The sequence below is a fragment of the Syngnathus acus genome, chromosome 9, assembly GCF_901709675.1.
Source record: "Syngnathus acus chromosome 9, fSynAcu1.2, whole genome shotgun sequence".
Lineage (NCBI taxonomy): Eukaryota > Metazoa > Chordata > Actinopteri > Syngnathiformes > Syngnathidae > Syngnathus > Syngnathus acus.
In genome coordinates, this window is record NC_051094.1 from 15142017 (window position 1) to 15420965 (window position 278949).

General features: G+C 40.0%; 1 protein-coding gene across 3 annotated transcripts; it reads right to left on the reverse strand.

Moving 5' to 3' along the window:
• Nucleotides 1–9893: 9893 nt before the first annotated feature.
• unc5db (unc-5 netrin receptor Db) lies at nucleotides 9894–174865 on the reverse strand. 3 transcript variants are annotated; one of them, XM_037258272.1, is made up of 17 exons: nucleotides 174531–174865; nucleotides 100904–101119; nucleotides 84793–84936; nucleotides 83142–83245; nucleotides 71683–71863; nucleotides 70832–70999; nucleotides 64073–64237; nucleotides 63567–63599; nucleotides 62506–62691; nucleotides 56329–56652; nucleotides 45346–45430; nucleotides 34069–34240; nucleotides 24538–24765; nucleotides 20971–21120; nucleotides 17744–17908; nucleotides 15921–16099; nucleotides 9894–11407 (listed from the first exon to the last, which is right to left on the reverse strand). In XM_037258272.1, the coding sequence occupies exons 1-17, from the start codon at nucleotides 174613–174615 to the stop codon at nucleotides 11203–11205; spliced, it is 2790 nt and encodes a 929-aa protein (XP_037114167.1). In that variant the 5' UTR covers nucleotides 174616–174865; the 3' UTR covers nucleotides 9894–11202. The 3 variants fall into 3 exon arrangements, with proteins under 3 accessions (XP_037114167.1, XP_037114165.1, XP_037114166.1); XM_037258270.1 differs by having other exon boundaries at nucleotides 56329–56688; XM_037258271.1 differs by lacking the exon at nucleotides 63567–63599 and having other exon boundaries at nucleotides 56329–56688.
• Between the last annotated feature and the right edge of the window lie 104084 nt (nucleotides 174866–278949).

Here is a 278949-nt window from a genome sequence, read left to right on the forward strand (position 1 = left end):
TGGTAGAACTCTCTGAATGTGAGGCTTCGGACGTGATTATTTCCTCTTAATTGTAGAGTAGAACAATTTGCTACAAACGGTAATCTATTCCATTTACCAGTTTTGATGACTTAAGTATTTATTACAGAGTTAAAGTCCATAAAAGTCTAAATTTTAGGAGAGAGTTACTGCATTTTTAAAGAAATGTCTAGTCAGAATAAATATTTACAAATACAGTAATGATATATTACAGCAATGAGGCAAAAGATATTATTGATTAGCCAGGTATAGCATTTCACAGAATTGATGCAGTGCTGGGTAAGATTCCTATAGAAAACCACTGTTTGAATACTTATACGTATTTAAAACGTAATCTGATTGCAAATAGAGTTATCTTCTAAATTGTGTAGGCTCTCAGTTGCAGATGTAAATACATACTACATTGAAATGAATGCTGGTCTTTTGATCTCTGTTGGTTTCATTCATCTTTTCATGTCAAAGTATCACCATCTCCAAACTGTGAAGCGGACGTGCTAACCAGTGCGCCACCAAGCCACTGAATATTATTATTATTTTCCATCCATTTTCTACAGGACATGCTGTTTGTCCTCATTAGGGTTACGGGTGAGCTGGAGACTGTCCAAATTTACTGAATGAGAGACAGGGTAACATTCTGGACTGGTCGCCAGCCAATCTCAGATTACTATTATTAGTATTACACCATACTGAGGGAATGAAAAAAAAATCAAATTTTGTCTGTTGAAATGGAGGCGACCAGTTCAGGATGTCAGCAGGCCTCTCACCCAAAGTCAGTGGGGTGAGGTTCCAGATCATCCACCATATGCTAATGATAAGCAGTATGGATGGAGAGACATTACAGAGACACATAACTGAGTGTATGGCTCAATTCATACTAAATGAGTACGTACATGGTGAAAGCCCCACTAGGGAACCTTTCAGTTTTCGTTGCTTATGGCGGCGCCATATGGACAAAAGCGGTAGTGTTTTCCCTGAAGTCAACCACATTTCCCATGAGTGCGTAGTGTTGTGAAATCCGTAGCCGTGGTTGGACTGAATTACATTTGTGTTTCCAGTGGCTGTGTGAAGCGATGAAATGAGGTGCTGAATAAAATAATTGTGTCCAAACAATATCATTAATTATGTGAAAAATAAAGGTTTAACTTTGATTTTGTACCTTACTCTATTACCGTAATTTTCGGACTATAAGTCGCACCGGAGTATAAGTCGCACCAGCCATAAAATGCCCAAAATAGTGAAAAAACCCCATATATATGTATATAAATCGCTCCTGAGTATAAGTCGCCCCCCACCCAAACTATGAAAAAAAAACGCGACTTATAGTCCGAAAATTACGGTACATTCCAACTTGGCTTTTATGTCTGTATTGAAACAATATGTTTATATAAGCGCCATCAAATACTTTCATACATATTAATTTAAAATACTCTATAATTTATAGTGGGCCAGAATTGCTACTCTTGTGGGAGTTCAAAATTGCTGCCCAAACTGTACTTCATAATGCCAGTCATCATAAATTCTATGTCAGTCTTCGGAAACATCATTTTCATGTGGCAGTTTAGATTATCAAAGGAGCGGTTGTCTGCATCTTGCAGATATGTGACCAGAAAGGAAAGGGTGGAAGAAAAGAACATACTGGACTCATGCCATGGACAGTGGCTGTTGATGAACATGCAGAGCTAGCACACAATAAACCTTGCATTACAGAACTTAATGGTGTCTTGAGTGAACAGCATAAACATGAGAAGAAATATATGGATAACTAGCAGGGCGGACTTGGCTGGATGAATTTTTTTTTTTTAAAGTTTGGCAACTTGAGACAATATACAGGTTCACACTCCCAGTAGACAATATAATAATAATATAATAATTTAGTTGAACTCTTAATCCACATGCACAAAAATAACTTTCATTCCTCTTTTCATATCAGTCCGCATTTTTGTCTGTGCTGTTTACTTGTACATGGAACTGTAACTTTCTCTCAGTGATAAGGCGAAAAGGCAAGATCGACAGCAGAAATCTTTAAGTCCCATTTTCCAAGCTAAAATCTACCATTGCATTCAGATGAATTTCACCACATTTGTTCAACCAAGTTTCAGTTTTACAGACAAAACATGAAAATCATCATGGTTTTTTTTTTTGCCTGTTACGCAATCTTAAACTGGGGTGTTGCGTAAATAGGAACATAACATGAAAAGGGATTATTACCTGCATTTGGAATTGATGAATTTTTTTCCACGGCTAAAGGGAACAAGTTGAACCAAGTTTCAGTTTTACAGACAAAATGTGAAAATCATCATGTTTTTTTTGCCTGTTACGCAATCTTAAAGTGGGGCGTTTGCATAAAGAGGAACATGAAAAGTGATTCTTATTTGCATTTGAAATTGATGAATTTTGTCCCTTGGCTAAAGGGGAAGTTCTGGATCTGGACAGAGCCTTCCCTTCTTTTAACATACATGTAAGCGTGAAACTGGTGTTAGGTGCAGTCCTTGTACTTCCCAAAAAATCTTTTATCAGGAGACCTCAAAAAACGGCATGCTTGTTCAACCATCAACTGAAAAGACTTTGTACAAACAAAAGTCTTCATTCAACTGACAAATTTAATTATCAAAAAAAATCACATGCAAAATATATTGTATATATTATATATATATATATATATAATATATATATATATATATATATTATATATATATATATATATATAATATATATATATAATATATAATATGTATTATATTGTATAAACAATAGCCAATAAGAATGTTTAATTTACCAAGTTTACGTTTTTTTTTTTCTGCTCCTGATCGGCATATCAAAGTCGCAAGGCATCACCTTTAGTCCCATGCATAGTTGTAAGCTGCCATCTGTGAGGACTGAGCAACATTTGTTTTTAATGTAGTTCATGTTTCATGGTCAATCGGCCTACCATGCAGAGTATTGGAAAATTATTTCCCAAAGTCACAGTGGGCAGCAGATGCCACATGCAGCTCTACTGTAGAGCTGTGTGCTGAAGTCGATTATAAATCGGAATGATTTTCACTGAACTGCTTTCCGTTAACAATTTAACTGTGGTTGCCGTTGCATTTGGAACAATTCTTGCATCAGGCTTATTCATCCTGCCAGTTTCCTGTTCTGTAAAACATGATAATGACAGGCAGTCATGAGTGGCCTGAGAAATTTGCCACAACAGTCAAGTGTAGTGACAATGAGCAGATAAACACAGTGTTGTCTCCAATCGAGATGCACCACCTTTAAAGGAAATGAAAGCAGCCCAGTGGCAAAAATGGAGGTTCAATATCAATACCACGTATCGTCATGTCCCTTCCCGCAAGAACTGCACGTTTACAAGAACCAAAAGTTTGTTGGTAAACGCTAGCTATAGAGCGAACTGAGACAGCATTAGAGCAAAATAGTCTTTTTACGGCACAACCAGCACGAGGTTAGTACGTTCCCAATTTCTGGGAGGATTATTTTTTAACCCTTGTCTGCATCCATCGAAAGAAGAGTTAGGGGAAGGTGGAAGATAAAGATTCAGGGTTAAGAGAAAGGAATGGGATTGGGCCCAAGTCAGCGGTGTTCACGGCTACAACACAAATCACCTTTTTTAAATATGTCAGCTTGCGCTCGTTTGCAAGTGATGGTTTACAAAAATACGAAATTGAAGTAAATATAGAATACAAGACAATCATATACTGTACATATCACATATGTTTCTATAGTTAACATTCTATCAGAGATGTTGAGTCCAAGGTCCAAACTGGGTTTTACTTTCTGGACCTGGTTTTGACCTGTCTGCATTCTATAATTGTTTTTCTTAATTTTAAAAATCAAACATGCCTGTACTATAAACATGTTGGGGATCCTGATCAAATGTAACAGATGCGCTATGAATGGTGATGTGATGAACTACAAGGGAAATGCTTTTTCTGCTTGTTTTTTCTTCTGTGACTTTAAAATGTTATTTTATTTTTTTCCTCTTCATGTTTTAAATGTTTGAAATAAAGACATCAATCAATCAATCAATCAATCAATCAATCAATCAATCAATCAATCAATCAACCAATCAATCAATCAATCAATCAATCAAAACAACTGCAATACCAAAAAAAAATGCAATACCAAAAAACTGCAATACCATAGTTGACCAAAATAATACGACAGAAATTATTTTGTCTCCCACAGACTTAATCTGCAACTCTGCATGAAAAAAGTAATGGAATACATTTTTAGTCATATCAAAGTCTAAGGTCCTAAATCATATTTGATTAATGACCATAAAGGTCACAGAGGTCACATATAGTATGTCATCTGCAGGTGTGAGAATTGATCATATTTGACATGTTCGAGGTCATAAGGTTATGGGAATGGGACCATAAAGGTCACAGAGGTTACATATATGTCATGTCCAGTTGTGAGAATCGATCATATTTGTTATGTTGGAGGTCATAAGGTTATGGGCGTGGTTAAGAAATGTGGCAGGTGTAGAATCCACTAGAATGTGGATTGTCAAATGCAGTTGTATTGTTGAAATATGTTTGTCACATGTATCATGATGGAGGTCCTATGAGGTGATGGGAAAGTGTTTAGGTGTTGTTTTTGAGAAATGTGAAGCAGGTGTTATTTAAGTTAAGTAAGGAGTTTTATTTTTGGAAAAAAACAGGTCAGGACATGTCTGCACGTGTGTGCAAAACATGTTTGGTCATGTACTTGTGCGTGTGCAATTAATTGACAAAAGTCATTGCTTCCATCCTAAATGGATGGGTTATTATTAGGGGTGTAACGATTCATCGATACACATCGATTAATCGATATAATGCTCTACGATTTATTGGCATCGATGCTAAACGTAAACATCGATTTATATCGCCGTGTTTGACCTCGGACATTAGACGCGACTTTATTTTGAAATTCAGTTCATTGTTGCTTGCTTCCTCTTTCCGGGAGCAGTACGCGGCGTGTTGTGTTGTGAGCAGAGCAGGCACGTGAAAGGGGAGCCGACAACTACGCAGCTCCTGGGCTGGTGCTATGGCTAGTGTCCAAGAAGACGAGGAAATTCGCTCCCCTTTGGGCTTCAAGTCATTCGTTTGGAAGCACTTTGGATTCCAAAGAAAAGATGGCTCAACGGACAATTAAAATTATTGTAAATAAATAGTTCAGTAATGCACTTTAAAGTTAATGGTATTACAAAAAAAGAAAGAATATTCATTTTTCTTTACTTATATGACAAAAAATATAGGAATTTGATCAAGTTCAGTGTTAAAATAAGCACTTTGTATTCTACAATACTCTTGTAATTTCCTAAATAAAGAGTTTGCAGTACCTTGTTGATTTTGCGTATGAATTGTTATAAATCAGGATATTGTTCTATATTTTTTTATTTAAAAAAATATATATATATCGATCGTGGAGCACTATATCGTGATGTATCGTGAATGAATCACAGCAGGCTTTAAGATATCGGCAAATATCGTATCGTGATTCTTTGTATCGATATGATATCGTATCGTGACAAAACCCGCGATTTACACCCCTAGTTATTATCCAAGACATGTGACTGATTTGGAGTTAAATTGTGACGATTATGCTTTCGCACTGTAGATAGACGTGGACTTCACTGGATTCACTCTATGTATTAAATGATGTTAAACAACAACAACGGATCACTTTCAACTGTACATTTATTTCCAAAAGGCTGCATATACATTTGCAAATTCTACTGTACAGAAAACATCCAAAATGTCCATAATGATAGATCCAATATAACACAAAGTTGCCCAGGCATTACCAAACCTTAGATGTTCAGCACTAGAAAAGCTCTGTAGCCTATTCAATATTATAATTTAAATATGTTTTGACTAAGACCTTTAAATGTTTATCAGTGTGATTATTTTTCTCATCCCCATCTGTACTTTACAACATTCACCATATACAGTAGTTAAACAAGGCACGAGAATAGTGATATGAAGCCAAAGGCCATGCGTGCAGCAAAATAACAGCATGAGAAGAACCGAGTTCGGTGAAAGAAAATAATTCATACAACTTCAAACATGAAACAGATTAGTGTTAGACCAAATCATTATACATAGTGAGAACAAATACATGTATATGTGGATGTCTACCGTCACATTTTATAAAGCCAAGAGACACTGATGACATATCTCAAACACATCTAGAATGAGATCGAATGCTGAATAATACAAGCAGGATGCTCTCAGTGAAACATGAGCCATCAATAAGCTTTTCATTTTGGCAGTTTTGACTTGCAGCAAATAAAAGAGATCATCTGTCACAGTTAATGAAATTAACCAAAGAAATATTTCACATCAGTTACCTGCCGGTATAAACTTATTAAAGTAATTATTTATATTTGGGCTGGAAATGCATATTGAGGAAAATGATAACCTTGTCCAGTATACTCTACCAGAAAAGTAATTCACATTATTCAGACACAAAGCAATTTATTCAAAGTCACACCTTGACAAACCACTGACATACTAAACAATTGTACCGTAGTCTGTCAAATTAGTCAACAGAATGTCAACCAATACCATTATTGTTTGAATTATATCTATGAACGAAGAAGCTGAATGACTGTGTTACATGTTGAATTTAAGTTTCTTGCAACTATTTAATAAATCTGATTCATATCCTGTGTTTAAAAATGCAACTGATATATGTTACAACACGCCACATACTTAATTGTTGGAGCATCTTTACCTATTGAGAAAGACAAAAAAAAAAACGAAAAAAAACAATTGTCTTAAAATTTCACAAGAAATGTTAGACCTCCTTTTGCCTACATCTTTGTGGATAACCATGACAATTTTCTAACTTGAAAGGTAGAATTCCACAGAGGGACAGAACAGTGTCTGTCCCGTACGGCCACGCATGCTGAGGAAGGACGAGGTATGAGGAAATTAAAAAAAAGGACGAATTATGGAGTGATGTAAGTGGGTTTTCATCCATCTCTATCTGGGTCAAGCCTAAACTCTCAGTCCGTCCGACAGATCGTTTCGGCACACTAACATGACCGTGTATGTGCCATTTCATAAAATTCGTCTTCATCTGTTGAAATTTTTTTTTTGATTAAACAGAGGGATGATGGACGGGGGACGGAACCGGTGGTGGGAGGACTTTTCAAGGATGGATGGGGATAGGGGGACCATTATACGGAAGGATGCCCAGGTCGTGACAAAATTTGGTTAAGTTCCCACCTCTGGAATTCCAGCTACCCCACAATAATGCTTGGCTTTTTTTAATTAGTCTCCAGCGGTCATTTCCTAGAGAGAAAAAAAATAAAAGGCGTTCATCTGAAGTGCTACTCCAAATTTTCAAGTGCATATTAATAAATTACTAGGTGAAGATGTTTTGACACCGATTGACACTAACTGTAATTACTGATTGCCTGAATAACACTGATGAACCAGGTGTCATACAGGAGCATGCAGCTCCTACATTCAACTCCATTCATCAGTGAGCCTGCAGGTACCGTGACTGTTAAATTGCTCAGTATATTTTGTTGTCGTGAAAGGAACTTAGCTCACATATACCTAATATGTAAGCTGCATTCGAGTAAAGTGGGAAGTCGGACCTTTCTGACTCGGAGGTCAGAGTTGCGAAGCTGGAAAAAAAAGTTCCAAAACCAAAACTTAATTTACAAGAATATAAGCATATATTTAGCTTTATTAATTAAGATTACATTAATTTATTTATTCTAAATAATTTCACATAGCACAACGTGATGTGTAATGACTGCATGAAGATTACCGTTATGAAAATTTGGTGAAATGAATGAAATATTTTGAAGATACAATATTCTTTATTTATATAGAAAAGGAAATTATGAAGGTTTGCTGGAGGTCGAAATGTTTTGTGATTAATGAGAACAGCAAACAATCTAACAGAATCAAACATCTTTGTTGTTGACATTTGCCGCGTTGAGGTCGGAAGAGGGAAAATCCGAGTGAGATAAATCCGACTTCCGACCATCCTAGCCACACGTCTATTTCTCTGTGGCGCCAACATTCCATGTGTTTATATTTGTCCAAGGCAGTAATCATGCAATTTAGAAATATCCAAATTACTTATAACTGCAGGGTTATAAATATATCAGGGCGATTGGGGACAATTGTAATATCGGTCTGTTGTAACACAGGTAATTGCTCAGGAACAAGTTTGGAATCACCTCATTCACTTTGCACATGCTTAGGTTAGTCCTTAGTCTACATGTGAAAAAGTATTATACATACGATACATACCTCATTTTGACTTTTTTTTGTTTTGCTCAAATTATTCTTGTGAATACATAGCCTTACTTTGTCATTGAATTCATTAAATAAATATGAAGTTGATTATGTTCCTGTTTCGCTATATTGTTTTATTTTAACTGTTAGTTATAAGTCAAGCTAGCAACTTGCTAATGCACTCAGGGACAGTTGTTAGAAATTTACCAGAGGTAAGTTGCAGCCTTACCACACGCAAAATTTGACTCATGCATTGGTACAAAATTTAATGTTATTGGTAAAAGAAATGGCCATCCAATCTGTCAGTCGCAGTTACTTATCAATCTTCTAATCTGACTACTGACCAACCTCTGCTCCAACTATGAATCAAGCCAATTAAAAAAGCCACACTCTCTACTGAAGAAACACTGGTTTGGCTGATTTAAGCCCTTACCAACCTTACCAAAGGTCAGACCACAGAAACTCTCTTTAAAAAAAAGGAAGCAGATAACCAATGTTGGGCAATTTATTTCCAAAATGTAAAACAGTGTATTACTTTAGGTATCTGCATTTGAAGTTATTTTTCTTACAATATTACTGTGTCGTGTAATAAATTACTTGTTATTTTTCTTTAAATCTGGGATTAATTTATTTAATAATAATTTCAGCATTTCCAAAAAACATCTATTAGGAATAATGATTCTTCTTCACATTTCTAAACACTGCTTTTTTTTTTTTAATTGGGTTTGTTCCGTATTTTGAACATGTTTTGCATTTTCTTTCATGAAACAATGACAGTGATTGGTCTCACAATCCCTCTTCAGCCATGTAAAGTGCTGACCATTATGTAAAAATAAAGTGTTTGGAATTTTGTTGAAATAGGCACGCATCTTGTGAGAGATCGGAATAAGAAAGTCTTCTCATAGTGATTGTTTCATTTAACCATTATCTTGTCAATATTAGTTCATTTGTCTTGTGGTCTGCACCATTGTAACACATTTAGCAACTCGCTACTTGTAATACTGCAAAAACTAATTGTACGAAGTAATGTGTTACACTCAAGGCCTGACACTGGCAATAATTGACACGTGTCAAGATGACACTGGAAGGTGAAATGAAAAATAGGCTTGTCACCTCCACAAAATTTTTATTGTAGCTCGTGCACAGTGGTACCTTTTGTACAATTTTATTCTTGTAAAGATTCATAAGTTAGTGTGCTTGAAGTGCCAACATTCTGCAGAACCACATTGATTTTCTTTAAATGTTTTAACAAAACAATTATATATATAATATACGTATATATATTTTATTTAGTCATTATCAGGGCCTTATAATTTGAGAATGCAACATTTTACCCCAAGCTATGTAACAACCGACGCTTGATTGGACTGTGAAGAAAAAACAAACAAACGGGAAAAGATATTGGGAAACATAAATAAATCTGTCAATAAGCAAATCCACAGGTGACAAAGTGACAAAATCAACAAAGGTTGATTTTACTGAATTTTAAATTATAATATCACAATTCATTAGACATGTCTTAGTTTCACTTACACTGAGTCTTATACTGCTGTAATCCAGAACACAGGGTCTAATATTTTTTTGTTAATTTGGAATAATATGCAGGACAAATAAAGTACTTTGTGCCTGGAATAGGTATATTACATTTTTGAGTGAATTGATTTTTTTTGTGTGTGAAAAACTGTACTAATTGAGTTCTTGCGCTTTAATGTTGGTTTCTTGTTCAGCATTTTTGTGGCATCCTTGAACGATCATTTTTGTGCAAGAAAGCTTGTTGCACTGGGAGCTAAATTACAGTATGTGGTTATTTTGTTGTTGAGTTGGATAGTGGATCTTGTATACATGCACGGCCCCGTTCAATATTTACGGTGTTCGTCCCCGCCTTCGGTCAAAAGAGGTTGGTTAGAGACATAAATGTAAAAAATGTTACAATTGTCGCCGGTCTTACCTACTCATTATTTCAGTCAGTTCTCTGTTAGCATAAACTCCCAAAGCCTTTCCTCCTGGGTGAACTTAATTAGTCTGACAAATATAAAAGAAAAAAAAACGAGTGAAACCAACATCAGAACATTACTGAGAAGTGACTGTTAGATTATTTAGAGTTTGTCCTTTGACCCCTGCCCAAATTTGCAACAATGTCAAACATTTGGTGGTGTCTAACCGTATAGTGAATATATTTTACTTGCGGTTTTGGTAACATCCTGCTACCCCAGTATAAACAGAGATGCATTGAATTTGGTGTGCTCATGTGAAGTCAACATGACAGCTCCTAATGGTGAAATTGGTTGATAAGTCACAGTCATGCACCCGACAGCTCTCGGAAATTAACTCATCTCTCTGGCAGTGGAAAAAAAGTGTTATCAGCTATAAAAATGTGGTATGAAATCACTATCACTGGACAGTAACCACGTCAGATAGTCACACTGTCCATGCTGCCGTAGGACAGATGATACACGTAAAGTAGGCCTATATTGTATTTTTTTTTATTACACTTTGTATATTAGTCTGAAATTTTTTCTGTTTGCTCTTTGTTGTGAAAAACTAAATCTTCAAGACAGTTTTAAATACAACATTTAAGCATTAAATATCTTCTGCCAATAGTATCGCCAGGAGATGGTGCATTTCAGTTTTGTTTTCGTGCCAATTCAGAAATTACTTGACTTCTTCACCCACCAATCCACTAGGATGAAATACAAGCAAGGAAAATGAAATTATAAACAAAAGAATAATGTGAAGAAGTTGATTAGCATCATTAATAAAAAGTAGAGTCGTAGTTGAATCCACAGCAGGTACTAAAGCCTAACCTTTCCCTGTTCGGGCAGATCAATGTTTCTACATCACCAGTTTGTCATCTGCATTCAGACAGCCTGATGCTCTTCCCTCAGCCTGGCTATTGAGATGCCGAGTCCTCTGCTGTACCATTTGGAAATGTGCACGTTCATCTAAGGCTGCACGCCTGTATTTGATTCAAGTCAGTCTCCTCCTCATCCAGATCCTTGGGGTAACTTTTGGGGTGGATCTTGCCAATTTCTTCAAGGGCACTGGCGAGAGAGTCGAGGTCAGCCGTGTCCTGGTGGCGGGCCTCCCATAGGCACAGGATGATGGCTGAGGGACTCTGCTGCTTTGCAAAATAACCAAGGTTTCTGTTGAGATGCACAAAAAGAATGAATGAATAGAAAAGAATCATCAAGGTTGGGGAGTAGGAAAATGATTAACCGTCCTTAAATATGAATAAACATTTTGGAATACGCTGGAAGTATGTAGAAATGGGAAAAATGTAGTTGGTCTCTCCTGTGCTACTCTGACAATATCCCATCATCATTTGGGACAGCTATTGTATTTACAATTTTACAAAGAGTATACAGCTTTGATCCTCACAAAATGTGACAATGGTAAGAGATTCCATTTATCCATCTATTCATCATCTGAAATGATTATCCTTACATGGGTCACGGGCATGCTGGAGCCTATCCTAGCAGTCCTTGGCCAGTAGGCGGGGGACTCCCAGCCAATTGCGGGGCACACATAATTAAAAAAGCAATCACAGTCAAAATCACACCGACGGATAATTTGCAGTGGTCAACGGGCCTACCACACATGTTTTTGGAATATGGGAGGAAAAAAAGTACCCGGGGAAAACCTAAGTAGGCACAGGGAGAACAGGTAAACTCCACACAGGAAGGTCGGAATCAAACACTGCAACTCTGAACTGTCAGGCGGATGTGCTAGCCAGTACAGTGGTGCCACCCTTATTCCATTCATCATATCATAATTATTAATCATGGTAATGATAGTTGGCTGGAGACTAACGGGATTTATTGGTCATGGTAATGTTAGTTGGATGGAGACTAAGAGGACAGTTGCTGTAATGGCTTCTTGACATGTTTGTTAATTTGCTATGTATGTTTACAACATGGCAGCAGGCATGCTCTCCCTCTCTCTCTCCCCTCCTCTCCCCTTCTCTCCCCCCTATCTCTCCCTCTCTCTCTCTCTCTCTCTCTCTCTCTCTCTCTCTCTCTCTCTCTCTCTCTCTCTCTCTCTCTCTCTCTCTCTCTCAGGAACTTGCGGAATGTAGTTTATTCAACTACTTCACAGATGTCAGACCTTGATTGACTCCAACTATATTAGTTAAGTGACTCACAGGTAAGGAACGTACTATATTCACCAAAATTCAACTGATACGTATATGTACTAATGGTTTGTAATAATAATATGTAATGTAATAAACACATTTGATAACAGTTTGGTACGTTACTTCGTTTGAAAAATAATGTGCAGTTGTTAAACGTGTAGCAATAAAGACGAAAAGAATCTTTACTAAATTTTCAAGCCATACAAATCAAGAGTCTGAAATTTGTCTGAATATAGTAAAATTGAGTGTTTCACCCTGGGAAGAGAAGGAAGATTTTGTTTATTCTGACTTGACTGTTATGCCACGGCTGCCCTGGAAGGATTTTTTTTTTGAGTTCACATTATATTACTGTTGTTTTTGTGACCCGATTCGACTCTCCTGGAACTCTTCTGTATTGTACAGATGCAGAACATTAGTCATAACTTCCACAAGCAGCAGCTCTTGTCCCTGAAACAAGTCCTTACAAATAGCCAGGGCCGGTTTTTTCTATGGGCAATATGGGCGACCGCCCAGGGCGCAATCCTCGTTGGGGTGCACAAGCGCTCTTAAGAAAAAAAAAAGCCAGAATTCGAGATCAGTCAAGTCCATCTCAAATGTGTTCAGTGGACACTGGGGCGCCCTTATTGTCACGTGATGTCAATTTCCTGCTAAGAGTCGTGTTGGTTCTGGTCGGGGTTCTTTTGTTCATTCTTCGTGCGTGCGTGTCAGAAGAGCATTGATTCCCACCTGTTTCACTTTTGATTAGGGTCTCCAGTCCTTTTTTGTTTCTTTATTTGAACTTATTTTTACTTGGGCAAAATAAAGCTGTGGCATTTTGACCTTAGTCCTGTTTGATTATATTATGTTGTGGACGCTTCATGAGCCAAAGACACACCTAGACAAGATGCATCCTTCACTGATAAAAAAAGAAAATGTCTTGACTGCTCATTTTAAGATGAAGGGCGATGACGTGAGCAGCAGAGAACATCTAATGTCTAATTTCTAAATAAGTTTAATCACACCGTTACTCGTCAATAAGTCCGACAAAATAACCCAAAATCACTCCGCCATCTCTTTTCCATTTTGAAGTGTGCGTGCGTGTGTGTGTGTGTGTGTGTGTGTGTGTGTGTGTGTGTGTGTGTGTGTGTGTCAATACGGTGTGAAAAGGGCTTTACTGCAGCTGCTTTTCCCTACGGCTGGCTGGTGACCAGTCCAGGGTGTAGTACCAATGTTGACTGTGGAGGACAGGCAGTACTGAAAATGGATGCATGCAGGATATCATTTCTCTGTAGGCTATGGTTCTACAGAATCACATCTTTGCTTCAAATGCTATGATTAATTTTACACCCTAGCATGATGTACATGTTATAGATGATTTTGTCACCTACCTTCTTTTATTCCACTTCATCTATTCATTCCGTCATCCTGCTGTTGTTTCACTGGTCCATAAGCACAAAAACTGCTAGTATATATATTTTTTTCTGTGCAAATCCTGTCTGGGACTCTCCCAGAACATAAATATAGAGCTGCACCTTTGCATAATTGGTTCTCTTTAAATGCTGTGAGTGGCGTAATTACAGTGGGATTTTCATCATCTAATTAGGATCTCAAGGATTAAACATGTTGATAATTATATGCAAATAAACTTTCCAGCATAGATTTCCCAGCTGTAATAAGAAGTTGAGAAGCTATTTAAAGAAGTACAAGTTGTTGATTAAGACCGCTATGTGTCTTGAGATTTTACGGGAAAACTGAATTCATTAAATTCAATGACCTGACCGGTTAAAATTTAATTAACAAAAAAAAAAAAAAAATCATTTAAAGATATGCATGTCCCACTAAATATCTATGGGCAAAACTCTGCAAAGTAAACGTGACTCACTATGATTATACAATGCATTAATTTAAACTGAAATAAACGGTGTGCTCCTGTAAACATGCATTACCATGATTTAAAAACAAATCTAAGCTATGATCTCTTAACAAAGGGAGAAAAGCTGCATTTCAGAATAGTAACGAAAACTAAGGAGCCCTTGCCTGTTGCCGCGTCAATGTGTTATGCAAATATAGTCCAGTGGGGGTCAGTGTTTCACTGCAACTGATTAAAACACCCCAAAGAGAATGCCAACTTAAAAGGCTGCAGCCTTTGTGTGATCAGATGCAATCCAAACCTACCATCCAGCAGTGCACGGAGAGGAAATCTTATCTAGATAATTTGGTACCTCAAAGAAATCGAAGATAGCGGCCCCTCATGAGCAGCAGAGCAGGAGATTAGAGCCACCACAATCCAAAACCCAGCAAAAAACATTGAGGAGCTAAGTGACCATAACAATAGAAGCTCTCCTCATTTGTTTCGGGTTCACAAAACACACAAGCACAACCATATCAGTACATTCTGTAGTTTTGAAGTACACGTAGGGTACTTGACATTTCATCAGGCATACATTGTTCATACTAAATTTTGACGTTGTCATTAACATGATGCTTGATATGGGAATGTGTCTTTGTGGTGATTTACATGTTAGTCACAACTGGATTTTATTATGTTGGTGAAATAATTTTTGATACGGAGCTCATCTTGCCTCTAATGAGGTAAATCAGTGAGGGTTTGTAATACTTTGGGATTTTTCACGATAGTTAGTTTCCTTAGTTAGTTAGTTATCCCCCCCTCCCCTTTTGACATTTAGGTTTAATAAGGAACAGGTTTGTAGTTTTTATTTCTTCACAAATGAGTCAGTTTAGTGTCGTTTTGTAGTTTCTGTTTATGGAATGTTTATTGAGTGCAAGATCTAAAATAAAAAGTCACTAGGTATTGTGTAATAAAATACACTACAATTCTCAAATGACTGATTGATCTTCCTTCTTCTGTACAGACGTACAACAATGCCAAAATGAATACCTTTAAAATGAACTCGAAAGCTCATGTATTATATTTACGGCCAAAAACAAAAAAGAACATTTACACTATGATGCAAATAAAAATTTTGTCAGTTTTATAACTTTAAGATGTAGTTGTTGTTTTTTTGGAAAGCATTTTCAAGTTTTACTTTAACCTGAATGTTTCTTTTCATTTTTAGTTTTGGTTAATTTGTTTTTGCTACCTATAATAACCTTGATGCGGGCGATGTCCTGTGTGAGTCACCTGATTAAAGTTTTCATTTGTTCAATCCATTTTCTCTACTGTTTGACCACAAATGGACAGGGGCCAATTTCATCAGATTTTTCATTGACACCAAGGACTGACCAGGAGCGAATCGCACTGCATGATATACTGCAACTTTATTTTTCACTCTATAGTATTTCATTTATGATACAAAAACTTCAAACAAATCATGTCACTGTTCAACAGTATGAGTTAATGTGATCTAAAATATCTGTATTCTCTCTGTATAATGCAATCTGTGTATTTCAACAACAAATGAAAGTACATTTGCTTATTGGATGCATATGTTTGAAACATTCTCGTCAGGAAAAACAAACCTTATAAATGTGACATGATCGCAAGACAACGTGCACATCAAATGCAAAAGAGGCAGGTGGCTTACCGATCTAAATGGAGTTTGTGGGCTAAGAGTTGCCAGTCCTTGCCCTTGGCGTTGGCAGTGTCAAAGGTGGCGCAAATCCTCTGGCGGATGGATAAGGGGATTTTGAAAGCCCTGGGCCCCGTCTGAGAGGTGATGGTGCAGTCCGTCTGCATGAAAATTGGAACCAATTCCTTTTCAGTCTGGGGAAAAAGAAGCGGGGGCCAAGCATGTTTTAATCTGTTAGATGATTTATTTTTTAAATATTGCAACGCAATATTACACTATATGATGTGATCAAATGATGTGTACGCTTCAAATAAATGATTTCTACTTTCTTTTTCTATTCGAAGACAAGATTGCCAAAATGATCTTTTTAGTGATACGTACATACTCCTTTAAAAAGATATTTTTCACACTTTTCACATATTTTTGTCTTGAGAGTTGGAATCCTAGGATGAATGTCTCTGCGCTTGTCACAGTAAACACGCAGATCAACAGTGTTCCATGTTGCGTGTGCGACAGTAACATAGTCATGCATTCCCTTCTTACTGTTTAAACAGCCCCAAACCACTCGACTTGCATTTTTAAAAATAAACTTGCATGGCTATTATTTGCAAGTATGAATAACTACCATTGGCACACAGCATACGAATTCCACAAAACATTTACCTAAGAGAAATATATTTGTTCAAAACGATATAGTATGAATGTAGAAAATTAACCTGTCTGTACAATTTGTGTGCCATTTTTGTTTGGTTCAAATGTAAATTTCTATATATAGCATATGTACCAATCTGTTTAAATTTCTTTTTTTTTTCCTATTCATTATTTTGTTGATGCACATTGCATATTACCATGACAGAGAGATATTTTTGAAGCAGCGTGAGGAAGAATGTGAGCTAGCTTAAATTTGCTATTTAGAATAGGCATCATAGTTTGTCCTCTTTGTTGTATTTTCCGCACTATAAGGCGCACCTAAAAAGCTCAAATTTTCTCAAAAGCCGACAGTGCGCCTTATAATCAGGTGTGCCTTATATATGGACCAATACTGAGCCGCTACAGCAGGCGTGTCCAAAGTCTGGCCCGCGGGCCAAATGTATATATCTCATATATGGACAAAGTTTTAAAATGGGCCATTCATTGAAGGTGTGCCTTATAATCCGGTGCGCCTTATATATGGACAAAATTTGAAAATGGGCCATTCATTGAAGGTGCGCCTTATAATCCGGTGCGCCTTATGGTGCGGAAAATACGGTAATATAATTAACATAAGTAGCGCTACCACTGCTGTGGGTAGAAAAATATTTTGTTTCCTTGTCACATCTGACAAAGCATCCATCTACTGAGGATGATGAAAGCTTGGCAGTGTTGAAAGCCACGGGGCAACTTAAGCATGTAAGTGAGCGACTCTGAAAAAGCACTTGTGAGCAGACGAATATCATTCTCCTCTGCCGAAACAGCCGCTTGTCAAGGTGCTCTTGAATAAGGATTTCAAACTCCTAGCTGCTCTAGTGGAGCTGCTCAGTCGCTGACAGAAGACGCTTGTTACGCTGAGAAGCTCCCGGGTGTTGATGCATGCCAATGTGAAAGTAGTCATTTTCTGTTCAAAGTAGCTCTCTGAATAAAGATTAGTACATCGATGGAAATTATTAGATTGCTGTTATGTGTTGAACTATATAAATTTAGGGCAAAACATAATGGCGTCCTCACTCTATTAATATCCGACGCGAGCTCAGGAGAGCTCATCCTGCTGACAGTGGAAACACTGCAGGAAGGTTACACAAAGGTTGAGCAAGAAAGTCCACTGTCCCGTCTGTCTCCCGCCTGCAGACGAAGTGGCTCACCTTGCAAACAGCTGTGTAAACCTGCAGAATCTGTTCATGGCCTTTGACCTGCCGCACGCTGATTTTGCAGGAGAGCTGGGTCGTGGCGGGACTGTATCTCTCCAGGGAGAAGGCACAGTGCAGAGGCTGCAGGTTGCTGCACCACACTTGGGCAAAGGAGAATTCCTGCCAGTAACATATAGTGACAGAGTATGTTAAAAACATGACTCAGCTCTCAATCCCATACTTACTCACACATCAGATCCAGAAATGCGAGTTGTCCCCCCCAAACAAAAAAAAAATGGTTGAGGTTACATATTTGGCAATCAAATCAGTTACCGTATTTTCCGCACTATAAGGCGCACCTAAAACCCTCAAATTTTCTCAAAAGCCGACAGTGCGCCTTATAATCTGGTGCGCCTTATATATGGACCAATATTGAGCCACTACGGCAAGCGTGTCCAAATAGATGGACTTATATACGGACAAAGTTTTAAAATGGGCCATTCATTGAAGGTGCGCCTTATCATCCGGTGCGCCTTATATATGGACAAAGTTTTAAAATGGGCCATTCATTGAAGGTGTGCCTTATAATCCGGTGCGCCTTATAGTGCGGAAAATACGGTAATTAAAAACACAGATCTTATTTGAATAGGAAATGCACAACACACTTGCTGCATTGTTCTACGGTTCAGCGATCAAATTTTGGCTCTGACCTGCCTGTGCTGAAATGAATAGTCTATATTGTCTTCTTAAGTGTAAGTTTGTACAGTAATTGTCTAAACTGTGAACGTAGGTGTGAATGGCTGTTCGTGGACATGCGTGATGCGATTGACCATTTGCCCTCCAACTGGTCCAGGGTACTGCGCTCCTCATCAAATGAGAACAAGCGCTATAAAAATGGATGGATGAAGGATGAGTCTCAGGAGAACAGGATTTTCACCGAGAGACCATTTTAACATTAAATATGTGTGTATTGCTGATATATAATAAGGGTCGGTTTTTAATGGGTCTTGAAAGATTGATTTCATTTATATTTAATTTCTGGAGAGCCAGCATATCTCTACGTATGAATGTCTTTGACCTCTTCAGGATTCTATCGCCACCAAATCTGCATACTATATTATGTGACCTGCCACTTACTCTCCGAGGAGACTGTATTAAACGTGTTGACCTACGTTCTTGCTGAAGACCCGAACCTTCTGATTTTGATCTTGACTGCACGGCATAGCACAAAACAGGCGATAATATTCAGGGAGAGGTAGGGGGGAGGTGTAGAAAAGCTTGGATGCTCTTCAGCACTAAAAGCTGACTTGACGTATGCCACAATGCTCGGCTATTATTCTACAGCTGCTCCACAAAGCGAGGCGTGTCTGTTGTCCCGAGGCTCTCATAAATAAAGCTGTCGAGAAGGCGGATGACTTTGAAGCACAGACCTTTCGTCCAGCATTCACAGTATTTTTTTGAGTCAGAATACAGCTCAGCAGCTCTGCAAATTTATTTCACAGGTAAAAAAAAAAAGTAATAAATAAAACAGTGGCGGTTGAGTGCAGCAGTCTGTCCTACTTATTAGATACCGCGTGACTTTGATCCTGAAAAGGAAAGGTGGGTAAGAGCAAGATTCATATTAGAGCTGGAATTTTTAACTATGCAATTGCCGAGAAGTGATAATCACAGCCAATCAAATGCCACATGTATGTTTTGAAAATGCAAATTTATACGTCGTTGCAACACTGGCATTGCAGCAAGACATATTTAGAATACTACACCCTTGAACAATCATCATCTAAGAGACTAATTTGCTGTATTTGTTTGGGTCAGCTGTTTATAAATGCATCTAATGTTGATACAGCAGTCAGGTAGAATTTTGCAGGTAAAAGTGTTTTAAATCCTATCAAAATTAACAGCTCTGCTTAATGTGTACGGAATGGCAGCAAATAAGCTAGTCAGCAACTGTATTTTCATTTGGACAGCAAAAAAAAAAAAAAATCAATGCACTGTTGCCCTTAAATTCAAGAGGCGGGTGCCTTGTTCAAGGACACCTTAGCAGTAGTCAGCAAGCATAGTATCTCTCCACCAACTAGCTGCAGAGATGTCAGAATAATCATTTGTTTTTCACAGCAAACAGCTTTTGTCAAGTCTTTATCTTGTCCCGCTTTGTTCCCTTTCATTTCTTCTACTGTTTTCTTTCAACAGCGTTGACTTTGACGACAATCACAGTTAGACAGCAAGAACTATCATCTGCTGGTAGTTGCTGACAAAGTGACTGAGCGACGATATGCATGAAAGACAGTTGGATCATATGAAGGAGTTCATCTGATGTGTATTTTGATAACGCCTCACTTTTTATAATTGTAATTTTAAAATGAATGAATGAATTAAATACACTACTTAAACACATTACATCACTACTCAGTGTAAAATTTATGCCACATTAGTTATAACCAAAACATTTTAATGCTTGTAATGTAACTTCAAATTTCCCTTCAAGATATTCACCAAAGATAATTCTGAACATTTGCCAGCTCTGGGTCCTGTACGCATTTAGTGTAGCACTCTGGAGTGCCACAGATATGAGTGGCCACAGTAGTAAAACTATTTCTGTGATATGTGTGTAAATCTTGATTTAAGACTTATTTCCCCATTTTTGCATTTGGTTAAACCACACGTAGTATGCAACTAGTATTTTGCCATGCCTCACTCAGTTATGGCACATATACTTTTTAGTTTACCGTATTTTGCGGACTATAAGACACACCGGACTATATGGCGCACCTTCAATGAATGGCCCATTTTAAAACTTTGTCCTTATATAAGGCGCACCGGACTATAAGGCGCACCATTAATGCATCATGTCAGATTTTTAATCCAAATCAAATCATTCTCCATTTTATCTTTTTTATTTCAACTTCAGACACAACAAATTACTTTATAATCACAAAATAATGATCCATAGTCTTTTTGATTCATGATTCATAGTCCACTTATGATTGATTTCATGACACAATGCTTCGGGCCACTTTAAATTTAGGAATTTGGTCCATATATATGGCGCACCGGACTATAAGGCATTTGAGAAAACCTTCGGTTTTTAGGTGCGCCTTATAGTCTGGAAAATACGGTAGTGGTGTACCATGAGATCTTTCCAATGTGAAATATGCTCCTTAGCATTTGGGAAACACTGCAGTGTACAGTATTTTATGATTACTATTGATTAGGCATAATTTGTCAGTTCTGGTGATCATTACCTGACAGGTGGTAAAGGGTTTGATGCTCCACAAGAACTGAGGGACATCCTGGATAGACACCTGCAGGCTGAAGGTGTTTGCTCGAAAAGGCAACATCTTTGGCTCCTCGAGGAGCTGACCGCCTCTGCTCTTTTCTGCTGCCACCACTCCCTGGGTGGCAAACGGGAAGGAATGAGTAAAAGAAAGACAGGTATAAGTGGTCAAGATCAGGAAAGCGAGTAAGATGAAAGAAATAGTAGACAATTTTGCATTCCAGTACAAACACCTGTTGTCAACCCTTTTTTGATCAAATTTGCTTTTTGTCTAGTCGCAAATTTAATTTTTTAAGTGCGACTGACAGATTACCACATTAACAAATCTTCCAACTTGCGCTCTCCATTAGCATCACATTTGCAAGACCCTACAGAGTAAAATGAAGCTTGTATTTCCTGGTGTTGAAACATTTGCATGAGCATGTCAATGGTAAATAAATGTCTGTCTTCCACATTGAAGTTGCGATGATGACAGATCACTTTGTTGTCGCTTGCAGGTGATTACTTATCATCACTCTTGAGTGTCCCAGTGAGATGGTTTCATGTCTGGCCTGTCTCTCCTAGGACATCTCAATGATTACGAACACAATTGTAATTGATGTAAGGTCACTCAGATTGAGATCCTGCACAAGAACACAGTGGGCTACTCGTGAGAGTGTACTTACCGTATTGGCCCGAATATAAGACGGTGTTTTTTGCATTGAAATAAGACTGAAAAAGTGGGGGTCGTCTTATATTCGGGGTCTAGACATTATACAACGCAAGATGCCGCCAGATATCTTTAAAGCGAATGCTGAACTTAACTCCTCAGGCCAAAGCGAAGCCCTGTCACGAAGAATAAAAATAAAAATAGTGGTAGCACGATGAATAAAAAAAAAAAATAGCTGTAAGAAAGAAAAGAGAAGAAAATAAGAGAAGAGATAACAGAAAATGGAAAAACCAGAAGCCATTCATTTACAAATCTGATTGCACTTTCGTTTACATATTTAAATGTTCAGATATTAAGATGTGGTAGACAGTTTTTGCATGATTTGAATGAGGCAAAATAACATGCTTTTTCTCTAGAATATATTGTTATTATCATTTGTTTAAGATGTACTGTAATTATTTTCTGTATGAAAGTTAAATTTGGTGTTCAAAAAGTATTTTTTCAAACTTGAGTCTTGAAAAAGGGGGTCGTTTTATAACCAGGTTTGTCTTATATTCGGGCTAATACGGTAATTTATTTGTTCGGAATAATGTTCCTGAGGCAAATTGGATTCTGTCATTTCACTGGGCATGAAAACTAGCAACTATTGCTAAACTTTGATTGAAAATTTCAAGTTGAAAACAAAAGTAAAATGACATCTAGGAAACTGGAGCATAGGGTGTCTTTTCTGCAATACAGTCATCCTACACCTTTGACAAATGCACTACTTCACGGCTTTATAAGTGACGAAAGAACTGCGTTTAAACACACTGATAGTGCGCGGCTTGGCTCTGAGCAATGTGTGTCACTGCGGACAAGCTCAGGAAGCGAGGCAGTATAACCATGTGTAACAAAGAGGAAAAAGGGAAAAGAGAGACTGGAACGCCAGCAGAGCAGGTGCACAAGGCGACAGTTTATTGATCAACGTTTGATCTGTATACTATTATTTGAGAAAAATATTCCAATGGTGTTTCAGATAATGACTGCGTGACCATGTTATGACTGTACAGTACATTACCTCATTCAGCAGGATCTATTAAATATATTCTAAAGCAGTCAATAAGAGACTGGAGTGTAGTCTTAAAAGAAAATTCCTCACCATGCACAGTATCAGCCTCTATTTTTCACATCTTAAAAAAATCCCCTCATACTTGTTTATATTAGTAAATTAGGCTTCCTGCGGAACCAGAAAGCAGTGTGTGGTTACTACAACTTGGAAAACACACAAAAGAGTTGCGGTGTTAGGCAGACAAGAACCCAAGGGATGCTCACACGTCTGGCGTCGGCTTGAAAGGCATAAACCAAATTCAGAAAGCCAGCTGCTGCTGATGGCTCTGACATGACATGGTCACAGGGAAAAATGCGTCACAAGGCTGAGCTTTCCTGTTTAGTCAAGTCTCTCAAGGGATCATGAGGAACCTGATTCCCCAGTTGTTCACTTAAGGGATCGCAATGCTGCAAACGCCTCTAATCTAGGATGCCGAAAAACAAATCAAGTCGAAAACGATAACAATATAAGTATTGATTAACATTTGACTGGAAATGATTATAGCACAGAGATTTCAAGTATCAAGTCTGTCGAACTGTAACGCAATCAATGGAGCAGTGTTTTATTTTTCATTTCCACTTACCGGGAAAAATAATATTTACCGTATTTTCTGCACCATAAGGCGCTTCATGTTAAAAGGCGCAGACTCAATTCCGGGGGCTTTTCTGTATTTACTCTACATTATAGGGTGCATGCATGCCATGACTTAAGGTAAAAAAAAAAAAAAAAAAACATCACGGGAGCAAGGCAGTCAGTTCCGTTGTACTTTATTCTACTATTTAATCACGTACTGTATTGTACTCACATTGTTAATCAATATTGATACGCAAATCCATCAAAATCCTCATCTTCCGTAACCAAAGTAAACAGTTGGGCAAGTTTGCAATTTAACGTTCCCTCTCGTCATTATCTCGCCGTTGTCACGTTGCTCTTCTGCAATGATCCTGGCTTTCCAGAAAGCTCTAATTGTGCCTTGTAAGCATGTCTCTTTGTCTGTGCCATTTTAGAGGGTCCTAATGCAGTTTGCTTTGCACAAACGATAGTAATTATTTATCAATGGCGGCGGAGGTACCTACTCTGCGTGTTACCAACAACTCTGATTGTTTTTTTGCCCCAATCGACGTAAAACGTAATGTCCTCTGATTGGTTCATCGGGTCTACATATTACGCCTGTATATTACGGAAGCCACACTAAACAACTTCACAGATTTTGGAATTCGGTCCACACAAAAGGCGCAACTTATTAAAAGTCGCACCTTCATTTTTTGGGAATATTAAATACTTTTAAGCGCGCCTTATGGTGCGGGAAATACGGTAATTACTGACTAATAAAAAGTTGGACATCCAGTCCACAAAACAGCAAAGTAGACAGAAGAATAGATACATTAGAAAAAAACGTTTGAATCAGATATTCGTGTATGATTTAAAAACGTCATTGGATCAAATCCTTAAAATATATCATGGTATGTATTGAATCATTATTTATTAGAGATTTTTTTTCCGATGAACCGAACCGTACCATATCGAATGAAATTGAAATCTGACTGAATCGAGTCAAATCGTTCCACTTTCAAATGAACCAATCTTGAATCGTATCACACCCCATGTATTGATATACTACATATTGAATTGTCATTTACATGAAAATTGAAGTGCTCGTGTTGTTCTGATTTCCATAAGTGAAGAGTGATGGCTTGTAAACAGCGCCACGCATAGAAACAGGTCTGAAATTTATCCCAAACAGTTTCTACTAGTTCTTTGTTTGATGGATGTGTGCAATGAAAAAAAGATTTCCCCACCTGAAAGGCATGGGGTGTATCATCCACACAATACACCCGCAGGCTGTAGTTCATGGAAGTGCCCTCCATGTTCCCAAACACAGCCAGCTTCAGCCTCTTGATGGCAGCCTGTGTCAAGGGCTCGCCCACGAGTACGTAGGAACCAGGCTGGTTGAGCAGCAGGTGGCAGCTTGTGGTGTCCATTAGGCAGTAACAAGAAGTGGACTCATCCTCCACTAACATTACCTCCTGGAACACGAGAAGAGAACATTGTCGGTTTGAACCTTTTATAAAGGTATGTCTCTATTTTGTGACCGTGAACCTACAATTAGTCTGCAATCCTTAAATATTATTTTTTATATCACAATCACTGTTTAGATTTACATCCACCTTCATATTAAGACAATAGAAGAGATTATTTTATATTTCAATTAGTTTATCTAAATTGCTATGCAACAATTATAAAAACTTTCAAGCAGGGTCAGTTTCAAAGAGGTTTATTGCTTTTTATCTTATATATTATTTTTGCAGTCCTGAGTTGTACTGTGATTCAGAATCCAGAATTAGGAGGATCTACATTCAAAATACCTGTGGAGCTAAAAAGATAAACCAAATTTGACCCATCAAGAAAAACTGCACACATTTTTTGATAGATACGTTTTAAATCAAGCTTATAATAGCTCGCCAAACCTATTTGTCGAGAATTGATTTGGAGACTTTACCGATTTGGATATATATGGTAAGGTAACATACTATATATGTAGCTCCAGAGGTCTTAGGCATTTATTTTGTTTGTAAGTTTGAGCCGCTGACAGCTGTACAGGGATGATGATATTTTTGTTTTTCATGTTAATATTCATTTTTCGATGGAAAAAGTTTAGACAACTCCGCTGTACTCTATAAGCTTTTTTTTTTTATGAAATGTGGAAATTGTCTATTTGCAACATTGATGTGTTTCAATCAGGGTATTTAAATGTGCGAGTAGCTCTGTCCGTTCAGAATATTTCAGAAACCGGAATATTGATGTTAACCCAAATATTGACTGCATGTAAACTTAGTGATTGTGATGAATCCGAGTCACTCTTGCAATTTTCTGGCATCAATACTGACAAAAGGTATACGTATAAATTCTTATTATTATTGTAGCAGAAGCTACGTCGGCAGTCGACCCACTCAACAGCAGTGGCATGGACAGCCTAAAGGGTGGATCTTCCCGAAGGACACAACACATGACTAGGACAGAGCAAGATTTGAACCGCAAACCCTGAGCCTCTGGTCACTGAGCGACCAGGTCACGGCCACCGCTTGATTACAAAACAAATTGTGCTACATTTGAAATAAACATGTTTGCATACGACTTAGTTTGAACAAACATTACAAACAACACTATGCAATGTTGCACCGATGCCACTGCTATAACAACATGAGAGGTGTCTATTGTTCCAGTGCCAAATTTGACAAATTAGTAATTAATGAGTCCAATAAGTCTAAAATGTTACATACAAGTTTTAGAAATAAAGGAAAAATAAAGGAAAAACCTAAAAAACATCAGATATGAAGAAATAAGTGCATTTTATCCTCCACCATACTGAAACTTGCTTTTACAAAACTTCCTTAAAACACTTACATTGCTATTTTGTTAAATTCAAAGAAACACATAGAACATAAAATATTCATGCCGAGAGCTGCACTGATGATTAAATTCTTTTTCACCACTGGACAAAAACACAACAGAGGTTTAAATCATAAAAAAATAACAATACAATAAAATAAAATAAAAAATCTACACAGCTGTTGAAGAATCTCTGGGGAACAAAAAAATATTCCCCACTATAGTAAAGATGTTGGTACATAGCATAACACAAAATAGTCGCCACGAGCAGGATCGTGTTTTATTTATGAGACAGCAGCATTCTAAGCACTTCATTATTTCCAACTGGAGGGAAGAACTTATTCATACCTTGCTTTGCTTCTCATTTCTGTTCAAACATTAGAACACATCCAGCATTTGTTTTCATGTGTGGGAAGCAAATAAATATCTGGCATCACGAGGTAACAAATATCCTGAACCAGACTGGATTTTAAATAATAATGGAAACTATTTACTCTTCAAATTACCGTATTTTCCGCACTATTAGGCGCACTTAAAAACTTACATTTTACTCAAAAAAACATAGTGCGCCTTATAATGCAGAGCGCCTTATATATGGATCAATTGATGAATTTGTTGATCCATACTGGTTGTACACAGTGCTCTGCCAAAATGTTTCAGTACGTTTTAGTACGACTAGTAAATTACAAGGTCGCATCGCTTCCCAACATTACGGCAACTGTGGTCAGGGGGCGTCACCGAATAGCTGTTGTACCCGCGAGGCTATTTCATTTCAAAATAGGCTGCTCCGTTAATGTTTCGAGTAAATTTACGGATTGATATGGAAGGGAAACATAGGTAAGCAGTACCAATGTGTTAGATCGAACTTTAGTCAGTTCCGATCATTTTATAGGAGATCGCTTGAGAAACGCGATTGTTTACACTTTGCTGAGGCTCATGGGGTCTGCGAGCTGAGGCTCATGGGTGTTTGCGGGTGGCTAATGCTATAATAATAGCTGCTATACGCACAAGGCTATTTCATGTCAAAATACGCTGCTCTGTTAATGTTTCGAGTAAATTTACGGATCGATATGGAAGGGAAACATAGGTAAGCAGTACCAATGTGTTAGATCGAACTTTAGTCAGTTCCGATCATTTTATAGGAGATCGCTTGAGAAACGCGATTGTTTACACTTTGCTGAGGCTCATGGGGGTCTGCGAGCTGAGGCTCATGGGTGTTTGCGGGTGGCTAATGCTATAATAATAGCTGCTATACGCACAAGGCTATTTCATGTCAAAATAGGCTGCTCTGTTAATGTTTCGAGTAAATTTACAGATCGATATGGAAGGGAAACATAGGTAAGCAGTACCAGTGTTAGATCGAACTTTAGTCAGTTCTGATCATTTTATAGGAGATTGTTTGAGAAACGCGTTTACAGAGGGCTTATTGGTTATTGGCTAGTGGATGCATACCGCAACCCTAGTCAACCTCAGTTTGTTGCAGTATAGCTTCTATTTTATGCGCCTTTTAATCCGGTGCACCCTATATATGAAATAATTTCTAAAATAAAAGATTCAATGAGGGTGCGCCTTATAATCCAGTGCGCCTTTTGGTGCGAAAAATACGGTAATAGGAAATCACATTAAAAAAAACAAGGCTTGATTTTTGTTTCTTTATAGAGCAATTTTGCTATTCAATTACTGAGTAGTTGATTACTGAAGGTAGGTTGTGGTAGTATGTCGCGGTAATATGCTTCAGTTTGGCACAAATGCGCATCTATATTTGAACATTATTTGGCAGCTCTGCGCTTGCCACATAAACGTCTTCTTTTTTGCAGTTTTCAGTGCACTTCAAGTACAAAATGTTTGCATTTTCAAGTGCTTTTTTCGAGCTTTGAAACATATTGTGTATTTTAAACTCAACTGTCCTCCCCATCCTCCAAAATCTCACCATCAGACATTTATAGGACCCAGTGTGGGCCTATACAATCCATGAAATATGTGTGAATATATAACTTAATAGGTGCAGTGAGAACAAATATTGTGGTTTAGACTGATGCCTGAGGAGCATTATTTTTTCTGCTCATAAAAATGATGAGGAGCGTTGAGCCATCCATTCACTGTGTTAGTAGCAGCCACATGCACAACAACAAACCTCTTCTAGTCACTCTGACCTCCAAAGTTGTACTTTTTCTAAGGGTCTATTTTGTCATTTGCTTGATATCATTATGTTTTCCCATATACAAAATGACACAGTATTATTATTATTATTATTATTATAACACATAAAACCATACCTAACAAATGGCGTACCCCTGCAAGATGCGTTTGGTCACTAATCTTATAACTAAACCTAAAAACGTCTGGTACAAAACAACAGAAAAAGCAGCAAAATACTGAAAGGAGTTGTATTCTTACTATTGTATGCCAATCTGGCTGCTGTGTAAAGGGTCATTACGACATCAAGGCTAGATGTGGTAAGACATTTATGCACCTTATGTGGATGCATGAAAGAGTTCTTAAACAATCAATATAGCCTCCACTTCGGTGTTCAGAAAATAATATTTGCAGCAAGAACAGACAATGGAGAAAGCACCCTATCACTAAATAACAAGCTCTTTTAAGTGCTGACAACCTCCACAAAAGCCTGGGGCAAAGCTGCGGTATTCATTATTCTGACCTGTGTGTGGCTTGCTAAAACATTTTGCCCAATTTACATATACATTCCAGTATGACTGACTTTTTCTTCTCATTATTTTCACTCCATTCCAAAGTTGACATCATCTTGATGGTTACAGCTAAAAACACAATAGTTCAAAGTGACAGAGAGTTTGCCCGTTATTGCTTTGGAATGAAATGCTACAAGACTTTCATCCATTTTCTGTACCGCTTGTCGCCACGGGGGTCGCGGGCGTGCTGGAGCCTATCCCAGCAGTCATCGGGCAGTAGGCGGGGGACACCCTGAACCGGTTGCCAGCCAATCGCAGGGCACACAGAGACGAACAACCATCAGCACTTGCGCTCACACCTAATGGCAATTTGGAGTGCTCAATCAGCCTACCATGCATGTTTTGGGATGTGGGAGAAAAACGGAGTGCCCGCATGCAAACTCCACACAGGGAGGGCCGGAGGTGAAATTGAACCCACACCCTCCGAACTGTGAGGCGGACGTGGTAACCAGTGCTCCACCGAGCCACCTTGCTACAAGACTTGTCTGTTAGAGCGATGCTGAGAAGAAAAGTAAATTATCAGCAGTTGAACAGATTGCTTGTTCCTTGTGTTGATATATTGCAAGAAAGCAGAGAAACGCTGGCAGCATAGAAACACCCCCGTGCTTTTCCACCTGATTTGCTAACGTCCAAATTCATCGTGCAGGATCTTTCCTGATCCACTAATCAATAGTTTCCTTGTCTAACAGCCCCTTATGCCCTCTATTGCAATTCTCTTACAATTCACCTCACTGACTGACAGCAGCTATGCCTCTTCCTGCCGATTACCGACTATAATTGTTTCTTTATTTTACTCCTGCTACGACATTACCTTCATGAGGCCTGATGTCACCCTGCGGACACAGAGAACATAAGGCAGGATCAATCGGCTCTCATGTAGAGCTTGCACATAATTTACCTGTCACATGACCAGCTGCTGCTTTTATTGCATACAGCTCATAGTAAAGATTCCAAAAGATCTTGGAGCCTATGACAACCGATTGTGAAATTGATTCGCAGGGGACATATACTGTAGACCAGGGGTGTCAAACTCGTTTTTTTCGCGGGCCGCATTGTAGTCATAGCTTCTTTCGGAGGGCCATTATGACTGTCAACCCAAATAAATGTATGAGCACCTCATATTATATACAGTAAAAGCTACAAAACAAACTGACAAATAACTCGTTTTCAAATTAGACGAGTAAAAACTGGTCAAATATTTTAAAAAAAGATATGAAAAGTGAAGACAATTTGCAATTCTAGTCATGACACATGAATTTGATGCACAATTTGTCTTCGCGGGCCACATAAAATGATGTGGCGGGCCGTATCTGGCCCCCGGGCCTTGAGTTTGACACCTGTGCTGTAGACCAACCCTTCACACATGGACAATTTATAGTCTTCTATGAATAGAAAATACAGGATTTTCAATGTCAGCGGAAGCTGCGCACGCATGGGGAAAACATGCTCCCAACTCCACATGGCAAGGCCGAGGCTTGAGTTCAAATCAAACCCTAATCCTCAGAACTGTTAGACGGACACCGTGACATTTACACTAATTAGTACCGTCAATGAAATGAATTACAATTCATCAAATTATCCCTTCACACTTGTGCTTTACTTAAAACGTCCCCTGATAGGTTAATGTAGGTTTTTACAATGCTAGTTTCTTTTTTAAGGCGATTAAGGAGACTTTTCTGCGTTGAACTAAAATTGATACAATATTTGGATAACTTGTATTCACCAGTGTCCTATAAAGGATTGTTTACAACTTTAGACATTCCACTGTTCATGCGGACAGGGTGTAGAACAAGTGAGAGGGAGCAGTTCTATACATTTGTATTACCGTATTTTCTGCCCTAAAAGGCGCACCGGGTTATAAGGCGCACCTTCAATGAACGGCCCATTTTAAAACTTTGTCCATATATAAGGCGCACCGGCTTATAAGGCGCATAAAATAGAAGCTATACTGCATCAAACTGAGGTTGACTAGGGTTGCGGTATGCATCCACTAGCCAATAACCAACGAGCCCTCTGTAAACAATCGCGTTTCTCAAACGATCTCCTATAAAATGATCAGAACTGACTAAAGTTCGATCTAACGCATTGGTACTACTTACCTATGTTTCCCTTCCATATCGATCCGTAGATTTACTCGAAACATTAACAGAGCAGCCTATTTTGACATGAAATAGCCTGGTACGTATAGCAGCTATCGCAATAGCATTAGCCATCCGCAAAGTCTCACGAGCCTCACCTCGCAATCTCCCATGAGCCTCAGCAAAGTGTAAACAATCGCGTTTCTCAAACGATCTCCTATAAAATGATCGGAACTGACTAAAGTTCGATCTAACGCATTGGTACTACTTACCTATGTTTCCCTTCCATATCGATCCGTAGATTTACTCGAAACATTAACAGAGCAGCCTATTTTGACATGAAATAGCCTGGTACGTATAGCAGCTATCGCAATAGCATTAGCCATCCGCAAAGTCTCACGAGCCTCACCTCGCAATCTCCCATGAGCCTCAGCAAAGTGTAAACAATCGCGTTTCTCAAACGATCTCCTATAAAATGATCGGAACTGACTAAAGTTCGATCCAACGCATTGGTACTACTTACCTATGTTTCCCTTCCATATCGATCCGTAGATTTACTCGAAACATTAACAGAGCAGCCTATTTTGACATGAAATAGCCTGGTACGTATAGCAGCTATCGCAATAGCATTAGCCATCCGCAAAGTCTCACGAGCCTCACCTCGCAATCTCCCATGAGCCTCAGCAAAGTGTAAACAATCGCGTTTCTCAAACGATCTCCTATAAAATGATCGGAACTGACTAAAGTTCGATCCAACGCATTGGTACTACTTACCTATGTTTCCCTTCCATATCGATCCGTAGATTTACTCGAAACATTAACAGAGCAGCCTATTTTGACATGAAATAGCCTGGTACGTATAGCAGCTATCGCAATAGCATTAGCCATCCGCAAAGTCTCACGAGCCTCACCTCGCAATCTCCCATGAGCCTCAGCAAAGTGTAAACAATCGCGTTTCTCAAACGATCTCCTATAAAATGATCGGAACTGACTAAAGTTCGATCTAACGCATTGGTACTACTTACCTATGTTTCCCTTCCATATCGATCCGTAGATTTACTCGAAACATTAACAGAGCAGCCTATTTTGACATGAAATAGCCTGGTACGTATAGCAGCTATCGCAATAGCATTAGCCATCCGCAAAGTCTCACGAGCCTCACCTCGCAATCTCCCATGAGCCTCAGCAAAGTGTAAACAATCGCGTTTCTCAAACGATCTCCTATAAAATGATCGGAACTGACTAAAGTTCGATCCAACGCATTGGTACTACTTACCTATGTTTCCCTTCCATATCGATCCGTAGATTTACTCGAAACATTAACAGAGCAGCCTATTTTGACATGAAATAGCCTGGTACGTATAGCAGCTATCGCAATAGCATTAGCCATCCGCAAAGTCTCACGAGCCTCACCTCGCAATCTCCCATGAGCCTCAGCAAAGTGTAAACAATCGCGTTTCTCAAACGATCTCCTATAAAATGATCGGAACTGACTAAAGTTCGATCTAACGCATTGGTACTACTTACCTATGTTTCCCTTCCATATCGATCCGTAGATTTACTCGAAACATTAACAGAGCAGCCTATTTTGACAGGAAATAGCCTCGCGGGTACAACAGCTATTCGGTGACGCCCCCTGACTACAGTTGCCGTAATGCTGGGAAGCGATGCGACCTTGTAATTTATTAGTCGTACTAAAACGTACTGAAACATTTTGGCAGAGCACTGTGTACAACCAGTATGGATCAACAAATTCATCAGTTGATCCATATATAAGGCGCACTGGCCTATAAGGCGCACTGTCGGCTTTTGAGAAAATTTTAGGTTTTTAGGTGCGCCTTTTAGGGCGGAAAATACGGTACTTATGGACAGACGAAGGCTGGATAAAAACTCATGACCTGACACACAGGCGGCCTTTATTAACGCTGTAGGGGTATTTATTGTTGTGAAAGATTTCAAAATTGTGTTGGGTGAAGCGCAATATTTTCACCCCCGCTAGTCAATAGCTCGGCAATTGTATTTCTATAACGTTGGGGATGTTGCCTTCGACTGCTCATTCAAAGACATCTGTGCCCCAAATAACAGCTGGCTCCTCAGGTCTGACCTAAACTCCAGGTGATAAAAAAAGATGTGGGCTTTGTACGATGAGCAACATGTTTGGCACATTTTTTAAATCTACTGCTTGAGTTTGTGTGGGTCTTGGCTGTATACTTTCAAGAAACTCTTAAAATATGCCTACAGCTGCCGGAGTTATTTACCATCGTTGCATGGGCGGCAAAAACAGATGGACTTCATTGTCTGAAATAAACCCAAACAGTTATCATTATGGTTGAGAGGTTTGAAAACATCAGCAGCTGTTGCTTAATTTGTTTTTATTTCTTTTCAGAAGAAATTCTTGGTTCGCAGGAAAGTTGCACAGTGATATGGCTATGAGACGACAAGGTCATGTAGTAAATTACTGTTGAAACCCGTACGTCAGCGATCTTGTGCATTTACGTTATCTGCATGTGTCATGTGGATGGGACTCAACAGAATAAGTGGATCTCTCGAGGCAGACAAAAAAAAAAGACATCTTGGCTCAGAATTTATTGAAAGACTTCCCTATCGATTCACGCTGGAATCAGCCTTTTTTTTCAATTCACTTACGTATTCAAACCCTTCATCGTCTATTGCGGTCATATTTACGAGGGGCCTGCGAGATCACAGATATTATGTATATTACCGTTGCTCTTCTCGTTTCTGTTCTTCAAAATTGGCTCGTAAAAAAATATTGATTTCACCCAAAGATCTTTTTTTCCCCATATTGAAGTGTTATTACATTTGTTATTCTCTTTTGTTCATACTGCTTATTAAAATACTTGTGTGATATCCATTGCTCTTGCTGTCAATATATTATGTGCTTAAATTTGTTTGTATTGTATTGTGTGTTTAAAAACCTTAAAATTTGTACGTTTTTAGAGTGTATTCGACGACGCAGATTTCTCTTGTTGTGGGTGTGGTTTTGAAAGTAAACCACGTGCGATGGAGGCTGGGGATTACTGCAGTGCTGCTAGTGACATTTCTTCTGCTAAACAAAGAATGGAACCAATGTGGAGAAAAGACATTTGAAGTAGCACAAAATGTTATTCGACAGTTGTGTGCCTGCAGGTCTTACCTCCCATTCACTGCCCTGGGTTCTCCTCTTGAGATGGATGTTCCAGTTCTCAGAGTCTACCTCACCACAGTGAGCCACGGTCATGGCTACTGGGCAAGATAGGTCCAGGCCAGGAGGACCATACATCACCTCTGGACTCAGGGGGATCTCACACACTTCCAGTGTATTGACACTAAACACAGTATGATAAAGTGGGTCAGTGTGTGTGATAACTGAAAAATAAGATGCACAAGCAAAGTGTTTAATTGCCCAAAAAGAGACTTGACATTTGTGTTTCTGTCTTTCACTGTCGCAACTGGATTTATTCAATGAAGGACTGACTCAACACAGATTGGGACATTTTTATACATACAGCGACTCAAGATAACCATACACAGTACACTAGGACCGTTGAAGCAAATGCTGTTCCTAATTGTAATATAAACGGTGCTAAACTGAAATCATGGATGACAAGTTGACATGTTAAAAGGCTCCTGAGGGGTTGAGATGCAGGTTTAACAGATTAATGTGTACAGTACTTGAATAAGAAGTTGTCCAACCCCTAATTAAGCATTTGCAACAATCCCTGATGATGTCTTTCACATCGCTGATGAAGAATTTTGGCCCACTGTACTCCACAAAATTGTTTTAACTACAAGTCTGGATTTTGAATGGGCCATTGCAACCTCAATTTTACTTTGTTAGAACCAGTCAGAGGCAGTGTTGGGTTGATATCTTTCTGCATAAGACAAGACCCCTTGACTTGAGGGCACAAAATGATGGCAAGACAAATGCTTGTGTGATTCCAAGGTAGAGAGTCAAATTCATTATTTTCAATAACCAGTAAATCTGAAAGGAATCAGGCTTGTGTGGGGCAAGTGAAATTGACCTGAACTGACAATGAACTCTGTTGATCATAGTTAAAGCAGATTTTTTTCATTTAATGATTGTTGGGGGACATTACTTTTTTACATATACGAGATAGTTCCTTTCCTGGCGGCTTGGTGGTGCACTGGTTAGCATGACCGCCTCACAATTAGAAGGGTGCTGGTTGGATTCCACCTCCGTTCCTCCCGCGACCCCCGTGGGGACAAGCGGTATAGAAAATGGATGGATGGATAGTTCCTTTCCTTTAATTCATCATGAAATCATTGCTATGCAATTCTTGCAATTTTATTTATTCTATGAAAATATATGATTCCTAAAATGTGTGTTTTATTTTTTAGAGACCACTATTTAACACCCCCTCTGCATGTTAACACACTCAAAAAGCACTAATGAAAGGAGATTTTGCAAATAGGTGGGTTGCAAAGAAAATATGCCTTCAGGCTTGAGTCCTTGCAAGCGTGAACGTTTGCTCTGTGGTGTTTATGGCTGCATAGCCAAGTTGCTGGATCTTTTTTTTTCCAAACTCAGGTGAAAAAGTCATGGTGATTTGCTGGTGAGCCGGAGTGTGTTCATTAAAAGAGGCTTAGAACAAAAAGTGCCAGTCAGTCTGGGAACATAGTCTGGATTTAAGAAGAAACAGCACTTGTAATAAAAACAAAGAGGATGTGGTGCTTCGGTCTACAGTGTAGTTTAAAAACATTTAAAACACTTGAATAATGCTTAAAACACTGGAATTAATTGTGGTCTGATAAAGTAAGGCTAATTTCCATTTTTTTTTTGCGTTTCTCTTTATCCTGCTAGCATTGATGAAGTCAGGCAGAGAATCACTTCCACAGTGGACAGCGTGAACTGTGTCACAGGCGGTTTGCATATTGAACATTTGTGAAATCGGCCTCTTATTAAACTTATGATGTCCAGCACCTTAACTGTTCAATTCCATTAAGCTAGACTAAGTTGTTTTCAAGATAATTGCTTTTAAAGTGATGAAAAAAAATGAGGACATCCTGTTGTTTAGCATTTCAATACTAAATGAATACAAATTTCTGCTCAAATGAAAACTGAATTTCACACCTGGTTGACGTGCGCGCGCGCACACACACACACACACACACACACACACACACACACACACACACACACACACACACACGCACACACACACACACACACACACACACGCACATCCTTGTTAACTTCCCTCTGCAGGACCCAAAGTACTTTACTGAGTTGTGGGGTCCACCCTTTCTAGTGGTCCAAGAACTATGAAAAAAATCAGGCAAGTCCCAAAAAAAATCTTGTAACTAAAAATCACTTTCAATAAACACAATTCAAAACTTTATTTTACATGTCAGTTTTTCAGTCACATGTGGGGCCTGTTTCTAACCTTCAGGCTTTGCGGGGTCCACCTTTACACACATGAGATTTTTAGTCATTTATGGGGCTCGCTTTTAATATTTCAACCTTAAGCGGTCCACCTATACACACATGACAAATAGTGAACAAATGGTGAAACAGGACCAGCCATGTGTTTTTACCTCTGTTAAGGGAAGCTCTTTCACTCATATTTTCTCCTCATGGTGGTTATTCTATTTTTGACAAAGTACTTAACAGCTTTCCAGTCTCTGTTACTCAGTGCTTGTGGTTCTGCAGCAATGCATCTCTCGCAGTCAAACTTACCAGGAACCTGATTTGTCAATATATACTTCCTTAAATGTTTATTTACTGCAGCAGATTCCTCTGGGGTCCAGCTTCTTTTCACAACATTTTCTTTACCTAAGGGCATAAGAAGAGCCAAAATAGTTGAGGTTCCACTGAGACTTGAACTCAGGTCACTGGGGTGAGAGTCCTAACCCTAGCCCCTAACCCTAGTTCTAACCCTAGCTCTAACCTTAACCCTACCTCTTACCCTATTCCTAACTCTAACCCTAGCCCTAGCTCTAACCTTAACCCTACCTCTTACCCTACTCCTAACCCTAACCCTAGCCCTAGCTCTAACCTTAACCCTACCTCTTACCCTATTCCTAACCCTAGCCCTAGCTCTAACCTTAACCCTACCTCTTACCCTATTCCTAACCCTAGCCCTAACCCTAGCTCTAACCCTATTCCTAACCCTAACCCTAGCTCTTACCCTAATCCTAACCCTAGCTCTTACCCTAATCCTAACCGTAACCCTAACCCTATTCCTAACCCTAGCTCTTACCCTAACACTAGCTCTTACCCTAGTTCTAACAACCCTAGGTCTAACACCAACCCTAACTCCAGCCCCAGGTCTAAGGAGGTATATGGTTTTATGGGGGAGCACACGAGCAACTCTGTTGCAAATTTTTCAAGGATAAGGTATTTTTGGTCCCACTGGGATTTGAACTCAGGTCGCTGGGGTGAGAGTACAGAGCACTAACCACTACACTATGGAACCCACACCATTACTTCATGGATGTTACCTATATGGTTTTATGGAGCAGCTCACAAGTAAATAGTATAGATAGGAATAGGTAAATGCCAAAATACTTGAGGTTCCACTGAGACTTGAACTCAGGTCGCTGGGGTGAGAGTCCACAGCACAAACCACTACAGTATGGAACCCACGGCATTACTTCATGGAAGTTACGTATATGGTTTTATGGACCAGCTCACAAGCAAATAGTATATATACATAGGAATAGGTAAATGCCAAAACAGTTGAGGTTCCACTGAGACTTGAACTCCGGTCACTGGGGTGGGAATCCAGAGGACTAACCACTACACTATGGAACACACGACATTATTTCATGGAAGTTACGTATATGGTTTTATGGAGCAGCTCACAAGCTAGTATAGATAGGAATAGGTAAATGCCAAAATAGTTGAGGTTCCACTGAGACTTGAACTCAGGTCGCTGGGGTGAGAGTACAGAGCACTAACCACTACAGTATGGAACCAACACTATCACTTCATGGAAGTTACCTATATGGTTTTATAGAGCAGCTCACAAGCAACTAGTATAGATAGGAATAGGTAAATGCCAAAATGGTTAAGGTTCCACTGAGACTTGAACTCAGGTCACTGGGGTGAGAGTCCACAGCACTAACCACTACACTATGGAACCCACACCATTAATACATGAAAGTTACCTATATGGTTTTATGGAGCAGATCACAAGCAAATAGCATACATGGGAATAGGTAAATGCCGAAGAAGTTTAGGTCCCACGGAGACTTGATCTCAGGTTGCTGGGGTGAGAGTGCACAGCACTAACCACTACAGTATGGAAACCACACCATTGTTTCATGGAAGTTACGTATATGGTTTTATGGAGCAGCTCACAAGCATATATATATATATATATATATATATATAGGAATAGGCAAATGCCAAAAGAGTTGAGGTTCCACTGAGACTTGAACTCAGGTCGCTGGGGTGAGAGTCCAGAGCACTTACCACTACACTATGGAACTCATGCCATTATTTCATGGAAGTTACGTATATGGTTTTATAGAGCAGCTCACAAGCAGTATAGATAGGAATAGGTAAATGCCAAAAAGGTTGAGGTTCCACTGAGACTTGAACTTAGATCAGTGAATTCAGAGTCCAGTGTGCTAACCATTACACCATGTAACCACAAGGTCCAGACCATGGCAGGCATATGCTGGTGTGGGAGCCAGAAGTTTTGAATTTTTTCTTTTTTTTTTCTTTTCTTTTTTTTAATTGCTAATGTGTCAATTGCTGGGTATCTATTCCAATTTAGTCCCATAATTGGCTTTCTGTACAGCGCACAAGTGGCAAGGAAGTCTGGGAGTACAGTCAAAGCTCGGTTTTCGAACGTCCCGGTTCTCGAACAAATCGGAATTTGAACAAAAAAATTCGAGATTTTTTTGCTTCGGTTGTCCAACAAAATTCGGAGGTTGAACCTCGCGAGATGAGCCGAAAGGACCTGAGAAAACCCGACCGCGCGGCCCGGATGCCGACTGACTCCGTTCGTTATTGTAATTTCGTTACTTTGAGGAGTGTATTAACCCCTAATCATGCCTCCAAAGAAAGCAAGTGGGAGCAGGAAAGCCATCCTAAAACACAAAGGCGCTCTTTAAGCAATGCGACAGTGAGCGCCCGGCGCGCTGCGGTTGCGCGACCGCACCAAATTAAGCTCCCTGCGCACTGAGGTCCACTTAAATTTTAGAAAGTACATCAGAACTTTAAAAATATTTTCTAAATTTCAGTCACAATAATGCGACCAGCGCGGTGCAGTTGGGCGGTCGGCAGCACGCTACGGTTGAGCGTTCTCTCTCTCTCTCTCTCTCTCTCTCTTGCTCTCTTGCTCTCTTGCTCTCTTTCTCGCACTCTTTCTCGCTCTCTCTCGCTCTCTCTCTCACACACACACACACACACACACACACACACACACACACACACACGCACACACGCACGCACGCACGCACGCACGCACGCACGCACGCACACACACACACTAACACAAAACTGAGCAAGATCAAGTGTGAGTGCACTCAACCACCAACATGTCTTGTCCAACATCTTGTAACCCTGATCATTTCCTACAGTAGTATATTAATTTTTAGTTTAGTGATACTTGCATGAATTCAGAAAGCTAATTCAGTTCCTCTGTGCGCCCTCCTTCAGATCTTTGTGCACACTGCCACCTCATAATCCTCTATAATTCTTCTTTCGCAGTATAGTATTTTTTGCCATTTATGTCAACAGCAGCTCTTGACTATAATAGACTCCACGATTCAACAGCCAACATTGTTGAGCCTTTGGTTATAGCTAATTCCACATTTGAAAAGTTAACGTTACTTATAGTTTGTGTTCTACATTTGTGTAATTGAAGTTACGCTTTCTATTCTTGTATACATGTGTGTTTACACAAACTGTACAGTATACACCCCCGACCACATTAGCAGGTAACTATTGATCTAGCTATCTTTTTCAACCGAATAGGATACATTTTACATTTATTTTTTATTTTACAGTAAAAGTGTAAGATTAGGATAAATTCTGGATTAATTTACAATATGAGAATGAATACAGCATTTGTGTACCTATTTAAGTGTCCAGTGAGTGTATAATAGATATAAATACGCATATTAAGAATTTTACTTGTACATTTTGGGCACATTCTCTTTTGACAGAATGATTACCGTAAATTAAGCCGCGGTTTTTTCTCAAATTTAGAACCCTGCGGTTTATAGTCTGGTGCGGTTTATATAGGATTTTTTCCGTGATTTTTGTGATGACTTGATCACTTTTATACACTCGTAAAAAGGCTGTGGACCGCTGTTGGGCGGCACCGCTTTGCTGGGCGGAGGAATACGTGACACGGTCACTGGGGAGAAAAGTGGTGTGTTGATCGCAAGGCTTTCTGTGTACTGTCTTTCTTTGTAAATAAGTCGTGCGCACGTGCGGCTTTTAGTCCGGTGCAGCTTACTATATAAGAAAAAAACTAAAATATTTCATAATTTTAGCTGGTGTGGCTTATAGTCCGAAAATTACGGTAAATGTGCTGTGGCCAGGGGGAAAAGGCATTTCAACTGTGTAAATGACAGTGTTTTGTGTTTACTATGCATTTCAGTTGTGTATGAGCAAAAACAATACTTGTTTATGAGAGCATTTCAAGACTGTGTATACAATTGTATGTGTGAGTAAGGGAGTTGTCCACGCTCCCTCACTGAACAGGTGTAAGCCCCTACATAGCCCCGCTTCTTTTGTTTTTGCTTGGTTTCCATTTATACATACATTTCAGTCACCATTTGAATTAATACATTACATTTATTTGCCAATTAGTCTTTGTGTTAGCTGCTAAAGGTTGGATCCTTATTTAGTTAGCTTTCAACTTGAAGTTATCGGTTGGTTTGTTTCATAATTCCTCATGAGTTTCTCCTTTTCTGAAGTGATTAGTGGAGCACTTGCATGGAGGTGCGTGCGCCCATGTTAGTGCATCATCACCCTTTTACTTGCAATATGTAACTACTAAAGATGTTTAAAGTGTGACTTGCAGAACAACAAATGTCTAATGCATTCCTATCGGTAAAAAAAAATATGTAAATGTTGTTAAGAATCTAAATATTAATGAAAATCATTTTTTCTAAGTTCATTTTCACCATTTAATCAATGTCAGTGGTTTCAGCCCCCACTATTTAAGGTCTATCTAGGAAGAAACTGTCAGGTAGAATTTCTCTCTGTTTTTTGGTCCTGATGATTTAATGATGATTATTAATTATGATTTAAGAAGAAACAGACAGGTAGAGTTTCTATCAGTTTTTTGGCTTTCGTACAGTATGGAAGTGAAAAATCTGTGTGAGAATATTTCAGCAGTGTGCATGAGAGTATTTGACCACTGTGTGTAAAATCATTTTACAAGAATACGATAGCATTTCAGTTCCTTGTGTGTGTATGTGAGTGTAAAATGTAATCATGAATTATGTCCCTGACAACCCCTCATAAGAATACCTGCCCCTTAAGTAGCTTGCTTGCTGCAGTCCACTTGTAACAGTGCCCGAAGCTTGCTGTCTCTTTTATCAATTCCATTTGTAATCATGATGAAGGGCTCTATAAGGCTGCATCTTGAGCCCTTAGATGAGATGCATTATTGAAAGTGACTGGTGACTCACTCTCCAGGGACCTGGGAGCCATGTGAAGAGGCAGACTGTGTCGGAAGAGGACACAGCAGTCTAAATAAATATACACATTAGCAGACTCCATTAGCCTCACTTAAAATTACGTGCAGTCCTCCCACCTGTTTTTCCTCTTTGCTTTGGTCTATTTTTTAAGATGAGAGCATCTTGCTACATCAATCAAACAACAGGTAGAGGTGAAGCTTTGCTTTGTCATTGCTTTGTCACGTCATTCCAAACCTTTTAACGAGACACTTAGAAATAGAAAGTATCAGAACAGTAAGGTTAATTATTTTATTTCTGCTGCCAATTGAAGAAAATGGGATTAGCGTTGAAAGAATGAGATATCATGGTCTATGCTTTCTTTATGCCTTTTTTTTTTGCACGTTTGACACTTCACATCATCAAACACAGTGAAATATTAGTCATAGGCAACATAAATCAAGACAAAATGCAGCTGGTTTCTTATTAAAAATTGTAGAGCAAAAAATCAACAGGTGCATGGCCCTTTTTGAAAAGTGATTGCGCGCCCACACCTCATCACTGGCTGAGCCACTCTGAGCAGCAACAATAGAAATCAAGCGCTTTCTATATCTGCCAATATGTCTTTCACATTTCTGTGGGCATATTTTTGGCCACTCTTTCCTCCAGAATTGTTTTAATTCAGCATTGTTCCTGGAGTGTAAAGCAAGTGGTGAATGTATAAGCCTAAATTTGTATGTGTGCGACCATGATAGTTTAAATCAGATGCTGAATTAACTATCACTCATAAAAGTGATTAGTCTGTCCATTTACAAACCGCTGGTCTGGGAAACAGCCTTGTCAAACCAACGGACTGAAGCACATCTGATTCTAGACCAGGCATGGCCAAAATTTGGCTTGCCAAAGTTGTTTAAACCATCGTATTTTCACGACCATATAGGTAAGGTGCACATAAAAGTGAACTCTGTTTGGCCCATCAGTCAAAAGGTTTGCCCACTCTGTTCTAGACATATATTTGAGTTGAGATCTTTATTGTATCAGAAAATATCGAAACAAAAATACACAACTGAGAGCACTATACGCCAAATAAATGCTGTAAAAAACACACTCACAGGAACCACTTTCCTCCTCTGAAGCTCTTTTCTGGCCAGAACAAAGCAGTTTCTGCCTCAGTAGTTTGAAAGATTTATCTCACAATACAATACATTCATAAAACCTTGGCTGCAAGGGAAGTATGTCTGACCTAAGCAAAACTGCACCTTCAAAAGGTTTAGGACATCCTTTGAAAGGCTTTGAGAATACATCTTGAAAATAAGCCTTAATAGGAATCTGTCTATGTGGAGAAGTCAGTTGATAGGAGCTGGACACAGAAGTGAAGCAATTCTCTGTCGGGTTGGCGTGCTCAAATGTCGACAGTGATTGACAGCCGGCCAGATGAAAAGCACAACAGACCACAGGGAAGGCTCCACTAAACATTTTTCTACTCATATACTGACAGGAAAAATAAGCATGTATAAAACGTGTCCAGGGCTGAAACATATTGTGCATTCAGTGTCCACAATATTTTGTGTTTCAGACGGAAGAGAGAGAGAGAGAGAGAGAGAACAGATACTTTACGCTGCCAGAATAGAAGACAAGACCATACTTTAGTCCTTCATGTATCATATATTTTAACAACACTGCCTACAGGGAAATTGCTGCACAAATGAGTTATTTCAACACAGAATGTTGACAACCCCTGAGAGCTGTTATTCTTCATGTTAATTAAGAGACAACTGAGCAAATCTTTCCAACATTACAGGAAGAGATTTTTTAATCTGTCATTCTGAAGATGACTTCAACCTATTCCCACTTAACGGTCACCTTGGTCATTTTAGTGTACCGTATTTTCCGCACCATAAGGCGCACCTAAAAACCTCCAATTTTCTCAAAAGCCGACAGTGCGCCTTATAATCAGGTGCGCCTTATATATGGACCAATATTGAGCCACTACAGCAGGCGTGTCCAAAGTCCGGCCCGCGGGCCAAATGTATATATCTTATATATGGACAAAGTTTTAAAATGGGCCATTCATTGTAGGTGCGCCTTATAATCCGGTGCGCCTTCTATATGGACAACGTTTTAAAATGGGCCATTCATTGAAGGTGCGCCTTATAATCCGGTGCGCCTTATAGTGCGGATAATACGGTACAAAGGTATTGATACAAGTCTCTTTATTCTGGGTCTTCAAATGGAACACTGAATAAACAAATCAGAATAAACGGGAAGCCCATTTGACTCACGCCAGGGAAGAGGGTACCCCCCAAGGAAGAGATGCTCAGTCTATCCAAGGGTCATTACGAAGCTGTGATCAGAATACATAACACGTGTACTGCCAAGATGAAGGGCCTCAGGGGATGGCGGGGCCTTCTTTTCTGCCGTGCTTGTCCGTCAGAACAGTGCACTCTATTCATCATGGCGTTCATCATCGTTTAAACACGCTTCCAAGGTCAAGACTCGTTCAGAGTGTCACAGTTTCTTGATACTGTATTTTGTGGAGTACATAACTACATATTGACTCTCAGATGACTGGATGGGATAAGAATGAGACTGAGACTGAATGAGGGTTGAAGGTTTGATTTTGCCTTCTGCTTGTTAGCGGGGTAAATGAAAGACTCTATTGACCAGTTTCTCAACAGCAGCCTGGACATCAACGACTAAAGCAGCAACTGAGAGGCTTCGTCAAAAAAGCACACACATTCACACCTCTATAGGGAACAAGAGAGGGAAGGTGGGGTGCTTGCTGGGTCCATCTGGCATGCAGTCACGCAGCCAATGCAATGTGAGGATGGCCGAGGGGAAGGTCACATACTTTTGCCCTCTGTTTAACGAATAGAATATACGTAGGTAGGTATTGCATGTAGGTATTATATGTTGGCCATGTAACTGTGCTGTATATGTTCATAGTTTCATAATGAATAAAATATTACTTGAAGAGGCAATTCTGTTCAAATGCTGTTATTGTACCCTGCAAAATCAAACGCCAATATTTTATATTATGTACTGTATGTACATGTCTATATTTTATTTGTGATGTGTATGCACAAAATCATGGTTTAAAACTGAGATTTCCACATGGGGTGAAAAGAGCAGACATTAACGAAGGAATAAAATACTGTGAGTCTGCTTTTGCACAATAACCTTAAGAAATGTATTTTCTACCCTCAGGAGTCATTTTCCAAGACACCCCCCCAAATTAGCTTCAAAACATGTTAATCTGTCATACGACCAAAAACAAAAAGTTTAACAAAATCACATTGTGTGAAGAATCGCCATTTACAGTTTTTAGTAAGCGTGGCATGATCCTAGTTTTTGTGAAAACACATCACATATAGTACGTACGTATATACGTTTTAATTTTTAACATTACTGCCACCAATAAAACTACAGTCGTGTGCATTGTTCACTCATGTTTCATTGACTTTCAAAACCTTAGTGAATTCCCTAATTAGTGATTACAAGATGAGCGGCAAACATTCTGGTATTGTTAAACTGGCACAAAGCACTTGCGACTTGGCCCATTAGGATAATGAAATGGGCCATGGACTCTAAGTATTAAATCAGCCACTCTCTTTGTTGCCAACTTTTCATCTCTCTTAAGCATCTGACACCTTATCAGAACAAGACTGCAAATTGTTAAAAAGTCAGAATAAAGCCAATAAGTAATAGGATTGAGATTGTGGTGAACAATTATGAAGATAAAATCTAGGGAAGATACTGTAGACGACACAATAGAGAGACTATGTTGAACAAACAGATGTTGGAAATTATATTTGGTTGGCCTCACCTTGCTTCTCCCAAACTGATCACCATGTACATTTCCCACGACATATTTTCAGCCACGGCTCCATGTGGCACCAGCAGGCTGACTCCTGGAAAACATGCAGTGTGTCAAAAAGCCACAACTCCACCAGCTTGTCAATGTAGCACAACATAAACCTTGCATGATAATATTTTAGGAGTATCCAGGGATATGAAAGAATAACATTAACAGTCAATTTAAAAAGATAGTGAATCTTTATATGTAAGTGGGTAAAGCTGGATGTGATCATGAAACACAAAATGAACATACCTTTGTTGACTGAGAAACACAACCGTTTTAAAATGTGCAGATCATTGCGTTTGCCACAAAAACTTTGCCTGGGAATATTTGATGGGGGGGTTGGTCCATCTTACTTTTTAAAACAAATGGTCAAGCACCTCAGTAGAACATCAGTGAGAGTAATACAATAGGATAATAATAATAATAGGATGATCTATCCACTCCTCAAATGAGCTGAGGTCCGAACTGTTTTAATTTTCCACTCTCCAGAATTGTCATTGGTTGCAAAATCTCATTTCAATAGCTCTTTGCATTATAATTGTGTTCAATGATGACAAGCTTTCATTTTCCACGTCTGCTATGGTTGCAATATGTGTCACTTTCTTCCAGTATTCCCTGACCTTAAGTGTGTAATCTTTCATCATTCTAACTCTGTTAACAATCCAGAGTCCAGAATCTGGATTTTCTCTGACCTTCCCATATTCCCTGACATTAAGTGTGTAATCTTTCATTATTCTAACTCTGTTAACAATCCAGAGTTCAGAATCTGGACTAATCTCTGACCATAGCATACTGATGGATGGATGGATGGATGGATGGATGGATGGATAGATGGATAGATGGATATATAGATAGATACTAGATAGATAGATAGATAGATAGATAGATAGATAGATAGATAGATAGATAGATAGATAGATAGATAAAGATCGATAGATAAGATAGAGATAGAGATAGAGAGAGATAGATAGATAGATAGATAGATAGATAGATAGATAGATAGACAGACAGACAGACAGACAGACAGACAGATAGATAGATAGATAGATAGATAGACAGACAGACAGACAGACAGACAGACAGACAGACAGACAGACAGACAGATAGATAGATAGATAGATAGATAGATAGATAGATAGATAGATAGAGAGAGAGAGAGAGAGAGAGAGAGAGAGAGAGAGAGAGGTAGGTGGATTGATCGATCGAGTATCGAATATCGATACTGTATTGATCCCCAGGGGAAATTCCGTTTTCCACTAGCATTCAGTCATCATCTTCAGGTTGTCGTGCAGGGATAGGCAACCGGTGGCCTGTGGGCTGCATGCAGCCCACATCCACACACAAAGTGGTCCCTAGATAAACTTTCAATTTCTGGAGGAATTGCGTGTGCCTCAGCCTCCACAGAGTACAAATATGTAGTAAAGTTGAAGATGTAAAATCAAATATATGTCAAGGCCTCAGCTTTCACACAATAATACCAGTCACCACTAGATGGCCTGTATGACTTACGACAGAGATTCCACTGGACCGCCATTAAAGAGGAAGATGGTAAGGTTATGATAAAAACCACAGTGAAGGGAGAGGTGACGCAATACCGGAAAGCAGCCCAAAGATAAACCGTGAAGTTTTTTATTTTTACAATCACGTCATAGGGAAGATCAAACGAGTTATGCTTGACTACAAGTACTTCTCTTTGGCCTTGGATGAAAGTACAGATGTGGCTGATGTCAGCCAGGTGCTTAAATTCATTAGCACCATTAAAAGTAGGTTTGAAGTGCACAAGGGGCTACTCAAATTGGTGTCTATTCACAATACCACCAAGGGTATGGACACATTCAATACCGTTTGTAGCATTTCAAGTGCACAAACACAAGTTATCTGCTATTGTTACTGATGGTTCACCTGCAAATTCTGAAGGTTAAAGTCAAAGTCTCTTTTATTGTTGAATTCTTCACATGTACCAGACATACAAAGGAATTGAAAGTACATTCCTCACTACAGGAACCCCTCTGCAGCAGGAGACTAAACTGTTCCCATGTTATAAATTTGGTGACTAAAGTAACACATTTTATCTGAGGAAATGCATAGCAGGGTTCATTTGACCCTCTACCTTCGATGACATAATAAATCCATGTCATAAAAGATGGAAGTTCGGCCCGGGCAAGTCAAACGCAAGTCTCATTCGCAACTCCTCGGTCAAGACTTCAAGCTTGCAATTTGATAATTTAATCTCACTACTACGACTACTACTACTACTACTACTAGTAGACATCCACTTTTTCTTTGGATTGTTTTATATTATGTATTCTATGTGCCCTCTCTGCATCCATTGCAGCCTGGTCATCCTGGAAGAGGGATCCTCCCATCTGTAGGTTTTTTTTTAGTTTTTCCTTGCCCTCCTGGGAGTTTAAGATCAGGGGATGTTTGAGAATAATTGTCAATTATTTGTATATGTGAAGCCCTTTGAGACTTGCCTGTGATTTAGGGCTATATAAATAAACTTGACTTGACTTACTAATACTAATACTAATAATAATAACAACAAAATAATAATGAGGCGGGGGCGGCTCGGTGGGGCACTAGTTAGCACGTCCGCCTTACAGTTAAGAGGGTGCGGGTGTTTGCATGTTCTCCCCGTGCCCGCGTGGGTTTTCTCCGGGCACTGGTTTTCCCGCACATCCCCAAAACATGCTTGGTAGGCTGATTGAGCACTCCAAATTGCCCCTAGGTGTGAGCGCAGATGGTTGTTTTTCTCTGTGTGCCCTTCGATTGGCTGACAATCAGTGGGTGTCCCCCAACTACTGCTCGATCACTGCTTATATAGGCTCCAGCTTGCCCACAATCCCCGTGGGGACAAGCGGTACGGAAAATGGATGGATAATAGAAATAATAATCTAATCCATTTTTTTAAGGCGCCTTCCTCAGCACTCAAGGACACCGTACAATGTTGAGTTTAATAAACGAACAACAAAAATTGGAATGAGAGCAATATGGGCCCATTTCTACAAGGACACTCGGGGTGAAAACGCCAAAATATCCTATCGAGGGCGCCTTTTGTTTAGACGGTAACGGTGATTTGGGGGCTTGAATAGGCAAAAAATTTAAACCACCCTCCAGAGTGTAGAAGTTAAAAACGGTTGCAAGATACTTGCGCTGGTATGTCATTAGCGCAATATCCTTTGTGAATAAGATGTTAAGAAGGAGCAAACTGCGGGTACAAATGAAGAGCAATTAAAGATGCTTTAAGTAGCTGCAAGTCATTCTTTGTGGATTTGGCCCTCAGTGACTTGAAAATGCAAATTCTTGCATTTGATTTTGGTTTGCTGTTCAGCAGTTCTGTGTAATCTTTCAATGTTAACTGAAAAATCATGTATGATATACTACTGCGCTATAGTAAAAAGTCACGGTAAATGGTTATTTTTTTTACTTTTATCCTTTTGGTGTTAAAATGAATATTTTGTATATGCTTTTGAGCATGAAGACATTAGTTCAATTGAAGAACAAACCTACGTACATGCACATATTTTGGTCTTTTTTAAGATGGCATTTATTTTCTTAGGAAGTATGCGGAGCTAACAAAAAATCGTGAACCATTCCATCCTTTAAGATGCCCATGCTTGTTCTTGTCAGTGAATATGTTGCAGACCCAGAGCATGCTGACGATGAAGGGTGGTGACAGGACTCATGATTGACCTGTACGCTCCTCTTGGGAATGCGACTGTGGTCGTTCTCTGACATGCTCCAATTCATGGAATGTGACCTTCTGGCAATAAGAATAGCAGAATAAGATGTTTGGCACATTACAATGGTGCAACATGCAAAGTTGTGCTGCTACATCAAATCTGTGCAGTATTTGAAAGTGTAATAGGTGACCAAATTGTATAAAGGATGTCTGTAATGAAGCATTTACAACAGAGAAATACTAAATACCAACGCACGTTTCCCAACTATGATAGCTTTTTTTTATTTTCAGTGTATTCAAAATAACTACAAAGGATGCACTAAAGGCACAATCATTTGAGGTAATAAGGATGACCCTACCATTGATTTTGGAGGTGCAAGTTTTGGAAAGCAAGATTCCTTCCTTCCACTAAAATGCAAAATATCAGAGCTTGTACTTCGACTGTGATGTGTAGTCTTTTGTCTCAGAACTTTAGTCCGTTTGAGAGGAGTACTGTAATAGAAGTCACTCATAACCCACAGAGACTCGAATAAAGATAAACACATGTTAAAGACATGTCTGGCAGAAATTTAGCTGCAGATATTGTCTTTCTGACATGACGTGTAAACAATTGATTAATTTTGGTCCTTCATGAGAGTAGTCCCCTGTTATGCAGCAACTCAGTAATTGACGACAGTAATAACATTGTGCAAAAAAGCCATGCTATTGGAAAAACTATCAATACTAAGAAAAATAAACGACATTATAGCACTAAATTACAAATTACTTTGAGTGAAGCAAATTAACCTAAAGGAAATTTGACTTCCGGAAGGGTCACACCCAACACCTGCCACTGACCATCGACGGTGCTGTGGTGGAGAGAGTGAGCAGCACCAGATTCCTGGGGGTGCACATCAGTGAGGATCTCTCCTGGTCCACCAACACCGCATCACTGGCGAAGAAAGCTCAGCGCCACCAGTACTTCCTGCGGAAACTCAGGCGAGCAAGTGCTCCTCCGGCCGTCATGACTACATTCTACCGTGGCACCATTGAGAGCGTCCTCTCCAGTTGTATCGCTGTTTGGGGTGGTAGCTGCACTGAATACAACATGAAGGCCCTGCAGCGCATAGTGAACACGGCTGGTAAGATTATTGGTGCTTCACTCCCCTCCCTGAAGGACATTTACACCTCCCGTCTCACCCGCAAGGCGACCGCGATTGTGAGTGATGTGAGTCACCCCGCTCACTCTTTGTTTGATCTTCTGCCCTCTGGGAAGAGGTACAGGAGCCTGCGCTCCCGCACCACCAGACTCACCAACAGCTTCATACTCCAGGCTGTTAGGATCCTGAACTCTCTCCCCCCTTCTGCGTAGCGTCCTGTACTTTTGCGCAGTATTCTGACTGTCTGCTGTATGCACACTTGCTCCATTTTTGCTCCTCGTATTTATTATGTTATTTGTTTATTTATTATTTATTCATCACTCTTATTTATTCATTGTTTGTGCCTTCTTGTTTTTATTTTTTTTGTGTTGTTTACTATTGTGTACTATGTCTTGTCACCGTGGGATAGTGGGAACGTAATTTCGATTTTTTTGTGTCTTGGCATGTGAAGAAATTGACAATAAAATAGACTTTGACTTTGTTTGGAATAGTCTGACCTGATTAAGCTCATTCCGAATGAGAGGGGTGGTTTTGGTCCATTGATGATTCGATAAGCGCGCATGAAAATGCAAATTCTGAAACGTCAGAACAAAGCGTCGTCATGTCTGTGACGTCAGTATACGAGTTTCTGTTATGCCCGGAAGCTAGTAGAAACAGAGCGAGGAAAAAACATAGCAGGAGCAAGAGCTTAAAGTTAAAGTCCCAAAGATCATCACACACACATCTGGGTGTGGTGAAATTTGTCCTCTGCATTTAACCCATCCCCGTGGGATTTTGATCCACCCCCTGGGGGAGAGGGGAGCAGTGAGCAGCAGCGGTGCCGCGCTCGGGAATCATTTGGTGATCTAACCCCCCAATTCCAACCCTTAATGCTGAGTGCCAAGCAGGGAGGCAATGGGTCCCATTTTTATAGTCTTTGGTATGACCCGGTCGGGGTTTGAACCCACAACCTTCCAGTCTCAGGGTGGACACTCTACCACTAGGCCACTGAGCTTCTTTACATAACAGCTCCATTGGTGTTATTTTGGCATAACAGCACAAACAGGAAAACTCCGTTGAATAATACTAATGTTTAAAGTAGAAATATACGGAGCGATGGGCGACTCGTAGGAGCACTGGCTAGCACGTCCGCCTCACAGTAAGGAGGGTGCGGGTTCGATTCCACCTCCGGCCCTCCCTGTAAGGAGTTTGCATGTTCTCCCCGTGTCCGCGTGGGTTTTCTCCGGGCACTCCGGTTTCCTCCCACATCCCCAAAAACATGCTTGGTCGGCCGATTGAGCGCTCCAAATTGCCCCTAGGTGTGAGTGCGTGTGCGGATGGTTGCTCGTCTCTGTGTACCCTGCGATTGGCTGGCAACCAGTTCAGGGTGTCCCCCGCCTACTACCCGATGACAGCTGGGATAGGCTCCAGCAAGCTCGCGAACCCCTTGGGGATAAAGCGGTACAGAAAATGGATGGATGGATATACGGAGCGATGTTTTGTGTGACACATGAACACACATGACCTAATCAGATCGATATTTTTAGTGTAGTACATGAAAACAGTACATCCGTTCAATATTTAAAGACAAACTCTGATCCCATTGAAAACATTTTGAGGAAAATTTGATTCGGCCTTCCTGTGTGGAGTTTGAGACCGGTGTTCCACATTATATTGGTAAAAAATGCACCTCTTAATAAATGTATATTACAATAATACTATACACAGTAATCTTGTTTGCCTTTGGATCTTAATTGTGCAGTCTACTAGATACACGGATTCCCCACATACACTTGGGAAGACTTTGTCAAAATGTAGAAGCTGTTATTACTACAAACACCAAGACCAACCTTACTTTTTTTTTTCACAGTTCCTATGGGCATTGGGGCAAGGTGTCCTAATACTTGTTTTCCCGTATAGCGCTTGTGATTTTTGCCATTTAAAAAAAAAAAAAAAAAAAAGTTAAATAATCTTTGCAAATGAAAAGAGTGCCGCTACGTTGTGTCTATACTATTATTAGAGTGCTCAAAAAGCTTCAATTTATTGCTGGTTCATATGGGTTGCTAGCCAGTAAAAGGGAGAGTGTTCTGCAAGTAGGCTGAGTGAGTGCTGCACTTGACATTAGTGACTCCTCCACTCAGACCACTCTGCTTGAAAGGCCATTGAGAAAAGTTAATTCCACCTGCCCTTTTCCCACGTGTCAATGATTCAGACAAGCATCGCAAAAGAACACCGCAAGTTGCATGAATGCACAGTTGCCGTCCCAGATTGGACGCAAACACTTGGCAATCATTTTTGTGAGTTGTTCTGTTGTATTGTTATTTTATGTTACTATATGTTCTGTAAAAGGGCTTTGTTGCAGCAACAGCCATTGTGAAAGCAATTGCATTGTTGCATCGTATTGTAAAATTCTTTACAATCAACATGGAAGAAATTCAGTCAGCTTTTTTTTCCCACAGTTGAAAATGGACCTAGATTTTATAAATTTAGAGTATTTCTTTTACAAACATGTCTGTGCAAAGTGGATGAACAGCCCTCCAAACAAATGTTGCTGTTTCATTTCCATTTGTGCCAAAATCTTGAGATTGCAGCACTGATCAAGACACAAACTATCAAGAAAACTGTTGTTCTTAGCAGGGGCCGACAGACAAAGATTTTTTTTAGGTAGATGCCGATTCATGTTTGGCAAAAAAAAAAAATAAAAATCTGATAGTCAATTTATCCTTCAAATAACTAAAACAAATTATAATAAATAAAATAACTAATTTTTTGGTCCGTTACGTAATGTTATTAAAACAATAACATTATGAATTACAAGCAGTACATTTTAATGTTTTACATTACTTTGAACTTTAGACTTTAAAAAAAATCATTTTTAAGTATAAAAATACCCAACTGAGGAATTGAATGTTAATTTTTAGCTGTACAGTTTATAAGCAAACACTATTTATGCATGATGCCCTTTAACTTTCCATTACATTCCTTCGACTTCATTATTTTCTGTGGCATGAAATGAGACTTTTCTCAAATGTCAAAATATGTTACTTTTGACACAGTTACATTTTAAATATACCGTGAAGCCCGGCATACTTATGGTTCTGTATCACGGATTTGCAGATTGTATTTTTTTCATTGTTTTTCAATACTCTTAAAAATACCTTTTACATATTTTTTTGTTTCTCCATTTCACATCATTTTTGGTGGAAATCATATTGAATGTTCATGAGTGTTTTTTTTTTAAGAATAATTTTGGCTTAAAAAATATTTAATTTTTCAATGCATTTCAATTATGCAGATTTTTGCTATTTGCAGCCAGGGCCCCCTCCCTCACGAATAGCGAGGATCCACAACGTGACGTGCAGAGTTCAACTGAAAATGTTGCTATTTTTTTTCTTCTTTGCTTTTAAAGTTTCCCAACAAAGCTTCCTGTCAAGGTAAGTGTGTGTCCACAGTCACGGAAACTTTCCACTGTTTCAAGCACGCCTTAAATGTCATGACTTCTTAGAATGGCAACAACCCAAATGTACACTGTAAAACTCTCAATCGGCAATCTGAGTTGGGAAACATTAAATTGTAATCTATGCTCTTCTCTTGAGGCGACATAGTTGGGTGGTATAGTGGTCATCTCCCAACCCAGAGATTGGGGTTCAAGCCATTGAGAACATGTCAATATTTCTCCTGATGCTGCATCATCAGTAGGTGAATGAGGTGTCAGCGTGACACGTGAAATAAATATAGGTATGAAGGTCAACTTGCTCTAAATATCTTTATGATATTATTACAGTTACTGAGTCTCGGAACGAGTTACATTTTCAGGGCAAAAACACAGCATTGATTTTAACCAGGATAATCAGACAATTATATTAATTGTATATTTGCTAAGTTAAAGATAATAAACAGGCATGCTAAAGACATCATGTAGCAAATTTTAAAGCATTGCCCACCATAACGCTTTTCCGAGCAATTATTAATATTTCTAAACAGTAAATGGCATCTTACATCATGGCTGAGAAGTCATTGTTTGTGAGACCAATCACCGTAAAGTTTTCATGAAATAAAATTGAAAGAATATTCAAATTTAGCTGGAACAAACCTAAGAAAAATCAGCAAAGAAATGCGAGGAAACAAGAGTCATTATTGTTTTTGGAAACGATTGTAATGATTTCTGTGGCATCAGTTACACTATGTAAAACGGTGGTCAGCGGTCATTGTGATTGGCTATGAAGTAGCAAAATGCAAATCCATCTGCCACTGAGCAGAGGACATCTGATGGAGGTACACTTTAAGCTTATGTGTATCACAGATAAATGCAGTGATTTTTCTTTGGAGAAGACACAAATGTTGAATGATTTTCTCACACATGGCAAGTTGCTAAGCATGGTTAGTGTTGCAGATTACAAATCCCATTCTTGTAAGTCATCTGTTGCAGCAGATGGATAGGCTTTTTCTGAATTCATCATTGCAAAACTATTATTTTGTGTTAAAGATGAGCTGAAAAATGCAAACTGTGGTGTATTTTTTTCATTCAGACAGAGTTTGATTCAAGGCTTGATTTGTGGTGGACTTTTGAACACCTTTCAGCCTCTTGCAAACATGCTTCACTTAACACTACATTCAGGCCACTTCACAAAAAAATAAAAGCCTTTTTATTATTAATTTCCTATGAAAAAAAAAGCTTGAGACAGCTCAACACTATAGGTAGTTTTAGATTTAGTTTTCTGTGTCCATGCCCGAGGATGCTGTATGGGAGAACAGGGCGGCGCCTTGACTGAAACTGATGTTAGGAAAGGAGGTGGCTGAGGTGGAAATCAGCGACAACAATAAAATGTGAGAAAGTGGAACAGGATTAATTACCCAATGGTATTTGGAAATGAGTCAACGGTGGAGCAGGCTCACCACAGCACGGTCATCCACCTGAGTCATCTGGGTGGAAGCTAATCACAGCTAGCTACTGGGAGAGCTTGTTTGCGAACGGGTGGAGAGGTTCCAGCCAGCATACTACACCAAGATAGGTGAAAGCCGACCTGTGTTCGCACACGGTATGTAATGTAACATACCTGTGACTGCTGACTGTTTGCCCAAATCATGTCAGATGCCAAACTGGGCCCCTTCAGTGATGCCCCCTCAAAAAAGTGACAAACCGGTTCAACACTATATCTGCACAATTTAGCACTACACTATTCAGTTTGAACATTTTCAGCAACTGACTTCAAATATCCACCCATTCATCCATTCTCTGTAAGACTTATCCTCACTAGGGTCACGGGTGTACTTTAACCTTTAACCCATCAAACTCAAGGCCCGGGGGCCAGATACGGCCCGCCGCATCATGTAATGTGGCCCGCGAAGACAAATTGTGCATCTACTTCACGTGTCAATACTAAAATTGCAAATCGTCTTCACTTTTAAAAAAAAGAGGTATTTCTCAATTTTTATTACCATGCATCTTTTTAGAACATTCGAGCAGTTTTTACTCATCTCTGATTTCAACACTTGTTATTCATCAGTTTGTTGTGTAGCCTATACTGTATATCATGTATGGCGTTGACAGTTAGAATGGTCCAAAGTAGGAAACTATGATTACGATGCGGCCCGTGACAAAAATGAGTTTGATACCCCTGCTTTAACCTATCCCCATGCATACTGCTTTAGTGACGCAACAACTCATCCAGTGTTGCAGGAAGTGGGCGTACATAAACCTTGCTCTTGAACAAGAAGTCACAAGCAGTTTGTATGGTCAGGTGGTCACCTTCTCCGGCACGGCGCATACTCATTTAGAAATCTCCTGACAGCACAATATCAGTGTGGCATTGCACCATCAGCAATGAGTTATAACATCTATTTGATTAGCATTTCCGGTAACCTTGACTGGTAACATTTTATCCATCAAGGAAGAATAAGACATACATAGGCATTAAGGATTACAAAACTGAAAATAAAACAATTTTTTTTTTGTGGGGGTCTATGGATTCCACTTTATCAGAATATTGTAAATGGTTCATACATTGTAATGTAATTTAATCTGGGAGTGTTTTTTGGTGGATTCTGTATGTGTTCATTCTATTTTCAAAACTCACTTTGATAGTGGAAAATGGATGTGGATGCTCCAGCATGCTAACAAACTCAGCTCATGTGTTTACTACTCACCAGCGTTGGGCAGCACCAGCCGTCCTCCAGGTTGACCAAACACACCAGAGGTCCTCAGTTGCTCTTTACCGATGCTCAAAGGTCCATTGAAGGTGAGCAGACCTTTCTTGCGTCTGTCTATTGAGCTGCAGTAATCCCGGCTCAGGTCCCGTGGGAATGTCTCAACAGGTGCTTTGGCATGGAACTCGGACTGCTCCGCCACACCATAGACCATAAATGAGCTCTGCACTTTTACCTTTATGTCTGGCAAGGGGTCAAAAAGCTCTTTGTCTGCACCGTCCTGGAAGCACAGGGATGTGCTGTAGGTGCGTCCCACAGTTAAATCTGGCGGGAGAGAGGAGTTGAGAAGTAGGGGGTTTCCTACAAAGATGGAAGACAGACAAAGCCACCCAATCACCTAAACATGGAAAACCTTAATTGTGTGAATGCCAACACACAAGAGGAGCACCACTAACTGAAATGCATTTAGGAAAGTCAGCACATGAATTTTTTCAGGATTGGTAAAAAATCACATTTGTCATTTCAAACATTTATTGGGTCGGAATTATATTGTGAATGTTTCAGAAAATTGGTGAATCGTTGCTTGAATTGCGTCCTTCGATGTGGTGTCATCAGTATGTGTTGAAGCAGAGCCAAGCGTAACAACAGAACAAAGCGTGCCGCTTCAGGATGTGAAGCCAAAAGAGCTAGCAATTTTTCAAGGTGTGTTTGAAATCTAGTGTGGTCTTGTGGAGTGGAAACAATTTGTATTTTTGGGAGGTGTGGGGGTAGGCAATAAGTCACTGGCGGAACATCAAATGGCTGGTTACCTTGTGCAACATTCTAGCTTGCAGCTGTCTATACACAGCATTTAAAAAAAATCCCCTTTTAGGATCAGATTTTTTAAAATATGTACACTACTCACCTCCTTTCCAAAAGGATCACAAGCTCTACAGTATTGCAAAGTGTATATATTCTGTCTATAAACTCACGTGCGGGTGCCACATGCCACTCGGCAACTTTCCCTCAGCCACGCCCCTGTCATCACCGTCACTTGCTCCCTCTTGTCGACTCATGTATTTAAACCCTGCCCGCGTGTTTCTCCCTGACGGTGTGTACTGTTGCTTTCTGCCCCTGCTGTTCCTATCCTGCTCGTGCATTCCCCCCGGTCTTGTGTATAGGCTCACGATCAGAACCCACTTCATGTATCTGTTCCTGGTCCGAGTGGACTTCTGTTTCCTACCCCCCCTTCCCTTCAATAAACACTGGTCCAAGCTGCATACCAAGCTGAATAAAAACAGGTCCATATATGCAGCTTAGGAGTCAAGCTCCAGCACCAGTTGAAATCAAGCAGCCGATGAGCACATCTGAGATAAAGGAACATAACCTGGACAGTAGGTCCAGGGCTCGGAGCCATGGCTAAAGTGTAAGATTTAATTACCTAGCACACACAGCTTGATCTCCATAATCCATCTGCTGCAGTCAGCTTCTCTAGACACCCGGCTGACCTACTGAAGGACAGGGGGGAGACAGCAGGAGGGCCAGGATGGGTCTAGGTGACTGCGATTTAAATGAAGGGAGCTCTCGGTGTGCACCCAAGAGCCTGCAGAGCGGTCTTCATTTGCGGTCATTAGATGTGACGATGCTGCCAAACAAGGTGCAGTGCACAACATCGATCTGGCAGACTCAGACATGTGCTGCCCCTGCCCCTTGCCAAAATAACTGTGAAGTCACTGAGTCCTTGATGCCCAGCTGTTGCCTGGCGAGGGGTGCAAGGTGGGAGTCTAATGTTGTTTTATGTTCATGGAAATCATCAATTACCAGGAGGATGATTTGTGATTATGAGAGGTTTTGGCTTTGACCAACCCAAGAAAAAAAAAAGGCAACAACACACTTAAAAGTCAGTTCCATAAATAGAACAGAGTAGTAGATAGCAAATAGAAATACAATTTGTAGTAGTAACGTATTTTCCTCCCGGGGATCAATAAAGTATCTATCTATCCATCCATCTGTCCGTCCGCTCGTCCGTCTATCTATCTAGTGATGGTAGTTGTCGTAATAGTATCATTATAATTATTATTGTTATTTCGATACAGTTAATTATTTTTTCAATGTTGAAATAAAGCTATAATACTTGCACTGAATATTTGTAATATTGGATTTACTCTACTAGGATCATCACACTTTCCTACAAAAGTGTAATAAGGCATGGTATCAAGAATGGGACAATGCCATACGGAACCTATTCCATATCTCGTAAAAGGGATAAGAAATGCATATACTGTATCATTTCCAAGCAGTCTATTAGTGTCACCAGACATGAGAGTGGCATATTCCAACTTCTCTGCCAGACCTGCAGTCAAGTGGACATTAGCCCTCTGCAGCTGACATTCGATCAGTGCTGAATTTCTCCCCTCCGGTCGAGTGGAGACCAATCTGATTATCGCTTGGGTATGCATCTTTAGGAATAGTGCAGCGAAAATGGAATGGCAGTGGTGAGACGAGAGAAGTAAATGAAATGTACCTCACGTTGAATACCTTGAGGGATAGGTTTGGAATTGGGCCTCTGATTAAAAATCACTCACAGGGAGGAGAAATGTGCAGGGACAGGTTTAGATCCAAAGACTCATTCAGCACTTGGCCTCATATTTGCTCTGCTAAAAGAGAGTTATCCAAAAGCATTTAGTGTTTGTTAAAAAGTATTTCAGCTTTTAAATGAAGCTCCTGGTTTGCACTTGATTAATCGTGTTTGATTTGATGTTCTTCAATAGCGAGGTATGGCAGAATGAGGCTATTAGGAAATGCATTAAAAAATTCTCCGGTGCAAACTTGGGTTTTAATCAGAAAAAAACGTGGAAGCATTCCACATTTTGCCTGGCTGATGGAGTAGAAAATGGAAAGAAGTGATTGTGGCCAGTGGAGGGCACAGCAGGCAGGCTCTGGGGGGAGCTGGCCTATTTAAATAGGATTGATGACCTGCTGAATGTGGACCTGGCTTGCATCACCTCTCACACCAGCCTTACTTTTTCCCTCAGATCTTAGCGATTGCATGCATAAAGGTGGATTTCCCATTTCCATCATGCCTTTCACATGCTTTAAGTGTCAGGTACAGTATGCCAGTAAAAATATTGGCATTCATTCACGATCACGCAGAGTCGTGCATTTAATAAAACATAGTACCGTAATTTTCGGACTATAAGTCGCACCGGAGTATAAGTCGCACCAGCCATAAAATGCCCAAAAAAGTGAAAAAAAACATATATAAGTCGCTCCGGAGTATAAGTCGCATTTTGGGGGGCAATTTATTCGACAAAATCCAACACCAAGAACAGTCATGAACGAGCAACAACAGGCTAAACGATAGCTATGCTAACGTGACATAAACACAAACTAAGAGCTGAGAACGGCCCTGACGTAAAATTCAGAGTTATTCAAAAAACTATTACATAAATAACACGTTAATAAAACCATCTGCGTCACTCCAATTCATTAAATCCATCAATCGTCCTTTGTCAACAATGCGTGCGCGCCGCTGACGGCTCTTGCACTTAAAAATATTCCACAGGCCCATATAACGATATATAAATTATATATCAAATAACTATTATATAAGCAATAATGTTATCAAACCATCTGTGCACTCTAAATCATTAAATCCATCGATCAAATTCCTCGTCCTTTGTCAACATCGCCGCGCGTGCGCCCTGACGCCAGCCTCGTCGTTATTCCACAGATTTACTATATAACTATATTGTAGCGTTAACAAAGTTCAAGGAAAGACGTGGGTTTGGTAAACGGCTCTTTATTTAACAAAACAAACTTACAGGCGTGTGGCGGCGTGGACGTCCAGCCACGAAAGGGGACGAGAGCTCCATACGATAGGACCGGGCGTGCGTAGAAGCCATGACCGAGATCCACGCACCGTCCTCGGACAGCCACCCGGCTGAGCGCCGGCCCTCGACTTCCATCCACGGAGCTGAAAGGCAGCTCGGTAGAGTAGGACCGGGCGAGCGTAAAAGCATTGTCCGAGCACCATCCACCGTCCCTGGACAGCCACCCGGCCGAGCGCCGGCGCCCGACTTCAATCCACGAAAGTGAAAGAAAGCTGGACGAGTCGATCTTTGTCCTTTATGTAAACAACCGTCGCGCTGCTGACGCGCGACCGCGACGTCGCGTCGCGCTGCTGACGTCAGCAGCGCGACGTCGCGCGTCACTCGTCCAGCTTTCTTTCACTTTCGTGGATTGAAGTCGGGCGCCGGCGCTCGGCCGGGTGGCTGTCCAGGGACGGTGGATGGTGCTCGGACAATGCTTTTACGCTCGCCCGGTCCTACTCTACCGAGCTGCCTTTCAGCTCCGTGGATGGAAGTCGAGGGCCGGCGCTCAGCCGGGTGGCTGTCCGAGGACGGTGCGTGGATCTCGGTCATGGCTTCTACGCACGCCCGGTCCTATCGTATGGAGCTCTCGTCCCCTTTCGTGGCTGGACGTCCACGCCGCCACACGCCTGTAAGTTTGTTTTGTTAAATAAAGAGCCGTTTACCAAACCCACGTCTTTCCTTGAACTTTGTTAACGCTACAATATAGTTATATAGTAAATCTGTGGAATAACGACGAGGCTGGCGTCAGGGCGCACGCGCGGCGATGTTGACAAAGGACGAGGAATTTGATCGATGGATTTAATGATTTAGAGTGCACAGATGGTTTGATAACATTATTGCTTATATAATAGTTATTTGATATATAATTTATATATCGTTATATGGGCCTGTGGAATATTTTTAAGTGCAAAAGCCGTCAGCGGCGCGCACGCATTGTTGACAAAGGACGATTGATGGATTTAATGAATTGGAGTGACGCAGATGGTTTCGCGCTGCTGTCGTCACTTGAAATTCAAATTACAGTAATCCCTTGCTACATTGCGGTTCGTTTATCGCGGTTTCATTTTTTTTTTTTTGAATTTTTTTTTTTGAAATTTTTTGAAAAAAAAAAACACATATAAGTCGCTCCTGAGTATAAGTCGCCCCCCCACCCAAACTATGAAAAAAACCGCGACTTATAGTCCGAAAATTACGGTATGTATAATATCTGCCAGAGACACTTAATGGTAACATCTAACAATATCCTAACAATCCTAACCTCCCCAGGTTGTTCGAATCTACTGTGCTAATTTACTGTGCTAAAACGTGCATATCATAATTTGAATGTGAAGATTAAATTATGCATACTACAGAAGCAAAAAAAAAGTATCACCTTCAATATCAGTTGCTCCATCATTTATGAACAAGTCATGAATACTGTTACAAGCTGAAAAGATTAATACAACTTAAGTATACTATCATCTTAATTGTTATCAAAATTAGATTACGTACCTTAAAGAATTCAAGATCGAAGCAATTGTCATCTAAATGAGATTAAAATTTGATTGGAGTAGTCGACTACTCGTGACTACTGTTAGTGATTAGTTCGTAGTGAGTATCAAAATAATTGTTTGTGCCAACCCGACTCTATGTGCCTCCTTGGATAAGAGGTAAAAAATTCTTCTAAGACGACCCCAACAATGATCAATTCAATAATGTCAGGTATAGTGACACAAAGGCCTATTGCGATGCTTGATGGGACACAAGTAGTCACTTCTCTAAGATTGCCGTGAACAAAAACACAACTGATGTTAACTTTTTCACATTTCACACGTGTATCCATCAACAGTGCAATCTCATGGAGGGATTGGCAGTCACACAACCAAATGTATGTTCTGAGGGGGACAGTTTGGTGCAAGCATCTCTGTGAAATTGATTACCTCCCATTACACATAACAGGGGGGGCAGATTATTATTGAAGTATGAATCCAAAGCAGATAAGGAGGCTTGCACAGCACATTGCTCAATGCAGATAAATGCCATCAATCATGAGGCAGGTCCTGTCTTTGATGGAAATGCTTTTTTTGTTAGTGTTAGTGCGAAGCTCCAGATATATTTAAGAAAACTAAAATGCAGGTACATCACTGTGCCTTTAGGGATTACAAAAATCGTTACCTATAGAGTACCATTAAAGGTTGTCCTGCTTGACTTCTACAGCCTAGGAACATTTACCTTTGAATCCAATAATTAGCGATGGGTTACACTAGTTAATTTCTATACTGCGAGATAGGAAAGACTGAGTCAAATTACACCACTTGGTCCGACAGTGTACTGTAACTCTCACCTTGTCTAGTGGTCTTGAAGTTGAAGGACTGAAAGCCTCCAGCAAGTGCAGACGAATCAATGACATCTACACCATACTCGCTCTGGTTCTTCCTGTACAGCATGATAGCCACTACCAGTATGCCCACAGCAATAATACCAGCTCCCAAGCCAGAATACAGAGCCACGTCATTGGTACTGTCCATACCTAGCACACACACAAAAAAATAATAGCAGTTGAGATAAAATGTTAGTGTTATAAAGATAAATCGCATACAACAGTGTTACAGTATTTTTGAGAAGCCATAGAATGGGAAAAGAATGATAAGATGGAGCAAGCCCGATTGATTTTGCAGCACAGCCGCTTCTAATTTAATTTGTTGCATATTTTACTGAATCTGCAAACATGGAATATGACAAACCTAAACCCTTGAGACCCAAGTCGTTTAGAGCCAACACCTATAAATTGGAAACTATGAAATCGATTAGCTAATGTGGGTTGATCATATCCGTTGTATAGGAAAATATAAAAAAGCCTATTGAATTAAATACAGAGTGCTCACTTAAATGCTAAATGTAACCACTACTCCATCAATCAAGAAATGATTATTCACAACGTTTATTCTGATGTACCACACTAATGAAATCAGTCTAACAGCTGACAATCACTGTCGGGCAAACTCATGCCGCAAGTGATTGAAAGCTGCATGAAGAAGGACAGCAGTGCAAATTGGTCAATTTAGCCTGTTTGCAAAAATATTAAAACCAATTAATCCACGACAACATAACACATGTCCACTTGTCACAACCAATACATCTCCCAGCTCAAAGTAGAAACACAGCTGTGATGTTATGGCTGTCATAAAGTCAGGGCACTGGAAATGATGAATCACATAATGAGCACCTGCTGGGTTAGAACTAAGACGCTCGGATCAAGGTGAACTAAATGGTGGTAATTTGTTTCTCATGGCATCACCAAGTAAATACCCATACTGCACAGAGAAATGTTCCAGCATTAGTCTGTGAAGTAAGCGAATTACTGTCAGAAGTTGGGGAGAAAAAGAAAAGCCACTGGGCACTCACTTTGAGGTTTAACGTCATGTAGCAGCTTTCGATCTGCAAAGACAGAGAGATAGAAGAAGATGAAGAGGAGGGAAAGTGGTGATTAAAGTCCAAGTCCCTATGAAGTGACTTATACAGTGAAGTTACTCTGACACTTGAGTTCATAGATGATGCTGCCTCTCCTTGCATCAGAGATAAAACTGGTGAGACTCAAAAGTTTACAATTGCCTCAAAGAGCGGTAACGCAAGTCCAAGGAGAGAGGGAGAGAGAGAGAGAGAGATTGTTTTCTGGCATTGGACACCACCAAGGTTGGACTGAGTAAGAAAACCATCTTTAAACCTACAGAAATGACTGCTGATATTATCATGCCTTGGACATTTATGTCAACACAATTTTCCCAAACGCACATGTCCAATCAAGCTTGAATATTTGCCAGGAGTGCAGAGAAAGATGATGATGATGATAATGACCGGAAAGATGATTGAAGATAACAGCCGATCATGCTGAGCGGTGAGAACGCACTTACTCTGAGTACATTGTCCATCTGTGCAGTTCTCAGTGGCCTCTGAGTTCCCTTCACACATCTTGCCTCTGTGTTTGGGTGCCGGGGAGTTGCACTCTCGACTTCGTTGTCTTTCACACTGGCTGCTGCATACGGTCCACTCACTCCATTCATCCCAGCCTCCATCGACTGGAACACAAAGACACCCACACGATCAGCCAACACAGCAGCACAAAATATGAACTTTCTGGGAATTACAGTACTTGACAACAGAGGCAGCTCAAACACCTCTCCAGGGAGTCATTTGCTGCTCAAATTAAATTAACTAGTATCATGTTTCATTTCTGGGTCAGCACTCTCATGATGCATGGATCATAATACGGCTTCAAGTGTTTTCCAAACGCATGGACTTATTTTAAAATGTGCTTTTAAAAGAAAAAGAGGTTCAACTTTAATTTATTAACACAACATCAGCAGTTGGACAAGGAGAAAGGTTAAGAGTTTATTCTAAAAGTCAAATATAAGTCACTTAAAGGGGCTGGTATTTAAAATGGACATTGTACATGATGCAGGAATTTTCCTCATTATCTACTGTACATTGCTAGTATGTATTGTAAACATACTTTTTTACTACAGTCATGTTCTTAATTGTTTTGCATATGAAGATAAACCAATAAATATTGAAATAGTACAAAAAGTCAAAATGACTGAAAATGCACATATTGATAATAAACAGTTCGGATGGATGGATGGATGGATGGATGGATGGACGGACGGACGGACGGACGGACGGACGGACGGACGGATGGATGGATGGATGGATGGATGGATGGATGGATGGATGGATACAGCCTTTTTTACAGTTTAGCATGCCATCATAAACACGACAAACATGCCAACTATATGCAGATTTTCAGTATTTGCTGCCTTGCACCATTTAGAGCCTTATTCTCTGCGAATACTCTATCGTTGTAGGTTATATCAATATTCACCAACTGATGGCAGATGTAGCTTTGTTGAGGGTTTTATACTGCTCCATAAGCCGATTTTTTTTTTTTTTTGCAGATTTGGAATGACATCTAGGACAAACATAGTACCACATATTACTATTTGAGTGAGTTGATTTTTGTGAATGAATACGCAAAGTTAATTTTAAATTTTGGTTTAATGTTTAGAGGTTTTGTGGCATCCTTGAATGGTACTTTTTATGCAAAAGAGCACTTTCCACTGAGAAAAAAACAAAGACAGTATAGTATGGTTATTGTATCCTCTGCTTCAAATAATTTTTTGTTGAAGGCTGGATCTTTTACACATGCATCAGAATACATTATGAAAAAGGAAATATATTACGAGCACGCATATTTGAAATTTTTGTCATACAGCTTATTGGGAAGTGCGTGCTCCTATGTGTCCCGCCCTGTAACACTGATAAAAAGTTGTGGACCCATACATAATTTAAGTTGCCCATCTCTGCTGTCTGTCTATGCTATCCATCCCTGATATATATATATATATATATATATATTTTGAATCAATATTTAATTTGTTTTTTGCCATTGTAATTTGGGAAGTTTTTTTCCATTTAAAGTTTCCTATGTATATTTGATATCATCTTTGTTCAATGATAAGTAAGTATCTTATAATAGTTTAATTTTGTCTGAAAAAGTGAAAAACATTTGATTTTGTTGCATTTCAGATTGATTAAAAACCCTCAAAATTGATACATGGTCGTTATTAGATTAGTCTATCCAAGTGAATTTATTTTGAGGAAATTAATTCAACATACCACATTGTATCATGTCTGACCTAATCATTATATTGAGTTTTACTGAATCTATCACCTGGAGTGTAGCTGTAAATGGGTTTATCAAAAGAGCTCCACCCTTCTACAATTATTTCTCCTGAGAGTTAGGGATTTCTGCTAAAGCATTACAGTCCTAACTTGTCCTGTAGTCAACTTTGCACATGCGAAGAATATGTTATCCACTGTTACCCATCTTTAGAGTGTCGTAAAAAAAGGTTATTGGGCTTAGGCAGCCACAGTTAGAGCACAAAGATGTGAACTCGGCAGAGCACAAGGGATCCATTGGTACTCTGGGACACTGCACAGAGACTGCATTCATACCTGACCATGAATTATCTTAAGTCCAACTCAGCAATGAAACCAATAGACCACTGAAACACCCCTTTTCCAGTAGACTTGAGTGCTTGCAAGCCACTCATCCTTTGCAGCGGCGTCAACAGAAGCAACAAGATATTGCTGGTTTATAATATACCAAAGCAATATGAGTGAGGCAAAACTGAAATCCAAGACAACATGGGCCCATTATTTTGTAGGGTACCAAGAGTTAAGCAGGTGACATAACCAGCAAACTACAGTCATTCTTTATCTCTTTTCATTTTTCATTTCTTATACTTTACTTTCCCCAAAGAGAAATTTGTCATGGACACTCAGCTGGTCCTGCAATTTTCAGTCGGCAGAATCATATACACACCAGACGACACACACACCACACAAGAAACAGTTAACATTCACATCAAGGGTGATAAAAAGCACAGTCCCAGAATAAATAAACACATAAACAACTGCAGTACAGCACTCACTAACTAACCTACTACCCATTCACATCCTTGATCGTAATAGTTAATGCGGTAAAAGAATGTTTGTAACCGTTCAGCCTGCTCTGAGGAACTCTAAATCTGCCGCTAGAAGAAAGAAGCTGGTACTCTGGATAGAGAATGTGACTCAGGCAGTATTTTTTGAGCATGTCTAATAGTGGATTGTTCATAAATAATGCTGAGAGAAGGATGATCTTTCATGCCCATAATTTTCATGGTTTCATGGTTGTACCAGACGATTAATCTGTGCCTCCAGCTGGACAAATAGGTCACTGTACCAGGCTGTAGTTCCGTACATTGTTCTACTCTCCAGTACGGATAGTAAAACAACATCAACTTTTGCTTACACCCATAACTCTCAATCTACGCAGAAAGTACAGTCTCTGTCGACCCAGAGTGGGAACTTCTAAAGCTCACACCAGCTCGGGCTCTTTCCTTGGCAGAGAGGTGACAATCTGTATGTCCCTAGAGCCATCTTTAGCCTGGCTCACCAAGGTCCATGCCCTCTGCTTCTGCCACTTCAGTAAGGCACTATAGTAGACCTACCTGGTCCCCTCTCACAGGTGGTAAGCCCATTCGTAGAGGGACAGACAATTTCCTTGGGCTGTGCTGACTCGGGCTCCATGTGGAAAGGTCTAGCCAGCAGGCACTGAACACCTCCCAAGGTTGACTCCAGAGGAGCGCCCCAGGGATGCCAGTGCTTTCTTGTAAGGGCACACTGGGATCACTGGGTCCTGTCTGTGCAAAGGAGCACTGAGTTTAATTATGGTCATCTTCATAGGGGGGGTGTCTGGCAGCTTACTTAGAAGAAGAACTTGTTTGCCTTGGGTGACCCTGCCAGAGACATAAAGCCTCAGACAACTTAGCTCCGTATATACATCATTGGAGGTGACGCCTCAGGGACAAGGTTCAATTTGTTACAAATTATTACCCTGAATGTTAAAGCCAACATAATACATCCTCAAATTAACAGCCTAAACTGGCAATCAGGCTGAAAACCTTTCAAATTTGTCAAATTATGTTCAGTTTGAGATGCTAAACCAGAAAGGGAATTCTAAAGGCCGAGGTTGCAGAAAACCGAAGCTGAGTTTACCACCTAATTAATTGACGGTCTATCCTGCACAAAACCATTTCACAAATATGTCAGTGTATATTGTTTATTACATCAGATACTCTGCATGAAATAATATCACATTAACAAGAGAGCTTTACAATCATTTTATGGCTCAGTGGCTAATAATGAGGAAAATAGCATCCCTGGACCAGGAGATTACTACAACCCAAATGTGTTTCAAGAAGAGTGTGGCATTCACCCTTTTATGTTTTCTTACACTTAATTTTAAGTAAGACATGGGTGGGTTAAATTATTACTGTATTTGAGCTTGTGTAATTCTGGTTCTATTAGCAGTAAAAGGAAATGAGCCTGCAGACATTGTTGAGAGATGAGAGAAATGTTTGCTTAACAATAAAGGCTTTGGGACACAGTTCTGCTATTCAAAAATTGAGGTAGAGAAAAAGTCAACTATAATCCTTTCATGTTTGTGTTGTACTTCTGCTAACCTCTAAATGTTTAGCATGTTGATTACCGTAATTTTCGGACTATAAGTCGCGGTTTTTTCATAGTTTGGGGTGGGGGGGCGACTTATACTGAGGAGCGACTTGTATGTGAATTTTTTCACAAATTTTCAAAATTCAAAAAAAAAAAAAAAAGAAAAAAAAAGTTAAACTGCGATAAACGAACCGCGATGTAGCAAGGGATTACTGTAATTTGAATTTTAAGTGACGTCAGTGGTGCGGCGCGGCGTGGCGGTTGTTTACAAAAAGGACAAAGATTGATCACGGGATGACGAAGATGATAAGGGCCCCACGTACTACCGGCATCATTAGCGGCTTTGTTTCTAAGTGAAACGGAGGACGAAGAGTTTGAAGGATTTACGGATTTGGAGTGACACAGAAGGTTTGAAAAACTATTATGGCTTTTACGCACGCCCGGTCCTACTCTACGGAGCTCTCTTTAACCTCCGTGGATGGAAGTCTGGGACCGGCGCTCGGCCGGGTGGCTGTCAGGGGACGGTGGATGGGGCTCGGACATGGCTTTTACGCACGCCCGGTCCTACTCTACGGAGCTCTCTTTCACCTCCGTGGATGGAAGTCTGGGGCCGGCGCTCGGCCGGGTGGCTGTCCGGGGACGGTGGATGGGGCTCGGTCATAGCTTTTACGCACGCCCGGTCCTACTCTACGGAGCTCTCTTTCACCTCCGTGGATGGAAGTCGAGGGCCGGCGCTCGGCCGGGTGGCTGTCCGGGGACGGTGGATGGGGCTCGGTCATGGCTTTTACGCACGCCCGGTCCTATTCTATGGAGCTCTCTTCCACCTCCGTGGCTGGAAGTGCCACCTCCGGGGATGGAAGTCCACGCCGCCACACACCTGGAAGTCCACGCCGGTGCTTGGGGCCGTGTGGTGGTGAACTATTTATGTTATAGTTATTTGATATATTTTATTTCGTATAGCAACTTGTATATGTTTTTATCGTTACAGTTCAGTACTTGTTGGCTTGTTGAACTCTTGGTTTGTTAAATAAACGCACGCCCGGTCCTATTCTATGGATCTCTCTTCCACCTCCGTGGCTGGAAGTCCACGCCGCCACACGCCTGGGAGTTTGTTTTGTTAAATAAAGAGCCGTTTACCAAACCCGCGTCTTTCCTTGTACTTTGTTAACGCTATAATATAGTTATATACTAGATCTGTGGAATAACGACGAGGCTGACGTCAGGGCGCACGCGCGGCGTTGTCGACAAAGGACGAGGAATTTGATCGATGGATTTAATGATTTGGAGTGACACAGATGGTTTGATAATATTATTGCTTATATAATAGTTATTTGATATATAATTTAAATATCGTTATATGGGCCTGTGGAATATTTTGAAGTGCAAGCGCCGTCAGCGGCGCGCACCCATTGTTGACATAAAGGACGATCGATGGATTTAATGAATTGGAGTGACACAGATGGTTTTATAAACGTGTTATTTATGTAATAGTTATTTGAATAACTCTGAATGTTACGTCAGGCCCGTTCTCAGCTCTTCGTTTGTGTTTATGTCACGTTAGCATACCTTTCGTTTAGCCTGTTGTTGCTCGTTCATGTCTGTTCTTGGTGTTGGATTTTGTCAAATAAATTTCCCCCAAAATGCGACTTGTACTCCGGAGCGACCTACATATATATGTTTTTTTTCACGTTATTGTGCATTTTATGGCTCATGCGACCTATATTCCGGAGCGACTTTTAGTCCGAAAATTACGGGACATGTCTTGGCTCATTTAATCCAAACCGTGTCTGTAAATTTATTCTACCATTTCTTGTATACCCCAAACCCTGACTCTTTATGATTTTTCTTGAAGATTTTCTCAGTTGTTATTTAACACCACCTGACTGCCTCAACCATCTGCACCTTGGCAGTTTGAAGCCTCACAGACTGAACAAATTGGCATGAAGACAGCTTGTTGGATCACCCCGCCAATTTCCCAAGTCTAGCCTCTAACCTCCTACACATTTGAGAAAACAAAACACTATGTCGACAAAACAGAGCGCATGGTGTACATTGTGTTGAAAATAGGGAAACAATATAACAACATGAAAAAATAGGTAATCAATATGAAAACAATGAAACTTCATTCATTCATTAGATTCTAGGTTTCACTCTCCATGCAGGGCATCATCACACAAAATAACCAAGTCAGTAAAGGCACAAGTGGTTAATTTATAGGAAAGACAAGGAAAGATGATGAGAACATGAATGGAAACGTCATTCAGTTCAGCAGACAAATGGATCTGCTCTGCATACAACTGAAATGTAATAGATTTGGAAATCTGACACTATTTCACAATATAGCCTAATTGATCATTCAAAATATTTTTAAAGCTAAGTAGCAAAACAATTTATGATCAGTCTGACCAGTACATCTGCACTCCCGCTAAACTGCAGTGACTTCACTGAGACAGTTTTCAATACACATTGAGTAGTTGTGGGGTCTGTTTCTGAAGTTTCCTGAACTAAAATGTCATAATCCTTGTCATGCTATACTATCTCTGCTCACAATATATGCACTTTTTAACAAAGTTGTACTCCAGTGTTGAAATACAATACGTGTGAACGCAACTAACTTGGACACGGGGAGTTGCATGATATCTTCTGCACAGACATGCCCTCGCAGAAAGATCCCCCGTTCAGCGGCGCTGGGTTCGTACAGGTCCGTGATCTCTTCTGCACACCTCGCCCACATGGCACGTTACAAGGAGACCATTCTGTCCAAAGCGACCAGCCGCCATTCACTGGGCAAAGTTAAAAAAAAAGGATAGATAGAACCAACACAGCAATCACTATTATTTATGCAGACCTCCGGCATTGTATATGCTATCAAATAAACAGAGGATATTTCTGCCGATGCAACCTCAAAAAGGCAACTGTGGTACAAAACAGCTAAAACAGTGAGCAGCCTATATTGCTTGTGTTGGATGTAGGGCTCTTTTTTCCCCATTTAATTCCTCGCTGTGGAATTAAGATAAAGACAAAGGAGTGCAGAAAACAGCCATTACATGGACTTGCTATTTCTAAAGTCAACATTGATTCATGGTGGTTGACAGGTTGGAGCCAACCACTTAGTGCTGGGACTCAAGCAGTTACACTGCAGTCCTAAAGTGTGTGGAAGCCAAATGCTTAGACGTGATCTTGAAAATAGTGAGCCCACATTTGCCAGAAGGGCCTCAAGCATAGAGGAATATTTGGTATAACACGACATGAGATTAAGCCACAGGTTTCTAATTTCATTTCATACAGTAAACATTGATTTTCAATATGAAGTAATACATTGGATTTTTGAACAATACATTCATTCATTTAAAGGGGGTATATCACTCTTCACATGGGTCCTTAAATGAGTTGTGTTAGGGTGCAGTATTCCAATCAAATGTACTTAACTGTAACTGGCCAATAGAATTACTGAGTTACAACCTACCAAAGACTGTCACAGTGGCTGTAGTGCTCCGTCTCTTGGCCACAATGTTGCTTGCCATGCAGGTGTAGTTTCCCGAGTCAAAGAGACGAGCCTCATTTATGATGAGGTTGTGGTCAGCCCTGGTGTCGATGTTGTCGTCAGTTTGGGAACTGACCAGCTCTTCATTCTTCAGCCATTCCACCTGTAGAAAAAAAGTGATTAAAAATATTGTTTGCAGCAGCAGCTGCAGCAGCAGAGCAAATGTTCTGCAGAGGTAAACAGGGTGCAGGGATTTTATACAAGTGGGCCACCTGACTGTTGTTTTCATTGAGTCCATTTCAGACATTGTGTTTCGTAAAAATCTTTAAATATATCGAACAAATACAGCACAAATGGATTAAAACCAAGTTATATTCTAAATTATGTATCCCTTCAGATGTGAATACCTGGGGAATGAAAGCAGAAATGCGCATCATCCGTCTTACATTCATCTTCCAATGTCAAACACAAATGTATTTAGTCAACAGCAAAATTTAAGAAACTGGCCTTATTGTTCCAGTATGTTTAGAAGCTTGTATCTTGACGAATAAGTAATAGCAAAACAAAACAATATATGAAAAGAAGGCATTTTTTCATGGAAACAAACCCAAATAAAATGCCAGTCTTGTGGATATGTTTACATTAGGGCCAGGAACACATACATGTCGAGTTTGAAGAATATATTACATAAAAACCGCAATCAACTGTTGCATTTGGTTCATATTGCTTTTTTTTTTTTACTATTTTATAAAGTAGAAATTGTACATTGTTAAACTAGTGTTTTTCTGGAACGTACAGTAATTGTAAGGAAAGGAATTACATCTTTTCCAAGTTCCAATAACAATTTTTTTTTTCCAGATTCTGATTTTTAAAGTTTATTTAACTCCAGGAATAATTACAAAACATTAACAACAACGCTATGAATTAATCAACCAATAAATATGTACATACACAGCAAAACAAATATAAAATAAATGGGAGGTGGGCGACTAGAGGTCAGGGGAGAACAGCCTTGGGTTGCTATTTTGGTTCCAAGGATAAGTCTCACTTCCAGACTGAACTACAGACTGCAAATGAAGCAAGTGGGTGTCTGTGAGACAGACAATGCACATGCACCCAAATCCATGTTTGCTATTTGGTTACCATTTCAGCAACAAATCCTGAATCAACCAAAGGGGGTTAGTAATTGTACCCTTGCTGAAAAACCCATCATAGTCCAAAAAATGAAAAATCCAATTTGATCATGATGGTATAAGGAGTGCGCTTATACAGCACTTTATTGACACCATACAGTGTGTTGTCCAACGCACTTTACCAAGCTTCATATTCACTTTTTTGAATACATATCTGAGTGGACGAAGACTGATGGATGAGATGCACAAAGGCGGCCACATCAGCCTACAGAAAGGGTCTTCTTTTCACCATAAAATATCTTACTCTGATTCAGCATTTATTTTGACTCTAGGACAATTTGAGATGGGTTCAGGGTTGAACACACAACCTTTGTGTTGACAACTTCTCTACCACCTTAGCCTGTAGGGGAGCGACTGTAGATTTTCTTTATTAGGTGCAGGAGTTTGGCTGGAATGCCATCTGCTTTCACAGTCTTGCACAGCGAGGCCTCCTCTACTGAGTCAAAGACAACCTTAAAGTCAACAAAACATAACATTGTTGCTTCCCCTTGAGTTGGGTCAAAAATCCTGAAATGGAGACTTGTTTTTCTTAGCATATGCGGGATAATATTTGAAACGTCTTCCATACAAATTCAATATTACAAACATAACGAGTGGTCAGTTGTTTTTGACCCTGCATTTAAAAGATAACTAGACAACCACAAATATTCAAGTCAATAAACATTCAAATATGGCACTGTGGGTGGCACGGTGAGTACTGGTTAGCACGTCCGCCTCACAATAAGGAGGGTATGGGTTCGATTCCACCTCCCTGTGTGGAGTTTCCATGTTCTCCCCGTGCCCGCGTGGGTTTTCTCAGGGCACTCCAGTTTCCTCCCACATCCCAAGAAACATGCTTGGTAGTGCGGATGGTTGTTTGTCTCTGTGTGCCCTGCGATTGGCTGGCAACTGGTTTATGGTGTCCCCCGCCTACTGCCTGATGACTGCTGGGATAGGCTTCAGCACACACATGGATATGGCACTGTAACCAGTTACCAGTGACAACGCATGTTAGGAATTGCAATTAGGAATTGCAAATTTAGCGATGATCTGCTTCTTCTACCATATTAAAATAGCTGCATCGTCACATTTTTAAATTACATTCAGAGTCTATCATGACAGGCCGAGCTGATGGATACATAGAAAGTACGCAGACACACTTTAAATTATGTAGAAATGTAAATAGTAAGTGCCTGTGGGCATGCAAGCCCTGAATAAATAGAAACAACACAGATGGCCAAGGGATAATGGATTGCAAAATGTATGGACATGAAGAAAATAATAAACATCATAACAATGGTATCACATTGTGGTGGTCTTCCACACAAACCGTATTTTAGTCAGTTCTCCTTCTATAAACAGTTGTTTGTGAGACTTGCTTTTTCTTCAAGATATGGAAATGCTACTACATAGAGTATCTATTTTTTTCTATCAAAAATCTTGTTTTGGGCAGCTATGAAAGCCTTTGCCCACAGTGTATATTGGCAGCAAACCTCATTGCCTTGCTAGTTGATGAGTAAATGAAGATAAAATGCATGCTGTGGCAGTGCCTAATTACTTTATGATTAAAGTCATCAGTCACGGAATAGATGTCGTCAGACATGGCATCCCACAGTCATGTTCATTTCTATTGTATCTGTGTATTTCAGTTAGAAACATGAAATAAGCAATTACCAGTAAGTCCTTGTTGTGTTTTAGGCCACATTATTTGTTTGCTTTAAACAGCAGGTGGTTTGAGATATGAGACAGCCGAGGAAAAAGTGAGGAAAAAGAGTGACTGAGAGACAAAGAGGAACGGGAGAGACAGATAGCGAGAGAGATAGAGGCAAAGACTCTAATGTCTAATTGGCTCATTTGTTTCAGTTTGAATATGGTCTTCAGTGTCAACCTTGACAACGGCATTTTGAGGAAGCGGGTACAACATCAAGGCAGCCAACCAGTGATTTCATTATCCAGACTGCGCCTGAAGGTGACTGCCCCCAGGCCATTCCCAGTGGCTAGGTTCCCCATCTCCCGAAAAGTGTGTGCATGTACACACACAGTTCACTCAGATGACATTTGCTGATGATTATTTGCTGTGAACAGAAATTAGAGAGAAATGTGAGTGACACTGTAGCCACCATTGAAATTTATGAAGGTGGTAATCAAGACCTTGCCACCTTGTGTTTTGTTTCTGCAAATCAAGTACCCAGCTATTTGATATCAAGGGGACACAGCTCAAACAATTAACTTCCGCTTCTCCTATCATTAGAATAAATCTTTCCTGAGTCGTGCTGAGTCAACGGCAACAATTTAGCATGATTGCTTCCACTTTGGCAGAAGCTCTCAGCCCCCTGTAGTTTATGTTAATTGCTGACTCAATTTTATGGATTGGACTAGGAAATGTCCATAATACCATGTGGGGAAGCAAACATGAGGAGGCAGAGTTAATCCGCTAGATACAGGGGTGTCAAACTCATTTTTTTCGCGGGCCGCATTGTAGTCATAGGAGGGCCATTATGACTGTCAACCCAAATATATGTATGAGCACCTCATATTATATACAGTAAAAGCTACAAAACAAACTGACAAATAACTCATTTTCAAATCAGATGAGTAAAAACTGGTCAAATATTTAAAAAAAATTTTTTTTATTAAAAGTGAAGACAATTTGCAATTCTAGTCCTGACACAAATTTGATGCACAATTTGTCTTCGCGGGCCACCTAAAATGAAGTGGCGGGCCGGATCTGGCCCCCGGGCCTTGAGTTTGACACCTGTGCGCTAGAAGGACTCTCCCTGACACCAATCAGCAAGACGTGTGTTGTCAGTTCACTACACAAATACCTGCAGATACTTTAAACTCTGAATACGTAGCTACTAAGTGTGCCCATATAAACACTAAACCAAATAGCAGCAGATAGAGCCCCAGGAACTGTCTCTACTTCAGTAGCGCTATCCCAGTCTAGAGGTTAATCAAAAAAGATATGGAGGGAAACACAAAGTCTGTTTGTTGGTTTGTAAATTCCAGTTCTCCTTCAGTTTGGGGGCATTATGTACTATAATGCTATTCCAATGTGTTTTACCAAAGCTAAATAAAAACAAGAAGTTCACATCTCTGAGCAGGGAGGGTGTAAAGTCTTGACACACGTCATCTCTTTGCTAGAAGAACTGAACTGACCAATGAGAAATACTAGCAGGCAAATAAGAACAGGATTACGCAAGTGGAAAAGTTATTTTAATGGTAAATAAGGGATATTTGAATTGAAGAAATAGGGTCGAAATACAAAAAGTCCTGCCTCGCAACAAAAACAGATATGCTCAAACCTCATTGAATAAAGTACATAAGCAGACAAGTATATTCACATATTAAATCAATAAAAGAAACATTTTAAGCATATAATTATACCTACACACCAAATCAATAAAGAAGACATAACTAGACATTTTTGATATGTGGTAATGACAAAGGTTTTTATAACTTTATGATCTGATATGTATTTCTGTGCACTTTGAAATAACAAATGCTTTTTGATATATTGCCTGAATAGCTTAATGACCCTTAAGGAACTGTTTAATGCATGCCTGATGTTTTTCTAAATCACAGACACTGCCAAAGTTGTCTAAAAATGTTCAGTGCTTGATTATATCTTATGTTTTGATTAATGCTAGATGTGACGTCATATGTTGCCTAATGCTAGACGCCAGCTTTGGATTACTACGGAACATTCTGGACAGAGGGAAATGTTTTGCCAAGCAATGAAAAGATATGGTTGGAAGCATGATTAAACTAAGAATGGGATGAAGTCAGCGAGTACATGGAGTGTCAAAAGAACAAACAAACAAATGCATGGTAAGTGGTGAGTAAGAACTTTGCATAGCCAGGGAACATTAACAAATGGACGACACTCAAAAGTTCACATAATTCCGTACAAAATGACAAAATTGAAAGGATGATGAATGGACGGTGTGCGACAGTGGATGTATGTGCAAGAATGGTTTACAGGAAGGACACTTGGAAATCAAATAGAGTTGCCAGAGGGAGAGCAGCAGGAGGAAAACAACCAATTACCCAGGCTAAAGCCCCCACACACACCGAATCGCCCATAATCAGCACCCACCCCTACGGAACCAGCTCTCACCGAACTAGCACCCACTCCCATGGAATCAAACTCTCCTGCGAATTTGCTACACCCCCCTGACTCATCACCCATCAAACTCGGCCCACACTGGCATGTGCTACTGAATAAAAGCTGACCAAAGAACCTTGAACGTTGCCTTTTCTGGAAGGAGACTTTCTGCTCTTGAGCAGGGTCGCACGAAAGGCCCAGCGCTGTATTGTATTTTTCCTGAACACAGAGCTTTCCTAACGAATATTGTGATTGAATTCAACCAACCTGTTTAAGTCTAAGTATTGTTTCAGTGTCTTAGCCTTTTCCTAAAACTGAAGAAATAAAACGAGCATGCAGTGAGTAAATTAGATAACAGGTGATTGACTATGGCTTTTGCCGTGAGGCACGGATAGCGCGCTTCCCAAATTGTGGACCAAATCCAACAGAATGGTGAATTGTTTAGGAGGATCATAACAATGTATTGGTAAAGCTGAAAAACAACAACATTAATCAGACAGCAGGGTCATTTGTTTTATTTTCCTTGGTGCCAGGGCTTAGACAGTCTACCCGATTCATCTTGAATTACAGATTGTTGCTGAAAAAACAGGGTTCCCCTTTTTGGTTGTCCATTTCACACCTATTTTCAGCAATACACCTCAAAGGAAACTCATTATACGTACATACAGGGTTCTAGTGTACGCCTTTCTCGAAACGTTAAAAGATCTGCTCTACTTTCAAGTCCCTTTCCTTCCTCTGTGTGTGTGTGTGTGTTTACCCGTAAACAAAATCACAACTGAGCCTACATCGAACAGTCATTTGTATAAGATATAATGGCAAAATTCAAAGTCATCTTATTTCAATAATCTCAACTGACCCAACAGTAAAACTACAGGCAGGTTTGATCACACAAACTCCGGTCCTTGAGGGCCACTATCCTGCTTGATCATTTAAATCAGTTTTGATGGAGGAAAGAAACATCTAAAGATGCAGGATGGCAGTCCTGGAGGACCAGAGATTGACACGTGTCCTATGAAAAGTCATATTTAGATGAATCCAAAAGTTTATACTTTTAGTTGCTGAGCCAAGAAGCGTGACTCCTAATCTTTTGTATTTTTCTTTTTATTTGAAATTAACTGAAAGGTAATGTGCTTATCCTGACCTCCTTAACAATATTGACATAATTCACAAAAAGTTGTATTTTGCCTCTGTAGTATAGAAGTCACTCGTAGCAGCAATTTAAATTGATACTACCACACTCATCACCATCTCAATATTTTATGGAACCAGTTACGCTGAAATTGACCAGGCTAAGACTCTACATTATTCACTCCTCTCTCTTGTGGCTGGACTCATTTGTGGTGGAAAAGGACTCCATATGAGGTTGTGATTTTAGTCTATACTACTCCAATCTACTCCAGTGGATTTTGTAGCACCGTCCTCCAATTCCGTGTTAAATCATTTATTAAGTGCATGGCCTAGGACTAATCTCTTCCCAAAAACTATGCCAAGCACATATCATCGAGTCTTATGTTTACTGGACCAGGAACAGAGAATTTGAGACATTTGACATTTTCACTGACGAAGACCTGGTGACCTTTTTTTCTCTAAGACATTTAAATGTGGTATTTGCCCCGAGTCAGACTCGAAGGATTATCTCACTGTGAGCTTCGTTTGCTACCTTTCTCAGTGGGGGGACCATTTGAATTTACTGTAGGTGTTGATCAAAATGCTAAAGTCCCTCATCAACACTCACACAAGTTACAGTAAATGAATTAGCAGGTAAAACACACACGCACATACATACATACATACATACATACATACATACATACATACATACATACATCTCTCTCTCTCTCTCTCTCTCTCTCTCTCTCTCTCTCTCTCTCTCTCTCTCTCTCTCTCTCTGTATGTATGTATGTATGTATGTATGTATGTATGTATATATATATATGTATATATATAACTATCGCATTCGATTGGGAAGTGAAAATTCAGCTAAGAGACATAGAGAAATCGTACCCACATACTGTAAGAGTAAGAGGACCAAACCTTATTTTGAACAATTTCCCAAATCACACCTTAGTCAGTTCCAAAACCTACTCATTTATTTCTCACATTGAAATCTGGCGAGTGTCCTGGAATTTAAAACAATTTGGTTTAATGTTGGTTCTGTGCTCGACACGGATTTTCAATAATGAACACCATGTTCAAACATAAGGGTGTCCATGTGTGCACTTGGCACCAGGACACCCTAGGCCGCAGTTCGATGATCGACTTTGTAGTCGTGTCATCGGATTTGCGGCCGCATGTTTTGGACACTCGGGCGAAGAGAGGGGCGGAGCTGTCAACTGATCACCACCTGGTGGTGGGTTGGCTCCGATGGTGGGGGAAGATGCCGGTCCGACCTGGCAGACCCAAACGTTCTGTGAGGGTCTGCTGGGAACGTCTGGCGGAATCCCCTGTCAGGAAGAGCTTCAACTCCCACCTCCGGCAGAGCTTTTCCCACGTCCCGGGGGAGGCGGGGGACATTGAGTCCGAGTGGACCTTGTTCCGCGCCTCCATTGTTGAGGCGGCCGACCGGAGCTGTGGCCGTAAGGTCATTGGTGCCTGTCGTGGCGGCAATCCCCGAACCCGCTGGTGGACACCGGCGGTAAGGGATGCCGTCAAGCTGAAGAAGGAGTCCTATCGGGCCGTTTTGGCCTGCGGGACTCCGGAGGCAGCTGACAGGTACCGGATGGCCAAGCGGAACGCGGCTTCGGCGGTTGCTGAGGCAAAAACCCGGGCGTGGGAGGAGTTCGGCGAGGCCATGGAGAATGACTTCCGGACGGCTTCGAGGAAATTCTGGTCCACCATCCGGCGTCTCAGGAGGGGGAAGCAGTGCAACGTCAACACTGTTTACAGTGGAGATGGCGTGCTGCTGACCTCGACTCGGGACGTCGTGTGTCGGTGGGGAGAATACTTCGAAGACCTCCTCAATTCCACCGACACGCCTTCCATTGTGGAAGCAGGGCCTGAGGACTCTGAGGCGGACTCTCCAATCTCTGGGGTTGAAGTCACTGAGGTAGTTAAAAAACTCCTCGGTGGCAAGGCCCCGGGGGTGGATGAGATCCGCCCGGATTTCTTAAGGGCTCTGGATGTTGTGGGGCTGTCATGGCTGACACGTCTCTACAGCATCGCGTGGACATCGGGGACAGTGCCTCTGGATTGGCAGACTGGGGTGGTGGTTCCCCTCTTTAAGAAGGGGGACCGGAGGGTGTGTTCCAATTACAGGGGAATTACACTCCTCAGCCTCCCTGGTAAGGTCTATTCAGGGGTGCTGGAGAGGAGGGTCCGTCGGGAGGTCGAACCTCGGATTCAGGAGGAACAGTGTGGCTTTCGTCCTGGCCGTGGAACAGTGGACCAGCTCTTCACCCTCAACAGGATCCTCGAGGGTGCATGGGAGTTCGCCCAACCAGTCCACATGTGTTTTGTGGACTTGGAGAAGGCGTTCGACCGTGTCCCTCGGGAGGTTCTGTGGGGGGTGCTTCGGGAGTACGGGGTACCGAGCCAACTGATAAGGGCGGTTCGGTCCCTGTATCACCGATGCCAGAGTGTGGTCCGCATTTCCGGCAGTAAGTCGGATTCGTTCCCAGTGAGGGTTGGACTCCGCCAAGGCTGCCCTTTGTCACCGATTCTGTTCATAATTTTTATGGACAGAATTTCTAGGTGCAGCCGAGGCGTTGAGGGTGTCCGGTTTGGGGACCTCAGCATCGCGTCTCTGCTTTTTGCAGACGACGTTGTGCTGTTGGCTTCTTCAGGCCGTGATCTCCAGCTCTCACTGGAGCGGTTCGCAGCCGAGTGTGAAGCGGTCGGGATGAGGGTCAGCACCTCCAAATCCGAGTCCATGGTCCTCGATCGGAAAAGGGTGGAATGCCCTCTCCGGATCGGGGATGAGATCCTGCCCCAAGTGGAGGAGTTTAAGTATCTTGGGGTCTTGTTCACGAGTGAGGGGAGGATGGAGCGCGAGATCGACAGGCGGATCGGTGCAGCGTCGGCAGTAATGCGGACTCTGTACCGGTCCGTCGTGGTAAAGAGAGAGCTGAGCCAAAAGGCAAAGCTCTCAATTTACCGGTCGATTTACGCTCCTACCCTCACCTATGGTCACGAGCTATGGGTCGTGACCGAAAGAACGAGATCCCGGATACAAGCGGCCGAAATGAGTTTTCTCCGCAGGATGTCCGGGCTCTCCCTTAGAGATAGGGTGAGGAGTTCGGTCATCCGGGAGAGACTCGGAGTAGAGTCGCTACTCCTCCACGTTGAGAGGAGCCAGATGAGGTGGCTCGGGCATCTCATCAGGATGCCTCCTGGACGCCTCCCTGGGGAGGTGTTCCGGGCATGTCCCACCGGTAGGAGACCCCGGGGACGACCCAGGACGCGCTGGAGAGACTATGTCTCTCGGCTGGCCTGGGAACGCCTTGGGATCCCCCGGGATGAGCTAGATGAAGTGGCTGGGGAGAGGGAAGTCTGGGAGTCCCTCCTGAAGCTGCTGCCCCCGCGACCCGACCCCGGATAAGCGGAAGAAGATGGATGGATGGATGGATGGTTTAATGTTATCCTGTTACCTTTGCTGACTCAGTCACTGAGGAGAAAACATTATTTCCTTTAAAATGTTGGCACTGCTGGTATCAAACAAGTATATCAATCTCCTAAAGGTCATAGGAAGCGGAAAAGACGTGGCCATCGACTGATGGGTTTCTGAGTTTAATCTGGATGAATAACGTGAGACACTTGATTCACATCTGCTCTGCTCAGAGGGAGTATTTACATACATACATACATACATACATACATACATACATCTCTCTCTCTCTCTCTCTCTCTCTCTCTCTCTCTCTCTCTCTCTCTCTCTCTCTGTATGTATGTATGTATGTATGTATGTATGTATGTGTATATATATATATATATATATACATACCGTATTTTCCGCACTATTAGGCGCACCTAAAAATTTACATTTTACTAAAAAAAACACAGTGCGCCTTATAATGCAGAGCGCCTTATATATGGATCAATTGATGAATTTGTTGATCCATACTGGTTGTACACAGTGCTCTGCCAAAATGTTTCAGTATGTTTTAGTACGACTAGTAAATTACAAGGTCGCATCGCTTCCCAACATTACGGCAACTGTGGTCAAGGGGCGTCACCGAATAGCTGTTGTACCCGTGAGGCTATTTCATTTCAAAATAGGCTGCTCCGTTAATGTTTCGAGTAAATTTACGTATTGATAAGGAAGGGAAACATAGGTAAGCAGTACCAATGTGTTAGATCGAACTTTAGTCAGTTCCGATCATTTTATAGGAGATCGCTTGAGAAACGCGATTGTTTACACTTTGCTGAGGCTCATGGGGGTCTGCGAGCTGAGGCTCATGGGTGTTTGCGGGTGGCTAATGCTATAATAATAGCTGCTATACGCACCAGGCTATTTCATGTCAAAATAGGCTGCTCTGTTAATGTTTCGAGTAAATCTACGGATCAATATGGAAGGGAAACATAGGTTAGTAGTACCAATGCGTTAGATCGAACTTTAGTCAGTTCCGATCATTTTACAGGAGATCGTTTGAGAAACGCGATTGTTATATATGGACAAAGTTTTAAAATGGGCCGTTCATTGAAGGTGCGCCTTATAATCCGGTGCGCCTAATAGTGCGGAAAATACGGTATACGTATATGTATATAACTATCGCATTCGATTGGGAAGTGAAAATTCAGCTAAGAGACAGAGAAATCGTACCCACATACTGTAAGAGTAAGAGGACCAAACCTTATTTTGAACAATTTCCCAAATCACACCTTAGTCAGTTCCAAAACCTACTCATTTATTTCTCAGATTGAAATCTGGCGAGTGTCCTGGAATTTAAAACAATTTGGTTTAATGTTATCCTGTTACCTTTGCTGACTCAGTCACTGAGGAGAAAACATTATTTCCTTTAAAATGTTGGCACTGCTGGTATCGAACAAGTATATCAATCTCCTAAAGGTCATAGGAAGCGGAAAAGACGTGGCCATCGACTGATGGGTTTCTGAGTTTAATCTGGATGAATAACGTGAGACACTTGATTCACATCTGCTCTGCTCAGAGGGAGTATTGGGTTCTCGTCTTTCAGGAGAGAGGGAAAGAGAAGTGTCCGTCATACCTCTGCCACAGGCACTCCCTCTGGAGGCCGACAATGCAGAACGATCATCCCGTTGATTGGCACTTCCTTCCCCTGGGGATCCTGCTCAAAGTTTTTTCTCAGGTCTGTGTGGGGAGATAAGAGGCAACTGTCAGGTGTCAAGTGTGACGGTCATCTTTACATCAATCCAGGACACCTCAAAATGGCTGCCCTGACCCTGACCCTTTGTGCCATGACCTTCAAAATCCACTCTGTGGTCGAGAATAAAATGGCCCTGTGCTAGGCGATCTGTTTACAAGGTGGTTTAGCGGACACACTGGATAGCTCACAAATATTGCTCTAGGCCAGTGGTTCTTAACCTGCGTTCGATCAAACCCTAGGCGTTCGGTGAGTCGGTCTCAGGGCTTCGACAGAGCCTCCACTGTGGAGGTCCAAACATACCTGATTTATTGGGTAAATCTGTGATGACGCATTTCTGAAGTGGTCTCGCAAAGGCAACAGCAGAAGTCACATTGATATGCGGTATGTCATTTGTTTTGTGTTCATGCATTGTGTTGGTTTTATTCTTTGAACAAGGTGATGTTCATGCACGGCTCATTGTGTGCACCAGTAAAAAACATCTATGTCTTGAATTTGATCCCGTGAAAGCACGGGAATTTTGTATACAACTCCTCCGTGAATGTGCATTTTCGTTTCGGCATTGCTTGTAAACACTTGGTGTAGAGTGGCTCGCCCACCCTACTTAATGTAAAGTGACTAGATTTGGGGAGAAGGGCGTTACTTATTTGCGAACGATACAGAGAAACCTGGAATTGAGTGAAATGGAGCGGAGTAGCAATTATATTGACAATGCACGTACCATGCTTGTAGGCAGTCGAACAAAAGTCCCGGACGATTTTGAAATTCCCCCCGAACATTTTTTTAGGTCTCAAGAGGACGTCTGGTCAACATTATTCTATTCTATTCTATTCTATTCTATTCTATTCTATTCTATGCTATGCTATGCTATCCTATGCTAATATGTTTTGTGGATTTGCTGGGCAGAGTGTACTTGAATAATACGACAATATTCTGACAAAAAGTACAAAATGAGGTCTGTACTTAATATTGGCTTCTTGTTCAACAGTTTGGTGCAATCCTTGAATTATCATTTTTATGCAAGAGAGCACTTTAAATTGTAAAAAAAGGAAAAAAAAATACCTACAATCAAAGTATGTTATCTTGTTTGCTTCAAACCTGTCAATCGTGCACTTATCAATTGTAAGTGTCCGGCTGTATTGTTGGGTTAGGATAGTGCATCTATTATACCTGCATTGAAAACAAAATATTAAAAACTCAATATTCCAAGGCTATAGTTTCTGAAATATTTAATCTGTCACTGTATTCTGTATGCTTGTCTCAATTAAATGCATAACTAGCATTCCTGATTTCACCAAAAAAGTACTGTTTTTTCTTTAACCAATAAATTGTCCTTCAAAATGAAACCTCAATAAACCTGAATAAAAACCTCAAATTTACACAGAATAACTAGTTCTGTAGTTAGACGACTAGAAAACGCCATACAAGTCATACATTCAGTGACTTGAGGAGGCTCAAGGTCAAGTCATGTGACTCGCTACCTCTGCTATGAAGTAATATACTTCAGCCGCAGTTGGACTGCTGAAATACTCACAGGCGATGCGGACTGTAGCCTTGCGACTTTTGGAGGTCCCCAAGTGACTCCATGCCACACAGAGACACCAGTAGTCTTCTGGGCCATGGAAATCCTCAACCTGCTGACGGGACACGTTGATCATCACCTCCCTCACCTTTAGCCCTATTAACAGAGGAGAATATTCTTTTAGTTTTACACCTTGTGTGAGGATGATTACACCTCAGACACCCATTTCTAGTTGCACATTCAAATAGTGTCAGTTTATATCGATGAAACGTGTGAAACGTGGAATGGTGATTTTTTTTATTTTAGTTACTCGGTAAATCGGGCAGTTCTGGAATGTGTTAATGAAAAAGGTACAAATGACAGCAAAGCTTTCAACAGCATATGTAGAGCAACTGTGTAAGCGAATGCAAGAATGTGATGCAACAAAAAGAGTATCATTTTATGGGATTCTACCACATCATATAGCACAATACTTTTATATTCTTAAATGCATTGCAATAGAGGAAGAAGGGAAAAAACACTGGATTTAAACCCCCCCTCAGACAACTTAAAACATTTTGTTACCATGTCACAAATCTTAAAATCGCTTTACGCACACATTTTAATCTGATTCATCGGCTTCAGGCAGATATGGGTTTTCATTACTCCTCAGACTGTACCCTACATGATCTCTAACGCTGTTGAATTAAAGGGAGGACATGTTGAATGCACTGGGACTTTTGTGGTGCCACTCTGATAAATAATGCTTTAATCTGACAAGCTCTTACTCCAGTCAAACAGCTACATATGGTGGGTGCAGTTTGACAAATGATAAAATATTGAGCAGATGTCAAAATGAATACCAATTAAACCCATCTGGATGGCAGAGGAGATCTATGTTGCTGTCTGCCGTAAAATTCAAATGGGAACTTTTCAAAGTGGTTCTGGGTGCAAATGCCATAGCTCACCAGACTTGTGAGATACTTTATATGATTTCGATATAACACATCCATTTCTTTAAATCATTTTTTCATTCGCTCATTCATTCGTTCGTTCATTCATTCATTCAGGTACCCAATATATATGACTATTTCAACACATGAACTAGGTCCCGGAACATATTAAATTTGTATGTAGAGGTTTGACTGTAAAACGATCCCTCCATGGCTTGTTTAAAGAGTTTATAGAACCTCAAATAAAATATTTTTTGTTCATTTTAGGTTACAAAATGGTCAACTGGTTTGCACGTCCGCCTCACAGTTCAAAGGTCTTGGATTCGAATCTGGGTTGCGGCATTCCTGTGTGGAGTTTGCATATTCTCACCATGCCTGCGTAGGTTTTCTGTGGGTCCTCCAGTTTCCTCCCACATTTCAAAAGCATGCACGGTAGGTAAATTGAGCACTCTAAATTTCACTCTGTGGTTTTGAGTGCGACTGGTTGTTTGTCTGTGTGCCCTGCAATTGTCTGGCGACCAGCGGGGGGTGTCGCCCGCCTTCTGCCCGATGTCAGCTGCAATAGACTGGGATAGGCCCGTGACCCTTGTAAGGATAAAGCTGTTCGGATAATGGATGAATAGTTCATTTCACAAGTCTTCAATGTATCAGGGCAAGTGCTACGAGGACTCTATTGTAATTGAAGGAATTATACTTTTTCTCTATAGGCCTAATTATTATTTTTCTTTTGCTATTTTATTTGTACATTTGAGAGCCTAAACAAAAACTCCACAAACCTTGCCTGCACATCGGGAATGATAAAAAAACAAAAACTCCGTAGCGCCCCTTACAGAGCTTTAATTGTCCAGGTATGTGTGACCTAGAGCTAAAAACAGGGCGACACGTATAGCATCCCAAACAGCACAGAAAAAGATAAGACAAATTTAGCTTTTCAGATTTCCTTTGTCACAAAAAAGGAAGTGTCCAATAACTCCCCTGTAGATGCTCCAAAAATTCCAAACTGTATCGTCATGTTGTGAAGACATTTAAATGACACAAAACACTTTCCCATCTTGCCTCCAGTGCCACTCACACACTGATGTATGACTGGGTGTAAATGCTTGGTCGTGGGTGGCAGGGTCATAAGCACGCACTGGCTGCCATGCTTCTGTCAGCATGCCCGAGGCAGCTGCGCTACATAATGTAGTTTACCACCACCAGACTGAGAATATGCGAGCATATGAATAATGTATCCACTGTAAGCCCTTTGAGTATCTTGAAAATCACCATAAAAATCTGATGCATGATTATTTTTATTACTAAGAACGTTGACCAGATCAAACTGAAATCTGTCAGAAAAGCCTGAAAACACTGAGTTTATGTTAACGTTAAGTTAATGTTAACGTTAAAATCTGTGGAACAGTGTAAAGACTCAGAACATCCTAGAACATGTACTTGGTTAGGTTTGTCAAAGGCTGTTGCCATGGTGACACACAATTTCGACAAGAGAGCAATGGTGTTTTTGAGGGGCTCAACATGCACAAAAAACTCATGGAACTTTACACACACATCAGGCTTGGCAAGTCAATATTCTATTGTGTTATTGTTTGATTTCCAGTAAAAGGCTTAGTCGGGCCGTGGTACCTAACACCTTGATCTATGAACATTTGGAAGGACAGCAAACAGCCCAAGGCTCTTAGTGCTAAACCAAACAGGAAGTCTGCTAATCTATTTTCTTGGCCTCATTTCTGTGTTTTTATAGATTAACTAACTACTTCTACAAATTGTATTCGATTGACTCCAAATTTGGTGTTTCATCTTATTTTTTTTTTTAAGTATGAGCATCTATGCAGAACTCAAGTAAGTGTTTTTTTGTTTTGTTGAATGCTGTTGCCCCGGTAATGTGTTCGTTTTGATTGCCTAAACCTGTGAAAACATAAACCTTTGTATAGATATCCGACAAACAATATGTGTACCATTTTTACTCTAAACTTACAAATTCTTTGAAGTACAAAACGTAAAACAAGGAAAGTCTCTCCCCAAAATAGGATTTGATATGTTTCTTTATACATGGGCTACGATGCGATTAAAGGATGCAATAATTTTAAAATGTAATGGTTCCATTTAATTTGATTCAGTGGGATTATGATTTGATGTTACAGCTGTTTAATAATGAGCAACATGTAAATACTCTCCCAAGCCCAAACTAATTGAATGAAAAAAAAAATCATCATGTCAAACTGATTTACAAGTCAATTTATAAAAAGACTATTTAATGGAGCGTGATATGATTTAAGGATGCAACGATTTTGATTCAATTTATGAAACAGTTTTCTATTTGAAACGGTATTTGTTACAGCCCTGATAGTTACACAATTAATCTCATTTGAAAATGATATCCAATGCATTTATTATTTTTAGATTAATTCATACAGCAATATGAAATGACTGAAGTTAGATTAAAGATTAAAGTTTTGTAAGGTGTCTATAAGCTGTAAGACGTTTGAGATCGACTGTGTACAATGGTGAGACAAAATATTGATTCTGAGAAATATGACACACTTATTGATACACTAACATCAGTGATTGTTACTATCCGTGTCCGACATACAGTACCTGATATGAATCTGTATTCTCCTTCATAGTCCATCAACATGCACAACGAAAACCTGTTTTATTCCATTATATTTTTAACATTTGCTTGCTTCACAAATTGCTGCGCCATTCATTTTGTAAAAGCAAAGAGTCACATTATCATTAATAATGGAGCCCAATGTTGTTCCAGTGTTTCACAAACCAAATGCTGGCAACCTTAGTTGATGAGCTAGCTTTTTTCTCTCTCATTGGACTGGCAAAAGGGACTTGCGCTAATTGTGTCTTGTTAGTGGTTGCAAAGTTGTTTGGCCTCCATGTCATAACTCCCACCGTGTCATCAGGCAGTCAAAACCCAGGCCATGATAGTGTATGATTCAATAATTCACGCCATTATTTCTACGTGTATCTTTGCAAAAACAGAAGTTTTATTATTACTATCCTATCTCACTAGATTAAAAATGTGTACTAACGTGGGGTCAGGGTGTGTATCATAAACATTACAATCCTTCTGAAGATGCTCAGAAATATCAAAACACATCATATATAAACTTTTCCAAAGAGATGTTATTGGTTTTATGGCACTGCAAAACTTTCATAACATTTTATCTTAATTTTATTATTTATTTGAAATTATGTCAAGAACATCATCAAGTATATCAATTTTAGTAATATTATTCTGTGAGTGAACAGTGCTTTGGTAGCAAAAAATAAGCAAATCTTTAATGGGTGATAGTTTACAGTTTAGGGACACAACTGGAAAGAAAATAAATCCCAGCAGTGTTTAAAATAAAATTTCACCTCTGGATGTTCTGCTACTAAATGTGTGTAGATAGTGATTGTTAACAAAGGAGCTTGTTATAGCACCCGTTGTTAATGTGCCACTTATCTATTGTCTTCGTGCAGCAGGCTTGAAATATCAGTCGGACCCTAAAGGCACAAATTAATTTAAGGATCTTTGTCCTTGTCATCATTTTTTCATTACTGGCCAGGATTTGTGCTAGATCAGCATGTTAAAGTTTGATTAAAGGCTTGATGCCACATGCAAACTAGATCATTCAAGATTTTCTGCATATTGAAGTCCGATTTTTTCCAACGCGGACTTTGTCCATGGCTATCATCAGGTGCCTGTGCGGGCTGAGGACCCTTTATCGAGTTTTTTGAATTCCTGCGCATGCCTTTTCGACTGAAGGGGCGGCACGGATTTTTCACAGGTTGATGGACTGACTCTGTGTTGCGTGACCCCGACTTTGTGTATATCGCTACAACATTCTAGTGGCCAGTCCTTCAGCAGAGGAAAATCTGTCGCACTTAACACAGGTTTTCAAGTGTCAAGATTCACACTGACTGATTGTTCACCCGATGAAATGTCAGTTTGGTCTGTCTGTGATCGATTCACAATTGGCCACCGCATTTCAGCCCAGGGCGAGTTCCCTTTCAAAGTGCAGGCAGTGATGGATTTGCACGCAACTGCCAATGAACAAAAAATAATTTCCTGATAATGTTAAGGGATACACATTATGCATTTAAATCACAATTTAAATCACTTCCAAGATGGTTTATTAAAAGTTCTCTGGCATAATATTTTGCAAATTATTCAGAAGAATAGGAACTTTAGAACATTTGACATCCCATCTTATGCTTCGGTATACCTAGCCATGTTTGTGGTTTTGGTCTTCCATCCATCCATCCATCCATCCATCCATCCATCCATCCATCCATCCATCCATCCATCCATCCATCCATCCATCCATCCATCCATCCACATCCATCCATCCATCCATCCATCCATCCATCCATCCATCCATCAATCCATCCATCCATTTCCTATACCGTTGTCCCCACGGGGGTCACGGGCGTGCTGGAGCCTATCCCAGCAGTCATCGGGCAGTAGGCGGAGGACACCCTGAACCGAATGCCAGCCAATCGCAGGGCACACGGAGACAAACAACCATTCACACTCGCTCTCACACCTAGGGGCAATTTGGAGTGCTCAATTGGCCTACCAAGCATGTTTTTGGGATGTGGGAGGAAACCAGCGTGCACGGAGAAAACCCATGTGGGCACGGGGAGAACATGCAAACTCTACACCGGGAGGGAATCGAACTTCCTAACTGTGAGGTGGACGTGCTAACCAGTGCACCACTGTGCCGCCCTGGTCTTTAATTGGAAACCATTATTATAAGGGGTTATCCCTTGAGATGAGTCATCTTATTTTAGAGAGGATCCAACATAAACATTTAATAAACATAATAGAGAGAAATAAAAATCAAATGCTCTTCCATTAGATGTAAGAAGGTACATTCATTCTGTTTATCCACCTGTTGCCATTCATACACCAGAGTAAGTCATGCTTCCTGTTGGGTATATCAATTTTCTGTTCAGTTAAACAGGCCCATATTTTAAACAGAGGAAGTCAATTTGTAAGTAAATTGAGACAAAAGCATAATTATTTCATTAGTCATTCATTTTGTGACTTTATTGTTTGGTGGTGTGCTGTGGGATTTAATAAGTAACATGAGCAAACATATTTGCCTGAATAGCGTGAAAGCACAAAATGATGTGACACAAACGGCACAAGTAATTAATTTCACCTTTTGGCATTCCACACAACAAAATACGTAAGGCACTACAGACTAATTGTAACAGCAAAAGCTGACTGCATGAGCTGTTAGTAGCTCTATCGGGAAAGAAGCAAAACAAAACATTGACTATTTTCGATTTTGACGCTGGAGAAACAAAAAATTAAAACAGATTCTAAAATCGCAACCAATGAATCAAACATAATGGCAACAAAGACAAAAACAATGGAATTTCCAACATGGGCATCACTACATTTGAATCTATGTTAGCATATCAATTTTATGAGTTTATAGTACTTTTAAAAAATATATAATAAAAGTGTTTGATTCACCTGTATTATGTGACCACCCGGGCAGATGTGGTACCTACAACGGTACTGCACATTATGGATGCAAAGACAGAGTACAAGCAGTAGTAGTAGTGATGACTTTATAAAACAAGCAATACTAAGATAATTTCATTCAAACAATGTCGCTGAATGTGCTTCGAGTGGTGTTTTTGATGAACAAAAGAACATGTTCTTTTTCAGTTCCGTAGTCGAGTCATTCCATTTTTATTGTATTCGTCTTTAAACGTATTCATGTTACGAGTGGAATCATACTTACAAAAGTATCAAGTTGGCAATTACTGAGCAGACTAACAACACTTTATAAGCAAAGGTAAAGAAATGTTTGCAATATTTCTTCAATCAGTGCTGGCAGCAGCTGAATGTACTTTTTTTTTTCCCCACAAGGTTTTACGTAGAGGGTAGTTGAGCGCTCTATTTTTGGAGGAGTTTGCTGCCTTCATGGTAATTGAATTCTGCAATGTTGCCTTGATCCAAACAGGACTTCATCAAATGAATATTAATAGATAACATTAGTGGATCCTAAAAGTTTGCATTGGTGTTCAAATTAAACAGAAGTCAATAGCAGCGTTGGGAATAACAGCGTTGCTAAAGCAGTTGATTATTAGTTAATTATGAGTTTAAACCTCACAACGCCATTTCTGTTACAGTGAACTTAGTTGTGTTGTTGAATATATTATGGAACAGTGAATTGTGGCGCCTTACAGTGAACTTAGTTGTGATGTTGAATATATTATGGAGATGATTGACATAGATTGTTCGTTATTGTTGACAATATGTAATTACCGTTTTTTTCCGTGTATAATACGCCCCCATGTATAATACGCACCCTAACAATGGCATGTTGATGCTGGAAAAAAGCCTGTACCCATGTATAATACGCACCCAATTTTTATTTATTTATTTATTTATTTTTTTTAAGTCCCAATGATCGTCACACACGCAGGGAGGCAATGGGTCCCATTTTTATAGTCTTTGGTATGGTCTTAACTAGGCTGGATGTATTTTTTTTGTTGGCGTTGATTTCTCCGACTGCCCGTAAAGGCACCACCGCGATCAGCTGAAAAGAGAGGAAAGTGACGTGCGGACATGTGAAAAAGGCGGCTCTGTATGGGAGAGACGTTGAAGAGGAATAATAACACCCTTGGAAACCAAAACTTGCCCCTCGTCGTGACTCGGAGCCGCAACAAATGTTTCGGATTTGTGTAGGGTACATTGTGACAGCAAACGAGCAGGTGATCGAGCAAGCGTCTGATACGAGAGCATTGCGTTCGTATGGAGCGTGTTTGAAGTGAACAGCAGAGACGAAAGGAACAAGGCAAAGTGTTGTGAAATAAAATATTACCTGTAATACGCATTTTGTTATTTGCTGATTGTATTAAACTATCACATTCATTGTCAGTCAAGAAGAGAAGAGGACTATTATCCCTTCTTTGACGAAATGACCAGAGCACAGTACAAACACACTATTGTTCTTTCGGTATTTATTCAACCCACATTCTTTCACAACATGACAAGAAGAGAACAATACATAAATCAATACTCGTACCAGTACCATGATTTTCTTAAAAAAAAAAAAAAAAAAAAAATTAAATTAAAAAAAAAAAAATTAAAAAAAATTGTACCCATGTATAATGCGCACCCCAGATTTTAGGACAATAAATTAGTTAAATTTTGCGTATTATACACGGAAAAAAACGGTACCTGTGATTTTGAGCATACTTACTTTGTAAGTTTACAACACTGGGCATGTGTAATAAGTAGCAAAATACCAGTCGCACATGACAACACTGCATTGGTTTTTCAATGAGTTGACATTTGGACAGGTAGGCCTATACAAAGAGAAATATGGGGCCCTATTTTCATGCCTTGCCCCTGTCGAGTGCAAAGTGCCTTTTCACTGTGCGTGAGTGGCGTTTTCTTTCAAGAACAAGGGTATTTGCGCCGTTGAGGGAGTGAACACAGCCAGCTTCTTTCCCAACCGATGCAAGTGGCTCCCCTCAGTCCCATTAAAGCACAGGAGAGGCACATAGTCTACATTGTGGAAGTGCTTGCTGGAGTCCATGCAAGCGAAAGGCAAGTGCAAAGTACATTTAAGAGAAATTGCAAGGTCTCCACTTGCAGATAATGTAAATTGGCGGTTGTGAAACGGGCACCACCTTTCACCCTCGATTGTGCATCTGTGTGTGATGAAGCTTGCCTCCACATTTCCAGAGAATCCGAACTATAAGCTCAGGAGAGATTGCAAAACTGAGATTGCAAAGATCTGAATATTTAAAAAAGAGAGAGAGGGAGAAAGAAAGCGAGAGATACTAAATAGGAAATAGGTACAGGCCCAGCGAGCATCCTCTCTCACTCTGAGGAACAAAATGCTCAACACACCAAAGAGAGTCAGAAAATAGCAGTTCAGGATTGCAACAAGGAGAACCAAGGAGACTCTTGAGTACTTATAAGATACCAGCACGTGATGGAAGTCCATTACTTAGACTAGAGGCCTGCCAAAAGATGATCTGCCCACACCCTACTTGATGTAAACAAAGAGCTCATTGCTTATTTACCAATGACGACAAACAAAGGGCACTGCACACACTGCAACACAGGACGTGCAGTACAATCTGGAGGTACCGAGCTCCCTGTTCGAGTTGCAAACAAAATCTTCGTAGAAAAATCATCTCTATTCATTTTTTTTTGTTCACTATTTTGGATTGTATCAATTGTGTTGGCATGGACTAGCCGATGTTGTGTTTCTTCGTGCTATGTAACCATGATTGGCAACGTACATAATGCACAGCTGTAAAATGAAAACAAGCTGTATCACTCCAAGGAATAATGGCGAAAACCATTGCAATTTTTTGCAAAATATGCACTTCAATTGCAAACTAATAATAATAATAATTTGTGTCGCAAAGCGTTTTTCTATTATTTGTCATATCACTGTGTGGGGAATTGGCAATTTAGTGCTCCTTTCAGCTGCAGGGCTGGGCTAACTAGCCTGAGACTGGTGAGGAGTTTACCGGTTAACTTAGCAAGTCAGTGAGCGATTGGCTAAGGCAGCATTATGGTAGCCAATCAGAGCCAGTGTTTTTACACGTGCGTCGAAGCACATTAGTTTGTAGTCACACACAACAAAAAAAGAGAAGAGACAGAAATGGTGAGTTAGGAGCTAGCCAATGAAAAGTCCGCATTTTCAAGGTGGCGAGGTAAACATTTCAAATTCATTGAGGTTATAGGCAAAAACGTGCATGTAATGTGTTGTGTATTTTTTTAACTGTAACTCAAATAGTTACTTTACCAGGTTAACTAATTACTTTTATCATAGAGTAATTCAGGCGGCTCGGTGGCGCACTGGGTAGCACGTCCGCCTCACAGTTAGGAGGGTGCGGGTTCGATTCCACCTCCGGCCCTCCCAGTGTGGAGTTTGCATGTTCTCCCCGGGCCCGCGTGGGTTTTCTCCGGGCACTCCGGTTTCCTCCCAAACACATGCTTGGTAGGCCGATTGAAGACTCCAAATTGTCCCTAGGTGCGAGTGCAAATGGTTGTTTGTCTCTGTGTGCCCTGTGATTGGCTGGCAACCGGTTCAGGGTGTCCCCCGCCTACTGCCCGATGACGGCTGGGATAGGCTCCAGCACTCCCGCGATCCCCTAAGCGGTTCAGAAAATGGATGGATGGATGGATAGAGTAATTCAGTTACCAACTCAGTTACGTTTTTGAAAAAGTAATGAGTAACTAAATACTATATAACACATGGATTGCCAACCGGTGCTCCGCTGCCCTCTAGTGGTCCGCAGGTGGTCCGCAAAATTGGAAATGGAAAATAATTGTAACATTTAGTAAAATGTATTTACTATTTAGACTTAACTTTCCAGCTAATTTTGAGAACAATCAACTGACTTCCTGGAGATGTTTTCATCAAGTGTAGCAAATTTGAACAGGATCCCCCCCCACCCCAAGCAAAGATACAGGGGATACTAATTCGATCAGCAGCCCTATTACACTAACGCCTTAGTCAACCTGTGAGAATAAGTACCCCCTCCCATTTTCAAATTCCTAGCCATCAACATTTTCCAGCCAACGGTGATTCCTAGTCAACCAAATACTCTTTCACAGCTTAGCTCGGTTATAGAGTGATAGATTTCAACCTTAATGGTGGTGAGTTCAATCCTCAAGTCAATTTAGACTAGATTTATTTTCCAGCTAATTTTGTGAATCATTTACCCATCCAAATTATGTCAAATGTAGCTGAGATTCCCAAATTAGACATACAGATGCAAATAAATAGCCTGTATAGGTCTATCCTCCTTCAGTGCAAAATAAAATAACATTCCGCCAAAGCAGTGGTCCCCAAGTTGCTTCTTGGTTATAATGGTGGTCCCTTGGACATAACCAGTTGAAAAGGCCCGATATAACATATATAATATACCTAATTACATTTTCAAAGTAACGTTCCCAACACTGTAAATGAAGGGCGAATAATAATTGTCTTTACATTTGATGGCATTCTGTTAAGGTTAGTTTTCTGCTTTCCCTTATGCTTGCTTTGCTTATAGGCTTCAATTTATAATTCGGTCTTAACTCGACAAACATGAGGTATAATTTTAAGATCATAAGATTGTGCTTTGCAATTTCCCATGGGGTAACATTGGCCCCTAATTATCTAACGGAATGTTCATGTCTGAAGCTAGTTTCATAGACTACTATTACTAATCCTCAGTTCTGTAACCAGAGACAGTCCAACTCCACATCATGTCTCCTTGAAGAAAATATTAAATTGTGCTTTTTAAATGCAAAGAATAGAACTTTACACATTCATGATGAGAAACAACTGCATTTAGAAAGCAATGAGATGTTGAATATTTCAATGGGAAGTGTTAAAGTTAATTGTTATTTTTATGGACACAGTATTTTGAATGATGGCTGTTTTGTTACGAGTCCTCAAGTTTGGGTCATTCTTTGTGGTATTTTCAATCACAATCACCTCTGTTGGATAGCAACTAAATCCTCTTGATCCCCTAAACCTGAAACATTTCTTTCTTAAAGACAAAGATTCCCTCCCAAAATATTCCCAAGTTCTGGATGAAAAAATTGATGCCGCTATAGAGCTGGGAATGCTCTGGCATTAAAACTTACTTCTCAATCTGGAGTTTTTTTCTCCATCATGAAAATAAAATAAAATGAAATGAAACAAACCAATAGTTTTACAGTCTACTTTCTCAGCCCTGGCAGCAAATCTGTGGTCAGGCTAAATAAAATAATATTAGGAACCAAGAGACATTATCAACACTTCATTCCTCAAGAAATGTACTGTAGAGGTAAGGGGGAGTGTGTGAGGCGTATTGTCAGGGGCACATTCGGTTAACAACCCCATTAACTGGCTCGCAAAGACACCCTAGAGCAATGATAACATCAATTCTGGCTTTAAAGGCCATTACGTATCAGCCAGAGATATACAGTATGTGCCCTGACGGAAAAGTGAGTTGAAAAGTGGTGGCAGCAAAGTCACTAAAAGGGTGCTAAAGTGTCACCACCCGTTTGTCAAATCGAACCATCTATCCTTAAGCTTGAGAATATAAATAAATGGACGGGGAATGTTTATCTGCCTTGATCGAGTCTCCATAATATGTACAGACACACGTACACACACTCAATATTTCTACACGTGTACTACAGAAATTTTGCATGCACAACATATCCACATATAAACATACTTACAATCTGATATGGTGCTCCTTCAATACTCACAAAGGCTCAATATGTATAAACACGTTCATGCAATCTCACTACATACTATACCAACACATTCCATTCATGCCAGATGGCAGGACATAATGCGAATTAATTCTTCACATCAACATGTGCCCCATGTGACAATATGTACACACTTTAAATACACTCCCCCATACCAACAGCCCGCTCGCTGATCTGGGCTATGCTGCAGTGTACGAAAGCGAACACTGCGTCTGTCTGCTGTTCACAGATGATAACATTCACACTCCGCAGATCCTGTAAAGAAAGGTCAGGGTTTTTTGCCGGCCTTTCTCTTCCCTTCTGCTCCATGGGTTACCAGTGAACAATAATATTCCGCACAGAAAGATGTTTGTGTGCTCCAAGTGTTAAATAGCTACATTACTCAAAGGAAGGCTTAACTGCCTCAATTAAAGTCACATAAAGGAGAACGTTAGAGTCCTAATGGCATGGCAGAGTCTTCTCTTTTAGAACAAACAAGGATAAAGAGTTTCCCCCTGATAGAGCCGGGCAGATGCTGATTTCTTCACACTCCCAAGTTGGAGGCAGTCATAACAATTAGTGAAAGTGCCAAGAAAGGTGTCACCGATGAATGACAGCTGAGTGGAAGCACATTGGGGATCAGTCAGCTTTTCCATTTGGTGTCCCGCTGAGAGTCTCTCGTCAGTGAGACGAGTGATTTGAAGACAAGCATGCAAGGAAGCACATGAAATTACAAGAAATAGGATGGAATTTACTAGAGGGAAGAAACACCTGTACGTATGTAAAGGTAACTTCTGTAGGTGACATGGAATATATATAATATAATATATCTATGTAATATATAAAATATTATATATATATATATATATATAGACCATAAAGTATTATGATTATCATTTCTGTTCTCTGCATATCTTTTTTATCTTTTCTCACCGTTGTCACACAGCTATAATGTGTCTTGGTCTGCCTTGCGAAGTATACGTCAGTTCCATTTCAGATGGAAAATCCATTGCTTAATGCTACATACATAGGATGCCATACTTTTTTTTTTTTTATTATTCACACATTCGATCTCATGAAGATTGTCTCGTCAGCTTGGTTGTAGCCCAACGTGTAGTGAAATTGGTGCTGAATGACTGATTTTATGATCACATCACTGGCCAATCTTTTGAACAGCAGTCATTCTTTCTGTGTTGTTTTGATTATAGATGTGGATAGAAGACTATATCAGTGTACTTGCTGGATCGTACGGTAGTAGGAACTCAAGGACACTCAGCTTTATCAGTCATTGATGAGTCACCAGGGTAGTTGGTAAATAAGAGATCTTATCAGATGTTCATGGTGGCATTGAGGGCCATGTTCAAATCAATAACATTCCAATTCTTTGCTGATCCCTAACTCTGATTAGCCGGACAAATCCAATACACAATGTTGCTGACTGTTACTAAGTTAGGACAAAGCGTTTCAGTTTAGAACAAGCTTATCTTTTGTCTTTGGTCTTGTGTTTACTACTGATATAAGCCGGGCCGATGCCACGCAGATATAAGAACATCCTCTGGCTGCTTAAATTGTTAGTCCACTTTGGTCTGATGATAACAAGGAGATCTCTAACAACATAATTGTGCCACATACACCTTTTTTCTTGAGAGATCGGTAAAGTGCTTTATCATTTTTCATCTTGAGTGTATATCATGGCTGAGAATGGCAACGATAATGAAATAGATTGGGGAAAGGGAGATAATGAATGCACAAGAGGCATACAATTTTCTTTTCAGAATCATTTGCAATCAGTAGGGTAGATGAAATGCGATAGCCAACTGCATGAACACAAGAAAAGAAAAACAAATGAACATACAGTTGATACAATTGTACACCACAGTAGAATACACACTACCACAATAATAAACCTATTGTTAAATGAATATTGGTACCTTTCTGATGATCATAAAGCACATTATCACCAGTCGTATTGGCTGGTGATCAACAAAGTTAATTCAGAATTTGTACGCAACCCCAAGTTATCACATATTTAGCAACAGGCTATTTTTCATTTTGATGGCATACCAGTAGATGTGACCTTTACACAAGAAAAGGGCCAATTGAGTGATTAACAAACAAACTAAGTTTTGTCTTGTGCGTCTTGACCTGAATTAATTGATCGTCGATAAAAAAAATATATATATATATTTTTTTCTGTGCAGCTTTGCGGTCCGGGACCAAGTGACCCAAGGACCAGTACCGGTTCGCGGCCCGGTGGTTGGGGACCACTGTCATAAAGGATCTGTGAGTGTGTAAAATTTTTAACCAAAATTGTTTTTAACCCAGCATTTTATGGGAGTTGTAAGATATTTGCTCATTGTGAGAAATGACCAGTCTTTACTTTACTGAATATTAATTATCAATAATAACATACAGTACTTAAATGTAATTTGAGCATATGGGTCATTTCAGCAATATGTTTCAAACTGAAAGCCATTCGTATTAATTAGTACCAAAGAAATAGCTCATAGTTTCAAAATGGTTGATTTCACGCTCACGCCTGCCCGCCAATCATCCGGTAACCTCAGTGCCACACCCCGCCAATCAGCCAAATCACCCACACACTCCTTTGTCAGTCTGTCTCGTGATGCTACCTATATGCTCACTGCGCTCTACCCGTCTGACTCCCGTTGGCGACCTGTTCCGTTCGCTGACCCATCTCGTCTTGCCTGCCCCCTATCTGCCCGTTATTGACCACGCTCTGCTCGCCGCCTGCCCTGACCATCTGCCCGTTATTGACCACGCTCTGCTCGCCGCCTGTCGTGACTCACTGTTTGTCCCCAACTATGATCGCTGCAAGCACCCCGCCTTGCCACGAGCTTGCGTCGCTGCTCTCTTCGCCAGGCCAGCTCCCCGACTTCCCAACGCACCGAGTGTTCCTCCACACTCTGCCCGATCACCGGCCACGCCACGGGACAAGCATCCACCTGCTCCTGCTCGAGATCCAGCACTCCACTTCCCCTTTCCCTGCTATTAATAAAGTCTGTGTCATTCTGCGCTTGGCTGTCCTACCCTGTTCGTTACAGTTGAAGATCTTTGCTTAACTTAACATGCATGTTTTGCAAAGCGGGAAAAAGCCAATTCCCCAACACCTACAGAAAGGCAGAAAAATTTGTAAACTCCACGTTGTCCTTGTTTCAAACCCAGTACCTTTTTACGATGAGGTAGATGTACTAACATAAGACAATTACTTTACTTTTCAACAACACAATTTTCTTTTATTTATTTTTTAAACCAAAAAGCAACCAATCCAACAGCTAATTTCTTACACATTGAAGACAGTGTATTAGGACTTTCACCCTTCTTTCTTTGTGTCGTGTATAGCTAGCTCATATTCCTAAATTAAATACATTCCTTCACTTGTTTCTCTGAAATACAAAAAAGGCACCGTGTAAGATGCACATTCTACCACGATCGAGCTTACAACAATTTCACACCACGGTGATCACAGTAGAAGAAACCTCCAGACACAATTAAAGCTGCTTTCCTGTGGAGGGAACATCGTGAATATAAGACAGACTGCTTCCTCACTTTTTTTAATGACAGGGTATTCTTAGCTGAGGGTGTTTATTAATTGCAAATACCATCAGGGGGCCTCAGTCAGTTCTTTCAAATAAACTGATTTAAATTCATATTATGTATATATAGATATAGATATAGATAGATATAGATAGATATAGATAGATATAGATATCTATATATATGGCACAAAGCATTGTCATATGTGTCACAAGTTTTGTCAAGCTTGTATTCAACTAAAACCATTTTCATGACGTGCAGTTACGTTTTTAATAGTCAGTTACAGGTTAGTATGCTATTTGAGTTGCGAGAGACTTTTGTTGCACAATTTCCATTGTGCAGCTAACTTTGACGTTATCCCAGTCAGTGGAATGATCGTTCGCAATAAGGTCACGCAGCTTAATCTTACCCGTGTTGAGGTCTTTGTACTCGTGGGAGAAGTGCTCATTCTGGTGAACCCATTCTCCATTGCATTTAAAGAAGATCTGCAAGGCAGGTGTGGCTCGACAGCGCAGTTTAATAGGATTGCTCTTGACTATGTAGGCGTCCTCTGGCTCCTGAATGAAGTGCGGCAGAGTACCCTGCACTGAGGGTTGGGCGCCTGACTGAGCATCCCCTGTAGCACCTGAAAGTAAAGATCTCAATTATTAAACTGATCTGCTTTAGGTTATAGACACAAACGCCACACTGAAAACAATAGCTTTTATATAACCAACTCACATGCAGTGTTGAACAGTAGAGGTGCTACAAGTGGCGGTGTTACTAGTTACATATAATTTTGCTGCGTGGCCATAACATTGTTTTCAACATCAAATTGTTTTCAGCTAGTTATGCTACATGCCTACAGCAATGTGGTAGTGTCTATATAAGCAACATTTCCCCAGACAGTTTTAAACATTCATGTCACAACCTATTTGCCTTTCATGGTGTACAAAAACATGCCTGTGAATAGAAAGTGCGCAGCTGGAGTCAATGGCAGCAGCATCAATGGAGCTCAGCACTGCCACCTGCTGGCAGCAGTGCAGTCCTTACTGGGCATCAATGTGCACTTTCAATCACTTTTCTGGCCGATCAGAAAGCGGTTACAGAAGAAGCTACAGGTAACATTAGGTGGGTGAATGTCTGTCTTAAGAGGCATTAAGGAACCGAACAACAACATGACGTTTGTGATGTTGCAACAGCTGAGCTCTTTCTCAGCTATGTACCCTGACCACATCAAGACAGCTCCAGCTGAGCTGGTATAAACAACCTTGGAAGTGATTATGTCTCACCGCGGAATCCAATTGTGACCCTTGAAATCAAATTGACCTCTTCACCATCTCTCAGTCAATGTTGTCCTTGAGAGCTAGCACAGCTAAAACAAGGTGACAGGATGATTAACGGTGCACAACGAGACCAGTTTAGGAGGAGTAACTCTGGTTGCCAATTTACGAGTATAACAGATAGACTGATAGAACACTTATCAGCTGGTATGATGTTGGTAAAGTAGACTGTAAACTGGTGATTAATCTCATCTCTGATCCTGATTATTTGAACCAAGTGTGTTGCAGCAGGGAGAAATGTTAGACTTGCAGGAAACTGGCCCCTGAAGACCAGGATTGAAGAACCCCATGTTCTGAGCTCTCTCATGCATTTTTAGGCTCTTCTCAAAGACAGTTCCAGGGAGGTGTGGAAGATTATTTTGCATCCACCCGTTGATTATAATACGCATCTGTGCTGGTAAGCTCTCACATCGAACCTTTATGTAGAGATTTCTCAGGACTTCTGTTTCATTAAGTGCTTGTAATGGAGTTGTAATAAAATAGTTCAAGTCTGAGACGATTGTCCCATGATTGTCATTACACTGAATTCTTTTCCTGACAAAATCAGCTAATTATTTTTATTTTTATTAATATTATTATTATTATTATTACCGCATTTTCCGGACTATAAGTCGCAGTATTTTCATAGTTTGGCCAGGGATGCGACTTATACTCAGGAGCGACTTATATGTGAAATTATTAACACATTATTACTTGATCATTAACACATTACTGACTTACTAGTACAGTGATCCCTCCTCGCTACTTCGCGGTTCGCTTATCGCGGCTTCACTGCATCGTGGATTTTTTCCAGCCCAAAAAAAAGTTGTTATAATAAGAGTTCTAAAAACATATTTGCAGTGTTGTACTTTGTTCTAAAAGAAGTTGTTATAATAAAAGATTTCTGAAAACATACCGTATTTATTCTAATGATCGCCCATATTCTAATAATCGTCCAGTGTGTGTTAGCGATGACATAAATAACACATAAAAACATTGATACCTCTAATTATCGCCCATGCTGATAAAAATTCCCCCCATAACTTACGTTTTCCTCCGCGACCGCATGCAGACGTCATTGCGCAAGTTTAAATATGACTGATTGGACAGCACGTCAAATGTCCCTTTTAAATAGTTTTTCTCCATAAACTATGATACAATTACACTCGTCACACAATATCCTCACACAATTACGTTATCGGGGCGTGCGCAACATGTGATGTGCGACGGTAACGTGTCGCATCGATGGAGCGTCAATTGACGCACCCCGCTGTTAGAGGTAGATCAAAACAGCCGCTGTTCTAGTGTTAAGAACACCAGTGAGATGCAGGTATTGCATACTACATAAGGAAAATATACATATTATCGCCCATTTCAGTGCCCCTTGGGAGATCGGACAAAAAGTGTTCTCTATTAATCGTCCCCCCTGTTGGACATAAACCTTCTCTAATTATCGCCCTGGGCGATAATTAGAACAAATACAGTATTTACAGTATTGTACCTTGTTATAAAAAGTAGTTATGTATATAGTGGGGGCGATCAGCCTGTGGCATTTCTGCCGTGTTAGCCCATTTTCCTTTGATGGCAGTTATCAATGGTGTCTGTCACAACTGTCTTGACCATAGATTTTCCATGGGGTTTCGGTCTGGTGAGCTTACTGGTCACAAAACCTGTACTCATCTAAAAAGCATGGGACAGTTTGGGCAGTGTAGGGGAGGTGAAAAGCCATGCTGGTACACAAAATCAGCATCTCCATTAGAATGGTCTAAAATTTTGTGGACGGCTTAAGTGGATTTCAGAGAACTCAATGAATGGACCGAGGCCTGTGGACGACATGGCACGCAAAACCATCACTGTCTTTGAAAACATAGACATTTCCATAGTTCTTTGATTTGGAATGCTTCCACATTGCCCATTGAGTTGTGTATGAAACACACCATATAAATGAATAAATATCCAGCCAGGATGTCCAATTTTGCACTCAAAACTCTCGTAATATATGATTTCATCAAGAAAATGAAACTTTGTTGGATTTTTAATTTCATCAAGTTGTTTTTAAATGACTACTCAACGCCTCTTTCTGCTCTGTGATATGGACATCGCCGACCCCCCACCGCACCATATCTGGGTGTGATATCAGCAAGGGAAATTGACACAACTTGTATAATCAAAGTCACTGAACGTACGTCGCATATAATGTATAAAAATGCATTCAAATTTATGTGGACATCTCTTCTTATGCATGTCTACTTCAACTTAATATGAATATCAAAATGATAAGCCTTCATAGGCGCTCACAGTTAGGGAATGAAGAAATTAGAAAATGGAGTGTTTCTGCTTTTTATCTCTCATGCAGGCTTGTTCTTTGATAACAATAAGTGAGGCTTATGTAAGACCCTTCAAGATCCTCAGGGTGGCTCTTGTGTCGAAAAAAAAAGAAAAAAGCCAAGAAAAAAACATGCCCATCACCTTGGTAGCTGAGTCGAGGTACTGCACCTCTGCACAGCAGCACCATGACTTCATCTACAGAGCGAGGCAGCCACAGATTCTTGTTCAAGTGTGCCAGTTCCTTGCAAACGCCAAATGTGCGCTGCAAATTACACCCAACTTGCTTGTCCCATCCTAGTTTATCGGTTTCACCTGTCAGTTCATAGGTTTTCTCACTTTCTCATCCTTGGGTAATTTATGCAGGCTAAAACCTTCTTGCGGCATGTTGCAACACTCAGCCACACAGCATCTGTTAGGGATATTTGACTGAATGTTCAAAATTCATCCAAAAACAACAGTGCAAAAACAAACAAGCCATGAAACAAATGGAAAAAGCTACTCTTCTCCCTTCACTGACGTCATCTGCCTGATGTATTAATCAAGCACTACTCTTCTCCCTTCACTGACGTCATCTGCCTGATGGGTTAATCAAGCAGTTTTTACCCAATTTTTGGGCGTCCCGAGATCGCTTGGAAAAAAAACATAATAATTTAGAAATGTGTGAGTTTCCAGACCTATTACTTAGAGTAAGTGTCAATGTTCAGCCAAATCCTTCCAAAATACAGTAATCCCTCATTTATCGCGGATAATTGGTTCCAAGACCACCCGCAATAGGTGAAAATCCACGAAGTAGTCACCCTCTCATTTTTAACATACGTCCCTTTTTTGTGTATCAATAAGTGTATATGAAACCATATAAGTGCCCGTTTCAGCCTGTAGTCTATATGTAGACGCTCCAATTTCCGCAGCTTCTGACGCCGTCAAATGACGACAAGCATTCGTGCCGATTGTATCCGGTTATAACCAACCTTTGACCTGTCGAACCCGGAACCGCTGCCATTTTGCCAGTTTATGAGTCACGCATGCTAAGTGAGCGAAGCCGGACGATCGCGACTCACGATGGAAGATGCAAAAAGGTGAGCTCCGGGAAATTATGATAGACTCGAGATAGCAGGGTGAAACTTTTAGGGAACAATTATCATATAATGGTTATTGACATATGTGATTGCAGTGATGATTCGCCCTAACGTATTTCCTCTATGTATTGTTTTATGCGAAACATCTATACATAGACTATCCGCGTCTATGGGTACACAGTCGGCGATGGAGGTCTTCGATGCAATCGAAGATGAGGACGCAGTTGTGGATAAAATCTTTATTGCTCCACCCGTGGTCAGTTTCGAGTCTGACGAAGACACGGGCGAGGAAGACTGCGGAGGAACGTTCAATAATCTCTCGGGACGGCAGCTTAGCGCTCCCGCCGTGGTGGTCCTCGCCGACGGACGTGTGATCGGAGATGATGATGATGGCGACACTGAGGAAGAAGAGGAGCCCCAACAGGCCTCCACCTCAAAGAAACGCTCGCAGAAAGATGCGTTGGACTACAATTGGACCAACAGTAAAACGCGCCTGACAAAATTCCCGGACGCCAGGCCTCTCGCCGTCCCCACAATTTTGGTTGGAAAGAGCGCAGTTCAGAAGCTGGACTTCTTCCTTTCCGATGTATATCCTCACCTTGTTCGCGAGACCATCAAGTATGCGGCGGTGACTGACTCCAACTTCCAGCTCACCATCGGAGAATTGAAGCGCGTGGTGGGGATCTTGCTGCTCTCGGGTTACCACCAGCTCCCCAGTCGCCGACACTACTGGAACACAGATGAAGATCTCCATTGCGCCCTCGTCGCTGGGGCCATGTCACGCAACAGGTTCGAGGAGATCATCCGCTACATTCACTGTGCCGACAACACGCGCCAGAACAGCAGCGACCGGATGACAAAGCTGCGTCCCATGATGGACATCCTCAACGCTCGGTTCGGGGAGGCGTATCCAATGGACTGCAATCTTGATCTGGACGAGGCAATGATTGAATACTTTGGAAGACACGGATGCAAGCAAGCAATCCGAAACAAGCCGGTGCGGTTCGGCTACAAGGCCTGGTGCCTGAACAGTGGGACCAACGGCTTCCTGCTCCACTTCGACATCTACCAGGGGGCGAGTGTAGATGCCTCTGAAGTGGAACGCAAGTTCGGCAAGGGCGGTGGCACGCTCCTTCGACTTCTGGACAACCTCCCCGATGCTGTGCGTGCACTTCCGCTACGCATCTACATAGACAACTACTTCACCGGCCTCCCGCTAGTTGCAGAGCTGCGCAGGCGGGGCTACGCTTGCACGGGGACGATCCGAGAAAACCGCATCCCGCGCTCTTGCCCGATCACAGATCAGAAGGCTATGAAGAGGAAGCCGCGTGGTGCCGTGTCTGTCGTGTACGACACGGCAAACAAGATTGCGCTCACTCGGTGGAAGGATAACGCCGTGGTCACCATCGCCTCCACCCTCGCCGCTGAGCATCCTCTGCAGAAGGTGTCACGCTGGTCAAGGCAGGAGAAGAAGAAGGTGGCAGTGGACCAGCCATTTGTTGTCCAGCTGTACAACCGCAGCATGGGCGGCACGGACCGCGCCGACCAGAGCATCGAGCTCTACCGCATCAACATGCGCCGGAAGAAGTGGTGGTGGCCGATATTCACCTGGATGCTGGACGCGGCCGTCTTCAATGCATGGGTGCTGCACCGGCTGGATGAGCACGGCGGGATGTCTCTGCTGGAGTTCCGACGCGAGGTGGCCCGAACTCTGGTTGCAGCACCAGGCGCCACTCGAGCTCGGAGATCGGGCAGACCGCGCGTGTGCGCAGTTGCCGATGACTCCCGCTTCGACACCGTGGAGCACTGGCCGGAAGTGGCGGCGCAAGGCCGAAAGTGCGCACTGCCGACTTGCAAGTCGCGTCCGTCCAGTGCGTGCTCCAAGTGCCGCGTGGCACTGTGCACTGTGAAGTGTTTCCGTGCTCACCGCCAGCCGGAATAAAATGTGTGAGAAGCACTGGTCGCGTGATCCGTTTTCTGACCGGAAGTGGCGGCGCAAGGCTGAACATCATCACTGCTGAGTTACAGTTTATATCTGCGTTTATGGTACCGCAAGTTTGAAAGTTTGTTGTTGAAAGTTTGTTGCAAATAAATACGGCTATGAAAGCCACTTGTGTTCATAGAAACTTTGGCATTTTCTTACGGCTGGTCCCCATACCCTGGGGATGACGGCCGCCGTTGCACATGCACGCCCATTGAAAATTGTGGAAATGGTCCCTTTCATGTTGCAGACAGCTGTTACGTGTAAAACACAACTATCTCTGAACATTCAAATAAATTACATCACGTTACACTTGCAAATCGTCAGAATGCTCCGATTTTTGTGCACGTATCAGCACATAGTCTATATATAGATGCCGCATATTTCGTATACGCGACGTCATAACCAAAAAAGCGCGGCATATTCGTACTTAGGGACACCTAAGGACCCAAAAAATATGCACCTTTTTAGAAATAACAATTTGGGCAGAAACGGGTTAACAAGCCCATGCCACACTCCTTCCAGACGCTAACCTTGCACGCACTCACAGACAGTTTTCATTGGCCTTTTAGGTGGAGTTTTGCCGCCTCCTGGGAACCACGGCAAGCCTCACTTCTGGGTTCCACCCAAAGTCCAACAGGCAGGTCGAACGACTTAACCAAGAACTGGGTAAGTCTCTCTGCTGCATGTCTGCCAATAACTAGCGCGGATGGGCCCAACAACTGCCTTTGGTGGAATACGCGCACAACGTGCTCCCGAGCTCTGCCATGGGCTTGTCCCCGTTCCAGTGTGTGTTTGGATACCAACCGCCACTGTTTGACAATTTTTTTTTTTTTGAATTTTTTAAAATGAATTTATAGCTGATTACAGAACTGTCTGAATTATGCACTCAATGGAATTGAATGCATGTCAGTGATGAATGTAATATGATGGCAATTTTGCAAAACGTTGACAATGCCATAAAACGGGATGTACCCGGGCAAAGTGAAATAGAGTTTTTCCCTGCGGGGAGGCAGTCTTTCTGTATCCATCCATCACCACATGTGGCGTCTACCAATGATAGAAAATATCAAAAGCTCTTCTCTACACAATGGGCTTGTCCTGACTGACTTCAATCTCTCTGTTATATGAAATATAAAGCATTTATTTCAAAATTGTCAGTTGTATGGTTTTATTGCATTCAATGACAATTGCATTGTGACAATGTAAATTTAAGTTTTCAGTCACTTAAATGTCATACAGAGGCTGAGATCAACCGGAGTCAAATTCCCTGTTTGGCATGCACAAACTTGGTCAATAAAGCTGATTCTGTTTCTGATTAATGGTGACACCACGCCGTTGGTTCTCTTCTCTCATATAGAGAAACACTTGGATTTGTGTTGGATTTGACACTACATTTGTTGAGAGATGTAAAAAAATAAATACATAGTTAAATAAATAAATAATTAACATGCTGCTCTCTGTCAACACAATACATAGGGGGAATTTCAAGAGCAAATTCTCTATAGCACACAAACTCAAGGACAGATACGGCCCGTCACATCATTTTATGTGGCCCGCGAAGACAAATTGTGCATCAAATCCGTGTGTAATTACTAGAATTGCAAATTGTCTTCACTTTTAATAATATCTTTTTTTTTTTTTTTTATATTTGACCAGTTTTTACTCGTCTGATTTGAAAATGAGTTATTTGTCAGGTTTTTTTTGTAGCTTTTACTGTATATAATATGAGGTGCTCATACATTTATTTGGGTTGACAGTCATAATCACCCTCCGAAAGAAGCTATGACTACAATGCGGCCTGTGGAAAAAAAATGAGTTTGACACCCCTGCTCTATAGCATCTAGGGTTGCCAATTGCACTGCTCTATAGTGCACTATGTCATTATGCCCATATTGCTATTTGTAAAGTATTTTGTATTTCATGTTGCATGATTGCATCGCAATGAAATTCTAGTTAATGAACTTCTTCATTGACAATCAAGCCAATTCTGATTCTGGTAAAAAAATCCTTCCAAATGAGTCAGCCTTTACATAAAGTAGCATGTAGAATATAAACACATATGATGACATACAAATGATAACATACAAATCATAAATGTATAAAACGTTTTGATCCCTTGTATAGACTTCAGCAACTTAGGCACATTTTAGACAAATGGTGTGCATTTGAGAGGAGAGTCCACATGTTGTGCATCAAATGGTTAATATGATCTTTAAAATTTGTCAATTAATGCAGAATTCTTCCATTGCATTTTTATTTGCACCTTCACTTTCATGTCCAATTTTTCATATGTTCTCTGTGCCACTGCCTTTGAATTAATGATTCTAAAGTGAGGATACTGCTGCTGGAAGTGAAGCCTGCAAGGTGTCTATTATTCAGTAGTATCTGTCATGGTCACAGAGCTCCAGATAAAAAGAGATCCATGAGATAAAACTAGAACTGATTTGAGGTCAACTCACAACACAAAATCTGACGTATCATAAATGAAACGATGACAACAGCAGAAGACTGGACTTAAGTACTGATGACATTCGTTCTGTTAAAAAAAGTAGATGATGATTAAAATTCTTATGATGAAATTGTTATTGTTTACTTTTGTAATTACTTAATGGTCCTAGGTGCAATATGGTGACTGTAAATTGCCTGAGTGAAATAATATAGCATTCTACAGCACTATCACTCAAATGTAGAAATATTTTTTATTCTGTGAGGATTGCATCAGATGAGGAGAAAATGAATACATTGAATACACAGTATAGCATTTATTATTTACAAAATGCTTCTAAATAAAAGTGAATTTGTTCCACAGGAGATGAATGTGGTGATGAATTTTAAACGTTTGTGCTATTGTTGATAACGGCATGGAAACTCCCTCCCCCAGTGTTTCTATCGTGCAATCAACTATAATTGCCTTCATGATGAATAAAAAAGCAGGTGTGACACTGCCAAGCCCGCGGTGCACATGCTGCCCTTTTCTCCACACTGAACAACAACTAATGATGCACCATGTCCTGTCAGATTCAAAGGTAGAGGATAATTGGAACAAGGTGGCAATGTACGCTCCATAAACCTGCAATGTCCTGTCGGCTGCTGGATACTCATAAATATCATTCTTAATGAAGGAAGTGATTGTGACGCCAATAACTCACTTATTTCCTCATTACACTGATTAATTTTAACACTGGCTCTAAAATGCTCCCTCACCCTATCAACCGCCAGTCCCAGGTTTCCACCTGACTTAACACGGGCGGGGTGTGCAGTGGACCTGCAGCTGATGAATGCACCGTGTTAAATCTGCATACAGGGACACAGGCGACATGGCAAGTGGCTGACAAAGCCGGGGAGTCAGGGGACCATGTAGGAACAAAACTGATTCAAATCAACACTCATTTATCATGCCAGGTCAACACGGACTGAGCTAGTACTTGCTTGAGTGATGGAGTGTGCACTCAGAGTATTCAAAAACTATCTCTGGACATTCATGTGCCAGCCAAACACACCAAAGACTTAAAACAATGACAGTGATTGGATGTTGCATAGAGAAACAATCAATATGGAAAAGGTTTTATGCTTTTTTGTGCCCAGGTGAAAATGTTTGTGAATATTCCTGGTTGACATTTTAGTGGTTGACCATCTCAAACATGTGTTAAAAGTGACAAAAGTTTTTTAAAAAAAATCATAATATAATGAAGGATCAATAATCGGAAAAAAGTGCATCTACCTTTATTTAGGTAATTATGCAAACCCAAAATCTTCAACCTATCCAGCAACCCATCCACACTAGAAAGACAGTACCCACGCAAGTAGAAGGACAACCAGCAAACATTTTAAACCTTCCTAGCCCCCCCACGATTTTGAGCATGTAATTTTGATTACAGAAGATAATATGTGATTGGTAGACCATTATTTACAGCAGATCCTCAGTGTCTTAATGTCTGTAATGTGTTTTCATCAAAATACCCCGAGTGAACATTTATAATATACTTTACACACCTAATTTCTTGTCGGACTGAAATTTTACCCAGTCTCATCAAAGTGAGCCAGCCCTTAAATCCCCACCCCATGTACTGCTGGGCCAACGTCAAGTCCTGCTCTCATTAACATGACAATAGGGGTCAGGGCTTAACCTTTCTGATTATAAGCATTTCATCTCACCAACAGGAGTTCTCTGCAGCTGTCTGTTTGCTTCTACTTATGAAAGCCAAACCCAAAGAATAAAATAATCCTTCTTACCTGAGGTAAGAACTAATACTGGTAGCTCATGCTAATCTGTTCATACAACAAAAGTCAATGTAGCCCTGTATACGTATCTTTTCGTGCCAAGTTAAAAGCCAACCCTAGCTACTTTCACCATATGCCACAGGTGTCAAACTCAAGGCCCAGGGGGCAGATAGGGCCCGCCACATCATTTTATGTGGCCCGCGAAGACAAATTGTGCATCAAATTTGTGTCATTACTAGAATTGCAAATTGTCTTCACTTTTAATAATATCTTTTCTTTTAAATATTTGACCAGTTTTTACTTGTCTGATTTGAAAAAGTTATTTGTCAGTTTGTTTTGTAGCTTTTACTGTATATAATATGAGGTGCTCATACATTTATTTGGGTTGACAGTTATAATGGCCCTCCGAAAGAAGCTATGACTACAATGCGGCCATATGCAATTGCCCACCTATTGCCCTTTTATGTATCGCATCATTAAGCGTCCCAATATAAATTTGCAACCATTCTTTTTTTTAAACTAATAACAGTAACTAACAGGTAACCATCTGGCACTGGAATGCCTAAAAAATTCAACAGACTCCTGCTATGAGATTTAGAACTGGCCTCAACATATCTCACCTTAAAGAAAAAATGGACAGTGGTCAAGCTTTTGAAAATTTGAGTTGACAGCACAATACTTCTTACCTAATCAGTCATGCTACTGGCTATTACTATTTTATTGAGCTGCTCAACAGCCGTAGTCCTTTGAAACCACAAATTCATCCTCTCACATCCATAAAACCGCTGGGGATCACTCATGGATTTTTAGTGGAGCTGAAATAGGCAGAGGGCAAGGATGAGGAGCATCAGCAGTATGAGTATTGGCTTTACACGATGAGCACGCTCTCAGCATTTCAGCAGGAGTCCATCTTATTTGAAAGGCAAGGAGTCAGGAGATGTCAGACTAATCCTTGACACCGAAGTAGAGAGAGCAGCTGAGCAAAAGTTCAGCAGAAGTCCCTGTACAATACCGACCGCTGAGTGAACCGAAGAATATACTAATCTACCTGAAGACGGTCTCAATAATAATCCCAGAAACTCACACATACAATACTGTGCATTCACTAAAATCAATCCAATGTTTGTCAACTAGCTATTCCAAAACTTTCTTTGAAACCTATGCAGTGTCATAATGGCGAAACGTCCGTCTCCATTTTTAAACCAAGTTTAAATGACCAATGATACAAACAGATATATAAGCAATTATGCAAATTATTATGGATATGAGCTTGAACAAATGTAGTGGGTGACATACAGCATATAATGTAAATAAGAGTTTATAGACAATAAAACTACACATTCAATTACAAGGTAGGGCACCAGAAAAAGGAAGGAAGGAAGCCTTGGTGTGATTGCATTTTTGAACAATTATAATATAGGCACAGGCAGATAAATTTGCCAATAAGGATTTCAAACTCCTGTACATGGAAGTACGTCTAACAAGGAGCTTGAGGTGATTTTTTTTTATTATTGCTGATATCTATGTCAAATTTAGGTTTGAATGCATGACGGTCAAGCATCGTCCAAGAATGGGTGGTGTCTGACAGTCTTCTATACTCTCAACACTAAATCTGACCCATGGACCAGGAAGGAGCCCTCATCAAACATTGTTATCACCGCAAGATTAAAACCTTTGTCAAACTATCCATTAACTTCCAGGCAATGTATAAATGCAAATGAATAATGGACAGGATTAAAAGTAAATATGGAGATGTCATTGTTTTTGTTGGTGAAAATGAGATCATTCCGTCAAAATTAGATCATTCATTCATTCATCCTTCCATCATTCATTAGATTTTGTTTTTGTGTCTGTAAGGACCTGAAAAGGCAGTCACATTTTCAAGTCTCACAAAAGGTTTCAATTGTGCAATTAAAATGTTTCATTTTCAATTGAACCAAGCAATAACTAACAGGAAACCCTGTGGTTTGAGGTTGTTGATGATGATGATGATGACGACGACAACGACGACGATAATAGAACTTTATTTATCCCACAGCGGTAACATTTACTTGCCAATTTTCAGTTTTTTTTTGTGGCAATATTAGCCTGTTGGTAAAGGGTCAAGTCTCAATTGGTTGACACACTGTTTACAAGTTCGTAACATGATATTGGCAAGCAATATTCTAACTCACCAAATCTACACTGCAGTTAAGGCTCTTACATGGACTGTGATCAATTTTAAAAGGTTGAGCGGTATGGGAAGCAATTACATAGTGCGTATGTGTGTATGCGGCGGGGCTGCAGTTTGAGAGCTTGCCTCCCCAGTGATTACAGAGCAGAGATCTAGGACTTTGTCAGTTATAGGTTGTTTCTGTGAGATCGTCTTGTTACAGCAGAGGCCCTAGCAGCCTCACGGACCTGATTGACAGAGACAGCCTCTGACAGATATTGACAAGCTGCCGCACTTCCCAGAAAGGGCAACTGCGAAAGGGAAATTGAGAAAGAAGAGGGAGCAAATTCTCAACTCAAGGCTACTGTATTTCTACTTTGTCTCTTGACACTATGCCAACACTCATATGATTTGAAGGTCTTTCTTTTGAATTAGCGTCTATATCAGGTATGTGCAACTGGCAGCCAGTCAGCCACACTCACACCGACAGGGTAGCATCTGCCAATTGCATATGCGGAGGCAGAGGCCATGTGAAATAGGTCCAATTCAAAGTAAATATGGATATTAATGCATTCTTATATAATAATATCATTATAAAAACTATAATATTATTGCTTTTCATTCAGAAAAAAAAAACACAGCTATAACTCTTCTCTAGCTTTAGGATGCATAAGAGGGTCCGAGTTCAAATTGGCCTTTTGGGAGTCATAGTATATACAGATATATAAATTTATATCTGGCCCTTGACTTAATCAATAGCTACTCTCGTGCTGCATTCCAAATAATTTGATACATTTTTGGCGTGATAGCTGAACCGGAATGTGTTTGTCTGTACCTTTCAGACAAAATTCATCCAAGCTTTGAATTGTTTTAACTGAGCTGGTGCAGGTTGCTTTGTGGACATAATTAAGTATTTGGCAAAAACATGACAGTGAAAAGTGCTTTCATCCCAAAGGGACAATCCAAGTCTTATACTTCACACTCCTGTCACGGCTGGTGGTTTTCTGTCTGTACCATTTCTGATACTGCAGCATTCAAGGAGCAACTTCAGCTCCACATCTGTCATTCCGCCAGTCCACAAAAGACAGTGAGACTGGGGAAAAGGTTTAAAAATGCCTGATTACAGTTTAGAAGGTGAAGGTGTGAAAGACGCAGAAGTCAATCATTGCTGGTCCGTATTGCAAAGTGGTCAGTAATGTCAGTAACACATTTAGTCAAAAGTTTCCAGCAACGACACTAATCTAATGTGTTAATTTTTCCAGTCAAGTAATTAGACTACAGTTATCCATTTACTTCAACTTGACAGTGGCATTTGCTACCAAAGGCAGCTGCAGTAAACCAGCTTGGGCACCTCTAATGTTGAGTTAAAATTAGTGGACTATGCAAGAACTTGGAAATGCACCAAATTGGTCATTATATTTAAAAAAGGGGCATTGGATATTTGAATTAGAATGTATTTGTTTTTCATCGATATGAGCTGGAGATAAGCTCAGTCATGGTGTATCCTGTCTCTTGCCCAAAGTCAGCTGGGATAGGCGCCACCTCCCTCGTGACACGAGAGAGGATAAGCAGTATCGGGAATGGAGTCTGCAATTATTGCAAAACCTTTGTTCCTTAATAGCGAAATGAGCTTAAACGCCAGCACAGCAGTTGTTTGGGGAACTGTCTGTTGATGTTTGCAGTTATAATGGATTCTGATGGTTTGGTCGGTGAGCTGCAGACTCATCAGCATTACATTTTGATCTCATGTATAAACATGATGTGTCTGCTGTCTTAATCCTCACAGCACTGCTAAATCAATCTGCCCTTTATGAGACTTCAAGTCGGTGAGCCGATGCACTTGCTGAAAATACTGATGACACTGTTTTACATATTACAATAAAATCTATCTTCATCATGGATTGGTTCATATCGACTAAAGTTAGCTAATATATACAAGCTTAGATAAGTAATTTGTGGTCAGTTGTAGACACATTTTCTTCCAAATAAACTTTGTTGTATGAGCTTCTGGAACAAATCAAATTATTTTACAGTTGGATGTTCTCTGATCAATGAGCTGAGACATTTGAAGCAAAAGATTGTAGCAAAATTAATTTGATTTTAATTTTGTTTATGCAACAGAGAGTATGATGAGCATCTACTTGTCTACTTTAGTAGATGAGCATCTACAAGGGCAGAAAAAAATGCAGTTAGTTGTGTGCACATTTTTTGGATCTGGGCAACTCTAGATTTCTTATGAAACAATGAATAGTATTACGTGCTGACAAAGACCTTTTCACTCATCAAAAAGCACTAAAAACCTGAGGCAGCAAATTTCGCTACATGACTAATCTGAATGTGTGTGACTAGTGTGAATACCCTTGAAGCGGAATTCGAAATGTATAGTGTGCAAACCACAAGTCATTTGAAAGGCAAAGTCAAACGGCGCCTGGGTTATTTTATGTTGTAATAAACGTCAGACATGCAATCAAAAAGCGATAATGAATGAGCTCAGTCAAACATGGAACAAAGATGGAAACACAATGCCATTTAAACATAATTTTACGACACAATTACACAAATCCTTCAACACACTGATTGTGTGAGGTAGCACATCGAACATTTACGTTGAAACAAGTCGATGAAAATGTTTTCTCAAGGGTGATGTTTTGTTGTCTCATATGTGATTTGAAACTCTAATATTACTGTAACGCAAAAAAAGCAAACTGACTGACAAGAACATTTTGAACTGTAAAACTTTTGCGAATTCCTCAGCTAGGTATAGATGGTTGACTAACTTGAATTGTTTGACAGTTTAATAAGCGCACAGAAAGTATCTCATACATGTCTGTTAGTACCTCCATAAATTGAATTGGATTGAAAGAAATGACTGACCTAGACCTCCAGAGCAAGCTAACATATTAAATTATACCTTACACATTCTATTAAAGACCAGAAACTAATTAAAATAACAGTCTGAGCCAGCTTCAGTTTCACCTCATTTTCAATAACTACTACTCTACCTTACGTCTATTTTCCAAATGGTAACTGTCAAACTTGCTGCCGACTCCCGATGTGAGCAAAGTGCTTTTGAGGTAAATTACATCTCAACAGATGAGGGCCACGCAGCAGGGACTGATTTATTTATGTGATGGCTGATGGGCCAATACAAGGTGTACTACAGGATTTGGGGGAACTTGAGTCTAAACTAAAGATGAGGTAGATCTGATTAAATATTTACATTATTTAATTAAATGTATAACATTTAATGATGGAGAAGAACAGATATGTTTTTTGTAGCGTGCAGTTCAACTGGCATTCACATTTTAACAGACACAGATGAAACGCATTTTGTCTTATAGCATTACCACATATCCGTGTCACCGTTAGTTTTAATTGGTAGAGTCAGAATGTTGTTATCCTGCAGCTAGTGGGACAAAAAGTCAAAACAGAAATCTCGTACAGGGGTGGCATATGGGCTAAGGCGTATTCTGTTCACTTCTGGAGTGGATCTGGATAAATATGCATCTCAGTTAAGGTCTCTTTGCTTTAGGAGAGAAGAGAATGCAGGAGGACCAGCCCCACTGCATTGAATCAACAGAACAAGAATGGAACAGAATTTTTCAGCATTTCATAATTTTTCAATCAAGCAACTCAAGCAAGCAGCGCTTTATTTGTGTACAGCACAAGTCTGGCCGTGAACAGTAATCCAACTGTGCACAGTGTTGAGCTATACCAAGTGTTATTTTCACAGAGACATGCAGCTTGGTACTGTTAAAGTGTTTTTGCAACAGTGTTTTTACACCATTGTGGGTGTGAACAAAGCCAACTCTAAGCCAAGGTTATTTGCAGCCAATTGAAGCATCACTTGACTTTCTTTTTCAAATTGGGGGAATTTTTTTGCTGGAGTCCATGCAGGAAGGTGAATCAAACTACATGCAATCAAACCTCCATTGGCTGATGATGTAAATTTGGCCAGAATGATCATAGATCACAATTGTAAAGTGGGCACTTGGAGACTGCCAATCCTGTATTTGACCCTACCACCCCCCCATTCCTATAGCTTTACAGTCGTAGACTTATATAATGAAATAATGTATAATAAAATATACGTATATGACAATTATAATAACAAATTGATTCCTGCAATGATTTATAGGGCTTGATACGAGCTGTTGTCATGCACGTTTGTGGAAATCAGAATCAGTTTGCTTGCACGCCAATCAAAGGTCAACATGTTTTTGGAATGTGGGAAGACAGCCGAAGTACCCGGAGAATAGGCACAGGAAGAACATCCCAATTCCACACAGAAAAGCCAGAGCCGTAATCCAACGCACAACTTCTACACTGTGAATCCAATCGATCACCATGCCATTCTTTTAAAAATAACAATTACTTTAGTAATTTGAGCAAAATGGTTATTTCAGAAATTTCAAATTGGTAGACCTTTGCATGCCAACATGTCTTTTAAAAGATTGAGGCAGATGAGGCAGGTGCTGGCTATGTGTGTTCTTTCTTTATGGTCAATTCTTTAAATATAGAGAGAAACAACGGCCAGAGCTAAGCGCTGAACCCATAGCAAGAGTCAATCACGAGAAAATGAAACTATGACAGGCTACATGAACTAAATGGTGATTTTGTTCCAGAGAGCCAATATGCCAATCTCACGCCAATTAAGCATTTCATCTTTCAGGTGTGAGCTTACATTGATTCCTGACAATATCATTTGGTAATTGATTGGTGGTTTTGCCGAGAGGCCCTTGTTATATTTCACATGACCTTTCACCAAATTGGAGTCTATCGTTTTTGACAGATGACTGAAATGAAGCTGATGGCTGTTGCTCTTCTTTCCATTTCATCAGAGATGAAGGTAGAACTTGAGTCTGCAACAGAACTAATTTTATATCAGTAAGTAAACGACTTCATCCTGCGGACCCTCGTTCGCTCAATGTGATCTATCAATCCACCTATTGTCTATACAACTCCACAGGGTCGTGCAGAGACCTTTGCGGCCCTGTTTTCATTCTGGGCGCAAGTCAAGTCCAACTGTGCTCATGGGTGGAGTGTTCTTTCTTTTGGTATTTTGCGAGACGTTACACTGGTAGAATTGGGAGTAATGGGGCCGTTTGCACCGTTGTGGGATGGAAGTAGACATTCCTCATCATCTTACATTAGCATTATCATTTGGATTTATACATCGAAAGCTACATAACAGTCTGGCAAGGCAGCGTCGATCGCAAATGCCTCCTCGTCTGAGCTCAATCCAGTGAGCGAGACCCTGGCCAGTGTTAATCCTTCAATGTCTTTTTATTCGGGTAGCCTTCCTTTTTCTTTTTTGTCTCCTCAAATAAAACATACGCATCGCAGCTGGTGTGAATTGACACAAACTCTATTGCTTTCTTTTCTTTGCGGGATCTGTCCCATCGGGGCAAGCAGAAAGCCAACATAGTAGCATGTGTTGTGCTGCAACTGCTGATGCGTTCATATTTCTCCCAAAAGTTGGGGATTTGTACCTCTCTGTACGGACGCCGCAACGCATGCATTCTGCAAAGTGAATTAGGTGTTAGAGTTGCAGTTGAAATGGAGGCTAGCCCAGCTGTTAGAGTGTATGAGTGAAGGTTCTGCACACAAGCAAAAAATACAATTCAATTTCCCATTATAAATCATCTTTCCTATAAATATAGATTGTATATTGTACCACACAACAGATGAATATATCTCATACATGAAATAAATGTAAATGATATGCAATCATGAAATATTCAGGCGGAATTATGTGATATAGGCCCTACCACTTCCATGTTCATTAAAATGAGAATAATCCCAGCTTCATTACAATCCATTATGAGAGACATCACATTGTAATTTGGTAAAATGAGACCATATCTTGGGAAGGCAGTGGAGAAAGGAGAAGAAAAAGAAAAAAAATGCACAGGATGGTTGATTACAATTGGGCACATATCTCATCTGACATCCATAGTGGAGCCGATTTCCTATTCAAGGACACGGGCCTTGAAGCATTGTTGGAATTGACTTATTGAATGGGCTATCGTTTTTGGACACTTTGCTCCCATTGACGTAGCAGCAAGAAATCAGAAATTTCGAACAAAACTCAGTCAGGGATTTAATTAAAACTCAAAAGAGGGAATGAGTGACACTGCAGACAAGGCTATAGCGATAAATCAATAGTGCAATGCAAAAGAGTTTGAAATTGCCTTTTGCCTTCCACATTCATTATCTGTATTTTCCTCTTCTACAAAGCTTGTGTTGCATTCTCAACTAGGGCCACTGTTGTTTTATTTGGCTGATAATATGTATTGCTATATGTTTAAGTAGCAGCTGTTTGAAAAGTAGTTTTTGTTAGATGGAATAATATGATTTGATGCAACAAATTTGTGTTCCATTTTATTTTTGTCCAGTTTGAAGTATACCTCAACTGGGATTGACAGACAGCTTGTAGTGAGGTTCTGATCTTGAGAACAGTTAGTGACAAGGTGTTTAGGAAGTGGGAGGAAACCAGAGTGCCCGGAGAAAACCCATGTAGGCACGGGGAGAACATGCAAACGCCACACGGGGAGGACCGGAGGTGGAATTAAACCCGCACACTCTGAACTGTGAGGTGGACGTGCTAACCAGTCTTCCACCGTGCCGCCACTGCTGGGTCATAAACAACCCAGTTTGGGTGAAAAATTAGACCGATCCAGGAAGTTGGGTCAAATTGTATTTTTTGTACAAAACAAGGTCAAATTGACCGCACATCCTGGGTCGGTCCGATTTTCAACCAAACAGTTTTAAGGGTAAATATGACTAAATATGCTCAGTGTTGTATTGAACACGTATATAAATAAACAAAATACCGACTCAGTTATGCAGATCTGCATGACATTTTAATTTTATTTTTGTTGCTTTGAAGGATTAGTTGAGTACCGTAATTTTCAGACTAAAAGTCGCTCTGGAATATAGGTCGCATGAGCCATAAAATGCACAATAACGTGAAAAAAAACATATATAAGTCGCTCCGGAGTACAAGTCGCATTTTGGGGGAAATTTATTCGACAAAATCCAACACCAAGAACAGACATGAACGAGCAACAACAAGCTAAACGAAAGGTATGCTAACGTGACATAAACACAAACGAAGAGCTGAGAACGGCCCTGACATAACATTCAGAGTTATTCAAATAACTATTACATAAATAACACGTTTATAAAACCATCTCTGTCACTCCAATTCATTAAATCCATCGATTGTCCTTTATGGAAACGATGCCGCGTTTGCGCCGCGCCACCTAAATATTCTAAATATTCCACAGACCCATATAACGATATATAAAGTACTTATCAAATAACTATCATATAAACAACAATATTATCAAACCATCTGTGTCACTCCAAATCATTAAATTCATCGATCAAATTCCTCGTCCTTTGTCAACAACGCCGCGCGTGCGCCCTGACGTCAGCCTCGTCGTTATTCCACAGATCTAGTATATAACTATATTATAGCGTTAACAAAGTACAAGGAAAGACGTGGGTTTGGTAAACGTCTCTTTATCTAACAAAACAAGAGTTCAACGAGCCAACAAGTACTGAACTGTAACGATAAAAACATATACAAGTTGCTATACGAAATAAAATATATCAAATAACTATAACATAAATAGTTCACCACCACACGGCCCCAAGCACCGGCGTCGACTTCCAGGTGTCAATCCCCGGAGGTGGCACTTCCAGCCACGGAGGTGGAAGAGAGCTCCATAGAATAGGACCGGGCGTGCGTAAAAGCCGTGGCCGAGCCCCATCCACCGTCCCCGGACAGCCACCCGGCCGAGCGCCGGCCCCCGACTTCCATCCACGGAGGTGAAAGAGAGCTCCGTAGAGTAGGACCGGGCGTGCGTAAAAGCTATGTCCGAGCCCCATCCACCGTCCCCGGACAGCCACCCGGCCGAGCGCCGGCCCCAGACTTCCATCCACGGAGGTTAAAGAGAGCTCTGTAGAGTAGGACCGGGCGTGTGTAAAAGCCATAATAGTATTTCAAACCTTCTGTGTCACTTCAAATCATTAAAACCTTCAAACTCTTCGTCCTCCGTGTCACTTACAAACAAAGCCGCTAATGATGCCGGTATTACGTGGGGCCCTTCGTCATCTTCGTCATTCCGTGATCGAATCTTTGTCCTTTATGTAAACAACCACCGCGCCCTGCCACTGACGTCACTTGAAATTCAAATTACAGTAATCCCTTGCTACATCGCGGTTCGTTTATCGCAATTTAACTTTTTTTTTCTTTTTTGAATTTTGAAAATTTGTGAAAAGATTCACATATAAGTCGCTCCTCAGTATAAGTCGCCCCCCCACCCAAACTATGAAAAAAATGCGATTTATAGTCCGAAAATTACGGTAGTTGTAATTATGAATATGCAATTGTTAGTTAAAATGTATAACAATACACAACTACATGGCAGTAAGCATTTTATTTTTTGTCCAAGCATCCCAAATCATGCGGGCACGCGAAAGTACTGTAATTTCTGGACTATAAGCCGCTACTTTTTAAACAAGCTTTGAACCCTGCAGCTTATAGTCTGGTGTGGTTTATCTATGGATTTTTCATGATTTTTATGATATTGTAATAGGATTTGTTTTGTTATTACAGGCAATGGAAGTGAGGGCATTTCATTTAAAACAAAATGAACAAACCAGCATTTCCCCCGAATTTTAGCTCGCGCGGCTTACTTTGGCAGACACTAGATGAGTCTAGTTGGAAAGAATCACGTGCTGCCATTTCCAAGTAACAGGAATGTGGGTTTGGGACTGTGCAACGCTGAAAAATGAGTCATCGTTTCCATGACAACAAGTGGCCAAGTTCAACTTTGTATGTGCTAACAATGCTGTTATTGCATGAGGATGAAGAAAACATCAAAGGTATGTGAGATGTGAGATGTTGGTAGCAGTTTGCATTATTTTATTGCAATGTTTTTCCTTATTCAGATTTGTTTCTAGTCTACAATTACAGTTCGACTTCACTTTAATGGTTAATGCAGTTATTGCAATTTTGTTGTTTTATCACAGTAGATTGCTTTATTTACATTTCAAAAACCAGAAGCCATTCATTTACAAATGTGATTGCACTTTAGTTTACATATTTAAATGTTCAGATATTAAGATGCGATGGACAGTTTTTGCATGATTTGAATGAGGCCAAATAACATGCTTTTTCTCTCGAATATATTGTTATAATCATTTGTTTCAGATGTACTGTAATTATTTTCTGTATAAAAATTTGATTTGGTGTTCAAAAAGTTTTTTTTCAAACTTGAGTCTTGAAAAAAAGGGGGGTCGTCTTAAAATCAGGGTCGTCTTATATTCGGCCCGATACGGTATATTAAAGCACGTGGTGGTACATTTGAATGCAAATGCTCATACAAAAATGTTATTCACTTACACTGTTTAAAAAAAGACATGTTTCTAATGGACTAATCCAGATAACAAATACATGTGAAAAATACCACATGGTCATTTATTAGGTACAGTCAGAATATACAGTATATGTAGATTTAGATTCACTCCCTGCAACACGTAAAATTGATTCCGCTGTCTGTTGTGGAACAACACTAATTTCCAAATAATACACGTTTGACACAGCTATAAAATGAAATCTATTTCTTAAGACATATCTATTTTTAAGACCTTTACTAAGACCTTTCTTTTGCACGTTTGGCAAAAATCATCATGCTCTGCACTGGATTGGACAGGCAGAGGAGTCTGAATGAATTGGGAATGCATTGTACTTTTGTCCAGGGTCAAACTTGGCAAGTGCATCACTTTCAAGTCCAAGCTGAATGTGGGTCACACAGCGCTCTGCTTGTGGTCTCTGTGGTCTTGCTCTGCATAAATAACAGCACATCAGTAGCTACTTCAAACAGGGTCCATCGGCCTGAGACCGGACTCATGTGCCAAATGTTGGTGTAGAGTTTCTTGTTTCCTCAGCTGTGACGACCAAAGCATGCAGCCCCGAATGAGGAACAAAATGAAGAGTGGCAGTGGTGTGACTGCTATTACTATGTGACTGCTCTTATCCTCTTATGGGTCACATTAATACAAAATATCTCATTGCTGCCTTGTATCCCAGGGGTCACCAACCAGTTTTTACACTTATTCCAAGCTCGTCAACAAAGAAAATAAGGTTTTCCAAGTAACTAAATACCAAAATCCACCTGAATGCGTTTGGAATTTCAGCAGCAGTACAAGGTTGCTTACGAATACACAGCTCCAGATTTTTTTTTTTTTTGTGTGGGCTAATGCAGGCTCAAAGAGAACTGGCACAACTGAAGGAGCTCCCACATTAGCCATTAAATGCACATCACTTACTAAATTCCTTTTCTGCTTCTTATCTCTTTATAATTCAAAGCACAAGTTTATTTTTTTCCGTACGCAAGGTATGAGTTGTGCAAAATTATGCTGATTTGTAATAAACTATGAATAGAATAATTTGATCAGTTCCATTTACCTGAAACGAAACAATGTAATAAGCATCATTTTGATCGTGTACTAACTATATGTACTGTAGTTGCATAAATATAATGTGGTATTATTAGCGCATAATCCGTTTCGCATATCATGCCCAGATAGAGTGTAAAAGGCAGAATCTGAGACAGCTGGGGGTGGATTTTATTTATTTATTTATTTTCCAGTAGAGTGAAGCCTGTGATCCTTGAGCTGAGGGAGCTTTACTCTCCCCAGACATGCTTCCTGCACACACAGCAATACTGGCAAGCCTGATTGGAGAGGACAGGCTGGTCCACTACGCTAGCAGAGTGTTTGGGATTCGGCATATGCAACATAGTCCTGGCGGGGGGTATCAGTCCGGTGGGCTTTGATTGGCAACAGAACCCGGCCTGGCTCACGAGCACCACACCTGATGACAGGACGGTTTCACCAGATAAGACTGTTATGCTGGCCACATAACAGCCAGCTTGCTCAGACATTGTTTTTCAAATGCTGCTTTTAGCGTGCAAAGTGTGAGAGGAAAGCAGGCAGAAAAAAATAGCATGCAATTGCCTTAACTACAACCACAGTGAAGTGTGTCAAAAGTATGAAACAAAAGCTTTGACGTCTAATGGCATTAGAGATGTGAGCAGACAGCTGCTTAGGGAGCAGCACAAGGTGCCTGGAGTGCATTATTAAGTGTAATGAATGTCAGCGTGCTGTGCCTATCAGACACATCAAGTGCCAATTATAAAGGGGAGACCTGATTTGGTTTGGAATACAAGGCACAGAGAAGCACCTCATTTGGCCTGACTGACATCTGCCTCATTACGTTGAAGATACAAGCGAGGGGAGAAAAAAAAAGTGACCATCCTTGCCTCCAGGCCTCAGTGGGCCCCATTTGAAGGCACGGGGACACACATTTTCCCTGTTTTGTCACCAGGCAGCTCAAACTTACATATTATTGATGAGGTAGAAGGTGAATAGAATATTAATGTGCAAAAGTCAGCGTGACATTTGGAGGTGATTAGATACTGTTTTGCACCATAGTTGGAGTATTTGGCAAGCCAGTTAATTCATTAGTCAACACTGAATAGTGCTTCGAATGTTCACACACAAAGAGGTAAATAAAGCATTCATGAGTATCATTGCCTGAGGCAGCCAGAGAAAAACTCTATTGATTTTGCTGAAGTGTTCTGAAATAATGGTCACAGATGTGTCAAGGCATTCATCAAACCGTCTCTGTGAGCCAAAACCATCAATGCAGTAAAACGCCAATATGCAGCTCGGTTCCAACAGACTAATCAGAAATCTTTGCTTGTGTTTATGGTGCATGTTTGGCAACTTGATGCAAATAACTCTCAGCTAGTCATATAGTGGAGACCGGGTGTAGTTGTAACATGGGGAGAGTTGTAACCACCAATTCCACCATTTGGGATGATATGTGACGTATGATCATTTTAGTATTTACCTACTTCCGCCCTAATTGCATGTGGTGATTATCAAAATACAGATTTTACACAGATGAAAAGGATTTGGAAGGTACAAAAGTAATTTTTTGGCCAACACTATAAGTTTTATATTCTTGCAGATAAAATGATGCAACCTATATTACAATCAGTTTTAGTTTCTCAGGTAAAATGTGATGCATTCTTTCCCGGCTAATCTCAAATCACTATAAAAATACAGGTATCTTAACAATGGCTAATAGGGGTGGGTTGAGTTGTGACACACGACAGGGTTAGTCACCGAAAACTAGAGCAGACTTTAATGCTAGTGTGTATACAATGTACTTTGCTTTTCCATTTCACTTTTGTTAGTAGCGATTTGCATATCAGCTGCCAGAAGTACATACAGTACGGTAACATCAAACACCCTCAGACCTGGGTTGAGAAGCAGATAGCAAAGCCAGACTGGTTCATATTCTTTATGAGGCGGAGCCAATAATCAATCAGGAGTGCAGAGGCATCTAGCCTTACATGGGCCATAAGTTTTAACCGAACAAATGTGGAATGTTTCTTCAACGGCTTTGGAGAGTTACAGCTTTGATGGGGTGATTTGTGGAATTTACATTTATTTCAATTCATCAATGACAAATTAGGATTAATATTTAAATTATTTATTTTACTCATACCGATCTCTTTTTACCAGCTCAGTGGCCTAGTGGTAGAGTGTCCGCCCTGAGACTGGAAGGTTGTGGGTTCAAACCCCGGCCGGGTCATACCAAAGACTATAAAAATGGGACCCATTGCCTCCCTGCTTGGCACTCAGCATTAAGGGTTGGAATTGGGGCGTTAGATCATCAAATGATTCCCGAGTGTGGCACCGCTGCTGCTCACTGCTCCCCTCTCCCCCAGGGGATGGATCAAAATCACACGGGGATGGGTTAAATGCAGAGGACAAATTTCACCACACCCAGATGTGTGTGTGACGATCATTGGGACTTTAACTTAACTTTTTGAAGTATATCCCAAGATTTGCCCTCTGTTTTTATCATTTTGGCTATCTGTTACATTTACCCTAGCATGTGTTACAACCTTTGAGGGGTAGCTTGGAAGAAAGGACCACCATGTCTTCTACATCGCCCCGTGAGGAGTGTGATGTTTTTAGAGTGGTATGAATTAGTGCCATACTGCCATTTATAGTAAACAAATGTGGGTACTTTGGATTCAAATTTGAGATGTCAAACTCAAAAAACTTAGCGAGTTAAAGATAATCGATACTCGGTGAATGCAATTCAAAATCATACTTTAAAGTTGGTAGTACGTTGGACAACTGGTTGGCACATCCGCCTCAGTCTTCTAAGGTCATATATTCAAACCAGGCCTTGCTGTGTGGAATTTGCATTTTCCCCCAGTGCTTATGCATGTTTTCTCTTCATCACAAATCCTCCACCTCAGTCTTCTAAGGTCATATATTCAAATCAGGCCTTGTTGTGTGGAATTTGCACTTTCTCCCAGTTGCAAATCTTAACCTCAAAAACGTTATCTAGATCAGTGTTTCCCAACCACTGTGCCGCGGCACACTGGTGTGCCGTGAGAGATGTTCAGTTGTGCCGTGGGATTGTCCACTATTAATTACGGAGCGCATTGTAAACAGGATCGCCAAACCACTGGTCAGTTCGCGCAAGGCCTGGTCAGCCACTTGCTAATCGTGCATGCATGGAGAATTGGAGAATCTTGAAATGTTATGCTCTGTCGGTCTGATTGTGCTGCATTGGCACATATTCAGTTTATGTGTGTGTTGCTGTGTGATTTTGCTAACAGTGACAGACACTATGACGGTTGTGGTGCGTTTGTGGTCCAATGGAAATCAGAGCATGCAGTTCAACCGGAGAACCTGGATTGGTTATTTTTCACATACATAAAATAAACAGTCAAGTCGAGACACCTCGACTGTGATAGCCACTCAGCTGCTGTCAGAACAGCAGAGCGTCATTAAAAGTCTTTGTTCTTATTGTTGCAATATTTATAGACCTAGTCTAAAACAGTAAACAAAATCACGTTGATTCTTTTATTTTATTCACAATCACTTTAAATAGTTTATTTCTTACACCGTCTAAAACCTTTTTAAAAAACAGTCACTTTTATTTAAAAAAAAGGAATACAATTTAAAGAATATTTAGTATTTATTTCTATTAAATTATTCGACTCTCCATACATATATATATAGGAATAGGACTTTACGTCTTTCGTTGTAATATAACTGATTTTAATATAGGAGCATAACAGATTTTTGTTGGCGGTGTGCCGCGAGATTTTGTCCAATGAAAAGGTGTGCCGTGAATGAAAAAAGGTTGGGAAACACTGATCTAGATGATGTTATTAGATAAAGTGTAGCCTTACTAACATTAAAAAATATATTAAAAAAATCAAACCACACCAATGAAGCATGTCTTCTTTGGCAGAGGAGACATGGATAATTGTCTAAAAAGAGATTGTTTCAGCAGCTGATTTGCACTATTGGGAAGTACACAATCAGGCAAAAGGCCCAGAGGAACATGTTTGCTATTTCTTGGTATCTTGCAATCGACTTACTTCTCTATAAAGCAGATTCTCCTGGGTTAGTGTTAGGTGTTTCACATTATGTTCTTTGGTTGGTGGCGTTGATTATTAGGCCAGTACATCACAGTGAACAAGTGCAACAAAAGGAAAGGATTGACCCAAGAGAGATTTTGGAACTCTATATACTGAGTTTTGTTTGAGATAGGATCAGGTCAGCTGAAAAGAGTTTGACTTTATCTGACCACAATAATAGCCAGTGCATGCATCCCAAACAGACTGAACCTGTACAAACATAGCAATCAAGATTGTATGCAGCTTTGTACACTGACAAGCTGGAAAATGAAAACTCTTTTACTGATCTTTACTTGGCCACATTTTGACAAAAGATCCCTACTGAGGATATTGCCATTTCCCCGAACTTCCCTATGGCGAACAAAGTCGTGATTAAAAGTGAAGCAATGTTGAAAGAAAGAAAGAAAGAAAGAAAGAAAGAAAGAAAGAAAGAAAGAAAGAAAGAAAGAAAGAAAGAAAGAAAGAAAGAAAGAAAGAATCTGTTGGAGCTACTATTTTTCTTTTCATTGTCAAGGAAGATTAAGACTCACCTAACAGCCGAAGTGTAAGATGACGCAGCCCAGCAGACAGCACAGAGAGGAAAGAAAAAAGGAAAATAATTAGGAGGTATATGTCACTTTCTGTCAGACAGTTCTGGAAGTTTTGAAATAGTACACACCACGATTTCACACTGCGATACATCAGATGGGTGAGCACAAAACAGGGAGAGGGGCAGGAATCACACTCATACATGACAACTTGACCTCTTGATAAGATAGTTGGATAGATGGACAAACGGATGGACAGACGGATGAATGGACGACTGGGGAGAGGGAAGTCAGGTTCCCGGTTAAAGCGGGAAGCCTCCGCCACCCAAGACCAGATAAGCAGTAGAGAATGAATGGAACTGGTTTGGCTTTTTAAAGGAGGATGACTTCACTTGTCCCCTCGATGCTTAGTTTTGGTATGATAGGGCTTTTGCTGTTTCCCAAACTGTCACCTTTTTGCTATGACTCTAATTACCGTATTGGCCCGAATATAAGACGACCCTGCAGCAACATACTCAGTCGCTACCTGCAAACTTTAACTTACCGCTGCGCACAAGCTCCAACAATCGCGATAAGCTGAGGTAACTCACACAAGACGTAAGGCACGGTGACGTAACTTTGCTTTAAAGGTATCTAGCGCCATCTAGTGTTGTGAATGGTTATATTGTCTAGACCCCGAATGTAAGACGACCCCCACTTTTTCAGTCTTATTTCAATGCATAAAACATCGTCTTATATTCGGGCCAATATGGTAGATGATTTTTTTCTGTTCAGCAGCCAAGCGAATCAGAAGTCTCCATCTGTCAGATTTCTACACTGCCACTGTCATAAAAGTCTTGAGAACCGTTCATGGATGGCATTGCCACTTCTTGATAACCTCATCCTTCAGTGGTTTTTCATAATTGGCTTGATGGGCAGACTGGCTGGCCCACTCACTACTTCATGGCGAGGCCATTTACCCTAAATCAGTGGTTCCCAAAGTGGGCGGTACCGCCCCCCTGGGGGCGGTGGAAAGATCTGGGGGGGCGGTGAGGAAGAAAGGGGCGGTAGGGGGGCGGTAGGGGGGCGGCAGTCGATTTGTACACAACACGCCGCTCTGGCCCAGTCAGATCCGACAGCATAGACTACAAAAGCAAAAGCTCAGGTTTGTAATTTCAAGCTTGTAATGTTCAGAATTTTATCTTATAATAAAAACCGCATTCTGGCGGTCAACATCATCTTGAGTTCAAGTCAACATGAAATTGGGGACTCGCCAGAACGCGCCGTGTTGTGTTGAGCTGGTTAGGGCAGTGGTCCCCAACCACCGGGCCGCGGACCGGTACCGGTCCGTGGGTCACTTGGTACCGGGCCGCCAAGCCGCACAGAATTTTTTTTTTTTATCGACGATCAATTAATTCAGGTCAAGACACTCGTCCCGGTCACGTGACATGTTTCCCCAGTCGAGCCCGCAAAGCTAATATGTGGCGACAGGCTAACTAACCAGGCAGTGAAGCATTCAAAACTGCTTCAACACATGGAGACCAAGCATCCTGCAATAAAAGACAAACCTTAAATCACTTCGGGTGTCATTGTCTCCGATTACGTCTAGATGGGACCGGCTCGTTTCTGAGAAACAAACTCAGTGCTCCCACTAATTCAACGTAATGGTAATGATATTATAAATGTATTATTTATTTATTTATATAAATGTATTATTTATTTATATAAATGCCGGTCCTTGGGGGGGGGGGGGGGGGCGCTAGGAATTCACTGGGGAGCCAAAGGGGGCGCCAGCCTGCAAAAGTTTGGGAACCACTGCCCTAAATAATATACGTGCCACTGCAATTGGCTTGAAACCAGTCTAGGGTGTACACCACCTCTCACCCAAAGTCAACTGGGATTGGCTTCTGAAAACTACACACTAATGATGACAAGCTGTATAGTAAATGGATGAAAGAATAGTCTATATGTCAAATATTGTACCTTTTAACTGCACCAGCGAATGGATGGATGGGCTGAAAGATGTATTGCTAGCATATCTAGACACGAGGATTTGATATAAATACCAGCAAATCAAAATTATCCCTGCTCGAAACTGCTTGTCCATTATGTTGCAACTGCATTTCTACACATGCCCTTGAATGCAATGCCAAGGCCAGTCAGTCACAAACCTCATTTTATGCTTCCTGTGGATCGACAGCTAAAGCTAGCCAATGACAATTACTTTTGAATGCGCGACCTCACTGTCACATTCCCCCCCATGATCCCCACCCTCTTTGCACGGTTCTGAACTTTGGTCATAAATATTTGTGGTAATGATGACTAAATCTGCATTTATGATAAATTATGGATTTAGTGTACGCTGTTGAGTTATGTTTACAATGAAGTCACTGCAATAGTCCAAGGCTTTCCTTTTAAAGTGGTAGTAAAGTCAGTAGTATTCACAATATACTATTAAAAAAGGTTTCAAAAAGGCTCCACCCCACTGAAGTAGTTTTTATGTAGTTTAGCTATTTCATGCTATTAGGCTATTTGTTTTTTTACTATAACTCAGCATGCTACAATCCTCTGGTGAGTAGATCCGGTATAATGAAGCATCAATTAATAATCATAATAATGGATCAGATTTACATAGCACTTTTCTGGACACTCAAAGACGCTTTACATTGGATACAATATTTATGCACTCACACATTCCCACTCTGGGGATGGGCAAATACACGTTAGTCCACCGCTGTCATGAAGTTAAAGTTAAAGTTAAAGTCCCAATGATCGTCACACACACACCTGGGTGTGGTGAAATTTGTCCTCTGCATTTAACCCATCCCCGTGTGATTTTAATCCATCCCCTGGGGGAGAGGGGAGCAGTGAGCAGCAGCGGTGCCGCGCTCGGGAATCAATGAGCGCATGAGATGTAGCAATCTACGTATCTACAAAATCATCACTTTCCAATAGACCACCAAAATTGCAAGTTCAACCATTAGCATTGCATCGTGAAAAAGAACAAGCTATTTTCAACACTTTAGATTGGTCAATAATTTGTAAAGATCACACCCACATGTACCATAAACACACAGTTGGACAAACAGGCCTGGGTTGGTACAGGGGTGGTCATTCATCGCAGGCACACACACACACACACACACACACACACACACACACACACACACACACACACACACGCACACACACACGCACACACACGCGCACACACAGTTCTTTCTCCAGGTCAGCTGGGATTGACTCCATCTTCCCCTGAACACGATACGTGGTTTGAAAGGGATAGATGGATGATAAGTTAATGTGCCTGTTCTAAGGAGGTCAATGTATTCCTTTTCATACCATCAACCTCTGTGCTTCTGGGTTGGAGTTAATCAGAGAAGAAAGCAAATAGTCCATAAATACATAGTATCTACTAGTTGTGATTTTCAATATATATATTTTTTTTAACAAAGGTACTTGGATACAATTTCAGGGTGTGTCTCAGGGTATTTATACACACGCGGGATGGCTGGTGATGATTGTCGCGTTGCACCAAGTGGCTGACGCATTAGGTCGCGCAGATCATCTTTCCTGATCGGTCAGTTTAATCACGTTCTGACAACGTAGTGGGGCTTCCCTATCTTTGATCCACCAGGCTTCTTAAAGTGTAATTTATTCGTCACCACGGAGGAGTGGATGGCGCCACACAAATTTTGCTGCTGCTGCAAAGCAAGGTTGCTTGAAGGCACCAGCGGGGTACATGTGTTTGTAAAGAAGCCCACACACGTACGTACCTCCAATGACGCAGTCTTCTTAATCCATGTCACAATACAATTAAATGCATCATCTATTCATCTGGGTTTCCTTTATTCTAGCAGGCTCTATTATTGTCAATTTGTTACTTAAGTAAAGTTAAAAAGCAAAATCAGCTTCCGGAATTGGCCATTGAGTCCAAAATGTCCGCCCTGTGTTGTCCTAGCCCATTCAAGTTGTAGTGGCATCCACCGACTGCAACAAATTTTCAAAACAGCGGTGAGCTGCACGTGATTCTAAAAGGCACACGGCATTAACACAGTATAAAGTGTTAATAAGTATAAAGAGGCCACCACCAGCAGGAGAAAATGCATGTTTGAAGGGCTAATGCTAAAAGCAAGCATATTAAGCCATAATTATGTACATATTCCAAGTATTCAATTTTAAGAAAAACTAAACGCTGGACTAAGTCCATAAAAGTGAAACCGTACATGAGATGTCAGGGTGGAGTCTGGTCAGGACCTTGTTGGCAGGAGTTGTTCCCAAGGGTCTGCTGGACAGTTCTGGCCAGTGACACATTGATGTATGAGCTCCAGTTTTTGCTCCACCTCCTTCTCAGCGCAGAGAAGCAGGTGTGCTGATCAGTGCCACTTGATCTGTCAGTCGAATGGGTAAAAATAGCTTGGAGATTGAGCTGGGAGCAGGAATGGCCCAACTTTTCCATATAAACTCAATTGACTTTGAAAGGTTCCTGGAATGTTATATGGTAAATGAGTAAAAAGTCAAGCTAAAATGTCTTCACACATAGTCATCATTATGTATAAATGAGTGTAGGAATCCATTTATAAGAATCTTGGAAGTAAACCTGGGTTACAATGCTAAATGTATTTTTCGACTTGCTTTAATACAGTTACCTATAATATCTTTTTTTGCTAAAACTATAAATGTACAGTTATGAAACAAAAGGAACTGTCTTGAAGACTACATCAGACTCATGCAGCTTAATTACTTTCCGTGCCAGGCTTTTTTTCCCATTCAAAGCATTTACCTTCAGATTTATATCCTGCAGCCTTCTGCTATATTGTTAGAAAACATGCACACACATGCAAGTTTTGCCTTTGTCTGACAAAAGAAGTCAAGGGCACATACCAAAATATAGCCACAAAACTATTTCATTGGCTGCCTTCATAATAGTAAATAGTAATGGTAATAGCAGGCTGTTCTCCACCACATGGACGCACAGAATAATTATCTATGCTTTGCTTCTATTTATGTTAATTACTTTATTAAATCTGTATCAAATCTGAAGTGATGTTATGACGGTATGCATTCAAGTCACTCGTGTTTGAAAATAACTTTTGTGCAAATAGATCAGAAATGATTGATGAAATTCATGTCTTGGCCTCACAGGTAAGGCATGGCTAATAAGCAAAAGCACGAGTTGCTACCCTTCATCACTTTCATGTGCTCATCCAGAGGGCAAATTACCAAATTTGGACATAAACGCATGAGACGTGTAGGTCTTGGGGAGGTGGGACATACATTTTAAAAGACATACAAGTACGTCTTGAGGAATGAAAGAGTTAACACTAGCCCAGAATTTCCACATCGCCCATTAGCAGATGGCTAACGAATGAATGTCTCATTACAAATATGGCAGCTATGGGAAACTATAGCTGACAATTGTGTCTCAGGCAAGTGGTATTGGAAATGGTTGGTTGCATGACATTACAAGTCCTTTTAAGCTCCTAAATAGAGAAGAGAAATATCCTTTCTGAGAAGAGCAGTGTATTTGAATCACATACAAAAAATACCGCACTGTATATTATTAACCCAATTAAATTGACAGTTATTAATACTGTGGTCAAAGATATGTCCCTTTATTGTTCTGGAGTGTTTTATGAAAACGTTCATTGACAAAATTGTGTGAGCATTCCTTAAAAATAATGCCAAACCATTCTGCACAAGGCCCATTCAATATTGACATGTCAAAATGCCAAAACATGGAGCACTTAAGGGTTCAAGTCAGCCTTTTGTCATTGGATTCTTGGCTAAACTAGGAAAATTATATCCAGTAACGTCTTTTTTATGGAAAATACTTTCTCCAAACTGTTCAAAATAACAAACTCATTCACCTGCATGGTGATGACAATTATTTGAAAGATGATCTTATAAGGGATATGTTTGCTAAATTCGATACAGTGCAGTATGTCGTTTGAACTACTGCTCACAGCACAAAATGAATAAAGCAAGGATGGCCATTTAATTGCTTGAGCTGACTGGGCCTCACGAGAGTTTAGAGCGCAAAGCTGTCACAGGGCTGGATGCTCATCAAAGTAAAATTGAAAAAATAGAAATAAAATAAAATAACAGTGCTTCAAATGATTGGTTTTGTGCTTTTTTGTAAATTCTTTGTACATTTTGTACATCCAAATTGCCGCTGCAATTGAAACTGAAAGGTTTTTATGCAATTATGTATATTATAGTCTATCATCTATTTTTTAGCAACATTACTATTTTGGGGCCAATATTACTCAAATCCAGTGCTTGTGAATATTCTTATTTATCTAGATAATTTCATTCTCAAGGCATTGAACTGAATGTAACTGATCCCTTGACAAGATAGCCTTAGCCTATGTGCACGAGCTGGTAAAGCCTGCTTGGATGAGAGGTGAAATGTCTTCAAAGACAACCAGAAACGTCCAGTTGTCGTTGATTAACTGCCCTAAAAATTAAAATCCAATATTCCAAATTATTGTTCACAACAATTGGAAAAGAAAACAGGTCATCAAGCAATATGGTTTTTTTTTGTTCTAAAAATTAAATTATTTAGAAAAAGTTTTGATTGATTGATTGATTGATTGATTGATTGATTGATTGATCGACTGATTGATCGACTGATTGATTGTTGGATGGATTGATTGTTTGGATGAATGGATGGATTGATTGTTTGGATGGATGGATGGATTTGGATTCTCCAAAAACACATTAAAACAAAAAGCATTTGCTGCAACAGAAAAACTTGCGCAGAACCATTTTAAAGTTAAAGTCCCAATGATCACTGTCACACACACATCTGGGTGTGGTGAAATTTGTTCTCTGCATTTAACCCATCCCCATGTGATTTTGAGCCATCCCCTGTGGGAGAGGGAAGCAGTGAGCAGAAGTGGTGTCGCGCTCGGGAATCATTTGGTGATCTAACCCCCCAATTCCAACCCGTAATGCTGAGTGCCAAGCAGGGAGGCAATGGGTCCCATTTTTATAGTCTTTGGTATGACCCGGCCGGGGTTTGAACCCACAACCTTCCAGTCTCAGGGAGGACACTCTACCACTAGGTCACTGAGCTGGTCAACTATAAAAAACTTTGCTGTAAGTTTTGTGTGTGTATATATACAGGGTGTCCCAAAAATACACACTTGAAATAATTATAAACCAGGTGTTTATTATTGTCAGTTTAATTTTCAACATGTAAAAGAATTTACAAACATCATTCTATTGTTTTGTCACTGCCGGTTCTCAAACTGATGTCCATTCTGGTCCAGACACCGCCGGTAACGTGAACTTTTGAGTTTTCCGCTGCTAAAAAGTGTATACATCTTTTTGAGACACCCTGTATATACTCCAAATCAACCAAAACTGTATCAGATAAAGCTGAGATATCGCTCCACAGAATTTTCCTGTTTTCTTCCTTTTACAGTTTGTTGTACTAGCATCATACAGTATGAACCAGAGTTATCACATCTACAAATGCACTTAGACATTTAAGCTCAGAAATTGTGTGAAGCAATTTGCACAATGAATCACTGTTTTGAAGATTTTTTTTTACTTTTGACACCTGTTGTCTCATTGCTGTTCAACCATCTGGCACTAAATAACATTTAAAGAGTTATTCCTTGAGGAGAGCAACAAAGGCACTGAGGGACATATAGCAGCGGCTGCCTCAGTCTTGTAATGAGTGCTGTCATGGATTTACAGCACTGAACATTTGCACCCTTCTCAGTGGCAGGTCACCACCGAGTTTATATCAATAATTCTTTTCTGAGCCCAACTCCCTTCTACCTAATAACATATATAGGATATTGTTACAACTACCAGTGTTGGGGTTAGCATGTTACAGTAAAATGTTACATTTAGGGCAGTAATGAAGTAATATAATGAGTTACTTATTATAATTTTGTGATATCATTACAACTCCTGAGTCCCGTAACACAACTCCAACACAAAATTAATCAGCAAAAAGAAACAAGAAAGTCATCAGTTACATCATTTTTAATGAATTCATCACCACTAATGGAATTTCTTACTTACCCATAGAAATCTGACAATAAAGACGAGTGCATAGACTCAAGAAGGTTTCTCCCAAATGCGTGTTTGTTTTAACAAGATGGCTGAGAAATCAGTTTGTGAGACCACTCGCTATGTCATGGTTTCATAAAATAAAATGAACGATGCATTCAAAATACAAACATGAACAAAGCTTAAGTATAACGCATTGTTTATGATAGTGAAGAAGAGTCATTTTGCTTTTGAGAGTGAGTGATCTGAATTAATTTTGTCCCATCAAATGCAGCATGAAAAATTGTGAACACTGATTGCCAATCCATCTGCATCTGAGCGAAATACATCTGGTGACCGATGATGTCACACCATGGCAAATCTATTCGGACGAAGTACATTACGCCCTATTAAATTAAGAGTCAGTTGTGCTTGTTTATTATTTCCATTTGTTGGTTCAATTCATCTTTAATCTTTGTCTTCATGTAGTAAAGAGAATTTCAAATAACAAATCTCTCCCGCTTTCCAGTTCGCTCTCTCGCTCTCTCTGTCTGTCTGGTGGGACCAATGATCAAGCATAGATTAATATATAACAAAAATCTGAGGAATATTGACAATATAAATATTGGTAATGTGAACTTATCTTTCGCTTGTGTGTAAATTAATTTGAATATGTTGCTCATTTTATTGATAGTGCACATTTTAAGATTCTGGAATATTTATTTACTTGACTAAATATGTATCAGTTCCAATACTTACAAATGTATATATTTTGTTATTGATACAATTACAAATATAATTCAAAGGCAGTGATCTTCCACTAGAGTCCAAACATTTAACATTATAGCCCACACTATATCATTTAAAATCCTCATTACAACTTTACCAGTGACAGTATGGTTACAAATGTTTTCATTTTCCTTTTGAAATGTCAAAATTATTGTTAAATTAATCAGTTTTTTATAAAGTAACTCAAAAGTAACATAAACTTGATTATCTCAAAGGTACTTTACACAGACAGTAATATTGTAAATCAATTCATTACTTTCAAATGCAAGTAAGTCGTACGATTAAATAAGTTCGATTTTGTAAGTAACTTGCCCAACACTGCTGTCTTCATTTCATTAGTCCATCTATTCGGACATTGAGGGACAAATTAGATGTGTTTTGTAAAATAAAGTCAATCTACTTTTTTTTTTTTTTTTGTGAGTCGGATCAAGAAAAAGATCCGCAGAACAGAGGTGTTCTGTCGAACAACTTAAACTAAAGCCTTTGGTGCTCATCAATCTCAAAGCAACAGCTTTATCTGATAAGATCAAGGCAGATAAATTCCAGCACACCTTATGCCCCAAATGATGGGTCCTAAAAGCAAGAGTGGGATCCAGATGCATTATGTTTGTCTTCTTGCAAATTAGAACATTTCTTATGTTGTCATCTCTGGCTTTGCTTATCACGGCAGCTGCAATCAGTCAACTCACTAAGAATAATCACCCAGTTGGGGATACACCATGAAGATTTTGTGAAGGTTTTTCATTACCCCTAAGCATTCATAAAACCTAAAAAGAAAAAAGAAACTGTAGTCATGAATACATGACAAGCGGCTAGTGACACCTCATATCAAACATGAAAGGCCCTGATCACAATATTTCATTTTAACTGAGTTCCAGCCATCAAGGTGAGCCACTTCCACTTCCAGCCTACTAATGAGGTTCCATTGTGATACTTTTTAGTGAAAGCATCCAGGAGGCCAATGGTCCATAACTAATTATTACACGCTAATGACCAATTCAAAATACAGAAAAGGGACCCATTTTGTTGGTCTGCTTGTCAAACCTCTCGTTTCATTAGCCGGGTTTACATGGACATGGAGCCATATATTTTGACAAGAATGAATCCAAATGATTAAATGGATGGGAAACGTATAAACACCTCAATCGGTTATAAAAGGGCCAAATCCCAATAGAATTTTATTCGGATTTACAGGGGTGGTATAACCTTTTTGCCAAACCCAACAAGCATCATTTAGTTTACGCACAGTCACACAATTTAATCAGAATAGCCAAACTGTGTCCGGCCTAAGATTGCTCTAGCTTGATGTAAATGTCTTTGTATCTGCAATTTAAAACAGTAGCAAGGTGCAAACTCGGCTATTCTTCCGTCAACAGTTCTCGTTGAGTGTGACAGTGTAATTCAAATGTTTCTTTTGAATACAGTACAGTATATAGGTACACATCATCCAACCTGAGAACTGAAATTTTAAATAAAGTAAATAAGAAACTTTTAATAAATCCCACTGATCAAAGATCTGATGAATAACATATTCAATTATGAGCTTGTACAAAATGAAGCATTCAGTGGCATTTGGCTGTGGACCATATTGGTTCAGTTCTGGTTCAGTGTGCCAGAAAATGGGACAGGGACAAACAAACAAATACAAATAACTGTTATTGCTTTCGAGATTGGGGCTGGGTGGCGCGGCAAACTGAATGTAGCAACAAGTTTTGGTTCAGTGCACAGCTCTGCTGAAAACGTGGGGGAGGAAGGTGATGTCAAAGCAGAAATATATGTCAGGATCATATGGCACCTTAATGTTCATGGTTTAGTCGAAGTCTCTCCCTTTCCTATTTGTCTTATCAACATATGCGAGCGTCCAGATATAGCTTTGTTTTGTTTTGTCTGTTTTGTTTTGGCCAGCAAAGCAGTCATTAGGCTTGCTCATTGGAGTTGAGATATTAGCAAGTCTCAGCTAAACTGCCTTACCCGGAGTCAACACCACTATTTATTTTCTACATTGCAAAACTAAAAATAATAGATACAGTACTATGAAGCAATTATTTTGCATCCTCTTCAACTGTCAAGTTTTGCAGTTTGAATTATCGCCAATTACTAGTGAGCTAAACATTGGGAAAAAAACTAATCTTGGGCTAAACAATCTGATTTAACAATCAATGCCAATGTTGTTATCAGGATGCAGGACTTATGTCCATTGTATTTGCAGAGACCAGCTATTGTGTTAGCCAGCATTTGCCTGTACATAGCCTCTAAATAATGCAAATGTTAACTAATGATTTACACCACCGGCTGCAAAGGCCATCAATACATGTGTACATTTGGAATATTATTAAAACATGTATTCCAATCAGGCAGTTATTAATACACATTACCACCAGCACTATGTATCACCTTAGCAGGTTGAGTCTGACAATATTTTGGCACCACATTACACATTACATCACTGAAACCAGATTTTGTTTTTTTTGCTTGTTGCCACCAATGACTTCACGCATGTGTGCTTCTCTCGCTCATAGTGCTCCAGCAACGTTGATCTTTACTTGATCCCTTTTTTTATATGTGTATGAGCTCAGCTAAATTTCCTATGTGAGTTAGTGTTGGCTCGTGAGTGAACGATTCGTTGAAAAGATTTTTTTTTTTCAGTGAACGTGAGTGAATGGATCACTTCCTGAAGTGATTCATTCTTTTTTCAGGTCATATGACTTCAACCAACATGCAATAAAGTAACTCATCCCACACAGTAGATGTCGGTAATGCGCATTGAAGCTGGTGCCACCTCGCTGTAAAACAAAACAAAGAAGAAAAATGACGTAACTTCCCATTCACGAACGAGTCAGTGAATTGCATTTCCCGTTCATCAACTGAACGGATCAGTGAGTGAGTAATTTGCCTTTCACGTTCATCCCGAGAACGGATCAGTGAGTGAACGAGTCAGTGAGTGATTTGCCTTTCCCGTTCATCGCGAGAACGGATCAGTGAGTGAACGAGTGCTGACTTTCCCGTTCGCGAACGAGTCAGTGAGTGAACTGCCTTCCCGTGCATCAACGGATCAGTCAGTGAACGTGTTGCGTCTCCTGGCGTGAACAAGTCAGTGAATGAACGTGAACCATGTAAACCAGAATGTAGATTTACGATTTGGCAAGGAAAGAAAGAACCACGCACTGAAAAACCACTTATTTTGTGCTCGTTTTCTCCAAGCTAACAGCTAACTTTATTGCATGAAGGGATGCGCCGTTATGCAACCGCGGGGAGATTATGCTTCTATTTGGGTGCAGTATTTCCTGCACTATAATGCGCACTGGATTATAAGGCGCACCGTCAATGAATTATTTATTTTGGAAATTATTTCATATATAGGGCGCACCGGATTAAAAGGCACATAAAATAGTACTACTGGATCAAACTGAGGGCATCCACTAGATGGTGCTGTGCTAAAGGGAATGTCAACCTAGTCAATGAGGTAAATTCCTACTTCCTTTCTGTATGAAAGTGATACGGTTTGGCTTCTTACTTGGTCCAGCAACCCCACTCATTTTTTTTGGTCATAAACTTTCTTTAATTTAAAAGCAAAAAAGCGAGTGCCTGTGTAGATGCGTAATGCGTTGATTAGCTTTGATGACAGGCTTGCGTTATGTGCTGCGGTGGGGGGGGGGGGGGGGGGGGGGTTCACTGCGCTTGTCTCGCGATAGGTCATGTCAAGCGATGGGATTAAAGTGATTCGGTTTGGCTTCTTACTTGGTCCAGCAACCCCACTCATTTTTGCTGGTCATAAACTTTATTTAGTTTAAAAGAAAGAAGCGAGTGCGTGCGGTGATGCATAATGCGTTGATTCTTTTGAACGAATCTTTTGAGTGAACTGATTCTAAAGATTCAGTTCACGTATAAGAACTGGAATGCACATCACTAATGTGATTCCTCACTGGACCACATTGTCAACAAGTGCCTGAATAATTTTAAATATAAAAAAGTTTTACATTTTACACTAAAGTTTTACATTTCACCATATACCCGGTATGTGAATGACTGTTATGCCAAACAGAAGCTGTTCGTGATCATGAGTTCTGCATCGCCTCAACCACATACACTTTTGATTGCCATTCTGTTTCTATCATAGTGTTCCTACACACCGTGCAAGCCCACTGATAATAAACAGTGACTGCTGAGAAAATATTGACTTGTCAAATTGGAGAAACAGCAGAATTTGAAACCCAGAGGCTAAAAATCATCAATCACCCATAGCTGCTTCAAATGCAGACATGAAACATGCAAACACGTGGATTGATCTCAAAGATCATATAATGGATTTTTCCAGAACCACAATAGCAGCTATAATGGGTTTCCCTACTCGTTGTCAGGTGCACCCAACACTAAACATTTGCTCAAATGTCTTTTGTACATGCACTCGGGGATGTGCACCAAATTTGCTTCAGAAGTAGTCGGGGATCAAAGGGTTCAAAGAATACAAACATTAGCAAGGTGCTTATGATATGTGAAATAATGTCAGATTTGATTTATGGTTGATAGTCTCTGAAACTGTGCAGAAAATGGTCACATCTAACACATTTGCTCTAAATCTGTTTAACATTTGCTGAACTCAACAGCAGGAAACTGCACTCTCCTCTTTGTTCTAACGAATGAGTCACATGTGAAATCAAGTTTAGGAAATAGAGCACAAGGGACAATTATGCGAGCAATATTCTTGAGATGGAATGATTTCCTTTGCAAATCTGATGATTGATTATTCCAGTTAACGGATGGTGCATTTGCGCTGTTCATTGACAGCACGATTTGCAGCAGTAAATCTAGCCAAGAATGGACCAAAAGCTTGAAATGAACTTGTTTAATCAGCCAAGACATATTTTATAATGATGTTGAATCCAGTCAACTATGTGTTATTTAGCCCTTAATACTGATTCATGCACTGGTAATTATGTTTTTCTGATTCATTCATTCATTCACTCTCTTCCACTTATCTGAGGTCAGGTCGCTGGGACAGCAGCTTAACCAGGGAGGGAGGCCCAGCCTTTACGCTCTCTTTTCGAACTCCCATTTCACAAAAGCCACTCAAATCGAAAGAATTACCGTAATTTCTGGACTATAAGCCACCCCTGAACATAAACTGCAGCAGCTAAAATTAGGGGAAAATACTGTTTTGTTCTCAATTCTAGGACCTGTAGTACCAAAACAAATTATTTTACAATATAAAAAAAAACAAATCATGAAAAATAGATAAGATGCACCGGACTATAAGCCACGAGTTTCAAAGCTTGTACAAAAAGTAGCATTTTATGGTCCGGAAATTACGGTAATCAAAATACACATGAAGATGCTGGCCAAAACATGGTCTTAAAAGGTGGACCAGGTGTGAAATGCCTGGATCAAGTGTCGCTAAGGTCAAGTATTAAGAGATCATAATTTTACAGACAGTATAAGTGATCAAGAACCTGAGTTCTCCATGATGCTTTTAGCAGTTCAGCATCAAAAAAGCAATATGCATTCTTGTCTACCATCTTCAAGTTAAACAGTAATTTGAATAAACCTTAGACACAGAAAAACATGCTATTTTTAAATTATCTATTTTTCCCAACGAAGAGCAAGTGTAAACAATACATTGTTCTACCAAACAAAGAATGTTTGTGTTGGCAATATGATTTAATTAAAAACACAAAGACCTCTTTTCCAAAATGCCAGACTCCCATAAATAAATGTTGAAAATTTGATAAAAATGTAATTCTGTGAAGTAGAAAAGTTCCGACTAGACCAGGAGTGGCCAACCCGCGGCTCGTGAGCCGCATGCGGCTCTTTGGCTGGTTTCATGCGGCTCTTCAGGAGATTTCACATGACAAGCGTCAAAATGCTTGGCTGGCGCTGCCATTTATTCCCCCTAGGTGGCGGTGGTGCGCTGACCAGTTGAATCGGTTTGAGTTGAAAAGAAGAAGAAGAATGACGTACTGATGACAAATGCGCGCGTTCATTTGAGTTGTAAATAATTTGTTTCAAGTTCGCTCTCAAAATGGCAAGGAAAAAAAGCACAGCCAAACGAAAATATGAAGAAGAACACAGGACGTTTTTAACAGAGTGGGAGAGTTTATATTTTTTTGTTGAACGTAATGGCAAGCCATTCTGCCTTATATGTCAGGCATCATTAGCGCATTTCAAAGCTTCAAATCTTCAGCGCCACTTCAGCTCAGTCGGGGGGGTGGTGTGGCTCTTTGCGGGGGGGGGGGGGGGGGGGTGATGTGGCTCTTTGGGATGACACAGTCAAAAATGTGGCTCTTCGCCTCTGACTGGTTGGCCACCCCTGGACTAGACAGTCGGACTTGCCTTCACACATAGTTTGGCCTCTGGTATAAGCCCTCTCGAGAGGGGTTGGACTCTCTTCCACTCTGGAGTTGCCCACAGTGAGAGGCGTCGAGCAGGTGTGGGCATACATATTGCCCCCCGGCTGGGCGCCTGCACATTGAGGTTCACACCGGTGAACGAGAGGGTAGCCTCCCTCCGCCTTCAGGTGGGGGGACGGGTCCTGACTGGGTTTTGTGCCTTTGCACCGAACAGAAGCTCAGTGTACCCACCATTTTTGGGGTCCTTAGAAGAAGTGCTGGAGAGGGCTCCTTCTGGGGACTCTATCGTCCTACTGGGTGACTTCAATGCTCACGTGGGCAATGACAGTGAGACCTGGAAGGGCGTGATTGGGAGGACCACCCCCCCCCCGATCTGAACCCAAGCGGTGTTCTATTGTTGGACTTCTGTGCTCGACACGGATTGTCAATAATGAACACCATGTTCAAACATAAGGGTGTCCATGTGTGCACTTGGCACCAGGACACACTAGGCCCCGGTTCGATAATCGACTTTGTAGTCGTGTCACTGGATTTGCGGCCGCATGGTTTGGACACTCGGGTGAAGAGAGGGGCGGAGCTGTCAACTGATCACCACCTGGTGGTGGGTTGGCTCCGATGGTGGGGGAAGATGCCGGTCCGACCTGGCAGACCCAAACGCACTGAGAAGGTCTGCTGGGAACGTCTGGCAGAATCTCCTGTCAGGAAGAGCTTCAACTCCCACCTCCGGCAGGGCTTTTCCGACGTCCCGGAGGAGGCGGGGGACATTGAGTCTGAGTGGACCATGTTCCGTGCCTCCATTGTTGAGGCAGCCGACCGGAGCTGTGGCCGTAAGGTGGCTCGGGCATCTCATCAGGATGTTTCCTGGATGCCTCCCTGGGGAGGTGTTTTGGGCATGTCCCACCGGTAGGAGACCCCGTGGACGACCCAGGACGCGATGGAGAGACTATGTTTCTCAGCTGGCCTGGGAACGCCTTGGGATCCCCCGGGATGAGCTGGATGAAGTGGCTGGGGAGAGGGAAGTCTGGGAGTCCCTCCTAAAGCTGCTGCCCCCGCGACCCAACTCCGGATAAGCGGAAGAAGATGGATGGATGGATGGATGGATGGATGGATGGATGGATGGATGGATGGATGGATGGATGGATGGATGGATGGATGGATGGATGGATGGATGGATGGATGGATGGATGGATGGATGGATGGATGGATGGATGGATGGATGGATGGTAATTCCATCCAGACTGCAATTAGGGCCCTTTTCGTTTTGGTTTGACAGTTCTCCAGAGTAAGTCCAATAGTATTTTCAATTTGGCGGTAGAAAAACGATCATCATTATTGCAAATTAACCAACAATGGTCATATAGTTATTCTATAAAATTAAGCCTTTACATTTAGCTTTCTTGGTTTTGTCTCCTGCTGCTCTGTTACCTGTCTGTAGAATTTTTTCAGTTGTTAATTTAGCTTTGCTATGATATTTAGTGACTTATTAGACTCATCTCACAATTCCAAAAAGGACACATTTAGGGACCTTTTTTATTATTGTTAGATGCTTCGTTCCAGCATTTGTTCCGAAAAGACAATACAAGATTTATACAAGACAAAAAGCACTTTATACATTGTGTGTCATTGATCCTCCTGTTAGCAGTATAATTTGATGAAGAGGCAACACCAGAGCCCATTGAACTGCCAAAATTCAATAGATCCCATGAGAAGCACAGACCGCCTGCTGACCTCAGAGCATAAATGATGAAATCTGTAATATTAACTCTGGTCTGAACAGTGATTGTGGGATAAGCGCAGCACATGCTGTTGAGTCAGTGTCATTCTAGTAGTAATCTCTTACTGCACTTTCTTCTGACAACCTCCATTGCTGCCCTTACCGCCTCCCCCCCAACAGTGGTTTGGCTTCACATCTGTACAGATAAATTGGGATACTTGGGATATCTTCAATCCAACTACTGCTTTGAAGTGTTACTGAAAAAAGAGTGCCAAATAGGAGGTGACATCTCAGTGGAAAATATTATGCTAATCTAGGAAATGTTAATTAGGCCCAAAGGGTTAATTTCTTCTGCTCTATCGCCTCTTTTTAATCTGTCTCTCACTGAAAATTCTTACAGCCAATCGTCAGAAATAATCAATGTTTCAAAATTTTAGACATTACTTACCTTCCATGAGTCTCATTTGCCTAATCCTGTTTCTTTGAAATGCAATATATATATATATATATATATATATATATATATATATGTATATATATATATATTTTTTTTTTTTTTTTGACTTGCCCTACAACTGCCTTGACGGAAACCAAACCTTGTGCATTTGCCAGTGTTTCATTTCACACAATACAGTCAGTTAGCGGTGTTTCTGCAAGCCTTTGGGAGAGATGGCCAGTGCCCAAACAGAAAACACTGTTTGTAATGCAGAAAGGAATGTATTTATCTCACCATTGATGTTTGCTGATGAACAGCATCCAGTGCCCAACATGTGACGCTTTGAAATGATATGCACCACAGCAGAAAGAGATGAATTTCGTAGTATGTGCTTATGCGCAAAGGTCAACCAGAAGAGTAAAAATTAATCACAAGGTTGCTCTAAAATTAAAGGTCACAAGACTTAACAACTTCAAGGAGATGCTTACCATGATTAATTTCCCAAAGTCATTTTAAAGACTGAAACTACCACCAAAGTCGGGACATTCTTGGGATTGCGTTATCATCTGAGTTGCAAGGTTATAGGAATGCAGATGAAAGTTAACCTTTTGGCTAACTCAGGCATATTTTACAGTTGCACTGTTATGCAATATGCACTGTCCTTTGACTAATAAATGAAATTCAATTGGATTTCCATAAAATCCATATGAATACATACGACTAAAATGTTTATTGTAAACATATGGTTTATTGCCAAACAAATTAACGTTTGTGCTCCAGTCCAAATTCAGTTCACAAACTTAATTTGTTCTAAAACTTGGTCTGTGAAACGAAAACTTAATTAATGGTAAATTAATGGAAATACAACCACCAGACACACACTTAAAAATCTGACCCGATCACAGCACTGTTGGTGGGGAGGGACAGGAGGCAGAGCAACTGCTGCCCAAACAGATGGCAGATTCAGAGAAACTGAAACTGCCTAGCAAAATCAGAAATGCGAACGCCATTCAAATTTAGCTATTATTACATTCCATTTTTGTTTGTTTGTGTGTTTTATTTTTCTCTCACTAGTAATATGAGAACAGCTTTGTTGGGAGCCTTACTGAGGGTGAATTAAAAGCAAAAAAACAATATCGTATTTTTCGGACTAAAAGTTGCTCCGGAATATACGTCGCATTAGCCATAAAATGCACAGTAAAGTGAAAAAAAAACATATCTACGTCGCTCCGGTGTATAAGTTGCATTTTGGGGGAAATTTATTTCACAAAATCCAACACGAAGAACAGACATGAACGAGCAACAACAGGCTCACCGGCGCGTATGCGCTGCGCCGCAGTTGCAGTTCAGTTTACAGTAATCCCTTGCTACATCCCGGTTCGTTTATCGCGGTTTAACTACATCGCGGATTTTTGAATTTTGAAAATTTGTGAAAAAATTCACATATAAGTCGCTCCTGAGTATAAATTGCCCCCCCACCCAAACTATGAAAAAAACCGCGACTTATAGTCCGAAAAATACGGTACTTGTATATACACCAGTATGTATAAAAAACAAGTGAACAATGTTTACACTGTTCAACTAAACACACCTGAGGGGTCCACTATGAAGCTGTGACTGTACATGAACCGAAGCTTAATTCATTAACCGAAGCAAAACGTCTTCGTAAACAGGGTCATTCATAAACCAACATTTAACTGTCACACCAAAAGGCAAATGATTTCAATATGTAAACAATGGTGCCCCTGAAGAAGTTAGCATGGATACTGCCATTAATAACCACAACATGGTCACATATTGTTGTTACTAGAAGGATTTATGTATCAAATCATCTGGTTCAGCAAGTGCTTAAATGAAAAAGTCTTATGGTGAACCAAAGTGTTCGAACCAGATTATTTAAAATCCGACTTTAGCAGCCTTTTTTCTAAGTAGTTCTAGATTGGATACATAACTGATATTTTACAATGGGACAGCAGAAGGGCCACATCAGATTCTATCTGACGGCTACGTCACTGAAGTGCAGCAGTCTTGACACTAAAACACATTTGCTCAGAGATAAGGGATACTGCAGATGTCTTGCTTAGCAAGTCTTAAGAAAAGGCGCTCGCAAATATAATCAAATGTGACATCCTGAAATATTGGATGACATCTGTGTCTGTTAAGCCTCTCCCATCACAATTGCGCCACATCAAGCACAAACACACACACACGCGCATGCACACAAAATTCTGAAGGTAGTGAAGGGAGAGCAACAGAAATGTGTGACCCATTCTCATTATTTTACACAAATATAGTTACATAGTTACTCTTATCATATACTGACAACACACAGAGCTCGGAGTTTCTCCATGACACAGACACACACAGACGCGCGCATGCACACAAAATTCTGAAGGTAGTGAAGGGAGAGCAACAGAAATGTGTGAGCATTCTTATTATTTTACACAAATATAGTTACAACGCTACTCTTATCATATGCTGACACAACACGCAGAGCTCGGACACATAGACACAGAACATTCAGGTGATAACAGAACAGCTGTTTACCTTACAAGGACATGTTTTTCCTTCCCTTCCTAGTTTCTGCTAGTGGACAGTATAAAACCTTCTGACCTGGAGTATGACGTGGTTGTTTCATCTGCTGAAGTGCCTTGTGTACTGACCTCCACTAAGCAACCCAAGATCTTGCAAATAAAGAACCAACTGTCACTCCACATCTTTGTTTTCCTTGCTCAACGACGGACATCTTGAACAAAACGCAACAGTAGGTAGGCAAAAATGCCATCACTATTTGTGTTGTCTTCTTAATTATCGTTTTCACTGTCAATTATTAATAACATAATAATTTTACAAATGATTGACCATAAATTGCTTCATCTCTTTGATGATGCAGTGTTAATAATTGAACAAATGTGCTGTTTTTTTTATCTCTAAAAGTGATCGTTTTTTGGGTACAAACATTCCACCTGTGGTCAGTGAAAATCTTAAGGTTGAATGCTTTTGTTGTCTTGGAAAGAAAACTTTTTAAAAAATAGTTGCGCAAATCAAGGCAAACTCAACATTCATCAGGCCCAAGCTTAATACTGTGTATATACTAGTTTTTAGAAATTCACAGTTTGTTTCGCCAATTGTCAGTGCATTAAAAAATGTTTTATGGTTACGCGATCTAAAAATATACCGACCATATGAAAGATAAATTGAGTATCATTTCTTCAACTAAAGCACAATTGAGCGGTAACAAACTCATTGCTTTTATTATTCAGGTTACTATCCGTGTCTCAACTGGGGACTGGGCCAAAGTCACAGCACCTGTCAAATGCGCAGCTCCTGCCATCCTTTAACTAAATCCTATTCAAATGGCACTCAACAGCAGTGGATAAAATTAAATGTGTTTGAAAATGTTCAACAACCAACATTAGAACACTCATTTACCATTGCTGCACCAAGGGGGTGTTTAAAATAATTTAATATTAGAGTCGCTACATCTCTGTCTCTCTGGTAAGAAAATCACAGGCATAATAAAGCAGCCAATACACAGGAGTAATATTAGACTAATGAATAGCTCATTCCAGCCCTGGCTGCAGTCCCATTTTCTGTGGTGCCTTGCATCCTCTATTTCACAGCACGGTGCTGCAAGATGATATACAGCTTACAAAACAATAAAGCAGACCCCTGTGAGTGTGAACTTTAAGTTTGGAAGACGCTACATCAACCATGATCAAAATTGAGTAGCAAAGTATTTTACTGAACATCCATCTCAGCGTAGGTCCATCCAGCCAGCCAGCCAGCCAGCCAGCCAGCCAGCCAGCCAGCCAGCCAGCCAGCCAGCCAGCCAGCCATTTTCTTTTAGGGTGGACAAACCTCTTGACTTGTGGGCCACATTGGGTTGTAAAATTAGAAAGAGGGGCTGGTACATTTGGGCCAGATATACTAAAGTATTACACAAACCTCATAGCACAGTAAGCACACACAAACAAATGTATAACCCGAATTACTAACGGTGTGCACCATGGACAGCGCCTTTCTAATGTGCAAAATAGCTTGCATCCAGGTAATAGGTTTGTAATAAGGTGTTCACACACTATTTGAGACAATAATGTAATGGAACAGACAGTACAGCCAAATGCTGAGCGACACAGACTTTTTTGTGGGGAGGAAAGGGAACGGTGGGGCGCTGGAGCGGCGATCGGACTGGGGTGTTGTTGTCGAGTGAGAGTGGCTGAATGGCGAACCTGGTGGAATAGCGCTCTGCTGGGCTTCTCACTGGAGTGGGTTGACTGCGGACTGGAAAACTCCTAGGAGAAGAGTAACCGGCAGCACAAACAGACGGACGAGGCAGACGGATCAAAGGGCGTACCAAAATGGCATGAGGAGTCAGGCTTACAAGAACTGGTGAGCTAAGTGGCATCACGAGACAGGCTGATAAGTGGGTTTGTGCTGGCTGCGCTATATAGCGCACTCAAAGAGCACGCGACAGGCGGCGGCAATTCCGTTGATCGAAGGGGGCGTGGTCGAGTAGCAGGTGGCGTAAGTACGTGACAAATAATAGGAGGAAAATATATAATTTGATGAAAATAGCACATAGTTACCTATCAAGCTAGCAGATTGCATCTGTTTTGAATAAGTTCCAATTCAGGGTACAACTTGTAAAATTGGAAAAAAGATTGATATCACTTCCACTATTCAAAATATGTTAGTACAGTATAAAGTACACAATTGCAAACATTTCTGCACTGCTCGACATTGCAGTTTGTGGATGAAATAAAAAATTCTGCTAAATCTGTTAATTTGCCGCCAATTTCTGTGTAGTCGCCACCCGTTCTTGAGTTGACTGCTTGGTTGCATAGTTTGCATAGTTTGATGGTTAAGTGACGACTGATATTGTATTCTTTGAAAATTGCTTCTTGGCGTATCAGACATACATCTATCTGACTTAATATTTCATTGTCCACTCAATATAAACAGTCAGCATATATATATACACTACCGTTCAAAAGTTTGGGGTCACAAAATTGTTTGGGTGACCCCAAACTTTTGAACGGTAGTGTAAATATTATTATAATAAAATATTATGAATTAAATATTATAAATTATATCTTATATTTGTATAAGATTATATATAATCTATGAATATAAGTATACATATATATTATAAGATTTTTTACACAGAAGATTATATATATAATCTATAAATAATTATCTAAATAAATATATAAACTACCGTTCAAAAGTTTGGGGTCACCCAAACAATTTTGTGACCCCAAACTTTTGAACGGTAGTGTATATATATATATATATATATATATATATATATATATATATATATACATATATACACACACACACACATTTATATATATATATACATGTATATATATATTTATTTCTTTATTTATATATTTATTTATGTCATATACATTTATTTGAAAGTGAGGTATCGGCATTGGCTTCATCTGTCACTGCCTCTCAGCTCTCTGTCTGTCTTCCATTAAGTAGCTTCTGCTGCCTCCCCTAATGACAGTAGAACATCATGTAATGCACCTTATTTACCTTGATGGAGGCAAGGCACAAGAAATTGGAAGCACAGCTTCAAACCACTGAAACTCAATCATTGAGAGCAGCAGTCGGCTAAGCCCAAGAAACCACTGCGAGACAATACAGGATGGATTCCACTCACTAGGACACCAGGCTGTCTTGGTGTGTGTTCAAAAGCATAGCGGAAAGCCCAAAACAGTGCAGCCATCACCCGTGTTTCAAACCTAATTCTGGGAAATTAGACAACCTCTCCACAAAATACTACAGAATTTAAGTCCTTTGTCCAAAATCACTCCGAATGTTAGTCTCAGAAATGGTCACTGCATTGGTGATACCCAAAAAATACTTTCTAGACAAAATATATTAAGCATGAAAATGACGACGGACATGTGCAATGACACGGTAGGTGTGCACTTCCATACGTCACACTGTATTTGTAAACAATAGCCATCCTTCCGTTCTGTCACGTGTCCGTGCCACATGCCACCCAGCCGGCAACTTCAATAAACCCGGGTCCAAGCTGCACATGGTTGTCTTGCTCCATTCAAACCTGACACATTTGCATTGATTAATTTTGGGACAATATTTCCGGGACTTTGGCTCTTCTATCATCGATAAGCATGTTTTGTGTTTAAATAATGGTTTTGGTCGTTTTTTATTTATTTGAAGCTAATTTTCTTTTTTTTGGTTTTATGTACTGTTTTGGACAAAATTAGACAAATTGCTTCGAAACGCGACAGCTTCACTTCTCGACGCTACTTCTGGAACAACTTAGCATCGAGTAGTATCATTACTACATGCTATCCAACATGTGTAACATCTGAGGTATAATCTACCGTATTTTCCACACTATAAGGCGCACCTATTGACCTCCAATTTTCTCAAAAGCCGACAGTGCGTCTTATAATCAGGTGCGCCTTATAAATGGACCAATATTGAGCCACTACAGCAGGCGTGTCCAAAGTCCGGCCCGTGGGCCAAATGTATATATCTTATATATGGACAAAGTTTTAAAATGGGCCATTCATTAAAGGTGCGCCTTATAATCCGGTGCGCCTTATATATGGACACAGTTTTAAAATGGGCCATTCATTTAAGGTGCACTTTATAATCCGGTGCGCCTTATCCATCCATCCATCTTCTTCCGCTTATCCGGGGTCGGGTCGCGGGGGCAGCAGCTTCAGGAGGGACTCCCAGACTTCCCTCTCCCCAGCCACTTCATCTAGCTCATCCCGGGGGATCCCAAGGCGTTCCCAGGCCAGCCGAGAGACATAGTCTCTCCAGCGCGTCCTGGGTCGTCCCCGGGGTCTCCTACCGGTGGGACATGCCCGGAACACCTCCCCAGGGAGGCGTCCAGGAGGGCATCCTGATGAGATGCCCCGAGCCACCTCATCTGGCTCCTCTCAACGTGGAGGAGTAGCGACTCTACTCCGAGTCTCTCCCGGATGACCGAACTCCTCACCCTATCTCTAAGGGAGAGCCCGGACATCCTGCGGAGAAAACTCATTTCGGCCGCTTGTATCCGGGATCTCGTTCTTTCGGTCACGACCCATAGCTCGTGACCATAGGTGAGGGTAGGAGCGTAAATCGACCGGTAAATTGAGAGCTTTGCCTTTTGGCTCAGCTCTCTCTTTACCACGACGGACCGGTACAGAGTCCGCATTACTGCCGACGCTGCACCGATCCGCCTGTCGATCTCGCGCTCCATCCTCCCCTCACTCGTGAACAAGACCCCAAGATACTTAAACTCCTCCACTTGGGGCAGGATCTCATCCCCGATCCGGAGAGGGCATTCCACCCTTTTCCGATCGAGGACCATGGACTCGGATTTGGAGGTGCTGACCCTCATCCCGACCGCTTCACACTCGGCTGCGAACCGCTCCAGTGAGAGCTGGAGATCACGGCCTGAAGAAGCCAACAGCACAACGTCGTCTGCAAAAAGCAGAGACGCGATGCTGAGGTCCCCAAACCGGACACCCTCAACGCCTCGGCTGCACCTAGAAATTCTGTCCATAAAAATTATGAACAGAATCGGTGACAAAGGGCAGCCTTGGCGGAGTCCAACCCTCACTGGGAACGAATCCGACTTACTGCCGGAAATGCGGACCACACTCTGGCATCGGTGATACAGGGACCGAACCGCCCTTATCAGTTGGCTCGGTACCCCGTACTCCCGAAGCACCCCCCACAGAACCTCCCGAGGGACACGGTCGAACGCCTTCTCCAAGTCCACAAAACACATGTGGACTGGTTGGGCGAACTCCCATGCACCCTCGGTGCGCCTTATAGTGCGGAAAATACGGTACTTCTTAAAAGATAGTTAAATGTCAGAGTAACACATCAGACTGGTAATGCAATGTTTTTATTCATTTCTAGAGCTCAGTGGCAAATGTTCACATGGGGTACAGTCAATTAATAGATGTCTGACTGACTCAGTTCTACCGGGTGCTTACAATAAATGATGACCAGTGAGGACACAGTCACTGCCAACACAGTCAACAGTCAGTAAATGAGATGACACTTTAAATGCAGGAGATGCTTGATTGCCTTCTTATTGTGATACACACACATCAAATGGATCTTTCTGCAGTTTACACTTAGGGCTATCAAGTACTTAGCGGCCATGTACTCAATACTTCTTGAGGACGTGTGTGGTGTTTTTCAGCATCATCAAATGATTTTTAGAATGGGAATGTTAATTTACATCTGACCTCATATGATGATTTTGTTAAACCTCAATTAAATATGCTGTTGTGATCAAATTTCATAAAACCTGTTTTGATTATGCTTTCACTGGAACAATACTTCAATATCAATAAAGCACTGTAGACAAAATGTAATGACAAATGGCTGAAGCAAAATAGTTTTGAATTCATTCCATTCAGCCATTAATGCAGAGCCAAAATCATTTTTTTGATGATGTAGCATGCATATTTGTACGACTACACTACCAAAACTGCTACATAATGATATCATTGCAGCATACTCTCATATGAACATGACTGTTCCCATTCTTTAAATTAGTAGTATTCAGTACTGTACAGTATTCTAATTAAAATCCTTGTAGTATTGCGCCCATACAAATATAACATGTTTTTCCAATAGCACGAAGCCATAACATATATATATATACATCCTGATTTGATACCAAAAAGTCATTTTCAGCAGTGCCGGGAGCTGAAAATCCATCCTTGAAAAGAATGCAGTAAACTCTTTGAATCAGTAATGACATTTATACACCCAAAAATGCTTTTACTTGCAAATTAATTCAGTCAAAATGCGCCAAGACCTCTCAAAGGACAGCTTTGAAGCGTGCTGCTTTCCTGACAAGTCGTGAATGAGGGAAAAAAAGTGCTGTGGGCTCTCAATGGTGTGGCCTAGTGCAAAAACAGAAAGCTTAGCACTCATTTCAGCCCAATGATCCAGTAATAGGCCAGTGGAAATAAATGTAATCACTGCATTTTGTCCTCCTCTGCGATATCATTCCGCCATATTACTTTTCACTCCAACATCCTCTAAGGCCACCCTCAGAATCTCATTTGGTTGTATTTACATTCACTCTGGCTCCAAACCGCAGAGACACTAAAAAGCGATTACAACTTCAAGTCACCGTCTGCCAAAGTGAGCTGCACTCGACGTCCTTGCAAAACTGCAGTGGCTTCCGACTCAGGATGCGGGTGACATTTAAGCTCTTGTCTCGCCTTGTGAGCATGGTTCGGTACATTTAGAAGCGAATACCTGATGATGACAAACATGGCCTTTAAAAGAGGCGTTTGACCAGTGACAATCCCAACAAATAACATTTAACTGACTTTCCTATCAGGCTCGCTAAAATCCACACATAATAGTTAAATGCCAACTAGTAAATTATAGCATAATCTGAAGTCACACACATATGCACACACACACAAACACACGCACACTTGCGCGCGCACGCACACACACACGCACAAGCACACAAAATGTGGAATATTAAATCTGTTCTATGCACAAAGCACCGATAAACAGGAAATACTGAAGTCCATAGGAGCTCTTTCGAAAAACATCATCCATATGCAGCTGTACCAAAATATTCAGGACACAGAATTGATCAAGGCAGCTTTACACCACTTGCAAACTACAGCTACCTTATGAACCTTATAGTTAAATAAATACTTCTCTGATTTCTTTTGAATATAAATCTTTGTTACATCTTCTTATATTGCACATGTCATGCAGGTATGGTGACGAGTGTATGTTCAAGGCTAATAACATCAAATAATAATAATAAATAATAACTGGAGATTTAAGTTGACCATTGGGTCAATTTACATCACTTAATAAACCAGACACTGCATTGCTTTTTCCACCAGTAATTAATTTAATGTAGTTATTTTTCCATTTAAAACTGTTGTACACCTGCTAAAACACCAAGTTAAATCTAAATTAGATCAAACTGTATTTGTAGCGCCTTTGCTTAAAGTTTATTTGAATTAAGTTACAAAAAAAAATAACATTGCATATACATTTCTGAAAGCAATTTAAGCAGTTTTGTCACATTTCCAAGTGAGTGTAATAAGTCAGCCAATTGACGTTCCACAGAAAACTGCTCAAGGGACAATGCAGCAGTGGATTAGCGAGATTGTCACTTGTTTTGAACGGTTATTTAAATTACCCATAGTTGGTGCTGCGTACAAACGGCAACTAAAACAATTAGTTGTTGTTATTTTTTCAGTTGGCCAATTTTCAGTTTGGAGGCAGACAAACCTTGACATAGAAACACTCATTATAACCAGATGGCAGTAAACAAGTATCACATCTAAATGTGGACAGTCACGCTCAGGAAAGTTCACAGAGGGATTGTTTTCTCCACTCATAAAAATCATTCTGAGAAAGTTGTTATTGCTTTAACATAGAGTACAATGTTTTAGCTTCTCACACACTGCCTCAAATAAAGGCTGCTTAGAGTCAGTGAAGCACTGCTTTTTTGTGGCACTTGATGTGTCTTAAGCATATGCAGTTCATGGGGATTATAAGAAACGACATGGATTAAACCTTTTATACTTTAATTGTATGTAATCCGTTCGAATTCTTCTTCTTCTTCTGTATATTGGCATAAGATGTATTACTTGTGCCTTTCAGCGTTTTTTCCAGCAGACCCCTTACAGAATATTTCTAGATGGCAATGAAGTGCAACATAAATGTCTAGAAATGCTTTTTGTCTTCAATTACCCTTCTACTTCGCATAAAGCCCAGAGGCCTACTCATTACTGAAGCACTTGCAGCGCTGAAGAACGACTTAGGTTTATTCTACACAATCTGCACATTGAGCTACAAAACCTTACCATGGATGAAACTGTTACACTGCAGGATTGTATTTCTTACATTCTAGTGCATAATTACCAGAGGAGCAAATATTGTTTGCTAGATAGATGTCTTAATTTGCATTAGTTGACAGCTCTGATCAATTATTTGGCTTTGTTCATGCTCCATTCAAAATGCATAATACTTTACACCAGGGGTCACCAAAACGGTGCCCGCGGGCACCAGGTCGCCCGTGAGGACCGCATGAGTCGCCTGCAGGACTGTTTTAAAATTAGCTCAAATAGCGGCACTTGCTAGTGAGCTGCATCTATTTATTTTACAGTCAAACCTCGGTTTTCGAACGTCCTGGTTCTCGAACAAATCGAAAAATTCGAGATTTTTTTTGCTTCGGTTGTCGAACAAAATTCGGAGGTCGAACCTCGCGAGATGAGCCGGGAGGACCCGGGAAAACCCGACCGCGCGGCCCGGATGCCGACTGATTCCATTGTTATTGTATTTTCGTTACTTTGAGGATTGTACTAACCCCTAATCATGCCTCCAAAGAAAGCAAGTGGGAGCAGTAAAGCCATCCTAAAACACAAAGATGCTCTTAAAGCAATGCGACAGTGAGCGCCCGGCTCGCTGCGGTTGCGCGATCGGACCAAATTAAGCTCCCTGCGCACTGAGGTCCACTTAAATTTTGGAAAATATATCAGTACTTTAAAAATATTTTCAAAATTTTAGCGACGGCTCTGTCACAATAATGCGATCAGCGCGGTGCAGTTGCACGGTCGGCGACGCGCTATGTTTGCGCGTTCGGCGGTGCGCTGCAGTTGCGTGATCGGACAAAATTAAGCTCCCTGCGCACTTAGGTCCACTTAAATTTTGGAAAGTACATCAGGACTTTAAAAATATTTTCTAAATTTCAGCAACGGCTCTGTCACAATAATGCGACCAGCGCGGTGCAGTTGCGCGGTGGGCGACGCGCTACGGTTGCGCGTGCCGCGGTGCGCTGCAGTTACGTGATCGGACAAATATGCGTAAATGGAAAAATGCTTTAAAAAGGAGGGGGTTTTTTGTCTTGAAACGGATTGAAAAATTTGCCATTATTTGTAATGGGAAAAATAGATTTGGAATTCGACCGATTCGCTTCTCGAACCACCTTTTGGAACGGATCGTGGTCAAAAACCAAGGTTTGACTATTTTTGCTATTCTTGTTAAAATCACACTTACATGTGAACTGGAAATGACAATAATAACACATAGTGAAAGCCAAATTGAGCAAATTGGCTATTTCAGAAGTGTGTGTCAAACTGGTAGCCCTTTGCCTTAATCAGTACCCAGGAAGTAGCTCTCGGTTTAAGAAAGGTTGGTGACCTCTGCTTTACACAGTGCAATATGTGCACTTACCTATTAACCATGATGAAACACTATTTGTCTGAAAGTAATTTTCCTACCCCAAGGTGAAGCTTCTCTCATACAAACCGCTGGTTGAGAGTACCCCTGACCTGTATGTGAGTGATGTTAAAAGCATTTTGGTGTAGAGAGGTGATTTTTGTTACTTTGCAGGGGCTCTTTGGGCTTGCAGCCCCAATATGGATTTCACATGCCCTGAGTAGAAAAGGGGTTTCGTAAGAAAAGCTTTCACGCAGTATGTGTCCCTCTTGCGAGGACACAATATTAAACTGCATATCTTAAACACCAAAGAAAGTTTTGTTCCTTACGCATTCAAAAGCCATCATGACAACAATCATTCAAGATGGCAAGAGAGATGTCACAATATATCACGCGTTACATCAGCATAGCTCAGACTTCAGTTTGGTGAACATCAAAAAACTAACTGCACACATTTTATTTTGTAGAACTGTCGAACACCTTTTCCAAATAAAAAAACAGCTTCAAAGAGAGGTGTTGCAAGAAGAATATGAGAAGAGAAAATATATTGTACCATGACCGTTATGTGAAAGATGCAGACTCATGGAAGCTGGTGGAGGGTGATGACTCGAGTAACAAGCTGTACCTTGGGAGACCACGTTTCTCATGTAAATGCTCTGCACCTCACATGGGACAATCAAATTGGGACTTGGAATGACTCGAAACAATTCTAGACATTCAGACACTTGAAAGAGAAGAGGAAATTTTTAAACATGAATAAGAAGGATTACAAATGAAAGCTATTGGGTGAGGTAAAACAAATTATCTAAAAAAAATTGATGAACATTCAAAAAATGTAATATCGCTGTTTGTTGTATGTGAAATAAGAACTGTCATTCTTGTTTTTTGTGGAACAAAATAAGATTTATTGTGTCATGCAAACACATTCCTTGGTTGGAATTGGGGAGGGACAGTTAAGCAAGGTTGCTTTATCCCATTTCGCAATTCGGCAAGTTCTATGTTTGTTCGGTGCATTAAATGAAAACCGTGATGACGTGTGACTAAGTACATGCCGAAATAAACAAATCAATCAATGACAAGGCAAGCAGTGTCCATCAACAGCACCACCATGTTAACCATTATTAACTGCTATTAAAGGCAGTACATTCATATTCAAAACAAGCATATGATTGCTAGGATTGGCAAAATGGGACTTTACTCTGTACTTAAATACAGTTTTTAGGATGAAGACAATTTGACAATGAAACAGAGTATTTCTTGGGGATAATTTCTGTTAAAATACCCTAAATTGAGGTCAACCATCATCTTTTAAGTTGCTGATGGTGTAGCGGTAACACTCGCCTGACGTGTGGACATTGTGAGATTGTTTCTAATTCAGTGACGGTGTGGATGTGGGTGTGAATGGTTGCTTGGCTCTTCAGTATGTGTGCCCTGTGACAAGCTGCTAATCACTTCAGGGTATAGTTTGCCTTTTGCCCAAAAGTCAGCTGGGATAGGCTCTCACACCCCACCATGACCCTAACCAGGTGTGAAAATGGACGGACGGATCATCCTTAAACACTTGATATTTAGGAACTTTGTGTCATTTTGCCCAAAACCCAACTTTGTCTGAGAAATGAATCCCAGAGTATTAATATATATGTTGTTAATTTATAACCTGTGGGAACATTAATCCAATCAGACAATCAACAGATCAATGTGAGCTCTAACTAAACAGGCAGCTGCTCGAGGCCGATGATCCAGTGCGCGCCAGATTGTTTCACAACGAAGGCATAGGCCATTTAAAAAGCCAAACACAAAGCAACAAAAGAACCATTTTCCTTGGATGGTGTGTGGGCACAACCCAAAGCAAATCAGTAAAGAGGCAGCTTTGCCCACAAGGTTGAGATGAGTAAACATCAGTTTCCATAGAAGGAAAAGTAATCCACTGTAGTGCTGACCCTGGATAACTCTGAGATTGTATCAAAAGCCAAAAGGACTTTCAACAGAGACATTTTCAAGCATAAAAAGAAAGCAGTAGGAGTACGCCTGAAGCACATCAGGAATTGATGAGTTACAAACACTGTCCAATAAGACAAAAGCTGTGGAATATAACATATACTAAATACTGTGCAAGATTACAAGGTAAGCAGTCGAGAACTACTAGTACATTACATGTCAGTGAAGTAGTGACATGTTGTGAACGTCCAGAAGGTATTTGGAAAGGAAGCGCATGATGTGGTTTTCCATCATTTTCCACCTAAAAATGTGACAGCTGATAGCCGCAGTGATTACCTCATTTTCGCATTCACAACTCTATCTTGAAATATGCTGAAGCTCCTCACCGACACTGTAAGCTGGCGCTTGATGCCTCTGCTGTGGTGACAGGCTTCGAATAGTTTTTCATATCACCCTCCGTTTCACAGTGGCCACGACTTTTGAAAGGCTGGTTCTGATTATTTGTCGGTCTGGGGTGATATTTTCAGTGAGTAATGTTATATGAGAGACACAGGCATTTGAGTGCAAGAACAGACTGTCAAATTCAAATAAGCCATAAAAAAGAAAGGCAGTCAAGAAAGTGCCTTTGAGCAGGAATTCAAAGATGGGTGCTTCCTAAAATATTAAAATTAAAGACTGAAGTGCAGCATTTTAACACATTCATACACTGTAGTCAAATGTGAGCGACCATTAAATAACCCTGGTGGAAATGATTAGTGGCCTCTGTCACAGCCCACTGGTGCCAAATTTAAGATTACAGGTCTCATAAATAGTGTTGCTGGTCTTTTCTTTGCAGTTTGTCATGTCTCCACTTGAAAATTCCCTTCTGGACACGGTAAAAAAAAAAGTATGTTTTCATTCATTACTCAGCACTGTGACGATATGGGTGATTTTTTTTAGATTTCTATTTGGGGTCAAGCAGACATTTGAACCTCCTCTTAGATTACTTTTTAAGTGTACCAATGTGATAATTCCAAATAGAGACTTCACACTTACCAGTGACTTCAGATTAAACAGGTGCAAGAAGTTTGACAAGCGCTCTATTACAATTTTACCTTTACCTATCAATTTTTACCTTAACATAAGGTCATAGTTGACTGTTTTACTGAAACTGCACAACTAAACATAATCATTATCTACATAATTAAGAACACACACAATTAACAGCGGGATTATCGCTAAATTATCAGAGTGAAAAAGTTTATTCTGATAGAATGACTTTATTGATCATCAATAGGATTTGGAAATATATCAAATTAAAATATAGGCTCCAGCACGCCAGTGACCTACAAAATCAATAATAACTTCACATAAAGAAAAAGATTCACACTGAAAAATAGGCATTTGTTACTGGAGGGAGTCCAGCACAATTAAAAAAAAAAAAAAACTCTGCTATGTAAACCACTGCATCACGACTGACACTGACTGCTAATCTAAAATAGCCTGAACAAAACTAGGAAATATTTTTCAAACGCTGTTGCAGACATTTTCATTTTTTTGCCACTGCTTCACTTTGTGCCTGAGATGCTTTCATTTTTCAAAACATCAGCCTGCTTTAAAATTGTGTGAGTCTATCGTGTGGGAAAAGTGCAAGTACAGCAAGGCCAAGCATAAAGACAAGGTGACATAGAGCTGGCCAGCTATCTAATGATTAGTAGAGCTGACTACAGCTAGTCCTGTGCACACAAACACTAAAAGATTTCTTTATTATTGAGCTGAGCCCTCCAAAAAATCCAATTCCCACCCAGTATCAAACTACACAGTTTTAACAGACACGATCCAAAATACTTGATGATTAATGGGACAACATTAATTTTAGGCTGCAGGAATAGCTTTGCTTTTTCGTATGCAAATACAATGAAAATGATACACTCAGTGTCAGCCAGAGTGTTGTTCCCTCACTGACTGTCATGCAGTCAGCGTGTGATTTTCTCCTAGTCGATGACAGTGCCAGCATGAATTGTCTGTCTCTATTGTAGGTGCCTTGACTGGGCAACAACAGGAGAAAAAAAAAGTCTAAAGAAAATGCATAGGATATGCCATGTTGAGCTGGAAAAACTCGCAAAGGATCCCTTAGGAGTCGGAGTACCCATTAGCAAGGAAAGTGATAGTACAGCATAGATCAGGGGTGTCAAATTCATTATTTTCCCGGGCCGCATTGTAGTCATAGCTTCTTTCGGAGGGCCATTATGAATGTCAACCCAAATAAATGTATGAGCACCTCATATTATATACAGTAAAAGCTACAAAACAAACTGACAAATAACCCGTTTTCAAATCAGATGAGTAAAAACTGGACAAATATTTAAAAAAATAAGATATTATTAAAAGTGAAGACAATTTGCAATTCTAGTAATGACACAAATTTGATGCACAATTTGTCTTCGCGGGCCACATAGAATGATGTGGCGGGCCGTATCTGGGCCCCGGGCCTTGAGTTCGACACATGTGGCATAGATGGTACTCGCACAGGTTTTATAAAAACAACTCGCCCTGACATCAAACCCATCAAGTTAGAGAACAGTTAAAAGTACAACCACAATAATAAATGTATTGTTAATACAGACAATGCCATTCAAAAGTGAGCATGCATTTGCATCAACCACAAGGGCAGGTTAATGTCTATTCATAAAATAAGCCCCTTTTGCACTCTGCTGCACCATGGTATGTCAACCTATGGTCACAAATAGCACAGGCCAATAACTAACCGCTACCCGCTAGCGAAGCCATGAGTCCCTCCACATAGGGGAGAAAACAGCAAGCTGGAACTGAAGCTGGACAGTCCATTCATCACAACTTGTCCTGAAGCACTGTTCTGTCCCAGCGGGTGTGCTATAGTGCACCATGGATGAAGGGGAGACATGTTTGAACAGCTACCCCAAGGCCATGAGACTGGGTAAAGTAACAGCAGCCGAACCATTTGAGTTGCTATACTGTACATCAGGGATGAAAAAGTTAGACCACTAATCTATGGAATAGGCCTAAAGCCAGCTCATAGCAATAGTCACTAAACATGTGGTTGCTGCCAAAACCTAAACATCCAAAAGCATTCCAAAAAAGAAAATTGCATTAAATGATTGATTAGAACCAGATTACACTGAAGGAGATTCTAAAGAAAAGTTCCAGTCATTCAAAAGCCCATTTATTTGAGATGGGCTTACACAGATTGCACCCATGACCGATAATACATCAAGAAGACATGTTCTTTGGTAACAATATCAAATTGTAGTCGGCTTGATCAGAGATGGACTTGTACATTTCTATTAAAAGAGAGCACAGACCGAGATGCTATCAAATAAACTGCACATAGTGACAATGCATACGTGTGGGGTTACTTTGTACTGATGGCACACTTTCTCACATGCCTTATGGCAGTGAGAAAGGGGGGTCATGGGGCTGCCTATGATAAACTAGCCTAATAAAATCCAGCATCTGGTGCATTTGACTGTAACCACAAATATTAAGCAAAACACGCTTGTGTAATCATGCAGTGCCCCCATTTGATCTGTAAAGAAGGCTCAATTACTGTGGGGAAACATATTAGCGATGCTTTTCACTAAAGACTGTTTTGTTTGTGTTGTAACAGCTCCACTGAGAATTGAAAAATATGAATGATCATAAAAGCATAATCTCACACACATGTAAGGATCCCTAATAATATTCATGTTAATCTTTTTCTCTAATTGATCTAAAACTGTTTGAAAATAGAATAAACTGCTTGCATTTACAATAAAACTGCTAATATGAGCTTTACCATATTAATTCTACTATTTTGCTGATTTTCTCAAAACGTTTGATGATGAGTAGGACGACTATAAGTCGCTCCAGAGTAAAAGTCGCACCAGCCATAAAATGCATAATAAAGAAGAAAAAGAGCACAGGCATATGTAGCATAAATAACATGTTAACATGTTTATCAAACCATCCGTGTCACTCCAAATCACTAAATCCAATGAAATCTTCATCCTCTGTGTCACTTTTAAACAACTCCGCTAACTCCGGAAGTAGAAGATGCGGGGCTTCCTTTTCTACGTCGCTTACGTCAGACTCATCGCAATGACGGAAAAGTAAAAAGGCAACAAACAGCAAAAACATTATGAACGTATATGGTCACATTCAATGACTCAATCTTAACAGATAGACCTTGGCAGAAATCTATGCTCTACTGATTACCATCTAAGTGTGACATAAACTTTCATCTATATTTTAACGGCTGAAACTATTTTAAGCTCACTTTAGTGTTTTTTTTAACTCAACCTGATGAACAACAAACATCCATATGGGGATTTATCACAGGACCTCAATTTGTCAAATATACAAACTAGATATTCATTTGGCATTTTTTGAAATTTCTTCACGCTTGATCTTGAATTTCATGTAGAAATCATTTATAAGTTTAATAAGAGTGCAGCAAATCCGAATACAAATGCCTGAATGTTCATTAAGTCGCCAGTAGTTACATGTTTGATATTAGGCATTTAAAATTCAGTTGATAAGTGAGCAAATCATTTATGTCGAACCTTGGTTTGATCAAACCATAAACAAAACGCCAAAACACTGGTGGGAAGATGTAGTCTGGTCAATTGAATTCAAGGTTGAAATGTTTGTTTATAGCCTAATTCCCCAAAGAATGTTTGGTGCAAAAGACCCATTGATTTCTAAAAAGTCTGCACCATGCTTTTGGGCTGTTTTTCTTTAGCTAGAACTGGGAAATTGTGAACAGTTCTAAACAGTTTTTGCATACAAGCTTCATGCTAGAATGCAAATAAAAAAAAAAGCCTGCTCAATAATGTGTTTGTCTGGGGTTACTTAGATGCACTAAATCAAGTGTGTTCGGACTCATATTTAACACAAGTTTGAATGTGATTGGTTAAGTTCTAAGATGGTGTCCAGTTGACATTTGTGTATTATTTCATTTGTTTATTTTTTTTTACCATACATGGCCTATTCAAGAGGCAATATTTTCAGTTGAGTTCTGTTGGTTATTTTTCACTTTAATAGTGAAAAAACAAATCTAATGATTTACCTTGGTCTATTTTTCCTCTGCTCCTACTAATAGTATCTTGTCGACAAGCAAAATAACCATTTGCGACAAACCTAGTGTGTCGATGTTTTATATCCACTCCAGGTGGCCACACGGCCAGAAAACCAAAATGATCCCCAGGTCTGAGTGTTGACTACATTAGGACTCTTAGGTCTTGCGATATAGAGGGTTCAGCTTTACCTTAGCAAAGACATAACTCAAAGACTGTATCAGCCTAGAGGTCCCAAATGACAGCAATTCCACATTACAACTAGCTCAATGTGAGAGAGGGCTTTAGTTTTATTACTATCATTACTACTGTATATCATTCTAAATGGATGACCATTTGGTTTAATTTAAATGTAAATCTGGGCAGTGAACTGCACCCATTGTCACAAATGGTAGCCTGATGATTTTTATTCAATCTGCCAACAGTACGGACATCATAGGAACCCTTTCGCTTTCTATTTTACTATGACGAGAAATAATTGATCAACTCAATTATTTTTGTTCGTGTTTATTGAAGCAGAACTCAGCAAAACCATTTGTCTACTGTCATTTGAAGCTGAGGAGCGTTATATGCCAAATAGAGCCACGTAGTATGTCAATTGCTGACTTCAGTAACCCCTGACACAGTAATGATTTTTTATTTTTTTTTTTTTTCAAATCCTGTTATGAAAGTGAAAAGATGCACTAATTTCCCAAGGTAAGGTTTTACCGTAATCACAATATCAGGTTCATTCTAGTATAACATATTTGCAATACTCTGCAATGAGTTACCGCCACTTCTGAGTGATTTGAATAATCCTTAATCAAATAGGAACTCATCCCTGTCCCCCCACAGCTAATTGTTTTTCCTACTCTGTACACAATACTAAGCTTTTGCTAAATCAAACACGCACAAACCAACATTAAATCACCAAATAAATCCACCTGCAAACAAATCAAATCGTTTGACCTGTATCTGCTGCATTTTTCAAACCAAAATTGTACAAAGCCAATAAAAAGCCTTTCCATGTTTCCTTGTGTTACACAGGAGGAGCCCCATTCAAGACTCATTGCATACAAACATCACCATTGATCTTTAAAAGCTTACATCTCCACCCAAGTGCAAGCGAGCTTTGCAAGTCCCATGACTGCAAAGCCGCCGTGTTCTTTGTTCTTTGTGAGGAACATTTTTGCGTGACGCACCAGTTGTTAGTAAGAAAATATAAAATAGCATATTTTGACTATACAGAACAAAAAGCCATACAGGTGACTCCCACTGGAACCTGGCTGCCCACGATAGTGCTGTGAAGCGGTTAAAAAAAATTACAGGATTTGTAATTAATCTAATGAATTGCATTTTAATCTCATCTCTGATAAAGGTCTCCAAATAAAGAATTGGAATTCTTGGACATTACAAAATTGTAGTGCATGACTAACCCACACGGTTGCCATTGTTGAGTGACGTCACATTGTAGTCTGTCGGTGAACTCGGGGTCCTTTTTTTTTTTTTTTCAACTTTGCAACCCAAACCTCCCAGTTCAAAGAGGTGCAAATTTTCTAGTTGAAAGTCTGACTTCCCACTTTCCGCAAATGCAGCATAAAATCACTGCAGAACGTAACGGAAGTCCAAAATATTCTTTGATGGTAAGTCACTTGGAGTGTGTGATGAGTGTGTGATCCTACCGGCAACAGACTAATATTTTGTATATAGTTTGAGGTCAAATACATCAAAAAAACAGTTTACCCAGCTTGACTTGCTCTGCCACAAACCTGGCCGTGTTTAATTAAACACAACCTGGTAGGAGCCCTTCAAAATGAACGCGCTCTTAAGGAGTCCTCAATAAGAGATTGGGTCGGAAACGAAAGAGGACATAGGAACAACATTTTACCGTTCAAAAGTGTGTGTGTGTGTGTGTGTGTGTGTGTGTGTGTGTGTGTGTGTGTGTGTGTGTGTGTGTGTGTGTGTGTGTGTGCACATTTGTGCATCAAATTCGTGTGTCATGACTAGAATTGCAAATTGTCTTCACTTTTAATAATCTCTTTTTTTTTAAATATTTGACCAGTTTTTACTCATCTGGTTTGAAAACGAGTTATTTGTCAGTTTGTTTTGTAGCTTTTATATATAATATGAGGTGCTCATACATTTATTTGGGTTGACAGTCATAATGGCCCTCCAAAAGAAGCTATGATTACAATGCGGCCCGCAAAAAAAATGAGTTTGACACCCCTGCTTTACATTGTTAATGTGGTAAATGACTATTCTAGCTGCAAATATCTGTTCTTTTAACGCAATATATATACCGTATTTTCCGCCCTAAAAGGCGCACCGGGTTATAAGGCGCACCTTCAATGAACGGCCCATTTTAAAACTTTGTCCATATATAAGGCGCACCGGCTTATAAGGCGCATAAAATAGAAGCTATACTGCATCAAACTGAGGTTGACTAGGGTTGCGGTATGCATCCACTAGCCAATAACCAACGAGCCCTCTGTAAACAATCGCGTTTCTCAAACGATCTCCTATAAAATGATCAGAACTGACTAAAGTTCGATCTAACGCATTGGTACTACTTACCTATGTTTCCCTTCCATATCGATCCGTAGATTTACTCGAAACATTAACAGAGCAGCCTATTTTGACATGAAATAGCCTGGTACGTATAGCAGCTATCGCAATAGCATTAGCCATCCGCAAAGTCTCACGAGCCTCAGCGAAGTGTAAACAATCGCGTTTCTCAAACGATCTCCTATAAAATGATCGGAACTGACTAAAGTTCGATCCAACGCATTGGTACTACTTACCTATGTTTCCCTTCCATATTGATCCGTAGATTTACTCGAAACATTAACAGAGCAGCCTATTTTGACATGAAATAGCCTGGTACGTATAGCAGCTATCGCAATAGCATTAGCCATCCGCAAAGTCTCACGAGCCTCACCTCGCAATCTCCCATGAGCCTCAGCAAAGTGTAAACAATCGCGTTTCTCAAACGATCTCCTATAAAATGATCGGAACTGACTAAAGTTCGATCCAACGCATTGGTACTACTTACCTATGTTTCCCTTCCATATCGATCCGTAGATTTACTCGAAACATTAACAGAGCAGCCTATTTTGGCATGAAATAGCCTGGTACGTATAGCAGCTATCGCAATAGCATTAGCCATCCGCAAAGTCTCACGAGCCTCACCTCGCAATCTCCCATGAGCCTCAGCAAAGTGTAAACAATCGCGTTTCTCAAACGATCTCCTATAAAATGATCGGAACTGACTAAAGTTCGATCCAACGCATTGGTACTACTTACCTATGTTTCCCTTCCATATCGATCCGTAGATTTACTCGAAACATTAACAGAGCAGCCTATTTTGACATGAAATAGCCTGGTACGTATAGCAGCTATCGCAATAGCATTAGCCATCCGCAAAGTCTCACGAGCCTCACCTCGCAATCTCCCATGAGCCTCAGCAAAGTGTAAACAATCGCGTTTCTCAAACGATCTCCTATAAAATGATCGGAACTGACTAAAGTTCGATCCAACGCATTGGTACTACTTACCTATGTTTCCCTTCCATATCGATCCGTAGATTTACTCGAAACATTAACAGAGCAGCCTATTTTGACATGAAATAGCCTGGTACGTATAGCAGCTATCGCAATAGCATTAGCCATCCGCAAAGTCTCACGAGCCTCACCTCGCAATCTCCCATGAGCCTCAGCAAAGTGTAAACAATCGCGTTTCTCAAACGATCTCCTATAAAATGATCGGAACTGACTAAAGTTTGATCTAACGCATTGGTACTACTTACCTATGTTTCCCTTCCATATCGATCCGTAGATTTACTCGAAACATTAACAGAGCAGCCTATTTTGACAGGAAATAGCCTCGCGGGTACAACAGCTATTCGGTGACGCCCCCTGACTACAGTTGCCGTAATGCTGGGAAGCGATGCGACCTTGTAATTTATTAGTCGTACTAAAACGTACTGAAACATTTTGGCAGAGCACTGTGTACAACCAGTATGGATCAACAAATTCATCAGTTGATCCATATATAAGGCGCACTGGCCTATAAGGCGCACTGTCGGCTTTGAGAAAATTTTAGGTTTTTAGGTGCGCCTTTTAGGGCGGAAAATACGGTACACAGGTGTAGAAAGGCCCATTGCTAGCAACCATCTCTCCAGTGATCTAATGCAGCGTTTCCCAACCACTGGTGTGCCGTGAGAGATGTTCAGCTGTGCCGTAGAGAAATTGTCCAATATTAAGTACGGAGCGCATTGTAAAGAGGCTCACCAAACCACTGGCCAGTTAGCGGAAGGCCTGGTCAGCCACTTGCTAATCGTGCATGCGTGGTAAATCGGAGAATCTTGAGATTTCATGTTATGGCGGTCTGATTATATTGCATCGGCACAAATTCAGTTTATGTGTGTGCTGTTGTGTGCTTTTGCTAACAGTGACACAATGACGGCTGTGGTGCGTTTGCGGTCCGATGGAAATCAGAGTATGCAGATCAACCGGAGAACCTGGATTGTTCATTTTTCACCAACATAAAATACACAGTCAAGTCGAGACTGTGATAGCCACTCAGCTGCTGTCAGAGCAGCAGAGCATCTTTAAAAGTGACTTTGTTCTTAATGTTGCAATATTCATAGAGCTAGTCTAAAACAGTAAACAAAGTCTTGTTGATTCTTTTGGATTTTAATCACAATCACATTCAATAGTTTATTCCTTACACTGTTTAAAACCTTTGTAAAAAACTGACATTTTTATTTTAAAAAAGAAATACAATTTAAAGAATATTTAGTACTTATTTTTATTCAATTATTCCACTCTCATACATATATAGGAATAGGACTTTACGTCTTTTGTTGTAATATAACTGTTTTTGATATAGAAGCTGGTGTAACACTTAACAGATTTTTGTTGGTGGTGTGCATCGAGATTTTTTCCAATGAAAAGGTATTCCGTGAATGAAAAAAGGTTGGGAAACATTGATCTAATGGTCCATTGTGTTTGCTAATTGTGTTAGAAGGCTAATGGGTGATTAGAAAGCCCTTGTGCAATTATGTTAGTTTTCATTGGAAACACTAAATTGACTGGGTGACCCCAAACTTTTGAACGGTAATGTATGTTTTTTTTGTTATCACCAATATAGAGTTCTCTGGGGGCCATCGGCAACCATGAATGTCAAAACAAGTGAAGTCTTATTATTCACAGTGTAAAAACATTTTGTCCATTCACAACAAATGCTGCTTAAAAAATGACACTCAGCCTGTGCTGACATTGTTAAAGCTCTTTCAGATCATATGCAATTTAAGACTACAGGGTTGAAAATATTACTGCAGTGGGCCATTATATTTCTGTGGGAACACAAATAGCTCAAAGTTGACTACGTATTTATCGATGATGATTTCAGTATCTGTTCTATTTGAGCCAGCATGTTTAGGGCTAGTATTGATTTTCATACAAGGCGCAAGTGAAACATTCACGGCAGCAGAATTGTGTTAGGCTCGTATTTTCTTCACAATTCTCCAGTGACATAAAATGGTTTAATGACTATAGTGATGCGTAGTCGTGATAGCGTGATGATAAATGATCAACTCTGCTGCAGCTCGATGACTGCCTGCCTGCAGTTGCGCCCTACTGTTTCAACAAATTAAAACATCACACTGGGACACATCATAAAGGGCACTAATGCATTCCAAGGTTTGAGATTAGTGCAGGGATATCCAACATAAGGCTCAAAGGGCCGATTACTGGATCACGAAGTAGCTGACCGCACCTTTAAATGGTATGCAACAATCTTTTGAATATACATGACGAGACATTTGCTGTGTCCAAATTCACAAGCTGCATCCCCCGAAGGCCAGTTCGAAGGCTGGGTTCTTCGCAGTCCTGGAAGTTCCACCTCCCTGGATCGCATATGCATGCACAAGCAGAATAGCTGCATACAAATTAATGGGCAGCGTCCTTCAAGGCGGCAACGTGATGTCATTCTCGACATGACCAGACCACACCGCCAGTGTCCAAATTCACGCAGCCTTCAATCACCATCAATAATAATCCATGGAGACGGGCCATTGGTTAAAAGGCTATGAAAAAGAGGCCTTTGCAGCATTCATTGCTTCGCTCTTCTTCTACGCCATCCTACACGCTACTTTGACTTTTAATACATGGAGCCACCCAACGACGCCCCGATTTGTTCTTGATTTCTCAAGCAACGCCACGCCACTTGTGTCTGGAACTTCAAAGTAAATGCTCCACCGGAAACACCAAATACATGCGTAACAGAGCTTTTTCATCTTCGTTTCCGACAGCTTGGGCAAGTGGGCGTGTCAAGCGGTGTCAAATGCATTACTGTAGTAGAGAGTGGAGCAATATGGGCAAAATGGGTAAGTTTGCAAAATATTTTTTTCAACAACAGAGTGAAAAAGACAAGTGAAACAAGAATACTAATAAGTGTTACCCATGAGTCAAAGCTGAACAAATATACATTTATCTTATACTGCTGGCTAAATGGCATGTTTAAAAATGTGTTAACTGGAAACCTTATTTATAGATGTAACCATTGGTCAAGCCACAAATTCCAAAGCACACAAAACCTTGCATTTGAATGCTTCAATTCTTCACCTCTATGTTTGAAACCCGCTGACAGTTGTGTTTATATGTTCTGAGTTCCCGCCTTCGGAGGACGCAGCCTGTGAATTTGGAAACAGCAATTGTATGCCTAAAAGGGTCTTGTGCTCCCAAGATTCATGCGTCATTAGAATTTAAGAGTTACATGTGTGGGTTGACAAACGTAATTCAGTATTTGCAATATATTTGAAAAGCAATTACCGTATTTTCCGCACTACAAGGCGCACCGGATTATAAGGGGCACCTTCAATGAATGGCCCATTTTCAAATTTTGTCCATATATAAGGCGCACCAGATTATAAGGCGCACAGAATAAATAACAACGTTGCTCACACGTTAATGCAATCACAATATAGTAACACTCGAAATAGTGAAAACAATAACAACATATCAATAACTCAACGTTGCTCAAACGTTAATATCACACAACACACAGAATAAACACGTAAGGCTTACCGTTTTTTTCCATGTATAATGCGCAAAATGTAACTAATTTATTGTCCTAAAATCTGGGGTGCGCATTATACATGGGTACAATTTTATTTATTTATTTATTTATTTATTTATTTTATTTTATTATCCGGATATCATACGGAGGCCGCCATTACAGATACGCTTTCTTCTCTGCTGTTCACTTCAAACACGCTCCATACGAACACAATGCTCTCGTATCAGACGCTTGCTCGATCACCTGCTCGTTTGCTGTCACAATGTACCCTACACAAATCCGAAACATTTCTTCGCTATTGAGTTTGCTAGCGCATGCGCAGTGATACTGACCGGCAGAATAACATCCGGTTGTTCCCAAAGATGATCTTTTTTCTGAAATAATTTTACGTTTACGGACTTAAGTAGGAGTCAAAATTTGGGTGCGTATTATACATGGGTACAGGCTTTTTTCCAGCATCAACATGCCATTTTTAGGGTGCGTATTATACATGGGGGCGCATTATACATGGAAAAAACGGTACTTTAATAAATTAGTCCTCATCCACGAATCCATATTGGTCCATATATAAGGCGCACCGGATTATAAAGTGCATTGTCGGCTTTTGAGAAAATTTGAGGTTTTTAGGTGCGCCTTATAGTACGGAAAATACGGTAGCCTATAGAGGGTGTTATTCTACAAGGTTTGATGAAAATTAGGTCATGTATACTGTGAGGCAATGTTTACTGCTTTTGCTCTTGGCTGAAAACATCTCACGTCAAAAGGTTACAAAAACTCCCGCATCACAATGATGGAAGGACGTTGGCAAAGGAAGAAAGGTATTCAGTGTTGTTTGAACGTGGCAATTGTCTGTCACCTCCAACTCAACTGCCTGTCAGCAGTAGCAAAGAAACTGTATTGAAAGGAAGGCTTCTAATTTTCACGTTATTGGAAGCAAGCTATTCTTCTCCCAGCTCATCATTTGGTCTATTTCTAGCTTGTGATCTTATTTTTTTATTCACATTACCACATTACTAAGATAAGGTTGCCGTGTATTGCAGAATAGGTATTTACACCAGTTTTTTTTCAATTAAACTTCTTTCAGTCACTGAAAAAGCTTTTTTTTTGTTCAGTCTCCGTTGTCACTGCTTTTAAGTCTAGATAGGGACTTGGCCCCTTCTAAAACTTCCTGATTGACTTTTGTTCTGTTTTGGTAGTGTGTTTTGTTTGGGAGATCTTGCTACACAGTTTAATTTAATTTCAGTTTCATTGCAGCTTTCTTGAAAAATCGCAGACAAACTATAAAATTATGTGGACTTCCGAGTTCATTTTGCTATTAAAATCAGTCAGCCCCTCCCCAGAAGAAGCCATGCAAACTCGAGCCGTGACATTACCCCCACTGACTTTCACAAATGAATTTTCTTAGGAATCATAAGCACAAACCCTTTTTTCTCAATTTCCTTAATTAAGCCTTTCCATCATACGCGTAAGGGTCACTTAATATATGTGTTTGTTTCTATTCTTTTTTTAACAAATTCCTGACCACTTCATTTTTATCTTGCCAAAACACGATTTACATTAATTATTTGGTTAATATTTGAGAGCATTTCCATGTCTTAGGGTCAACATCATTGTTAACCTCTGTATTCGTCTTTTTACCTCAAACGTTTTCAGTCGACAGCAATTGAAAAAATGAATTCTGAAATTGTGTAAAGTGACTACTTCTCCAATATTGTTCAAGTGGATCAGTTTGTGTCTACAAACGGAGGAAAACCTTGACGAATCGTTATGGTTTCAAGACAAGCAGCCAGCTTTTTATTACCCCAGTGAATAACAAGGAACCCATTGTTTCCTTAAGGGTAAATTTGTAAAATATATTTATGAATGAAATAATATTCCACTCTCACATTTTAATTCTAGTATATCATCCCAATTGGCAATGAACCCGTATGCCTGTTGCACCGCGTACAGCGCCAGATGGGGTGACGGATTTAAGACATATATACTTTAATAATAATAATAATAATACATTCTAAAAAGGGTTGATTGTAATTCAACACTAGAATGTGGAGAAGATCGAGAAGATAGTGTGAACTTTGTAAACAGTGACGGCGTGGCCAATCAATAGATTAAACTCGGCTGCGCATCGGGACACAACTCAAAATGATAAAAGAGCCTGAAAAAAGAGAGTGAGCTTCAAAATTCACAAGGAAAAATTACTGTAATTTATATTTCCAGAATCCCACGTCTTCGCCGCTTCGCGCATTTTGCACAAGTGTAATGGTGCGTAACCACAGGAATGGCACATCCAGGGGGATTATTATTCAAAACAGTCACCGAAGTGTCCATGCAAAGTGGCTACAGAAATCCTTCTTACCTTTGGAGATGGCAGATGACATGCAATACAGAAAAAGTAGAAGACCCGCCGTGTAAAGGTGGCGTCCTTTCTTCAGCGCACCCATGCCGACGCGTAGTGGTCCACAGTTATACGAGACTGGCTGTTCGCAGGACCTCCGCTCCCCACCCTTGCCGCCACCTCCTTGCTGGACGAGTCCAGACCTCGCAAGTTCCGTCTTTAGAGACGGCACGTATAGCTCTGATTGAAAGAGATGAGCTTAAGTGCTGAACAGCTGAAGGAAAGAGAAAAAGCATCTTCTCTTTTCTTTGGTTGCGGGTTTGTGCGCAGCGCCTCCTCGAAGCAGGATTCACCATGCCGGAGCCTGCCTCACGCTTAACCAATGGCAACTGAGGGAGACAGAGAGGAGGAGACCATACGACAAGTGGACCTAATCAAAGACCGATTACGATGGGAGTCTGTTCACGATACACCGTTTGATTGTGACTCAGCAATGGCTAATTACACTACAAATAACGAGTGAAGTTTATTTGCTAAAAGAAACTTGGAATGTTTTTCCACTCAAAAATTATATATATATTTTTTTTTACAAGTTTTGGAATAAAAGTCTTAAAAATAAAAATAAAAATCAAGTATTGAGAACCAAACAGACTAACAGCATTGAATGGATGGTGCAGGTAGAAATCTGGCTGTTTTACAACCAAGAGGCTGTGGACATTGGCTTTTTTTCTCTCTCAAATAAACTAGTAACATTTACCCAAAAGCTCTCTAAAATTTACTTCAAATTTCTAAGTGAGAAAAAACCTTTCTAGGTTTCTTTCAAGTGAGCTTTTTTTTACAGTTGATGTTATGAAATGTTACATTCAAGATCACAGACAGTGAATTGATTTGTTTGCTAAAATTATACTATAGTGTCAAAAAAAATGAAATGATTATATTTTATTTTAAACTAAAGAACAATAAGTGCTATAGACCTATGGTACAGAGTAAAGTGTGTTATGTAAGCGGTTGTCACAAAGGGCATCATTCAATACTATACTGACTTTCAGTATGAATAGAAAATATATGGAGCAAAGTAAATACTACCTATTTATGCTTGAAGTGGCTGAGAAAATCACGATTGAACAATTCATCTGGTCTGTCTGAAATAATCAAATCAAGTGAAATTTATTTATATTACCCTTAAGCACAAAAACATCTCAAAGGCCACAGTTGACAATTATTCTCAACATCCCTCAGTCTTTAGCCCCAGGAGGGCAAGGAAAAAGTCACAAAACTCCAACTGGGAAACAATGAGAAACCTTGAGAAGGGACCGCAGATGGGAGAATCCCCCTTCCATCTAGCCCCCCATCCCCAGCCGAGGGGGAGAGACCGTGAACTGCAGCCAAATCGGCGTTGTAAATTTTAACTATTGTTTTAAAAAATTGTAACTTTTTTTAAGTGTGCCAAATGACAAAGCATCATGGGAATTGAGTCAAGATTTTTTTTTACATAGCCACCTTGTCATCTCCTCCTCATGCTGTTTACCAGCCTGGTCACATTTTGCTGTGGAATGGCCAGCCAATCCTCAACTAGAAGTGTTGAAAGTCAACCAGCATTTTTATGTTAGTCACTAGGCAACATACAAACTGATCCCACAAGTGTTCAACTGGATTCAAGTCTGTATTGTACTTACAGCAGGCTGTTCAGTCCTCTCCACTTCCAAATTCTTGAAGTACTCTGATTATCCTGGCTCTGTGGGAGACAGTGTTGTGATCCTGGAGGATAGGATGAAATCCCAGATTCTGGGGATGTAAAATTGCTGCCGGCTCCAGAATCTCATTCCAAGATCTGTGCAGCAAAGTGCGTAGTGTAGTGATCATGCTTTGATCCTGCTATCCAGCATCTGCAGCCAGAAGCTTCATCCAAAACTGAATATTACATTGCCCAACATTGTTTTGTTCTGCTGAAAATTTAATCTCTTAATTGTACCGCATGGGCAAATTCAATTTACACTCTGAAGAGAGCTGTCACGGTTGGGACTGTGCCATTGCATTGTGCCCAATTGCATGTTGGGTTTAGTGCCTTGCTCAGTGCAATTTCAACTGTGAACAGGATGAACTGGCCTCTCACTAGATTTTTTTTTTTTATCTTGCAGCATAACAAAAGCCCAAAGCTCATCAATTAGTGTGCGCAATCTAGTGAATATGTACTGTAAATTATGCATGGGCGTTTTCAGGTTTCAGGATTTGCCCAGAGATTCTTGAATCACTGAACTATGCATTAGTCTTCTGCAATACAAGGTTTTGATCGTGGATGAATGCCAGGAGAAGATTTTGCTAGGTTTAAAAGCTGGTTACAGTTTAATGAACAATCCACAAACTTGAGTCGTGGATTGAGAGCAGTCAAACCCGTTTTATAAATCACTGACAAACGTTGCGCGTCTGTATGGGCTAGTATAATTTACAAATACAAATCTGTCCATCTCATGCATATTGAATAAACATCATGTGAGTGTGATAAAACCTGTCGTGGTGTGGGAACTTTAAGATAAGATAAGATAAGATAAGCAATATATAAACACACAAAGGAGGCCACTACTATTTTTTTTCATCATTTCAAAACGGCATAATGGTATGAAATGCACTTTCAAAGAAAAAAAGTGTTATATAACAGGTACACAGTCATTACAGTAAGCATAATTAGGCAACCCAGATGGTTGCTTGATGATGAAGTACAGACTAAGCAATATTTTCAAGTAAAAATTTAGTTATTGTGTAGTTTTTCATGAAAACCTGCAGTGTTTATGATTGAATGGTGTTAATTTTTATCTTGTACAGCTGGATTTCCTATACTTTCTGTTTTTGATGAGGTGTTTAATTTTTTTTTCATTTGCATATTTGCCTGATAAAACATGATGCCTTTATTGTCTGTCAGCAGTCTTCGTTTAGAGAGTATGTGTAGAAGAAAGGAGCTGTGCCAACTCTGTCGGAATGTTGGAGGGGGATGCATGGCTTAATATGTCTGGAAAAGGATCTTGTACAGCAACCCCCACAGATGGTTGATTATAATTGCTTCATGGGAGCTAATAAATTGTCTTCTGTCCCTTTTCCTGAGCTCAGCTAAACAAAAGGGATGACTTTTTCTCATTTAATTATTATTTGGTTCCAGGTCAAACTGCCACGATGATAAATCTTTGAATAAACGTAAAGGTATTGTTCTGAGTTTAAAAAAAAATAATGTATCTGAATGGCATAAGGTCTTTTCACTTCAGGTGGTGATACTTCTGTTTATGTAGTCATAGGAGTTAATTTTGTCTTCTTTTAAGTTCAATAGATGTTTTTTTTTTCTTTTAGCCAGACAATGGGCTTCTTTTTAACCTCTACAAGTTTTGACATCTGCCGTCTTCTTCGAAAGTTCGAAAATTCCTCTTGATCATTTCTCAGCTGTCCCTAAAGGGAAACAAATCTCAAGTCCCGTTTTTTAGGAGAACATAGTATAAAAAACAAATTCTATTTCCTTTGTTGTGTAGTCTAACTCTGATTATTTAAAATTGTCTCGGTTGGTGACTTGAATAGACAAGGGAGGAGAGATGACGGATGAGGAAGGAAAAGAAACTTTAAGTCAGCAGTACGAAAAAAAAAACCCGTTAGAATCCTCACTTGGTGACACTTTCACAGTTTGAATGGGTACGACCGACCAAAGAAGACCAAGAATACTTAATGAATATATTATTACCTCTGGTCTTGTACTTGTTTCTGCAAATTGAACATAGGTCATGATACAAATAAAACCTTAGCAATGTAACGTAAACAAAAGCTGGAAAAACTGGTAGGTGAGAAAAAAGTGGAGGTTAAATGAAGTCACAGCTCTACTTAGACAAACAGTCCAAGTACACCTTTCAGTATGTATGCACCATTTTATGTGATACTACAAGAATAATCGGCCTAGTTTGAGCCGATGTTGATTATCATGAAAAGAGCTATATTTGGCCAATTTAATCGGCAGAACGATAATCGGTCAGGCCTTAGTTTGAACTGGTAATAATGCCCAAGCCCTAGGCCGCAAACATTTGGTCAAGTGTTTTTCACAAATTTTCGTCACTTAAATGTTGTACAGAGGCTGAGATCAACCGGAGTCAAATTCCTTGTTTGGCATGCACAAACTTGGCCAATAAAGCTGATTCTGATTCTGAAATCCAGGGTGGCAACCCTACTGTAAGCCACCATTAGCACTGAACATTAACAAAAAAAAAACTTAGAGAAAAGAGCCCGGTTTTGCTCATTGTCTTTGAATGAGATGTTCTGATTTTAGTCATCTATATTTTACCTTAATTGAATGGTACTTTCACTTTTTAAGATAAAAGCTGGGTGTTGCGCCAGCGGTTTTTGTATACAGTGCACCACAGAAATTTGCACACTGGAGAGTGTTTATTTTTTACATTTTGCTTGACAAATGAACTCTTTATGGTTTTGTAAGCCAAACTTAATTGCTGACATGTTTTCAAAAATTTCAAGGGTGCTGCATCTCCAGTCAACAACAGCTACTCTGTGTGCAGGGCTCATGGCAATCCAGACAACACAGGTAAGGAACCGCAGCACCTGCATTCTGCGTTTCTCACTTATCACAGTATTACCGTATTTTCCGGACTATAAGGCGCACCGGACTATAAGGCGCACCTTCAATGAATGGCCCATATTAAAATGTTGTCCTTATATAAGGCGCACCGGACTATAAGGCGCAACATTAATGCATCATGTCAGATTTTTAATCCAAATCAAATCATTCTTTATTTTATCTTTTTTATTTCAACTTCAGACGCGACAAATTACTTTATGATCACAAAATAATGATCATAGTCTTTTTGATTCATGATTCATACTCTTCAGCGGGCCACTTATGATTGATTTCATGACACAATGCTTCGGGCCAGTTTAAATTTAGGAATTTGGTCCATATATAAGGCCCACCGGACTATAAGGGACACTGTCGGCTTTTGAGAAAATTTTAGGTTTTTAGGTGCGCCTTATAGTCCGGAAAATACGGTACTTGCTTGGTCTCGACCAGTCTTGATAAAAAATATCCGCCCTATCCAAGACTGAGACAAAACTGAATAAAAATTCAAATGAAACCAAGACCCTTAAAGCGGAAGTCAACCCTATAGATTTTTTAAACACTGTATGTGTAAGCAACGGTAAAGCCTGGTATTCTGTTTCACATGACATTTCTGGAATTAGGGTTAGACACAAGTAAGGCACATGTTGCGACTTGAGAGCAAAAATGACGCCTCCCTAAGGCGAGTTAATGCCATGTTTTGAAAGTATTTTTGAGAAAATACTTGGTAGACAGGGTGGCACGGTGACGCACTGGTTAGCACGTCCGCCTTACAGTTTGGAGGGTGCGGGTCAGCCGATTGGGCAAATTGCCCATAAGTGTGAGTGGAGATGGTTGTTTGTCTCTACGTGCCCTGCGATTCGCTGGCTTCAGAGTGTCTCCCGCCCACTGCCCGATGGCAGCTGGTATAGGCTCCAGCCCGCCCATGACCACCGTGGGGACATGTGGTACTGAGTAGACTAAACATTGAGAAAAAAAAAACACCGTTAAGTACCCTACTTTCTGGACTATAAGGCGCTACTATTTGCTCAAAATTGGAATCCTGCATCTTATATGTGCTGCTTATCTAGGGATTTTTCATGATTTTTATGATATTGAAAAGGATTTGTTTTGTTAATACAGGTAATAGAAATGAGGACAGTTTATTTAAAACACCTGCGGCTTATAGTCCAGTGCGACTAATATATTAACAAAACAGGATTTCCCCCTAAATTTAGCTGGTGCGGTTTATATTCAGTCGCGCCTTATAGTCCAGAAATTATGGTAACTATATTGTCTTTTTGTTAAACACACAAAAAATGGACTTCAGCTTTTGTTTTGTTTTTTGTTACTCTTAGTCACTAAAATAATTTAAAAGTAACAAAAGTATCACTACATAAAACAAAAGAAAATTAATGAAGGAAAACAAAGCATTGCTTATTTGTATGTTTTGTCGTATTTTTTTAGCAAACAAAACTAATAGGGTTAAACATTTATTATTGACATGCCCACTCTTGCGTGTTTTTAATGTGTATTCCAGCTCTTTCATTTGAGCAGGTTTGAGATACACAGCTGAGCCCAAGCTTTCTGACGCATTTTACTTCAAAATGCTTTGATAGTCTTGAAATTTCATTCTAACCTTTCAGTTTTCTGAATTGTATTACTTTTGAGCTTTCAGTTCTGAAGTACCAGCATACATGAAATTAAATTATAATCAAGATTGCCACTTCCCATAAGAGACATTTGATTTGAAAATGCTGCATAATACGGCACATAATAGAATAAAATATGACTTTTTACAGATACTATTCAATGTATGTTCAAATATTTAAAGTAACATTAAAAAAACAATAACAAAAGAAAAGAATATTCCCTTTATCTACCTCTACAGTTCCCACTTACTGCTTTTCCATTCATCACTTGCTGTGAAAGGTGTACTTTAGGACAACACTTGAAATGATTCACCTCTTGCAGCTTTTTATTTAAAATGATTGAGAGTGCAATCAACAAGAGTATCTCGGGCCATGCAAATCAAACAAAGTGGGCAGCCCTTTGTATTTATGGATGGTAAAAGCTACCAAAAAAAAGCAGTTTACAACTGGCTCAATTATTCTTGACAGAAGAGAGATTCGTACTGCTTAATCCACTGATTTATTGTTTGACGCAGTAGGTCCTCTAAAAGCATTCTCACACAAAAATAATCTGTTGTTTTCTTTGTCTTTTTTTAAACAATAATGTTTGTACACATAATGCCAAACCTCTCTAAAAGGTGAGTTTGTTTTACAATTTAAGGTCACATGTTCTCCAGTGTATCAAAACTTTTGAAAAAGTTTGCAATTCTATTCAATTTCCGAATTGTGCAATCGGTTGAAGGTGTTAAAGAGCCGATAGAGTCAGCTGTGGTACATTGCACGCTGGACTGGACCAGATCCTGAATCCCACCATCACTGAGAGGGGCCTGAAGCGACGTAGGCAAGTGAACCGCTTCAACATCAGTGATTCAAAGCTCACCCATTGGTTCAAAACAGTGTTGCCACAGTTACCTTGAAAAAGTAATTTAGTTACTTTACTGATGACTTGGTTTAACTTATTGCAAGTGAATTAGTTTGTACTTTCAGTAGTTGCGACAATTCCACCTAACATAAAAACGACATATTTTTTCATCCGTTTTTTGATTGGAAGTGTATTTACTGGTTTAAGAACAATCTATCCATCCATCCATTTTCTGAATTGCTTTATCCTCAGGAGGGTGCTGAAGCCTATCCCACCTGACTTTGGGTAATATGTAGTTGCCAGCTAATAACAGGGCACAGAGACAAACAACCATTTGCACTCACAACCACACCTACAGACAATTTGGAGTGGCATGGATGTTTTTGGAATCTGGGAGGAAACCCATGCAGGCACGGGGAGAGCATGCAAACTCCACACAGGAAGGCTGGAATCGAACTCACAACCTCTGAACTGTGAGGCGGACATGCTAACCAGTACCACACGTTTAATAATAATGTTTTTATTTAAAAATGAAATGAAGTCAATGTTTCTGCAGGAAAGGTTTTTATTTCCCCCATAAGCTCAAAGTCAAAGTCAAAGTCTGCTTTATTGTCAATCCCTTCATATGTCAAGACACACAAAGAAACCGAAATTCCGTTTCCTCTATCCCACGGTGACGAGACACAGCACACGATAGACACACAAGTAGACGACACAAAATAAAAACAAGAAGGCACAAACAATAAATAATAAATAATAAATGAATAATGAGTGATGAATAAATAATAAACAAATAACACAATAAATAAGAGGAGCAAAACTGAGCCAGTGTGCATACAGCAGACCGTAAGCATAGCGCAATGTACAGGACGCTACGCAGAAAGGGGGAGAGAGTTCAGGATCCTAACAGCCTGGAGTATGAAGCTGTTGGTGAGTCTGGTGGTGCGGGAGCGCAGGCTCCTGTACCTCTTCCCAGAGGGCAGAAGCTCAAACAAAGAGTGAGCGGGGTGACTCACATCACTCACAATCGTGGTCGCCTTGCGGGTGAGATGGGAGATGTAAATGTCTTTCAAGGAGGGGAGTGAAGCACCAATAATCCTACCAGCCGTGTTCACTATGCGCTGCAGGGCCTTCAAGTTGTAGTCAGTGCAGCTGCCACCCCAAACAGCAATACAGCTGGAGAGGACGCTCTCAATGGTGCCACGGTAAAATGTAGTCATGACGGCCGGAGGAGCGCTCCCTCGCCTGAGTTTCCGCAGGAAGTACAGGCGGCGCTGGGCCTTCTTCGCCAGTGATGCGGTGTTGGTTGACCAGGAGAGATCCTCACTGATGTGCACCCCCAGGAACCTGGCGCTGCTCACTCTCTCCACCACAGCACTGTCGATGGTCAGCGGCAGGTGTTGGGTGTGACCCTTCCGGAAGTCAACAACAATCTCCTTGGTTTTGTCGACGTTCAGCAGGAAGTTGTTGTCCCTGCACCACGTGGTCAGAAGGTCAACCTCCAACCTGTATTGAGTCTCGTCTCCCTTGGTGATGAGACCCACCAGAGTCGTGTCGTCAGCAAACTTCACTATGCGGTTGTTGCTGTAGGTAGCAGTGCAGTCATGCGACAGGAGGGTGAAGAGCAGCGGACTGAGCACGCAGCCTTGGGGGGCCCCCGTGCTCAGCGTGATGCTGGCGGAGATTTTGTCGCCAACACGTACCACCTGTGGCCTCTGACAGAGGAAGTCCAGTAGCCAGTTGCAGAGGTAGGTACTGAGGCCCAGCTTGTCAAGTTTGCTGATGAGACGTGAGGTATTTGATGCCTTTATCAGGCTTCATTACTTTTTACCTTTTTAATTTGCGTATCATAATTTTAACATTATATATTATCTTGCTTTAATAAAAAAAATACTCTGTTTTTTGTTATTAAGATTGTCTTTTTATGACTTTTTAATGAATGACAGTGCAACTTGCATCTTTTTTTCCAATGTGGTTTTGTCCTGCAAATGGCAAATAAACTTAACTGAACCGAAATTGAACTGAAGACAATATTTTTGACTTAACATAAATAACTTTATACATTTTAAAAATAGCCATTCTGGATTTCACTAAACACAAATGGACAATTGTATTTTTATTTATCAGTCACACACGTTTAACCCTTGCAATGATCAGAAAACAATTTTCACTAAAGCGCTTCTTCAAAATGGGGAAAAGAGACAATAAGAAGACATCAGAGAGGTCACAAAATGAAATGCCACCAAAATAAAGCAGCATTTCAAAGAAAGTACCAAAACAAAAGAGCACTACCTGAGTTACAGATTAATAGCAACAAGTGATGTGGAAGCTCTTTGTTGGCTGACTACACACGACTACAGCCAGGGGCGCTCAGAAGCGCTGCTCACAAGCACTGGAAATTGGCCACCAGTAGAAACTTGATTTAGGTCAAGCCAGCTTCAATTCCAATTTTAGTGTGCAAAAGTGCGATGACAGTCATGAACTGGAGCTGTCACGTGCAGAATGGAGCGGGGCGACCAAATGCAGCTTGGACCAGGGTTTATTGAAGGGAAAAGGGTGGTGGAGGACGTGATGAGGGGAACAAACAGGCAGAAGAACAGCAACGTACGGGCAGCAGAAACGGACAGGAACCAGACGTGGGAAGGTGCAGACAAACGGCCTGGGACAAACAGGAAACCAGGGACTAACAGGCAGGGACGACTAACAGGACGATCCGACGGAGTGACAGAGGCTTAAATTCAACAGGGGTAACAAGTGGCAGGTAACGGTGATTATGATTACTGGTAGGACACAGTTAGGGAGAGGCGAGTGCACAGACGCGCCAACGGACACCATGACAACAAACAAAATGACACACGGGGCTACGTGGAAAAGGCATGGATTAGCTCCACTCCACGTGGCGATCGACGCCACCGAGGAGCGGAGACATGATAGGAGCACAACATTCGATTTCCAGTGCTCGTGTACATTTGTGAATATTCAGTGACACCATACCCTGCATCTTGCATACCCTTCCCCCTGGAAAAAAATGCTACATGTAACACTGGTCCTTAGAACACAAAGTTTTGGTACTTATAGCATAAAATGCATGAATCCAACACAGTCCATGTATTTGCTACATGTATTTAACTATATTTGACCACAATTTTCTGTCAGAAAGTATTGAGCACTTGCAATGTGAAGCATCCATTGGGGATAAAAATCCTAATTATTGAAGTAAACATGCTGAAAATCTATAAACAAACCAGAAGTGAGTGTATTTGAAAGTCAAACGGCCTGCAGGCTTTGAACTTTGGAAGATTACTGATGGGACTCCAGATGACTCTCCAAGTTCTGCCTTCTGAGTTTCCTTTTAAGTAAAGGTCACTCTGCCATTTCATACCTGGAGTCTCACCCTTGCATTTATTGTACATTTTGTATATTTAAATTACAGGACTAAGATTAAATTCTGTAGTTGTCAAGTGTCCAGTATGTGTATACTTATGTTAGGGATAGTCAACTCAAAGCATATTAAAAGACAAGTCTCTGTTTTTTGTGCAAATACTAGTAAATCGCCCGGAGGACAAGAAAAATAGGCAATGAATTCATATTTGCATGATCATTTCCACAGGGAGGTGAGAAATTATGTTTTTCTTGATTGACCTAAGAAACAGTTCACCTGGTAAATGATTTATTGGATGACATTATTGATTAAAATAAGTGATTAAATCTATGTTGTGGTCCCAAAATAGAAAAAGCATTGCGGGACAAAGTAATAATTTTACAAAAATATATAGAGTAGCTCGTGCACTATACAGTGTAACCTCTACTCACGTGAGGTCAAATCAAGTCAATTATATTTATATAGCTCTTAATTACAAACATGTCACAAATGGCTTCACATGGCCACAGTTGACAATTAGTCTCCACATTGATCTTAACTCCCAGGAGGACAAGGAAAAACTCTCAAAACCTCAACTGGGCAAAAATGAAAAACCCTGAGACGGGACCGCAGATGGGAGGATCCCCCTTCACGGACGACCAGGCTGCAATGGATGCAGAGTGAGCAACATTGAACACACAATAATGTCTAAACTTACAAACATTTTGAGATACGAACCAGAGGCTCAGTACTTTTTTGCCTCCTCTTACGAACAAAGTTCGACGTCTAAACCCAAAAAATAATTTTAAAAAATTCACCCGTGAGGTGACTGAGTTATTTATTTTTGTTTCTATCCTTCGCTCAGCCTCTTCCTGTGTTCGTCTCGGCACATAAGCATACTGTATTGACAGGTTTGTACAAATGGCTGGGACCAAAAATGCTGATGAACCAAATAAAGGAACAAATTAAGTTTGTAAGTAGAGGTTTCACTGTAACGCGGTACCATCCAACACCGCTGCCATCTAGTTTGCTTGAGTGTGGGTCAGTACCTGTATATGCTTAAAAGGAGCAAATTCAAACAAAAGCAAAACTTAAAAGTTCTTTATCATCCTCTTTTTCTTAGAAACTGCTAAATCTAACAATCTGTTTTAAACAATACGAGCCCAAACTCTAGTGACAAGTAAGTTCTGAGGCATTTGATTTCTTCAAATACCATCATGTGAAGGTTTTGTCTACCTTAGGAATGTTGGATGCCATCTTGCAAGTGAAGAGAAAAATGATGCTGAGGGAAATTGTCTCAACTCGAACCAATCAACTTGAATCAAGTGCATGGTTTCATTTTCAAGTAGACAGCAATCAGTGTCGAATTCAAGTGACACCAGCCCACCCGCCCGCTGTTCATCCATCTATCTATCTATCTATCTATCTATCTATCTATCTATCTATCTATCTATCTATCTATCTATCTATCTATCTATCTATCTATCTATCTATCTATCTATCTATCTATCTATCTATCTATCTATCTATCTATCTATCTATCTATCTATCTGTAATGTGATGAGTCTTTTTGTATCAATCAACACTCCCTTATTTGCCAAGTTGCTTATTTTATTGTTCTCCAATGGTTTCCCTCTCCCTGCTGATTACAGCTTCAGCATATGTGAGCTTATTTTGAACTCTGACCTACCGGCACCTCTATTTTCATGACTCCATATGTCACGCTGACTCCCTTCACAATTCCAACACCTACACTCTAAACAATTTCTCTGTAAAATAACACAAAGTTACTGGCAGCAAGGACGCTTGTAACATACTATTATGTCATAATGCATCTACTGTTTATTCTCATTATTTTACTTTTGTATTTTGGATTACGATGTGTAACAGTATAACGATGGTGTTATGATATTTCTACAGTACTTGTCAATTTTGATAGTAAATCAGCTGTTTAGTAATAATCGTGATAATAATGCATCCGATTTATTTGGTGCTTTTCTGTCACATACTCAAAGCGCCCTCAATAGATATTAATGTACTTGCCCATTCACACTCTGGTGGTGATAAACTACGTGTTAACCCCGTTTCATTTGTCATAACATGACACAAATGACATGGTGTCTGTATAGCAATTGCATTTATTGGCCCGAATAACACAAAAAACATATATACCGTAATTTTCGGACTATAAGTCGCGTTTTTTTTCATAGTTTGGGTGGGGGGGCGACTTATGTTTTTTTTCAAAAAAAAAAAAAAAAAAAAGTGAAACCGCGATAAACGAACCGCGATGTAGCAAGGGATTACTGTAATTTGAATTTCAAGTGACGTCAGCAGCGCGACACGGCGTGGCGCGGCGCTTGTTTACAAAAAGGACAACGGTTGATCACGGGATGACGAAGATGACGAAGGGCCCCACGTACTACCGGCATCATTAGCGGCTTTGTTTCTAAGTGACACGGAGGACGAAGAGTTTGAAGGATTTAAGGATTTGGAGTGACACAGAAGGTTTGAAAAACTATTATGGCTTTTACGCACGCCCGGTCCTACTCTACGGAGCTCTCTTTCACCTCCGTGGATAGAAGTCGGGGGCCGGCGCTCGGCCGGGTGGCTGTCCGGGGACGGTAAGTAAGTACTCTGTAAGTAAGTAACAGAGTAAGTTACCGCAGTAACTGACCCAGACTTTAACTTACCTCTCTTTCTGGAACGGATAACTCAGAGTTTCCCTCGTTTCCAGGGTAACAGAGTTTTCACATAACCCGCTTTCTGAAATACCCCGCTGCCGTACAATATTTAAATCTTGATTTCTTAGAACGGCGGTTTAACTAGGTACATTGAGAACAGCCCATCATCTAAAAACCAAAGGATAATTTTTAGGCTTGATCTACAAAGCCTCTTTTCCTTACCCTGCCTCGGTATTCCTGTTTATCTTTTGTTTGTTTGTTCAGAGAGAGGACCCCCTCTCTTTTTTCTTCAATTTTAAGATTCTCATCCCTAACATCAATCGTGTCAGCGCTGCTGTCACCCCCTTAGAACTCTCTCCACTCTGAGCCAGTCACAGCACAGCTGTGCCTAGTTCCTTCCTATCGTCCCTCAATTTTACTCTCAGTGGTCCTCGTTCATGAATAAATGCGTAATATTCTTTGCCTTTTGCGGACAAATGCTAAATCACTGTTGGAGTCATGACAGATCTTTAGATCTTTCATTTTTTTAACTGTAAAAGTCAGGAAATGTTTTATGTGAAACAAAATGTTTGCGCACTTGATTGGAAAACTTTAAAGCCTTGGATTAACCGGGCAATATGAACGGTTCGGTGGCTTTTCCAGGTGTGCGATTTGCTTGTTCAGTGACAAATGCAGACACGCAGACAGTGGCGGATTATTTGTACATACATAGTGTTCGGAATAGTCGTAGTACTGTGTGACGAAAAAAATTAATCCAGGTTTTGAGTATATTTTGAGGTATATTTTTTATGATTACATGGGAAACAAAGTACCCATAGATTGAGTAGATTCCCACAAATCCAACAAGACGAAGCATTCATGATATGCACGGTCTTAAAACTTTGAAATCTGTTTGGTAGAAAACGTAGTAAAGTAGGTGTTCGCAATAGTAGTAGCATGGCATTCAGTCAGCAAGTTTGTCAATTTTGTCCCCTATTTAAGGATGGAGCCAGCACCATGAAACATGCTTTTTTACTCTTTACAAGCCAGAGGACATTACAGACATTGTTCAGACAAACAGTGTATGCCTGAACCTCGATTTTCCACGCTTTAATTCCACATGACTTTTTGTCCAACGTGGTTTGGTCATGGACCCCAATTTTTTTTGTCGTAATACATTTTCAAGTACTATTAGTATTTTAAATGTATGATATAAGGACCGTACAAAGCTAAATTACTAACGCCTAAACCTTACCGCTAGTTATTCAAAGGTGTTTGATAATACAAAGTCGGGTTGTTTGATATTTATGACTGCTTTATTATAGTGTTACGAATAGCTAGTGAATTTGATTCAGAAAACTCACATGTCAAAGAGCATGGCTGGATATAGTTGTAGAATAAGTGGCTGCTTTATTCTCTTTTCCATCCAATTCACATAGCATAAAAATGACTTAACTCAATCAATGTCATCTGCGAATTGCTTCTATTTTAATGAAGTGTCAAAAGACTTTGATGTGTGTGGAAAACAATGACGGACGGCAAACGACCCCCTTCGGTTGCCCAAGAACATGCCAGACCTAAATTAATGTAACAAAGGACCCCTTGGGCTGCCTAAAATCATGCCTTTCTAAAAATACCAAGTCTTTCTATACAACGCACTTGTGGGGTTAACATGATTCCCAAATTCTGGACCATGTCCATGTAAAATCGAGATTTAGGTGTAGTTTGATTAAATCATCAATTGGAAAGCTTATACAAAGGTGCAAAAATGATAGGCTGTTCATCTCCACTAATCTCCAATGCGTCTGAACGAACAAAAGAACAGAGACGCGTAGAAGAAAAGAACAATCCGAATGGCAGAACGCACACCCATTGATCAGCTCCAGGATGATCAAAGACAGTCTGGAGTTACCTGCAAGCGCTGTGACAGAAGACACCTGCATGAAACTAATTTATTAGCAAGAACCCCCCCCAACACACACACACACAGATACACACGCACACAGTTACTCAGTTAAATAAGACAAGTGCAGAAGAGGTTACAATTCTGGGGATAACACATCAACTGGCCTAAAGAGAAATGGACGCCGCCCCAAACTCTGAATTCAAGCCACAGTTGACAGTAGTGTTGCAACCTGTCCCATATTTTCCTGATTGTCCCGGATTTTCATGGTCTGTCCCGGAAGAAAGAAAAAAACATTTTTACATGTTGTGCAAAATGTGTATTTCAGTTTAATTCATAGCCTTATTGGCTCTAGAAAAATGACGTAGTATACTCATTTGTGGTGGTGATGCCTCATTCAGAATGGTGAGGTGGAAACGGAGAGTGTGTAGGATATGGAGAGACAGAAAGGAAAGGATCCACTGACTAAAAAGAGTGACATTATATTGTGAAAATGGGCAAAGAGACGGATGACAAGGGTGCTACATGAGGTGATGACAGGCCAGTAAAGAAAAAATATAAACCACAGGTGTCAAACTCAAGGCCCGGGGGCCAGATACGGTCTGCCACATCATTTTATGTGGCCCGCGAAGACAAATTGTGCATCAAATTCGTGTGTCATTACTAGAATTGCAAAGTGTCTTCACTTTTAATATCTTTTCTAGGGGTGTAACGATTCATCGATACACATCGATTAATCGATATAATGCTCTACGATTTATTGGCATCGATGCTAAACGTAAACATCGATTTATATCGCCGTTTTTGACCTCGGACATTAGACGCGACTTTATTTTGAAATCCAGTTCATTGTTGCTTGCTTCCTCTTTCTGGGAGCAGTACGCGGCGTGTTGTGTTGTGAGCAGAGCAGGCAGGTGAAAGGGGAGCCGACAACTACGCGGCTCCTGGGCTGGTGCTATGGCTAGTGTCCAAGAAGACGAGGAAATTCGCTCCCCTTTGGGCTTCAGTCATTCGTTTGGAAGCACTTTGGATTCCAAAGAAAAGATGGCTCAACGGACAATTAAAATTATTGTAAATAAATAGTTCAGTAATGCACTTTAAAGTTAATGGTATTACAAAAAAAGAAAGAATATTCATTTTTCTTTACTTATATGAGAAAAAATATAGGAATTTGATAAAGTTCAGTGTTAAAATAAGCACTTTGTATACTACAATACTCTTGTAATTTCCTAAATAAAGAGTTTGCAGTACCTTGTTGATTTTGCGTATGAATTGTTATAAATCAGGATATTGTTCTATATTTTTTATTTAAAAAATAAAAATATCGATCGTGGAGCACTATATCGTGATGTATCGTGAATGAATCACAGCAGGCTTTAAGATATCGGCAAATATCGTATCGTGGTGCTTTGTATCGATATGATATCGTATCGTGACAAAACCCGCGATTTACACCCCTAATCTTTTCTTTTAAATATTTGACCCGTTTTTACTCATCTGATTTAAAAACGTGTTATTTGTCAGTTTGTTTTGTAGCTTTTACTGTATATAATATGAGGTGCTCATACATTTGTTTGGGTTGACTGTCATAATGGCCCTCCGAAAGAAGCTATGACTACAATGCGGCCTGCGAAAAAACTGAGTTTGACACCCCTGATATAAATGCTCGATATATTTTAACAATGACTGGTTGTAACAGGAGAAATACGCTATGTGGCTAAGACCATTATACTTTACATTGCTACATCTGGTTATTCTTACAGACTATGAAAAATACACTACTTGTTTTTATTCCACAAAAGCAAACGGAACCTATTTATTCCTCCCCTTTTCCCCTCAATACTGCCCCCAGTGTCCACAACAAAAAATGTTGAAAGTAAACCACAATACTACAGGAATTAAATCAAGCAATTAACAAAACAAATAACAAGTAAGTGTCATATTTACTAATTAGCGTTATACAATTGCAGCGTAGAAGGGTTATTTATATCTTGGGTTAGATGTGTGAAAGGCGGCATTGCTTACAAACAGGAAGGTCGATTCAATGGTAAATATTTACAGGATTTTTGTCAGACACAGGTGGCAACCCTAGTTGACAGTGAAGCATCATGATATGAGCAAGTTTCTCCTACTTCGGGGTTAAGCCCATATATCGTATGCCAGGGATGATGAATCAGTTTGAACATGTCCAAATATACCCCACCATAGGCCTGGCTCTGTAGTGGCATGTGTTCGGGCATAATAAATCAAGATCCTCATATTTGATTGTGTATTTTATTCATCATATGAGATCATTGAAAGATACTATTTCTGGTCCCTCACCAAGGACCTGTTTGTCTTGAGAACACTATCAGGGGCATAAAGCCAAAAGACAAATTAATCCTTGTGATCATCGGGACACACAAACCCTCCACCATGATAAGGTGATGGCACAAGGAGGGTTGCCTGAGGGCCCTCTGCTAGAAAGGTTGGACAACATTCATTGTGATTGTGGGTGGCATTCTGAGCCACTTAAAGGATGGATGTTGCTGCGGCAAGAGAACCTAGACCTGACTTCATTCATCCTCTTACACTCTCACAAGGTATACCTTCAATGCAACAACCGATGGATGAATCCTTCAGTTCAGCTGTCCTCCCAGCTGGAGCCAAAATCAATATTAAAGCAGCGGTGCTCCATTAACCCATCAAGTGTATGTGAAAGAAGACTGTTACCTTATTACTTTTTCTTTTCTTCCATTTATTTTCCTCAGTTCCATGGTTATGGTATGCAATACATTTTGTGGAATTCTATAGTTTTAATTTGTTTCAACAGCCTAGTTTGAATTACTGCCATCTATGCTTTGGAAAATAATAGTAATAATAGAAAACAATAATAATACATCAATCCTACTATATCAAACATACTACAGCCTCTTCCTATAGCATGGTTACACATTACAGGTATCTGCTGCAGGAAGGATGCCAGTATAAGAACAACAATCTGAACAAGGCAGAGCAATGAGTGGACCCTAATGAGTGAGTTCCAGCACCAGCAATAGTGATTTATACAAGATGTATCCTCTAGTGGGGTATTCCAGTCTGTCAGGTTTTCAAATGCTTCTTTTAATAATAAAACACTGAAATGATTGAGTGCAGCTTGAAGTGACTCTGTGAAGTTATTTAGCCCATTAAAGATGTAAAAATGTGATACTAAAGTGTGTGCGCGTGTGTGTGTGTGCGTGTCAGGTCATGTACATATACTATCTATATTGCATGCGTATGTGACTATTTGATTTGTTTATTGAGGCTTTATGTAATTTATTTCATAACAGAATAACATTTGCATTAATTATTAAACTGCAAAGTAATACTTTATGATTACACAACATGCAATCCTATTCAGTGTAATGCATTACAGCTGACAGGCAATTTAAAAACAAATTGCGGTTTTCCAAATGTGGCCGAATGCTCTCATAATACATTTTGTTTCATGTACTGTGCATCAGTAATGTCAAACACTAACGGTAAATGTGGATCTTTTATTTTCATTAGGTTGAACTACAAACTACATAGTTGAAACCTTTACAGATCATGCGATGGGCTGTAGTGAGTCACAGCTCATCCTTTGCTTCTTTTCACTAGGATGAATCTGATAACTTTACGTTCCCATTTTAATAATCGGTCAAACTGCATCTACAAGAGCATGTTACAGGTCTAGAAGTCAGTAATGCGAGCTCCAGAATTGCGCCATGCATTCAGCATTATCTGACTAGATGAATCAAAATAATTAGCAAAGCCACTACATATCTCATCTGAATGATGCCTGAAGAGAAATATTCATAAAAGGAGCTTCTATACGGTACCGATTGTGCCTGACATCAAGTTGCTTTGATAGCAGCAGCCTGGTGGTCAGCCCAGCTGGGAGGCTCAGATCAACCAAGGGAAACAGCTGGGGGTCCGGCAGAATAGACCATCGACAGCACAGCAGGGTGACCATGATATCAGAGTCGATTTTTGTTCTCCACTGTCCTCGTTTCTATTTGGGCAGAACAGAGAACTGTCTGGATCAGTCTTGGCTTGGTATTAACTTGCCAATGTCGACCCTTTACTTTGAACAATTAGTTTGAACAATTATGTGGCCTGATTTAGGTTAATAGAATTTAAATACATTCTGATGAGAATCTCAACCTGAAATGGTACTGTCTTGAGGAATGTGGTGATGGAAAGGCTGTAATAATTCGAAAGCATTGTTTTTTATTTCAACAAATTGTCTGGTGGACAAATCTGCCCCTGTGGTTGGAGAGAAGGGACAAAGATAAAGCCTTCCTGGATTTTCTTTGAGTTTGTCTCATCACTCTAATCCCATCAAAGGCTCCCATTGCCTTTTGTTTTTCTCTTCCAGATGTGATACTCCCCCAATTACCACCCCCATTTCAGGCTTAGCCTGCCTTAAGTCTGGCATCATGGAAAGCGTCCATTATTCGCTTCCAGACAAACATCTGGTAGTGTAAATACATCCGATGATCCCCATTATCGCCGCAATCATCCCACAGGTTGTTTTTTTTACGCGATGAAATGCCAAGTACTAACAAAAGCCACCTATAAAATACTTAAATGAAGAATCACCGACATATTCAGTCAGAGAGAGAGAGCGAGACAGAGACACAGGCAGAGAGACAGAGACAGAGACAGAGAAGAGAGAAAGAAGCTCATGTTTTATGGGGTAAAAGCACCATCCAAACCATTACTAAGTGAAGAAATGATCATGGTATAAAAACCCTGTAGGGCTCAGAGGTCTGCAGACTCGGGTCAATTAATGGAGCCCAGAATTCAAAGCAAACAAGGTGTGGCAGGGCAGCATTTCGCTGTCATGCTGTACACAAATGGAATAAGCTGCCAACAGATGTGATGTATAAATAAAACTTACTTGCCTTTCCTGCTGTAGAAACATGGCCACTCAGTGGTGGATAGCTGAGTTACAATTGTAAATAAAAATTTAGGACGTATCCAATTTTTCATTGCTCAATCTCGGTCTTAGTGTAGGTCTGCCATACTACTATTCCTTTTCGTATTTTTTCATTATTATTCTGTGCACCAGAAAGTCAAGGTGACTGGAGCTAACATTTCCCAGCGCATCGACTTCAACAAATTCCCCAAACCTGGTAGGTGGTATATTTGCACTGCTTATCATTATTCCTGCACCTTGATTCAAAGTGGTGCTCTATTCTGAATTATGAGAGGTTGTGTCAGGTGGATTTTGGAACATTGGGAGTGATTTTCACCAAAAATTTATCAAAATATTGCATACTGTGGGGAAGTTAATTGAATAACGGCTGAGGGCTTCAGGTTCAAGACATCCAATGATTGATGTGTGGGTAAACATGCTTTGTGACTTTCAGCATTTTTAGTACCGTATTTTCCGCACTATAAGGCGCACCGGATTATAAGGCGCACCTTCAATGAATGGCCCATTTTAAAACTTTGTCCATATATAAGATATATACATTTGGCCCGCGGGCCGGACTTTGGACACGCCTGCTGTAGTGGCTCAATATTGGTCCATATACTATAAGGCGCACCTGATTATAAGGCGCACTGTCGGCTTTTGAGAAAATTGGAGGTTTTTAGGTGCGCCTTATAGTGCGGAAAATACGGTACTTGTATTTTGATGACACCTGGACAGTCAATATTCACATGAAAGTTTGCTACACATGCATCTTAAGCCCTTTTCACACGGCCTGTTCAAAACTGATTTAGTGCAGCTTTTCTATACAGTATATGTAAAGCAAACAAGCACAGAATTAGGAGCAAGTACCTCCCATAATATTCCACTTAGGTGCAGAGCCAGATAAATAAAAGGAGAAAGCTAGTGACGCAGGTTGAAACACTCTTCTCCCACGAGTATTGTGTTGTAGGCAATGCCGATATTATTTTACTCATCACATCAGTTACAAGCGTCATCATTCATGGGAATTGTCTGAATCATTTCTTTGACATCTTTCTTAAGCAATATTTTTCTCATTGGCATCATCTTTTCTGAATGTCTCAAGCTAATCATAAATGTCGGCCATGAATAAATGTTGTAGTGCTTCTTTATGCTGTTTTACAGTTCATCTAATTAATCATATAAGCAGATCTATGCTTGTATGTTTATGTTTGAAGGCAGTCTTGGAAGTGCAATGATGCATAAATTATTCAACATATTTCTGTATATACTAACAATTGAACTCTGTTGATAGAGAGCCTCTGTAAGTTGGATGTAAAAGTAGCAGCATGCGGCAGCAGTGGCAAGAACAACAGTGATTGGAAAGTGGGGAAGAGAAGAGTAACGACATTTGAGGTTCAACGTGATGCACTTCTACTTTAGAAGTCAAAAAACAGAATTAAAATTGTTCTTGAAATGTCACAGCATGAAAACCACATATCTGGTACCTATTCTAGCTTCAACTAGCAACAGTTGTGTGAAAAAGACTTGGATTGTACCAGCATGTTTGTTCAAAATGAGTTTGAAAGTCTCCGTCATTAATCTGTCAAGATATGCAGTCACCAAAGTTTGTTATACTTCATCTTCTTCTAGTATCAATTTGTTTATAAAAGAATAGATAGTCCAGACTGTTGTCATTTAACTTGAAGAGGTGGTTCTTATTGTGGCAGTTTTTCTTCATTGAATATAAAAACAAAAGCATCAGGTTCTGTTTACTTGACCTGAAGAAATGTTTTTGCACATTATTAAATATCAATATACACTATGCCTCTTGCCTTGACACAGTACTGTTATTGTTTGTATTTAAAATTAATATACCTCACTTGTCATCATGGCTGTCTACAGTACACATCACACAGAGGTACATTAATAGAAAAAAAAAAAAAATTTCACAGGCACTGAGATGTTGCAGCGACACAAAGTCAGTGGCATCATTCTCAATGTGAAATTAGTATTTCTCATTTAGAGATAAGTTTCTGTTTGGAAAAACGTATTTCACTTCTTCTGTTATATGTATATATTTGTGGAATATGTTATCATTTACACCAACAATATTGAAAAACAGAGGGGCCATAGTGCAGAATGTAGTGCCTACTTGTGATCCAGCTCTTCAGCACCATGGTCAGCGACATTGATTCATTGGCATCAAATTTCACTTTGTTACTGTATTGTGATTGTGTTGCAGGACACCATAGACAGAATAGGATGGAAGTGAAACAACTGGGTTTGACAAACATGACAGGCCGGGCCGTAACTGCCGTGGATGAGATTTCAAAGTTTCCGAAAAGTGTCCAGTCACAGTGCGGATGAGAAACTCAGTGGTCCATCGTAAATTGGAAGCAAACGTGAGAGTGAGTAATAGGTCGTAACAAAGCTTGGAGACGGTTTGTGTTTGGCCCATTTTTGCCCCATTGGTTCCTGGTTCTCCTGGAAAAGAGGATGTAAGGTAGCTGTTTCATGGCATTCAATCTCAATGTGACGCGCCATTATATGAAGGGTTGTGTTGTACGACAGTCCGATATGGCGTTCACCAATACGCTATGACATGAATGCAAAGTCTCGTGGACTGGAAGTAAGTTTTAAGATGTCTACTTGTATTATTGTACTACTTATGTCTAATGTTGCCAGTGAATAGCTTTACTTTTGAGACGTTTTGCTTTTTTATTGGCTTCGTCTCATATTCTAACCTTTTTGAAAACGAGAGCTACATCTTGGGTACTGATTAAAGTGAGTGGCTACAATTTCAAACACACTTCTGAAATACCAAATGTGCTCAACTAATTTTCAATATGGTGATGATATGTTAATCATACATATTTATGTGACGGTAGTGATCATGTTAATAATTAGTAGGGGTATGTAGGTGAAGAGCTTTTAAATTAAAGCCGGAAGTCCACGCTTCCATCACAGATCCATCTTTACATCTTGGTGTAAAAATACAAAATCATTAAATGTTTTAACTCTCACTCTTCACCAGGCTGCTGCTATCATCACCTTGTTGAATGAAATCTGCAGTTGAAATGTGAAGTAATCTGCTCTCAAGTAGCAACAGGCAAAAACAAGACAGGCTAAACCACTCAAAGACTCATCAATCAAGAGCTGAGCTTGAGGCCTCAATCTCCACTTTCACACTCCATAATTTTGCTGGAAAGTTGAGACGGCATTACTGTCCTAATGGCAAATGGCACTAGATGGTAAGACACCAGTATTTCCTCCAACTGGAGACAATTGCAGTCCTTTGAGACACAACATCTCCCTCGCAACCTTATCCGGGAGTTAAATTAGTCCAAACTTAATTTAGCCTACAAACCCATAGCTTGGTGCATAAAAGCACATGATGATCACTGCACTGAAAGCTCAATACCTCCTCAACAGCTGGTCATCTGATACTCGAGCCAACATCATCAAAGTCGAGGTTCGGTACATGTGGGGGTGAATCAAATAAGCACCAAGAGATGCACAGAAAATATTTGAATATTTTAGTTAGCTTTGAATATTAAACACAATTCCAAAGGATAATTTGATTTAATTTGAGAGTCATCCCACCAGGCCTGGAAAAAGATAAATGCAAAGTTTGGGCGGCGCACCAAGGCTGCACTTTTGTTTACTGTGCTATGTGAGCCTGAGCATTACTGCACAGCTATGAAAGCGAAATTGGGTTACTTTCTGCATGAGGAATATATTCAATCACTGACCTTTGGAGCTCAAAACTGGAGGGTTATACTATCTCCATTCAAATGAAGCTGTAATGGAGAACCAGCCATAAATGATAGATGAGATCTCTACAGAATTTCACTGCCACTGAAAGCTCTGCTGCTATTCACATGGTGCCGATTCTGCTGCCAAGAAGCAGGAAATTGCTTTTACTATTCTACTATTATGAAGCAAAAATAGATAGCGGTTTACATTTTAATTATGAATTGGAAGTAACATAAAAGGTTCACAAAAACGATGGTAATGTGTGCAAAATACTGCTGTTATATTTTATCCATGTTTAGAAACTACATTATGTGCAAAAACAATTCCAGTGTTACTTACAATATAATTATTTTGGGGGAGGATCAGTCTTGTCTAATGTGTGTGTTTTGTGTTTTTTTTTTACTACCTGTTCTTTGGTTTTACACACAAAGAAAATGACAATGACTAAAAGAAACATTGATTAGTAATCAAGCAAATAATTTCACAATTCATCTTTTGGACGATCACGCATTCTTAGACATTCTTCAAAGTTATGACAAAACATTCACGCAAAAATTATTTGTATTCTCTCAGTCACAGTTCTCTATTTGTCTTATTCGCTATACTTTTTTTGTAGTGGGAACAATGTGACAAGTGAAAAACCACTCAGAGCAAATGGCCAAAGACGTGAAGGACACAACCATGCCCCGAGAAAGGACAGTACAAATGTAAGGACTGAATTATTATCTGTAAGAATCATTTGCTGGCAGGTCCAATTGCAACATCAGAAAGGTAGGGGTGCCAGTATTTCCCAGACAGAAACACAAGAAAGACTGAAGACTGATGGAATTGGGTTTTTGTCCGTCCCTGAAATTGTCCCTATCTGCGTTTTCTAAAATCGTATTCATGAGAGATAGCGTTGACAGAAATACTATTGACTCTTTTCAGTTACACTGTCAACCGAATCTTGTAATTATTTACTATATTTTCATTTGGTGGCCTCACTGCAGTGTTTTTACTGTCATCAAATGTCATCATCAAATAAGGTTTTCATCACGTAAAAAAAAAAACTAGAAGTAGGTGCTCATAAGTTAAGTGGATGTGAATAGTAAAGCTAATGAGGTTTAAATTTTTATTATTTTTTTATTAGGAAACCTCATTTTTGATTTGAGCTGGATCCCCGTTAAAGTTAGCCTTTCCTAAGTTTTTGGTGTTTTAAAGTTGTGAGTAAAAATAAGTAAATGTGAGCCTTTGTAAAGGTCTTTGACAGCCAGATGCAAGCTACAATTTTAATCAAATCGAGTCTGTAATCTGTTAGACCAGGAGTTTTCAACTGGGTTTGTCCAAGGGACCACCATTATAACCAAGAAGCAACTCGGGGACCACTGCTTTGGCGGAATATTATTTTTTGTGCACCAAAAGAGGATTGCATCTGTATGTCTATTTCTCAGCTCCATTTGACATCATTTGAAAATCAGCAGGAAAATAAATCAAGTCTAAATTGACTTGAGGATTGAAACCACCACCTTCAAGGGTGAGGTCTATCACGCTATAACCGAGCCACGCCCTTTGTAACCTTATTTGGGGAGGGGGGAATCTGTTCAAATATGCTAGACTTGGTGAAAACACTCCCATGAACACACAGAAAAAGTAAATTGATTCTGCCATGAACGGCACTGCTATGACTTCATGTTCATTCCAAACCATTCAAAAATCAAAATGATCAAAAATAATGGAAACATCAAACAACACATTTTAGATGTGATAGTTTCACAGTTCTTCAACAATTATTTTTTAAATGTTAAAGAGGATGTACTCAAATATTTATTTGTATTTTTCAGCTTTGAATGAGGGCAATTATTTTAACATTTTTTAAATGTTAAAGAAGATATACAGAAATATTTATTTGTATTTTTCAGCTTTGAATGATGGCAGTGTAGCAAAACATGTTTTCAAAACCTCATGATTGTATCAGGGCATCATATTCCTATTTTGCATGAAATTATTAATTTAACTTCATTAATAGAATACATGGATTAGATCAGCAAAATGTCATCTTTATTATTTTCATCTGCTCAAAAATGTTATTATTCAACATTGTTTGCATCTGGCTTGTAAAAGCAAATTAAAAACAATTGACCTCATTCTTGAATTTGTTTTGACTCTTTACTTTCCATCAAAACATACTAAACACCAAGTAGTGGACCTGCATATTTTTGATATTCAGTGTTGACTGTACATGGAGGAGAATAATAAGTATTGATACTGTTCTGGGAGAGAAGATACAATATCACAATGTTTTTTCCTATCTCTATTTATTGAACACCATAACCACTCACTCATTCTCTCGAATATGAATAAGCAGGAAAATATTTCTGAAAGGAATAAATTGAGGCTTGCACAACAGTTGGACAACACGAGCTGTTACTCCAAACAGTCGTCTTAATACAGCAGTGAACAATGAGACAGATTCTCTTTAACTGGTCATAGATTTGGCAGTACACCGTGGATACTAATGGAGTAATATACAATGTTAAACAAAATCTCTCTGCAAAGGTGAAAGGCTGGCAAAAAAGTAGTACAAGGCCAAAGTGCTCAAAATCATCTCTCCTTATTCCACACCACTGGACATGTGGATAATCTCATGCATCTTTAATCCCGTTGTACTGTGGACCGATTGAGGAACAGATTGGATGTTGAAGGCTGGAGCAAAAAGGAGACCCCACACTTGAGCAATATCTCATAAACGAGAAGTCAGAAGCTGTTTTGATGCTTGTGTAGACTATTGCCGTAGCCCATTACTGGTTGTTTTAAATTCAAGATGCTTTATCATCTCAGACCTAATTCCCTCCACAAAGCATTAGCACAAACACGGCCCAGTACTCTCAGCAGAGAGCTGGTTATGATAGAGGAGCTGTTTTCGTTTATGTATCACATTTTTACTTTGCCTGGCTGAGCTGTAACTTTAATGCAGCTATTTCTAAATAATTAAGCACAGAAAAATAATGCATAAAGAAAAAAAAACACATTTAATAACACTTTTCTATTTTTGCACCATGAGCGATATGGAATTTAGCTCTGGGTCGTATTTGGGGGAGACCAATAAAACTAATTCCTTTTAATGTTGCTGGCTTGAACATTTATTTCTAAAAACAAAAATGTTTATGGTTGTGAGCAAATTGAGAAGCATACCACATCAAATAAGTTAAGATACACCTTATTGCATGGACAAGAGAACTAATATAAATGTATGTCAACAGATATGAGCAAGACTAGTAGTTTGTTTCAGTAAGTCAAAGTCAAAGTCTGCTTTATTGTCAATTTCTTCACATGCCAAGACACACAAAGAAATTGAAATTATGTTCCCACTATCCCACGGTGACAAGACATAGTACACAATCTACATACAAGTAAACAACACAAAAAAAAACCTGGCTGAAAGAGGAAAATATACAAGTCTGATCAGTGTTGCATTATAAACTTGTTACAGTTTACTACTGCAAAACTTATTTGCGGAGGATACTGGGAGTTTAATTCTTCGGTCAGTCAAGTCTTTGTAGCTCGGAGTGCAGAAGAGCGCGTCTGGCCACCGAGGATACCAAGACTTCAAGGCTGATAAAATGTGATTCATTGAAATTGTCATGCTCTGTTTTTTGATGACATGGTTTTGATTCGATCTAAGTTTTGTCACGTTTTATTTTGCGCATGACAGTCTTGTTATTGGGTTAATATCACCGGCTGTGAAGATGTAAAATTAATTGAACAAAAAAGCCTCATTAATTGTATTGGTTTTTAAACGAGACAGACACCTACTCTCACATTTGCTTCACATATATTCAATTAACCCAGTGCTTCTAAATTATTTTTTGTTATGCCTTTTTTGTATATTTCACACCCCCGAACTCTCCTCACTAACTACGTACAAATAGTATCGTTCATTTGTCGACGAAATTGTAGTAAGTACACCTCTGCAACACATTGTAATGTAATTAAAAGGGTCTCACGCTCCTCCCTGGGCCACTTTTTGAAAAGGACTGAATTAAACTAACATAGAATGTGCTTTTGGACCTTTGCCACTCTGCTGCTCTTATTCCATCTATCCGTCAAATTTATTTTGCATATCCCGGTTGGGTAGAAGGCAGTAGCTAAAAATGAGAAATCTAGACTTCCCCCTCCCCAACCTCCTTATCGAGCTCTTCCAGGGCAATCCCAAGGCGTTCCCTTTCCATCTGAGAGAGAAAAGGCTCTATACTTTTGTGACCAGCGCAAATCCAGTGCAGGGCATAAATCTGTGCCATGGCATTTGGCCTGGTATTGGTAATTTTCTAAGACATGCATAAACCGGAAAATGAAAAAAAAAAAGGGCCATATAGGCGAATGTGGTCGTGAATACATACAACTCCTTTTGTCACCAACCAAAATGGGTTCTATCATTCCCTTTAAATGTGTCTCACGCACATCTCGGATGGAGTCATTTATGTAGTGAGCAAGATGCAGTGCTTTTGGTGTGACTGAATCACTGTCATTTCACTTGGCGTGGCAACAGACAAAGTGGGTACTCATTAAATAAGCCAGTGATGACAACTGGTGACTTAAATACTTTTTGTCAGTAGACTTCATTTATCTGTCACCACTCATTTGCCACCCCAATAATAATAATAATAATAATAATAATAATAATAATAATAATAATAATAATATAGTTATAATAATAATAATTATTATTATTATTATATTATATAATAATATAATTATTATTATTCACAGGGTTCAATCCACACTGTTGTCATAGTTCTGAATGAAATACATTGAAAAGTACACGCAAACATCCGCAAGGCTCAAAATATGTCTGCTTGTGCAAATTCACCAAAATCTTGTTAGAGCAGCTGATTCACTATTTAGACATGGTCTAAGTAGGCTTAGCTTTAGATCCACTTTTTTCCACCAAGTTTATTCCGCCATGCGCATCTTAAAAAAAAACATCCCTCCTACGCTGGAAGTTCAGCATGCTGCAGAGCAATCTGCCAAATTGGCATACAGTGCATCAGTGAGCCTTTCCCCTGCACATAAATCAGGATATGCCCGCATTTTCGAATGTGTCATCAATGAAAATGGAGCCCATAGTCCCCCAAGTGTGTCTTTAGTCTACCCCAGAGAGTGCTCCCAGTCGGACATTGCCAGAACATCTCACCAGGGAGAAATCCTGGAGGCATGTTATTGAGATGTCCAAGCCATTTCATCTCACTGGTGTCAACGCAGAAGTGGAGTGGGACAACCAATACACTTGAACTTCTCCATCTGAGCCAGGAACTTGCCCCCAATATACAGAGGGTATGTCACCATTTCCTGGCCAAGAACAATAACTTCATAGGTCTTTGATTACCATGACGACGAGGGGCAGAGCTATAGGTAGTGTGAGCTAGATGATAACCAGCGTATTTACAGAGAAGTCCCACGGTGTTTGATTCCTCCAGTATGCGAAAATAAGCGAGAGTTGTGGCAGGGCAACTCGTAGCTGCTTCACCATGACCTGTTTTGTTGACATAGACCAGGGGTCACCAACACGTTGCCCGCGGGCACCAGGTCGCCCGTGAGGACCGCATGAGTCGCCCGCAGGACTGTTCTAAAATTAGCTCAAATAGCGGCACTTGTCAGCGAGCTGCATCTATTTATTTTACAGTCAAACCTCGGTTTTCCAACGTCCCGGTTCTTGAACAAATCGGAATTCGAACAAAAATTCGAGGTTTTTTTTCTTCGGTTGTCGAACAAAATTTGGAGGTCGAACCTCGCGAGATGAGCCGAGAGGACCCGAAAAAACCCGACCGCGTGGCCCGGATGCCGACTGACTCCGTTGTTATTGTATTTTCGTTACTTTGAGGATTGTATTAACCCCAATCATACCTCCAAAGAAAGCAAGTGGGAGCAGTAAAGCCATCCTAAAACACAAAGACGCTCTTAAAGCAATGTGACAGTGAGCGCCCAGCGCGCAGCGGTAGCGCGATCGGACCAAATTAAGCTCCCTGCGCACTCAGGTCCACTTAAATTTTGGAAAGTACATCAGGACTTTAAAAATATTTTCTAAATTTTAGCGACGGCTCTGTCACAATAACGCGACCAGCGCGGTGCAGTTGCGCGGTCGGCGACGCGATACTGTTGCGCGTTCGGCGGTGCGCTGCAGTTGCGCGATCGGACAAAATTAAGCTCCCTGCGCACTTATGTAGGTCCACTTAAATTTTGGAAAGTACATCAGGACTTAAAAAATATTTTCTAAATTTCAGCGACGGCTCTGCCATAATAATACGACCAGCGCGGTGCAGTTGCGCGGTAGGCGACGCGCTACGGTTGCGCGTTCAGCGGTGCGCTGCAGTTGTGCGATCGGACAAATACGCGCAAATGAAAAAAATGCTTAAAAAAGGCGGGGTTTTTTTGTCTTGAAATGGATTTTAAAAAATCCCATTATTTGTAATGGGAAAAATAGATTCGGAATTCGACCGATTTGCTTCTCGAACCGCCTTCTGGAACGGATTGTGGTCAAAAACCAAGGTTTGACTGTATTTTTGCTATTCTTGTTAAAATCACACATGTGAATTGGGAAATGACAATAATAACATAGTGAAAGCCAAATTGAGCAAATTGGCTATTTCAGAAGTGTGAGTCAAACTGGTAGCCCTTTGCCTTAATCAGTACCCAGGAAGTAGCTCTCGGTTTAAGAAAGGTTGGTGACCCCTGACATAGACAGTCTAGGACGGCATCGACAACGAAGTTGCAGAAGATCTGAGTAAGAATTCGTCCAGGATGCATGTGTGGCATTCTTTTGCTACACACATCATAAGGCAATTCTTCTAACCCTAATGTGACTGTTTAAAAAATAAAATAAAATCAAGCCACTCGTTAATACTTATTTTTATGTGATAAACCCACTTTAGATAACGTAATATCTGAAAATCTGTAGGTTTTAAATAAGAACCCACTGTGGCAACCTGTCACATTAGATTTAAGTCAGTCTTTGGTATAATCATCACTACGTTGTCATCCAGTTGACTATATTAAATGTACACATTCCACCCATTTAGTCTGAGGCATTAGTGTACAAAGATCCTCAAAGAGTCTCCAGGGATGAACAGCAGTACCCATGTTTGACAGGAAATATAAAAGGGATTTAAAAAAAAAATGCAAATCTAACAGAAAACCTATAGATGTTTGTGAAGAAAGAATATTCTGAATAATGCATATATTCGCCATCATGTTTGTTCATGTATGTTGGCTGAAGAAATGAAAACTGAATTCCATATATTTGCATTTGGCTGTTAGAGTTCAAATATCGTTTCTGTCAACGGTAATATAACCATCTAGACAGAGCATATGCACTCATCTGACAACCCCTGGGAATACAGCAAAGGTTAAAGAGCTTCATTTACACTGAAACAGAAATCTTAGTTGTTCTTTCATTATAAAGAGTCTGACAGTGACAAGAGCACACATATAAGCATGCATATATTCTCAGTATGTTGCCCAATGGGAATGTACACTTAACCCCAGCTTTGTTAGCAGCGATTTCCACTCATAGTGCCACAATGTTTCAAAATAACATAGTATGTGCTTTGTGTCTGGTTGACTGTGACACTGTGATGACATATTTACAACGGTGGCAATAGATGGCTATCAAGCAGATAATGGAAATGATAAGAAGCGACGTTATAGAAGGCGGTGAGTGTGGCCACAATAAACCTGTAAACAATTATCAAGTGTGTTAGTATCTTGGTCAAGAAGCTTGCGACCATTGTCAGCATCTTTCACCCCATCAGTTTTATTTCATTACCTCCACAGATATTCAGCCAAAGTACTGCATCTTCAACTTTTGTCTTGTCTAAGCTCTCAGAGCATGGTAGATTGGGAAAGAAAAGTCATATTTTCTTGCATTTTAGGTCCAGTGCTCTAAAAACAATGCTGTAATTGAGTTAAGGTTTGATTAACAATAGTACCACCCCCCTGGAGAAAAATGCAAGGCTACTACTCTGACATATATTGTATGATGAGGCTATACAGCAGGGTTGGGCTATTAATTTTGCAAAAGGGTCACATGAGAAGCTGGAACGTCTACCGAGGGCCAAGCATACATGCTGACCTCAACTTTGAGTTTGTAATTATTTATTTATTTTTAAAGTGGTGCGTTTATAGATATGGTATGTATTGTTATAAATTGGGAAATACGCATTTGAAAAAAAACGACTATAATAACTAACTATTATACTGACCATCAATTCATATTAGCCAAATGTAGTCAAGACCCACAAATATATAGTTACCGTATTTCCGGACTATAAGGCGCACATAAAAACCTCAAATTTTCTCAAAAGCCGACAGTGCGCCTTATAGTCAGGTGCACCTTATATATGGACCAAATTCCGGCCCGCGGGCCAAATGCGGCTCGCGTCTAAATTCAAACTGGCCCGAAGCATTGTGTCATAAAATCAATCATAAGTGGCCCGCTGAAGACTATGAATCATGAATCAAAAAGACTATGGATCATTATTTTGTGATTATAAAGTAATTTGTTGCATCTGAAGTTGAAATAAAAAAGATAATGATTTGATTTGGATTAAAAATCTGACATGATAAAACCTGGCCTGTTTACTGCAGTCACAAACACCTTCTTATTCATACAACAATAACAACAATAAAACAAACTTAATACATCTAATAAAAAATTAATTCAACTTTCATAAAAGTGTTAATTTGTTATTATTTTAATCCTTAACTTTAACTTTTAAAGTTTACTGATCTATCTGACTGTTTTGTTTTGTACTTATTAAAGTAAGCTTTACATGTTTATTTTGTGTTTTGTGTCATATTAACATTATTGATATATTGTTATTGTTTTCACTATTTCAAGTTATTATATTGTGATTGCATTAATGGTGCGCCTTATAGTCCAGTGCGCCTTATATATGGACAAAGTTTTAAAATGGGCCATTTATTGAAGGTGCGCCTTATAGTCCGGTGCGCCTTATAGTCTGGAAAATACAGTATGTGTGAATTATAATATTATTGACTGTAATGTAAAATGACTTATCTATGACTTGTAAACCTAATAAGTACAGTATTTGAAACTGAAGATTTGTGTACCTATTGTCAGGCCAATACTTCTTGGCCCTCTTGCCTCCACTGTGCAGGAAATATTGGGAAGAATTTTGCTAACATAAAAAACATTGTTGTCATCTCTATTTTGTTTGATTTTATTCTTTGAGAACCACTATAGCTTCTTGGCGTGATTAAAAAGCTCAGCGGGGCGGATACGTAATTTGCGCAGGTCTGCTCTAAATGATTGTGCAGCATATAGGCATATAATGGCTGAGCAGGGTTCTAATTTGGGACCAACGTTTATTAACCTGCGAGGAGTTCTGTCAGATCATGACCCCATCCACCACACTTTTCCCAAAAAGCCTGTAACAAAATAATATTCCTGCATGTGTTGTGTGCCTGCCCTAGTTTGCACTAATATGATTCCAGATTCCCTCTGGAAATTGGAGTTATAGGACACAGGAGCCATTCACTGTAAAAGTTGGCTATGTTGACTTAATCACTGGTTCATGATGGTGGGGACATGGGAACTAGTCAATTACTAGGGTGACGTGTAGTCTGTAATTTAGTTTGGTCATGGTCACAATGACACAAATTGCTTGTTATTCTGGCAAATTGGTGCAACACCATTAGTTTGGCACACCATGCTCGTATCTGCTATGTCATATACACTCATCTGCCTGACAACGGATGGCAGTAGCCGGTTCCAGGGCAATCCTCGCTGCATCCCTCATTTCTATCCATACCAGGGTGGTCGGCGCGTAGTATGCCGTGCTTGACATTGCAGAAATAGAAATAAACTCGCTGGGTTCCATGCAAAACATTCGTAGGTAAACTGCAAGAACTCCTATTGCCGATGCACGTGACGTCAGAAATTGGAGACTGCCTTGCACTCCAATTGTGGGTTGTGTGTGTGACCACCACATCCCCCAGCAATAGAGCCAGAACTTCTATAGTTTATTTGTGTTTTTTTGTAAAGATGAATGTTAATGATTATAATTGGTTCAAGTAAATTATTTCTAAAATTATTCAGAAGGAATGCCCCTGCTGGTGTCATAATTTTGAATGAAATACCATGACGTCAACCACCACGTCCTCCACACATAATTTGTCTGTGCCTCAAACAAATACACTAAAATAACATTACACCACCCAACCCTCAAGTTAGGCCTGCTTCCGTAATTTCCGAACTACAAACTGTGCCTGAATATAAGCCGCACTAGCTAAATTTTGGGGAAAACCCTATTTTCTTCATATATAAGTCGCACCGGACTATAAGCCGCTTGTGTTTACCTGTTTTACCAACACAAACCCTCTTACAATATCATAAAAATTATGAAAACCTGAACTGGACTATAAACCTCAGAGTTCAGCGCTTGTGCAAAAAGTAGCGCCTTATAGTCTGGAATTTACGGTAGTCTTCTTTTTTTAATCAAATTTGCACAGACAGTCCAAACAGTAACACCCAGTGAGTCGTAGCGCATCTATCAAATTCACAAACACACTGAAAGAGACCATGACACTGTGCCCATTTTTACGCCAAGCACAGACTAATTGTTACCAATTCAGATGAGTCAGGAGTGAGGCAACGTCCTGCATCGGAATGCCAAGAGAGGTGCAACAGGGCCCTCAAACATGTTAGATTAGATTTGCGCCAGCATCAAAATGAAGTTACGCCTGTTTTCACGAGTGCATGGGCGCCAGTCTACCAAAACAGGGCCGATCTGAAGCCAGTGGAGTGATTTGAGAACCAGTATGGTCCTCTTTATAATTCTTATCATTGCAGCTGACATCTATACATTCTCTGCACCACTCATCTCCCAGTGTCACAGGCATGCTGGAGCCTATCCCAGCTGACTATGGTTGAGAGGCAGGGGACACCCTGAACTGGTTGCCAGCTCATAGCAGGACACAAATAAACAAACAACCCATTCAGATTCACACCTACCGCTTTGGAATGTGGGAGGAAAACCCACGCAGGCACAGAGAGTACATGCTACACAGGAAGGTGACCTCATTACAACGAAGTGCAGCTAAGCAGTCGGCCACTGTAAGAAAGCCACTACAGTAATACAACTTTTGAAAATAAGAGCATGACCACATTTTTTCAAGGAATGTCTAGTTATTTTTTTTAATAACTGCTTATTCGTTTTTTTTATTTTGTTTCAGTGTTTCAGTGACCTTTGGGGATTTTGCTGAAGGTTTTTTTTTTTTTCTGTGCACATTATTTTCAATTTCCCTTGAACGTATTTTTGTATTCACTTGTGGTCATGAGTGCACAAGTATATTTGATTGAAGGCAGAAGCCACATAAACAAATGTTACATCCTAGGTAATGTGAACAAAATAAATGGAATTCTGAGAATGATTTTTCAATCATACAAAAACAATATTTCATATTGAAGTGAGCGTAAGCGTCTACATTAAGAAGCAATAGAAAAAGAAGAAAACAGCAAGCAAGGAGCAAAATAAGGTCCTGCATCGATTGGCTAGTCATAACTCATGTTGTAAAAATAAAACATCCTTTACAACAATGCATAATTTTGTCATTTAAAGGAAGAAACAAAAGAGTAGTGATGGTCATGAATATAGACATTCTCTGAGGACATAATAATATTTTACCTACTAAACATTGTTTGGCTGATAACATATCTGCTCAGAGTATCAAGACCCTCAGGACCAGATTTAATTTCTAACGCAGGTTAAGAAAAAAGTTATGATTGTGCTAAGGTAATGCAATTTCAGCCGGCATATTTCTGTCGTATAAAAATTTCATTTCCAGAGGTAGTTTTGGTGCTCCTTTTATTGCGTCGAGCTCAATAAAGGCGCAAGTGTAGCTCCACTGGTGCGGAGGCAGCCTCTGTTTACTGGCGCATGGTGGGAACTATTCACAAATATTCCGGTATGAGTAACATTTATGTCATGAATATAGAGCAGGCCTTGAGGCTCAGCATTTAATAATGTGAAGTAGGTATGAGGGACCATGAAAAAGTAGTATATTGTTGGCTAGTCCACAAAACATAGTATGTGACGCTCTGTGACGAATCCAGCAGGGACAATATTTGACAATTATTGTCATTGTATGCTTATTGTGTTTGTATTGGATGTTGATTTGGAGAAGGAATAAGCCTCTCCGGATAGGGTTGCCATTTTACAGAACCTTCTAACACAACAATGAGCAACATTAAATAATTTCGGTGTTGAATGACTGAGGTAATATCACATAATTGCTTGAAACATTTAACACCCACTAAACACCATCTTTTCCATGTTGTGCACATAAAAAATACACGTGAGGCTCCTTCATGAATAATGCAAAAAAATAAGGAAAACACTTATGTTCTATTAACACTTAATTCTTTTTGCAACATGCAAGACCAACATCACATTAAAAATGCGATGGAAAGAATTCCAGGTCCAGGCACTGGATGCAGTGATCCCTCGCTGTTAGGGTTGACAAATTATTTTGATCGTATGATTATGTTGGAATGTTGACTAGAATCATTAACTTTGTTAAAACATTCCACCTTTCCTTGACTCGCTGAAACTTTCCACATTCAGCTGTTGAAACCTTCCAAAGGATGTGGAAACATTCATGCTTAGTTATCTAAAATGCTCCACTAGTATCTGTTTCCACAACCTTGTAAAATAAAGCATTAAGACCCTCTGCGCTGATTAACCAGTTTGCAGTGGTGACCCTCGAAACCTGTTCACTCTCACCACCCATCCGTGCTTTCTCTCAATAAATATTCCCTTGCAAGAGGAGAAAGTTAGACTGCTTTCAAGCTTCTCTGTACCGCACAGGGTGCTGATGGGCAAACTGTCTCTCGTGTGGTTCTTGCATAAAAGGTGGAGTAGGCAAAACTCTATCACTTGCCACTTTGCGCTTCACCCATTGCGGATTCGCAATTCATAAGTGACGCCGTTTAAATACGCGCTGCTAATGCAGGGCGTGCCTCTGAGCAGCGTGTGTCACTGCGGACAAGCACAGGAAGAAGGAAAAGCACTGGTGCGATGCGGGAGTCGGGACAGCGGCAATGAGCGCTGATAGCACAGGGCGTGCCTATGAGCAATGTCCTGAATCCTGCAGGTGGACACTTTGCATTGACAAGGTAAACCACACTTAAAATTAACTTGCAATACACCCATGTCCTCTAGTGGCCAACAAGAAACACTACGCATTGTAAATTTCAATAAAATGGTGTTTACATTTCTAGACAATACATATACCGTTTCTACTTCGCGGATCTTTGTTTATTGCATGTGGTTCTGGAACGTATCCCCCGCGATTAACGAGGGATTACTGTACTGTAAATGTTTAAAGCTTTTATATTTATAGGCCTCAAAACATTGGGGAAAAAATACACCACCAACACACATCAGCCCACTGGCCATCTTCAGGGTGTTATTAACAGTAGCGTGAAGACATAATTGTCATGCCATTCAAATTAGGCATGTCAATTCTCACACAACATTTTCGTAGCTGGGATAGGCTCTAGCACGCCTGCGACCCCCGTGGGGACAAGCGGTACTCGTTAGTAATATTTTACTTTTAACAGATAATGTTTAAAATGTGGTTCTTGCCTTGTTTAAAATGTACACTTATCTTAAGTCAGGTGAGGAACTTTGTATGCCTATGTCGAACCCCAAGGCGTGCACAAAATAACCCTTGCCTGTATTGTCCTGCACAATGTTGCTACAAAGCGAAATGTCCTTCTCTGGATGAGGTCAATGATGCACCTGAGCCATCTGAAAATGGAGACATACTGCACCTCTGACTTTCTCTCAGAACGAGAGAATAACGGGTAGTGGAGTCGGGATGTCATTGATATAAACCATTTTCGAACAATGATTTTTGGATGGCTCTGTAATGTCCAATTCGAGTTACAATTATATATATAATTCTATATATTATATATGTATGTGTGTATATATATACGTATATAGTATATATATATATAAGAGGGTGTATATCATACACCCTCTTGCCAACATCTAATTTAGCCTCAATGCATCTTGTCTAAGAAATTTGCCCTTCTGTTTTTCATTACCCACAAAAAAAAAAAATCCCTGGAAATGTGATGATGAAGTCATAAGACAGTTTTCGAGGCATACATAGGGTCTGGTAGTTGATAACCAAATCATTGTTCTTCCTTGTACTGCTTGTAATGGAGACAGTGAATATGACAGTGAAGCACAGATCTGCCAAGAAGAGATGCAGATGATATGCTAATGTTCTTTTCATGTGCCAATCAACTGCTGCACCAATGTACTTTTTCCGAGAAACTAATCTGAGTTTTATTGGCCTGCCAAATGGAATTTATTCATTACTATTAGATCACTGAGGCTGGCCGCTGTACAGTGCATAACGAATGTAATCTATTGCAGAGAAGGTAATAGTTAATGCATGTTAAAAATGTAACAAATGTAATCTCTCTCTCTCTCTCTCTCTCTCTCTCTCTCTCTCTCTCTCTCTCTCTCTCTCTCTCTCTCTCTCTCTCTCTCTCTCTCTCTATCTATCTATCTATCTATCTATCTATCTATCTATCTATCTATCTATCTACCTACCTACCTACCTACCTACCTACCTACCTACCTGTCCGTCCGTCCGTCCGTCCGTCCCTCTAACTAATTCTCTGTCTATCTAATTCTCTCTATCTATAATTGACAATTACTAAATAGGGGTGTGCATAAAGCGGCTGTCGTAAGTTTGAACAAAATGATGGAGGGTTGCGGCAAGCGGGTGATTCTTCACCTCCATGTCTTCTTCCTCTGTCTCTTTCAAATCTCACTGCCTTTCCTCCATTTTAATCCACACCAACAGTTTGTGACTGTGGTTTATTTCTACTCCTTAGTCTGACTGCAAAGTGAACTAATTATCTACTATAGTTTTCTCCTGTCAAAGTATGGCCAGCCAGTTGCAGAACGGTTTAAAGCAGTGGTTCCCAAAGTGGGCGGTACCGCCCCCCTGGGGGCGGTGGAAAGATCTGGGGGGGCGGTGAGGAAGAAAGGGGCGGTAGGGGGGCGGTAGGGGGGCGGCAGTCGATTTGTACACAACACGCCGCTCTGGCCCAGTCAGATCCGACAGCATAGACTACAAAGCAAAAGCTCAGGTTTGTAATTTCAAGCTTGTAATGTTCCGAATTTTATCTTATAATAAAAACCGCATTCAGGCGGTCAACATCATCTTGAGTTCAAGTCAACATGAAATTGGGGACTCGCCAGAACGCGCCGTGTTGTGTTGTGTTGAGCTGGTTAGGGCAGTGGTCCCCAACCACCGGGCCGCGGACCGGTACCGGTCCGTGGGTCACTTGGTACCGGGCCGCCAAGCTGCACAGAATTTTTTTTTTTATCGACGATCAATTAATTCAGGTCAAGACACTCGTCCCGGTCACGTGACGTTTCCCCAGTCGAGCCCGCAAAGCTAATATGTGGCGACAGGCTAACTAACCAGGCAGTGAAGCATTCAAAACTGCTTCAACACATGGAGACCAAGCATCCTGCAATAAAAGACAAACCTTAAATCACTTCGGGTGTCATTGTCTCCGATTACGTCTAGATGGGACCGGCTCGTTTCTGAGAAACAAACTCAGTGCTCCCACTAATTCAACGTAATGGTAATGATATTATAAATGCATTATTTATTTATTTATTTATATAAATGTATTATTTATTTATATAAATGCCTGGGGGGGGGGGGGCGCTAGGAATTCACTGGGGACCCAAAGGGGGCGCCAGCCTGCAAAAGTTTGGGAACCACTGGTTTAAAGAATAGCACCAGCAGCGGTATCGTGTCAAGTAGTGTGCTAGTTTTGCAAGTATCGTGTTGATCATTTGGAAAGAGTCTAAGTAGTGAGTTTGGTTTACAAGTCTGCAAAAAGAGTGCTGGGCACTCAAAGTGTGTGTTACAAAATTGCAAACTAAGTGCTAAGCAGTGTTTGTGGTTAGAGTTTTGGAAACTTTTGTGATAGATAGTTTTAGAAATCCTGCTACAAGAATCACTATTAGAGTAACTATTCAGAAAAAAAGCTGAACTATAAAAAGTTTTAATGTCGTTGCTTCACTATTTGCTTTTCGGAACTTTTCTACATATGAACTGATTAAACCATGTGATGCTAATTGGTGTTTGTCATTTGGGAACGTTATTACTGCATTTAAACCCTAGTACAACTTGCAGTTTGCAAATCAAATAACATTTTGTCTACAACACCCATGGAATCATTTCTTTTACTGATATAATCTTCTCTCAACTGAACTGTTCTATTTTTCAAGTAATAACCAATTTAAATTGTAACCTGAAAGAAAACCGATGCAGAAAGCCAAAGGATCCTTGATATAGCACAGCCTAAGATACTGCTGATGCCGACATGTTTGGCACCACTAAGCCTGAATATGAGGCCACGCGTGCAATCAATTGAATAAGCATTATTAAAAGTTGTGAGGACATGGTTGGGGGGGGTAGTGTTCAGCATCGCCACTGCAAGAAAGAAACCCAACTGCTCAAATATGTAGTCAGCATGTTGTATCACAAAAAGTCTTTCTTGAATTTTTGCCAGTTGGAGGTGATAAATACTGTGCAAGTCTAAGGTTGGCTTTCTTGAAAGGGCTCATCTTTATTCTAGGCTGGGGCAGCCCCGGATGATGGATGGCTATTGCTTTGTAATATTTCTTCCACAATTTTGAACCAGACATTAGGTGCATAGACCAATCCACTAAAAAGGTAAAATCAAAGGTAGGATGAGGATAATTGGCTAATATGCACAAAGGAAATGGCTGGCACAGTCTGAGTATGAAGTCAGCTCATACTTAGTGCATAGTTTTGGAAGAAATGTGATTGTATAAGAATCACAGCAGAACTTTTTGAAGTGAGTTTGGGATTCTTAAGTATAATTGAATGCATTTCAACAGCCCTTGAAATTTTGATACACCCACATGACATGTCTTGTGCTGGCATCTGTTATGATTTGACTTGTAATTAATTTATTATCATTTAAAGGTAAAAAGAAAGCACTTCAGACAACAAGGCCTAAAATGCATTCATGCATGCAATTGCTGTTCCCAGGCAACATGTTCCAATGAGAGAAGTACTCTTCAAACAGAACAGCTTTTCATCTACACAGCAGGAGTTAGGAATGAAGCTCAGAAGGCAAAATAATGCTAAAGGCGTGTAGAAAAAACATAAAAGTAAAAATTCTGAAAGAGAATTTAGGATAAGCTTTTGACATCTTATCTAATGGGGGTGTTTCTTCTTTTGAACGACTGCTGTTATCTTGCCAAGTCCTGCCAAATAAACAGCATCGCAGCATTTCCAGGGGTGTCAAACTCATTTTTTTCACAGGCCGCATCATAGTCATAGATTCCTTCGGAGGTCCATTATGACTGTCCACCCAAATAAATGCATGAATGTCTCATATTACATACAGTACAGGCTGCACAACAAACTGATAAAATAACTAGTTTTGAAATCAAAACTTGAAATCAGAAAAAAAACTTTCAAAAAGATGAATGGTAATAAAAATTGCTAGCAACAACTCTATTTTGTAAAAGTGAAGACAATTTGCAATTCTAGTATTGACACAAAATCGATGCACAATTTGTCTTTTTTGTCAGTTTTGACACCCCTGGTGACTTGGATACACAAGAATTTTGCTCCATATAGAAATGTGGAAAAATTTCCAACTTCGGGAAGTTATTTGACAGAGTAAACTACAAACAAACGTATCTCCACAGAGATGCAAATGAGGCACCCGCAAAGACACACTAAACGACTGTCAAGTATCACTTTGAGCTTTGCTTTGTTTCTCTGTCAGTTTGCTCCCCTTCCACTGTTTTTCTTTCTTGTTCCCTCAACGTGGCGTGGTTAGGGACCAACAAGGTACACCTGAATGCCTTCAGAAGATACCAGATTGCGACCCTGTCGATTGCTGTACCCCATCATTTCTCACTTTTTTTTAGCTTTAAGATCAAAATTATTCCTACCTTGATACCATCCTACAATTTCGAATTATGCTTTTCTCTTGTTGAATTGACTTTTTATCTGTTTAAATTAAGAGAAAGTGGCAAAACATTTTAAGTGGTTAAGAGCAAGAGAAGTTAACAATTAATCAACAACTTTCCATCCACATCACATGAAATAAACATTAGAGACCTATGCAAGCTGGCAAGGTTGGACATTACAGATCGCTACAAAGAGCCAGGAATGCTTTTTTTAGGACTAGTGTGAATATTCCAGATCTGGAATACCAATATAGACGATTTTCCACTAACTACACTGGTAAATCCTTGGAAAGATTTGGAATTTTACAGGTTTAGGTTAATAAAAGGTGTGTGTGTAGACTTGCACACCTTACACTTTGAGACAGGTAATATGACAGGTTGCCTCAGAGCAAGGGGTGGTCTGTCTGGCAAGCGGACGGGCAGTGGTTTTGTTGGCAAAACTGGCCAATTTTTTTAAAAATATAATTAAAATCCAAGGCAGATTGGGGACCAGATGGCGCTGGTGCACTCACTTGTGCCAAAAATAAAAAAATACAAAAAATCAAGAAAAGTTTACTTGCATCTCTGATTAAAAAATATATAATGTTATTTGACCCTACAATTGTAAACCCTAATCTAACTTTACTGTTGATCAGGCTCCTCACATCAAGTTACGCCTTCATAATTCAGACAGCATTACATCCCTGAGGATAAAAAAAACTCTAGACAAGCTACTGTTGTTGAATTACTGTGTTTTGTCATATTCTCCCTGCGGATAACATTTCTCTGTTATGAAATCACTCAGAAAAGGTTTTTTCAAACAATAAGATGGTTCGTAGTTGTGGCATGGAAAAGATTTGTGGTCGTTCCCTTTCCTTTCTGCTTTCCTCTCTACACATAATATGCTTGGTGTTTGTTTCATTAAACATTGTCAAACTTGTGATTGGTCAGTGAAATGTGGCCCTAGTTAGAACATATTTGGGTCAAATGCTTAAAGTAGTAAGTGCAACTTTGAAAATTTGTGAATTGTTCTGGTGTAACATTTACAGAATTGTTAAACTTTAAAGCAATAGTTAACAGAGATACTCAAACAAATAAAAACAAAGTTAAAACTAAATTTGACTGTTTGTACTTGTGTCTTTGTATCTGTAAATGTATTTTTTTTCCAATACATAATCAGTTTTCTGAAAGGTATTATTTATCTTTAGACCGCTGCTGTCTTATAAAAGGTGACTTAAGTGTTGACTTTGGCACAAACTTGACAGCCCATGTGTTTTCCAAATATAAAAGCTTCACGCTTAGCCCAGCATAGCCCAGGTGGTGGAGACATCTGAGAAATGGTTATGGGACATGCCCATCTATCACAATCTGTCCCCCTTTTTCATGGAAAATCCATCACTGGAGATTTTGCCGGGAGTCTTTTTCCCATCCCTGGATGAGGAAAAGTAAGCTGGCTTAGGACACATGATAGGTTTTACTCATAATTGCAGGACACATCTGTTTGATTTTTGTTAAATTAGTTTCATTATAATACTGATGTGCGACCCCCGTGGGGGTACAAACGATATAGAAAATGGATGGATGGGGGTTAATATAAAATACTTCATTGTCGTATTTTACAGTTATCCTCATACACAGACTGTGTGGGTATATTTTTAATCCAAAAAAAGTTAGCATTAGAGTACATTCCATGGGATGTGAGAGAAAATCAGTGTACCCACAGAAAACCAACACAAGCAAAAGGAAAAACATGAGGAGTTCCAATAGCAATTTTCTTGTGACTATGAGACAGATGTGCTACCCACAATACACCCATGCTGCCAATTTTCATTTCAGCCAATAAAACAGAATACATACGAACAAAATTTGGAGTACTGCCCTTACCGACCCTTTAAAGCAGGGGTGAGTAATTCATGTGAGAAATTGTGACAGCTGTCGCAGTCCACACCAACATGCTCAATTGTGTTAATTTTTAATTTCACATATTCATGTGATTAGTCAGTTGAAATGTTTTATTAATTAATTTGCTACTTGGGTACACGTATGTATATGGTTTATGTTATACTTGGGAAATAAAAACATTTAAGTCCCTGTAAATTTAAAATATAAGGCCTTGTAACCTTGAAACAACAGTGTTGTAATGACCCCGCCAAATATGAATGATCATCGCAGATAACATGAGGTGGGTTGGCACGGTGGAACACTGGTTAGTACGTCACCTCACAGTGCGGAGGTTGTGGGTTAAATTTCGGCTTCGGCCTTCCTGTGTGAGTTTGCATTTTCTCTCCATGCCTGCATGGGTTTCCCCCGATATTCCAAAGACATGCATGCGAGGCCGATTGAGCACTCCAAATTGGCCGTAGGTGTGGTTGTGAGTGTGGATGGTTGTGAGTGTGGGTGTGCCCTGCGATTGGCTTGTGACCAGTCCAGCTTACCCCCCAAAGACTGCTGGGATTTGCTCAAGTGTATGAGGATAAGCGTTTCATTCAAAAATGGATGGATGGATGGATGGATGGATGGATGGATGGATGGATGGATGGATGGATGGATGGATGGATGGATGGATGGATGGATGGATGGATGGATGGATGGATGGATGGATGGATGGATGGATGGATGGATGGATATCATAAATTTTAAAAATCAAGCCACAATAACTGTCCACTGAAACCAGGGGGAGGCAATTTCAGTTCTAGGGAGGAACTCCCCTGCCTGTTTTAGAGTTAAGGTTCCTTGCTTAATACAACTAATTAAAATGATTTTGAGCATTATTAAACTTGCTGATAAGCTGATCATGTGAATCGGGTGCGTTGAGGAGGGAAAACATCTAAAACAGATCGGACAGCAGTTCTCTAGGCCCGAAGTTGCCCCCCCCCCCCCCATGTCTTCATTTCATAGTATGGGACCCTCTCTCTGTTCTCTAATTACAGTTAGATTTAGCTTCTGATTGCTTGACCTCTATATGAGTCAAAGCTTGATTTACAATCGAGCACATTGTCAGACCATGATTAAAATTTCATTTTAAAGGCACACTTTTCAAGAAAAACTGGACTTTATGATGCTGCTTTTCTGTGTGGCTTGTTTCAATCCTGAAATGTTTTGGTGGGCATTTTCTGAGTAGTTATGCATGAGTGAAACCGTGAACATTCACAGACATGCATCATCTGCATCAGCATCTTTGTTGAGTCCATCTATCCATTTTCTGATCTGCTTATCCTCACGAGCATTGAAGGTGTGCTGGAGCATATCCCAGCTGACTTTGGGTTGAACTGGTTGCCAGCCAAATCAGGGCACATGAAAAAGTAGGTACACACATCACCATTGGCTTGCTTGACGTAACTCCAATTGGCATGAATACAAATGCCTTTTTGCTGTAATATATTTTTATTCCTTGCAATCGATTCTTCCACCATGCGAGTAATTACAAAGTAGAATGTTGCAGACTTTAAGGCTAATGTTGGCATTGTAACTAGTCTTTTTTTTAATTATTGGCTACAACAGAAGTTGGAAAAGTAGGTAAATGGGGTGATTAAGTCGCCAAGTGGCAACACTGAAAACACAAATTGTTGCTTTTACTCAAATATACTGCTCATCTTACACAGGCACGGCAAAATAAAAGTAAGGCACATTTTATTTTTAGTTTGATTTGATGAAGACTTGCGAGGCAGGCCAGAGACTGTAATTGAGCCAGATGTGGCCCGTGAGCTGTACTTTGCCCAGGTCTTGCCAGGTCAGGCCATTTAAAAGTATTAAAACATGATGTCAATAAATGAGTCACTCTTGCTGAGAAGTGCAGGAACATATGTTTCATTATGTCAAGGAAAACAGCCAACAAGTCCTTTCATTTCTATATTATGAATCCTTCAGTCAGGATCAAGCTCAGTGTTTATTATATCTTTTTTTTAACCTAGCCTTCTGACATACACAATGGAGCAAACAATCAAATCCCAAGTCGACTGAAAATAATGTATTTCAAAACATCACATGACAAATCCGCATGTCAAAGCCTCCTAATCTTGGATGAAAGATGCTTTGCTGCTCAGTGTTAATGAATTACATGTCAACATTACAACAGAATTCACGCAGAGATGGACGTGCCTGGTAATGTAATCTTTTTGATAATATTGGCTTGTAATGTACAGTCGGTCAGCTTCAATAAATAAGAGATCTCCTCTCTGCATCTGATTGTGATGTGCAAGATTGAAACTGTCACAGTTAACCTGAAACAGCAAAATAAACTTGACTGTAAAAAAATATAGTTGTGCTCTGCTTCAACTTGGTAATGGTAGCCCTGAAAAGATTTTTGTGGTTATTGCCTTGGAAGCATTTTTTATAGCTGGACATTTTTCTTTTCATTTAAAAGCATAAACCGAAGGCTTTTCATGATGATGAGAAAATATATTTCCATCTTCTCTCACAAGAATTTCAAGCAAACCTAACCACCGCTGACTAGTTCAACAAATGATCAGAATGTGCAATTACTGATTTACTTTTTTTTTCCCAAAGTACTTGCCCTTTTTAAAGCGGATTCTATTAACTTGTTCCTATTGTAGGGGAAGAAATAATCATGAAATGGTGAGTTTCTGAATTTTCTACGGCTGCGGAATATAGTACAATCTAATGAATGCCCAAGCTAATTTGTTCGGGGTCTGCAATTAATAAACAATAGGCAGAGGTTTGCATGGGTGCAGTTAAGAAGAGGAGTTAAGAGGAAAATGCTGTCGCATTACTCAGACCCTCCTGCACCTGTGTTCACTTTTGGTGGGAGCTGTGGGGGCAGTCCATTTTCCCAATTTTTATAATAAAATTAAAAAAGAAGTTTTTCTTTTAAATGTGTACATATTTAAGTTAATTTTCTACATCATTATGCATCCATCCATATTTTTGGGATGTGGGAGGAAACCGGAGGACCTGGTGGAAACCCACGTAGGCACGGGGAGAACATGCAAACTCCACACAGGAAAGCCGAAGCCGGAATTGAACCTTGCACCTCTGACCTTTGAGGCGGACATGTTAACCAGTGCACCGCCATGCCGCCCACCCGTACCATTCAAACCGTTCCAAATTTAAACTCTTCAGCTCATTCTTTAAAATAGTAATGCACTGATATGCTTCTGTCAGCGATTATTCGTAGTCAAGGTGGCAGAAAATCAATATTTGAAGCCCATTTTCATTTGCAGGAAAAAGGGGGGAAATTGGTGTCAAAAGTGTTAAAAGTATAACTCACACACTTGACCATCGTTTAAATGCCTTTTTTAAAAAACATTTATGAATCAACTTTTCTGATTTGCAAGATATTACAGATTTGTTTTTAGACCTTAGAAAATAGTTTTCAAAAAGGTTTAAAATTTGAACAAACAGTACAGGGAATTTCAAGACTCAGCAGCATTTAAATGCAGTTAAATGTATAAAACATGATATAGCCCTAAAGTTTTCTTCACTAAAAAGGTGTTCCAAAATTTCAATGTACAATTATTTAAATGATAATAAAAATAATAAAAATGATTTTTTTTTAATTAAAAGAAAAACCCAAAATTAACATTTAATATTTATCTCTAATTTCCACATTTCTTGACTGGTTCAAATGATTTCAACTTCCAACGTTAAGCTCATTTCTATTCCAATTCACTGAAAATAATGCAGCTTTCCCATTGAATTTGTTTTTGTTCTGTTTGTCGGTTTGCACATTGGAGAGGGTATGTGCAAATATTTTTTAATTGATTTGAAGCACCAAAATCAGAACAGCCACATTGATTTTTCCGTTTGTGTCCTTTGGTGGACACCCTTTAATTGGCTATAGCTAACAAAATATACAGAAATATCTTCAAATTATCATGTGAATTTCATCACAGGATAAAAATACTCTCAATTATGCTAATATTTGTCTTAAGAGCAAACACAGTGCCAGGATAATCTCAATTGCAAAAACTTCCTTGTCTAAAATAAGGATATTCCATGAAGCCTCTACTACATTGCAAATTAAAATCCATACAAAATCCATAACCCCAATGAGTTTTAGCGCCCTTGTTGATTAACATGATTACCAAAGATAAGAGTACTAAATTGAAACACTTTTAATTAAGTCTAAGATTTACAAGTGTTTTTACTGGAAAGGTTTTATATTGGCTTTCCTTTTGTCTTTTGTACTGCCAGTTGGCCATCTGAAGCCAAAATTTAGAGAACAAATTTGTCATTTACATTTTGTTCATCATACTGCGCTGTACTTCAGTTCTTACTGAAGTCATGAAAACATGATACCAGGCAGAAATAGTGAGTGCTAGTGTTTTATTTAAGTCAAGCGAGATCCGTTGAACAAGCTAATAAGGGCAGACTCACACTAGGTCTTGTTGTTATTGTGCTGACACGCAATTATTCTCTTCTCCCGCTGGCCTGCTCTCAAATTGTGCTCAACTCAAGAGTGTCTCAGCACAATCCGTACTGCATCATGTTGTGATCCACCACTGCATTACTGCTACTGTCCTCACATTGTGACTTAATTTAGAGGGATATTGAACTTCTGTTGTAGTGATCGGTTTTCCTTACAGCAGTTAATATTTTTGTTGGAATGAATTTGAAAATATAGTAGTAGTGAAAGAACACCACTCCATTGAAGAGAATGAACAATCGTTGTGGTTGCTGAATTGCTGAATAATGTGCCCTTCCCGTGCCAACATTCATTTACACTTTGGTTTCTCTTCTCTTGTAACGTGCACCCACGACTGTCAACAAAGGCTGATAATATAATTGATATTCTACCTCATAATATCAGTAAACTAATATCCGTGTTTACTAGCTAATCAACATGATGACGCATTGTTAATTAGGCAATTAGCAGTCTTTATTCCGTAGAAATCAATATCGGGGTGTATTTTTCAGATTTCAAGTGCTTTTCACGGCTGCAGTTCGGTCATACATGTAAGGCCATATTTGTAACTTTGTTATTTTGATCATGTAAGTGTAATTCGCATTAGGTACACTTAAAACCCCCTCAACTTTGCCATTTTAGAGTGATACATCCATGGTGCAACACTTGCCCAGCATTCACTCTGCGATCTGAGTGACAGCATATACTTGTCTGGATTAGGATCGCTTGCCAATTGTGCCATTCCCAGCAGAGCACACACACATCACAATAGTTTTTATGTTTCTTTCATAAGACTAAATAGTGTGCATACAGTTCATAAAAGCACACTTAAATTTCAAGAAAGAATTTTTGACTAATTCGTGCTGCTTTTGTTAAGATTTCATCCCATCTCATTTCATTCATAGATTAAATTAGTCCTACTGCTATCGGCATCATAAATTATTATTATTATTATTATTATTATTATTATTTGTACTAGTAGCAGCAGCAGTATTATTAGCAGTAGTAGTAGTAGTAGTAGTAGTAGTAGTAAGCCCAGTGAGCCGGCTCAAATTTTAGTTTAAAACAGTGAATTGAGTTTGAACGCATCCCCTTAAAAATTGAAAGAAAAATATCCTTCCCAACTGCTATCTTTATGACAGCTGGGTAAATATTAGTGATGATTTGAAGCTTCATTTTCCCACCACTAGTAAATATACTGTATTTGTAAAGCACCACATAACCTTAAGACGTTTGCATGTGCAACTTACCTGCAGCCTGAGTAAAAGTGCCTGTAGCTAAAGCCAAACTGTGGCAGGAAACAAAAAACATTCACACTCTCATTCTTAACATGCATGATTTTAGAATTTGGGAAGACTCGAGTATTAAGTGTCTGTGTCTACAGTGTCTATCCTAGATATTTACTGCTTGCTATACATTTCTGAATCAATGGCTGTTTTTTAACCTCTAATTGGATATTCTGATATAAAATCCAACCATGCATCCTATTTATCTTTTGGAATTTCTTTTTGAGCAGTTCAATAACCACACGACTGCCTGTTGAAAGGATTCCCTGAACTCCCAATTAGAAGAGCATATTTGCACCAGACATGGTTTTGACTTTGCAATTAATAAGCAAGCGTTCAACACATTATTAGCAGACTGCCTCTTTTCAGATACAGTAATTTTCTGATTTTTCATGTGAGTTGTAGCGCTTGGTCATGAGTTGTCCGCTATCAAAATACATTCATCTGTGCATGCACATACATACTACACACACGTGCACATTATTATAGTATGTATACGAGTATGGATATTTTGATGTTCTATTCATTCTATCAGCTTCTTGGTACATCTGCAAAGGATGTCTCACAAAAAAGATTGCTGCCTATGATAGACATGTCATAGATTGTTTGATATATGCAAATGATTAAGTAGGTGACATTCCGAGAGAAAAGATCCCAGCAAAGGAATATGACCTGCTAGGAACTCTTCTAGATTGTTCATTTCATGTAAGCTCATATGCCACCTGTGCATCAGCCAGATGCCAAAAAGGTCAAATTGACAGGCTGAGTCAACAGTTATAAAGACCATGCCATCGTTGAAGTACACTTCCTTTTATAATAGATGGGCGTCTGAAGTTTCCCACCTTGTCTATGCAGCTGCAAATGTGACACTTAGCAGAGCAATCTGTATCAAGTGACAGAGGGCACGTCAATCATACTGCTCACATTATTATTATTCACACTTTTTTTTTCACAACTGGCTTTCTGAGGCTCAGGACTTCCGGAGTGATGGATAAGCAGAACAGAGTTTGATATAAACTATTCAAAACGTGCAAAATTTATTTAAGTACCTATTAATTCTATTATAGTTTTTTCGCAGAAGTGAGCAATTTACTCATATTTTTCAAGCTCAAACTGTCATCGTCAGTCTGTCAGTCCGTCATATTATTTTCACCGTGCTTCTGTCATTTTGTTTTCTCCAGGGTATGGGTTTGAACGTTCATTGTGCTTTGATTTGTTAATGCCCCATTCTTAAACAAAAACATGGCATGTCTTTTTAAAAGAACCTTCTCACCCTGTAGGAAAAAAAAAACAGCACCACCAACTACCAAACAAAATGGTCCATCCAGCCATGCATTTTCAACACAGCATAACTTTTCAGAGTTGCAGCGGGTGCTGGAGCCTATCCCAGCTGACATAGACTCAGACTACACCCTGAACTGGTTGCCAGCCAGTCACAGAGCATCATACAAAATTATGTTAACACCAAAAATTATGTTTATGTTTTGAGGCAAATTCATTATTCCTAAGAGGAATCTTTTTAGTAATTGCCTGTTATTTTATGTTGTTCTACTTTTGTTTTACTGTTGAAGAAAAACAAACATCTTTTTCATTTTGTTTGAAGCATGGACTTTCTCTTTTAATAAAACAATGGAGTACTCTAGAGTTACCTTGGTTTTCAGGACAATTCAGAACGGACAATTTGAAAACAACGTAGTGTGATGATGATCACTTTTCATTCATTCATTCATTCATTCATTCATTCATTCATTCATTCATTCCTCCCTCCCTCCCTCCCTCCCTTCCTTCCTTCCTTCCTTCCTTCCTTCCCACCTCTGTTGGTGAATGACTGCATATCCTCGAAAAGCATGCACTTGGCTGAACCAGTCAGTGGTGCAAAAAAGTTTGGGGAACACTGTGTTAAAGAACACTAGTGATAAACAGCATCTTGAAGACTAAGGAACTCACTACAAAGTTTCAACTGTCTCATCGAAACTGACAGCTGAGCTCACAGTTGGATATTTGCTGACAAGTTCATTGAAGGATAAGACCAATTTTGTAGTTTAAGTTTTAAATATATCATGTAACACAAGCGCTGGAATTTTTCGGACACACTGTGTGCACATTTAATTATTTTCAATTGTCATTTGGATCACTATAGGTTATTGTATTTCCTACACCCCCTTCACTGAGTAGCAACATTTCACTTGAATATAAGAAACATTTCTTTTTTTACACAGCAAAAAAATTGCTGAATCAGCAGTTGTCCATCTGACAGAAAATCAATGTTCACAAGACAGGCGACACATTCTTACTTGCTTGTTAATTGACAATTTACATCATGCTTCCTCCTCTCCTTCGCATGACTGCTCAACGCCACCAATTGTGGAAACTATGAAGTACAATGCAGAGCAGCGCAAGCGTGAAATGTTATTTGTTAATAACATGTTGTGGGTTAGGGATTGACGGACAAGATTGTGTGTGTTTAGTGGATTCACTCTGTGATAGGTAAATACTAGAATTTCAGGAGTAGAGATGTACTGTCGTTAGTCAGGAAAACTGTAATAGTAAAGAGAAGCAACATACCAAATCTGTAGGCTTGAATCACAATGAGTTTAAAAAGTTTAAAAGTTTAAAGTTTAAAAAAACAGTCAGCATTCTGGCATTGTTGAGGAGAGGACCCGACATTTAAAGGAAAACGATGGTGATGGCTGGCAGATGGTAGCCTCACTCCCACACACCTAAATCCGAAGTAAAGTTGCACAGCGACCAAGTGGGAGAAGCACAGGTGGAGGGCCTGACACAGGACCATCTGGTGACCATGAAAATATCCCTTCTGAAATTCACACTGCACATGTGTAAATCCAGCTGTGCAAAGTAAAAACTCCACAGTTCATTAGCATAGTGGATTTCTGCATGATTATACAACCACGTTTCGGGGGAATCCAGGGAATAGTCATTCATAAATAACTTCATCAAAGAATTCAAATAAAAAACATTATTTTCAAAGAAATCCACCAACAGTTAACACATCTGAGCTAAAATATTTAAATGCCGGAGTGCGAGGTTTAAATGAATCAAACAGTTTTGTTCATGCTACTTGGAACTGTTTGGACGATTTTATTCACATCTTGTGAAGCATACAGTAAATGCAATAAGATCAGGGTAACAAAATAGAACAAACTGGTAAAGCAACATTGGTGACTCCATGTTAATGTAAAATAGATCTTGACATTCATAACTATAATATGAATTTGAGACTTAAATGATCCTAGGTTACATTATTTTGACTGCAAGAAGAATGACTGATCGTAAGCAATGGAAATCCCACACCAAGTTCTGAGCAGACTTTTGTAACCCATAATCAATTGGCTGGAGTCTTGCTTAAGGCAATACCAGCTAATGTGCTGTTTTGTATTAGTGGTTTATAACCCCCTATGATTCTTTGTTTTGATTTGGACCAAGCGGTGCCTGGTGTAAAAAAACATATCAGTAAAAAAAAAAAAAAAAAAATTCAAACAAATATGCCGTTGTGCTGGGTTGTAAATGTTGACTATGGTACTAATAAATAACTTTGTTTTGTTTGTTTTTTTAAGTGCTGTTGCGCACATGCAGAAAGCCACCCAATAAGCAACACAGAGGCAGTGATTCAGACAGACAACAGATTGAAAATTTCCGATGCACTTGCTTTCATTTTACACTACTTTGTATATGTGAAATCGAACCAAACTTGACAAAAATGAACACTATGTATACCATACATGTTCTGCACATGCTCTTCCACAAGGAATCTTTAGTCTTTATAGTACAGGAAGTACTTGTAACGTACATAAAGCTTTCTCGAGCCCAACTTAAATACAGTGATTTCTACACAGCATTTTCATGTTATTTTCTGTCTCCCCGGCGAAAATGACACTATGTACAGACACACACACACGCACACACACGTCGTGTGTATAAGTCAATACGACTAGCATGCAACTCACTGGAAATACTCAAGCAGAGGTAAACGTTAAATGGCGGAACTCAGAAAATCAGCAGCAGCAGAAAAGCACATTTTTGGAGCAAGGAGGAAACCTACTGCTTTATTTCTGTGGAGAGTGACATTCAAGATTCAACATGCCCATGTGTTAAATTAATGGTGGAAAATAACGAGTGGAAATGACATTTACTTACGTCATGACGTCAATATGTATCACTGTTTCTATTGGGATATTCAAATGTGCAAGTAGCTCCATTCGGTCCATTCAGACATGTCACCGGGGTTACAATATGTTGGAAGTTTCAGAATCAGGATTTTTTTTTACCTTTTGACTGCATGTCATTAAAACACTTGAGGAGTATGTGGAAAAATTTCAGAGTGTTGGAAGGCTTATTACTTAGATTGATCAATATGAATAATTATTGAATATGATATAACTTATGCAACAAATTGTTTTCATAATAGGACAAAATGATTAAATTGTTACCAAGCACTTTGCTGACAATTGTGATTCAATGTAAATGTTTTCAAATGACATGGTTGCCAACAACTTTGAAATTGGGCTAAGTTTGTCTTTTTTTTTTTAGATTTCAACATTCTTGTTTATACAGACTGCATGTTAAAGTTGACCACATATGCAGTGGCGTAGCCAAGCCGGGGCGAGCCGGGGCGGCGCCCCGGTTAGGACTCCCTGCGCCCCGGTTGAAAGAAATCGAGCTTTTTCGATTCTTCATTTTCATGCCGTTTTTTTCTTTCGGTCTTGCGCGAATGTGCTTGCGCTATTCTATGTGCGCGATGTTATCCATTCACCGTTTGCCTCCCGGACCCGGATGTTGTTTTAGCGATCAGCGAACGGCGTGGGTGATGTTCGATTTTTTTTCCTGTGGGCGCGCGCCCCTACTGGAAAAATTCCTGGCTACGCCACTGCACATATGACATCAATTTAACGACAGAGTGGAAACCCAACATACTTCTAGTGCTTCACAATGTATGACCGAGTTGTTCAATCTGCTTTTGATGTGATTGAGAGACATCAGCTTGGAAATGCATGCCAATGATTACGAAGGGACAGCGCTTTGCAGGAGCACAAACAGGAAGGATGCATTTGTTTTGCAGTTTGATTTGATCACTAACAAGCTGTCTCGACAGATGTTCTTCAGTACTTGTCTTCACTTGCGTCGTGCTTTTCTATCTTCAAGGTACTCGCTTCAATACTCACTCAAATGATGCCACACAAAAAAGTCCTCTGTTACGGACAACCAGACTAAACTCTTTCGTCATTTGAAGATGAGAACAGGGAGAACATTTAGAAACGGTTAAAAAAAACATTTTAATTACATCAGTACAATAAATGGAAAAACTGTTATTAAAATAAAACAAATTTAAGTTAAAAGTGGAACATATTTTAAAAGTATTGTTTAAAAGTTGAGTGAATTTAAATGAGAATATTGTTTTAATATTGAGGAAAATATTATTTACGAACATTCATGCCTTCATCGTCCATCCATCCATTTTCTAAACCGCTTTTCTCCATGAGGGTTGCGAGCGCACTGGAACTTATCCCAGCTGACTTCAGGCAGTAGGCGGGCTACACCCTGAACTGGTTGTTAGCCAATTGCAGGGTGCACATAGACAATCATTTGCACTCGCACTCATACCTAGGGGCAATAGTGAGTGCACAATCACCCTACCAAGGATGTTTTTGAGATGTGGGAGGAAACAGGAGTGCCCGGAGAAAACCCACAGAGGCACGGGGAGAACATGCAAACACCACACGGGGAGGGCCGGAGGTGGAATCGAACCCGGTGCGGAGGGTGCCTCCGAACTGTGAGGTGGACGTGCTAACCAGTGTGTCACTGTGCCGCCCTGGTACTAGTATTATTATTATTGTTATTATTATTAGTAGTAGTATTGTTTTTTTTGTTTTTTTTTACAAATTATTGACTAGTCAGTGGCGGCACATGTCTGTACATGAAACAAAACCAATACTAATTAACAGATAATAAAATACAGGAGGAGACTCCATTCCTAGATAGACATAGTACTATCTACTGTACATTGTAGAATATGTAAAAAGGGAAGCTCCAGTGTTTACAGCTTCAAGTGACATTCTATGACCTCACAATTTAGCATTTCGCCTGGTTAAGTGACATCACGAATATTATTATTTTATACAAACATAACTGCTCAATCAGAACACAGATAAATAGACCGCTGATACAGCACACACACACAGGGCAGTAACTCTCCTATACACATCGATACCAAATGGTCAGGAGATGATACCAAAAGGTCAAGTTACAGCAGAGCAGAGGTTTACCTTATAAGGACATCCTTTTGCTTTCCCGCCTTTTCCGGACAGTATAAAACCTTCTGACCAGGAGAGTAGGGGTTGTTGTTTCGTCTGTTGCAGTGCCTCGTGTACTGACTGCCATTAAACAACCCAATATCTTGCCAATAAAGAACCAACTGTTACTCCACATCTTTGTTTTCCTTGCTCAACGACGGACATCTTGAACAAAACGCAACTGTATATATGGCAGTAAATTTTAAAGAGTTGTTGACTGCATGTAAAAATAACGATTGACATGTCCATGACATGCTCTAGCAAAAATACTGCAAAGAATCAAGCAATAGGAACCCCACACACACACACTCACTCTATCCATTACAGTGCAGAATGCCTCATAAGGCTTTTGTTACCATGGCTACCAGGGGCAGAGGTAGGGGGTGAACAAGACAAAGAGCTTGCAGAAGTGGAGTTTAGTGTAAAACAAATTGAATACAAGAAAAATATGTTATAAACAGTTCAGATCAGCATTGTTCAGATCATGTTCTATATTATGGCGGACACGAAGGATGACTCAATTTCTAATTACTCAACTAACTGGAGGGCAGGTTTCTTGGATTCTTCTTTAAGGGTAAGTTTCCTGATACAGTCACACTTTTTGGCCTCCTGTGTAATTAGGCACGGGGTTACTGATTGAAATGATACGTTTTTTTGTAAATAAGCGCTCCGCTGTTATGCACGTAGTGCTTACATGAGTGCCCGATAAACAAATGTATGTATGAGTAAATTTGTGACCAGAGACACAGCATAACATTCTGCTTTGAAAACTAATCAGCATGGATTGTGAATATTTTGGTGAAGCGCTTAAAAGTCCAAATAATATGCTTTCTTTTCCTACTAAGTTTTTATTTAATGAACTTCTGTAGCAATCCAATGTTAATTTAGCCTAACATTAGCCTTGATTAACACAACAAAAGGTGATATAATTGGGAGCTGTTAATAGTTCTAAGAAAAAAGCTCGCGTTAAATGGTGCCATCATCTCTCATCACGCTGCCGTGTTCTTAGAGAAGCACATAGGTGAGTGGGTGTTCATAAATCTCTGTGAGCAAATAATCTATAGTAATATAAACAAAGTTTGTTACAGGCTATCAATGAAAAATACTGAGTAAGGATTCTACAATATACAGAATATGTGACGAAGCCAATTTCCGTTCCGTGGCAAATCACTTTAGAATTTATTTAGGCAGATTATTTCTATTTTATTCAATACTTTCTTTTATTTTCTTGAATCAACATTGTTGACATTGAGTGAGCCAGATGTGAATTGGAAATACACTACTTTACGCTTGAGGAACACGCTAACTTGTGTCCTCTCTATTGAGCCACAGTTAGCAAATCAGGGCCGGTTCTAGGAATGCACATAAGAGGGGGGCAGTCAGAAATGTGAAGGGGGCATGTTCTTTTTTTTTTACACATTTTTAACACGGTTAGTGTTTTCTTCACGGCAGTTGTTAGCTGTGTGTCCAGATCTCAACCTGGAGAAGTGGATTGCACTCTGTCAGGCCTCTACACTAAGACCTGTCCAGCTTGGGTGTCCCACCTGAAGATTAAAGCTTCTGCTGGTATTGCTCTTAGGGTCACTGAGGCACGCAAACCCCCTGACCACAATAAGGTGGCAATCTCTCAGGGGGGGGGGGGGGGACATATAATATGAATGTTATATTAACTATTATTTGAGTTGTCGTTAATCATTAGTTATATCACGGGTCAGTACGACGAGTTTGGTGGAGTTTTTACTGCTTCTTCCAACTCCTACCGCGCTGACTAACTTGACACTCTCTGGCTGCGTCTTGCCTCATTTGCATACTCACAGTGATTGGATGTTTACGGAGGGGCGCGGAGTCCTGACAGCAGGCTGTGTGAGGACACACACTGCACCGACATGAGAGAAGAGAGGGGGCGGATTAACGTGGTTTTCTATCAGCGGATTTTTCACTTCTATAAGTTTGATTCGAGGGGGCAGGACATCTGTTTGAGGGGGCGTTGCCCCCTCTTGCCCCTGCGTAGAGCCGGCACTGTAGCAAATAGTGATCACACAGTGCTTCCTATCTTGAGGTTTGAGAAAATCTCTTTAGTTTTGGTGAAATTATTCTGCGAGAACAGATCAAAAGCAGGACTAAAAAAAGAGAACAGGTTCAAGAAGCAAAGCTTCATTTTCCCATCACTATATATATAGTATATAGTAATAAGCAATGAGGGAAGCAATTTTTGGTTACTTCAATGAACCCAAAATGCAAAGACTGAGCAGTTTGAGGACAAGAAGAAAGAAGAGGAACAATATGAGATTTTATTTTACTTTTTTGGAAGGTGTTCTAAGCTTTTTCTAAATGCATCACATTCAATTTACTGTTACCCTGGTAAACATTTTTGTTTTACTGGCGGTCCTAATATAGTGCTGACAAAATGTAATTTAGCGATGAAGGGTGCGTGTTAGAATAATGATCACAGAGCAACAGACTGGGCTGGCTTGAAGTGATGATGGAATGATGATGACAGATTTCTGGGTCGAATGACAAACTTAACTGCCATGGCCAATGATTAAATGTGAGCGGAGTTGGCCCAGCTTGCCCAGTAGCATTAGCATTAGCAGTTCATTCATGACTAACTAGGCAAGCAGCCACTAGACCATAAGTGTCAAACTCAAGGCCCGGGGGCCAAATACAGCCCACCACATCATTTTATGTGGCCCGCCAAGACATATCGTTAATCAACCTCATGTGTCAATACTGAAATTACAAATTGTCTTAAGTTTAAAAAATAGACAAATTGCTACAGATTTATATTACCATTCATCTTTTTAAAATACAATAAAATAAAACAGTTTTACTCATCTCTGATTTCAGAACTAGTTATTCATCACTTTGTTGTGTAGCTTATACTGTATATCAAATAAGGCATGCGACCAACATTGGTTTGACACCCCTGCACTAGACCAAAGCAGCTATCGTGTCATATTTTGTACAGTACAGCAATGATTTTAATTTAATTAATTTACATTTTAAGGCATGGTCTTTCGATAGATAGACAGAGAGCCAGAGAGCCAGAGAGAGAGAGAGAGAGAGAGAGACTTCCCGTGGAGCAGGACGGCATCAGCAGCCTCCTCCGCTTGGAGATGGTGCTGTGCAGTGGGTGGATGAGGGACAGCAGCCAGGCCAAAACCCGTTGGGTCTGCCACAGACGTCAGACCAGGCAGCTCTGTGCCCACAACAGAATCCGCCTTCCTCACCAGTTTGTCCAGCAGGGGAGTCATCCCTCTTCTTGATGCTGCCCCCCAACCCCACAAACCACTGCAAAAAAGAGGGCACTTGCCACAACAGATTTATTAGTGAGAGGTGAATTTATAGTAATTTATTGTGTTTTTTTATACGATTGTTCTACATTTCTTATACTACTGAGTATTTGTTTATATCATCTTTTTCATTTTTTGTGTTTTTAAGTCATTTTTCAATACAGATGCTTTAAAAGTGGCAATTTATCAACAATGTAAAGTCGTGATAATGATCACAATTTTGTTTTTTTAGATTCCACACCCACACCACCATGGTATAAACTGGTCCATGTCAGAAAAATTTTGCAAACCACTGATCTAGACACCCCATCCGCACATTTGAACAGCATGAGAATCTATTTATTGAAATTCAGCGCCGCAGGTAGATGCCTGCGGAAAGAGGTTCTCCTAAGGACCTGGTTGGAGAATCCTCCACAGCAATTTTTGCAGGGAAGTGGTCCTCCTTAGGTTTTGTGAACTGTCTCAACAATCTGCCATTACAATGATAATCCCCAGTTTTGATTGCTGTCTCTCTGGTGTAGTGGTGTTGACACCGCTGAGTGGACCTCAGCATGGGGCTGTGGAGCTCTCATCTCTGATGGGCAATTGTTAATCGTGATTTTGCAGACCATCAGAACACAGATTACCATGTCAGACAGGATTACAAATAGCATCTAATTGATTGATCCGCTTGTGCATGTGCCTGATTGGTGCTGATGTGCCAGGATGGGTCCAATGATTCTTTTGGAGCATTTTTAAATAAAACAAATAAAACCCAACATATTAAAATGTGTTAAGACAGCAAAATTTAAACTTTTTACTTCTATGCATTTTTCATGATTGTTCAAACAGTATATAAAATACATCTTGAAAAATACATAATCAAAAATGACTTTGATAAGTGATGTAAAACACAATACCAACTTAGCAGACAGTGTAGGCTACAATGATGCAAATAATATTTGGGACGACCGAGTATAATAAAATAATAAAGTTCAACATTGGAACAATAATGTGCTTGCCTCAGTACATAAAGTGTAGGGTTCTCTGTGCACTCACACGGTGTTCGAGTGAATCAGAACTGTAAAAAAAACTGCATGATATTTACACCCCAAGATGTCCTGATTGATGAATAAATTCATGGTATCTTGCAAACGCTGAAGATTTCCTGGACCCGGAAAAGCAAAACAGCCGCAGAGGATGAGTGCAAACCCCGTCCTCTCCACCCTATGCCTCAAAGTAGCCAAAGTGCACTTTTTGTTCTTCTTTTTCCAGACACATCTTTGATTCATAGGCCCAATGAGTTCCAATTTTGGAGTGACACGAAGATCACCATCTCATCGGCGGCTCTCCTATGAAGTGCTTGACCACGGCAAATGTAGACTTGGTAGAACCGGGAGTCAGTTGACTCAAACCAGCTACTTGCTACAACAACGATTATTCCTACGTGCCGAGAGGCTCAACTTCAAAATAAAACCGCAAAAATGAGGAATGTACATGGCTAGCGATGTCAGCAAAGCTGCTATAGCCAATAGTAGCTCACTCATACATTATAAACACAAATTGACGCCTCTTTCTGAGGGTACTCTCTGCGGTGCCTCTTTCAAGACATTTGCCCCTTTTCAACATCACACCTCTGTCTTGCTGTCGGCAGACTGACCCCTATACATCTCGCACAATTTTGTAGCATTGATTTGTAATACTTAATCCTCAAGCCATAAAACATCAACCAATCATTAAACCATTTTTGTAGTGTAGTATAACATCATTGTTTTTGTATAGCTACATATTAGGTGAACAATTAAGAAGAATTGTCCTCAGATTTTGAATTAAGAATACACTTTTCTTATTTATTTTAAAGCCATACAAAAATCTTGAGTCCAATTGTTAATGTGCATCTATTCACACAGGACTTTATCATTTCAGGTACAATAAATTAATGTCATGGATTAACATCATCAACTTGTTGTTTCGCTTTGTCCGCTGTATGTATTTTTGTTGATAGCTATGTAAACGCCATCACAAAGAGATCCGAGCTGTGGCAATACAAAGAGGTAAATGCCAATGACGACAAAAGATTGCAAAGGGGGAAAATAATTCGCAGTCCAACAATTCACAATAATAAAAGAAAAAGTGAATGCTCACCAGAAAGGTAGTTTGTTTGAATAACCTTGGAGTGAAAATGGAACGTTTTGGGCAGAAGACTGACAGTAAATGTGGCATTAAACTATGAAATTTGTATGTGGATTCATGACAATGTGAACTATGTGGAGTTACGTACTTTTTACCTTCATACAAATTTTAACAAGCTCAGAGGAACATAAATTGCTTGTCATAGAGCACCATTATAAATTGGAAATTCTGAGGATGATTGCTTTGAAATATAAAGCATATGGACCTTGAAGACTTCAGACTTGAGCCATGTTTTCCTCTCCGTTAATCATTGCTTCGAGAACTTTTCGCGTGTGTAGTTTACATGACGGTAAATCGGTAAGATTGCAAGTAAGTGATGTCATAGATTCAGACATGGATGAAGGGATTATACGAGAGTGCCCCAGACAATGAACAGTAATGATTACTACGTTGCGCATCTTTTTCTCATTAGATGTGAATATTTATGATAGGCACCATCTAAAATTAATCATCCTGTAGCTGCTGTCCTTGACTACCTCACTAGTTTTGAAGGCTCCAGGTCTTACTGGGTCAAATCATCTCTCTGTATTTCATACAGCCCATTAAAATACTATTAGAATTTACACAGAGGCATCAAATTTTGCCATGTATAACCCTCAACTGCTTTTCCTTGCCATTAGAGTCAACACTTGAAAAAAAAGAAAGAAAATGCCATCTCCAATAAAGCATGAGATGAAAGCGGTGTGTACAATGGTGGTGAATAATGAAGAGCATAGCAACCAGTCATCGTTCTGCTGTCTCCTGGCATCTTATCTCGTGGTGGCTTCTCATCCATTTTGTGTGAGAGCATGTCAAAGGTGGCAGGCAGCTTCCTGTTGGAGATGTTCAGCTTGTGCCACACTGTTAATAGTCAACTGAACAGAATGTAACAAGTGCAAGCTGTTCTAGCCCATCAAGTTTAGAAGCACATTAGTACGAAGCATCCAGGAAAACAGCTGTTGCGGCAGTCTTTGGTGGAGCTGCCGACGGGTGCTGCTTGCTCTTAGACTTTCCCCCATGTGGCCTTGGTGACAAGTCAAGCAATTTTAATTGGATAATCTTGAATTTGCAGGCAAAAAATAATCAGTATCTTGCGTTTTGAACAGCTGGCACAACTGCGCAACATGGCACCATATATATTTGACTGATTAAGTCATAACTGTGTTTATTTATTTATTTATTTATTTATTTATTTATTTATTAATTCATTCACTTATTTATTTGTTTATTTATTTATAATTTGTCTCTTACAATCAAGTGAAACAAAAATGGTTTGAAAATTCAAGAAGTTCAAAAATAGGACATGGGCTCTGTTTATTTTGCTTTGACCGGGGCTTCACACCAATGATCCCTCTCAGCAGTGCACACTCAGAGGGAACATTGTGCGCAATCGTACACTGTTCTTTACCCTCTCAGTGCACATCAAATATATGCAGCTTATAAAAAAAAAAAAATCCAATCTGTGATATATTTACATTTTGTCTTCTCCTCATATGAATAAATTGAAAAGTTAATTGGCTTATGTGGTTGACAGAGCTGGGGAAAAAATGCGACAAAAAACAGACTGAAATGCAAGGTCGTGTAAAATCACTGGCACATGAATTTTGCTCTCCCTTGGAGTCACCCACCTGTTTATTATAACTAGTCTTGGGTCCTACATCTTTACATTATGAATGTACCTTACTAACGTAACATTGACCCTTACGCAGGGCTGGGTCTAATGACAGGTTGAAAATAATCAAAAAGAGATCAATATTTGTAATGTGTCTGAAAAATGGCTAGTAGCAGATGCAACATTGTTAGCACTGTCCATTTGTCACATCACCGATCCACTCATAACTGATCAGGGGAAAAAGCCATGATGCTGAGAGTGAGAACTGAGAATATCTCTACACAACTGAAGCATATTACCAGAACACATATTATAAAGTGCCTATGGTCAATGTATCAAGCAATTCCTGAGTTCTGGCAGCTCCGAGCAGCGTTAATCACGATTGTTCGAGCTACAAATGATCACACTTTGACTGGCTCTGTCCTGGACCATGAATTTGTTTTGCACTGGTTGTGTTTTGGGTTGGGTCCTTTATATCTCTCAGTATTCAAGATTTATTTAATTGACTGGCTCTGAAGAACGTTCCGGGAACCAGAGATAAAAGAACTCCTTTTTCCTCAATTCATAAAAAAAAGCTTCAGCTTTAGCATTCAAGGTCTTCAACATGTTTTTTAAATCTAGGGGGAAAATTGACAAAATCCATACAAGCAAAATGAGAAAAGCCCGATTCAAAACAGAGAGGTCAGAGCCAAGCTATGAGCCCGAACTTTTTTGACTGAGGTCGACATGACATTCACATGCACACTCATTCAGTTTTTTTTTTTTGTGTGTCCCTAATGTTCACAAAGCAGGATTAGGAAAGTATTCTTCAGTTACATAGATATTGTGAAAATGTGTTATAGCATATCGACTTTTGGATCATCGTATCATTATTGTTGCAATAAAATATCAAGTTGTTCCACTGCCCCTGTTTCTGCCATTTAAGCATGCACACTAAACTGTATACAACTGAGCTACAATTGAGTATTCACTCCCTACTTCTAAACTGTGAGATTACTGGAAGTGTGTACTATTCCCACTTGCCTTGCTTTTTTTTTTTCCAACATTCATGAGTTTCAACGGAAAAAATAGCAATAGTAATGCATATTTAGTAGCCTTTATGGCCTACTGTTAAAAAAACAAAAACAAACACTGATTGGCTCACCCCAGCACCCAAATCCAATACAACAAAGATAATGCTGTGAAGCACACTCACCTCTGTGAAATCATGAAAGATTGATGTTTACCAAAAGCAATCTGTTGATGATGAGTGTTTTGAAATCATTTCCAATCCACACAGTTTTGAACAGACTCCCATTGATTTAACTAAGATACCATAGAGTGCTGCTCCCCAGTTAATTGGTGTTGGGTAGAGACGCATGCAATTACTCAGGATAAAACACCCATGACTTCCTCCTAATTATTACCCCTTGTGAATAATCACAGCCTACTGCAATTAATGGACCAACGCTTCAGCAGAAACACGGAAAGAACTACAGCTTGCCTTGATAACTTCTTCTAATTTAACAGGTTTCATTATGCCCATCTATTCAGTTTAATTAGACTTATGAAATGTGGCTGACCTTCGAGTACAGCCGTACACCGAGGCCGGTCATGATTGCCAATCATTGTTGGTTATATCAAGAGCAAAATGCAACCAACCTTTTCATCATGTTTTTTCCCCTCATTCAGCTCAAATCGAAATTTAAATCATTTCAGGAATGATCACGTTTGATACAGGGGTTCCCAAGCTTTCTCCATGATAACCCTATATAGAAAAATCAAAAGATGCAAGAGTTATTTTGTTGTTCCCCTGAAGTTTGTGAAACGTATTAAAAAAATAAAATCAACAATCCTTATGCATGTATGTGCTAAGCATGTATGTGCTAAGCATGTACAACAGCGGTGCACACTGGAAATTGCTTTGAACGGTAAAGATTGACAATTTCTTGAATGTTAAGTTGAGGCCCAATATGTTCAGAAGTGTGTTGAACTCCACTAACACACTGCATACACTTAAAAAACATGCATGACAAGAAAATAAAAGTTTTTTTTTCACTATTGGTTTAAGTCACACCATCTCACAACAGAACAGCTTCATGTACTTTTAGCATTTTTGTTTTTAACCGACCATTGTTCACTTCAATTGGTTGTTTAAAACACAGGTGTCAAACTTAAGGTCCGGGGGCCAGATACGGCCCGCCACATCATTTTATGTGGCCCGCGAAGACAAATTGTGCATCAAATTCGTGTCATTACTAGAATTGCAAATTGTCTTCACTTTTAATAATATCTTTTTTATTTTAATATTTGACCAGTTTTTACTCATCTGATTTGAAAACGAGTTATTTGTCAGTTTGTTTTGTAGCTTTTACTGTATATAATATGAGGTGCTCATACATTTATTTGGGTTGACAGTCTTAATGGCCCTCCGAAAGAAGTTATGACTACAATGCGGCCCGCGAAAAAAATGAGTTTGACACTCCTGGTTTAAACAGAGCAGCTAATATTTACCGGGTGAAGCAAGACTTATACATCCAGACAGGAAGACAGGTGTTTTATCTCCTGACAGCAGTATGTTTACAGCACCAGGACTGCAGTCAGGGGATGCAGTGGAGACAGAGCTACACCTGCATAATAATGATTAAATCCAATTCTTGTCTACTTTAGTTCTGCGGTGTTTGTTTTATCCTGAAATTTAATTTGAATCCAGTATTGTTCGTGACATCATTGTTAAAGATGCCAAATTTGCATGTTTCCAGCCACAAATGTGGCAGCGAGCAGGCGCACCCAAGATTGCGCAATCGCTCACTGACTGACTGGGCATGAAAAAGTGCCTCTTTGCATCTCTTTTAATGTCTCAGTTGTGTATTCAGGCACTGTTAATTAATATGCACTTTTACTTTCCATACTCAAGCAGTTGTAGCTTACTTTCGCGTGTTACTCATTTAGACTTACCACACTTACCATTAGACAAATGCAATCAATTGCCTGTAGAGCGAGACATCCGGCAGGCCACAAATGTTATAAGAACACTGATTGATACATTTTCTTTCATCTAAACCAGGGGTGCCCAAACTTTTTCAGCTCGCGAGCTACTTTTGAAATGATCAAGTCACAAAGATCTACCCACAAAATAAATAATTTTTTTTATATATATATATATATATGTCATCGTGAAAAAAAAGTCCTACTCCCATTCCCTATGAAAGTGATACTGCCCCACTCATTTTTATACCCTTTCTTAAGTTTAAGAGAAAAAACAGGGTTCTGACAATTGGAGGGAACTCGCGAGCTAGCGTGTTTGTGTTGTGTTGTTAGCGCCGTTGTTTGTACACGCGTCAAGTGCGAAATAAATAAATAAATAAATAAATAAATAAATAAATTTAATATCACGTGATCGACCAATAGTGGCTTGGCGATCGACCGGTCGATCGCGATCGACGTATTGGGCACCCCTGATCTAAACCAATTATTATTATTATTGTCTATAGCCACACACTTGAAAACAAACAAAAATGCCGAATGTACCGTGATTGTTTTGATTGCTATTCAAACTTCTCTCACATGAACAACTCCAAAATCAGGTCAGAAAATACCAGTTTACGTATTTTCCGGACTATAAGGCGCACCGGACTATAAGGCACACCTTCAATGAATGGGCCATTTTAAAACTTTGTCATTATATAAGGCGCACCATTAATGCATGATGTCAGATTTTTAATCCAAATCAAATCATTCTCCATTTTATCTTTTTTATTTCAACCTCAGACACAACAAATTACTTTATAATCACAAAATAATGATCCATAGTCTTTTTGATTCATGATACATAGTCTGCAGCGGGCCACTTATGATTGATTTCATGACACAATGCTTTGGGCCAGTTTAAATTTAGGAATTTGGTACATATATAAGGCGCACCGGACTATAAGGCGCACTGTCGGCTTTTGAGAAAATTCTAGGTTTTTAGGTGCGCCTTATAGTCCGGAAAATACGGTACATCAACCTGCTAATTTAATCGCAAAACCACCACTCTGCTTGTTTGATAAATTTGTAAATATGACTGACATTGTCTCGCCACCAATGAACTTCGTCCCATGTAACTGATTTAGCATACACGTTGTCTATTCATCTAAACCCAAAATTCTTTCCTGATTTATTTGCTTATCTGTCTGGTGAACCACGTGACACAGTAGTAAATAGTGTGATTAGTTAAAAGTGATGCAAGTAAGCATGCAAACAGTTTATCTTGCATTTTGTTCTCCTCTTGTTTAGGTTTTCCACACCAGATAAGGCCTGAGTCTTTTGGGACATATTGTTTCTGTTGTCGCCTCCATATAACTGATTTGATGCGGTGTCAGTAGGCATGCAGTATTTGTAAGGACGTTACAGTGCGATCAGAAATTTAAAATGATCTCGAGTTTGGTGTACAACAAATAATATTGCCGTTTACATTTTCTATTTGATGTGTTTTATGATATTGAGGACCACCTGTAATCAGTAGTGTACATACGCCTTGCGGCAGACCCCTTGACCTCAGGTAATAAAATACCATACAACTTTATTGATATAACGTGTTTTACAGCAGCTAGAGTTCTAACAAAGCACTTATCAAGAGGTTCGCCACACACGCCGGTGCACTCTTCTCCATCTTGACGTCAAAAACATTAATATTTCTCAACTAATCTGTAGGATGTATCTCGTAACTAGAAAAGTGATTGTGGTTGAACTTATAACTTCCATCTATCCATTTTCTAAACCACATGTTCCCATGGGGGTCGCGGACGTGCTGGAGTCATCAGCAGTCATCGGGCAGTAGGCACCCTGAAACGGTTGCCAGCCAATCGCAGGGCAGAGTTTTTGCATACGTTGCCAGAAAGCTCTATTTTAGTTTTGTCCTTCCTAAGAACATTTTTCCCAAAGGCTTGTGGATGTTCAGGTGCTCCTTGGCAAAGTTTAGTCCTACCTTTTTAAATGCTTGCCTCAGTGATGGTGGCCTTTGACCATGACAGACTGTTTGGTTCAGTGTGTGGCGTATTGTATATGTTGAAACCATGATCTGAGACTTTTGCAGGTTAGCATAGTGTTTTTTTCAGACAAAAGACTTCGGTAATCATTTTTTCGCTTGCGTGTGGGCAACCTTCGTGCCATAATTCCTCAATTTAGAGGGTTTATGGTCAATGTGCACCTCTGAAGAATTTAAAAGAGCATGTTTATGCTCGTAGACACATACTGTCTTTATTTAAAATGGCAAAAAGGAAGTGCGTAGTACTATGTAGCCCTGCAGTAGCATTGATGAAAAATCATGGCCCCCTCAGTAACCTATTCTAGTAGCCTATTGAAGTTGTCCAAGCCTGATCTAAACAATATGTCTGCCTTCATGGCAAGCCATAATGCGTACTTGATTGTGTTGCACTCAAACTGTTTTACAAGCTGTCAGGCCAAATATTCCTCAAACAATTGAATAATTTCAGCAGCATTGGGTAACAGTAGGAGGTTAGACATGTTTTGCCAAACAACCACATAGAGACCAGTGGCTCTCCTGATGAAGCAGCAGCATCAAATAAGGAACAAAGCAGAAGAATTCTGGTTAACTTCTCTGCTGCACCTACTATAGTGGTGCCATGAATTCCCCTTGATTTTTTGTTTTGTTTTGAAAAATAGAATAGAACCTGAATAGAATACATCTTTTTAACTGCATCGACTCATTTAGTATCCTGAGACCATTTTAGGCAGTATAATTTCTTAGAGAACTCGCCCCCAGGAACCTTGAGCAAGCAAATCCAGACATCCTACACCACTGCTTCCCCTTTTTATTGGTTTATTCCATCTGACAGAACATCACAATCTTCATATTGTTTGAAATTCACGAAATACAGCTTTATTTGGTCACAGCTTTTATTAGTCTGTGCCTTTTTTTATTGATGCAATTCAGGCAGAGAAGAATTCAGAAAATGCTTGCTATAGAAATAAACTATAATCCTGCTGTGGTCATGGACAACAATGTGTAGTCTCAGTGAAATAATTGTGCATTTCTGACTAAGATAAAGAAAGTTTCAAATTCCAACTGCATGGTAAAGAGCTCACCAAAAATTGCTTGCCACCAGCCATTCCTTTTCAGATAGTCTTCAAAACCACAGTTTTTTTATTTGCAATGAATCTAACCATGCTCAAAGTCTGAAAGACGATCGATCATCTGACAGAACGAGAAGAAATCTGCTCCAGATAGACACAAACACAAATCTGGCAATGATCGAGTCTATCATTAATGTGTACTTGTTTTTTCTAAAGGTAATATATATATGTACTCTGTTCAAATTGTGACCTTTTGTGCCCACCCATTTTCTTGTTGGTAGCAAAGTTTGCCAGCTCGTCTGAATATGCGTGACAAATAGTAGGTCACGGACTGATGTGCATGTTTAGAAATGCTTCATAGTAGGAACACACAGCTTCAAAAATGCTGGTTTGACACTGGTAATCTTAAAATATAACAAGTGCTGCTATTCTGAAGTGTAGCAACTAATGCATTAGCTGAATTTTAAAACATTTGTAATACTTAGTAGCAGAGGTGGGCATCAACCTTCGTGCCTGAGTTTTCCATCCTCACCCAGTCGGTCCGAGTCAGCCAAACACCATTGAGAACATACTTGTCGCGTACCGCGTCTGTGCCTCACACCTGACATGCAGCCAAAAAAGAAACCTAAGAATCAAAAAGAGTTCTAAATTTTTTGGTCCCACAGACCACGACCGAATCCACTACAAACTGCTTTTCTACACACCTTGTGTCCTCATAGAAATGCACACTTATACCTCAGCTAGCTTCTCACCTCACAAGCAACCTCTGATTTTTCCAACCTCCACCAGCCCTGTACTAAGCGTGCCACCATGCACCATGAGGGTCTTAAAATGAGTGGCTCCTAGGGATTTAGGAAGCTTCAAAAAGGAGAGAGAAATTGTGATTTTCAAGCTTTTGCTAGATTTGCGTTAAAGCCTTTTTTTTAAACTCTGAATATATTTGACCAGTTGTCTGCTGCAGCTTTTCACTTTCTTAAACTATGTTGTTGTTGTTAAACTCACTGTAGCATACGCCACGTGTCATAAAAGAGGCCCGTGTCACCCGTGCCAAAAAAACGCTACTACCTTGAAGACGTTTCTCTGATTAAGGCCTAAATAAATATATTTGAGCTGGATTATAATTATTTTCTGCCTTTGCCCATGAGACATCCAACCCACAAAGTCTTGGAGAAGTCAATTATCTTGCTCAACCATTGTAAGCTTATAATGATCTAAAATAGACACTTGAACAACACAAGTGTATTATTTCAATCTCAGTCCAAAAACAGCTGAGTAAAACAATTGCTGAAAACAGTTATTCGATAAGAAACCATGCGTGCATGCCACCAAGGAGTGTTACTTAGAGTGTTAATTAAATTAAAATGCTATTTAAACTATTTAAAAACGCTTCTTTACTTTTAAAACATGCAAGCATGTCCTGAAAAGTGCTATAAAAGAACAATTTATTATTGTTAAACCTTAAACCTTCTTTCTAGACAAGGATTTACAAATATTTGGGGGATTTAGGCCCATTGCACTTTGGGGATCCAACCCTCATCTAAATTTTGCCAGTAAAACATTCTGGTAACACTATTACTAGCATTACTAATAGTTCTACCCCATAAAATGATTTTATATTCTGCTTTTGACAAAATTACACTATAATTACTGTAGACTCTTATTGCGTAGTAATCATGAGCCAGCATAATGAAGTAATTTCTTTGTTAAATAGTGTCCAAAATAAAGCAGAGACAGCAAAAACATGAATGTTTAAAATGAAATAATGAAGGAATGACAAAACTTTAATTTTATGTCTTTTTTTTTCATTATAGTTTGTTGTATACAGAGAGGAAAAGATGAGCTAAAAAGCTGTCTAATAATAAATGTGTATCTAAAACTGTTGAAACAACAAGGGAAACATCAAGTTTTGTTTTGTTTTGTTTTTTGACATCAACTTTTAAGTCTCTGCCTGCTCCTTTTTACTTCTAAGAGCAGCCTGAAGAGTTTTTTCACACATTACCTGCAGCTTGCACCATTATCAGCAACTCGCGGAGAATGGGTCGTTTGAAAAGTGAATTTAAAATCTGAACTTCTCGAGGCATTATACTCTGGTGAGATTATCTCCCTTAGCAAGAGTAAGCAGCAAGAAAATACCAGGCTTTCGTGATTAAACCAATGATGAGTGAAAAGCACACATTTTCTTATTACAGAAGAGGACATCCATAAAACATTATTTTTTGAAGCACAGGCATAGGCTTTCTCATTTCATTCAGTCCTTATTTCTGTCCTTATTTAATAATGTTCTTGCCCACTAATTTGGTATGACAGAAGAATGGGCTTTAAAACAAATGGTCATTCCTAGATGAGCAGCCAGAGGTTAAAGGTCTTGTGATTAATATAGTAGACCACACAGAAAATGATGTGCTGCTCTTCTGTTTGCTTCGAACTTTCTGCTTAAAAAAAACGATCATGTCATAATACAAAGTGAAAGCAGCAAATGCTGAGATGCTTGGTTCTGAGTAGTAATTTTCGGACTATAAGTCGCACCGGAGTATAAGTCGCACCAGCCATAAAATGCCCAAAAAAGTGAAAAAAAACCATATATAAGTCGCTCCGGAGTATAAGTCGCATTTTGGGGGGCAATTTATTCGACAAAATCCAACACCAAGAACAGTCATGAACGAGCAACAACAGGCTAAACGATAGGTATGCTAACGTGACATAAACACAAACTAAGAGCTGAGAACGGCCCTGACGTAAAATTCAGAGTTATTCAAAAAATTATTACATAAATAACACGTTAATAAAACCATCTGTGTCACTCCAATTCATTAAATCCATCAATCGTCCTTTGTCAACAATGCGTGCGCGCCGCTGACGGCTCTTGCACTTCAAAATATTCCACAGGCCCATATAACGATATATAAATTATATATCAAATAACTATTATATAAGCAATAATGTTATCAAACCATCTGTGCACTCTAAATCATTAAATCCATCGATCAAATTCCTCGTCCTTTGTCAACAACGCCGCGCGTGCGTGCGCCCTGACGTCAGCCTCGTCGTTATTCCACAGGTCTACTATATAACTATATTGTAGCGTTAACAAAGTTCAAGGAAAGACGTGGGTTTGGTAAACGGCTCTTTATTTAACAAAACAAACTTACAGGCGTGTGGCGGCGTGGACTTCCAGCCACAGAAATGGAAGAGAGCTCCATAGAATAGGACCGGGCGTGCGTAAAAGCCATGACCGAGCCCCATCCACCGTCCCCGGACAGCCACCCGGCCGAGCGCCGGCCCTCGACTTCCATCCACGGAGGTGAAAGACAGCTCGGTAGAGTAGGACCGGGCGTGCGTAAAAGCATTGTCCGAGCCCCATCCACCGTCCCTGGACAGCCACCCGGCAGAGCGCCGGCCCCCGACTTCAATCCACGGAAGTGAAAGAGCTCCGTCGAGTCAATCTTTGTCCTTTATGTAAACAACGCCGCGTCGCGCTGCTGGACGTCGCGCTGCTGACGTCGCGCTGCTGACGTCGCGCTGCTGACGTCGCGCTGCTGACCGCGACGTCGCGCTGCTGACGTCGCGCTGCTGACCGCGACGTCGCGCTGCTGACGTCACTTGAAATTCAAATTACAGTAATCCCTTGCTACATTGCGGTTCGTTTATCGCGGTTTCATTTTATTTTTTTATTTTTTTTGAAAATCTTTGAAAAAAAACCCACATATAAGTCGCTCCTGAGTATAAGTCGCCCCCCCCACCCAAACTATGAAAAAAACCGCGATTTATAGTCCGAAAATTACGGTAGCTAAAAATGTATAGCAAAATTATAGGAGGAAATACATATACAGTATCAAAGAAGGAATAGCTTTACTGAATGAAACTAAGGACACCAGTGGTCCCTGACCTTTTTCCCACCACGGCTTGTTTGTATTGCTGTTTCTAAATTTCTATTTTTATTGACCTGGAATGGCAAACATAAATGCAAAGTTTCCATTTTCCTACTGTACATATGTGTGCCTGCATGATTCACATCTCTGATGTTTGTTGCAGTCCTGCTGCAGAGATTGTGGTCAAAGAAATTGGAGACAGATAGTTAAAGCATGACATTTTGATTCATTTATAAACCCTATCCCCTAGGTCATCCGGACAAGTTGTAAAAAAGTGGATATGTCCAGGCAAAAGAGGACGTTTGATCACCCTCACCGTAATACTGTACATAATTCTTTCATTTCGAAAGACAAATTCTACTTTGTTGGATATGAGTATTCTGTTTCAATGTGCTATTTTGAAGAACGACATGTCGGATATGTATCTCTTATTCTCCGAGAATTTTTTTTTTTTCGTCAATTCCCCAAAGGCATTGCTACCTGTACACTCAAAGAGCACACAGTAAAATTCTCAAACTATTGTCTTTTTAGTGAATTCAGAGATCTGTAACGTAGCCTCAACAAATTGGATCAGCCTCTGTGAAGGATTTATTTCTTCAGGCATTGCTTGGAGCTCAGTGTTAGACTGCAGTCACAGTGGTGCACATTTTGGATGTGGTTTTTGTCCCTGCTTTTAACACAGCAGGTTTGTCATCCCAGTGCAAGCCAGCTAGCTTCATCAAAGAGTTTTGTCCCCCCCCCCCCTATAAACATCACGCATAATCCTCCACAAAGAAACTATCATTTCATACATTACATGTTATTGTTGCAAAGGATGGAAAGGCTGACGCTCGCTGATCTAAGGCAGAAGAAGGAAGAAACCCTGAGCGAATCGCCCGTTGATTAAAGTGTGCTTATAAATAGAGCATTAAATGAAAAAGAGTCATTATTAGGTGTTCTTTTTTATTTTTTATTCTTTTTCACAGTTTAGTAAAAATCTGGTTGCAGTTGATTTATCAGGTTTTAAGGGGAAAACATGTCAGTGCTAACAAGATCACTTACTAATGAGATACAAGACAAAAGTGTCATTTAAATAAGACCAAAATATGTGCATATGCCTATTCTTTCATTGAATCAACGTATGGCACAGTATCTTAATATAGTTCATTATCAAATATATGTACGTACGTATAAAAGATACATTTGCTGCATAACAATTCATGATACTGATGTCGATGCAAACAGTGAAGTTGGTTCAGCAGTACATATATATTACTAACTTGAATGTGCAGCTGTACCTCAATATGCAGATTTGCACAACATTAATATTCATATTTAAAAGAGAGCTGCCGGGCTGAGTATTAGTCTTTAATGTTGCACATCTGATGGTCTGGCGGCCAGTGATTGTACATGGAGTACACAGAAATATTTCCTTTTATCTGAATGGTTGTTTTATTTTTCATTGCTTGTGACATTTCAAAGCTATCGCCGTCAAAGTTCTAAGTTCACCTATCACATGGTGCCCTTACCCAGAGAGATTAGGTGACAATCTGTTTAAAATGTCAACCTCTGCTTTTGTAGTACTTGGATTCATTTGGGATTTCTAAAGTTTACAGGTGTAGACGAGATTGAGTCACACCGTGACATGAGAGATCATAGAAAGAAACCAATATGTTTGAAGGGTAAAGGTGTATCTTGCATCTGTAAAAAAAAAAAAAAAAAAAACATCAGTACAATATTTCGTTTTTACTAACTTTTTTTTGCTTTAGCTCCTGTGGGCTTTCCGCATGCAGGGCTGAAGGCAATAAAGCTGTTAGATATGCAAATTGTAAAATGGCTTTAATTTGTATAGCACTTTTCAACCTTCGAGGAACTCAAAGAGCTTATTTCCTCATTCATGTGGATAGATTAATAGATTGGGTGGATGGATGAATGGATGGATGGATGGATGGATGGACGGACGGACGGACGGACGGACGGACGGACGGACGGACGGACGGATGGATGGATGGACGGACAAGAGAGACAGACAGAGAGAGACAGAGAGACAGATAGATAGCAAGATTGTAACAACAGAAGGAGGTAACGTTGAAAGGATTGTATTACAAAATTGAAATCATTTTACATCTTTTAACAGCATGCCATTATATATTTATCTCATCAGCGAAATAGTCATTGCCATTAACTTGCATGTCAGGAAATAGGAAGGTGCAAATATTGAACATGACCAAATAGGAAATTCCCCTGCTTCCCCTGCAGGTCTCTTTTCACTGGCAGCTGTTAGAGAGCGAGAAAGATTGATCTTCTATCAACAGCCTTTGGGAGGACGTATTTTTCCCTTTGCAATTTATCTAAATTCACTCACATGTTGGAAGTCTTAGATCCCTAGAGGATATTGTAAAGAAAGAGAAATATTTTACTAAATATTATTACCTGTGAGGTCAATTTAATCTCGTGCTTCAGGATCCTTAAAAGAAATCAGGAGTTTTTTCAGCCTAAGAGGAATTAACTGAGCTCTTCGATGCGATGAGGTGCTGTTGTGTGGGTCACCTGACATTTTCTCAATCACTACCCTTGTTGAGTTAGTTTAAGACTCTCAATCTGCAGCCACCCTACTAAACATACCGACGGTTATATACTATGAGAGATTTTGGTGACGTTTAAACTGACTCTTAAAATTAAATGCTGACGTGAAAAAAAGAGCATTAATAGCTGGCCATCTGAATAATCCTGGCGAAATAAATGACTTGCTGGTAATGATCGTTTTTACAGTTCAAAGGAAGATTTTAACACAAATATTTAATATGCACTCATCCATGCTCTTAACTGCTTGTCCTCACGAGGGACACGCTGGCCTATCACAGCTGACTTCGGGCAGTAGGCGGGGTTCACCCTGAACTGGTTGCCAGCCAATCACAGGGCACACAGAGACAAACGACAATTTGCACTCATACTCACACCTTCGGGCGATTTGGAGTGCTCGATTGGCCAAACCTCACACAGAGAGGCCCGAGCCGGAATAGAACCCATTACCTCTGCACTGTTTAATATAAAATCAAAAACTTAAAAATGCACTTGGTAGTTTGAATTGACTACAGAGAGCATTATGATTAAAAAGTTAGACGGAAGTTAGTTATTTGAATACTGTGGCTTGTGTGATTCATCGGCGCATAGTATTCTGCATGGTAATTCAATTTTGTGGAGCTGAAACAATATTACATTTAAATGAGTTAGGATGATTACATTCTATTTCAATGCATTCTATGGGAACTACAGTAATGAGAAAGACAATCTTTGTGCAACCCCGATTTTATCACTCCCTGCCGCTGCTTTGAAATAAAGCATAATGTATTTTCAAACATTTGACTATCTTTGCCAGGTTACTCAGGCCATGGTTACTCTAGCCTTAACCACTATAGTAAATTGAAAATTATTTGAAAAGTTAGGTCATTGTAATTATAGAACGATGACTTCTACTTCATGTCTATGGTATGTATTAAAAAAATAAACACTTGTAAAACACTGTTCAAATCTTTAAGAGTATTAATTCCGCTTGGCTGCCTTTCTTGTTTCAATTGCTGAGAATACTACAACAGAGAATTTCTGCCTGCCTGTCTATCAATGGAAACGCTGAGGTTGGACTTCAAAACAAAGTTTACAACAGAAAATAATTGACAATGAATTCCAGAGTCAAATGTGATCAACTATACAAGCAACTTTATAAGCAGCGTTATACTATTTTAACAGCAATACGTACAAAAAGAGGTTTTTAATATCAATATATGACAATAAAAGTATATTATTTTTATTGACGAATGAGGAAGGAGTAAAAAAGATTTGTTCTCATTTCTATTACCCTTAATCGTTATTTAATCATGTTCAATGTAAAATCGATAAATGTTCCACAGCACGTGATGTAGCAGAAATACTGCAGTCTTATGATGATGATGATGGTCAAGGGAAACTGTACAAATTGCTTCTAAAGGAATTCATTTCTTTGGCCTTCCTTTTTTCAATCCTCTGAAAAGGCACATTATCAAGATATGTTTACTCAGCCTCGGGGTTTTATCAAAACAAAATTTCTGCTTGGTCATGTCAGACCCCTGTAGAGAAGCCCACTATCAACCAGTCAAGGTCTTATGCTTGCCACCTTGAGGCCCAGAAGTGTCTCATTTTCTGTCACTCGCCTCACCATGGCCCAGTTCTCTCCATGGAGCAAGTCTTACCTCGACAGATGTGTTTTGTGCTGTGCATGATAACCAAGGTTCAGGCCCCTTGTTTCTTTTTTATTCTTAATTCTTCAGCATGCAAGACATTTCTAGCATGACTGACCAAGTGGACAAAACATTGTCCTCAAGGCATGGTTGACTGATCTGAAAAACCTTGGCTAGCCTGTAAAGAGCCTTGATAGTATCAAGCATAATTTGGAATCATGATGCAAATCGATTCTGCGGTATTGCTTTATTGATACGCCAACGAGTATCGACTACTCTCATAAAATATATATTTCAAGGGTGCCTTCTGGGTTCAGTTTATAAGGCTCCGTGCCAACCGTTCAGAAACGCACAACGTTGTTGCTCTGCCGTTATTCAGAGTGCCACACAATGAGTGCTAGCGCGAGCTCTGGCCATTCTGACTGGAGTTGCAGTTTGATGGTTCTCAATGAATTTCTCAACAAAACGTTCACAAATTAAAATGTCTTTTGGAACACTCGGACTCTCAGAGCGGGTGTCAGATAGACTGTCAGATTTCCAAATACATCCTAATTAATAAATGAAAAAAGTTCCACGATTGTGAAGAGAGCTTAGTCCACAGGTGTCAAACTCAAGGCCCGGGGGCCAGATACGGCCCGCCACATCATTTTATGTGGCTCGCGAAGACAAATTGTGCATCAAATTTGTGTGTCATTCCTTGAATTACAAATTGTCTTCACTTTTAATATCTTTTTCTTGAAATATTTGACCAGTTTTTACTCGTCTGATTTGAAAACGAGTTATTTGTCTGTTTGTTTTGTAGATTTTACTGTATATAATATGAGGTGCTCATACATTTATTTGGGTTGACAGTCATAATGGCCCTCCGAAAGAAGCTATGACTACAATGTGGCCCGCGAAAAAAAAGAGTTCGACACCCCTAGCTTAGTCCATATGTCAACTTTGAATATGCTGTGACTACAAAACCATGTTAGAATTTGAGTATTTATTTGCTATTCTGTCAGTACAGTTGTTTTGATGAAAAACCCTGTGCACTTATCTTAGTATTTGGCATTGCAAATATTGTGAGGTTAGTTACCGAACATGGTGCTCTAACTGGTATAAAGCATCAGTACACAATGCCAGTTGATAAAGCACTTATAAACACCCACGCCATTCGTGTATATCAAAAAGGAGGGGATGGTACATTCCTCATCTTTTATAGTGGGATTCTCACCTTGCACCCGAGGCTGGCCTTTACCTCCCGTGGCTGATGACCCAAAATAGTATTGTGTCCATGTAGTATACATCAGCATCACGAATGCCCACGCTGGGCAAAGAAATGCATTGCAGAGAGCTGCTGCTGATTCATCGAAGGACAGGCACTGGGTGAAGGTATTGATCTATTACCCAGCCTTGTGCCCAAGAATATCATTTCCCCACCGGGTGACATTCAGACGACAGGACCTGTCTCAGCAGCAGTGCAAAGAGAATGAGGGTGACGTTTAAAATGATCAGAGCAAAATGCATTTCACTGAATTTCACTCAAACATTGAGAACAACATTCCCTTTTTTGAATGATAAGTGATCCCTAAAATCAGCCGTTTCCAGTGCTTCTTTTTTCATAGGTAGCTATTTGGAGACAGGTAATGCAGATTTTTAGATATCATGAGATCCACTCTTCAACTGCATATTTCTTACTCTTGTATCCTCATCACAAGCATTTACGCCTGATTTCTCTCCAAGCTCAGAGATCTACTCAAGCACACACTCTCATTATGTCAAAAAAGTCATATTTTTGTTATTCGTGTTTTGTAGTGGCACTAGCACATTTTTCAGTTTTGTGTTACTTTGTGCGGTTTCCATTTATGCCCTACTGTAAGGTTGGCAGTTTTGTTTTCTGTCTTTATGAATTCTGCCTCTCCTAAACATGCAAGGTCCTATTTTGGTGACGATAAACATAAAAATGAGCGTAACCTTGTTTTTGTATCGGCGCAAGTCGAGCATCTTTAGGGCCGTGTTGTGCCCATCTGGTCGTCTCACCGCATGAAATTGCCTCACCATTCATGCAGGGGTAATAGTCTAGTTCAGCGTGTTTGTGAATTTGGTAGACTATGCCTCACTGTGTGTGATTCCCCAGCACATTTGCAAATTTGATGACAGAAAGTAGACTAAATTTTAGATGCTGCGCAGGTGGTCTGATGCAATTTTGGGGTGTGTGATTGAAGTGCAGGCCAAGGTTATTTTAGTAAAGAAAATCAAACCAAAATTGAAATAACAAAATAACATGAAAACGAAAATGCTTTTACAAAAATGAAAACAATCTGCAACCACATTTTACGATTATGAAACTAACTAATATTACAGCAAATATGTATGTCCTTCGTCTTCGTGGAGGACCGAAAAATCCACACATCACTCAGGCACAGTGGTGAATACTATAAAAACTGATTGATTAAAAAAAAGAAACAATAATGTGTGTGTGCGTGTGTGTGCGTGTGCGTGTGCGTGTGCGTGTGCGTGTGCGTGTGTGTGTGTGTACGTGCGCGCGTGCGTGCGCGCGTGGTTGACGACAGTTCTCAGATTTTTGGAAGGATACAGCAAATAATATTTGAATTGCAACCAGTCAAAACTGAAATCTGATTGGACAAAACCATACACAGTATTAAATACAAAACAAAATCCTGCCGGACATAAATGATTACCATTTCCTGTTGTTGTAAATGTCTGTGCTTCTGGTGTTTGGGCCAGCAGAGAAGCCCTTGAAGGCCATCACTGCACACCATTGAGAAATATAAAAAAAAAAAAAAAAAACCTTTGAGGAGCTGATCTGGTTTATGCTGCTGCAAATTATCTGTTGTTTTGGAGAAGACTCTCTCCATAAGGAGTAAGTTTGAGGTATTAAATATTCCTTTATTTGTCCCACATGGAGAAATCCCCAAAAAGGTGCAACGAAGCTTGCACCTGCACAAAAATTAAGATGCTTCGTTCTTATGCTTTCGCACAGTTGCCCCAATAGAACACGTGTCTTGTTCTGCTGGACCAAACCGCAACATTTAATACTGTAGATCGTAATAGTGGCTTGTTTATCGTATCTTGTGGACATTAGTGAAAGCGCTCTGGGTTGGTTGAGAGTTTATGCTTTACTCTTTTTTTTTTTTTTTTTGGGTTCCGTAGGGTCATGCTTTCGGGGTGCTGCTGCTTGTATTTGGTACAAAGGGCCCTGGGTTCCATCTTGAGAAACCATTCGATTCCATTCCAATGTTATGTTGTTTGACATTCAGATTAATATGCAACTAAAGAAGAAGGAACATTTCTTCACAATAATGCCCGGCGGATATAAGTGACCCAAGTTGTTCAAGATATACAGTAAGCTGTTCTTCAGCTGATTTGTTTTTTGTTTAGTTTTTTTTTTTTGAATTGTTATGGGAAAGAATATACCCTGGTTTACTGTGAAACTTAAGATAAATTTAAAAAAAAAAATGTGCACACACATTGCTTCAGATAAGCCTATTAGGCTTAATATAAAAATACACAGACAGACTAACAAATAGCATCAGTAAAGTATTGAGATAAAATATAAGCATATTTTTTCAACAGTTTGGGTAGAAATTAAGGGTTGTGTGACCTCAGGGACATTATTGTGATTTAAGAGCTGGAGGGATTATAAGGTAGTACAAGCATTTGTGTTTTTCCTTCAAAAAAAGATTACGGCAAACTGTTTTTTTTTATTATTATTTATACTGTTAAAAAAAGAAGAGAAAAAAAACTGAACACAAGCAGAATCATGTAAGAGCATATTGTATCGCCCTTCAGGATAAATAATTCAGTTGCTCATAAGCTCGATCAGAAGCTGAATGCTTTGAGCTAGGAGTTCAAGACAACACAACAACTTGTATATGTCAAGTAGAGTTTGGCTCTTTTATCCCTTTCACAAAACGATGCAGTTGCACTCAGTGACAACACACAAAGATGACGCTCACAAAAAGTAAATCAAATAAAACTGTCTGCTTCTTGACAAGCCAGGTCATTTGCAAATCTTTATCATCAAGTCAAGTTTATTTATTTAGGCCATAATCACAAAAGAGTTGCAGGCCATGGCTCTCAGAGATCGATGGTATCCCCTCGAGACTAACTCACCCACCCCCACCCAAAAGCTCCCAGCAAACACTTGGGTTTTAAAAAGTAAGACATTTTGTGAATCAAGCACAAATAAAGGGATCCTCGTCCAGGCTACCGCAGTGGATGCCTCACCATTTGATTCCGATGTAGGGGCTATAATTGATTTAGAACACGATTATTGATGGATCTTTATGTAAAATGATAACTCACATACATACGTACAACTTGGGGCATGCCCTGTTCGCATTCGCTGTCAACATTGTAGAAGTGTTTCCACACTATGAACACGTCTGCTTTAAATTAGAAGAAAATCTTAGGATAAAATGTTGATGGCGGTCTTCCATGTTTGTTTTCGTCTGAGCGTGTGTCACCGTGTCTGCTTCCCAAAGTGTCTCGAACATGACATATACTGTGCTTCTGAGTTTCGCATTATTTAGACCCGTATATATTACTGTAACTAAACATATACATATGGAGAATAATATCATTTTCACACAAAAGTCCCAAAGCAAGATTCAAAGTGAGCCTCTATGCTGCCTAAAACACAATTGATGACTCGAGAAAACAAATTTGAAAACAGGACATGCACCGCACATCTGAGAAGATATAGCAGTATATACAGAAGAATAGGTTTCAGTTTAAACACAATTTGTGATTTTCCTCAGCATCTTGCATTATTTAGCCTCATGAAAAGATTCATGAACAACAGCATTTCATTTCCATTTGAAATGTGCAAATGCCTGCTTGTGACATCAACACCATGTTGCTTAATCTGTTATTTAGGTCTATGTTTGGGCTTTAGTGCTTGAGAGAGCCATCTTTGATAAAAGCAATTCCGTAATGAAGTCAAACTGTTTAAATCTGTATGCTGAACCACTTAAAATAAATCCTCTACAAAATACACAAGTAAAGTAGAATACATTTATATGCAAATTGGAAACCGATGATACCATTTAGCCAGCAGGTATTAAGAAATAAGCACATCTTAATGGAAAAACCTTCTGCTTGGTTGCCACAGTACATTACGTAAAGTTGTTCACGATTCCAACAAGGAGGCTCGAATCATCTTTTCGCGTTGATTGCTCACCTTTGCAAAATGTGTTCAATAAAGAAGAGCAAGCTCTTTTTTATCAAATGAAAAAGAAGCCTCAGACAATAGCTAGAGTTAATGGCATGGAGGAATTCACAACAAAACCAGAAATAGCAAAAATAGAGCATGAATCTTGGTGCACTCAGAGGCCCATTAATAACATTGTTTTAAAAATATCTAAAGCACATTTAGGACGTTTGTGTGTCCTAATCAATAGTCAATAGCTTTTGAATCCTTAGGAAAATATATATCTTCACTTTTGCTGTACAGTAATCCCTCATTAATCGCGGATAATTTGTTCCAAAAACCACCCGCGATAAGTGAAATCCGTGAAGTAGGGTCACCCGCTCATCTGTAAATTTTTTGTGTCAATTTTATTTTTATTTTATTTAACCTTTATTTACCCAGGCAAACAATTAAGAACAAGTTCTTATTTACAACTGCGGCCTGACCCAAAGAACAATGGCTCTTTGTGGGGGGTGGGGGATGGAGTGCTAAAAAATAAATAAATACATAAAACAAGGTTATATAAATACATACACAATCAAAAATAAAGAACAACAACCAAGAACAATAAAACTATACAACATAACATATTTAAACATAACATAACAGCTGCAAGAGTCGGCTAAAACTTGTTGCAATTTTTGTTTGAAAACTGTAAATGATGTGGTGACAGTGAATTTAAGGGTATTTTGCATAGTATTCCAATCATAAGCTGCAGAGAAATGGAAGGAGTTTCGACCAAAAACTGTACGTACTTTGGGTATGGTGAATTTAATAAGATTACTGGACCTTAGATTAAATGTATATGTTTTTTTCCTGTATATAATTTATAGTCCGAAAAATACGGTATGTACACGAACGTGAAACAGGAAGTGGTATCGACTGAAAACGGCCTTCAAAATAAAGCACTCTACCTCAAATCAAAGCACGACTGAATAACATAACATGGAGAATTCTTAACACATACTGTAAATATGTTTTTAGAACAGCTTTTATTATTATAAAATTTTTATAACAAGGTACAAGTGTACATACTGTAAATATGTTTTTAAAACTCTTATCATTATAACAATTTTTCTATAACAAGGTACAACACTGTAAATATATTTTAGAACTCTTATTATTATAACAATTTTTTTTATAAAAAGGTACAAGTGTACGCACTGCAATTGCGTGGGCACTCCCTGGCTTCTGCTGGCGTGTGGGCAATTTACGTGCCATAATTCCCCAAATTAGAAGTTTTATGTTGAATTATATACTTTTTTTAATTTGGAAAAAAAAATCCACGATGTAGTGAAACTGCAATAAACGAACCGCGATGTAGCGAGGGATTACTGTATTCATTTCATGACCAAATTTCACCTTTCTGTCATTTATATCTTAATGTAATTTAAAGGGACTCTAATGGGGTTGACATTGACAATTATTTTATTTCTCTGGACTTGAAAGAGATGTCTGCAATGAGAAATTACCTTCCAAAAAGACCTGGTTGTCTATTTTGGTAGACAGCTGCCAGTGCGCCCGGCGCTGATTCATGCAGTGCTGTTTCATTTCTAGCAAGTTGTTTCGTCTAGCAAGTCGAGTTGACTGTTTCGGACAATTTAGAGAGAGAGAGAGATGAAACATATGTGCTGCGTTTTTATTACCGTAATTTTCGGACTATAAGTCGCGTTTTTTTTCATAGTTTGGGTGGGGGGGCGACTTATAATAAGGAGCGACTTATGTGGTTTTTTTTTCAAAAATCTTCAAAAAAAAAAAGAGTGAAACCGCGATAAACGAACCGCGATGTAGCAAGGGATTACTGTAATTTGAATTTCAAGTGACGTCAGCAGCGCGACGCGGCGTGGCGCGGCGGTTGTTTACATAAAGGACAAAGATTGATCACGTGATGACGAAGGACCCCACGTACTACCGGCATCATTAGCGGCTTTGTTTCTAAGTGACACGGCGGACGAAGAGTTTGAAGGATTTAAGGATTTGGAGTGACACAGAAGGTTTGAAAACTATTATGGCTTTTACGCACGCCCGGTCCTATTCTATGGAGCTCTCTTTCACCTCCGTGGATGGAAGTCTGGGGCCGGCGCTCGGCCGGGTGGCTGTCCGGGGACGGTGGATAGGGCTCGGTCATGGCTTTTACGCACGCCCGGTCCTATTCTATGGAGCTCTCTTCCACTTCCGTGGCTGGAAGTCCACGCCGCCACACGCCTGGAAGTTGATTTTGTTAAATAAAGAGCCGTTTACCAAACCCACGTCTTTCCTTGTACTTTGTTAACGCTACAATATAGTTATATACTAGATCTATGGAATAACGACGAGGCTGACGTCAGGGCGCACGCGCGGCGTTGTTGACAAAGGACGAGGAATTTGATCGATGGATTTAATGATTTAAAGTGCACAGATGGTTTGATCATACTATTGCTTATATAATAGTTATTTGATATCTAATTTATATATCGTTATATGGGCCTGTGGAATATTTTGAAGTGCAGGCGCCGTCAGCTGCGCGCACCCATTGTTGACAAAGGACGATCAATGGATTTAATGATTTGGAGTGACACAGATGGTTTGATAACATTATTGCTTATATAATAGTTATTTGATATCTAATTTATATATATCGTTATATGGGCCTGTGGAATATTTTGAAGTGCAAGCGCCGTCAGCGGCGCGCACGCATTGTTGACAAAGGACGATCGATGGATTTAATGAATTGGAGTGACACAGATGGTTTTATTAAAGTGTTATTTATGTAATAGTTTTTTGAATAACTCTGAATGTTACGTCAGGGCCGTTCTCAGCTCTTCGTTTGTGTTTATGTCACGTTAGCATACCTGTCGTTTAGCCTGTTGTTGCTCGTTCATGACTGTTCTTGGTGTTGGATTTTGTCAAATAAATTGCCCCCCAAAATACGACTTATACTCCGGAGCGACTTACGTATATATGTTTTTTTTTACTTTTTTGGGAATTTTATGGCTGATGCGACTTGTACTCCGGAGCGACTTATAGTCCAAAAATTACGGTACTTCAATAATACCACAGTGTTGCTAAGTAACTGACACAGTGTAAAATGGTTAACAATTAAAATGTGTTAATTCTACTCTGTAGAGTGTGGAGCTTTATGAATGTGGAAAAACTGTGTTGAAATTGAGTCTGTGGGAGCCATTTTAACAACCAACCTTTTGCTGGCTGAGATGTGAAACACCTGGATGACGACAGGGTTCAAGTGCAGACCTTGAGTGCCATAAAGCCACATGCGCTTGCAGATGCACAGGGTCCTACCAAGAGGGTGATGGACTTACTACCTCCTTTGGAGACCACAGTTCTAGTCGCAGTGGAGACCGCTGGAGTCCCCAAATGCCATAGTGTAAGACAAAATATAGAGCTATATTTTACATTATCTGTCAAGTTTTAGAAACCTGACCTGTTATTACATTTGAGGAAATTGTTATATGATAGGGTGCCACAGAAATGATAAGAAAAAAGAAAACAAAACGCCCAGGGCAATAACTCAGCAAAAAAATGGGGGCTGCACTAACATTAAGTTTTGATATCAGGTCGGGGTCGCAAAATATCATCCTGCAAGGCCTTAAATGGCCCCTGGCCACACATTTGAGCCCCCTTTTCAAGACAGAATCCTTTTTTCATGTATTTCGAGCCATAGGCAAAACATTGTTCCAGTTCTATTGTGTGAACCAGTAAGAAATTAGTTTATTTAGCTGTCTTCTTCAAGTACCCAAAAGTGTCGTTTGCGGACATAAGCGAAGCCAAAAGACGTCCCAACTAGTTGTAGAAATGGTGCCAAGTCTGACACATTTTCCTTTATCAGGCTAATTAACCTTTCTGAGTTCGATACTACAGACCATCTGCTGTGACTGTCTCCTCCACCCACGTTTCAGCAGACATGGAACCCATCAATCACAAGCTGACTATGCCTCTCCTGATGAAGGCCATGCTCAAAATCACAGCGTAATCGTTCACGAGGGGACCATACAAAACGACAACATCTGTTCATCTGCTGTTTTGGGCCATAGTTTGGACCGAGGGAAATATGGCAAATAGGACCATCCTGCTAGAAATAATTTTATAAATTATATTTTGACAAGTCTGGTTAAGAGTAAACCAATTCTGACAACATTTGAACCAAAACCTTCCACTGACAGGGAGAAACCTCGTGTTTCCTAAAACCCGTTTTGATGAAATACTGTATAGACAAACATGATAAAAGTGGCAAAACTGAAGATGTAACAGACTAAGACGGTAAACAAAATCATTTGCAATATTATGTATCTTGTATCGGAATCAAGTAAGCGTTATTCATCTAAAAACTCAAATAGAAGGCTGGTGTGAGTGTGTGTTAAAATACAATTTACATCTCAACTACACATAGGACATTTAAATATGATGTAATAAAGCATTGATAAATGTGTCGAAAGTCATTTGATTGCCTGGAGGAATGCTTTTTGATTTACCCCAATACATTTCATGAATCTCAAGGAGGATGATATGCAAATGTTATATTGTTCGATCCCCATAAATCTCGTGTGGTAATTACAGTGCTGCCAATGTGAATGTTCAACGTGGGATTTAGTCCTGCATATCCGCAGAGGTTTCATTTTTGGCCAGTCGCAAATCTCAATTGATTTTCAAACTTGCGGGCATCTTTTGTATGACCACACAACTCCAGGTAATTTTTAACAAATCATTCCGTCAGTGTTTTGGCCTTTTGTTTATACACATTTAAGTAATGGCAAACTGTTTTTTTTTAAGTTTTGTCAATCAATTTATTATGTTTTCCCCATTTAACTAGAACAAAACCTTATTGACCACTTCTTACTACTGTTCTTGTTATGATGCCTTTTGTTTCGTACTATACCCCCTTTACTTTATTCCGCTCCATTTCAGACAGTGTGTCAAGGTAAACTGGCAGAGGAGTCTATTTCTGCCAATCAAGCATTTTGCCTTGGTAAAGGATCAGAGTTGTTTACTTCATCATGTAGTCCACAACAAAACGAACAAACGAGCAATGTATTCTTTCAATACAGCTTTTGTTCAATTCTACTGATTATCAGTTAGATAGATAGATACTAGATAGATAGATAGATAGATAGATAGATAGATAGATAGATAGATAGATAGATAGATAGATAGATAGATAGATAGATAGATAGATAGATAGATAGATAGATAGATAGATAGATAGATAGATAGATAGATAGATAGATAGATAGATGGATAGATGGATAGTTGGTAATTGTTAGTCATTGTATATTGTATTATTTCTATGCAATTGTATATTTTTATGCAATTACCACTATTTATGAAGTTGGAACCCCTGTTCCAATTGTGCAGATGCAGCCATTCATCTTCTAGTTAGTTAGTTAGTTAGTTAGTTAGTTAGTTAGTTAGTTAGTTGGTTAGTTAGGTTGTTTGTTTTACCTTAAAAGAAAATTTTATTGGTCAAGAAAGTAGCAGAAATCCAGATAAGTTAAGTCACCTGACATCACATAACAGAAATTAAATCATTTTATATTTGCATTAACCTACTTGCAATGTTAGCACAAGTGTTCGTGGGGATGTGAATGCGTGCCATGCTGTGTGTGTGTGTGTGTGTGTGTGTGTGTGTGTGTGTGTGTGTGTGTGTGTGTGTGTGTGTGTGTGTGTGTGTGTGTGTGTGTGTGTGTGTGTGTGTGTGTGTGTGTGTGTATATATATGAATGTGTCAGTTTGATTTAGAAGGAATCATTAGTAAATTGGCCACATTTTACATGAAAAGCTATTTCCACTTGATATGACAAGTGTTTTTTTTTTTCTTCCTTCATCTCCCACAGCTCATTTCTTACTTGGCAAGGTTTTAATGGGACTTTTGGGGCAAAAAACTTAGCAGGCACTACAAGACAAAGCCAGCAAAATTAAATCTGCAGACTTCATTAGATACTCTCTCCCCAGTGGTAAAGCACACACAATTTATAACACACTAAGCTTGATTTCACGAGTGTACTTGCCAAATATTCCTCTATTTACTTGCTTTACACGTGAACACTAACATTTAAACATAACACACGTTACACATAATATTTTTAATTTTCATTTCATTGAGCCACAGTGTACCCGAACACGTTCAATGAACAAAAGTTCATGAAATCTTTCACGTTTTGGACAAACCTAAACTGAACATAGCGCATTTTTGTAAATGCTCTTTCTGGGGCCAATGAATGGTTTTGAACAGCAGTTCACATTCTTCCTTAGACTTCAAAATAAAACTTCGCTATACACAGGGTAAATTAGGCGGGAGAAAAAGGATTTGACAATCCCGGACACAAACAGTCGCACGGTGCGTGCATCATCAAAATGCCACGTGTGCTTGGAGGACGGGAAAAAGCGCGATGATGCTTCTGTCGATATAAACTCAGTCGCGTGACGATCGGCCCCATTCACCTTTTTTATTTGTCAAATGGCAACGATAAGGTATCTTCCTGGGATAGTATTCAGGGATTTTATGAGAAGTTTTAGAGCCCTCAATGGCGTTGAACCACAAATTACTCTTAAAGAGATTATTTTGTGTTCTTTTAGTCATTTTTTTGGGCTTTGAACCCGTTGACCTTTTATGTCCCAAATTATAAACATTTTCTGCTTCTTTGAGCAAACAAGTTAAGAAACATTCACAAAGAAATTAAAAGTTAGTGTTCATTTTTTAAAATATTATGTTACTTTAAAAATTAGTTTTTAATTTTTTTTTTTTAAATATGTTACTTTAAAAGTTAATTTTCATTTCATTTCATTTTCATGTTACTTAAAATGTTTTGCACATTGAATACTTCATTTGTACATCGTTTGTTTCCAACCTTAGTCTGGCACCTGCAGCAGATTGTTCGTGTTTGCACATTCTGGATCATAGTCATGTTTTTCAATTCATTAAAGAAAAAACAATACAAGCAATTTTTTCTTGTATTTGACATTGTAAAGTGACAGCACCACCTGGATACTAGTGTACATAGAATGGGTGAAAATGCCAAGTTGCCAAAGGGTAACAGGTCGCAACAACCTTTTTTTGATTGGGTGAAGAAAAGAACTATGAACTTTTCACTTTTGGAATGATGAACTTTGTTAAAAAAAAAATGTCAATGATGAACTGAACATTTTAAAATTTGTGAACTGAGCTTGGAACTAGTTTGTGGAAAAAATGAACTTTCCCAACACTGGCTGTTTCTGACATCGCATCCACTCGTTCAACTCCCCAAGCCTGGTTACAAAAGTGTCGCTGAGTCGGCATGAGGTTAGTCTGGTGGGCCAGACGCTTTGCTCTTGCAGGCCAGATTTAAAGAAAATGAGAAGTCACTTCAAGTCGAAGCGAATCAGGTTGGCTATTTTCAATCCTACACAAACTTGCACAATGCCAAAACTTGGTCTAACCTGCCACTGTGCTGATTTATACGTACTGCGCCTCGCGCCAGACTTAAGTAAAGTTATGTGTTAATCAAAGACCTTTTTTACTACGAGGTTTGTTTTGAATGAGGCAAGCACCTTCTATGAGGCTCTGCTAGTAGCTTCACTGAGCTCAGCGTGTACTTTTTCTCTTTTTGCCTTCCCACATACGTGCTGAGGAAGCTTGAGAGGTTGAAGTAAGGAATAAATGGATGTTTTGTCTGTACAGCATCTGTTTGTGTCCTTTGACTAGCTGGCTGGGAGCTTTCTAGTTTCCTTTATATTGCTGATAAACAGTATGCCAACCAGCTGGAATCACTATTTCTGCACCATGCCACTGCCATGGTTTTCAAATATTACAGTCATGCTGGGGGCAAGCTGGATTGTCCTTATGATGTCCCTATACAAACCAACTGTCATAAAGCTCCCTCTTGTTTATCTCCACTTTGCATTTGGCAAGGGGAATGTAACAGGCTGGTTCCACAGTAAAGGTAGAAATATGAAATATTCATGAACGTATATCCACAGCAAAGCTTCCAACAGAGCCCCTCACAGTGTGTTATACTCCTTGTGTAGAACCATACCCAGGTCTTGTGATACACACCAGAGGAATCAGACAACACTGAAAACTAACTTATTTCTCAGATTTTAAATGCTTTTCTATTCTACTGATTACAGTTATCTCCAATTCTACTAAAAAAAATAGAGTATAGTCACATGATGCACTTCAGTGCAGCACTTGCCCTGATTTGGGAATTATTTCTCGTTTACTATTTGTTTATAACTGCCTGGGATATGGATGACCTCTGCTTAAAGATTTGGCAAATTACTTCCAAAATGTAATGTATTACACATTACCGTATTTTCCGGACTATAAGGTGCACCGGACTATAAGGCGCACCTTCAATGAATGGCCCATTTTAAAACTTTGTCCTTATATAAGGTGCACCGGACTATAAGGCGCACCATTAATGCATCATGTAGATTTTTAATCCAAATCAAATCATTCTCCATTTTATATTTTTTATTTCAACTTCAGACGCAACAAATTACTTTATATTCACAAAATAATGATCCATAGTCTTTTTGATTCATGATTTATAGTCTTCAGCGGGCCACTTATGATTGATTTCATGACACAATGCTTCGGGCCAGTTTAAATTTAGGAATTTGGTCCATATATAAGGCGCACCGGACTATAAAGCGCACTGTCAGCTTTTGAGAAAATATTAGGTTTTTAGGTGCGCCTTATAGTCCGTAAAATACGGTACTAGTCCCTTGCAGGGGTGCACTGGTGCACGGTGGGGCACTGGTTAGCACTTTCATCTCACAGTGTGGAGGTAGTGGGTTTGATTCCGGCTTGGGCCTTCCTGTGTGAAGTTTGCATGTTCTCCCCATAACTGCGTGGGTTTCCTCTGGATACTCCGGAAGACAAGCGGTATGGAAAATGGATGGATTTTGTTCAATAAATAATTAGTCCCACACTGTCCACTGTAAATAAAATGATCAACATTCTCATTTTAATTTACACACTAATAATACTGATAAATGAAGTATAATTGATAATCAGTCTAACATAACTAGGTCTGAACACTTCATTGTTTTTTAGAATGTGATTTTTTTATAGCGATTTTATTCAGTGGATGGATGGACAGACTGGCGGGCAGACGTATGGATGAGATATAGCAAGAAAGAGAGCGAGAATATATCTATAAACTAGCAAGAAAACCCATTGTGAACAGCTGTTGTATTAATCTGCTATTTATAAAATATGCGAGTCATAAATAGTGAAATGAAAAGGCTATTCTTAATCTATTGTGGGGAGAATTTCTGTGGAGTTCAGCGTTAAGATATTTGTATGTGCTCTGTGAGAAGCTTTTGTCTAGTATATTCTATAGAATGATGAATTATGTTGAAAATATATGCTTAAAGCATTGACAAGCCCTTTGAGAATATTGTGGAGGGGCTTTGAAAGCGGCAATAATAGTTCAGCGCTACTTGAATGGGCTTTCACTACTACTCCCTGACATTCAACATGTCTTCACTGACAAACAGTCTTGTCCTTTCTCTGTTGTCATCACTGCAAAATGCTGAGGGGTGAGCTGATTGCTTGTACTGCTTGATCAAGAGCATTCCACCGTGATGGAGGTCATCCTTCATTCCTTCACATCAAACATTCCACAGACCCATAAATAAAGTTACCTAGATGAATCTTATGGTGGACCTGGCTGTTGAAAAATAAGTTTGCATATAAATGATCTGGAAAGAAGCTCTTATTCTGGATAATTTACAAAGCAGAGCAGCAAGTTACAAGGCTAGAAGTTGTTGTGAAGGCTTGTCAAAGGCCTGTCACTTGTCGGGAATGAAACTGTGTGAATTGCTTTTCGGTGCCTTGGAAAACAGCTGACATCTGGACACCTTAAAGGTGTTTCCACACCTGGCATCATCTTTTTATGACACGCTCTCAGTGAAAACCAATTGCTCTCTCTTATTCTAAAGGGAGTAGCAGCTTAATTGCCCTCCTAAGGGGAAATTACATATCAACAGATGACAGATGCTAAAGTTATCAGACATAAAATAATAGTAATTATAATATAAAATATATATAATAATAAATAAATAAAATAATAAAATAATATTAATTATAATATATAATGTATATAATAAAAAATATTTGCAGCTCAGTGGAGATGAGTGCATCATTACTTGTCTGTATGTGTTTACCCACTAGAAATTCGATGCAAAGATGGGATCTTTGACAGAAAAGTAATGATGTAGCATTGTTGTTAGGGAAACAATGTTTCACTGACTCCAACTGCCATACTATATCAATTAAAACTTACCGGCTACCAACATTGATAAAGTACATTTCAGTGCATTTTACTGGGTCACTGGTTGTCGAGGTAAAACGTTAGTAGATGTTTTATCGACTGTCACTAAGGCATTCGTTGTCGCGTAGTGTTTGAGTCATCATTGTTGTGTGTTCTTTACAGTAAATAATCAATTTTCAGAACTAAAACGATTGCAAGCTCAACCTGTTGTTTGAAATTAATTTCCTTTTTAATTTGTTTCAGAAGTAAAACTTTTGCCACCGTAACACTTTGAAAACTGATTCTTTCATCATTTAAAGTGAGTGTCATGCTAGCTTAGTAAACTGGAAAACTCAATAGTTATTATAGCTATACATCATTATAAGTACTTTGAGTTTATTTTTTCCACACTTCCACTGGCTGACATTAAAAAGGTGACTCATGCTAATTCTACTTAAGTGCTTAAATACTTGTACCGTAATTTTCGGACTAAAAGTCGCTCCGGAATATAGGTCGCATTAGCGATAAAATGCCCAATAACGTGAAAAAAACATATATAAGTCGCTCCAGAGTATAAGTCGCATTTTGGGGGGAAATCTATTCGACAAAATCCAACACCAATAACAGACATGAACGAGCAACAACAGGCTAAACGATAGGTATGCTAACGTGACATAAACACAAATGAAGACATCGAGCTTTTGACTGTTAACTGCAGACCCTTCTACCTGCCCAGAGAGTTTACTGTTGTTAGCATCACGGCTGTGTACGTGCCTCCTAGCGCTAACACTAAAGAGGCCATGAGGGTTCTCTATCGGACAATCAGTGAGCTGCAATCCACGCACACAGAGGGGGTTTTCATCATTGCTGGGGACTTCAACCAGGCTAGCATGAAGACTATTCTCCCTCATTTTTACCAACACGTGGATTTTCCAACTCGGGGAGAGAACACTCTGGACTTGGTTTACACCAATATAAAGGATGCATTCAGAGCAGCCCCCCGCCCCCACCTCGGCTCTTCAGACCACCTATCTGTTATGCTAATCCCTGCATACAGGCCCGAAATATTATCAGTGACCCATCACACCCCCACCATGGACTGTTCTCCCTGCTGCCCTCTGGGAAGAGGTTTCGCAGCATCCGCTGCAGGTCCACCAGGTTCTGCAATAGTTTTTTCCCTGCTGTCGTCAGACTGTTGAACATTCAAACGTAGCATTCCTCTGCACACTTGTAAATACTGTTTTTGTCTCCTGCACTGTTCACATACTTTATCACTGCTGCACTTTGTACTTTATAATTATCTTATTTCATATTTTTATATAGAATGTCACTTTTTTTAACCAGCCGAAATACCTCTACATTGCTGAAAGCCGTATGCAACGAAATTTCGTTTTGTACCCACCTAGTGTTGACAAAATGACAATAAAGTTCTGTCTAAGTCTAAGTCTAAGTCTAAGGCCCCTGCTGATCAGAGCAAAACCCACAGTGAAGCAGGTGAGGGTGTGGTCTGAGGGGGCCATGGAGGCACTCCAGGACTGCTTTGAGTGCTCTGACTGGGACATGTTCAAGTCAGCAGCAACATATGACAATCAGATCGACATTGATGAGTACGCCATGACTGTGTCAGCCTACATCAACAAATGCTCCGAGGACGTCAGCACCACTAAGAACATCATCACCCGAGCCAACCAACGACCCTGGATGACTGAGGATGTACGTCATACGCTACGAGCACGGAACTCAGCCTTCAAGTCTGGCGACAAGGAGGCACTGAGGACAGCGAGCGCCAACTTGAACCGTGCCATCAGGCTAGCGAAGCGAAGCCACAGTCGAAAAATTCAGGATTTTTTCCACGACGCCAATAACACCAGGAGTATGTGGCAAGGCATACGGGCGATCACGGACTACAACTTACCCTCCCCCCCGGTGGGTGAGGTTGATGCTGACTTCCTGAATGGTCTAAATAACTTCTTTGGGCGTTTTGAGGCACTAAACAGCACTCCTGCAGTGAAAACTGTTCCCCACCAGGAAGAGGAGGCCCTCTGCCTTGACTCAGCCGACGTGTGGAAGACTCTGAGAAGAGTCAACCCACGTAAGGCCCCAGGCCCCGACAACATACCTGGGCGGGTGTTCAAAGAATGTGCAGGCCAGCTGGCTGGTGTCATCACAGACATTTTTAACATCTCGCTGGACCAAGCCAAAGTGCCAGTGTGCTTCAAGGCTGCCTCCATCATTCCGGTGCCGAAGAAACCTCAAATCACCTCATGGAATGACTACAGACCTGTGGCACTGACTCCCACCATGATGAAGTGCTTCGAAAGGCTGCTCAAAGATCACATCGTCTCCAGACTCCCCCCAACATTCGATCCGTTCCAGTTTGCCTACCGGCAGAACCGCTCTACTGAGGATGCCATCTCCTCCGTTCTTCACCTGAGCCTGGCTCACCTGGAGGAGAGGAACACCCACGTGCGGTTGCTGTTCCTGGACTTCAGCTCAGCGTTTAACACCATCATTCCACAACATCTGGTGGAAAAACTGGAACACCTGGGCTTCAGCACCCCCCTTCGGAACTGGCTGCTAGACTTCCTCACCAACAGACCTCAGTCAGTCCGGGTCGGACAGAACACCTCAGATGTCATCACCCTCAGCACAGGCTCCCCTCAGGGCTGCGTCCTGAGCCCCCTGCTGTTCACCCTGATGACACACGACTGCGCCCCCAGGTTCACCACCAATCACATCGTGAAGTTTGCAGACGACACAACGGTGGTGGGCCTCATCAGGGACAACAACGACCTGGACTACAGAGAGGAGGTGGAGCAGTTGGTGGGCTGGTGCAGAGAAAACAGCCTGATCCTGAATGTGGAGAAGACGAAGGAGATCATCGTCGACTTCAGGAAGAACCAGCCTCACCACGCTCCACTGATCATCAACAGCTCAGCTGTGGAGGTGGTCAGCAGCACTAAATTCCTGGGAGTCCACATCACAGACGACCTCACCTGGACTGTGAACACCACAACACTGGTCAAGAGGGCACAGAAGCGCTTGTACTTCCTGCGGAGGATGAGGAGAGCCCACCTGCCCCCACCCATCATGAGGACGTTCTACCGAAGCACCATAGAGAGCATTCTGACAAGCTGTCTCTCGGTGTGGTGTGGAGGTTGCAGCGCCTCCGATTGGAAGAACCTGAGGAGAGTGGTGAGGACAGCAGAGAGGATCATCGGGGCTCCTCTTCCCTCCATTCAGGACTTGTCATCCCAGCGCTGCGTGTCCCGAGCCCGAAATATTATCAGTGACCCATCACACCCCCACCATGGACTGTTCTCCCTGCTGCCCTCTGGGAAGAGGTTTCGCAGCATCCGCTGCAGGTCCACCAGGTTCTGCAATAGTTTTTTCCCTGCTGTCGTCAGACTGTTGAACATTCAAACGTAGCATTCCTCTGCACACTTGTAAATACTGCTTTTGTCTCCTGCACTGTTTACATACTTTATCACTGCTGCACTTTGTACTTTATAATTATCTTATTTCATATGTTTATATAGAATGTCACTTTTTAACCAGCCGAAATACCTCTACATTGTTGAAAGCCGTATGCAACGAAATTTCGTTTTGTACACACCTAGTGTTGACAAAATGACAATAAAGTTCTGTCTAAGTCTAAGTCTAAGAGCTGAGAACGGGCCTGACGTAACATTCAGAGTTATTAAAAAAAACTATTACATAAATAACACGTTTATAAAACCATCTGTCACTCCAATTTATTAAATCCATCGATCGTCCTTTATGTCAACAATGGGTGCGCGCCGCTGACGGCGCTTGCACTTCAAATATTCCACAGGCCCATATAACGATATATAAATTAGACATCAAATAACTATACGATATATAAATTAGACATCAAATAACTATTATATAAGCAATAATATTATCAAACCATCTGTGCACTCTAAATCATTAAATCCATCGATCAAATTTCTCGTCCTTTGTCAACAACGCCGCGCGTGCGCCCTGACGTCAGCCTCGTCGTTATTCCACAGATCTAGTATAACTATATTGTAGCGTTAACAAAGTACAAGGAAAGACGTGGGTTTGGTAAACGGCTCTTTATTTAACAAAACAAACTTCCAGCCGTGTGGCGGCGTGGACTTCCAGCCACGGAGGTGGAAGAGAGCTCCATAGATTAGGACCGGGCGGCGCGTAAAAGCCATGACCGAGCCCCATCCACCGTCCCCGGACAGCCACCCGGCCGAGCGCCGGCCCCAGACTTCCATCCACGGAGGTGAAAGAGAGCTCCGTAGAGTAGGACCGGGCGTGCGTAAAAGCCATGTCCGAGCCCCATCTACCGTCCCCGGACAGCCACCCGGCCGAGCGCCGGCCCCAGACTTCCATCCACGGAGGTTAAAGAGAGCTCCGTAGAGTAGGACCGGGCGTGCGTAAAAGCCATAATAGTTTTTCAAACCTTCTGTGTCACTCCAAATCCTTCAAACTCTTCGTCCTCCGTGTCTCTTAGAAACAAAGCCGCTAATGATGCCGGTTGTACGTGGGGCCCTAGTCCGAAAATTACGGTATGTCTGACTAAGCTTCCATTGAAGCCCTCGCTTAGGTTCGCAGATGATAGTTTTTCCTCACTTTACCATTTTTGCAAGAACCACAGTATAAAGTCAGTATGCCCATTTTACGTTTGCAAACGGGGAGAGCCAGCATCACTTTGCGTAACACAAAGTGCTTGAAAGCAACTCCAACTTTCCCCTCTTGCAGGAGCCTTTTAATGTCAGAAATGGGGTGGGGTTGAGTGGTAACAGGTTTGGGGTCACCTCTGCAAACTGGTTCAGCCCAGCTGCAGAGGGTCTTATCGGTTTATCTTTACAGTTTGCAAACAGAAACTAGCGGAGCATGTTTGGACAACAAGCCAAGCAAGCGTGCAGAACATAAGCAAAGAGTGGACCATCTTTTAGCAAGCATTAGCAAAATTAATGATTCCAGTCAGCTTTATACAAATAATCATATGGTCAAAATGAGTTGTGAACCCTATCAGTCATTTATTTTTCCCATATACATAGATGTGAGTGAGAGTGCTAGTGGTCGTCCATCTATGTGTGCCCTGTGATTGGCTGGCAACCAGTTCAGGGTGTACCCTGCCTACAGCCTGAGGACAGTTGGGATAGGCTCCAGCACGCCTGTGCCCTTTGTGAGGATAAGCAGTTCGGAAAATGGATGGATGGATGGATGGATGGATGGATGGATGGATGGATGGATGGATGGATGGATGGATGGATGGATGGATGGATGGATGGATGGATGGATGGATGGATGGATGGATGGATGGATGGATGGATGGATGGATGGATGGATGGATGGATGGATGGATGGACATCACAAAATACAAACTCAAAGTTGACAGATGTTCCAGCTTCTCATGTGGGCCCATTGCAAAATTAATTGGCCACCCCTGCTTTAATGAGCCGGACATTCACCCATGTTATCATTCTGATAATATAACCTCAAGGTTATCAAAAAATGATATGATTAATCGGTTACAATGTCAGAATGTAACATCAAGTTTATATTTAAGCATTGAGGATTTTATGAGCTGATATTGGATTAGTGTTTAAAAACGGATGACAAATGCAATCTCATGTGAACTTTCACTGAACAGCATTTTGGCTCTGACAGCCTCCATGACCCACATTAAATCAGTCTTCAAAAGGTCCAGCCTCTAAAAAAGCTTGAGAAGCCCTTTGAGTTTTTGAAGGAGGCGCTCTGAAGGTCCTCACAGACATAAATGTTTGTTTTCTGTGTCCTTCCTGTCACCACTGTAAGATCCTGAGCGGTGAGATGCATATATTACTATTGGATATGTACATGCTATGGTTATTTTGACCATAAGTTATAGCTCCCTTGGCGAGACAGTTGATTTCCTGTCAGTGTCATTGACTGTAGTCATTCATGTTGTGCATGACAATTAGACCTCTTTTGGCTTTTTTTGTTGATTTATTTCAAACGTAATTTTTTTCATAACATTCTTTTACTTATTATCACTGATACTGAATACCACAAAATACAGACCTGCAAGCAAACTAACCAAGTAGGTGAGTTGATATCAAGCACGTTTGTCTAATTTTGTTGCCCAAACTACTCAGATTTGTTACTGCTATATATCAAAAGACGAAGCTAAAAAGAAATTTGGGAAAACATGCCTCTGCAACTGAAATTATATTTTCAGTATGGGGAATGCTATGATATGCTGGATTGTTTTAATCAACATTCAATTCCCCACCTATTCGAGAATATAGTAATGCATCGCACTCACAATAACATGGAACTCACTGGAATTAAGTTCTAATTTAGCAGACATAAGATACGGTTGTACTGGAGGGCAACCGTATCTTATGTCTGAACGACTTTAAATTGAACTTACACTCAACTGAATTTACAATAAAACACCGGTGCAAAGCTTTGGTGCCACTGAAAAAATCGGAGTGGATCTTTATGAGCTGTTATTACAACCAATGGAGCATGCAGAAGAAGAATAGAGAAGGTCAGAAAGATTGCCGCATCTAGTATAATAGTCTGCATGTATTTGTATTAAAAATCATATTTGTAGGGGGGGAGGGGTGATAGGGTATACATGCATGCGCACGTGTGTTGATTTCTCGTTACTTCCTGCTTTTTTCTGGTCTGCACTGTCATATCATCATGAGAGCAGATTCATTTTCAACTCACTAGTGATAATACTTCCTCCTGCACATAGCTTTCAAGAATTCCTTGAAAACGATGATTGCTAATTCTCAAGACACATCTGACCTCAATTTCAAACAACTCTAAATCCTCTTAATAGATTATTCGCCATGACTGAGGCCATAAAAAAGTAAAGACGTAGCCTAAACCCAATATCAAAATGAAGCTTATTTTCCCTTGATGTTGTGTGATGGTAACCAACAAAGAAGGGATTTTGATATGCACTTTGCCACCACATTACATCTTATCTATTACAGCAGACAAGGCTAATGAAACAGGATATGGAGAGTTTACCTCAAACAGCCCCAGCTCTGACAGTTGCCATACCGGACCGCTAAAAAGCTGAATCTCATATGGACCTCAGGGGCTGTCATTTTGCCTCACTTTCAATTGTAGCGTCACAGAGGCAACCCATAGCCAATTAGTCGAGCAGTCATCATTGAAAGAGGAGAGCAACTGCGGTCAGGACTGGTCCTCAGATAGCTGACCTTGGAAGCAGCAGACCTTCCCTGTGTGCATCAGGGTCGACAAGGGAAGAGGTACAAATAGTGTTCCCCAGCTGCATCTCTTGCTCCAATTTAGATTGGTGGCACCAGATTACAAAGGGGACACATCATAGATCACTTCTGCCCCCTGCTGGTGAAAGGTGAAAGGCAAAACTCTCAACCCTAAAGGTGAAAGCTCTTCATGCTGAGAAGGAAAATGACTCTCGAAAAAGGTGTGCACAATGGCCCAGCCCAGCAACTATGTGACATATGATTGTGGCTAAGTGGAAAGCATCGAAAACTCTCAACCAGACTACCCCCCCCCCCCCCCCCCCTTATGAGAACATATAGAGTCCTTTCAAAGTCACTAAGTGTGTTTGTCAAAGTTGAGAGCACTGCTTTTGAGACAGACAGTTCTTGACTTTCAAAACTAGGCCACTTGCTGATCAGGAAATTGCACAAAGAACGCGCACAGCCTCTTTAATTCACACCCACTCTAATGAGATTATGAATTATGAGTTTTCTCGGGGAAGTAATGGATTTGTATGCTGAAGGGGCACGCAAAATGACAGCACTAAAAAAATGAACATTTCTTTTTCCTGTTACATAAGGGTTCTTAACTACACTTTTTGTCAAAGTAAGTAGTCATTATATGCTCACTACTGTAATTACAGTCATAACAAAACCATTGGAAAATGGAATTCTGTCAGTGACTTTTTTTCCTCACTTTAGCTATCAACCAGATAGCTAGGGGGAAAACATTGCCTGGGCTATGCAGTCCAGTTCAAATTACTACAGTTGTCATCATTAAATCATGTAAAAGCATTTCAAGAGCTGGGTGTAATATTGTATTATTATAGCCTCATAATTCATCATCACTCCCCCAAACGATGCAAACATGTTCTGCGTTGTATGGGAAAATATAAGATAAAATATTGCTTCAACTGATCGCTCTCAGTATTTAAACAGACCCTTGAAGGCAGTTAACACATATAAAAAACATTTAATTGGACCCTTCCGAACCTTTTGTAATGCCATTATCGTTACTCTAAAGCAAATTTTAGCTTTATCATCAATACCTCATTAAACGCAAAGCTCCTCCATATGTTTTAATCAGCTCATCCAATTACTTTAATAAAGTTGCCCCCTTGAGGTGTATCTGAGATAGATGTACGAAGATACCAGTATGAGAACTGACTTGGCAATAGCAAGAGGAAAGGAAAAAGAAAAGAAAGCAAACAAAGATAACATTTTGATAATTAGTAACATGAAACAGACAGTATATTGCACCATATTGGCAAGACCCTTTGTGTTGCTCAGTATCAGTTTTGAAACTATGCACAGAATTTTATTACTGATTAGTCACAATAAATAGAACTAACAAATGTAATTTTAACAACAGAAGACTTTGCCTTTAATACCTGTCTGGAGCCGCAAAAATCTAAAAGCCTTTTATAATGCAACATAGACTGTCAATACATAAGTTGTATGCCTACTATTAAAATATATATTTTTTAAAAAATAGTGGTATCAATTTGATCATTTGTTTAGAGTTCACGTACCTGCATAGCAGAGCTGTCTGTTCAATATCGGTCACGTCACACGACTCATCCATCACAGGCAATTGAGAAAAAGCTGGAGCTGAATTGATGTCCTTGATTTGCTGCTGATCGGTGATATTGTTTGTGCGGAGAGGCATGTCTTTAATTTTCTGAATGATCTCGGTTTTGTTTTTGAAGTCCGAAAATAGGCACTCCTATAATTTAATGAATGAATCCTTCATGTACTCGCCATCGGTGAATGGTTTTCCGCGCTTTATTATCTCCGGGGCTGCAACAAAACTTGCAGCAGTAGTAGAGTTTGGAGATGCAATCCACTTCTTGAAACCGGTTTTTCGGTCCTCAAATTTCTCCATCAGCACTGCAATTGCACCTTTCCTCTCAATTGCAACTGGGTGATCGGCAGCAAATTTAGCATGCTTTAGCTGAAAATGTCGCTCCAAATTCCTCTTCTTGTTATTGTCATTGCAAATCAAACATGCAGGCAATGCTTCAACATTGGCAATGGAAGCAAATAGTTCAGTCCATTCTTTCTTAAACCATCTGTTCTCATCAGCAATCTTTCTCTTTTTGCCTTTTGAATCCATGGCCCATCACACACACACCTGTTTGTTTACAACTCACCTGTGCTGTGTCGCAGGCTATGACGCAATTTTGCTATTTGGCGTCATTCTTAAATTCTGTATTTTTAATATATTTACAATTACATACATTTTTACAGCACAAGCATGGCTGTGTCGTGATTACCATCTAAAAACCATATTTTAAAAAAAAACAACAACAACCAAAAAAAGTTTGAGTTTGACGCCTGTGCTGTAGATCAATCCAAAGTCCGGCCCGCGAGCCAAATGCGGCCCGTGTCTAAATTTAAACTGGCCCGAAGCATTGTGTCATAAAACCAATAATAAGTGGCCCGCCCGCTGGCACTGTCTCGGGGACTTGCGTGCCCCAGAGCGAGACAGAAATGAAACTCGTCCTAACGGGAACGCGCACATGAGCCAGCGCTCATGATCGGTTGCGAGCTTGTCTCCTCCGTCCCTTGCCAGTTCACGCGCACACAAGTGTCCGTTTGCAAGATAATAGTGACACAGACACTTCCTCATTCAAATTTCCACACACCAAGGACGAAGGCAACGCTAAAATCAGAAACTGCTTGATTGCTTGATTGCTTGATTGATTGCTTGATTGATTGATTGCTTGATTGATTGCTTGATTGCTTGATCGATTGCTTGATCGATTGCTTGCTTGCTTGCTTGCTTGCTTGCTTGATTGATTGATCGATCGATCGATCGATCGATTGATTGATTGATTGATTGATTGATTGATTGATTGATTGATTGATTGATTGATTGATTGATTGATTGATTGATGCGTATGAAGTTGAAATTAAAACGATAAAATGGAGAATGATTTAATTTGGATTAAAAACCTGACATGATGCAACCTGGCCTGTTTACTGCAGTCACAAATACCAAGATCACCCTTCTTTATACAACAATAACAATCATAAAACAAACTTAATACATCTAATGCAAAAATTCCTTCAGCTTTCATGAAATTGTTCATTTGTATTAAATTTATTATTATTTTAATCTTTAACTTTTCTGGTCGTGCAATTGACAACCGATTCTCATTTGCAATATCAACCTATCTGCAGAAGGGCAAAGGATAAAGTAACATATTTACAAGTTCATTTACAATGGTAATGGTTCGAGGAATGTTGGTGCGAATGGTCGGCCCCTATACATTTTCATCTAACATAATGTGGCCCAGGCGGCTCGGTGGCGCACTGGGTAGCACGTCCGCCTCACAGTTAGGAGGGTGCGGGTTCGATTCCACCTCCGGCCCTCCCTGTGTGGAGTTTGCATGTTCTCCCCGGGCCCGCGTGGGTTTTCTCCGGGCACTCCGGTTTCCTCCCACATCCCAAAAACATGCTTGGTAGGCCGATTGAAGACTCCAAATTGTCCCTAGGTGTGAGTGCGAGTGCAAATGGTTGTTTGTCTCTGTGTACCCTGCGATCGGCTGGCAACCGGTTCAGGGTGTCCCCCGCCTACTGCCCGTTGACGGCTGGGATAGGCTCCAGCACTCCCGCGACCCCCGTGGGGACTAAGCGGTTCAGAAAATGGATGGATGGATGGATGGATAATGTGGCCCACTTTGCAAAAAGTTTGGACACCCCTGCTGTGCATCATCCCAAGGTTGTATTCTAGGACTACAATATGCTTTGTCTGATTAAGACCAATTTGTCTTGCTCCAGCCCTGATATAATGATGAGCGCAAAAACATGTGAGGATTTTCTAAACTGATTTTGCTTTGATGTGACACTGGATACTGGTTGCTGGGGTGGAACTTGCCTCCTAAGCACACCAACTGTTGTATTAGTTGTGCAAGAATAGAATGCATTGAACCTCCAGTTGCTCGGAGACGCAGCGTCTTTTGATGCAGCCTTGACACTAGAAGAGCTTTCCTCCCATACACGCCTATAAAAGGATGAAGAATCTTGCCCCTGTGGCACAATTCATTAAAAAAAATTCTGACATACTCATACTAACACTAAAATATGGTTATGAACACCATTAAGAGCTCCATACCGACTGTCCAGCATACTAATTTGTAAAATAACTAATTGAAATGCATGATATATGTATATCATCTACCAGGCAGTATCTGCTGCCCCATTAATGAATCTAAACCTTACCACGATGCATACATTTCTAAGATAAATTTATTTTACAAACGGCTGAAAAATAATGATGAATCCTAAATCATTAATATCGTCAGCAGCTTCTCGCCGCTCAGCCTTTGCTGTTCAGTTCTTTGTAACTGAACAGTAATCCCTTTAGCAAGTAAGATTTGAGATCTCTCTTCTGATTTTGTCCAAAGTATCCGCTCTCTAACCTTGTTTGTCCCTACGATAAGTTCATCCTAAAAAAAAATAATTACAAAATACCCTTAACACCTTCTTTTCCACCCCCACCTGCTGTTCTTCCTGTAATTTCTTCAGGGCCACTCTTTGCAATCCGTACATCATGGCCAGCCTGACAACTGTCATAAACATTCCTCTTCATCCTAGCATAGACCTTTCTCAAACCTGAATTAGAACACTCAACTCTGACAGTATTGTACTAAATTATAGCGTGTGTTCTTCCCTCTTGGCTGCTTGCCGCCAGCTGCTACCATCAAAGTCTTTTAATCAGGCACAAAAAGTGGGGCATATATTCCATGGAGAAAGACATTTAGAGGCCACCAAATTTAGAGCATGGCTTACATGGTCAATTTGTTGATTCCCATCCACTTGAGAGAAATTTGGTCCTGAAGAGTGAAAATCAAAGGCCGAGTTAGTTCATTTTTGTTGGAAGCACTTGCGGGAGTTCTTCCTAATAAAATTATTTTTCACACATGAACTTAAACCA

Excerpts from the sequence above, each read along its gene's own strand:
- unc5db (XM_037258270.1), bottom strand. The coding sequence starts at position 174,615 with ATGGGTGCGCTGAAGAAAGGACGCCACCTTTACACGGCGGGTCTTCTA. Across the intron at positions 101,120-174,530 it reads GTCATCTGCCATCTCCAAAG|GTGCTACAGGGGATGCTCAG; the intron begins GTAAGAAGGATT and ends CTTTACTTTCAG. Across the intron at positions 84,937-100,903 it reads GTACAAAGACCTCAACACGG|GGCTAAAGGTGAGGGAGGTG; the intron begins GTAAGATTAAGC and ends CTCTGTTAATAG.